At 43.1% G+C, this 288,358-nt stretch overlaps 3 protein-coding genes across 9 annotated transcripts in view; 1 reads left to right on the forward strand and 2 right to left on the reverse strand.

Annotated features, from left to right (window-relative positions):
* Positions 1-4,185: 4,185 nt before the first annotated feature.
* ago2 (argonaute RISC catalytic component 2) lies at positions 4,186-137,980 on the reverse strand. Of its 2 annotated transcripts, XM_068031293.1 has the most exons (20): positions 137,718-137,980; positions 79,616-79,808; positions 74,443-74,563; positions 67,652-67,833; positions 63,561-63,697; positions 59,728-59,862; positions 53,744-53,773; positions 50,766-50,853; positions 50,048-50,195; positions 46,575-46,694; positions 45,229-45,351; positions 42,802-42,935; positions 38,622-38,806; positions 35,308-35,467; positions 33,455-33,545; positions 30,745-30,939; positions 21,040-21,174; positions 19,220-19,321; positions 12,855-13,054; positions 4,186-10,979 (listed from the first exon to the last, which is right to left on the reverse strand). In XM_068031293.1, exons 1-20 carry the CDS (start codon positions 137,737-137,739, stop codon positions 10,871-10,873), a joined length of 2,610 nt encoding a protein of 869 aa, XP_067887394.1. In that variant the 5' UTR covers positions 137,740-137,980; the 3' UTR covers positions 4,186-10,870. The 2 variants fall into 2 exon arrangements, with proteins under 2 accessions (XP_067887394.1, XP_067887395.1); XM_068031294.1 differs by lacking the exon at positions 53,744-53,773.
* Positions 137,981-194,527: 56,547 nt separating this feature from the next.
* rplp1 (ribosomal protein lateral stalk subunit P1) lies at positions 194,528-197,627 on the forward strand. Of its 2 annotated transcripts, none has more exons than XM_068031298.1 (4): positions 194,528-194,728; positions 196,575-196,649; positions 197,147-197,246; positions 197,498-197,627. In XM_068031298.1, the coding sequence occupies exons 1-4, from the start codon at positions 194,657-194,659 to the stop codon at positions 197,575-197,577; spliced, it is 327 nt and encodes a 108-aa protein (XP_067887399.1). In that variant the 5' UTR covers positions 194,528-194,656; the 3' UTR covers positions 197,578-197,627. The 2 variants fall into 2 exon arrangements, with proteins under 2 accessions (XP_067887399.1, XP_067887398.1); XM_068031297.1 differs by lacking the exon at positions 194,528-194,728 and adding an exon at positions 194,804-194,969.
* A 25,755-nt stretch (positions 197,628-223,382) lies between these two features.
* The window catches only part of LOC137369804 (focal adhesion kinase 1), a 717,355-nt gene continuing 652,379 nt past the window's right edge, over positions 223,383-288,358 (reverse strand). For all 5 annotated transcript variants that reach the window (XM_068031302.1, XM_068031301.1, XM_068031300.1 and 2 more), the window contains 6 exons: positions 262,677-262,739; positions 261,851-261,890; positions 256,413-256,519; positions 234,124-234,279; positions 231,737-231,817; positions 223,383-224,376 (listed from right to left, as the gene is read on the reverse strand). In XM_068031302.1, the coding sequence (XP_067887403.1) occupies positions 224,161-224,376; positions 231,737-231,817; positions 234,124-234,279; positions 256,413-256,519; positions 261,851-261,890; positions 262,677-262,739 (663 nt within the window). In that variant the 3' untranslated portion in view covers positions 223,383-224,160. The remainder of the gene's footprint in view (positions 224,377-231,736; positions 231,818-234,123; positions 234,280-256,412; positions 256,520-261,850; positions 261,891-262,676; positions 262,740-288,358) is intronic.

Below are 288,358 nucleotides of genomic sequence, written 5' to 3' on the forward strand. Positions count from 1 at the left end.
TTGAATTTAAGAGAATTAAACATATGACTTTCAATTGCTGGATACAATCTCTCAAGCTAAAATCCTCCTATGAAAGTTTGAGAGAAGTGATGTTGCTGGAAGAGTTTAAAAATGGCATCCCAGTTAATATAAGAACCTATATTGAAGAATAAAGTTGCAAGGATAAAAGAAGCAGCAGAAATGGCTGACATCAATAAGTTGATACAAAGACCCCTAACTCAGAATAAATTTGGGTCCAGTAACTCTTACAGGCTAGGAAAAGATCAGGTGGATGCAGATGAAGCAGAAATGGGCTAGACAGGAAAGGAGTAGGGTAGGAAAACCAGAGTAGTCTCCAGCATTTAAAAGAAGGAACCCGGATAATAAACCAGTTAGGGCCACGCCCAATGTATTTCCACTGTGGGAAATCTGTTTTTTTTTAATTGTTCATTTTGGGGATGTGAGCCTCGCTGGCTAGGCCAGCATTTATTGCCCATCCCTTATTTACCCTGGAGAAGGTGGTGGTGAGCTGCCTTCTTGAACTGCAGCAATCCTTGGGGTGTAGGTACAACAGTGCTGTCAGGAAGGGAGTTCCAGGATTTTATTCCAGGTTAGTATGCAGGTACAGCACATAATTAGGAAAGCTAATAGAATGTTATTGTTTATCACGAGAGGAATTGAATACAAAAGGAGGGAGGTTATGCTTCAGCTATACAGGGCATTAGTGAGACCACATCTGGAGTACTGTGTACATTACTGGTTTGCTTATTTAAGGCAAGATGTAAATGCATCGGAGGCAGTACAGAGAAGGTTTACTAGACTAACAGCTGGAATGGGCGGGCTGTCTTATGAGGAAATATTGGACAAGCTAGGCTTGCATCCGCTGGCATTCAGAAGAGTAAGAGGCAACTTGATTGAAAAATATAAGATCGTGAGGGGTCTTGATAGGGTGGATGTGGAAAGGATGTTTCCCCTTGTGGGAAGATCTAGAACTAGGGGTCACTCTTTAAAAATAAGGGGTCGCCCATTTAAGACAGATGAGGAGAAATTTTTCCTCTCAGAGGGTCATAAGTCTTTGGCATTCTCTTCCTCGAAAGGCAGTGGAAGCAGAGTCTTTGAATATTTTAAGGCAGAGGTTGATAGTTTCTTGATAAGCAAGGGGGTGGAAGATTATCGGGGGTAGGTGGAAACGTGGAGTAATCAGTTCAGCCATGAACTTATTGAGTGATGGAGCAGGCTCGAAGGGCCAAGTGGGTGGACAGTTACCAGGGCAATAGGGTCATTTTTCTTTCTATTGTTATGAAAGTACTTCCATTTTCTGTTAAATTATGAGGACTTGAGTTTTATTTGGGAAAACTGAAAATAATGTTTTTCTCACTGGTGTCATTGAAAGGACTGAGAGGTCCTGTTTGTAAACAATATGCACTGGAAGTCACCTGTCTTCAGATAAGCACCCAGCAGGGGGCTTTTTTGACTTGGAGATGTTTACAGAGAAGTGACAAGTCGAGCTTTATAGGGGTCAGAAGGCTTGACTCTTGCAATTGCTTTTGGTTTTGCTTTGGACAGAGTCGGAGTTTTAAAATCCAGCCAGGAGACCAGTCACCCCAGCTCAGCCTATTCCAACTCTTTGAAAAGCCTGTCAGTTTTTCGATCTTTTTGAGAAGCAAGTGCAAGAAATAGAGAAATTGATGCTACATTCGTCCTGAAACGCCTGCTTGAAACCCTGTTGCTGCATTCTCCTGAGATGCTGGAAAAATCTGACGGATAAATCCTCGACATTGCCCCAATGAATTGCTCCAGAGAAGGATCCCAGTGACAGCTGTCTACGCGTATTTGGGATGCCAACAAAAAAAAGGGACAACTGACATCTTTCCGTATCTTTTTTCTTCAAGAATTAGTAAGTATTAGGCCAAAGTATTTTTTTTGGTCTTTTTTTTTGTAACAGAGCTCCAAAAAGATCTTTTTTCCAGTTAACCAGTGTGAGTGTACGAGAGAGGCTAAGGTAAAAGGAAATTTTCATATTTCAATCTGTGTTAATGCTTTGTTACTAGTTATATCTTGTTGAAAAATGAACTGATAATTTTGTTGTTTATTAACGAAACCTAGTTGGTGTATTTTATTCTGGGATAAAGAGCAGAGCCTATAATTGACCGCATCGGTAATGGGTAAACATTTAAATGTATGTTGTGACCTATGGGAAGTGGAACTAGAAAAGACAGTGCAGTCCCCCCACCTTGGTCGCAACACTATACAAAACTTCCCATGCACTATATGTGGAACAGTTTCTAAAACAGAACCAATTTTTCCTTAGCAGGAATGTATAGCTAAAGTTGGCATCCTTCTACCTATGGAAGATGTTCACGCAGCAAACAATCCATTTAGGTGGGGCGTCTTCTCTTGGTGCACCTTTGTTGATGGCTGTGAAGTTAATCCTGGAGAGACAGATTCTGCCACAAGTGCTGCACATGAAGCTGCCAAGTGACACTGAGAGTTGTCTTTTTTTTGACGTTGGTACCTGTTGCCAAGCTGCTGTAGCAACTGGTCATCGTGGTAGTGCATATCAGTCCACAGGATGTGTCGTCATTTCTCAATTTCGGCAGTTAGTGACTCCCAGCCTTCATGTCACACTTGCAAGCATCCCTGAAGCAGAGCTTTGGGTGCTCCATTGGTCGTCCAGCCCTTGCTACCTCAACATTCATGAAAATCTTTGGGAATGCGACCGGCTTCCATCTTGCAGACGTGCCTGATCCACCGAAACCACCGTTTCATTAGTGCCTTTGCGAGGACTGCCGCATGTGTGACCGTCAGGACATACCCATAATGTGTCACAGACAGCAAAAATGGAAATTGAGTTTCTTTTCTTGGTATCTCCAAGTCACCCATGTTTCACAGCCATACAGCAAGGTGGTGAGAACACATGCCTTATAAACCTTAGTCCTAAGGATCAGCTTGGTGTTATCCCATGCACATTTTTTGCAAGTCGGCCAAATGTGGTAGCTGCTTTCCCTGTGCGTGTATCAAGCTGTGCATCAAGGGACAGATTGTCTGTCACCGTAGACAGAAGGTAGCAGAATTTGCTAACCACTTCCAGTGGGTTGTTATTTAGTGTTATCAGGGGCCAAAATGCAACACCTTGTCCCATGATCATTGTTTTCTTGATACTTCTAGACAAGGAAAACAAGTTACAGGCATTGGAGAGACAGTGCATGAGTCTTCGTAGCTGAGTTTCTGTGTGAGCCACTTAGAACAGCATCATCACCTTAGAGGAGTTCTCTGATCAGGATATGATGTGTTTTTGTCTTCGCTTTCAACCTTGATAAGATTGTAGAGCTTGCCACCTGACCTAGTGTGCAAGTAGACTCCTTCCATATCTACAGGGAAGGTGAAGGTCAGGAGCATGGAGAAGATGCCAAACAGAGGGCTAGGACACAACCCTGTTTCACTCCATTCTCACTCGAACTGTCAGAAGTGGAGCCATCAAACTGTACAGTGCAATGCATGTTGTCATGGAAGGAGCAGATGAGACAGTGGACAGCCAAGTTTTCCCAAAATCTTGTAGAGCCCTGCTGATGGTGTCGAATGCCTCAGTGAGATCTACAAAGAGATCATATCCACAGTAGATCTGCAGGCACAAAAACCGCATTGTGCTCCCAGGTACACTCCGTCTCCAAGTAAATGAAGTCTTTTAAGTACGGCCCTAGCAACGGCCTTCCCAGTGACATTAAGGAGTGAGACGCTCCTGTCATTATTGCAGTGTCCTTGTCGCCTTTCTTTTGTATTGAGAGATGATTTTGGCATCACGCATCTCCTGTGAAACAAGAGCTTACTTTCCATCAGAGGAGGTGGTCATAAAGGTGCGGCAATAGATAGGACTTTCCGTGCTTGAGCAGTTTTGCTGGGATTCCGTCCTTGCCCGGTGCCTTTCTGATCACTAGGCAGTCTATGGCCTTCTCAAGCTCCAGTGATGAGTTCTTCATCTAACACATCCATGACAGGAAGTAGCAGAAGAGCATTCAGCATAGGCTGGGAAATGTCCGACTCACAGCAGTACAGCTCACAGTAGTGTTTTTTCCTTGGCAGGAATATATAGTTATAATATGTATAGTAGTTCTAGACTGAAAATAAGGGCTGGGATAATGAGAAGAAAGCATACACAAAAAACTGCAATTAACCACCACTTGTAGGCAACCATTTAAAGATACAGAAGTTTATTTGTTAAGAAAATTTTCATAACATACTGCGTCAAAAAATTGATCTTCAATTCACAAATTCATATATAATGATACTTGTACATCATATCCTGTCAAAACTTTACAGCATAGTTATTCAGCTCATTAAAAAATATTGACTGAAAAAGGAATGGACAAATTTAACTGAAAGTATTTACACAGCATTAGTAAAACTGCAAGCAATGCAAATCTTCATTGCCACAGGAGTGTAAACTGCTCATTCAAGCGCAAATGGACCACAAACACTAGGTTAAGTAACAAACTTTATTTGTGCTGGTTAAAAAGGTTTAAAAAACGATTTGCATCCAGGATCAAAACTACCCTATCTTAAAACATAAAAGCATGAAGAAAAAATTACTGGAAGTCCACTTTGTGCCCAATTCTACCAGTGCCCTAAAAAAGGAAACAAGCCAACACCTTAAAATGCAGTAGTTACAGAAGGTAGATGAGTTTGTGCAATTCAAAAAACAAAACAGCAAAACAAAGAATACTCAAAACTTTTTCAATGCAGCATATGTCAGGCTTTTGAGGTACTTGAAAATATTTTAAATCCTCTTTTGCCTTAAGGATTTACAAGTAGCATTTGTCTTTCTTCAAAACCATTGTCCAGGATCACCTCGTTTTTCCGCAGTTTTTCTGTTAACAGCTGTCATATGGCATAAGTGACTGCTGAGAAAGTGCAACAATACTGATCATTCTATGCAGCATAAATAACAATGCTTTACAATTTCTCAAAATATATTAAGTTTCAACCTATTTTGTTCATTTAAGCAGTTTATGTACAATATAGTCATGCACTGCTATTTAAGCCCGTCAGCAGATTTTGACATGCAATGGGATGATTACACAAGGCACAAAGAACAAAATAAAGCACTATAATTAATTTGAGGAAAATAGAATTGTTTGCCTAAGTTTGCACCAATTCAAAATTAATTTCAAAAGCTAAAGTGTATGGTTTGAAATGCTCATTTTGGTCTTTTGTTAGATTTTGAACCGGGAAATACCCATTTCATAATTATAGTTGCAGCAACCAACTAATATATTGAGGTAGGACCAGATTAAAGGGGGGTTGGGGGGTGGAGAAGGGTGCATGGGTGGTGGGAAACAAAAGAAAAATGCAAGCAAGAGCCAGGTTTCTCCCAGCTGCCAGTGCTTCTTCCCCAAACTTAAAAATAGGAATCATGCATCCAGTCGATGTGAAAACAATTGGCTGGAAATGGCCTATCTTGTCTTGGGGCAGAAGGAATAGGTCATGGCGACTATAATGCAGATGAAAAATGCAAGTTTTCTTTTGTTCCCTTCTTGTGCAGTGACAGAATAACTTATATTGAAGCCATTTACCAAGTGTTAAATACAGAATTCTGATTCACATTTCTATGAAAGTACAGGCCAAATAAATAAAAGGGAGGCCAGTCAAAGCGTACATAATGTTGCACAGCCATCTTGGCACTAAATTCACTTTCCATTCCTTTACAGAATAAATCTATAAAATATCAAATTATAATTTTAAAGAATCAAAGTAATATTTTACCAAATGGAACAGCCTGTGAAACATTATTACTTCCTTAAATGGCTTTACAGTTTGTTTTCCAATATATCAACAATATTTTGGGAGGTTTATTCTAATCAGAGGCAAACAGAAGATAGTTGACACACTTCAGATTATTTCTGAATTTCAGTTATTTCCAAAGCACCTTTTTTTTTTGCATGACAGCTTGATGGAAGATATGCTTTTTGCATTAGTTTTTTTCCCTTTAAGTGCCCAGTGACATTACGTATAAGCTGCTTAATATGGTTTGGCTGCTCAATCTTTAGTAAATAAAAGACGTGGTATTTTCTAAACAGCAGATTGGAGGTTTTAGCTGACAACTCTGCTACTACAATCTGATTTGTCTTGCATCAACACATGGACATTAAAGCTTTTAGGTGGAAATAATGGATCAATAACTCAACGTTTGAGTTCATAAACCAAAAAAAAACTGGCAACACTATGGTTCTGAACAGAGCAGAAAGCACAAGATCTAGACCTAGCTGCAAGACCACCAGTTTCTCATAAATCATTACCAGAAAAAACCCAATGTAAAATTATCCAACTAAAGATAGAAATCACAGCAAGATCAATTAACAAGTCATAATACCATGTGTTAACATTAGTAGTACAACACAAGGCTGTATACATCTTACACAGCATAGCATTGGGAACCTCGGTTGGATTTGCTCCTGGATAATTAGTGGGCTCCCTGTATTTCTCTACATTTAGTGAATGATTTCTTGCCATTCCCTCTCCAAAGCACAGTATGTAATTAAGCTGAGCCCAAATTATCACAAACTTATTTTCCCAGATAATGTTTGAAAAGGATTTACCTTATTTGGAAAGTAACTTGGGTTAAATAGTTTTTCACTGAAGCATCAAATAGTACAAAAACAGGTTTGATTAGATAAATGAAAACAAGTCAAATTTTTAGGATTAGAATTTTCCCACTGTCAATTTTTTCACTTAGAATTACAGCTATTTCAACATTAACCTAAAAGTTTTAACTTTTGAAAGCACAAAAAGTAATTTGCAATTTTAAATAGGCTTATATTACTAATATCCTTTGATACCTTCATTGTCAACATTGGGTTTTGGCTGTAGGTAACTTAAATTTTATGAAGCAAGGGTACACTACTTGGCTTCCATCATTAAGTACTTCTAAGATACTAGTACATGTTCTTTTAGTAGATATGACGGGAACAAAAAAAGCACAAAGAATTCTCACCCACATACAAGATCCAGCTTATTTTTAGCACCACTGCGACAAATGTAAAGGCTTGTGGAAAGTGCACTATAAGTGTGTTTTACACATTGTTTGATTTGTGATTTAAATTATAATTATGCCATGCATTGGAGCCACTGAAGTTATAATTGCAATTTACAAAGATATCTTCTACAATACAAACATGGGTATCCTGCTAGGTTTATTAATTTTGAGAACTAAAACATGATTTATTTTTTAAAGAAAGGCCACACAAGCTGGATATTGTCCTTAATATAAAGACTCGCAAAAGAGAGACCGTATGTAATGCTTACGAAGATGGCAACTTAACTGACTTTCGGACACCCATTTTATATACTTCAGGAGTCGACATAATTCTTAAATGCCACAGCCAAGAGATGGCAAACATTTTAAGTAAGCCACAACTAAAAAAGAAAATTCTGTAACTAATTAATTACATTTTTTTTAGCCTTTTAGTTTACTGGAGTTGTTTATGCTGAAGTTTAAAAATATTTACAAGCACAAATATTTCTCAATTATGCACAAATGATATTTACAATAGAAAACGCTGTTTGCCATTTAATTCCCATGATGAATTCTGCTACATGCTTAAAATACTAAACTGTTTTACAATCTTACCCTTATCTACAATTTTTGCAGATTATTAGAACTATCCCAATTGAATGTTGGCCACCAATGGCAGTAATTTATAGTAAGGCAGATACAATCACCCAATTGCAGCACCAATTATTTCTCAAATGGCAGTGACTGCAATAAATTCTCACAAAGAACTGCTGCTATTCAATGACTGCAGCACTTGTATTCTAATATTGATTCACTGTCTCTGATTTCAATGACTGTCAATATACAGCACAAGAACAGAGAATACAGGGGCCAAGTCGAAGTAGCACCCATAACTTTGAAGCAAGATGTAAACTTTTTATACTGCTGGTTAGAGATTGCTTAATAGCTAAGGACACTTTAATAACCAAATCCGCCCCAGAAACCGGAACAGAGACACGCATCGAGGGATTGTCCAGTTCTAAAACAATAGCCCAACACAGTCATCCAGCTGCAGGCAATGACTAACAAAGAATACTAACTTAAAAAGAAATAACTATGGCAATGTAATCTCTAAAGCTGCACAAATTTGCTTGCCAACTTACTTTTTTGAATTTATATTACAAAAACTGTGTTTGATGCAGATGTCACAAAATAAAATAAGCGCATTAATCAATGTTTTAAAGGAAAACAGAACAGGATGTGATGAAGAAGTTGGAAATACAATACATGGCAGCTCAATCAAACAACAGAGCAGTTCAAATAATAATATAAACCTTTGGTTAAGAACTTCTGTCCAGCCCTACAAGTTCGAAATTCAACTATACACTTAAAATAAAATAAAAATATAAACTACTGCTTCATCAGATTATCATGCTGGTATTAGTATGCTTAAAAGGGGTTAAGTTCCAACATCAGTTCAACCCCTACCTGAATTCCAGTGAAATAATCTCTCATTTCCATAATTAGGCTTTGCTAATAGACATCTACCCTAATTTTGAAATAATTTCTCTTACAATGAAAAATACTAAGTGTAGTCTTTAAAGCCCTGAGTATTCATTATGCTGTTACTACTTGCTATATGGTCACCTATTTTAATTGCTAGATTAGCAGCCCTGCACATTTGAAACTGTGCTGCAGTCCACCACAGGGGTTTTCATGGACATCAATACCTCCTCCTTGGCCAACACACCAGTTGGATGCCTTTGATCTTTCTGAAAAGTTTCCCTCCCAGCAAATGTCCCCTCTCCTTCCTTCAGGTAATCCACATATAACAGTTAAAGCCTGCGCTACACAGGAAACCTAAGTACATATGTCAGTCAAGACTTGGGCTTGATCTCCCGAGTTGCAAAGTTGAATAACTTAGTGTTGTAACTAATGAATGTCACAAAGACATTGCTGCACTTGTATAGATTTTCACAGTTACTCAGAATCCTCATTAGGACTATTTCAGCGCTAAAGACTGATACATTTAGTGTGTCCTTCACTACATCCTTCCTCAAACTCTTCCAGAATTGTATGTAAAAAAAAAAATTGGGGGATTCAATGAGAAGCATTAGGTTATGTTGTAACTCACTGCATTTTTTTTTTAGAAGCACAGTTCATCAGTCCTTCCAAGTACATAATTCATAAATAAAAGATATATTTTTAAAATTCTGAACTTGTTTGGCAAAATATGCCTTTTTGTAATGTGATTTGCAGCATTGTCACCACACCTGTACAAAGTTCCATGCAGCCAGATACAGAAATGGATGAAAACAGTTTATAAAACTCTTCTACAATACAGTTGCCTGTATCAACATGTTTGTTACATAATTTCAAAAGCAAAAGTTTTATCCTGAAGATCTATGTACAATATAGTTTTTATTCATGGCCACATAAATAAATTAACACTGAAATTTATGCTGGTTGCACCTTTGAGATTTAAAAATTTGTTGAAGGGTTGAGGTATATAAAACTGGTTATTTTATACAATGTTTCGAGTCACTTAATAAGTGCATATAAGTCATTGAAAAGATATTTTATATAACCATACAGAAAGGTTTGGCTTCAATATGGGGGTGGATTTTAATCCAGGAATCAGTTTACATCAATTAGATGACTACCATTTAAAAAAAATGTTTGCCTCGTGGCAAAAACCTAGCACCATCTTTGAACTGCTTTGCCAACATGACAGTGGTGTGTTCTCATTCTGTTTTTGCTGGCACGAGGATAACCACGAGGTAGTTTAAAATTTACTTCATTCTCAGTTTCAATTTTGATAGTTCTCATCTGACTGCCCTGTAATAATTGAATTCACATAGGTAAAGTAATTGCCATGGCAATCCCTATATCCGACATGGCAGCAGACCACAGCAGTGGCAGACTAACCATAGCAGAAAAATATTTCATTTGCATCACTGGTGTTATTGTATTAAGATCTGAGAACTAAACAATTGCAGCATCTTACAAAAATATCAAGAGCTCAATATATAAAATAGTAGTGCCCATCTGTTCTGGTTATGTTTTATAGATTGTCTCCAAAGATTAATTGCTTCAAACACACCAATATTTTCTACTAAACACACTTTAAAAAGAAACTGCATTCCTTCTGTTGGAAATCTTAGATTACATCTCAGAACTGCTGAGAAAATCAAACCTATACAATATACTGTGTGCCCAAAAAGGAAAACACTAGCTCTTCATAAACTTACTTTGTGTTAAAAGATTTTTTTTTCCCCTTACTGACTCATAGGATGGCCATGTTTCACAGTACTGCATTACAGTAGTCTTCTTTGAATTCACTGGATAAAACTCCAGATATAATAAAAGGAATGCTGTTGATGTTCAATTTTGAGTTCCAAAATTCTGCCATTTGAAGCCAACAAACGGGATTGTCTTTAAAGACTCACACCATCCTCTAAATTCTACCATAATTTTTCAGTCCTAAACAAACCTCCATCAGATATGCAGTTGCTTATGCATACTATGATGCTTCCACAAAATACATACTACTTTCTCTTTCGAAAAGCTATCCACATCAGGTTTAAGTCTAGTTTTATCTAATATGGAATTAGGTTGCAGTTATTTTACTTTCATTAGTGATGATATGTACTGAGACAACGACCACAGGCTCCCCAAAATTCCACGTTTTTGCTCTTCAAGACAAATATTACAGGTGACTTGATTCACACATTAGCAACCAGTTAACATTTCACCTCATAACTGAAAGAGGCCTACAGGGTATTGCAATGTACATGCCAACAGAAACACATTAACTGCTCGTTCGTCACTACACTGCCTGGGAAATGCAGCTGGTCTGGTCTAAGCCCAGCTCTGTTCAGAAATTCCAATTGAGGACACCTGTCAAGCAAAATACATAGTGCGCAGTGTGTCCTGGTGAACCTGTACAGCTTTAGCCAGAGCCTGCTGATCCCGGCCATTACTCTGGCCAGATGTGTGACTCCCTTCAGCACTGAAAAGAAAAAAAAAGCAAGATTAGTTGAAATAGGCAAATGCAAACTGTTAAACTTGTCAGACTAATGCATTACATAGAATTTACAGCATAGAAACAGGACATCTGGCACAACCGGTTTATGCTCCACCCAAGTCTCACGTGCTACTTCATCTAACCCCATCAGCATATCCTTCTATTCCTTTCTCGCTCATGTACTTATCTAGCTTCCCCTCAAATGCATCTATGTTAGTCAACTACTACATGTGGTAGTAAATTCCACATTCTAGCTACTCTCTGGGTAAAGAATCTCCTGAATTCTTTATTGGATTTATTAGTGGCTCTCTTATATTTATGCCCAATAGTTTTGGATTTCCCCTAAAAGTGCAAACATTTTCTCTATGCCCACCCTATCACACCTGTTTAAAATTATGAAGACCTCTATTAGATCATCCCTCATTCTTCTCTTTTCCTGTTGAGACTTTCCTGATAGTTATAACCTCTCGGTTCTATTATACACAATTTATTTTTTACCTTCTCCAGTGCCTCTATATCCTTTTGTAATATGGATACCAGAACTGTGCCCAACCTTCTATATAGTTTAGCCAAGGTTCTATGCAAATTTAACATAACCTTGTGCGTTTGAACTCTACTCTTCCAGATATGAAACCCAGTCTGCATGTTTATGGCCTTGTTAACCTGCTTTGGTAGTTTTAATGATTTGTGAATCTGTACCCCTAGATCCTTTTGCTCCCCTACCTCATTTAGACTATTTTCCAAGCAGCATGTGGCCTCATTTCCCCGACAAAAATAAGGCAGTACCTCACTTTACCCATATTGAAACTTGTTTGCCCTCTACACGCCAAGAAGCCAAATTAAAAAAAACCTAGATACTAAAACTCTCATCTAACCTTTTGAGTTAGTCAAGGCTGCCAGAAAATTCCTGCCACTTAATTCAGTGGCACTTATTGGGCTATTTTACCATTTCAATATTGCTAATTTCTATCCCATTTCCTGCTGGTATGGTCATATACATTGACTCTGGCAAAGATGACAGTTGTGAGATATAAATACAAAAAGTCTAAGTGGCTAAAAACTATTTTATATCTGCTTTAAAGATGGTACTAGGAATTTGTTTCATATATAAATTTCAGATCCACTGTTTCAGGATATCAGCATTTGAAGCTCATTTCTTTAGCATGACATGACAACACTAACACTAAACAGTCTCCATCAAAAAGCAGATCTTTGAAACAGGAATATCATGGGTTCAGTAGGAAAAGCAGTTTCGAACACTATTCACAAGATACATGCAGATAAAGAAGGCCACTCAGCTAATTTATTTATTTAGAGATAATGTTAACTGATTCATCCAAAAAGACCCTATAGAACTCCCCACCCTCCTATAGTAGCTGCATCTAATTGTTTTTTTTAGCCTCCAATAATTCTTAAACTGGCTGTCGTTTTCAAGTTCTGATGAAAGGTCATTGACCTGAAATGTTAACTCATTCTCTCCACGGATGCTGCCAGTCCAACTGAGTATTTCCATCATTTTCAGTTTTTATTTCAGATTTCCAGTACCCACAGTATTTCATTTTTGTCCCAAGTGTTAATCACTCTGAAGAACTTCTTCAAATCCATCCTACATTTACTTTTAAACAGTTTGAACTTATGTAACCTTGTCCCAATTTAATCTGAAGTAATATTCTAGATTTACCTTTTCCATTCACTTAACTACTTTATGTACCTCTATAAAGGTCACTTCTCAGGCACCTTGTTTCCAGGCAAGAACGTGAAAGTTTCTCCAGACTTTCCTTGTAGTTCAGACCCTCAACACTAAAAATCAGCCTTTGGAGCACAAATTTCAGAGTCAAAGCCTCAAAAGATTTTACATACCTGTCATGTTCCTTGTCCACCAAATGGTATCTGGCACGGAAAGCCACCAAATGAGCATAATAGGCTGGGGCTGGGATGGATACTGATCTTGTACATCGGACATACGTGTGGCAAAGTTGATATGTGAGAATCTGAAGTTCATCTGCATTGAAGCGATTATCATCCCATAGCACGTGATAATGAGATGGTCTGCTTGTTCCCTAGAAAAGGTTTAATTATCAACCAATCATTTTAATTAAATTATTTTTCAATCACTATTTTAAATAATGTAGAAGTGGAACATATAGTCTGCCTATGGATTCTTTTCTCTATTTTGCTGGACTCCCAACTAGAAGGTTAAATTAGTTCCAATCCTGAAATGTCATTCGCATTTGGGATCCTGATAACGATGCTGACTTATCAATGTCTTTAAAAGATGCAAAGCTAGCTGGACAGCCAGTTTTCATGCACAATTCCTATCACATTGTAGAGTATTGATATTGGGGGGGCTTTAATTATCCAAATATCGATTAGAACAATGTTAAGAGTATAGGGTGAGGAGAGAAAATTCTGAAATTCGGGAGAACTTCCTTGACCAGTATGTTCAGTCCAACTAGGAAGGAAGCAATGCTGGATCGGGTTCTAGGGGGTGAAGTGGACCAAGTGTCTGTGGGGAACATTTGGGTAAGAGTTACCATTGTATCATAAGATTTAGATTAGCAATGGCTGGAGAATCTAAAACACGGGAACACAGTCTCAGGATAATTAGGACTCAGATGAGCAGAAATTTCGTCACTCAAAGGTTGGAATTCTCTACCCCAAAAGAGTTGTGGATGCTCCATTGTTGAATATATTTAAGGCAGAGTTAGGCAGATTTTTGGTCTCATGAAATCAAGGGATATGGGGAACGGACGGAAAGTGGAGTTGAAGCCGAAGATCAGCCATGATCATACTGAATGGTAGAGCAGGATTGATGGGCAATACAGTCTACTCCTGCTCCTATTTCTTATATTATGTTCTTAAATTGAAAGAGAGCTAACTTCAATGGGATGAGGGGGAGATCTAGCTAAGGTGAAATGAAACCAAAGATTGACAGGAAAAACTGTAACAGAACAATTAAGGAGCTGCTTCAGGTACAGGCTTGGAACATTCCAACAAGGGCAAAAGGTAAGGAAACCAAAGCCAGGGCTCACTGGATGACGAGTGAGATGCAGAATATGACGGAAAAAGAAAAAGGTGGATGATGCATGTCAGGAGAATTCATCAAGCGAGAGCCAGGCCAAATAAATAAGCTGAGAGGGAAGTGAAGAGGAAAATAAGACAAAGAGAATAGAATGGCAGTAAACATGCAGGGAACCAAGTGTCTTCTACCGGCATGTAAATTGGTAAGCAGGTAATAAAAAGTGGGGTGGGGCCTATTAGGGACAAAGAGTGAAATATGCTCAGAGGCACAGGGCAAGGCTAGAATACGAATACTTTGTATCCGTGTTTACGAAGGAAGATGCTGCTGATAAAATGCCGGTAGAAATAGGAATGGTAGCGGTAATGGATGGGGTGAAAATTGATAGGAAGGATGTACTGGAAAGGCTGACAATGCTTAAGATTGGATAAGTCGCCCGGTCCAAATAGCTTGCATCCCAGATTGCTCAAGGACATGGGAATGAAAATAGAAGGGCTTGCCATAATCTTCCAATTTTCCCTAGATACAAGGGAGGTGCCAGAGGATTGGAGTGTGGCAAAGAAAGGGTGTAAGGATATTCCTAGTAACTATGGACCGGTCAGTTTAACAGTGGGTAAGGTTTATAGAAACAATAATTAGGAAAAATAAACAACAGGCACTTGCAGAGGTTTGAGTTAATTAAGGAGGGTCAGCACGGATTTGTAAAAGGCAGTGTATTAATTTGTACTAATGCTTTGTCTTTCAACACATCATTAACATATTGTTTGCCTTTGCTCCGTGACCTTTTGGTCAGCTATGTGGCCTGGTCCAATCTAGACCTCCTTTGTTACCTCTTGCCCCACCCCCACCTCACTTGCTTATAACCTGTGACTTTTCTAATATTTGTCAGTTCCGATGAAGGGTCACTGACCCGAAACGTTAACTCTGCTTCTCTTTCCACAGATGCTGCCAGACCTGCTGAGTGGTTCCAGCATTTCTTGTTATTTCAGATTTCCAGCATCCGCAGTATTTTGCTTTTATTTGTAAAAGGCAGATTGTGCTTGACTAATCTCACCGAATTTTTTTGATGAAGTAACAGAGTAGGCTGATGAAGGGTCAGCAATGTAAGTTGTCTATATGAATATTAAGGAAACGTTTGACAAAGTACCACATATAAGGCTGGTTAACAAAATTGAGACTCATGAGATGGGAGAGTGTGTCCGATTGGATATAAAATTGACTTAAGGACAGAAGGACCACTGCTTTTTTTGATAGAATTTGGAGTACAGAGCAAAATTTCAAGTGTAGCAGTGATGATGATACCAATCGACTACAACAGATAGGCTAGCAGAATGGGCAGTCAAGCAGCAGATGGAATTTAATACAGACAAGTGTGAGGTGATGCAAGTTGACAGAAGGGATAGGGAGAGGCAATATAGACTAAATGGCTGGGTTCTAAAAAGTGTACACAGACAGAGGGACCTGGATGTTTTCATGGGAATGGGTGTTTTTTTTTTAATGTTTTCATGGGATGAGAGCATCGTGAGCAAGGCCAGCATTTTGTTGCCTATCCCCAATTATTGCGTACAGTTTTGGTCCCCTTACTTGAGAAATGTAGTTGCATTGGAGGGAGTTCAGAGGAGGTTCACTGGATTGATTCCAGAGACAAGGAGTTTGTCTTGAGAGATTGAACAGTTTAGGCCTTTACTCTCTGGAGTTTAGAAGAATGAGAGGAGATCTAATTGAGGTACATATGATGATTAAGGGGATTGATAAAGTAGACGTACAGAGGATGTTTCCTCTGGTAGGGCAATATAGAATGAGGGGTCATAGTTTTAGGATAAGGGGTAGCAGATTTAAAAGAGATGAGGAGAAATTACTTCTCTCAAAAGGTCGCGAGTCTGTGGAATTCACTACCCCAGAGTGTGGTGGATGCCGGGACATTGAGTAAATTTGAGGAGATAGACAGATGTAATTAGTAATGGGTTGAAGGGTTATGGAGAACGGGCACAAAAATGGAGTTGAGGCAGAGATGAGATCAGCCCGTATTGAATGGCGGAGCAAGCTCAAGGGGCTGAATTGCCTACTCCTGCTCCTAGTTCTTATGTATTCTCGAGCATAGATCTTTAAAGGTGGCAAGACATACTGAGAGAGTAGTCAGCAAAGCATATAGGTTCTTCGGTTTCATAAATAGAGGCAATTGAGTACAAAAGCAGGGAAATTATGCTGAACCTGTATAAAGCTCTGGTTTGGCCACAACTAGAGTATTAAGTCCAGTTCTGACCACCACACCTTTAGGAAGAAAGAGATTTAGCAGAATCGTTCCAGGAATGGGGGATTTTAAGCTACAAGGTTAGGTCAGAGAAGCTCTCCTGATCAGTTTTTTTTCCATTCTTTCATAGGATGTGAATGTTGCTGGCAAGAGCAGAATTTGTTGCCCATTCCTAATTGCCCTCGAGAAGGTAATGGCGAGCCACATTGTTGAACCACTGTAGTCCATACGAACATAAGAATTAGGAAAAGTAGGTCATTCAGCCCCTCTAGCCTGCTCCACCATTCAATAAGATCATGGCTGATCTGTTTGTCTCGAATTCCACATTCCCATGTACCCCGGTAACCTTTGATTTCCTTGCCTAACAAGAAGCTATCTACCTCCGCCTTAAAACTATTTAATGCCCCTGCCTCCATCACAGAGTGTTCCAATGTCGCACAACCCTCAGAAAAATTTCTCCTCATCTCTGTCCTAAAAGGGCGACCCCTAATTTTAAAAGAATGCCCCCTAGTTCTGGACTTACCCACAAAAGGAAACATCCTTTCCACATCCACCTTGTCAAGACTGTTCAGGATCTTATAAACTTCAATCAAGTCTCCCCTCGCTCTTCTAAACTCCAGTGAAAACAAGCCCAGTCTGTCCAACCTTTCCATTCTAGGTATCAATCTAGTAAACCTCCTCTGAACTGCCTCAATCGCATTTATGTCCTTGCTTAAATAAGGAGACAAAAACTGCACACAGTATTCGAAATGTGGTCTCACCAATGCCCTGTATAACTCCTTACTTTTATTTTCAATTCCTCTCATAATAAATCTGGTGTAAGTACACCACAGTGCATTTAGGAAAGGAGTTCCAAGATTTTGAACCAGCAACAGTGAAGGAATGGCGATATAGTTCCAAGTCAGGATGGTGTTTGGCTAGGAGGGCAAGTTGCAGGTGGTGGTGTTCCCATGTGTTTTCTGCCCTTGTCCTTCTAGATAGAAGAGGTTGCAGGTTTGAAAGGTGTTGTCAAAGGCGGCTTGGCAAGTTACTACACTGCATCTTGCATATGGTACCCATTGCTGCCACTACCCCACTGTCCGCCCCGACCCCCATTGGTAGAGGGAGTGAGTGGGGTGTCAATCAAGTGGGCTGCTTTGTCCTGGATGGTATTGAGCTTCTTCAGTATTTTTGGAGCTGTATTTATCCAGGCAAGTGGACAGTATTCCATCACACTCCTGACTTGTGCCTTGTAGATGGTGGACAGGCTCTTCAGAGTCAGGTGAGTTATTCGCTGCAGAATTCCCAGCCTCTGGCCTGCTCTTAGTGACAGTATTTATATGACTGATCCAGTTACGTTTCTGGTCAATAGTAACCCCCAGGATGTTGATGGTGGGGAATTCAGTGATGGTAATTCGAATGAACGTCAAGGGGAGATTGTTAGATTCTCTCGTTGGAGATGATTATTGCCTGGTACTTACGTGGCACAAATGTTACTTGCTACTTATCAGTCCAAGCCTAATTGTTGTCCAGCTCTTGTTCATGTGAGCATGGACTGCTTCAGTGTCTGAGGAGTCTCAAATGGTACTGAACACTACAATCATCAGCGAGCACCCTCACTTCTGACCTTCTGATGGAGGGGTCATTGATGAAGCAGCTGAAGATGGTTGGGTCTAGGACACTAACCTGAGGAACTCCTGCAGTAATGTCCTGGGGCTGAGATGATTGGTCTCCAACAACCACAACCATCTTCCTTTGTACTAGGTATGACTCCAACAGCACTGTCAATGACACCTTCCATCACGTTACTGATTATCGACAGTAGACTGACTGGCCTCTCATGCTTCATCCTCTAAACATCAACTTCAAAACTCTGCTAATTGTATGCTGTGGTGTTCCAAGTCCTATTCACCCACCAAAACTATCCTCACTAACCTAAATTAGCTCCCCGAACCCCCTAACTTAACAGTCCTGCCTCGTGTTTAAATCCTTTCAGGGTTTTGCCTCCTAAGCCAACCTCGTCCAGTCCTAAAAGCCCCAATAACTTCCAGTTCCTCTAACTTTGGTCTCTTGTGCATCCCCGCTTTGCCCCACAATTAGTGGCTGGGTAGACCCCACACCCTGGAATTTCCTCTGTAAACCATATTTGCCCCCCACCTCCTACAAAATCCATAAAACCAACCTCTGTGATCAAGCTTCTAATCACTCCTAATATCTGCTCCTTTGGCTCAGCATTGTTATTGCTGAAGCACTTGATTTTTGTGCATTAAAGTTGATATAAAAATGCAAGATGCTTTGGTTGTTATATATTAAGTAATAATCCTTATTGATTACAACCACATGCCTTTATATAGACAGATGAGTAACTTTTTCTCTGAAGGTTGTGCGACTTTGGAACTCTCTGCCTCAGGTGATGGAGGCGGGATCACTGAATATTTTTACGGCGGAGGTAGATTCATGTTAGGCAAGGGAATCAAGGGTTATTCGGGGGTAGATGGGAGTGTAGAATTTGAACTCAACCAGATCAGCCATGATCTTATTGAATGGCGGAGCAGGCTCGAGGGGCCAAATGGCCAACTTCTGCTCCTAATTCATATGTTTTTATGTTTAACATAGTAAAGCACCTCAAGGTGTCGTACAGGAGCGATCAAACAAAACTTGACAAGATACGAGAAAATACAAGGACATAAGAAAATTGGGGTGTTGCCAGACCAGGAGCCAATGTAGGACAGAAAGCTCAGGCGCGATGGGTGAACAGGATTTGGAGTGTGTTAGGATATAGGCAGCAGAGTTTTGGATTAGCTTCAGTTTACAGAGCATGCAAGGTGGGAAGTCAGCCAGGAGAATAGCTGAGTCGAGAAGTTACAAAGGCATGGATTGCAGGGAAATCTGTTTATTATTCTATCTTGATGTCATAGAGCTAGACAGCATAGAAACCAGGCCCTTCGGCCCACCATGTCTTTTTTTAAAACCCACCTGAATACCAGCATGGCTGCACAGGTAAAAGTCAAACTCTGATGGATGTGTTATTTTTGTATCCACTGTTGTGCCTGCTGGAATATTGCCACTTTTGCCAACCTGTAGATCAAAAAATTGGGCCATTAATAGAAGTTAGCACCAAGTGCAACATGCAAGAAGCCACGCTCAATTCCAGTTTACAGACTTGAAATGAATCATGTTCTACAGACAACTTTTACCTTCGGAGAAATTTGTGGATTTTTGTTACAAACTCAAGTAACAGGGGTACTGTTTCTTCTTTCTAGAAGTCACCCGAGGATTATGCTCGCTCTCTCTCTCTACTAACTGAAAGATACTGCAACAGGTCCCATAGAACATAAAGGGCCATTGGTCTCAGACTACTGCTGAACCCTGGCAGATTTGTTTACAAAGAACAAAGCACAGTACAGCACAGGAACAGGCCATTCGGCCCTCCAAGCCTGCGCCGATCTTGATTCCTGCCTAAACTAAAACCTTCTGCACTTCCGGGAACCGTATCCCTCTATTCCCATCCTATTCATGTATTTGTCAAGATGCCTTTTAAACGTCTCTATGGTACCTGCTTCCACCAACTCTCCTGGCAACAAATTCCAGGCACTCACCACCCTCTGTGTAAAGACTTTGCCTCGCACATCCCCTCTAAACTTTGCCCCTCTCACCTTAAACCTATGTCCCCTAGTAACTGACTCTTCCACCCTGGGAAAAAGCTTCTGACTATCCACTCTGTCCATGCCGCTCATAATTTTGTAAACTTCTATCATGTCGCCCCTCCACCTCCGTCGTTCCAATGAAAACAATCCGAGTTTATCCAACCTCTCCTCATAGCTAATGCCCTCCAGACCAGGCAACATCCTGGTAAACCTCTTCTGTACCCTCTCCAAAGCCTCCACGTCCTTCTGGTAGTGTCGCAACCAGAATTGCACGCAATATTCTAAGTGTGGCCTAACTAAAGTTCTGTACAGCTGCAGCATGACTTGCCTATTTTTATACTCTATGCCCCGACCGATGAAGGCAAGCATGCCGTATGCCTTCTAGACTACCTTATCCACCACCTGCGTTGCCACTTTCAGTGACCTGTTTAAATCATGTCTGTTCCATATAGAGGGGTACTAATACATCCTTTGGGCTTTGACCTCCTTAGATTTCACAACCTGGCATAAAATAGAAGTATTTCATTCAGCACACATTTGATCATCCTGAAACATACATTACCTGCTTTTGTCTGCATTAAACTCCACCTGAAGTTCCTTCACCTTGTTAAAATTAAAATCTGCTCATCACAGGCCCCCCAAAGCAAACCCGCTCGACATATTAACTACTATAAAAGGAGTATTGAAATTAGGACTTTTAGTTTCTTGCCACATTTGAGATCACAAATTTACATCCTCTTCAGCTCGCTCGTCTGAAAGTCTAGTGTTGGTAACATGACCATTTGAAACAAAACGCAGCATACCATGACTTGTCACAATCTTGTCTTCTGCCAACCAACAATAGTTCAAAGCAATTCAGACATTTGGATTAGAGCAATTAAAATATACACTTTTATACCCTAAAACAGGAGAAAACACACAAGATTTACAGCAGGTGCTCATGATTATAGATGCAGTTAGGAGGTAAGCTGTGCAGCCTATGTTGCTATTTTAAAAAAATATATAAAATAACACGGTGAACCAGAGTCAAACCAGTCTACAGAGTTGCTTGACTTTTTATCGGTTACTGTATACAACTATGAATCCAATGAACATTAAAATACTGAAACAAACACATTTCGTAACTACGAAGTCTACCAATCCTCCTACCCTTTCATTCTTGTCAGTACAGAACAGCCGTGTGTGATGTCGTTTCTGAACCACAATGAAAGTGATGCCAGGCTGGTAGTCCTTTTCCAGCTTAATACATGCCTCTCGAATGGCCAGCAACTCATGATGGAGCACCTATAAAAGTAATTTACAGCAACATTAATTTTATTTGGCAGAACAGCAGAAAAACTCAAACAAAATATATTGTGACGTGATGCATATTGAAACAAATCCAAGTACACAATTTATATAAACAGTTGTAATCTCAAGCATCACGTACTCATTTCAGGTTCAACATTTTCCAACGCCACTTGTTTATTTTTGTTTGTGAAAATGTTTCACACATATGCCAACAAGGATGCTAAATATTTAATTCATTTGAATTTGCAAATTAAATTTACTCAAATAAAATTAATTATTGGAATGCAAAAAACAAAATTAGGCAACAAATTTTCTGACAAGCTTTTCGCATTATAAAACTGCCTCTGCATCAAGCACATTTAGAAGTCTATGACCAAAGTTCCTTCAAGATGAAGCATTCAGCTAGAAAAGGCTCCATGAAAGGAATACTCAAGAACCCTATATTTTAGGCAGAAATCAATTCACACCAACGCAAAGCATAGCTTAGCTATTAGATTGATATTTTTTCCATATAGTTTCTGCCCAGTTTTCCCTTTATCCTTCTCAAGTTTCATCTTGCCTTTTCTTTACCATCTTCTTGGACTGTTATATGGCAAGTAACACTCATGCCCCACAAAAGCACAATCATCTCCGATAGCCTAACCACCTTCTTTGACGTCCAATGGATATATCACCAAGTCCCCCACCAACAACATCCTGGAGGATCACCACTGACCAGAATCTTAACTGGACCAGCCAAATAACTGCTATAAATATCAAAACACCAAAGTCTGGGTATGCTGTGACTCCTCTCAAATTCCCAAAGCCTCTCCAGCAATTAGAAGACATGTCAGTAGTGTGGTGGGTGGATGGATGCAACTGTAACATCACAGCATCCAAGACGAGGCAGTTTATTTGATCAGCAACTCATCTACTCATCTAAATATTCAATCCATCCACCAATGGCATACCGCGGTTGCAGTGTGAACAACTATTAATACTGTGCACTGCAGCAACTTATGACAATTTTTTTCCGGTAACACTTCTCAAATGTAATACCTCCGCCACCTAGTACTCAAATATAGTAAACTTCCAGGTCTGGCTAAGGGAAAAGATGAAATTGGCAAAGAACTGTTACAGATTTCTCTTTATATTAGATTGGATTAGTTTGTGCTATATGACCAATATTATTACATTGGTTTGTGTTACTGATATCAAATGCTTCTCAAGGAATAATCACAGGTGCTTGCAGACAAACATTTACCAGACAAAATTGTTGAATTAAAATTCAGAAAAAAAAGAGGACCTAACACATTTGCAAATCGATCAAGAAATCCTGAAGTCCAAGAGTCAGAAGAAAAAAAAATCCTAAAAATACAAAAACTAGACTGGAGGTGGAAGGGAAATTGTGATTTATGTCGGACTAATGACGTGGGAACAAATACAACGGGGTGGGGGGGGGGGGGGGAAAAGAGGGGAGTGGTCCTGCAAAGGGACTGCCAGTAATTAAGTGACAGATTAACAAGAGCATTTCGCTCCCACTTTCTCCGACTGATTTCCAAAAGCAGAGTAGAAATAGCACTGTTGCTTCAGTGAAAAAGATATATAGAGAATAAATGTAACAGGACTGCAATAACAATGACTAATTATCTATACACAGGTTGGTGCAAAACTAATGTAAGTTGTTTAAAATTGACCAGAAGCTTAACTGGACCAGCCATATAAATATTGTGGCTACGAGAGCAGGTCAGAGGTTGGGAATTCTGTAGTAAGTAACTCACCTCCTGACTCCCCAAAGCCTATCCACCATCTACAAGGCACAAGTCAGGAGTGTGAATGAGTACTCTCCATTTGCCTGGATGAGTGCAGCTCCAACAATCAAGAAGCTCAAGACCATCCAAGACAAAGTGGCCCACTTGATCAGCACCCCATCCACCACCTTAGACATCCAGTCCCTACGGCACGCTGCAGCAATTCGCCAAGGCTCCTTTGACAGCACCTTCCAAACCCACAAACTACCATCTAGGACAAGGGCAACACCACCTGCAAGTTCCCCAAGCCTCACACTATCATGACTTGAAACAATATTGCTATTGCTTCGTTAGGAAGTGAGTTCCAAGTGTTTGACCTAATATCATTGTGGGTCTACCTACACCATAAGACTGCAGCAGTTCAAAAGCAGCTCACCACCACCTTTTCAAGGGCAATTAGGGATGGGCTATAAATGCTGACCTTCCCAGGAACAAATTTAAAAAAGTAAAGGGAGGCATTTCTACAGCATAATCAAAGACTTTTCTATGTTTTGAGTCCAACAGGATGTGCTAATTCTAGGAAATTAAGTGGGGCAAACAGGCAATAAGGGTAGAGGTACATTCACGAACAGCAAATTAGATTCCATATTTGATTTGATAAGTGAACTGACCACAGCACCGTGGTTCAGAGTGTAATTCAAGTGGGGAGAGAAAAGAGAAATGTAGTAGTAATAGGGGATAGCATTGGTAGGGGAATAGATACGGTTCTCTGCAGCAAAGACAGTGAGTCCCGAAGGCTGTGTTGCCTACCTGGCGCCAAGGTTAAGGACATCTCTTCTGGGCTGGAGGGGAACTTGGAGTGGGAGGGGAAGGATCCAGTTGTCATGGTCCACAAAGGTACCAACGACATAGGGAGGACTAGGAAAGAGGTTCTGCTGAGGGACTATGAGCAGCTCGGGGCTAAATAAGCAGACCCTCAAAGATAATAATCTCCGGAATATGACATGAGCCATGTGCAAATTGGCATTGGGTAAGTAATAGAGAGGTAAACACATGGCTCAAAGATTGGTCATGGAGAAATGGGTTCCGATTCATGGGGCACTGGCACCAATACTGGGGAAGCAGAGAGCTGTTCCATTGGGATGGGCTTCATTTGAACCATGTTGGGCCAGTGTCCTGGCAAATCGTATAACTAGGGTTGTAGATAGGACTTTAATTAGTGTGGGATGGGGGGCGGGGGGGTGGTTCAATTGAAGGGAAGTTTAAAAAATAAGAAAGAAACGAGAGAGCAGAGGTGCAGTGTAGTGAAGAGGCGAACGGTAATCAAAGTGTGACAGGAAGGGAGCAGAAAATATAAGAGTACAGCAGAAATTAGAACCAGAATGAGTAATAATGGTTAAAAAGTCAAAGCTTAAGGCTCTTTATCTGAATGCACACAGCATTTGTAACAAGATAGATGAGTTGACGCCACAAACAGAAATAAATGAGTATGACTTGATAGCTATTACAGACGTGGTTGCAGGGTGACCAAGACTGGGAACTCAATATCCAAGGGTATTTGGATGTTACGGAAAAATAGGCAGAAAGGAAAAGGAGGTGGGGTAGCTTTGTTAATAAAGGAAGGTACCAGTGCAGTGGCGAGTAGTGATATAGGTGCAATAGATCGTGATGTGGAATCAATTTGGGTGGAAATAAGGAATAGCAAGGGCAAGAAGTCGAACTGAGGATGCTGTGGGAGTCGTCGAAAGGCCCCCGAAGAGTTGCCTCACTGGAGGACAAAGTATAAATCGGGAAATAAAGGAGGCGTGCAAGAAGGGCGCTATAATTGTCATGGGTGATTTTAATCTGCATATTGACTGGACAATCAGATTGGCAGAGGTAACATGGAAGATGAATTTGTAGAGTGCATCAGGGATTGTTACTTAGAGCAATACACTGCCGAACCTACTGGGAACAGGCTATTTTAGATTAGTTTAGATTAGATTAGAGATACAGCACGGAAACAAGCCCTTCGGCCCACCGAGTCTGTGCCGACCAGCAACCACCCATTTATACTAATCCTACACTAATCCCATATTCCTACCAAACATCCCCATCTGTCCCTATATTTCCTTACTACCTACCTATACTAGTGACAATTTATAATGGCCAATTTACCTACCAACCTGCAAGTCTTTTAGATCTAGTAATGTGTAATGAGGTAGGATTAATAGGAGATATAGTAGTTAAGGATCCTCGAGGGGGTAGCAATCACCAACATGGTAGAATTTCAAATTCAGTTTCAGGACAAGCAACTTGGGTCTCAAACCAGTGTCCTCAACTTAAACAAGGGCAATTACAGAGATATGAAGAAAGAGTGGTCTCAAGTGGGCTGGGAAAATAGACTATGGGGAAGGTCAGTGGATGAACAGTGGCAAACATTTAAGCAGATATTTCATAACGCTCAGCAAAAATTTATCTGGGTCAAAAAGGACGACCCTATGAGAAGGATGAACCACCCTTAGTTAACAACGGCGATCAAGGAGAGTATCCAATCAAAAACTAAGGCATACAAAGCGGCGAAAACTAGCAGTAGGCCAGAGGACTGGGAATTTTTTTTTTTTGGAACCAGCAGCGGATGACTAAAAAGCCAATAAAGAGGGAGAAAATTGATTATAAAAGTAAATTGGCAAGAAAAATAAAAACAAACAGCAGGAGTTTCTACGGATATATAAAAAGAGCGTGGGACCCTTGGAGGATGTGATTGCAGAATTGATAACAGGCAAATGGCAGATAACTTAAACCAATATTTTGCATCAGTCTTCACGGTGGAGGACACTATAAACATCCCACAGATATTAGATAAACAAGGAGCTAATGGGAGGAAAGATCTTGTGACAGTCTCTATCATGAGGGACAAAATATTTGACAAACTAATGGGACTAGAGGCAGACAAGTCGCCAGGACCTGATGGCCTGCATCCAAGGGTTTTAAAGGAAGTGGCTGCAGAGTTAGTGGAGGCATTGTTCAAAATATTCCACAACTCACTGGATTCTAGGAGGGTCCCAGCAGATTTGAAAACTGCTAATGTGACACCCCTGTTCAAGAAGGGAGGGAGACAAAAAGCAGGAAACTATAGGCCGGTCAGCCTAACATCGGAAAATGCTAGAGTCCATCATTAAGGAAGAAATAGCAGGACATTTAGAAAAGCTTAACCGCAATCAAAAAAGTCAACATGGTTTTGTGAAAGGGAAATCATGTTTCACAAATTTGCTGGAGTTCTTTGAGGATATAACAAGCAGAGTTGAGAAAGGGGAACCGGTAGATACACTATATTTGGATTTCCAGAAGGCATTCAATAAGGTGCCATATAAAAGATTATTGCACAAGATAGGAGCTCACAGTATTGGGGGTAATATATTAGCATGGATTGAGGATTGGTTAACTCTCAGAAGACAGAGAGTCGGGATTAATGAGTCTTTTGTCAGGTTGGAAAGAGGTAACTAGTGGAGTGCCACAAGGATCACTCCTAAGGCCTCAATTACTTACTATCTATATTAATGACTTGGAAGAGGGGGCACAGTGCATTATATCCAAATTTGCTGATGATACAAAAATAGGTGGGAGGGCACATTGTGATGAGGACATAAGGAATCTGCAAGGGGATATAGATAGGTTGAGTGAGTGGGCAAAAACTTGGCAGATGGAATTTAATGTAGCAAAGTATGAGGTCATTCAATTTGGTAGGAAGAATCAAAAGACAGATTATTTAAATGGAGAGAGACTCCAAAAAGAGGGATCTGGGTGTTCTTGTGCATGAAACACAAAAAGTAAGCATGCAGGTGCAGCAAGTAATTAAGGCGGCAAATGGAATTTTGGCCTTTATTGCTAGGGGGTTGGAGTTTAAAAATAGTGAAGTCTTGTTACAACTGTACAGGATGTTGGTGAGGCCGCACCTGGAGTAGTTTAGTTTAGAGATACAGCACTGAAACAGGCCCTTCGGCCCACCGAGTCTGTGCCGACCATCAACCACCCATTTTTACTAATCCTACACTAATCCCATATTCCTACCACATCCCTACTTGTCCCTATATTTCCCTACCACCTACCTATACTAGGGGCAATTTATAATGGCCAATTTACCTACCAACCTGCAAGTCTTTTGGCTTGTGGGAGGAAACCGGAGCACCCGGAGAAAACCCACGCAGACACAGGGAGAACTTGCAAACTCCACACAGGAGTAGTGTGTAGAGTTTTGGTCCCCGTATTTAAGAAAGGATATACTGGCATTGGAGGCAGTTCGAAAGAGATTCACTAGGCTGATCCTTGGGATGAAGGGATTGACTCATCAAGTACCACTAAACAGGTTCGGCCTTTATTCATTAGAGTTTAGAAGAATGAGGGGTGATCTTCTTGAAGCGTACAAGATTCTGAGGGAGCGTGACAGGGTAGATGTTGAGAAGATATTCCACTAGTGAGGGAATCACAAACTAGGGGACATAGTTACAGAATAAGGGGACACTCATTTGGAACTGAGATGTGATGGAATTTCTTCGGAGGGTAGTGAATGTCTGGAATTCTCTACCCTAGAGAGTTGTGGAAGCTAGATCACTGAAAGTATTTAAAGAGGAGGTAGATAGATTTTTGAAATATCGGGGAGTTGAGGGCTTTGAGGAGCTGGCACGAAAGAGGAGTTGAGGTCTGGGGCAGATCAGCCATGATCTTATTGAATAGCAGGGCAGGTTTGATGGGGCCAAATGATCTACTCCTGCTCCTATTTCTTATGTTCTTGTATAAAACCCAAAAGGGAGAACGAAGATGAAAGATATTTGACTGGGAAAAAGGCCAATTTCAATGAAATAAAGCGTCAAGAAAAACTGACCAATAAGATAGTTCTCAAATAGAAAACAGATGATCACCCACTACAAGCAGTAAAGGATATACAACAACAGGTGTGGGGGGGGGGGGGGGGGGCTCCTTGGATAAACAGAGAAATTACTATTAAAATAAGGCTTAAAAGGCAAACTAGGGCTACTAATGCAGAAGAAAATTTAAGCTGAACAGAAAATATAGAAGGGAAGTAAACAGAAAATTAGAAAGCCCAGGAGAAAGTGAGACCGGTATGTAACAAATGATTTTCTAACTAATAGAAATAAAAGTAAAAAGGTATGAAAGATAAAAAGAAAATATAAAGATGAAATCGTGGTGTAGATATTAAATGAGTACTTTGCCTTAGGTTTCACAGAAGATTCTAGATGTAGGAGTTTAGAGGAGGAGGAGCAATTAGATCGCTAAAATATAGCATAAATTAATTCTGATCTAGAAAGAAAAGGGTTAAGTAAAAACAGCCAGGTCTTTGAGAAAACAGAGCATATCGATAAAGGAAATACAGAAGATGTTGGGCATATGGATTTTCAGAAGACATCTAATAAAGTGCCACATATAAGACTTGTCGATGTAATGAAAGCACGCCGTATCAGAAGTAGCTTGACAACACAGTTAGATAGCTGGTTAAGGATTCAGTAACTGTTCCTTTAGGTTGGAAAACTGCTCATGTTGCTCTACTATTTAAGAAAACCAAGAGGGGGAAACCTGTACATTATGAACCAGTTAGCCCAACATCTGTTGTCACAAAATTATTTAAGTCTATAATTAAACCTTGAAAATTTTCAGGTGATCAGAGAGCCAGCATGGATTTGCAAAGGATGAATTTGCCTGAGGAACCTGAATTGAATTTTTTTTGAAGAGGTGACTAAGTAGTGGACAACGATGTTATTTATATGGACTTCCAGAAGGCAATTAAAGTCCGTCTTAAGAGACTGTTAGCTAAAGTTGAAGCTCATGGAATTGAAGGCAAATTAGTGACCTGGTTAGGAAATTGGCTAATCAGCAGGAGACAGAATGTAAACATAATGGGCAGGTACTCTAATTGGCAGCATGTGATAGTCATGTCCCACAAAGATCTGTGGTTGGGCCTCAACTATTCACTAATAACTTAAAGATGATGGGATAGAGAGCCACATGTCCAAGTTCGTTGATTACAAAGATAGGCAGCATTGTAAGCAGCCTATGTGAATGCATAAAATTACAAAGCCATATTGATAGAATAAGTGAATGGGCAAAACTGTGACAAATAGATTGCAATATTGGCAAGTGTGAGGTAATCCATCTTCGACCTGAAAAAGATAGATCAGTGTACTTTCTAAATGGTGAAGAGCTAGAAACAGTGGAGGTCTAAGTAACTTAGGGGTCCATGAACATAGATTAAAATGTCATGACATATACAGAAAATAATCAAAAAGGCGAATGGAATCACAGAAAGAGGCCACTTGGCCCATCGTGTCTGCGCTGGCCGAAAAACGAGCCACCCAGCTTAATCCCGCCTTCCAGCATTTGGTCTGTAGCCCTGAAGGTTACGGCACTTGAGGTGCATATTCAGACAACTTTTACATGAGTTGAGGGTTTCTGCCTCTACTACCCTTTCAGGCAGTGAGTTCCAGACCCCCAACACCCTCTGGGTGAACAAGTTTTTCCTAATCTCCCCTCTAATCTTTCTACCAATTATTTTAAATCTATGCCCCCTTGTCACTGACCTCTCTGCTAAGGTAAATAGCCCCTTCACATCCACTCTATAGAGGCCCCTTGGTACTGCAACTAAATCCTTCTACTAATAAACCCTGCTGCTGTTAATACTAAACTTTAACAAAACTAATCTGTTTATTTCTCTTATGTTCATTTCTGCTGAATGCTGGCCTTTATATTTAGAGGACTAGAATAAAAGGAAAATTATGCTACAGCTTTAAAAAAAGGACTAAATTTCAAGGAGAGATTACAGAAATTAGGGTTGCAGTCCCTGGAATTTAGAAGGTTAAAGGGTGACTTGATTGACAGTTTCAAGATATTAAGGGGAAAATTATAGAATAGAGAGAGAATCTATTTCTGCTGGTTGGGGAGTCTAGGGCTAGGGACAGTGCCTAAAAACTGGAGCCAGGCCTTTCAAGTGTCAAGTTAGGAAGCATTCTACACACAAAGGGTAGTAGAATTTTGGAACTCTCTTCCACAAAAGGCAACTGATGCTCGGTCAAATGTAAATTTTAAATCGGAGATTGATCGATTTTTGTTAGCCAAAGGTATTAAGGGATATGGGGCAAAGGCTGATATATGGAGTTCAGTCATGATCTCATCGAATGATGGTCTCATCCTGCTCCCAGGTACCTACGAAACGGTAGTAGTTATCTGATATTTTTCAGACTTGAGGGGTGTAAACAGTAGTGTGCCGAGATCAGTGTTTGGACCAATTTGGACTTGAATATTAGCAGCACAGAATTACAATTTGAAGGTAATACAAAAACAACAGTACACTTAAATTTTTCAAAAATAAATCGGTTATAAATGATCCAAACTGAAAATTCTTTCTCCCTCTTCCCAAGTAATTTTGTAGGCAGAAAGGCACCCATTCAGTTCATGAGTGGAGATTTTAAATTGCATCTCTCCACAATTCAGCTAGCTCAGTCAGTCATTAGGTTACAATACCATTTTCCATGCACTGGAAAAATGAAATGACCACATCAAGCCACCTAAAGCAGTCTAAGAATCATCTTCCCCATTTTTTAGTCTAAAGTCCACAGCAGCCATAGCAAGTTAATTTTTGTTTTAACTTGGTATCACTAGAGTAAATTATCAAACCATTTATGTAGGACCACTGGCTGCAACTGGCTTGTAAATTTGCAACTATTATAATAAACAGACTATCAGTTCCATTAGGTAAGCACATTTATAGACTTGGCAGCCTCTTTGTCTAGTTCATAAAACTCATGTTTCTGCAATCCAGTGGATCTGCCTATACTTCATTTACCTGTTGAAACTGTCCTTCTGATACTCCGTCTCGATAGAATATAATGCGTGTCGGTTTGAAGCGAGTAGATTTGTAAAACTGGATGAGGAGTTCTCTGACCATGAATGCAAGGTCCTGGATGATCTCTTGACGATGCTGCTGTACACGGACTGTGGCACAATAACGACTTGGATGAGCATCCATGCTGCCCACCACCTAAGGAAGAGAGTGTGGGACACAGCAGAAAACAAACCTAAAATAAGCTTCAACATTTAATCAAACCACAGTCCTAAGGAACATAGTACGTAACTACCAACTGTTAAGGAACCTTAAAATATTTCAAACAAAGCTGCCATTAATAACAAAAATCACTTTAATTATGCAGATATTTACACTTGTAAGCGTTAAGTACCGAAAGATTGCTTTTAAATCAAAGTGAGTGTTTTCACTTCAGTGAGCAAGACTAGGCAGGTCTCACAGTTGTGGCCCCTTATAAAACAATATTTTAAAATGTGCTTCATAATTGACAATTCAAGTCATCACAGCACTAATGATCAGCTCAAAAGAGTCATTTTTACGTAATTAACCTATATTCTGGACATCTCTACCAAACATTAATGGCTGTGTAAGTCACATTATATTCCTAGATTTCATAACTACTAGTGAATCTCCTGTGGCACTATTTATGAATTGAAGAGTTTTTGGTTTATAAAAGAAGTGACATGCCCTGTAACGCACAATGTATCATAGTTACTGAGTAACAGTGACAATTAAATTCCATTTTTACTACATGGTATCCTAGACACCCATTTCCACAATTGTTTATTTTTCCTTAAAAATTATAAATGAATGGCCTTAGTTACATGTTTGTTTACAATGCATTTTCAATTTCACTTTTTAAAAGCATAATAAGATGGGAGACAACATGTAGCAGCTTGGAAGCTGGTATGAGGGTCTGGGTGGATTGCTCAGTAGATGCAATGGTGTCACAGTATTGCAAAGGGAAAATCTTGGGTTTGACAACACTTGACGAGGTGGAGAGGAGACTGTGAATTGCTGGGATCTAGTAGTGTAGGGGAGGGGTCTCCTGGGATAGGCAGTCGTGGAGGTCAAAGACAAAGCAATGTTGGAAGCAGAAGGCCCCAAAGTATGAGTTGGAGGTTAGGCTGTTTGAAATAGAGGGGTATCCCTAGAGTGTGAAAATGGGTAACAGGTGCACATCTCAAAATAGTTTGCAACTGTTTTTCCCAGAAATGCTGCATTAGTAGTGTTTTTGGTTTGTTCCAAGAATATAAATTAATTTTTTCTTTATCCACTGCAGTTAGATAAAAAGATGCTATGACTGCATAAATTTGTTTTATAGAACTAACTTCTAGAATTCTCAGGAGAACCAACTAAAGTCATATGCTGTAATCCAGGATCCAAGTAAATTTGTCACTGTAATTAGATAAACCCACCAACAGAGACACTGCATCAACTCCAAGCAAGAGGGTAGAATTGCATTTCCCAGCATAAATATAGACATAGGAATTTATAATGGAAAAGCTTGGCAGGAAATGCATAGAGACTTTTTAATATATCCATATTGATATTGCTTCACCTGGGTATTTAATTTTTTATCCCTTACTACTTTTAAAGCTGAGGATACAGAAAGACATGCAAGATGTACCAAATGGAGTTTAGAGAGGGAGGTGTAGTTTAGCCTCATGAAAGCAGCATTTCTTGATGTTGGTTGCACTGGGAGGAATGGATCCCGAGGTTGGCGGCGCTGTTGGAGTGAACCCAAGGTTTGGTAGAATTTGGGCATGGAATCTGGTGTTTGGCTCACTGATGGATTCTTAGGATCTAGCAACAGAGGGGAAAGGAAGGGAATGGGCTCCAACTGGGCTGTATCAATTTCGGAGAGATCTCAGCAAATTGAATTTGGCATTTTGCAATTGATTCTTGATCTCTATCTCCAGTCAATATCATCCATTCTCTTCTGGATTCTCACTCTAATTAGAAAACTTGCATTTTCTAACCATGAACAGAACTCTGATGTTAATCAGAAATTATGTATTTTTATTTTCAAAAAAGTAACAAATTCAAACTAGGGCAGGGAAAACTGTTTTTAATCTTAGTTTGACATTTTCAGAAGTTTTTTTTAAAAAAAATTAATATGTAGTTGAAAATATATACAACCAGTTTGCATTAAAATAGATATCAAAACCAGAAATTAAATACTGCTGCATAAAGAAGCAATTTGAATTTCCTAGCAAGGTAAGTAGAATTTTTATAACTATAATATAAACAATAGCTACATCAGGCATAACCAGTACAACTGATCTTCTTTGAACTGTATCAGAAACTAAAAGACATAATACTTAAATAGATGTTGCTATGGGATCAAACGAGAACGTCAAGTATTTGACTTATTGAAATTAACTTTGTAGCAATCTGGTAGGCTGAACCCAAGGGAAGAGATAGGTTTTTAAGAATGGCTTTGAAGACAAGGTAGACAGATGAAATGGGCTTGGAAAAGATCCAGAGAAAAGGAGTGGTTAAAATATTAGCCTTTGATTGCAGAACAGATTGAAAAGACAAAAAAATAATTTAAGAGATTAGGAACCTCACTGCTGATGGACACCTGGACTACCACATTCACATACTGAACATACTATTTAAACAATTTCCTATAAAAAAAAGTTGTTACAATCAATAAACTGAACACAACTAAGAACAAGCAACTCACTGCGGCAATGGAAGGTTTTTTCCCATCTCCAGCTGGTGGATGTGTTACATCTGCACCCAAGAATATTACTGGCTGCTGAAATACAGCAGGTCTGGAAAAGTAAATACAAATTTGGGACCATTACAAACGGTTTTATTTTATGACCACAATAAATTACATCAACATTAAAAAGATATACTTGAGGCTTGGAAGCACATTTCAATAGGTTTCCTCAATAAATTAAAGTCAACTCAATGTGAAAATTGAAAGCTAAACACAGGGAATTCATCTCCTGAAACACACATTCAGCATCTTGGCGACTTAGAAGCCCAATTCAAAATCATAGAGTCAGAGTTATACAGCACAGAAACAGGCTCTTCGGCCCATCGTGGTCATGCCGGCCATCAAGCACCTATCTATACTAATCCCATTTTCCAGAACTTAGCCCGCAGCCTTGTATGCTATGGCGTTTCAAGTGCTCATCTACATACTTCTTAAAAGGGTATGAATGTTCGATAGTTCCATTGCATTTCTGCTACAAAAGTTCTGTAGACTTTCAACATTTATACACATACATATATATGTATATATATAATGGTTTAAAATAGCTACAAACAGTGGAACTAACTATACGGCTAGCAACACACGACACTGAATATATTTTTCTAACAGACATGTATTGATACCAAGTTAAATGAGCATTATAAAGAGGTGATTGTGGGAGAAAAATCATCTAGTTTTAGTGTACTTCACTTAAAGCATGTAAATGAAAAGGCAACACTGAAAACATTTTGTGTGTTTTTCCTCTTAAAATTTGTGCTCTACATAATTGAACCCAAGACCTTCCTATTCTAAACTGTTCAGTACAGCAGAGGATGTTACCCTTAGCTTAGCTGCAGCATTCTTGCCTGGGCCAGGTCATAAGTTCAAGAACTAATTGAGACTTGAGCACAAAAACCAGGATGGCACTTAAGTGCAGTACTAAGGCAATGCTACACCGCTGGAGGTACCATCTTTCAGGTGAAGCACTAAACTGTGGCATCCGCCCTCAACCGGATGTGAAAGATCCTTTAGCACCATTTTGAATTAGAGCAGGAGAGATCTTGGTACTCTGGTCAATATTTATCGCTCAACTAAACAAAAAGATAACTGGTTATGTATCGCATCGCTGTTTGTGGGGCCTTGCTGCATGCAAATTAGTTATCATCTTTTTCTACATTCGAACCATAAATACACTTAAAATACTTCAAAGTCCTGAAGCACTCTGGGTCATCTTGCAGTTGTGAAGTGTGTAAATGCAAGCCCTTTCTGTTAGACACATTGGGAGAGTCAATCTTGTCTGCTCGCAAAGTCTGGAACAAATCTCTAAGTCATGCAATATCAGAACACAACATAAGTAGGTGCCAAGTAAGTCAGGTATTCAACACAAAATCAAACAAACCAAAGCAAGCACCAGTAAGATGAAAGTACGAACATCGTGATTGAACCAATGTTAAAAGCTAAAACTTTAAATCTTAATTTTTTTCATTTTCCACTGGAAAATTGTAAACTAAGCTACTAAAATAGTGCAAGGAACAAGTGGGGAAAAAGACAAAATTAGAATGTTCTCAGTGCAACAAAGCATGGAAATTACAATGAGCAAATGGGAGAAACAGAAGATGTGATCCAAGTATAAGGCATCAGCCACCAAAAAGGCACAAACTCCCCATGAGATCTTCTCCACAATTATGGTAGATTACATCATCTGTTGAGACCAGTGAATGACAATAAATGTCAGTTTTATAAAACCATCTTATTTCTCCAAAAAAGTGTATTTATGGAAACAGACCTTACTCATACAAAGTCACTTAGCAGATACAAAAAGCTCAACTGACCTTCCCTGTGGCACTAAGATGTTATTGACACCTCCTAGCTTTACATTGATCTTCAGGCAGAGGTTGGATAGAGTTTGTGGAGAGGTTTTCAGCACATTTTTCACTTGCACACACTGCGTTGCCATACCAAGTAATGTGTCGCCCACTCGCTTAACCTCCGCTGTCAATGGAAAATGCTATTTATTAACATACTCATAAATTCAGTTTTAGTTCATTCTCAATCAATATTCGAATGTGTTAAGAAATTTATGCAGATGGTTATGTAACATAGGAACAGAAGTAGGCCATTCAGCCTGTTCCACCATTCACTTATATCATGGATATGTACCTCAACTCCATTTACCTGCATTTGATTCATATTTTTTGATATCTTATCTAAAAAAAAAATCTCGATCTCAGTCTTGAAAATTTTATTGGACCCGCATCCACAGCTTTTTAAAGAGAGAATTACAGATTTCCAATATCCTTTAAGAACTTCCTGATTTAACTCCTGAATGACAAAAATTGTGCCACTTTGTCCTGAATTCCCCACCAAGAAAGAGTTGCCATCTACCATATCAATTTTAAGCCTTCAATGAGTATACCCTTCAATCTTCTAAATCAAATGGAATACACGTTTATCTAACTGGTCCTCAGTTTCACCCTTTAATGTCTGGTGAATCTGCACTATAATCCCCCCACCCCACCAAAGGTCAATATATTCTTGATGTGTGGTATCTAAAACTGAACACTACAGACGGAATCTGACCAAGGCTCTCTACAACTGAAGCATAACTTCCGGCCCTTTGTATCAAAATAAAGGCCGATATTCCATTAGCCTTTTTGATAACATTTTGCACCAGTCCACTAATTTTTAATGATTTGCATATTTGGACCAAAATACCACTGCTCTTCTACAATCATTAAGAAAAAAATCCCAATTTATCTTTAGAATCCAAACTAGATGACTTCTCACTCCCCCACACTCAACTCCAATCTGCAACAGTTTTACCCACTCACAATCTGCTTTATGTTTCTTTGTAACCTCCTGCTCCCAACTACATAACTTCACGGCTCCTAATCTGTCATTCTCAAACTTGATATACAACACTCTATTCCTTCAGTCATGTCATTGACAAGATATGGTGAAATGCTGAAGCCCTATCTCAGATCTCTGGGGAACTCCATTAGTTACATCCTTTATCCCTACTCAGTGTCCTGCTTTTCAACCAATTATAAACCCTTAGGCAACACAGTAATAATAGATTACTTCAATTACATATGGATTGGGTGAACCCTATCTAGCACTAATGCTGTGGAGGATGAATTCCTGGAGGGTGTATGAGATGGGTTTCTAGAGCAGTATGTGGAAGAACCAACTAAGGATCGGGCTATTTTAGATTTATTATGTAATGAGAATGGGCTAATTAATAACCTTGCTGTAAAGGAGCCGTTAGGAAATAGTGACCACAATATGACAGAATTCTACATTAAGTTTGAAAGAAATATAGATCCTTCTGAAACTAAGGTCTTAAATCTGAACAAAGGAAACTATGAAAGTATGAGGGGCGAGCTGGCTATGGTGGATTGGGACAATAAATTAAAAGATTTAACATTAGACAGGCAATGGCTAGTATTTAAAGAATTATGATACGATTTACAACAAATATACATTCCTCCAAGACAGAAAAACCCAACAGGAGGGGTGAATTAACCGTGGCTAAGAAAAGTTAAAGATTGCATTAGATCAAAGAAAGTGGCTGAGGTCACCAGAAAAAGTGGTAAGCCCGAGGATTGGGAGCAAATTAGAGTTCAACAAAGGAGGACCAAGAAACTGATCAAGAAAGGGAAAAGAGATTATGAATGCAAACTAGCTAGAAACATATAAAACAGATTATAAAATTATCTTTAGGTATGTGAAAAGGAAACAATTAGCAAGGACGAATGTTGGCCCATTGCAAGCGGAGACAGCAGAGTTTGTGGTGGAGAATGAGGAAATGGAGGAGTGACTAAACAATTACTTTGTCCATCTTCACGGAGGAAGACAGAAATTCTTCCAGAAATACTAGGGAACCAAAGGACTTGTAAAAATGAGGAACTGAAAGTAATCAGTATCAATAAACTGGTAGTCCTTGAAAAATTAATTGGATTGAAAGTTGATAAATCCCTGGACCAGATGAGCTACATTCCAGAGTATTGAAAGAGGTGGCTATAGAGATAGTGGATGCACTGATGATTATCTTTCAAAATCCTGAATAGGATGGGAATAGAGGAATACGGTCCCCGGAGGTGCAGAAGGTTTTAGTTTAGGCAGGCATCAAGATCGGCGCAGGCTTGGAGGGCCGAATGGCCTGTTCCTGTGCTGTACTGTTCTTTGTTCAAAATTCTATAGATTCTGGAAAGGTTCCAGGAGACTGGAAAGTAGCAAACGTAACCTCACTATTTAAGAAGGGAGTGAGAGAGAAAACAGAAAACTACACACCTGTTAGTTTTCTTTATTCAAAGGGTGGTGAATCTGTGAAATTCTCTACCCCAGAAGGCTGCAGAAGTTCAATCATTGAGCACATTCAAGACAGAAATCAATAGATTTCTGGATACTAATGACATCAAGGGATATGGGGATAGTGGGGAAAATGGTGTAGAGATAGATGATCAGCATGATCTGTGAATAGTGGAGCAAACTCGACAGGCCAAATGGCCGATGCCTGTTCCTATTTCGTATGAACCATCACAACGCACGCTATTGGTGGGGAATAGCAAAGATCCCCACCTCAGCCATTCAGTGCAAGTGTCTCAATCTCCCAGAACAGATACTGACTAGATGCAGAGTAAAGCTACCCACTACCAAGTTTGCCTGAGGCTGAGATAAGTACCCGGCCACCCTAAGGGCGTCTAAGCAAGATGCGTCAGCTGTGGTTCAGTGGGAAGCACTCTCACCCGAGTCAGAAGGTTGTGGATTCAGGTCCCACTCCATGGACTTGAGCATAAAGTGCAATGCTGAGGGAGTGCTGCACTGTTGGAGGTGCTGTATTTCAAATGAGATGTTAAAGAGTCCCATTTGCTCTCTCAGGTGACCATGGCACAACATCAAAGATCAAGGGGCTTACCCCCAGTGTCCTGACATTTGTGATCAAGAATAAACGCTCTACTTAAGTGTCTGGAAATGGTTTCATATCTATGTTTGCAACAGGAAACTTATTTTAAAAGTGCACATTGTGCACTACTGCTGTTAATATCCTGATATATTAGGAAACATTTTCAGTGCACTTAAGCAACAAAATTTAAACAGTTTAGATTTTTTAAATCTTCAGCCCTGAAAACCTAAATGTACTGACCATAAACTGGAGTTTTTCCAGGAAGCACCACCACCACCAGCTGAAGTCCTGCATAGGTATTCTTCAGATGCCTGAACATTGGCTCCACACTGTCTGCACCTTGCGCATATTTACAAAAACAAGGTTGGCCTTGTATCGGCATCCCAGCATCCCTGGATATCTTCCTTAGCTGGTCTGTGAATGCTCTGAATAGAAGCAACACAGTTGGTTGGTAAAAGCATTTAACAACAATTTTTAAAAAGCTAACAATAAAGCATCTGGCGGGGAGGGGTAGAAAAGAAAGAGTTTGCAATTATCACATTCTTTTTAGTACTTTGAACTTATGTTTGGAATTCATACTTTGAATAATACTGTGAAAGTAGGCGGTGGCGTAGTGGTATTATCACTGGGGCCCCAGGGTACCCAGGGTATTGATCTGCAGATATGGGTTCGAACACCACCACAGAAGGTGGTGGAATTTGAATTTAATTAATAAAAAACCTGGAATTAAAAAAAAAGCTAGTCTAATGATGGGCATGAAACCATTGTCGATTGTTGTAAAAACCCATCTGGTGTCCTTTAGGGAAGGAAATCTGCTGTCTTTACCTGGTCTGGCCCACATGTGACTCCAGATCCACAGCAATGTGGTTGACTCTTATATGCCTCTGAAATGGCCTAGCAAACCACTCAGTTGTACCTAACCACTATGAAGTCAATAAAAAGGAATGAAACCGGACGGACCAAGCGGCATCAACCTAGGTACCGGAAACTACAACGGCAAACCCAGCCCTGTGACCCTGCAAAGTTCCCCTTACTAACATCTGGGGGCTTGTGTCAAAATCGGGAGAGCTGTCCCACAGACAAATCAAGCAACAGCCTAACAGTCATACTCACGGAATCATACCTTACAATGTCCCAGACACTGCAAGCACTATCCCCGAGTATGTCCTGTCCAACCAGAGGTGGTGGGACAGTGGTCGACAGTAGGGAGGGAGTTGCCCTGAGAGTCCTCAGCATCAACTCCGGACCCCATGAAGTCTCATGGCATCAGGTCAAACATGGGCAAGGTAACCTCCTACTGATTACCACCTACTGCCCTCCCTCAGCAGATGAGTAAGTACTCCTCCATGTTGAACACCACTTGGAGGAAGCACTGAGGGTGGCAAGGGCACAAAATGTACTCTGGGTGGGGGACTTCAATGTCCATCACCAAGAGTGGCTCAGTAGCACCACTACTGACCGAGCTGGCTGAGTACTAAAGGACTTAGCTGCTAGACTGGGTCTGCAGCAGATGGCGGGGGAACCAACACGAGGGAAAAACATACTTGACCTTGTCCTCACCAATCTGCCTGCCGCAGATGCTTCTGTCCATGACTGTATTGGTAGGAGTGACCACCACACAGCCCTTGTGGAGACGAAGTCCCGCCTTCACATTGAGGACACCATCCATCGTGTTGTGTAGCACTATCACCGTGCTAAATGGGATAGATTTCAAACATATCTAGCAATGCAAAACTGGGCATCCATGAGGCGCTGTGGGCTATCAGCAGCAGCATAACTGTACTCAACCACAATCTGTAACCACATGGCCTGGCACATCCCCCACACTAGCATTACTATCAAGCCAGGAGACCAATCCTGGTTCAATGAAGAGTGCAGGAGGGCATGCCAGGAGCAGCACCAGGCATACCTCAAAATGAGGTGTCAACCTGGTGAAGCTACAGAACAGGACTACTTGCATGCCAAACTGCATAAGAAGCATGCAATAGACAGAGCTAAGCAATCCCATAACCAACGGATCAGATCTAAGCTCTGCAGTCCTGCCATATCCAGTCGTGAATGGTGGAGGACAATTAAACAACTAACTGGAGGAGGTGGCTCCACAAATATCCCCATCCTCAATGATGGGGGAGCCCAGCACAACAGTGCGAAAGAGAAGGCTGAAGCATTTGCAACAATCTTCAGCCAGGTGCCAAGTTGATGATCCAACTTGGCCCCCTCCTAAAGTCCCCAGCATTACAGATGCCAGACTTCAGCCATTTGGATTCACTCCACGTGATATCAAGAAACGACTGAAGGCACTGGATACTGCAAAGGCTATGGGTCCTGCCAATATTCCAGCAACAGTACTGAAGACCTGTGCTCCAGAACTTGCCGCACCCCAAGCCAAGCTAAACCAGTATAGCTACAAAACTGGCATCTACCCAGCAATGTGGTAAATTGCCCAGGTATGTCCTGTTCACAAAAAGCAGGACAAGTCCAACCCGGCCAATTACTGCCCCATCAGTCTACTCTCAATCATCAGTAAAGTGATGGAAGGTGTCATCAACAGTGCCATCAAGCAGTACTGGCTTAGCAATAACATGCTCAGTTTGGGTTCCGCCAGGGCCACTCAGCTCCTGACCTCATTACAGCCTTGGTTCAAACATGGACAAAAGAGCTGAACTCAAGAGGTGAGTTGAGAGTGACTGCCCTTGACATCAAGGCAGCATCTGACCGAGTGTGGCATCAAGGAGCCCTAGCAAAACTGAGGTCAATGGGAATCAGGGGGAAAACTCTCTGCTGGTTGGAGTCATACCCAGCACAAAGGAAGATGGCTGTGGTTGTTGGAGGTCAATCATCTGAGCTCCAGGACATGACTGCAGGAGTTCCTCAGGGTGGTGTCCCAGGCCCAACCATCTTCAGCTGCTTCATCAATGACCTTCCTTCAAACATAAGGTTAGAAGTGGGGATGTTTGCACAATGTTCAGCACCATTAGCGATTCCTCAAATACTGAAGCAGTCCGTGTAGAAATGCAGCAAGACCTGGACAATATCCAGGCTTGGGCTGATAAGTGGCAAGTAACACTTGCGCCACACAAGTGCCGGGCAATGACCATCTCCAACAAGAGAAAATCTAACCATCTCCCCTTGACACTCAATGGCATTACCATCGCTGAATCCCCCATTATCAACATCCTCGGGGCTACCATTGACCAGAAACTGAACTGGAATAGCCATATAAATACTGTGGCTACAAGAGCAGGTCAGAGGTTAGGAACCCTGCGGTGAGTAACTCACCTTCTGACTCCCCAAAGCCTGTCCACCATCTACAAGGCACAAGTCAGCAGTGTGATAGAATACTCTCCACTTGCCTGGATGGGTGCAGCTCCAACAACACTCCAGAAGCTCGCCACCATCCAGGACAAAGCAGTCCGCTTGATTGGCACTCCATTTACAAACATTCACTGCCTCCACCACTGACGCACATTGGCAGCAGTGTGTACCATCTACAAGATGCACTGCAGCAACGCACCAAGGTTCCTTCGACAGCACCTTCCAAACCCGCGACCTCTACCACCTCAAAGGACAAGAGCAGCAGACGCAGGAGAACACCACCACCTGCAAGTTCCCATCCAAGTCACACACCATCCTGACTTGGAACCATATCGCCATTCCTTCACTGTCGCTGGGTCAAAATCCTGGAACTCCCTTCCTAACAGCACTGTTGGTGTACCTACCTCACATGGACTGCAGCGGTTCAAGAAGGCAGCTCACCACCACCTTCTCAAGGGCAATTAGGGATGGGCAATAAATGGCCTGGCCAGCAACACCCACATCCCATGAATTAATAAAAAAAGTTTTATTTTTCTGGACATTCCAGTTGGGAGGGTGTGGGCAGAAACAAGGGAATGAGAGGCAGTACTCTAAGAAAAAAAATCTTTATCTTATCAAACTTGCTCCTATCCTCTCCTTAAGGCTATGGATCCTCCAGTATCTCAGACTAGTGTTGGATGATCCTTGCCTCACATCTACAATCAAGGGTCACTGGTATTGGATTAGGAGCAAAATTCCTGGTTTATTTTTCCCACCTAAACCAGGGGGCTGAGGTTAACTGCAGCTCCTCTATCAGCTTGCCAGTTCAGATTAGTTAGCTCTCAGCACAGATCAAGAATCAAACCTGGGCCCTTCTTGGCTGTATGGCTTAGCTAATCACTAAATAAAGTACTCCTCTCAATTTAAAGTTTCAATTATTAGATTCACAACCTTTTAACATTTAGTCTGTTTCTTCCCGTCAGACAAACCATTTTGGATCTCCACATTTAATGTTCTATAATCTCAGGGAAAAATGTTTGCAACACTGTTTACATGCTTGTATTGCACACTTGTCAAATTTCCTGTGTACAAGTTATGGGTACAGCGAATCAGATATATTTCTTACTTGAGTGTATCTTCTCTGCACTGCCTCTGTGGAGCAAAACAGGCAATTGCCCACACTTTGACTTCAATGCCGGTATGAAACTGTTTACCCCGCATATCCCACACACCCTGAATAGGAGTAGCAATAGTCTTGTTCTGCAACAGAAAATAAAAAGCAGCATGAGAGAAGTTTTTCCAATGTCACACACTGCAGCAAAGCCATCCACGAGCTAAAATGGTGTATTGATGAGCATCCTTTATTTTCTAAATCTTTAAACTAAAAGCGTTCCAATACAATAGTTAATTTCAATTTGTAAAAAGCTAATCTGTACAAGTGTTATACATATTTAAAATAAAACTTCACTTGTATTACATAATACACACTCAGCATATTCTCCACAATTAACTGATTACCACAACCTTATAATTGTCACAGCTGCTAATTTTTCCAATCTGAGAGATTTCAAATATAATCTTTGCTTGAGTAATTCAGATAGTAGTATAAACCATTCAAGTCTACGGTTTATAAACTCACTTAACTGCAGCCTATTTAATATATTGTAATATAAAAGCAAAATACTGCAAATGCTGGAAATCTGAAATAAAAATAGAAATGTTTGAAATATTCAGATAAGGCAGCATCTGTGGAGAGAGAACCAAAGTTAAAGTTAACTTTGTTTCTCTCTCCACAGAAGCTGCCTGACCTGGAGTATTTCCAGCACTTTGTTTTGAATATGCTCTATTTAACTTTCCAAACAACTTCCAGATACATTGCATCTTTAAGCCAACAAAACATCCCAAGGTGCATCACAAACATTTGAGCAAAAAGGAGATAAACAGTGGAGTAAAGGGACCCCAGGAAGAGAGAACACAAAAGCAAAATACTGCGGATGCTGGAAATCTAAAATAAACATAGCAAATGCTGGAAATACTCAGCAGGTTTGGTAGCATCTGTTGAAAGAGAAACAAAGTTAATGCTACAGGTCTGTGATCTTTCATCAGAACGGAGAAAAGTTAGAAAAGTGAAAGGAAGGAGGGAAGGAAGGTCTGCAGTAGGGAGGAAGGCAGGAGAGATTAAATGATGGTGCAAGACCAAATGGAGTGGTAATGGGAGAATTAAACAAAAGATGTGTCTACAGGAGATGTGAATGGCAGGATAGTTGCCATCCGGACGTGAGTAAAGTAATTAAGAAACGCTAAAAAAGACCAAACTAGCAACAAAAAAAAAACACGAAACAAAAACATTTCCCTCCCTTTCCTATGGCATCATTGTATGCAAGCACGGGAGATGCAACACCTGCCCTTTTACCTCCTCCCTGTCCCAGGTCCCAAACATTCCTTTCCAAATGAAAGAGTGATTGACTTGTAGTTCTTTCAATTTAGTATACTGTATTAGCTGCTCACAATGTGGTCTCCTCTACATCGGGGAGACCAAACACAAACTGGGTGACTGCTTTGCAAAACACCTCCGTTTAGTCTGCAAATTTGACCCGAGCTTCCAGTCATCTGTCATTTTAATTTCCCACCTTGCTCCCACTCTGACCTTTGTCCTTGGCCTGCTACAATATTCCAATGAAGCTCAACGCAAGCTCAAGGAACAGCACCTCATCTTTCAACAAGGTACTTGACAGCCTCCTGAACTCAGCATTGAGTTCAGCAATTTTAGATCATAACTTCTGCCCCCATTTTTAGTTTTTTTTTGCTGATTTGGGCTTTTCTCTTGTTCGTCTCAATTCCTTTACTTTGCATTCTGGCTGCTATCCTGACATTCACATACGAACATATGAACTAAGAGTAGGAGTAGGCCACTCGAGCCTGCTCCGTCATTCAATAAGCTCATGACTGAACTGATTACTCCACATTTCCACCTACCCCCAATAACCTTTCAGCCCCTTGCTTATCAAGACGCTATCTACCTCTGCCTTAAAAATATTCAAAGATTCACCTCCTCTAGGCACATCATTTGTTTCTTTATTGCCCCATTATCACTCTCTTTGGCCTTGCACCATGAAACCTTTTGTCATTTAATCTCTTCTGCCCTCCACCCCATCAGTATCCTTGCCTTTTGTTCTTTCCACCCACCCCCTTTCACTTGCTAAAACCTATTACATTTCTAACTATTCTCTGTTCTGATGAAAGGTCACAGACCTGAAACAATAACTCTATTAACATCTCCACAGTTGCTGCCAGACCTGTTGAGTATTTCCAATATTTTCTGTTTTATTACCAGGAAAAGAGGAATTAATTAGCAAGGTAACGGAAGGTGGTCAGTTTTACAAAAGCTGGTATCTTCATGTATTACGCTTCAGCGCTACAAGTGCATCAAGGCTAACGCCTCAAGATTTCCTTGAATAAACTAAGTTTTAGGTTTCGAAGTTTTATGTATGTCAAAGTTCCAAACTTTTGATAAATGGTCTGTCTGTTCATTTTACAAAATGAAAGTCCTTACCCGACCACCATATAACAAGGAAGGTGCCTGAAGAACACGACCTGGTACATCCGTCATGTCATCTCTCACTCCTATTCCAAATTCCCGAACATACGGATCAGCATTAAAACTAGCACTTTTCATCTGGAAGGAAAAAGACTCATTTGAACTTACTGAAGCATATGCCTGCAGACCTGAAAATAACTTAGTTGACACTATTAAAAATACATAAATACAATATAGCTGTTTTAGAACAAGTATTTAGATCAAAAAAATATATATAATCATACATCAAGAAGAAATCTTAACAGTTGAGAAGCCATAAAGAGAAAAAATTATTGATTTCACAATTCTGCTAGTAATGATTGCAACTTCCACTAGTGTTCTGAAGTCAAAAAGAAACCAGAAAGTTAAAACAATGGAATTGAATGTTTCAAAAACAACTTTGAATTATCAGGAATATACTGTATACCTAGGCATCAGGAAGATATTTCCCACAGCAGGCCTACTGATAGGCGGTATTATAAACAGTGTAGATGGAAGTGTAAAATTAGAGATATTATATGGGAAAAACTGTAACAAATGGTTTCAATTTCAGCAAATGTGACATCATCCACTTTAAGAATATAACAAGAAATGTACCTAAAAAGGATAGAACAGGGTACTTTCTGGTGAAAAGCTAGAAACAGTGCAGGTCATGAGAGACTTGGGTGTCCAGGTACACAGACTAAAATGTAATGAACAGGTATGGAAAATAATCAAAGAGACTAATGGAATGCTGACCTTTTATACCCAAAGGAATAGAATACAAGAGGGGTAGAAGTCATGTTTCAGCTACACAAAACCTGGTTAGACCACACCTCTAATACTGTGAGCAGTTTTGGGCACCACACCTCAGCAATGATTTATTCGCCTTGGAGGGTGTACAGTGTAGCGTTATTAGAATGAATTAGGTTAAACTACAACATGAGATTAAAACACACTAGGGTTGTATTCCCTAAAGAAAGCTTAGGGGTGATTTGATCAAAGTATTCGAGATATTAAGGGGAAAGGACAGAAGTAGTTTCTCTCAATCTAGCCTGTTCGCTGGGGAGTCTAGGACTAGGGGGTATAGTCGAAACATTAGAGCCAGACCTTTTCGGAGTGAAATTAGGAAACACTTCTTCACACAAAGGGTGGTAGAAGATTAGAACACTGTTTTGCAAATGACAAATCGATGCTAGATTTAAAATTAACTGATCGGAGATTGGTAAGTTTTTGTTCACCAAATGTATTAAGGGATATGGGGTAAAGGCTGGATTATAGAGTTGAATGGCAGAACAGGCTGGAGGCGCTAAACGGCTTACTCCTGTTTTTGTGTTACTCACCAATTTGCTGATCTCATCTTGTCTGTCTGGTGCCGACCTGGCAGTGGCTCTAATCATAGTTGAGGTTTGATTGTCTGTTAGCTTTTTTATACACCTCTGCCCGGCTACAATGTTACACACCTGGAATGAGACAAATTAAAATCAATATACTAGCAAATTAATTTGACAGCACAAGATCACACTGCAACTTTTATAATCATGCCTGCATTGAAAAAATTCCAGAATGTGACAAAATTTTTAAAAACTTCTAACATGAACTGTTCTTCATTGTTGTCCTTCCATTTACACTTTCAACCCGAGGTGCTTGCACTTCTGTTTTTATTCATGTGGGCGTCACTAGCTAGGCCAGCAGTTATTGCCCATCCCTAATGGCCCTCGAGAAGATGGTTGTGAGCTACCTCCTTGAACCACTGCAGTCCATGGGGGATAGGTACACCCACAGTGCTGTTAGGAAGGGAGTTCCAGGGTTTTGATCGAGCCAGTGAAGGAACGGCGATATAGTTCCAAGCCAGGATGGTGTGTGGCTTGGAGGAGAACTTGCTGGTGGTGGTGTTCCCATGCATCTGCTGCTCTTGTCCTTCTAGGTGACAGAGGTCGTGTGTTTGGAAGGTGCTGACTGAGGAGCCTTGCTGCAGTGCATCTTGTAGATAGTACACACTGCTGCCAATGTGCGTCAGTGGTGGAGGCAGTGAATATTTGTAAATAGAGTGCCAATCAAGCGGACTGCTTTGTCCTGGATGGTGGCGAGCTTCTGGAGTGTTGTTGGAGCTGCACCCATCCAGGCAAGTGGAGAGTATTCCATCACACTGCTGACTTGTGCCTTGTAGATGGTGCACAGGCTTTGGGGAGTCAGGAGGTGAGTTACTCGCTATAGAATTCCTACCCTCTGACCTGTTCTTGTAGCCACGGTATTTATATGGCCACGCTAGTTCTGTTTCTGGTCAATGGTAACCCCAGGATATTGATAGTGGGGGATTCAGCAATGGTAATGCCATTGAATGTCAAGGGAAATGGTTAGATTCTGTCTTGTTGGAGATGGTCATTGCCTGGCACTTAAGTGGCAAGTAATATTCGTGCCACACATCAGCCCAAGCCTGGACATTGTCCAGGTCTTGCTGCATTTCTACACAGACTGCTTCAGTATCGGAGAAGTCGCCAATGGTGCTGAACATTGCACAATCAGCAGCGAACATCCCCACTTCTAACCTTCTGACTGAAGGAAGGTCATTGATGAAGCAGCTGAAGATGGTTGGGCATGGGACACTACCCTCATAGTAGATCTGAGATATCCAAGTCCCTGCTCTTCAATGTCCATGGACTTCCTAGCTCAACTAAGCAGTTGAGCATACCACATAAATAATAGTCAACAATTAGATAATGAATCTCAAACACAGATTCCAAACCCTAATTTTTAGGCTTATGCATGCCACTTAGAACATTGCATCAAACTCCAACTTGAGACCACCCAAGGTTACCCCTACCAACCATTAACTTCTAGGTTACAGACTTGCTTTCTCTGAATGTGCAGCACCATTAGCGACTCCTCAGATACTGAAGCAGCCCATGCCTAGATGCAGCTAGTCCTGGACAACGTCTACGCTTGGGCTGATAAGCGGCAAGTAACATTTGCACCATACAAGTGGCGGGCAATGACCATCTCCCTTTGACATTCAACGGTATTACAATCGCTGAAACCCCCACAATCAACATCCTGAGGGTCACCATTGACCAGAAACTGAACTGGACCAGTGACATAAATACTGTGGCTATAAGAGCAAGTCAGAGGCTGGGAATTCCGCAGCAAATAACTCATCTCCTGTCTCCCCATTCCCTGTCCATCCTGTAAAAGGCACAAGTCAGGAGTGCAATGGAATATTCTCCACTTACCTGGATGGGTGCAAGCGCCAGCAACACTCAAGAAGCTCAACACCGTCCAGGACAAAGCAGCCCGCTTGATTGGCATGCCATCTACCACTTTAAACATTCACTCCCTCCACCGCTAACGCACAGTGGCAGCAGCGTGTACCATATACAAGATGCACTGCAGCAACTCACGAAGGCTCCTTTGACATCACCTTCCAAACCTGTGTCCTCTACCAGGTAGAAGGACACAGGCAGCAGATGCATGGGATCACCACCTACGTCCCCCTCCAAGTCACATAACATCAGAACCTGGAACTATATCGCCATTCCTTCACTGTCGCTGGGTCAAAATCCTAGAAATCCCTTCTTAACAGCACTGTTGTTGTACCTACCCCACATGGACTGCAGCGGTTCAAGAAGGCAGCTCACCACCACCTTCTCAAGGGAAATTAGGGATGGGCAATAACTGCTGGCCTCGCCAGTAGCGCCCACATCCCACAGACAAATAAAAAACCTTTAATGCTCATGCCAACCAGAAAACAAAAATGATTGCATTCATAAATGGTCAATGAAAATTTTAGAATCACATTTTTACCAGCAATAAACAAGCAATGAAAAGGAAGCTGTGGAATGCACCACCCAAGATACTCATTAAAGCAGAGAATAGGTGTGAGGAACAAAGGGATTTGGCAAGAATGTGGGCACATGGTATTAGGACGACTATTCATGTGGAGGAGAAACAACAGTGGCTGGTTGGCTCAATAGCTTGCTTCTGTGTTGTAATTTCTATATAACTTTACATAAAATGAAGCTGATTAACAATTGCTATTGGATAAAAAAAAATACTGCATGGTGCAACTGGAGTAGAAAAAACAGTGGGGAAAATAGGAAAGCAATTCAATTGAAATTCCTGTTACTAGCAAACTATTCTCTTTTACCACAAAAGGAAAGGATTTTTTTTTTAAACTGCACTAAATTTTACACAGGAGTGTATGCGCTGGTATCATATTAACAGAAGTATGTATCTCAATCGCCACGGAATACTGGTATTGATAGTGTGAATGGGGAAAGCAACATATTCAACATCTCTGAAAACAAAAAAGGCAAACCCAGCATGGCAACTTGATGTCACTGCACCTCTAACTTCACCCAGGGCCTGTGATGTTCAATTTAAAGGAAGTTGGAACATTTGTATATTCAGAACTGAGAAGGATGGAGGCTCAAGTCCTTTTCCGTTCAGTTCTCAATCCAAGCAGTGCTAAGAAGGAACTCGCAAACTGGACAGGAAACTGGGACAACTTAGTCAATGAGGGAAAATCAGATGGGAAAGTCATGCCTGCAAGTCTGACAACTTTAAGCAGCCAGTTACAGGTAGTACTGGTAGACTGTGCTCTCACAGTATTGGCTCAAGATCTCAAATCAGGTGGGAAAAGATTTTTTAAAATTACGAAAATGGGAAGGACATGGGGAAAAGGTAAACGAAAAATTGTCTGCAGAGCAACTCTAGATCTTAAACCAAAAGACTCTGTGCAAAAGGATTACAATACATTTTATTTCAAAACTTTTAATAAAAACCAAGGATGCCACAACAAACAACCAAACTGACTTGCCTCAAGAGGAAGATAGGTGTGTTTTTGCTCCTGTCCAACTTGCAGACATGGTAAATGAGGATAGCGAAGATTTAGTTTGTGCTTGTCCTTGAAATATTGTGCTACTGTGCATTCAACAGTCTGTCCATTCTCTTGCTGAAGTGGGAATCTGTGTAATCCAACAGGATAAAACAAAATTAGAAGTTTTACTTGTAGACAATACAAATTAAACCAATAAAACAAATCCTGTTTTAATATTTCTTTTATTATTGAAAAAGATGGGGGGGCGGGGAATCAGAGAAAATTTTTTAATCATGAATACTTTTAGTAAAAGTCATCTTAGAATTAAAAGTGGTTCTAGGAATTAATTACACCAAAGATTCAATTCTCTTCAATGTCAAAACCCATCACAGCTTAGATGGAGAAACTTATAACACAGCTAGCAATTAGTTAAGATGCTTAATTTTACTTTTACATTGATGGAGAATTTGAATTCAATAGATTTCCCGACTGAAGTATAACTGAATGGTTTGACAATTTCTCAGAGATTAATATATACATTAATACAATTGCCGACCTGAACTGCTCCAAAATGTAATCAGTTTAATGCAGAGACTCATTTTAACTAAATTTTCACCAATTTGCCACATCAATACACTCCCTAAAATGATTAGTCAATAATTTTATTAAATTAATTTATCAAAATTCTGAAGTTATTTTCCATACATAAATTTCTTACGTTTGATGGCTTGCTGGTCTTCTGGTAACATTGCACACTCTATACTTTCTCTTCATTTGTCCACAATGGGTTATCTCCACCTTGAGTCCTGCAGAGAATTAAATCCAGTCTTTCAGACAACAAAATAAATACTAACATTTCTACTGCACTCAAGAACAAAGATAGCATACAGTCATGGAATGATACAGCACATCACCATTCAGCCCATCATGCCCTCTCTTTCCCACAGCCCTACAAATTCTTTCCCTTCAAGTATTTATCGAAAACCTTTTAAAAGTTACAATTGAATCTGCTTCCATCACACTTTCAGGCAGATCACAGCAACTCGCTGTGGGAAAAAAAGTTTTCTCGTCACCTCTAGCTCTTTTACAAATCACCTCAAACCTGTGCCCCCTGGTTACCAAACTATCTACCACTGCAACCAAATTCTAACTGCTTTATCAAAGCCATTTATGGTTTTGAGCACCTCTATCAAATCTCATAACTTTCTCTGCTCTAAAGCAAACCCTTGCTTCTCTGGTCTCTCCACATAATTGGAGTCCCTCACCCTGGTACCATTCTAGCAAATCCTTTCTGCACCCTCTAAGACCTAAACAGACCTCTAGTACAGGTTTAGCATAACTTCCTTACTTTTGTACTCTTATGCATCCAGTAAAGCCAAGGATCCCATATGCGCTTTTTTTTTTAAAGCAGCCTTCTCAATTTGACCCAACACCTTCAAAGGTTTGTGTTCATACACCACTAGGTGTTTCTCTTCCTGTACACCCTTTAAATTTGAACTACTTAGTTTATTATATTGTCTTTCCTCATTCTTTCTACCAAAATGAATCACTCCCAACCAATACAAAAGCAAACTACTGCAGACAGCTGAAATAAAAACAGAAAATGCTGGAAATACTCAGAAGGTTTGACAGCATCTGTGGAGAGAGAAGCAGTTAACGTTTCCGGTTGATGACCACTCCCAACCAATGTTCCCTTTGAGCTACACGAATGCGCAGCCACATAGCAACTGATAATGTGCCGTTCAGGTAACAACACGCACAAATAACATTCCCTCTAAGGTACGCGCATACACGATCACACAATGTTAAAAGGGATCGCACAGTGCAACAAGTCAGCCACGCAAGGCTAACAGCAATTCCCAACTTCGCTGTTTAAAAAAATGAAATTTATTTGTTCATAGGATGTGAGCATCGCTAGCAAGGCCAGCATTTGTCACCCATCCCTAATTGGCCTTCTTGAACTGCAGCAGTTCATGTGGTGCAGGTACACCCATTGTGCTGCTGGGAACAGCGTTCCAGGATTTTGAACCAGTAACAGCGAAGGAATGGGGATATAGTTCTGAGTCAGGATAGTGTGTGGCTAGGAGGGGAACTTGCAGGTGGTGGTGTTCCCACGCGTCTGCTACCCTTGCTCTTCCAGGTGGTAGAGGTCGCGGGTTTGGAAGGTGCTGTCAAAGGAGACTTGGTGGGTTGCTGCAGTGCATATTGTAGATGGTACGCACTGTTGTTACTGTGCGCCCATAGTGGAAGGAGTGAATGTTGAAGGTTGGGGTGATCAAGCAAGCTGCTTTGCCTTGGACGGTATTGAGCATCTGGAGTGCTGTTGAAGCTGCACTCATCCAGGCAAGCGGAGAGTATTCCATCACAGTCCTGACTTGTGCCTTGCAGATGGACAGACCTTGAGGAGTCAGGAGGTGAACTACTCACCATAGAATTCCTAGCCTCTGACCTGCTCTTCATAAAATGGTTACAGCAAAGGAGGGCATGCGGCCCTTCATGTCCATGTTGACTCTCTGCAAGAGCAACTCAGCTAGTTCCACTCCCCTGCCTTTTCCCTGTATCCCTGCAAATTTTTTCTATTCAGTTAATTACCCAATTCCCTTTTGAAAGCCATAATTGAATCTGCCACCATCACACTCACAGGCAGTGCATTCCAGAACCCAACCACTTGCTGATTAAAAAACCTTTTCCTCATGTTGTCATTGCTTCTTTTGCCAATCATCTAAATCAGTGGCTCTCGACCTTCCAAATAGAAACAGTTTCTCCCCCAATAGCACTAGCAAGCCACCCTGCAAGCTCTGCTGAGGTACAAACCCATCCGGGCTGCATAGGTCCCACCTCCCCAAAACTGGTCTCAATGTCCCCGGAATCTAAATCCCTCCGTCCTGCACCATCTCTCCAGCCAAATATTCATCTGCTTTATCCTCCTATTGCTGTACTCAGAGAGATTATTAACTTTGAGGTCCTGCTTGTTAGATTTTGTCCTACCTACCTAAAATATGCTTGCATTCCTTTTTCTACCTATGTTATTGGACAAGCGCTGGCTGTTCACCCGCCCCGTCAGACTACTCTGCAGTCGCTCAGTCACATCCTAGACCCTAGCACCAGGACGACAACATGCTATCCTGGATTCACGTCTGAGTCGCAGAAACGTCTGCCTGCTCCCCTAACTATTGAATCCCTATCACTATTGATTTCTCAATCTTCCTCCTGCCCCCACGTACAGCTGAGCCAGCCATGGTGTCGCAGACTTGGCTCCAACTGCACTCCCCAAAGGAACCATCACTCTCACCGGTATTCAAAACTTAATACCAGTTGAAGAGCAAGGTGAACTCTGGGGACACCTACACTAACTGTCTAGTTCTCCTTGACTGCCTGGCGGTCACCCATTCGCCCTCTGCCTGAACATCCTTAAGGTGCAGGTTACCCACATAGCTCTCAGCCCCCTGGATACACTGCAGTGACGCCAGCTGCTGCTTAAGCTCCGAAACCCAAAGCTCAAGCTCCTCCAGCTGACAACACTTCCTGCACACATGGTTGTCCAAGACAAGAAATTTTCTGGTGTTCCCACATGGTACAGGATGTGCATCGAATGAGACTGAGGTGCCCTGCCATGCCTCTATTTATCAGACTATTAACTGACTTAACAGAAATAAACTTAAGATTGAAATAAATGAACAATCACCAGCTACTCACCAACAAGATGCTTCCCTTGTGCTGACGTCACTTTATTTTATAGGGATTAAAATAAAACATAAGACTTATTCAGACTTAAGACTACTTCAAAGTACCAAATTTAAAACATACCAAACTTAAAAACCTATTAGACAATTAACTAACTTCCTTGGTTTAACCCACCGCCCTCACAGAGAAATAAAAACAACAGTAATACTCACCAACCAATCACTACCTGGAACCCTGTGGCATCACTCCTTGATTTTTTTTCGCTCGCTCAGCTCCGCGCTGTGCATCCGGGGCCCTGTCTCCTACTTTTTTTTTTATTGCTGCTGCCACCTCTCCTCCTGTTGCCATCATTCAGGGCCGCGTTGTGCTTGACCGGGACCCTGTCTCTTGCTCTACTTATTGCTGCTGTTGCCACTCAAGCTCGTGCTGTGTCCGGGGCCCCATCTCTCAATATTCATTGCTGCTGCCACCATTCAACTCTGTGCTCTTGTAACTACAGTATTTATATAGCTGGCCCAGTTAGGTTTCTCATCAACAATAACACCACGTTGATGGTGAGGTATTCAGCAATGGTAATGCCGTTGAATGTCAAGGGGAAATGGTTAGATTCTCTATTGTTGGAGGTGATCATTGCTCTTGCATGGCTTGCCACTTATCAGCCTGCATGTGGGATGTAGGCATCGCTGGCTAGGCCAGCATTTATTGCCCATCCCTAATTGCCCTTGAACTGAGTGGCTTGCTAGGCCATTTCAGAGGGCATTTTAAGAATTAGATTTCCTTCCCTAAATGACATTAGTGAACCAGAAGGGTTTTTACAACAATCAACAATGGTCTCATAGTCACCATTAGACTAGCTTTTTAATTCCCACATTAACTGAAAGGCATTAATCAAATGTAGTAAACATTAAGAAAGGATCATCTACCATGATGAGATTTGAAACTATGTCCTCAGAGCAGTAGCCTGGGTCTCTGAGTTACTAGTCCAGTGACATTATCACTATGCCACGCCTCCCTATGATGGAGTAGTTGACAATGGTCGGGTCTAGAATACCCTGACGAACTCCTACAGCGATGTCCTGGGGATGAGATGATTAGCCTCTAAAATCCACAACCATCCTCCTTTGTGCGAGGTATGACTCCAACCAGTGGAGAGTTTTCCCCCAATTCCCACTGACTCCAAGTTTGCTAAGGCTCCTTGATACCACAATTGGTGAAATTCTGCCTTGATATCAAGGCAGTCACTCTCATCTCACCTCTGGAATTCAGCTGTTACGTTTATGTTTGTACCAAGAGCATGTGCTGATCCATTCCACCATTGTTTGTCCTCCTGATGTCAGCAACTATCCTTTCTCAATGTTTACTACATTTGCAAGCTTCCTGTCATCTGCAAGCTTTGAAATTATGTCTTCTTTCCTAGAGTCCAGGTACACATTAAAAAGAGCAGTGGTCCTAAAATCGACACTGGGCATGGAGGATACCATTTTATACTTCTCTCCAATCCGAGAAACAACCGTTTACTATTCTCTCCTTTCCAGCCGTCAGCCTATTTTCTATCAAGGTTGGCATTGCCCCTTTAATCCCACAGTCTACAATTTTGTTACCAAAGCTATTAAATGGCACTCTGTCAAACACCTTTTGAAATTCCACATACACATCAATCCTCTCCATTATTTCTCCATTTATCTCTGAAACAAAAACAGAAAATGCTAGATACAATCAGATCAGGCAGCATGTGGAGACAGCAATAAATTTAGCATTTCAGATCGCTACAGACCCCCAGTCAGAGGGAAATAGTAGAGCAGATATGTAGGCAAATCTCTGAGAAATGCAAGAACAATAGGGCAGTTAATAATAGGGGATTTTAACTAACCCAATATTAACTGGGATAGTTTTAGTCTGAAAGGAATTGAGGGAGCAAAATTTGTGAGGTGCATTCAGGGGAATTCTTTTGCCCAGTATGTAGTAAGTCCAACAAGAGAGGGTGCAGTTTTAGACTTAGTTTTAGGAAATGAAGATGAGCAGGTGGAAGGGGTGACAGTGGGAGAGCATTTCGTGGTATTGATCATAATTCAGTCAGTCAGTTTTAACATAATTATGGAAAAGGACAGATACAGAACAGGAGTTAGAGCTCTCAATTGGGGTAAGGCCGATTTTACTAAACTGAGGAGTGATTTAGCCAAAGTGGTCTGGAAAGAGCTACTTGAAGTTAAATCAGTGTCAGAGCAGAGGCAGGCATTCAAAGGGGAGATCCAAGGGGTTCAGAGTAAACAAGGGTGAAGCGGCCAAATCTAGAGTCCCATGGATGTCAAGGAGCCTACAGGGCAAGATAAGGCAGAAAAGGAAAGCTGATGTTTGACACAGAGAACATAATACTACAAAAAGCCAAGAGGAGTATCGAAAGTGGAGGGGTGAAATCAAAAGGAAATTAGGAAAGCAAAGACAGGGCATGAAAGAATATTGGCAAGCAACATCAAGGTGAACCCAAAGATGTTTTATCAATACATTAAGAGTAAGAGGATAACTAAGGAGAGAGTAGGGCCCATAAAAGACCAAAAAGGTAACCTATGTGTAGGGGCAGATGATGTTGGTATGGTTCTTAATGAATACTTTGCATCAATCTTCACAAAAGAGGGGGACATGCAGATACTGTAGTTAAGGAGGAGGAGTGTAAAGTACTGGATGTGATAAACACAGGGAGAGAGGAAGTATTAATGGGATTAGCATCCTTGAAAGTTGGTAAATCACCAGGGCCAGATGAAATGTATCCGAGGCTGTTAAACCCAAGAGAGGAAATAGCAGAAGGTCTGACCGTCATTTTCCAGTCCTCACTGGATACAGGTAGGGTGCCAGAAGATTGGAGAACTGATAACGCTGAACCTCTATTTAAAAAGGGAGTGAGGGAGAGACCGAATAATTACAGGCCAGTCAGTCTAACCTCAGTAGCCAGCAAATTATTGGAATCTATTCTGACACAGGATAAACGGTCACTTAGAAAGGCACAGATTAATCAAGGATAGTCAGTTTGGATTTGTTAAGGGAAGATCTTGTTTCACCAACTTGATCGAATTATTTTGAAGCAACAAGATGAGGGTAGTGCAGTTGATGTGGTCTATAGATTTTAGCAAGGCTTTTGACAAGGTCCCACATGGCAGACTGGTTAAAAAATAAAATCCTATGGGATCCAGGGAAATGCAGCAAGGTGGATACAAAATTGGCTCAATGGCAGGAAACAAAGGGTAATTTGTTGATGGGTGTTTTAGCGACTGGAGGGCTGTTTTCAGTGGCGTTCCACAGGGCTCAGTACTGGGTCCCCTGCTTTTTGTGGTATATATTAACGATTTGGACGTAAATGTAAGGGGCACGATCAAGAAGTTTGCAGACAAGACAAAAATTGGCCGTGTGGTAGATAGCAAGGAGGATAGCTGCACGCTGCAGGAAGATACTGATGGTCTGGTCAGACAGGCAGAAAAGTGGCAAATGGAATTCAACTTGGAGAAGTGTGAGGTGATGCATTTGGGGAAGTCAAACAAAGGAATACACGATTAATGGGAAAATACTGAGAAGTGTAGAGGAAGGAGAATTCACCTTGGAGTGAATGTCCACAGATCCCTGAAGGTAGCAGGATAGGTCGATAAGGTGGTGAAGACGGCATATGGAATCCTTTTCTTTATTAGCCGAGGTGTAGAATATAAGAGCAGGGAGGTTATGCTGGAACTGTATAACTCACTGGTTAGGTCACAACTTGAGTACTGTGTGCAGTTCTGTTCACCTCATTACAGTAAGGATGTAACTGCACTAGAGAGGGTACAGAGGAGATTTATGAGGATATTGCCAGGACTGGAAAAAAAGCAGCTATGAGGAAAGATTGGATAGGCTGGGGTTGTTCTCCGTGGAACAGAGAAAGCCAAGGGCAGATCTGACTGAAATGTACAGAATTTTGAGGGGCCTGGATAGAGTGGAGGTGAAGGGTCTATTCACCTTAGCAGAGAGGTCAGTGACAAGGGGGCATACATTTAGTTGGTAGAAAAATTAGAGGGGAGATGAGGAAAAACTTTTCCACCCAGAGGATGGTGGGGGTCTGGAATTCACTGCTCGATGGGTAGTTGAGGCAGAAACTCTCAACTCATTCAAAAGGAGCCTGGATACGCACCTCAAGTGCCATAATCCGCAGGGCTACGGACCAAATACTGGAGGTGTGATTAGAATAGGTGGATTGTTTTTCAGATGGCACAGACACAATGGGCCAAGTGGCCTCTTTCTGTGCCTTAAACTTTCTATGATTCTATGACCTTTCCTCAGAACTGGTGTCTGAGTACTTTACAGTGATAGATGGAGACAGGAATCGAGAATTAGGGAGATGATAGAAAAGGAAGGAGGTCATAAATAAATTGGGCATTGGAGCACAGTGCTAGAGTGCTTTGTCAAGGCAGTCAGTTGGGACTGACAGCCAATGTTAATTACAAAGTGCCAATTTTAGCTTCAGAGCCCAGAGAGACAAACCGCTTGTTTCAGCCAGGTAATGATTTATATTTGTCAGTTGAAAAGACCAAAAAACAAAGGCAAACGCTTGAGCAGCGGCAAAAAACAAGTAAATGTAATAATTCAGATGGCAAGTCAACCTCTGGTGCTTAAGTTGAAGACCCATTCTTCAGATCATATTGCTTGTCAGTTCTCCAATGCAGTGCAGTAGGCTGTCTTGAACTGTGCATACACTACTACCAATACACAGTTGAATGTATTACTGCAAAGTATTATTTTCCAATTAGCTGACCAGATCAGTGAACACTGGATTTTTCTTCATGCCTCCCAGTCACCCCATGATCTGATTCATGCCCCAGATTACATCAGCCCCACAGCCACCCTTCACAATCTTCCCTGGGTGGACGTTTAAAATATACAGAATTACTGCCTTTAACTTTCTCCAATTTGCTATTATCTACAGTTCTATTACAGCAAGGAAGTTAAGAGATTTGAAAGAGATGTTCAAAGCCATGAACCGTTTTACTAGCATAAATAATCAGTGGCAGAAGGCTCAGTAGATAACCAGGGGACAGCAATTTAAGGTAACAGGCAAAAGTACCAAAGGCAACATATTTTAAAAACACGGCAAGTTACTGTAATCTGCAATGCACTGCCTGAAAGTGTGGTGGAAGCAGATTCAACTGTAACTTTCAAAAGGGAATTGATTAAATACTTGAAGGGAAAAAATCTGCAGGACTAGGACTATGAGAAAGCAGCAGGGCAGATGGACAAGTTAGACAGCTCTACTCAAGATCCAGCACAGACACAGTGGGCAGAATTGCCTCCTATGCTGTACCATTCTATCTTTCTAATTCAGAGAGCAATCTTTTGCAAAATCTGATTATCTCAAAGCAATAGCTTCCAAATTCAGTTAGACAAATCCATTTCTCTGTACAATTTGCTCCTAGTCACAGTATCAATCTGTAACATGGCAGTATTCAATTGCCAGTAGAGGAACAAAATACAAATGTTCTGCCTTTTGTTTTAGGTTTTTGATCTTGGAATTCAGGTGATGCTGGCAAGGTAGCACTTATTATCCATCTCCACTTGCCCTGAAAACTGAGTGGTTTAACAGTCAACCACATAGCATAGCCATATGTAGGCCAGACTAGCCAAGTCTGGTAAATTCCCTTCCCTGAAAAACACCAGTGAAATAAGTGGGTTTGTATGACAACCTGACAGCTTTCATCATTTTTTTCTGATGTCAGTTCACGAAATACTTAACGCATTGAATTCAATTGCACAACCTTCCAGGCTACTATTTGAACATTCAATCTCGGGTCCAAAACCAGAACCACAAGATTATCATATTCCTAAATTGACTCTGGATACCATGAGTTCTCAACTAATATTGTGCAAAACTATTTTAAAATTGCACATGTTCAGTTGACTATAAAAGGAAAACCCTAACAGTTTGTTAAATACTAATACATTTAATGCTGTAAAACTCATCCAACTGCAATTTCTACACTTACCTTTGATCTCCTTGGTGAATTTTACTCTCTGGGAATCAGTTAATGGTTTCTGTTGTTCTTCAATATTTTTAAAATCCAAAACTTCACACATGAATTCAATCACTGGCTGGGCTTTATAAAACGCTGTAGCAGATACTGAAAACAGAAAGAAATTTGTAATATTCTTTCTCCCTGTTTTGTAGCAAATATTTGTGCTCAAAATAATGGCCATTAGTGGTAGGGAATTAAACAGTTTTCACATTTGCAACATCCAGGATCAGGATCTCACAATTCCAAATCAACTGTAGCAACCACATGCAGAGTAAAGTTCCCTCTTCTCTGCCTTGAACCTCTGAAAGCAAACCTGAAAATTAGATGTCAGAAGTACAGAGAATATTTGCTTGGTGGCTGAAAGTAGCAATATCTTCAAGGGCCATTAGGGATGGGCAATAAATGTTGGCCTTGTCAGCGATGCTCACACCCCATCAACAAATTTTTTTTTAAATCTGATTTTTACTGTAATATGCAGAAAGGGTTTAAACATGGATTTGAACAGCTTAGGAAACTAGATCTAGAGCCAGAAAAAAATGGACAGTCTGGGCACCATACCAAGACCTAGAGTTAGAAAGCATGGCAAATTTGAAGTATAAAGATGTTAACCTGCACAGGCTCAAGAAGCCATCTGTACAAATTGCCAATCATGTCTGGACAATATATGTTGCCGTGAAGCAATGTGTCAATTTACAGGATTATTAAAACCGTATCCATTATAAATACTACAGGCACATTCTTTATGTGATGAACAATGGCTGCACTATGTCTTTTTAATGAAAGCTGGCCATCAGCCTGGCTAAAACGGTTTTCATATTTCTTCTAACTAAGATTCAATTAAGATATATTCAGCATTTCAGGTCTATGCCTTAATTCCAGGGATGTTCCACGTGGTACAAAAGTAAAATACTGCAAATGCTGGAAATCTGAAATAAAAACAGAAAACGCTGCAAACACAGAGCAGGTCAGGCAACATCTGTGTATGAGAGAAACAAAATTCTACATCGTTGTGTTCTGGGTCTCCTATTGTTCATAGATAAAGGAAATAGGTGAATTAAGTAGAAAGAATGGTAGGTGTATTTTTGTACAGAAAATACAAGGTACTGCATATTGGAATGGAAAAGAAGCATATACAAAATAAAGAGGTGATGAGGTGCCCATTAGCTGAAGTAGAAATGATTTGGATGCTATTAACCTCCATGTATCTAGTCATTCAGAAGTTGCCAACAAGATACATCATATTCAGCTGCATTTTGTTAGCATTTGATCAGAAGTTGAAACTAGTAAGCCTCATCTTGCAAAGATCATTGACATGGCCACATTTAGAACGGTGTGTAATTTTGAAAGGACACTAACTTGAGGTGGGTGGGGGTTGGTTGATTAGTGCAGTCGGCTAGATGGCTAGAGTGTGATGCAGAAAGTACAGGTTCAATCGAAGTTCCAGCTGTGGTAGTTCATGGAGGCCTGCCTCCTTGCCTTGCCCCATGCTTCAGGAGTGGTGCCCTTCAAGCTATACATTACCAACTGTCTCTCTGATGCCTATGGTCCTTTGGGACTACAGCTAGAACCACCATCCAGGCCTTGAAAATGCTTTATACAATTAAGTGTTCTTTGCCATAAAAAAAGGGATTAAAATTACAGAATTGTGAAGTGAATGCAACAGCTTTACACTGATTCCAGCAGCTCATAATTTTGGGCTATGATGGACTAAATCTAATAGCAATAACATTCATTGTAAGTTTCAACTTGGCTTGGATATACCATATAACTGCATGCACAAAATCAAATTCATAATTTTGTGCTATTCTGCAAAATCTATATCATACATGCATACCAGTGCATAATGCATTTATACATTGGTTTCTGAAGCTATATTCATCACCTATTTGTTAGTGAAAGTTATAATACAAAAATATTAACTCCATAAAAGCCAGAAATTCCACACACCTATACACATGCATAACGACGCACAGAATGAACTGTGAAACTACATTTGGAAATTCTAGCACGTTCACATTGAAGATCAATAACCAAACGCAGAACTCACAGTGCAAAATTGTTTAGACCTTAAGCTTCAACAAATTTGGATAGATTGTAAACTCGAGATTCTGATGCTATTTTGAGCCCAGTCTGCCCTCTCAGGTGGATGTAATAAATTGCACCAAATTTGAAGAGCAGGGAAACTCAACGTCTTGGCCAGTATTTCTCTCAATCAAAACTGCCACAAAAGCAGATTACTTAGTCAATCATTTCCTCTATGTAAATTGGCTGCTGTGCTTCCCTATATTACAAGAGTGACTACACTTCATACATACTTCATTGACTGTATAGCGTTTTGGGAAGCCCTGTGGATGTGAAAGATGTTATATAGACACAAGCTTCCTATTCCTTCCCATTAGCCTCCAAAATTAGCCTTTTTATTTGTTCATGGGATGTGGGCGTCGCTGGCTAGACCAGCATTTATTGCCCTCGAAAAAGTGACGAGTTGCCTTCTTGAACCACTGCGGTTCTTGCTGTGAAGGTACACCCACAGTGCTGTTAGAAAGGGAGTTCCAGGACTTTGACCCAGCGACAGTGAACGGATGGTGATACAGTCCCAAGTCAGGATGGTGTGCGGTTTGGAAGGGAACTTGCAAGTGGTGTCCCCATGCATCTGCTGCACTTGTCTTTCTAGGTGGTAGAGTTCAAGGGTTTGGAAGGTGCTATCTAAGGAGCCTTGAAAGTTGCTGCAGTGCATCTTGTAGATGGTACACACTGCTGCCACTGTGCATCGGTGGTGATAGGAGTGAATGTTGAAGGTGGTGGATGGGGTACCAATCATGCAGGCTGCTTTGTCCTGGATGGTGTCAAGCTTGAGTGTTGCTGGAGCTGCACCCATGCAGGCAAGTGGAGAGTATTCCCTCACACTGCTGACTTGTGCCTTGCAGATGGTGGACAGGCATTGGGGAGTCAGGTAGTGAGTTACTCACCACAGATTTCCTAGCCTCTGACCTGCTCTTGTAGCCACGCTATTTATATGGCTGGTCCAGTTCAGTTTCTGGTCAATGGTAACCCCCAGGATGTTGATAGTGGGGGTTTCAGCAATGGTAACGCCATTGAACATCAAGGGGAAATGTTTAGATTCTCTCTTATTTGAGATGGTCATTGCCTGGCACAATATTACTTGCCACTCATCAGCTCAAGCCTGGATGTCGTCCAGGTCTTGCTGCATTTCTACACAGACTGCTTCAGTATCTGAGGCGAATGGAGAACATTGTGCAATCAGCAGCGAACATCCCTACTTCTGACCCTATGATGGAAATGTTAATTTAGCCCCATTATTATTTTTTCCAGAACACTCAGCCGTACCGTGCAAAGCTCATTAACCAAAGTAATTAAAAACCCAAAAGGAAACTACCATTAGCTGATGGTACAAGGACTAGAGGATACTGTTTTAAGGTTTTGGGCAAGAGATGCAGGGGGATATGAGGAAGAACATTTTTTTTTATAACAGTGAGTGGTAATGGCCTGGAACTTGTTGCCTATGAGAGTGGTGGAAGCAGAGACTATGAATGATTTCAAAAGGAAAGTGGGTGGGCACTTGACAGAAATAAACTTACAGAGCGACAGAGATAGAGCCGGGGGAATGGGGCTGATCGGATTGCTTTACAGAGCCAGCATGGACTCAATGGGCCGAATGGCTTCCTTCTGTGCCACTCTGACTCTGACCTCAAAAGTAGATCAATTGAGAGCGCAGTGAAAAATACCTCATTTCTAAAAACACAAGAATAAATTCGTACAACACATTAACCTCTGAAACCTACCATCAATATTAAGCATCATTTTCCACAATGAAGGCCTGACTGACTGGTGAAATCCAAACCAGACTTCCCTGCCCCCTCCCAAGGGATTAGAGCACCCCTCAGATGGTGTGAAGAATGAACGACCTACTGGAGTGTACCTGAAAGGGAAAAAAATGTTTATTAACTGGAGAAAGAATGTAATCACTAATTATAACTATAAAGACTATTAATTTTTCTAGATCAACTCTTGCAAATTAAGCAGTGTAAAGTAATAGTCACTCTTTCTTCTCTGTCTGGCTTCAGGAGTATGCCAGCTGTGGCTCAGTTGAGTCAGAAGGTTCCACTCCATGACTGGAGCACAAAAATCAAGGCTGACACTCAAGCACAGGACTGAGGGTGTGCCGCACGCCTTTTAGATGAGATATTAAAGCAAGGCCCCATCTACCCTCTCAGTTGAACGTAAAGGATCCCATGGTACTATTTCCAAAAATAGCAGGGGAGTTACCCCTGTTGTCTTGGCCAATAATTATCACAAAAAGAGATTGTCTGCTCATTACCACGGTACTGTTTATGGGAGCTTACTGTGCGCACATTGGTTGCCGCATTTCCTACAGTACAACAGCGACTATATTCAAAAGTGCTTTGTGACGGCCAGTGGTCGTGAAAGGCACTATATAATAGAAATCTTTCCTTTTGCCCAAATAAGGCAGTAAAAGCATCGTGCTGCACAATATTTAGAGAACATTAAGCCACAATACTGTGGAGTGGGAAAGAGAAAAAAGTACAGCAAGAGCATCATTCCAAGTCACTATTGCCCATCCCTTCTGAGCTAAATGCAGAACCAGGCAAACCAAAAAATAAAGACATTAAAAATGGCAATTGTGAATTAATCATATTACGACATTCTCTACCAATCAGGAACTCCGCATAAAATCCTCCCAAAACTGAAAGTTGTTCTAGTTCAGATCCAGTTATAGCAGAAGCTTTTTTTTTTTTGCACGCCCTCACACCTGCCTAGAGAAGATGGATATTGTGTATACACTTGCTCAAATAGCAGACAGTCCATATGTTACGTGTTTTACACACTCCACCTGCACAGAAATCCCCTCAGTTCAGTAGTTCTGGACTGAAGGGAAATTATTGTGCTTTAAAGCAACATGTATGGTCATTTTACCAGGTCTGGATGTGATGACAGCTATAGGCAATGATACAGAACCAACCTCTCGTTAACAAATCACTGCAGTTGGAAAAATAAAGATCCATTTGGACTCTGAACCCAAGGTATATTAAAATTTGCAAAAAATGGATGCCTATCCAAACCAAGTAACTCTTCTCTATTTAGATTAACAAATGTTACTAGTAAAAGGGTGGTGGGAGGTAAAAATATGACAACTTTTTAAATGTTGAAAGAGATTAAATGGAAGAAAATTCAAGCATGGGCAGGTTTTACCCGAGCTGTGCAAAAAAGTTGACATGAATATTTCTTCTGACTATATTCTTATGCTAACCATATTAAACTTAGTCAGACAGAGGAGTTTTCAACATTAATCATACAAAGAATTGCGCAATAGGAACTCTCCTACTTACCAGAAAAAAAGTTTCAGTATCAAATTTAAATTTCAATTACAATTCTACAGAGGCTTACACATCACATTGCCTCGCTGACTCCTGATCTCCCACTTGTCTCTCTAGACTCCCAGTTTCCGTTCCTGAAGAGCGTTAGTGCACTGCAATGCAGGGAATAGAAAATGTTGCACGTGCATTGAAAGCAAACTTCTTGTTGTGAAGTTGCTTGATAGATCTCCTTCACCCACGTGCACCCGCCCGAGCCCCCCAATCCCCACCCCCAGATTCAATGCACACTATAAATCTGAAATCTAGCACTACTGAAGACTTGAAGATGAAGAGGGTCCAGCAGGAACTGAGCAGCAACTGCAGATGAACAGAAGTCAAGGAGAGCTGAGCAGGAAACTTATGATGCAGACACAAAAAAAAAAACAGTAGGACTGACCCAGCAGATGTAACCCCAGTGAGCTATATTACTACAAGCAGCAACGATTCCAGGACATCGCTTCCCCCAGAAATTGAACCACATGACCTAAATTATTTGCCTATACACATGCACTGCAACTACATAAACACAGGAACTATGATCATTATACCCAAAAACTTAACTATTTGGGTTACCCAAACACAAGTGCAACATTTAACCAAGTAGACAACTGGCTCTTTAAATTAAAAATAAGGAAAAGAGAGGTGACCCAGAATCACAATAGCAATGCAAGGTAATTTAATTCACAAAGGACACCAAGCTATAGAGGTTTGTAGACTCAGGGGATGTAGCCAAACACTTACACAGGGAACTAAATCGACATTTCACCTGGGATGATAAGGGCAAATGCAAGATACTGCATGTTGAGGTTAAAAATAATCAGCACTTTTAGTCTATGAATGTCAAGGAAAATGTTAAGACACCTAGGGTACTGGTTTACTCATCACTAAATAGTATAAGGTGGCTTTAAAAACTGATTGTGCATGACCAAGCTGTCTTTTAAGATGATTTTCCAAAGTGACAAACTTCCACAAGGCCTTTGGCAAGTATTCTGAGGATTCCTTTATAAACTAGTTAGTGGACAATCAAGGACACATAATTGGCCACACTAAGCGATGCATAGGGTATTTGACAGAGTGTCACTGGCTGGAGTGGGAGATAGTGCATTTAGTGTACTCTTGATCTGTGCTGAAACCCACCTATTTCAGGTGTATGTATTAATGACCTGGAATTACTGTCTCAAGTTGAAGGAAAGCCAGAGGTTGATTGACTCGTCACTCACCAGTATAGGATGGCTATAAACAAAGCAAGCAAGATTATACTGTCAAAGCCACTGATTAGCTGTATAGTGCCCTGGTTAGGTCAGAACTGAAGTACAATTCTGGTCACAGAAACACAGGAAGGCCATCCATGCCCTTGAAGCAATCTAGAGGTGAGTAAAGCAGTTAATCCCTGGTGAAAGAGCAAAGAATGGCAAAGAATGACTTGATAAACTGGAGTCCTTCAGCCTCAAAGAGGCATGCATCAGAGGGAATCTCAGAAGTATACAACATATTCACTCGGAGAGAAAATAAACCCAAAACAATCCTCTCAAATGTGAGAAGGACAAGGGTTGTGTAAAATCTAGGCCAGATATCGGGAAGTATTACTTTGTGCAGTGTGATATCAATTGCTAGTAGGTTGTCAGAAAAGATAAGAGGCCAGGGCAACAGATTCACTTTAAAAAAAGCTAGATGCTATAATGGGATAATAGGGTTGAGTATTTTCAAAGGATGAAATCATATTGACTGCAGAACTTTGCTCATCCAACCTTTTATCCATCACAGATCAATAGAGTCATAGAGATACAGCACTGAAACAGGCCCTTCGGCCCACCGAGTCTGTGCTGACCAACAGCCACCCATTTATACTAATCCTACATTTAATCTCATATACCCTACCACATCCCACCTTCCCTCAATTCTCCTACCACCTACCTACACTAGGGGCAATTTACAATGGCCAGTTTACCTAACAACCTGCAAGTCTTTGGCTGTGGGAGGAAACCGGAGCACCCGGCGGAAACCCACACGGTCACAGGGAGAACTTGCAAACTCCGCACTGGCAGTACCCAGAACTGAACCCGGGTCGCTGGAGCTGTGAGGCTGCGGTGCTAACCAATGTGCCACTGTGCGGCCCCAAATCAAGTATTTGATTTTCATTAATTGAGCTTGTAAATTGAGTAACTGCAAACATATGATCAGGCGCTCTGCAATAGAATGTGTGCAATTCCCAAATTGGCAGTGGATGAAGGAGTTGATCACCACATCTGCATTTGAAGTGTGAAAATAATTCTGTCATCTCTAATTTATCTAGTCAGCATCCCTTGAAAGATGCAAAAATATTTTGAAGTTTGAGAATCCATCATTAAAAAGTGAGTTCAGTTTTTGAGGGACGACCAGTAAGATACTTCAGTAGTGATTCTGCAGCAGTCACTGGTTTCCCTTTCCATGCAGAAACGTAAAACTCACATGTAAGATCATCTACTAAATACCACATTTAGTCACTAGATGGCTCTTACCTCATGGAGGGTAGATGTCTCATCACTACATCTAGCGCTTGAATTGATTCAAAAGGAATTGCTGGGAGTCGACCTGAAAGTGCATCATGCAAGGCTTGAAGGCTGACACATGCCACCCACTTTATCACCACTTTAAAAATCCTGTCCTTTCCTTCGCCTGGTAGAGTTACCTCTAGCTCCACCTATTTAAAAGAAAAATGAATAAGGAAAAGCAGGACAATATGTTAAATATAACATATAAAGATGTGGAAATACCTATTTATAAGTCACATTGAAAGAACATCGGTACATAATAAAGGTTAACATTCCCCATCAACAATCAACATTAAAAGTGACAAGCACTTGAGGTTATAATACATACAATAATTTATCTGATTATAAACTTCAGTAAAATAGTCACAGAATTGAAGGGAGGTCTACCTATATTTACACCTGTTAATTTATTTGTTTCAGATGACTGAAAATTACATTAACATAAACTTTTGTTTATTCAGGAAAATTATTACTAATGCAATCTAGATTCTGTGATGATCTGATCATTTATCAAAGTCAATATGTTAGTCACAATAATTACGGTATGCTATATTTTTTTTTTAAAACTGTATCCCATAGAACTAATCCCATCTGGTTCACTAATGTCCTTTAGGGAAGAAAATCTGCCTTCTGGTCTGGCCTTCATGTGGTCGAATCTTAAGTGCCCTCTGAAATCGACGAGCAAGCCACTCAGTTGTGTCAAACCGCTACAAAGTGTAAGACAAGGAATTCTCTCCTTAACAGCACTGTGGGTGTACCTACACTACATGGAAGGCAGCGGTTCAAAACGGCAGCTCACCACCACCTCCTCAAGGGCAATTAGGGATGTGCAATAAATGTTGGCCTAGCCAGCAACGCCCCCATCCCATGAACGAATAAAAAAAAGGGCAGTGCAACATGCAAACGAAATTGGTTGAGACACAAAAAGCACAGAATAGTGTCCAACAGTTGATTTTTCAAACTGGAGGCAAGTATCATGGTGCACCCCAGGGGTTGGTACTGGGACCACCACTCTTTTTGATATTAATAACTTGGACTTGAGTATAGAGGGCTTAATTTCAAAGTCTGCCAATGGCATTAAGCTTGGAAATATAGCAAACAATGAGAAGAATAGCAGCAGACATCAGGAAGACAGACTGGTGAAATATGCAGATATGCAGAGACATGACAGAGAAAATTTAATGCAGAAAAGTGTGAATGCTGCATTGAGGAAGGAAAAATGAGACACTAAATGGTAAGATTTTAAAGGGGGTATAGCAAAAGGACCAGGGAATGCAGTTATGCAGACAGACTAGAGAAGCTATTAGTAGGGATGCGGTAACAGGGCACTTAAATCATAATATGATTAGGCAAAATCAACATTGTTTCATGAAAGGGAAAGGTGAGGTGAGAGTGAGTACCTTTAACATCAAGGCAGCACTTGACAGAATATGGCATCAAGGAGCCCTTGCAAAACTGGAGGCAATGGGAATCAGAGGGAAAACACTCCACTGGTTGGAGTCATACCTAGCACAAAAGGAAGATGGTTATGTTTGTTGGAGGTCAATTGTCTCAGTCCCAGGACATCAGTTCCTCAGGGTAGTGTCCTCGGCCCAACCATCTTCAGCTGCTTCATTAATAACCTTCCCTCCATCAAAGTCAGAAGTGGGGATGTTCAGCGATGATTGCACAATGTTTGCGACTCCTCAGATACTGAAGCAGCCCATGTCCAGATGAAGCAAGACCTGGGCTGAAAAGTGGCAAGTAACATTCGCACCACACAAGTGCCAGGCAATGACAATCTCAAACGAGAGACTCTAACCATCTCCCCCTTGATGTTCAATGGCATTACGATCGCTGAATCCCCCACTATCATCCTGGGGAGTCACCATTGTCCAGAAACTGTACTGGACCAGCCACAAATACTGTGGCTACAAGAGCAAGTCAGAGGCTGGGAACTCTGCAGCAACTAACTCACCTCCTGACTCCCCAATGCATGTCCATCATCTACAAGGCACAAGTCAACAGTGTGATGGAATACTCTCCACTTGCCTGGATAGGTGCAGTTCCAGCAACACTCAAGCTTGACATCATCCAGGACAAAGCAGCCCCCTTGATTGGCACCCCTTCCACCACCTTCAACATTCACTCCCCTCGTCATCGATGCACTACAGTAACTCACCAGGGCTCCTTCGACAACACCTTCCAAACCTATGACCTCTACCACCTAGAAGGACAAAGGCAGCACGGGCACACCACTGCCTGCAAGTTCCACTCCAAGCCACACACCATCCTGACTTGGAACTATATCGCCAGTCCTGCACTGTCACTGGGTCAAAATCCTGGAACTCCATTCCTAACAGCACTGTAGGCGTACCTACACTCCAAGGACTGCAGCGGCTCAAGAAGGCAACTCACCACCACCTTCTCATGGCCATAAGGGATGGGGCAATAAATGCTGCCCTTGGCAGCGACACACATTCCATGAACAAATTTTTATTTTTTATTTTTTTTTAAAACAATTGAGGTTTTTTGAGGGTGTAACTGAAATTAAAAAAGGGAATCAGTCTATTTTGTATATTTGGATTTACAGAACACATTCAATAAGGTCCCACACAGGCAGTTGTTACACAAGATGCTCATGGGATTGGTGTATTACATTAGCATGGATTGAGGGATGGCAAACGGACAGAAGACAAATAGTTAATTTTTGGGTCGAGTACCAGATTGTTGCAAGGATCAGTGTTTAAGCGTCAGCTATTTACAGTCCATATCATAGAAAATAGGAGTAGGCCATTCGGCCCTTCGAGCCTGCACCGCCATTCAATACGATCATGGCTGATCGTCCAAACTCAGTATCCTGATTTCAATGATTTAGATGAGGGGACTAAGTGTAACATCCAAGTTAGGTGAGAAAGTAAGTTCTAATGGTTGCAAATGAATATAGACCGATCAAGAAGATGGGAGCATAATGTGGGGAAATGTGCAATTATCCAATTTGGTAGGAAGAATAGAAAAGCAGTGGAAGGCTAGGACGGTGTTGGTTTGCAGAAGACTAGCACGCAAATCCACAGAAGGTTAATATGCAGGTAACAGCAAACAATTAGAACGGCAAATGATGTTAGCCCTTTTGCAAGGGGGCTCGAGCATAAAAAATTAAGGAAGTCTTGCTGCAATTATATAGGGCTTTGGTGAGACCACAGCTGGAATATGGTGTTCCTTACCTAAGGAAGGATATACTAGCCTTAGAGAGGGCGTAATTAAGGTTTGCTAGATTGATTCCTGGGATGAAAAGGTTGTCCTATGAGGAGATAGAGTAGAAATGGGCCTATGTCCTCTGCAATGAAGAATGGGAAGTGATGTGATTGAAATCTAGAATTTCTTTTTAAGAGGATGCCAGCATCGAGCTGAGAGGCTGTTTTCCCTTGCTAGAGTGTCAAGACCAGAGTTGTCCAACCTTTTTTGCATTTGGGAGGGGTAGGGGACAGTGAGAATTTCGGAAAGATAAAGGCATTAAAAAGTTATCTTACTATCAAAACAACAAATGTGCATTTTTGTGAAGAGGTTTTAAATAAGATTAATTTATTGACTTACTTTCTCATCACTACGTTGGACGCTGATTTAGTGTAATACCCGGCATTATTTGCTTGCACAAACAGTCAATGTCTGTCCGCACACTTGTAGTGATGCTGAATATTGGACAGATATTCATCTGTCAAGAGTTATCTTGACCCCCCACACGCTCACTCTCACTCTCCCTCTCCCCCCCACCCCCCCCCCCACTCACACTCTCTGACAGTTAAAGGGAGCGGGAGCGCTCAGCACAGTAGCTTTGTGGTTTGTCCATTTGTTTGATATCAGGCCATCAGTTTCACAGCTGGCAGCTGAAGCAGGAATGCGCTTCCCAACTTGGGACAGATTTGGAGATTTCTGGTGGGCTTTTAAAAAAAAAGCGTCAGAAAACCCTGAATTCATCCGAAGTTGGGAACTGCGTCCCTGCTTCAGCGGCTGTCAGCTGTGAAACTGACAGTCATTTTTTTTTTTTTATTAAAAAGGCTAGTCTGAAAGAGGACGACGACAATGGGAAATTTCCCATCTCCAGTCACGGACCCCTAGCAAGGATGAGGAACAGCCCAAGCGCAGATTACACCCGCAGGCCAGATGGAAACCTTTGGCGGGCGGGATCCTGGCCCACAGACCCTATGTTGGACAAGCTTGGTCTAGACTTTGGGGAGATGGTGGCATTGTGGTAATGTCACTGAACTAGTAATCCAGAAGCCCAGGTTAACATCCTGTGGACAAGAGTTCAAATCCCACTCTGGCAGCTGGCGCAATTTAAATTCATCTAGTTAAAAAAAAAATTCAATTAATTAGAAAATCTAAGAGAATTGAAAGCTGGTCTTAGTAATGATGCCATGAAACTATTGCTTTAGATGTGAGATTTGTTCTAGAAAGAGTACCACAAATGTGCAAACCCAGATGTACGTGTATAATATGGGACCTGTCAGCTTTTTGAGAGCCATGCACCATTTTGTTTTTAAGTAACGAATACAAACCACAACTATTGCTCTTCTAAGAGGAAAGGAATACTGCCTTTGGCACAATATAATTTTTTCAAAAATTGAAGAGTGCCTACTAACTATCCATCTGTCATATATATTATAATTTTTATATCTAATCCTGTGGTGACAGAAAACCAGCACTCTATATTTTTCAAACCTCTATATATTAAAAGGCAACATTTGAGTTGATCCAACTGTTACGACCAACGCGGGAGGAATGCACTCTTAATTCAGTCCGATTTCTCCACAGATCACAACATATCAATAAATTTTCCCACTTATCGAAAAGCCAGTTAGACACTCTATTTGTCCCAAGAAAGCACGCCAACCAGGTTTCTTTAACAACTAAATTATCAGATTACAATAAACCAAGTCTTAACCAATATGAAGTAAATATATACACGCATTGAAATATTAAAGCCCTTTTTTTCTTATATATCCTAGCCCTCTCATGCACTCATACATCCAAAAACCAGTTAACCAGAAAAAATGGATGTTTGCTTCCAGCTGTTACAAAGAAATAGCAGGAATTTAAAAAAATTGATTCTGAATATGGAAGTCCTTTGTTTTGATGAGGCGTCCCAAAGTCAAATAGTTGGCTGCCACTAGGAATCTTTCCAGGTGAGTTGACGAACAGTCTGTTTGGGTCAGCATTGAAAGAAATTCAACTGCAGAAGGCTTCACATAGGTCTTACAGCAGGTGTGCAGCAACAGAGGTGTCTGCTCTCTCACATTCGATACAAAGACCTTTGAAAGGTGCAAGGTTTCTGCAAGCATTCAGGATGTGTTCAAAAAAACAGGACATAACATTAGAACTTCATACAAGCTTCTGCTTTTCAAGAGCAGGGATTCTTCAAACAGAGGTAACAGTTTTCTTCTGAACTCCTGGCAGATCCATAAACAAATTCCAACTGCCTGCTTTTAGTCCAAAAACCAGCATCTTTTAACACTTCAAACTGAAACCAAAACTTTTTTCCAGGCAAGTCTCATGCTATTCATAAATTCACTCGTCAACACAAAATAGCTCTTCAGTCAACCCACTGTGGTGTTAACTTGAAATCACCTGCTTTCCAGTAAAAACTTGTATACTGGTTAAACTTTTCTTGAACTTCCTTTCAAAAAAAATAGCTCCCAAAGGTCAGCTTCTTCAGTTAAAAATATAAATTCCAAGTTTTAACAAAGATACATGGAAACTCTCATAACAATTAATGTAAGGGTACAGTTACGACTGAGGCAGGAGCAATGCACTGGTAATTCAGTCCCATCACTCCACAGGTTGCAGCATATTATTAAAGTTACCCAACCAGAAAACAGCCAAATTAAACACTCTAGTAACCCCCAGAATAAAACAGATCAAACCAGTTATCTTTAGACAAACAGATTAACTATTTATTGAAACTAACTCAATTACTATTAAGATAATCCTATGTCTAAAGACTTTATAACTTACTTTAACCTAACTCCGCCATTTACACACCTGCATTCAAAAACCAACATTTAACCAATTTTAAAAATAATGTTTTAAAAAATTAGCTGTTAATGAGTCTTTGTGGGTTACATTCCTGATGGGTGAGCTATCCTAGTGTAAAAAAAAAAAATCCGATGCTACTCGAAGTCTCCACGCAGATATGATGAAACTGTCTTTTCTTGATAAGCATTCAAAGCAGTTCGGCTGCAGCAGGCATCAAATAGTTCTTTCAACACGGGGAACGACAGGTCTATGTGTAGATTTTAAAATTGGCAGACTTCAGTCAAAGCTTTACTGTGAATTCCAGAAAACACAATCAGTCAAGAGAGATTCAATATTGAAGCAAAGACTCCTTAGACTGGAGGTAAAGAAAAAGGAATTTTGCTACCCCCAGCAATACGAATGTTCTCTTCAAAAGGGATTTTTTTCTCCATAGGCAATTAACCTATGTGGCTTATTATAAAATTTCTGCTGAGAATTCTCTTCTTTCAAGGCAAGCACGCTTCACTGGTGTCTCTCAAAGCATGTTTTTTTTTAAAAACAGTTAAATTGAAACATTACACCATGTGACCTCTCTCTCTCACTGTTTTCTAAGCAATAGGTATAGGTGTGGCACACTGTTCTCAGAAATCTAAAACTTCTCAGTCTTAAAAGGTACACTGTTTTTAAACAGAGGAGAAAAAAAATGTTCCGTGACAGTACACACTCAGTGCTTTACCATTTGAATTTCATAATTTAATTTTACTCACCCTGTCTCTCCCTATAGGAAGAGGCATTGCAGTGTAGAGGTTTTTCCTTCCATCAAACACTGGCTTCCGGTCACCAAAGATTTGATTTTTAAAATGCTGAACCATGTGTTCAACAATTTCTCTGTAAAGTAAAATTATTATATCACTTCTGCAGCTGACTGGATATATGCACTTATTTTATCAAAACAGGCAGATATGTACTAAGGTGATGTAATTTACACTATTGTACAAAGTCTTAATCTAAGCGTAAAACGTTTCCCAATTTGTGCTTTAATTATAGTAAAATTGTACTAAGAGACAAGTAGCATACATTAGAATCAACTAGATTATCTTCCTACATTGTCAAAACATCCCAAACAACATCTCACAATGTATTATTAGAAAGTAGTGACATATGTAAGCAAACCAATGGATTAGAATCATAGATGTCCAAATATAAGTTTTGCTTCCATTAATTCAGCATGTTGAAACCAACGAAGATTTCAGTACAAAGGCTCAGGACTGGCAACAGTCTTGAGATTAAGCTGGTCTGTTCACAACCTTGGTGCCACATCAGAACCCAACTTGAGCTTTTCACCTCATTTGTGCCATCACCAAGACTGCCTATTTCCACCTCTAACATCACCCAGCTCAGCTCATCTGCTGAAATCTCATCCACGCGTTCGTTAACTATAGACTTGACTATTCCAATGCATTCCTGGCTGGTCTTCTACTCTCCATTAACATGAGGTCATCCAAGACTCTGCTGTCCATGTCTTAACTCACACCAATTCCCATTCCCTTATCACCCCTGTGCCCACTGACCCACATTGGCTCCTGGTCAAGCAATGTCAATATAAAAATTTTTATCCTTGCTTTCAAATCTCTCCACAGCCTCGCCTCTCAAAAATCGCTGCAATCTTCACCAGCCCCACAACCCTCATATCTCCACCCCACTAACTCGGGCCTCTTGTGCACCCCCGGATCTTAATCGCTCCACCATTGGTGGCCCCAAGCCCTGGAATACCTTCTCAACTCTTCTGTGTCTACCATGCTTTCCTCCTTTAAGATACTCCTTAAAACCTACCTCTTTTTTTTCCAAAATATACTTTATTCATAAAAATCTGCAAAAATTACATTGCCAAACAGTTTCAAACAGCACCAAAAAATACAAACATTGCAAGGGAGATCAGTTTCCTTCTATACTAACATGAGTTTCTTCACAATCCTTCCATTTCACAATTGTCATGCCAAAAACCGTTTTACATTTACAGCAAATGAAAATATTAACGATACAGTTCAAGGGGTTTCCCATGGATCCAGCCCCTCAGTTCAGCTTGGTGGGGGGACCTTACACTGTGGTCTTTCCCCATTGAGCCTTTGCTGCGGCTGCCCCAAGCTTTAGTGCGTCCCTCAGCACGTAGTCCTGGACCCTTAAAACCTACCTCTTCGACCAAGCTTTTGGTCATCTGACCCAATATCCCCTTATGTGGCTCGGTGGCATATGTTGTTTTAATACTCCTGTTAAACACATTATGGTAAAGGCGCTAAATAAATACACATTGTTGTTTTGATCATTTATTCGAAGGTCACAACCAATAATGTTGGCATGAAGTCTCAACTAGGCAACGGTACAGTTATAAATTAACATTTATTTTTATTTAGAGATACAGCACTGAAACAGGCCCTTCGGCCCGAGTCTGTGCCGACCATCAACTACCCATTTATACTAATCCTACATTAATCCCATATTCCTACCACATCCCCACCTTCCCTCAATTCCCCTACCACCTACCTATACTAGGGGCAATTTATAATGGAAGTATGCAGTCATAGCTTCAGGTTACAGTTGGAATTCAAATGTTATGACATATTAAATCCTAAAGATAGTTTTTTGATGTTCTATACAGAAAAGTTATTTTTAAAAGCTAAATTTAGACAATTTAAGTTTGGGGGAAATTAAATTACTCAAATTAAAAGGTAAAGATGTCTCATAATCAACTTCATTCATAAAAGTGAATCCAACTTGATAGCAAAATATAAAATGGTTACCAAAATTTAGATCTTACCAAATTGCAAGATATTCTGATGTTCAAGCTATGTATTTTACTAAATTGAACTACAGCTAGACTCTCAATTCAGCATCCACCCCACCACACCCCACTCTCCACGAACATTACTACAAATATTTTCTAACCAAAAAATTCAAAAATAGTTGAAAACTTGTGGTATATATGCTACATATGCTGGGTCACAGTAAAATTTAGATGTATATTTAGAATAATATTCCTTGCCTGTCATGTATGTTGAACTTGTCAGCTTAATAGTCAATTTATTTTTCATTGCAAATGGTTGTGTCTATATTTTTCTCTTTTCTTGTTGATTATTTTCTATTTCCACTATAACTGATCAATCTGCCATGGCATTGCACATATGAAGTCAACACCAAGTTCAGCCTCTGGACCAAATAGAGCGAGAGGGCAGGGGATAAAGGAACCTGGTTATGCAGACTTAAGCTATTTGCCATCTTAAAAATCATACATTCTGGGAGGAAAGGAATGCTTGCTATGTTGGGTATTGAATTTTTCTGATGAAATGAATCTCAGTAACAGGGAATTTTAACAGAGGACAGGTCCCATTCAATAACAGCTTTCCAGCTTTACAGAAGGCATAATGTCTTAACCTACATTGTTCAATGCTTAGTACTGCTCCCTTTGGGTGGTTTCAATTTGTCACAGTTAACGCAATATTAATACTGATGCATTAGCAATCAGGGTCATGGGAAACCCAGATTTTCTGAGTAAGGAAAGGATGAAACTGGTAATTTCAGGCATCAAAATCACTTGCGTAACATTTTATTTAAATTTAATGTGGCAAAAATTTATGACTGAAGAATTTGGCGCAGTAAGAGTGTTAACACAAGGCAACAGACAGCAGGCATAAATGGGTCATTTTCTGGTTGGCAAGATGTAACGAGTGGTGTGCCCACAGGGATCTGTGCTGGGGCCTCAACTTTTTACAATTTATATAAATGACTTAAATGAAGGCACCGAAGGTATAGTTGCTAAATTTGCTGATGGCACAAAGATAGGTAGGAAAGTAGGTTGCAAAGAGGACATAAGGAGGCTACAAAGGGATACAGATAGGTTAAGTGAGTGGGCAAAAATCTGGCAGATGGAGAATAATGTGGGAAAATGCCAGTTGTCCATTTTGGCAGGAATAACAAAGAAGCATATTATCTAAATGGTGAGAGATTGTGGAGTTCTGAGATGCAGAGGGATCTGGGTGTCCTAGTGCATGATTCGCAAAAGGTTAGTATGCAGGTACAGCACGTAATTAGGAAAGCTAATAGGATGTTATAGTTTATCACGAGGGAACTGAATACAAAAGTATGGAGTAAAAGCAAAATACTGCGGATGCTGGAAATCTGAAACACAAACAAGAAATGCTGGATTCACTCAGCAGGTCTGGCAGCATCTGTGGAAAGAGAAGCAGAGTTAACGTTTCGGGTCAGTGACCCTTCTTCCGAAGAAGGGTCACTGACCCGAAACGTTAACTCTGCTTCTCTTTCCACAGATGCTGACAAAAGTATGGAGGTTATGCTTCAGCTATAAAGGGCATCTGTGAGACCACATCTGGAGTATTGCGCGCAGTATTGGACTCCTTATTTAAGGAAGGATGTAAATGCTTTGGAAGCAGTTCAAAGGTTTTCTAGACTGATACCTGAAATCGGCAGGCTATCTTTTGAGGAAAGATTGGACAGGCTAGGCTTATATCCGGTGGAATTTGGAAGAGTAAGAGGCGACTTGATTGAAACATAAAAGTTCCTGAGGGGTCTTGACAGGGTGGATGTGGAAAGGATGCTGCCCCTTGTGGGAGAATCTAAAACTAGAGGTGACTGTTAGAAAATAAGGGGTCGGCCATTTAAGACAGAGATGAGGAGAAATGTTTTCTCTGAGGGTAGTGAGTCTTTGGAACTCTCTTCCTCAAAAAGGCAGTGGAAGCAGAGTCTTTGAATATTTTTAAGGCAGAGGTAGATAGATTCTTGATAAGCAAGGGGATGGAAGGTTATCGGGGGTAGGTGGTAATGTGGAGAAATCAGTTCAACAATGAACTTATTGAATGGCGGAGCAGCCTCTAGGGGCCGAGTGGCCTACTCCTGCTCCACATTCTTGTGCTCGTATGCATGATAAAACTAGGATGAGAGGGGGGGACAGACAGGAAGGACCAAAATAAAAAATTTAATGTACTCCAATTTTTAACAGTGAAGAAACAGAGGCCTCAGACTCAAATAAAACAAAATATTTGCAATTAAAATTTAACTAAAATAAAGCATGAAGTAAAACTGACAGCAAAATTTACACAAAAGGAGAATAAGATGGCTTTATACCCACTCTGATCATCTTCACTGCTTCAGGGAGGGGCAATTAGGATCGTCGCAGACTGGGTGGAGAAACCCCCAGTCGCCACAATGTGTAAATTGAACACTTGTACATCTTTTCTCAAGTACTCCAATTCTTTTCCTTTGTTTGAAGTGTTCATCCAAAGTACAAGTCTGATGTTAATGATTGCATTCAAACAACCAGACTACAATTCGCAGAAGCCATTGTGCAGCTCTAGATTTCCCTCCCTCTACCCTAAGCAGGTCCAAGTCCATACTTGCTCATTTTTTCCTGGTCTTCACCAAAATGTGGCCACTTCCCACTCACAACTCACCACCACAAGGGCAATTAAGGATAGGCAATAAATGCTGGCCTAGCCAGCGGCACCTACATCCAGTGAAATAAAAAAAAACCCATGCTCCTGATTTGCAAGTCCCCCAAGCAAACTGCTGTTATTTCTCACATAAGCAACACTCCTGCCACTATCTCTCCCAATAGTAGCCCTCTCCTGCTATCCAATCCAGACCATAGTCGACCGCTACATCGACTCTTGCACCAGACAGACTTCACTGATCACATTTTTCTTCCTTCTAGTCCTACACACGCTAAGGAATGAAATAATTTTTCACCAACTTGTTCACAAGATTTAATTTATGGAGAATCCTCTTAGCAATCTTTTAACACCAAGACCCTGAACAGAGCAGTTAGGCAGTTATAATTATGGTTCATAAGAATCCAGCAGAAATTTCCTATTTCAGAAAGCCTGTTTTAAAACAACTGACACAACAAACTGACTAGTTTTTTCACATTACCTGTTTACTCTTCTTGGGCATTTGTCTGGTTTTATGTCAATATCATAATGGTAGATTTCAATTTTTGGAATGTCCACCTCAAAGAAGTTGGCCTGTAGCTTGATTGGTCGACCCATAGTGCCAAAATCAGGTCTCACAGGTGGTTTGAAAGTTGACAACGTCTGCACTGGTGGTGGTGTTGGGGAAGGTACATCTAGAAGTGAAACATATTTGCAAAAGTGAATTTAAAATAGATTGTATATATCTATAGCTATCCCAATATATTGAGCATTTACAGAAAGACACTCAAACCTTGAAAAATTCTCAGCAAATAAATAATTCTGAGCAAGCTAGGTAACTCCTGTAATAATCAGTGCATTTTCATAAAATCATACAGCACTGGATGGGACCCTTTCAGGCCACTGTGCCTGCGCTGGCTCTTTGCACAAACTACTTAATTGGTCCCATTCCCCAGCGCATCGCGGGTGGCTGGGAGGGAGGGAGCGACAGACAGACATCTCCAATTCCTTTTTTAAAATTTACTGAATTTGCTTCCAAACAGTGCATTCCCAGTGATAACTCAACAAGTAAAAAAAAAAAAATCTCATCTCCCCTCTGATTCTTTGGTTAATTAACTTAAATCTATATCTTCTGGCTTCAGGCCTTCCGACCAGAGAAAACAATTTCTCCTTACTTACTCAAACGTCTTCATAATTTAAGCATTTATGTTAATTTTGGCTTAATGTTCTCTGCTCGGAGTACAATTCCAGCTTCTCTAGTCTCTCTACGTAACTGAAGTCCTTCACTCCTACTATCATTCTGGTAAATCTTCTCAGCACTCTGAGACCTGGACATCCTTCCCAAAGCGTGGTGCCCAGAATTGGACGCAATAACTAGCTGGGGCCTAACAAGTGTTTTATAAAAGTTTATCATAACTTCCTTGATTTGCATTCCATGCCTCTATTTATAAAACCACAGATCCCATATGCTCCAACAGCTTTATCAACTTGCTATCCTGCTACCTTCAAATATTTATGTATATAAGCCCCTTAAGAACTTTTGGGGGAACACAAACATCTAATAAACCAAATTATCACATTTTAGGTTTGAACTGTAAGCAATCCAACCAGCAGGTCTATCACTAGCCTTAGTGTACTGGTAAAATTACAGCTCTTGTGCAATCCTAATTCATCACCTTACATTGCTCCCACCAACCACAATACCAGACCTATGAACAATATTTATCCTCGTGTCACTTAGCTCCAAATGGTAATCTCAGACACAAGGAGTTGGAAGAATAAAACCTGTAATCTGACTATGCTGCTGTGTGTTTCCTGCAGTTCAAGTGAATATATAAACATTTAAAACTTACCATTGCACTTCATCTAAATCCTAGTTTAAAAAGCATTTGGTTACATAAATTCAGACTCAGCATTATTCCTAGCTAAAATCCTAATAAATCTGTGTACTTTGTTGTTAAAAGTACCTACCGACTTAAAAATAATGTACACAAATGGAAACAGCACAGCATTACAAACAAAAATGCACCAATATAAAAATGTGCATCAGGCAATGAGTGCTCCCCATGCACAAATAGAGACTATCTATTTCAACAGCACTTTTCACTGGCCCTTATCTAACTTAAAAGACATGTTCCTCCTAACAAAGCCTTGCTTTATATACAATGATAAACAACTAGCAAGTCTGATTAAGGAAGCTAAGGAATCAACTGTTTTAAGTTCATCATATCACTGCGTACATTACCCTGGCCATGAACCTATTTTTATGTTCTCTTCCACCATCTTACCAAGCCATAAGCTACCCTCATTCATTCATCCATACATAGGAACATAGGACATTGGAACATAGGAAGATAGGAACAGGAGTAGGCCATTCAGTCCCTCAAGCCTGTCCCGCCATTCGATGAGATCATGGCTGATCCGCGGCCTAACTCCATATACCTGCCTTTGGCCCATATCCCTTAATAGCTTTGCTGAACAAAAATCTATCTATCTCAGATTTAAAATTAACTGTTCTAGCTTTAACTGCTGTTTGTGGGAGTGTGTTCCAAACCTCGACCACCCTTTGTGTGAAGTGCTTCCTAACATCTCTCCTGAACAGTCTGGTCCTAATTTTTTAGACTATGCCCCCTAGTTTTAGAATCTCCAACCAGTGGAAATAGTTGATCTTTATCTAGCCTGTCTTTTCCTGTTAATATCTTGAAGATTTCAATCAGATCACCCCTTAACCTTCTAAATTCTACCGAAAACTGGCCTAATTTATGTAATCTCTCCGCGTAACTTAACCCCTGTAGTCCAGGTATCATTCTTGTAAACCTACGTAGCACTCCCTCCAAGGCCAATATATCCTTCCTAAGGTGTGGTGCCCAGAACTGCTCACAGTACTCCAAGTGGGGTCTAACCAGGGTTTTGTACAGCTGCAGCATAACCACTGTGTTTTTATACTCCAACCCTCTAGATATAAAGGCTAGCATTCCGTTAGCCAATTTGATTATTTTCTGTACTTGCTCGTGGCATTTTAAAGATCTGTGCACCTGAACCCCCCAAGTCTCTTTGGACATCCACTGTACTTAACCTCTTCCCATTTAGAAAGTACCCTGCTCTATCCTTTTTGGATCCAAAATGTATAACCTCACACTTGCCCGCATTGAAATCCATCTGCCACAGTTTTGCCCACTCACCTAGTCTGTCAATATCTCTTTGCAATTTTATGCTAAGATCTAGACTGTCAACAATGCCGCCTTTGTATCAGCAAACTTGGATATATGACTTACTATGCCATCATCCAAGTCGTTTACGAATAATGTGAATAACTGAGGCCCCAACACAGATCCCTGTGGGACACCACTAGTTGCATCCTGCCAATTATCCATTATCCCCACTCTGTCGCCTACCACTCAACCAACGTTCTAACCATGTCAATAATTTGCCCTCAACTCCATGGGCTTCTACCTTAGTTAACAGTCTCTTATGTGGGACTTTATCAAATGCTTTCCGGAAGTCCATATAAATAACATTCATGGACACTCCCCTGTTCACTACCTTAGTCACCTCTTCAAAAAATTCAATAAGATTTGTCAGGCATGACCTTCCCGTCATGAATCCATGCTGGCTGTCCCCGATTAACTGAAATGTTTCAAGGTGTTCAGTCACCCTATCCTTGATTATAGACTCCAGCAACTTGCCCACCACAGATGTCAGGCTAACTGGTCTGTAATTTCCTTGCTTCCCCCTTTCATCTATCTTTAAAAGTGGAGTGACGTGTCACATTCCAATCCAGAGGGATCACTCCTGAATCTAGGGAACTCTGAAAGACTATAGTAAGGGCACCTACAATGTGCTCCCCTACTTCCTTTAACACCCTCGGATGGAAACAGTCAGGTCCTGGGGATTTCTCACTTTAGTTCCATTAATTTCCTTGTTACTGATGATTTACTTAAGTTAAATGTATTATGTCCCTGTCCCCTATCGGCTATTAATTTTTTCGGGACTTCCGGCAAGTTATCCTCCTTTTCAACTGTAAATACTGAGGCAAAGTAATTGTTCAACATGATGAGACAGCCTATTCCCACGCTCCTACTCTGTGGATATCCACAGGAAGGTACACGAGAAATCCAGAATATTCACTCCCTGTCCATCCTTTCAAGGAATAGTTCACCTTTGTTCACCAACCTTCCACAAAGACATGGAAATAACTGAAGTGCATCAAAGTATAAACTGAAATAAAAGCAAAATACTGCAGGTGCTGGAAATCTGAAATAAAAACAAAAGTGCTGGAAATACTCAGAAGGTCTAGCAACATCTGTGGAGAGAGCAGCAGAGTTGATGTTTCAGGTCAGTGATGAAGTCACTGACCTGAAACTTTAACTCTGCTTCTCTCTCCATAGATGCTGCCAGACCTGAGTATTTCCAGCATTTCTTGTTTTTATTAAAGTATAAACTAACATTACAGAACTACGTCTGTTATATGATGTTTTACCAGTATCCTGGGAACCGCACCATTTAACATGCAGGGCAGATTTCAAAGCACCAGATAGCAATAGAAAAACTATGCAAATTTAATCTTTCATGCACAGCACTCCAATTCCTGCAACTTTTATATTTGACCCAAAGCTTTGGTGATGGCTGGATCCAGATAGGCTGAAAATGCAAATGTTGTATCTCTGGACCATAGCAACTGGCTGAGTAGTCAAGCCTTCCTGTGACCATTTGTTTGCCACTGCTGCCTCCAGAAGAGGAAAGGCCACTTCAAGTACTTTCCTACTCAGACAGTGCCAGTGCTGCAACATTTACATCGCACTGCTACCAGAAATGCTGTAATGCAAATTAGAAACGTGTCAAATATGCAGCACTGGGAAATTCATAGTTGCGAGCAGAAACAGCTTACTAAAAAGGTAAGAATCACTGTGCACAATATTACAGGAAGAGAAACATCTTTGTATGCTGAGAATGCTCCGAAACAAAAATTAATATAGCACCTTTAACATAATAAAACATCCCAAGGTGCATTACAGGAGCATTATAAAACAAAGCACAACATAGAGCCACAAAAGCAGATAGTAGGTCAGATGACCAAAAGCTTGATCAAAGAGCTAGATTTAAAAGGAGTGTTTTAAAAGAGGAAAGCAAGTGGAGAGGCAAACCGTGCAGAGAGGGCATTCCAGAACTTAGGGCCTAGGTAACCGAACGTGCATCCACCAATGGTGGAGCAATTAAAATCAGGGATGCACAATAGGCCAGAATTGGAGCACAGATATCTGAAGTTTGTGGGGCTGGAGGAGACAGAGGGGCTAGGCCATGGAGGGATTTGAAACAAGGATGAGAATTTAAAAATCAAGACATTGCTTGGCCAGGAGCCAAAGTCAGCGAGCACAGGGGGATAGGGGAATGAGACTTGGTGCGAGTTAAGACACAGGCAGCAGAGTTTTGCATGACCTCATGTTTACGGAGAGTAGAATGCGCGAGACCAGCCAAGAAGACGTTGGAATAATCAAGTCTAGAGGTAACGAAAGCATGAATGAGGGTTTCAGCAGCAGATGAGCTGAGGCAGAGCAAAGTCGGGCGATGCTACAGAGGTGGAAATAGGTAGTCTTGGTGATGGGATCAGAAGCTCATCTTAGGATCAAATGTGACACCAAGGTTGTGAATAGACCAGCTTAATCCCAGACTGTTGCTAGGGAGAGGAATTGAGTCAGTGGCTACCGAACGGAGTTTGGAGCAGGGACTGAAAACAATGGCTTCCGTCTTCCCAATATTTAATTGGAGGAAGTTTCCGCTCATCCAGTGCTGGATATCGGATAAGCAGTCTGATAATTTAGCAACAGTGGAGAAGTTGAGAGAAGTGGTGGTGAGATGTATGCTGATGGCACTCAGCATACGTGAAAACTAACGCCGTGCTTTCAGATGATGTTGCCAAAGGGCAGCACGTAGATGAGAAATTGGAGGGGCCCAAGGGTAGATCCTTGGGGGGGCACCAGAGGTAATGGTGCGAGAGCAGGAAGAAAAACCACTGCAAATGATTCTCTGTCTACGATTAGATAGACAAGAATGGTACCACACGTGTTGCCACTGCATAGTAGAAGCATGAAACAGCTAGCTTCACCTGTTGCTCAAATTTTGGAAGGGTAATGTATCCCAAAAATTTGAGCAACAGATGAAGCTAGCTGTTTCACGCTGCTACTATGCAGTAGCAACATGTGTGCTGTTCGCCACTAACAGGATGGGTCGTCAAGCCAAAAAGACGTTCTGCCTATCACACAAATCAGTAATGTGATACATGAATTTCAATGCCAGTGTGATGCTAAGTATATAGGCCGTACGTCCCAAAGACTGGCGGATCATATCAAACAGCATGTCCCTTCCGCTATTCGCAATGGACAAGGTACAGACCGTATCCAACCAGCCCGTGCTTGCAAAACTCAAAACAGTGCCCAACATTAGATGCAATTCCACCATTGGACAATATTTGCTAAATAATCCTCAGTGCGCTGAGAAGTTCATCAGTAGGGCTCACAGTGTGGCGCGTGTGTGTGTGTACTGGAAGCTACATATGTTAATACACAGGGCCCTGTTCTTTGCAGACAGAAAGAACACGTACACATATTGTGCGGTTACAGCTAAACAAAATAAGTGACGGCCATTTGCTGGTTCATTCCTCAGGGCAAAGCCTTGACCAGAGTTAAGCTGCCTGGTTTAAATTTCAAAGAAAGTTTGGCAGTTTACTGTCAGTCACCATAAACTGGTGCATGCTCCATAACAATGTCTCTACCAGAGTCCACTTGAAAACCAATCAGCACTCACTTCTCAGCATTAATTTGTTGCTTCCCTTATATTGGTTATTCTTGCAAATTGTCCTGATGAACACAAGAGGAAAAGCTTTCACAAAATGACTTTTTTCAGCAATACTCAAGTTCTGTTCTACCAAACAACTATTTTCGGTAGAGGTATTTCACCATTGAATGATATCTATTCAATGCAATAATCTATCTTTTCTTGGTAGTGTGGAGGAACAGAGGGATCTTGGGGTCCATGTCCATAGATCGCTCAACGTTGCCACCCAAGTTGATAGGGCTGTTAAGAAAGCATATGGTGTGTTGGCTTTCATTAACAGGGGGATTGAGTTTAAGAGCCGCGAGGTTATGCTGCAGCTCTATAAAGCCCTGGTTAGACCACACTTGGAATATTGTGTTCAGTTCTGGTCGCCTCATTATAGGAAGTACGTGGAAGCTTTAGAGAGGGTGCAGAGGAGATTTACCAGGATGCTGCCTGGACTGGAGGGCATGTCTTACGAAGAAAGGTTGAGGGAGCTAGGGCTTTTCTCATTGGAGCGAAGAAGGATGAGAGGTGACTTGATAGAGGGGTACAAGATGATGAGAGGCAGAGATAGAGTGGATAGCCAGAGAATTTTTTCCCAGGGTGGAAAGGGCTATCACCGGGGGTATAACTTTAAGGTGATTGGAGGAAGGTTTCGGGGAGATGTCAGAGGTAGGTTCTTTACACAGAGAGTGGTGGGTGCGTGGAATGCACTGCCAGCGGTGGTAGTAGAAGCAGATACATTAGGGACATTTAAGCGACTCTTGGATAGGTACATGGATGATAGTATGAAGGTAGTTTGATCCTAGAGTAGGTTAAAGGTTCGGCACAACACCGTGGGCCGAAGGGCCTGTACTGTGCTATACTGTTCTATGTTCCATGTTCTAAACTGATGCATCCAAAGAACAAAGAACAGTACAACACAGGAACAGGCCATTCGGCCCTCCAAGCCTGCGCCGATCTTGATGCCTGCCAAAACTAACAGCTTCTGCACTTCCAAGACCCATATCCCTCTATTCCCTTCCTATTCATATATTTGTCAAGATGTCTCTTAAACGTCGCTATCGTATCTGCTTCCACCACCTCCCCTGGCAGCAAGTTCCAGGCACTCACCACCCTGTGTAAAAAAAAAAAACTTGCCTCGCACATCCCCTCTAAACTTTGCCCCTCGCACCTTAAACTTATGTCCCCTAGTAACTGACTCTTCCACCCTGGGAAAAAGCTTCTGACTATCCACTCTGTCCATACCGCTCATAACTTTGTAAACCTCCATCCTGTTGCCCCTCCACCTCCTTCATTCCAGTGAAAACGATCCGAGTTTTTCCAACCTCTTCTCATAGCTAATGCCCTCCAGACCAGGCAAGATCTTGTTAAACCTCCTCTGTACCCTCTCCAAAGTCTCCACGTCCTTCTGGTAGTATTTTACTGGCCTCTACAGTTTTTGCTATATTGGTGTATCGTCATAGCGGCTCAAAACTTACACTGCAAGCAGTCATAATGTTGCTGTCATATTCGTTAGTATTCCTGACTTATGCTGTACATTCAAAACATCCAATCATATCTTACATAGTCTTTACTTCAAGAAGAATCCCAGTAGATTGACCCGATTCTTGTGTTTTCTCTACTCCCTTGTTTTAGTAGCTTTTTGCACCTTATCCATCTCACCTAAATTCTTTCTATAGCGTGGGTTCAAGAAATACATTATTTCAGGTGTAGCCTGACTAATACTCTACATAGGCTGGGATTTCACATTGGGTGGATGGGAGCCAGCCACCGACTGAAAAGTCAGTGGCAATCTCGCTTCCACCTCGCTTGGGGACCCGACCCGCATTTTACGGGTCCCCAGGCTTTAATTGTTCCGAGGCGGGACTTCCACCCCGCTTGAGGAAGGAGGTCCCGCCTCATTGAGCTGCCGGCCAATCAGCCAATGGGGGAAAGAGAAGGGGGCGTGTTGGGTGCTGGGGGTGGTTGGGATAGCAGGGGCAGCCCTCCATCGGGCACCCTGTGCCGATGAGCAGGGCCAACCCCAGGGTCGATCGCAGCCGCCTGGTTTTCACAGGCAGCTTTTCCCAGCTCCAGGAAATCCGCGTGGAGGCAGGCAAAGGCCCTTAAGTGGCCACATAACGGCCTTGATTGGCCTCGGGCGGGCAGGCAGGGCAGCAACGCCCCCCCCACCTTCCCGCCCTATGTAAACAGGGGAGGAGATGGGAAAGCCTTCCCCGGAGCCTTCCGTTCCATTTTACACCACCACCCCCACTACCACCATCCAGCTCGTTGCGGTGGCGTAAAATTCTAGCCATAGTATCAGAACTAGTCTGTACCTGCTTTTAATATAATATTTCCAACATTTCTCAACAGCAGACACTGGCTACATGATGCATAACATAAACCCAACAGCTAAGACACTGCATGACCTGAATGTAGCCAAGACAGCCATGCACAAGAGGGAGATAACACGCAAACACTGGATCAGCTTATGTTAAGAAATCCAAACTGCATATGACAAAGGAAATTTACAAGCTATGTATGAAGGGATCAAGAGGCACTTGGCTCTGCCATCAACAAAGTTGCTTCCCTGAAGTTGGCAGATGGTGATGTACTCACTGACAGAAGTAAACAGATGTCCTGCTCTCCTGAACACTACTGTGAGCTGTATACTTCCCAGAGTCGGATATCTCCCAGTCTGCGCTTGACTCTCTCCCACAACATCCTGTCATGGATGAGTCAGAAGAACCCTCATCACTGGAGCTCGAGAAGGCCACAGACCACTTAGCAAACAGAAGGGCACCCAACAAGGATGGAATCCCAGCTGAAATGCTCAAGCATAGTAAGTCCCAACTATTGCCACACTTGTATGACTTCCTCCTTCGCTGCTAGAATGTAGTCTGTTCCACAGGAGATGTGTGATGCCAAAATCATCACATTATACAAAAACAAAGGCGACAGAGGGGACTGCAATAACCTACAGGGCTCTACAAGATTTTGGGAAAAATTGTCTGTCCACCGATGTTCCTCTGTCTCATCTGCTCCTTCCGTGACAACATGCATTGCACTGTACAGTTTGATGGCTCCACTTCTGACAGTTTCGGAGTCAGGAATGGAGTGAAACAGGGTTGTGTCCTAGCCCTCACTCTGCTTGGCATCTTCTCCATGCTCCTGACCTTCACTTTCCCTGTAGATATGGAAGGAGTCTACTTGCACACTAGGTCAGACATCAAGCTCTACAATCTATCAAAACTGAAAGCGAAGACAAAAATACATCGCGTCTTGATCGGAGAACTCCTCTATGCTGATGACACTGCACTAGTCGCTCACACGGAAACTCAGCTACAAAGGCTCATGGACAGTCTCTCCCATGCCTATAACTTGTTCGCCTTGACGATCACAGTTAAAGAAAGCCATAGTGATGGGTCAAGGTGTTGCATCTTGGCTTTTGATCACACTAAATATCACCCCACTGGAAGTAGTTAGCAAATTCTGTTACCTTGGACCCACGGTGCCAGACAATCCATCCCTTGTTGCAGAGCTCGAGGCGGGAGGAGTGCACTATTTATTCTAGTTCCACTTCTCCACAGGTCACAACATATTTAAATTTTTGTCCACATACTAATACGGTCAATCATAGACCCTTTTTATCCCAGAATAAAACACACCAACTAGGTTTCTTTAGGAAACAAAATTATCCGATTATAAAACAGCTCTTAACCAGTAATGAAGCAAAGCATAAACACACAGAATGAAATATAAAAATTCCCTTTTTACCTTCGCACCTCACACACACATATATTGGTTAAATCGAAAAATAAAGATTCACTCATTAAAGCTCGAGAACAAAAGAAATACTTTGGCCAAAATATTTGGCAATTCTTGAAGAAAAATATGAAAAGATGTCAGAAGGCCTTTTTGGTTTGGTGTCCCAAATACGTATAGACGGCTATCACTGGGATCTTCCTAGAGCAGTTCTTGACCAGCGACATTGAAGATTGGTTTGGCAGGCTTTCCAAGGAAAAGTGCAGTAACAGGCGTTTCAGGCAGTTTCATTTACAGTTGCTTCTCAGCTTCTCAAGATGAAAACCTGGCAGGCATTTTCAAACAGCTGGAACAGACCAAGCTCAGTGTTTCTCTCTTGGCAGGTTTTCTCCAACTGTCCTTTCAAACCACTGTACATATCCCAACTCACTGTCCAAAGTGAAACAATACACAATGTCAGGAGTCAAGCTTTCTGACCCCTATAAATCTTGATCTGGCACTTCCCTGTAAACATCTTACCCAAGTCAAAAACCACCCCTGCTGGGTAATTATTTGAAGACAGGTGCCTTCCAGTAACTGTTTACAGTTACAGACCTCCCAGTGACCCTTGAAAAAAAATCCACTCGGTATTTACAGTTTTAAACCGCAATTCCTCAAAATTTAACCAAAAAATGGAAGCACTTGGAACACGCATAGGGAAAGCAGCTACAGCCTTTGGCCGACTCACGAAATGCGCAAGGGATAACGCCAAGCTGACCCTTAGAATCAAGCTGATGGTTTATAAGGCCTGTGTTCTCAGCACCTTGCTGTATGGCTGTGAAACATGGGCGACTTACAGCTACCAGGAACAGAAGCTCAATTTCTATCTTCGCTGTCTGCAGCACATTATGGGTATAATCTTTCTGGGCCAGAATTTGCTGGCAAAAATAACAGCATATTTACTGCCTGCAGAGTGATTATTGGGCCAGAATTTACTATAAAAGATGAGGCTAACAGTGCTCAGTTATGTATGTGCAAATTGGTCAACTCTTCCACGCAAGTGCAGATGCGTAGCTAAATGCAAAAATCTGGAAGTTGCTGTCCAACTTATGTAGCTTCTCTGTAAACTGTGAAAACAGCATTTTGTCAGTTGGCTCCTGATTCAAAAATATTGAACGGCATGAAGTTCCTGCACTTATGTTGTGGATGCGGACTAAACCCACCACAGAAAGCTAGGACTTGGCCATTTCTGTCTACATACCCTTTTCAATGGCATAAGTCTTAATTACTGCCAATCGACCCACCTCGCACTGAAACCTAACTTTTACAACTTTGGAGTCTTGTTCCTTCAGATTATAATTGTTTACATTTTGTTTTCTTTGTCTATTTTCTCTCAAACTAATCTTTCTTCCACACCTGATTTGACATTTAATTCACCATTCAAATTATAATTCTTGATTCAGACTCTCTGCTGTTCATTAACAATGCTTCAATCTGATTGGTTAATGAAATACAGTTGTTGGCTCTGTTCTGACAGGTACGCGATGGCCATTTGTATCTCTAATTTACAGCAGCTTCTAGTGCAAAAGATCATAGAAATTAAATGGACTAACAAAGTTGGGGGGGGGGGGGGGGGGGTGATGAACATAGTTTGTTCATCAGCTACAGCAAATTCTGGCCTAATAAAATGAGGAAATTGTGGGGAGGGAAAATACCCCTCAGGATTGAAGAAAAAGTACTGCCTAAATTTAAAAAAAACAAGCCAAACCTGAGTTCCGAAGAAGGGTCACTGACCCGAAACGTTAACTCTGCTTCTCTTTCCACAGATGCTGCCAGACCTGCTGAGTGAATCCAGCATTTCTTGTTTTTGTTTCAGATTTCCAGCATCCGCAGTATTTTGCTTTTATTTTAGTGTTTAATTCACTGCCACTTCTCTTCCAGGAATGGCATTGACATGTTTGTTGGCCTATCAAAGTGAGTAAAATAATGTAAACCATGCAAAGGGAATAGATTGCAGCAGCACCTATAGAGCAATGAGTGAATTAAAAAGATCCAGAACAGTTACAGGCCATTATCCTGTTGTCTGCCAAAGTGTGAAACCCTAACATTTTGCTTACTTGATTCCGGAGCAGTAGATCATGTAAACATAGAAATAAGCACCTCAGCTGTGACTACTAGTTTTTAAGTTCACTGAGTTTCCATGTAAAAATTTCATCCCAAATATAAATTTCAAGACTACACGTTCTGGAACCAACCAGAGATCAGATTATATTAGACATGGCCTTCTGAAGAAGGGTCACTGACCCGAAACGTTAACTCTGCTTCTCTTTCCACAGATGCTGCCAGACCTGCTGAGTGGTTCTAGCATTTCTTGTTTTTATTTTATATGGTATTGTGCAACGTGACAGGATTAATTAATGACCTCAGAGTAAAGGCTCCTCTAGGTAGCAGCAATCACAATAGGATTGAATTTTACACCCAGTTTGAAGGAGAAGAGTGGGTCTAAGACTAGTATTTTAAATTTAAATAACGGCAACTATGTGGACATGAAAGCTGAGCTAGCTGAAGTGAACTGGGTCACTAGGCTAGGAGATAGATTAATACAGAAGCAGTGGCAGACATTTAAGGGGATATTTCAGAATACTCAAGCATATTTCTACTATAACGAAAAACTTCTAAAGGGAGGGCCCCCCCCCCCCCATCCATGGTTAACTGAAGTTAAAGAAAGCATCAAACTTAAGGAAAAAGCATATACTTGTGCAAGGATGAGTGGCAGGTCAGATGATTGGTCAGAATATAAAGAACAGCAGAGAATGACTAAAAGGTTAATCAGGAGAAAGATATTAGAGTATGAAGAAGCTAGCTAGAAATGTAAAAACAGATAGCGGAGTTTCTACAGGTATGTAAAATGGAAAAAAGTAAAGTGAGTGTTGATCCTCCAGAGAGTGAGAATGGGGAGTTAATAGTAGATAAGGAAATGGCAGATGAAATGAGCAAATATTTTGTTTCTGTCTTCACTATAGAGGATACAAAATACATTCCAGTAATAGCTGTAAATCAAGTAGGTGGAAGGAAGAGAGGAACTTGGTGAAATTGCAATCACCAGGGAAGCAGTACCGACCAAACTGATGGAACTGCAGGCTGATAAGTCCCCGTGTCCTGATAGGCTTCATCGTAGGGTCTTAAAAGAGGTGACTAATGATGTAGTAGATGCTCGAAGAACAGCATTTCATTTTCCGATTAGGCACACTACAGCCTGCCGGACTGAACACTGAGTTCAATAATTTCAAAGCATGACGGGCCCCCCATTTTACTTTTATTTTCAGTTATTTTTTCTTTTTTTACATTTTTTACAAATTTTTTTTTCTTTTGTTTATTTCATTTCATTGTAGTTTGTTCAGTTTGCTTACCCACTGTTTTATTTCATGTTTGTACTTGCTGCTGCTCAATCTTCAGTTCGTTAACACCCTATCTATACTAATGCTTTGTCTTTCAACACACCATTAACATATTGTTTGCCTTTGCTCCATGACCTCTTGGTCAGCTATGTGACCTTGTCCAATCTACATCTTCTCCTTTGTTATCTCTTGCCCCACCCCCGGCTCACTTGCTTATAACCTTTGACATTTCTAATATTTGCTAGTTCCGAAGAAGGGTCACTGACCCGAAACGTTAACTCTGCTTCTCTTTCCACAGATGCTGCCAGACCTGCTGAGTGGTTCCAGCATTTCTCGTTTTTATTTCAGATTTCCAGCATCCGCAGTATTTTGCCTTTATATTACTGAGGTAGTAGATGTGCTGGTGTTAATGTTTCAAAATTCACTGGATTCTGAAAAACTTCCATCAGACTGGAAAGTAGTAAATATAACCCCTCTATTCAAGAACTGGGGTGGGGGTGGCAGAAAACAGTTAACTATAGGTCAGTTAGCTTGACGTCTGACGTGGGAAAGGTTTCAGAATCGATTAAAAGGAGGCTATAGCTGGGTACATAGAAAAACTCAAGGTAATCGGGGTCAGCATGTTTTGTGAAAGAGAAGTCATGTTTAACCAATTTACTGGAGTTCTTTGAAGGAGTAACATGCACTGTGGATAAAGGGGAGCCCATTGACTTGGATTTCCAGAAGGCATTTGATAAGGTGCCACATAAAAGGTTTTTGCGCAAAGTAGGAGCTCATGGTGTAGGAGGTGACATATTCGCATGGACAGAAGACTGGCTGGCAGAAAACAGAGTCTGCACAAATAGGTCCTTTTCTGATTGGTAGGATGTGACGACTGGAGTCCCAAAGGAGTCTGTGCTGGAGCCTCAACTTTTTACAATTTATATCAATGGCTTAGATGAGTGGAGCAATGGCATGGTAGCTAAATTTGCAGATGACACAAAAATAGGTAGGAAAGTATGTTGTGAAGAGGACAGAAGGAGGTTGCAGACTGATATAGATAGGTTGAGTGAGTAGGCAAAAATCTGGCAGATGGAGTATAATGTGGGAAAATGTGAAGTTATTCACTTTGGCAGAAAAAAATAAGAGAATATTTCTTAAACAGGAAACGACTGCAGAATTCCGAGGTGCAGAGGGATCTAGGTGTTCCAGTGCATGAGTCACAAAAGGTTAGTATGCAGGTACAGCAAGTAATGAAGAAGGCTAATGGAACACTATACTTTATTACGAGAGGAATTGTAAATAAAAGTAAGGATGTTATGCTTCAGTTATACAGGGCATTGGAGAGGCAACATCTCAAATACTGTGTGCAGTTTTGGTCTCCTTATTTAGGAAGGATGTGAATGCTTTGGAGGCGGTTCAGGGGAGTTTTACTAGATTGATACCTGGAATGAGTGAGTTGCCTTTGGACAGACTGGGCTTGTTTTCACTGGCGTTTAGAAGAGTGAGGGGAGACCTGATTGAAGTATATAAGATCCTGAATGGTCTTGACAAGGTGAATGCGGAAAGGATGTTTCCTCTTATGGGCGAGTCCAGAACTAAAGAGGCACTGTTTGAAAATTAGGGGTCGCCCTTTTAGGACAGAGAAGAGGATAAATTTTTTCTGAGGGTTGTGCGACTTTGGAATTCTCTGCCTCAGAAGGTGGTGGAGGCGAATTGAATTCAATATTTTTAAGGCGCAGATAGATTGATTCCCTTGCCTAACAAGAATCTAAGTCTATCGGGGGTAAATGTGAGTGTGGAATTCAAGACAGAAACAGATCAGCCATGATCTTATTAAATGGCAGAGCAGACTCAACGGGCTGAATGGCATACTTCTGCTCCTTATTCGTACGGTCAAATGGTATATATTTTACCGAGAAACAAAGGAAGGTTCGGCTGATTCATCAAAAGAAATTATTCTATTCCAAGAAATCAAGGAAAAAAAACATTCTGAAAAGGGTGAACGAACCCTTTGTGAATGTTTTCCAGTTCTCTTATACATGTACTGTACTATTTAATATTTTGCCTGCATTCTTTTTACTTGTGCGAATCATTTTAGTTATAAAAAATTGATTAGTTTAGCCTGTATGCAGTAGTTTAGCATTGATATTTTCTAGCTTTCAAAATGCCGAGGCACATAGTGGGCATGCTGCTTGTTCTCCAGTTGTTTATTGAATTTGGAGTTAATTGCTGGAATTGGGCTAGACTGACTCAGTGGCAGAAATGTTTTTTTAAAAAACACAGGTTTCAATAGATAGTTGACGTGATCTGCTTAAGGAAATGAGAAAGCTGTTTACCCAAGAAAAAGATGTTGAAAAAATGGCATTTGATGAGCTAGATTTTTTAAAAATGGTGCCAAACGTAGTAGTGCTTGGACCATTGTTTCTTAACCAGATCATTTATTCAGATTCAGAAGTACAGGTTTGTTAAACTTATCAATAGCACTAAACTAGGAGCAGGAGCGACAGCTAATGTAGTCACTCGACAGTAGAATTCAGATGGGTATACAATTGGAGAGAGAAATGGGAATATAATTTAATACTGATTAATATCCAGTGTTATATATTGGGCAGAATGCAAGAAAGATTTACAATGAAAACAGAATCAACAAAAGGTACCTTGTACTCACAAGCGATCTTTTGTTTTCAACGTTTAGAAAATGTGAATAATTAAAACAATTAAATAGAAATCTAAAAGTATCTACTCAGAACAGTGAACTGCAAATCTGTAGAGGTAATGGGGAGGTTTTACAATGCATTGCTCAAATTGTACGTACCTTAAACTGAATTCGTCACAAGATCATAAGAAATATGAATGACCTTTTGGCCCTTCAGGCCTGCTCCATCATTCAATATTATGGCCAATCTACTTGCACTGCTCCTTCCTACACTATCCCTGAATTCCCTTAATATCTACAAATCTATTGATTTCTGTCTTGAATACTCGTTCACACTGAACACAACTTGGAAGGAGCATTGAGGGTAGCAAGGCACAGAACGTACTCTAGGTGGGGACTACAATGCACATCACCAAGAGTGGCTTGAGAGCACCAACAGTGACTGAAATGGTCAAGTCCTGAAGGACATAGCTGCCAAACTGGGCCTGCAGCAGTGATAACACCAACATGAGGGGAAAATCAACTGACCTCCTCCTCACCAATCTAATTGTTGTAGGTGCATCTGTCCGTGCCAGTATTGGTGGGAGTGACCAGTATACAGTCCTTATGAAGACGAAGTCCTGCTTTCACATTGAGGACACCCACCATGGTGTGTCACTAGCACTCTGCTAAATGGGATAGACTGGGAAGATATACAGCAGGTCAAAACTGGGTATCCATGAGGCGTTGTCAGCCATCAGCAACAGAACTGTACTCCACCCCAATCTGTAACCTCACAGCATATCCCTCGTTCTACCATTATCAAGCCAAGGTTGTGATGAAAGGTCACTGACCTGAAACGTTAACTCTGCTTCTCTCTCCACAGATGCTGCCAGACCTGCTGAGTATTTCCAGCATTTCTTGCTTTTATTTTATTTAAGCCAAGGACTAACCCTGGTTCAATGAGGAGTGCAGGAGAGCATGGCAAACACAGCACCAGACCTAAAAATGAAGTACCAACCTCAAGCTACAAACACAGGACTACAAACATGCTAAACAGCACAAGCAGCATGCAATGGACAGAGCTAAGTGATCCCACAACCAACGGATTAGATCAAAGCTCACAGTTCTGCCACACAATCGTGAATGGTGATGGGCAATTAAACAACTAATCAGAAGAGGAGGCGCCACAAACATCCCCATCCTAAAGGATAGTGGAGCCCAGCACGTCAGTGCAAAAGACAAAGCTGAAGCATTTGCAACCATCAGAAGTGCCGGTGGATGATCCATTTCAGCCTCCGCCTGAGGTATCCAGCATCACAGACACCAGTCTTCAGACAATTCGATTCATTCCACATGATATTTGAGCAGCGTCTGAGTACATTGGGTGCAGCAAAGGCTGTGAGCCCTGACGACATCCCAGCGAGAGTAAAGACTTGTGTTCCAGAACTAGCCACACCCCTAGCCAAGCTGGTCCAGTACAGCTAAAACACCAGCATTTACCCAACAATGTGGAAAATTGTCCAGGAATATCCTCTGCACAGAAAGCAGGACAAATCCAATCCGGCCTATTACTACCCCAACAGTCTACTCTCAATCATCAGCAAAGTGATGGGTACCGTAGAGCAGCACTTACTCAGTAATAAGTTTCTCCCTAATGCTCAGCTTGGGTTCCGCCAGGGCCACTCAGCTCCAGACTTCATTACAGTCTTGGTCCAAACATGGACAAAAGAGATGAATTCCAGAGGTCAGGTGAGATTGACTGCCCTCGACATTGAGGTAGTATTTGGCTGAGTGTAGCATCAAGAAGCCATAGCAAAAATCAAGTCAGTGGAAATTAGGGGGAAAACTTGCCACTGGCTGGAGCCATACCTAGCGCGAAGGAAAATGGTGAGGTTGTTGGAGGTCAATCATCTCAGTCCAAGGATATCATTGCAGGAGTTCCTTAGGGCAGTGTCCTACATCCAACCATCGTCAGCTACTTCATCAAAGACCATCCCTCCATCAAAGGTCAGAACTCAAGCAGTTCACTGATTGTACAGTGCTTAGTACCATTCGCAACTCCTCAGACAATGAAGCCGTCCACACCCTAGACCTAGATAATATTCAGGCTTGGGCTGATAAGTGGCAAATATGTTCACGCCACACAACTGTCAGGCAATGATTATCTCCAACTAATCATCTCCCTTTAACGTTCAATGGCATTAGCATCGCTGTATCCCCCACTATCAACATCCTGTGGGTTACCATTGACCAGAAGTTTAGCTGGACCAGCCACATAAATTTTGAGGCTACTGGAGCAGGTCATAGGCTGGGAATTCTCCAGTAAGTAATTCACCTCCTGACTCAAAGAACAAAGAAAATTACAGCACAGGAACAGGCCCTTCGGCCCTCCAAGCCTGCGCCGATCCAGATCCTCTATCTAAACATGTCGCCTATTTTCTAAGGGTCTGTATCTCTTTGCTTCCTGCCCATTCATGTATCTGTCTAGATACATCTTAAAAGACGCTATCGTGCCCGTGTCTACCACCTCCGCTGGCAACGCATTCCAGGCACCCAACACCCTCTGCGTAAAGAACTTTCCACGCATATCCCCCCTAAACTTTTCCCCTCTCACTTTGAACTCGTGACCCCTAGTAATTGAATCCCCCACTCTGGGAAAAAGCTTCTTGCTATCCACCCTGTCTATACCTCTCATGATTTTGTACACCTCAATCAGGTCCCCCCTCAACCTCCGTCTTTCTAATGAAAATAATCTCAAACTCCTCAAAGCCTGCCCACCATCTGCAAGGCACAAGTCAGGACTGCGATGGAATACTAGCCACTTGCAAGTATGAGTGCAGCTCCAACAACACACAAGAAGCCCGACATTATCCAGGACAAAGCCATCCACTCTGCACCACATCCACCATCTTAAACATTCAATCCCTCCTACACAGGCCCTCAGTGGCAGCAGTGCATACCATATTGTTATGAGTGCTTCTATATTTTTAAGTTTTTTTTTTAAAAGGAGTCAGGTATTTTTGAGCTGGACATTGGTTTATTTTTCGAAAATTTAGAAGACTCCATGAATGGGTTTTTACCAGGGTCACCAAGGTCTGGCTTTGAACAAAAAATTACTGCAAGGAAGGAGAGCTAAAAACAGGCCCTTACTGGAAGGCACCTGTCCACAGATAATTACCCAGCAAGGGTTGTTTTTGACTTGGGGAAAGAAGTTTGGAGAAGTGACAGGTCAAGATTAATAGGGGTCAGGATGCTTGACCCATGTGACACTTTGGATAGCAAGCTGGGATGTGGACAATGGTTTGAAAAGACAATTGGAGAAAACCTGCCAAGGAAACAAAACCCCAGCTCAGATTTGTTTTTCTTTTTTTTTATATTCATTCATGGGATGTGGGCGTTGCTGGCTAGGACAGCATTTATTGCCCATCCCTAATTGCCTTTGAGAAGGTGATGGCGAGGCACCTTCTTGGACCGCTGCAGTCCTGTGGTGTAGGTACACCTACAGTGCTGTTAGGAAGGGAGTTCCAGGATTTTGACCCAGCGACAGTGAAGGAACGGCAATATCGTTCCAACTGAGGATGGTTTGTCGCTTGGAGGGAAACTTGCAGGTGGTGGTTCTCCCATGCATCTTCTGCACTTGTCCTTCTAGGTGGTAGAGGTTGCAGGTTTGGAATATGCTGTCTAAGGAGCCTTGGTGCATTGCTGCAGTACATCTTGTAGATGGTACACATGGCCGCCACTGTGTGTCAGTGGTGGAGGGAGTAAATATTTGTGGATGGGATAGGGTGGCAATTCAGCGGGCTGGATGGTGTTGAGCTTCTTGAGTGTTGTTGGGGCTGCACCCATCCTGGCAACTGGAGAGTATTTCATCACACTCCTGACTTGTGCCTTGCAGATGGTGGACAGGCTTTGGGGAGTCAGGTGGTGAGTTACTCGTCACAGGATTCCTAGCCTCTGACCTGCTCTTATAGCCACGGTATTTATAAGGCTACTGGCATTTCAATTTCTGGTCAATGGTAACCCCACCCACCACCCCCATCCCGCCCAGGATGTTGATCGCGAGGGATTCAGCGATGGTAATGCCATTGAATGTCATGGGGAGATAGTTAATTCTTTCTTGTTTGAAATAGTCTTTCTCTGGCACTTGCGTGGCACAAATGTTACTTGCCACTTATCAGCCCAAGCCTGGATATTGTCCAGGTCTTGCTGCAGTGCTACACGGCCAGCTCTTTGAAAAGGCCTGCCAGTTTGCCATCTCTCGAGAATCTCAGAAACAAGTGTAACAGGCAGACTGAAAAGGTTGCCACATTTCGGCTGTAAGGCCTATCTGAAATCTCTGTTGCTGTATTTCCTGGAATGCCTACCCAAACTGACCTTCAACATCACCGGAAAAGAACTGTTCTAGGAAGATCCCAAATGATAGCATATATGACATCAAACCAAAACAAAGGACATCTTTCCATATCTTCTCATTCTTCAAGAACTAGCAAGTATTTAGCCCAAGTTGTTTTTTTTTCTGCTTTTTGTAATAGAGCTCTAAAGCGAAAATCCCTTTACTTTTCCGGTTAATCAGTGTATATGTGTATGTGCGTGTGTGTGAGGGGCTAAGGTAAAAAGGGAACTTTTATATTTCAATCTGTGTGTTTATGCTTTGCTTCAATACTGGTTAAGACTTGTTTTATAATAAACTGATAATTTTGCTGTTCATTAAAGAAACCTGGTTGGTGTGTTTTTTTGGGTTAAAAAGAGAGTCTATGATTTACCGTATCAGGAAATGGGAAAAAACTTAAATATCTGTTGTACCTGTGGAGAAGCAGAACTAGAATAAACAGTGCTCTTCTCCCGCCTCGATCATAACATATAATTGGGGGCTCTTTGTACGATATCCAACGCCAACGTGCAATTGTAAGTGGGGTAATAATAATTGAAATGAGCAAAAGAAAAATAAAACAGGTTTCTTGTGCAGTAGGTCAAAGTTTACCAAAATGCCTTTATCAATTGCTGCGACTTTTCTGGGGAAGGAGGATGTATCCGAGTGATTGGAGAAATTAACCTAAGTTAAACTAAAGAATGTGGCAGAACTGTTGGTGTCAGAGTTAAAACCAGGAGCTAAGAACGCAGACATAATTAAAGAGCACAGCATTTGAAATTGGAAGACCAAGAAAGCAAACTAGAGGACAGGGCAGTTGAATTAGCTGAAATTCAGTTACAGATGAAGCAGCTTAAGCAGGAAATGTAAAAACCTCAGCTTGAACAGAAAAAGGAGGAAAAATTTAAAAAACTTGAGCTTAAAGAGTCAACGATGAAGAAACTTGAATTTGAAAAGAGGAAAGGGAAAAAGAGGGAGCATTTCAAAGAGAAAGAAAAGGAAGGGAATTTGAAGTTAAAAAGATGAAATTAAGACAAAAGGTGTGGTCTTGACTCCAGTGAAAGTTCTGGTGAGAAAAGACCTGGCTCCAGCCTAGGACCCAGTGGAGAGCTGTTTAAATTTGTACAAGCCCTCCCTAAGTTTGAGGAAAGGGACGTAGAAGCATTTTTCATTTCTTTTGAAAAGATAGCCAGATGAAGTGGCCGAAGGAAAGCTGGACACTGCTTACGCAAAGCAGGTTGATGGGCAGAGCTCATGAAATTTATGCCATGCTTTGAGGAGGCTTCTGCAGATTATGAGATGGCAAAAAAGGATTTTCTCACTGCATAGGAATTGGTCCTGGAAGCTTACCGACAGAAATTTCAGAAGCTCCAGAGATTGTCTGGGCAGGCTTATATAGAATTTGAGAGGGTAAAGCAAATTAATTTTGGTCGTTGGATATAGGCATTAGTGGTAGAGGCCAAGTAAGAGAACCTTAGGGAACTAATTCTCCTGGAAGAATTCAAAAATTCACTCCCTCTGTTAGTAAGAACCCATGTGGAGAACCAGAAGGTTTCAACAGCCAGACAGGCAGCAGAAATTGATGATTATGAGCTTGTTTATAAACCCAAACCCTTTGCCCATCACCCCCACAAACCAGACAAGGATAGAAGGTGGGAGGGTGAAAAGGCAGAAAATAGCAAGAAGGGGACAAATAGCAAGAAGGGACAGCTGGAAATGCTCTAGGATCTCCTGCTCAGGCCAAAAAGGAAGGTGCCAAGGACAGAAGTGAAGGGTCCACAAGCCAAAATGTTACAATTGCCACAAGGTGGGACATCTTCGTGCAGAATTCTGAAAGTTACAGGGTAAACCAATGGGACTTAGGTAGAGAAAGGGACCCTGACCACGAGTACAGCAGATCAGGCTGTAGCTCTGACTGCAGCTGTAAGGCTAAATACAAAAACCACTGTGAATGCGACTAAGATACCGGAGAGTTATAGGGAATTCTTTTCAAAAGGAGAAGTAACTCCTTATTCCTCAAGTGAGGCAGGTAAACCTATAGTTATGTTTAGGGATTTAGGAGCCACCCAAACTCTCTTGCTGGGGAAAGGCATAACATTTCCACCAGACACCGCACTGAATGCCAAGGTTTTAGTAAGTGGTATTGGCGGGGAGTATTTATCTTTGTATCGGCCGCAGCTAGAGTGTGACCCAATGTCTGGGACAGTAACTGTAGGTGTTACCCATAGTTTGCTAGTAGACGAAGTTAACCTACTCCTCAGGGATGATTTGGCCAGAGCGAAGGTAGTAGCTTCTCCAGTAGTCACGGAAAAACCAAGTGCAGTTAAAGAGACAGAACAGTTGCAGGAAAATGTTCGAGGAATTTTTCCTTCATGTGTAGTAACCCGAGCAATGGCTAAACAAATTCCATTGTTGGAGGTAAAATTGGCACCATAGTCAGATAGTCAAATATCTGAAACTTTCTTTGGGGATTTGGATAATCTGAAGGAAATGTTCACCAAGTCTTCTCCAACCAAGGCTCAGCAAGCCGATCCTGAGTTAAATAAAGTGGCACAATCAGCTGTAACTGAAGCTGAGGTAAAAAGGAGTTTCAGAAGGCTACTATATTAAAGATGGGATTCTGAGGAGGAAGTGGAGACCTCGTCACAGACCTGCAAACGAAGAATGGACAGTTGTTCATCAGATGGTGGTACCGCCAAAGTATCGTCGGGAATTATGAAGGATAACCCATAAAATTCCTATAGAGGGACATGTGGGGATCCAGAAGACACAATCACATAAAAGTCGACATTTTTATTGGCCAGGTCTTTCCAAGCACACAGAACAGTTTTGTAAAACATGCCATACGTGCCAGATGGTGGGAAAACCGCAAAATGCCATAAAACCAGCACCTCTAATTCCCACACCAGTTACTGAGGAACCATTTAGTAGGGTGTTGGTAGACTGTGTAGGACTCTTACCGAAAACAAAAGCGCAACACCAATAAATACTCACCATCATGGAAATAGCTACTCGGTTCCCAGAGGCCATTCCCTTGAGAACGATATCTGTTAAGGTAGTGGTACAGACATTAACCCAGTTCTTCACTTTTTAACGATTGCGATCCAGTCGGATCAAGGTTCCAATTTTATGTCTAAAACTTTTCAACATGTTATGGGTAATTTGGGTATAACAGTTAAAAAGTCTTCAGCATACCGCCCACAGACACAAAAAGCTTTCGAAAGGTACCATCAGACCCTCAAAACTATGATCGGCGCATACGGTCAAGAAAATCCCCATGATTGAGATAAAAGGCTAGAATTTCTTTTGTTTGCCACTAGGGATTCATCTAATGAATCTACTGGTTTCAGTTGCTTGGAATTACTTTATGGACATGCAATAAGAGGTCCTCTAAAGCTAATTCAAGAAAGGTTTGTCGAACAGAGGGACGAATCCTCTGTGTTAAATTATGTATCTGTGTTCCAGGGACAGCTCACAAGAGCTTGCAAAATGACTCAGAAACACCTTAAAGCTTTCCAAAAAACTATGAAGAAATGGGCAGACGAGCATGCCAAGACCCAAACATTTCAACCAGGGAATGAGGTGTTAGTTTTACTGTCTTTATAGGGTGAACCACTAAAAGCACTGTTCAGTGGTCCATATAAAGTGGTCAAGAGAAATGGTAAAGTAAATTATTTGACTGACACCCCAGCTCGCCAGAAAAAGAATCGGCTGTGTCGTTTCAATATGTTGAAACAATATTGTCGCCGGAGAAGGATAAGCAAGCACAGGTATGTCAGGTAGTAGGGAGAGTGAAGGATGAAAGGGAGAGTGAGGATGCGGCACAAGGAAGCCGAGACAATTCTTAAATTGAACCTCCTACTATCCGGTTAGCTAATACTGAATTGCTAGGAAGGTTGGACACTATGCTTTCATATTTAGATGCAAAACAACGAGACGACCTAACAAGGCTACTCACAGTATTTAAAAGAGAGCCTGCAGGGATAAGCCAGGATGTACAACCTTAGCCATGCATGACGTGGATGTAGGGGAATCCTTTTCTATATAACAGCATTCTTACCACTTAAGTCTAGAGAAATATACCCAGGTAAAAGCAGAAATCCAATACATGTTGGAAAACCACCTAAATGAACCCAGTCAAAGCAGCTGGAGTTCCCCAGTGGTATTAGTGCCTAAACCTGACGGTTCAACTAGATTCTGCATAGACTACAGAAAAGTTAATGTAGTAACAAACAAAGACAGACTCCGACCCAATTCCTCGCTTGGAAAACTGTATTGACAAAGCGATCAGTGCCATGTTTCTTACAAAAATAGACTTGTTAAAGCAATACTGGCAAGCTAGGGCGGCACAGTGGTTAGCACAGCAGCCTCACAGCTCCAGCGACCCGGGTTCAATTCTGGGTACTGCCTGTGCGGAGTTTGCAAGTTCTCCCTGTGAACGCGTGGGTTTCCACCAGGTGCTCTGGTTTCCTCCCACAGCCAAAGACTTGCAGGTTGATAGGTAAATTGGCAATTATAAATTGTCCCTCGTATAGGTAGGTGGCAGGGGAATTGAAGGAAGGTGGGGATGTGGTAGGAATATGGGATTAATGTAGGATTAGTATAAATGGGCAGTTGATGGTCGGCACAGACTCGGTGGGCTGAAGGGCCTGTTTCAGTGCTGTATCTCTAAATTAAAAAAAAATCAGCCTTTGTCACACCAGACGGTCTTTTCCAATGCCGAGTGATGCATTAGAGCTAAAAAAAATGCCCCAGCAACGAGAGCTTAATGAACCACGTGGTAGCCAGTGCTCCTGTGTAGTTTACCTCGATGTGCTGGTATACAGTAACACTTGAAGGGATGACTTGAAACAACTGGAAGTTCTGTTTAGGAAATTACAGTTGGCTGATTTAATAAAAGTTGCCAAAAATTCAAAAAACAGAATACTAGACTACCTTGATGGGGTTTACTATTACAGCCCTATCACAAAGATTATCCACATTGCGGGCAAACATAATGTAATTGCAGATGTTTATTTAGAATCTAACTTTGCTTTGGAGTTATCTGAATGCAAAGATGGGAGGGACAAAGCAGAAAGAAGAACAAAAAGCGCAGGAAATATTCTGGCAGGTCTGGCAACATCCGTGAAGAGAGAAACAGAGTTAACATTTCAAATCTGTGACCTTTCATCAGAACTGGCAACGGTTAGAAATGTAATGGGTTTTAAGCAAGTGAAGCAGGGATGGGGGGTTTAAAAGAAAACAAAAGGGAGGGTGTGTGATAGGTAGAGGGCAAGAGAAATTAACTGACAAGGAGATCATAAGGCCAAGGCAAAGGGAGTGTTAATGGTGTGGTGAATGACAAAGCATTAGTGCAGAGAAAGTGATAATGACAGAGTAATGAACAACTCTGTCTAAAAACACAAACATGATAAACCGAGTTTAAGGCAGGCACATGGTAAAAAAAAAATGATAAAATAAAATAAAGGGCCAGTCATACTCTGAAATTATTGTACTCAATGTTCAGTCCAGAAGGCTGCAGAGTACCTAATCAGAAAATGAGGCGCTGTGCTGTTCCTCGAGCTTGCATTGATGTTCACTGGAACACTGCAGCAGGCCAAGGACAGAAATGTGGGCATGAGAGCGGTGGGGGGGGGGGGGGGGGGTGACGGGAGGGTTGTGTTGAAATGGCAAGCAACCGGAAGCTCAGGGTCATGCTTGCAGACTGGGTGACTGGGTGAAGGTGGTCACAAAGCAGTCACACAACCTGCATTTGATCTCCCCAATGTAGAGGCAACTGCATTGTGTGCAGCAAATACAGTGTACTAAACTCAAAGTAGTACAAGTAAATTGCTGTTTCACCTAAAAAGTGTGTTGGGGCCTTGGATGGTGAGGAGGTAAAAGGGCAGGTATTACACCTCCTGCAATTGCATGGGAAGGTGCCGTGATACAAAGCAGAATTGTATTAACTACAGGTAAAGAGCAAATGAGTACGTGTGTGAAAATGTGTTTTAAAATTTTAAATTTTTTTTTCCCCACACTTTGTAATGAAATGCATTTAAAAATGGTGTTTCATTCCTCCAAGGGTGCTTCTATATTTTTAAGTTTTTTTTTTGAGGACTCGTATTTTAGAGCTGGACATTGGTTTATTTTGGGAAAATTGAAAAGATTCCATGAATGTTTTTTTTTAAAACCAGGGTCACAGATGTCTGGCTTTGAAAACAATTACTGGAATGATCAAGGTGTGGTAAAAACAAGCCTTTACCGGATGGCACCTATCTGCAACCCCAGCAGGGGTTGTTTTTGAATTGGGGAAAGATGTTTGCAGAGAAGTGACAGGTCAAGATTTACAGGGGTCAGGAGGCTTGACTCGTGACACTGTTTATGGTTTCGCTTTGGACAGTGAGTTGGGATATGGACAATGGTTTGAAAAGACAGTTGGAGAAAACTTGCCAAGGAAGCAAAACCCAGGCTCAGTCTGTTCCAGCTCTTGGAAAACAGCTGCCAGTTTGCCATCTCTCAAGAAGCATGTTGTAAGCAGACTTAAACTGTTGCCGCATTTCTGCTGTCAGGCCTGTGATACCTCTGCTGCTTTTTCTAGAAAACCTACCCAAACTGATCTTCAAAGTCACCGGAAAAGAACTGTTCTAGGGAGATCCCAATGACAGCCATTTATACGCATTTGGGACGCCAAACCAAAACAAACATCTTTCTATATATTCACTTTCAAGTAGCAGCAAATATTTAGCACAAGTGTTTTTTTTTCTGGTTTTTTTTGTAATAGAGCTCTAAAACAAAAATCCCTCTCTTTTTCCGGTTAACCGGTGTATAGAAACTTAGAAAAAAGCAGGAGTAGGCCATGTGGCCCTTCGGGCCTGCTCCACCATTCCAAAAAGATCATGGTTGATCATCTAATTCAGTCCCCTGTTCCTGCTTTCTCCCAATAGCCCTTGATCCTATTGGCAATATATCGATACACAAGGAATGAAGGAAATCAATATTAGTTTTAAAAAAAAATAGTGCTAGGGAAATTAATGGGATCGAAGGCCGATAAATCCCCAGGGCCTGATGGTCTGCATCCCAGAGTACTTAAGGAAGTGGTCCCAGAAATAGTGGATGCATCGGTGGTCATCTTCCACAATTCTATAGACTCTGGAACAGTTCCTACAGATTGAAGGGTAGCTAATGTAACCCCACTATTTAGAATTAGAACATTACAGCGCAGTACAGGCCCTTCGGCCCTCGATGTTGTGCCGACCTGTGAAACCATCTGACCTACACTATTCCATTTTCATCCATATGTCTATCCAATGACCACTTAAATGCCCTTAAAGTTGGCGAGTCTACTACTGTTGCAGGCAGGGCGTTCCACGCCCCTACTACTCTCTGACATCTGTCCTATATCTATCACCCCTCAACTTAAAGCTATGTCCCCTCGTGTTTGCCATCACCATCCGAGGAAAAAGACTCTCACTATCCACCCTATCTAACCCTCTGATTATCTTGTATGTCTCTATTAAGTCACCTCTCCTCCTCCTTCTCTCCAACGAAAACAACCTCAAGTCCCTCAGCCTTTCCTCGCAAGACCTTCCCTCCATACCAGGCAACACCCTGGTAAATCTCCTCTGCACCCTTTCCATAGCTTCCGCATCCTTCCTATAATGCGGTGACCAGAACTGCACGCAATACTCCAGGTGCGGTCTCACCAGAGTTTTGTACAGCTGCAGCATGACCCCGTGGCTCCGAAACTCGATCCCCCTACTAATAAAAGCTAACACACCATATGCCTTCTTAACAGCCCTATTAACCTGGGTAGCAACCTTCAGGGATTTATGCACCCGGACACCAAGATCTCTCTGTTCAGCTACACTACCAAGAATCTTCCCATTAGCCCAGTACTCTGCATTCCTGTTACTCCTTCCAAAGTGAATCACCTCGCACTTTTCCGCATTAAACTCCATTTGCCATCTCTCAGCCCAGCTCTGCAGCCTATGTCCCTCTGTACCCTACAACATCCTTCGGCACTATCCACAACTCCACCGACCTTTGTGTCATCCGCAAATTTACTAACCCACCCTTCTACACCCTCTTCCAGGTCATTTATAAAAATGACAAACAGCAGTGGCCCCAAAACAGATCCTTGCAGTACACCACTAGTAACTAAACTCCAGGATGTACATTTGCCATCAACCACCACCACCCTGTCTTCTTTCAGCTAGCCAATTTCTGATCCAAAGCTCTAAATCACCTTCAACCCCATACTTACGTATTTTCTGCAATAGCCTACCATGGGGAACCTTATCAAACGCCTTACTGAAATCCATATACACCACATCCCCTGCTTTACCCTCATCCACCCGTTTGGTCACCTTCTCGAAAAACTCTAAGGTTTGTGAGGCACGACCTACCCGTCACAAAACCGTGCTGACTATCGCTAATGAACTTATTCTTTTCAAGATGATTATACATCCTGTCTCTTATAACCTTTTCCAACATTTTACCCACAACCGAAGTAAGGCTCACAGGTCTATAATTACCAGGGCTGTCTCTACTCCCCTTCTTGAACAAGGGGGACAACATTTGCTATCCTCCAGTCTTCCGGCACTATTCCTGTCGACAATGACGACATAAAGATCAAGGACAAAGGCTCTGCAATCTCCTCCCTAGCTTCCCAGAGAATCCTAGGATAAATCCCATCTGGCCCAGGGGACTTATCTATTTTCACACTTTCCAAAATTGCTAACACCTCCTCCTTGTGAACCTCAATCCCATCTAGCCTCGTAGCCTGAATCTCAGTATTCTCTTCGACAACATTTTCTTTCTCTACTGTAAATACTGACGCAAAATATTCATTTAACACTTCCCCTATCTCCTCTGATTCCACACACAACTTCCCACCACTATCCTTGATTGGCCCTAATCTAACTCTAGTCATTCTTTTATTCCTGATATACCTATAGAAAGCCTTAGGGTTTTCCCTGATCCTACCCGCCAATGACTTCTCGTGTCCTCTCTTTGCTCTTCTTAGCTCTCCCTTTAGATCCTTCCTGGCTAGCTTGTAACTCTCAAGCGCCCTAACTGAGCCTTCACGTCTCATCCTAACATAAGCCTTCTTCTTCCTCTTGACAAGCGCTTCAACTTCTTTAGTAAACCACGGCTCCCTCGCTCGACAACTTCCTCCCTGCCTCACAGGTACATAATTATCAAGGACACGCAGTAGCTGCTCTTTGAATAAGCTCCACATTTCGATTGTTCCCATCCCCTGCAGTTTCCTTCCCCATCCTACGCATCCTAAATCTTGCCTAATCGCATCATAATTTCCTTTCCCCCAGCTATAATTCTTGCCCTGTGCGGAATATACCTGTCCCTGCCCATCGCTAAGGTAAACCTAACCGAATTGTGATCACTATCACCAAAGTGCTCACCTACATCTAAATCTAACACCTGGCCGGGTTCATTACCCAGTACCAAATCCAATGTGGCATCGCCCCTGGTTGGCCTGTCTACATACTGTGTCAGAAAACCCTCCTGCACACACTGGACAAAAACTGACCCATCTAAAGTACTCGAACTATAGTATTTCCAGTCGATATTTGGAAAGTTAAAGTCCCCCATAACAACTACCCTGTTACTCTCGCCCCTGTCGAGAATCATCTTCGCTATCCTTTCCTCTACATGTCTGGAACTATTTGGAGGTCTATAGAAGACTCCCAACAGGGTGACCTCACCTCTCCCGTTTCTAACCTCGGCCCATACTACCTCAGTAGACAAGTCCTCAAACGTCCTTTCTGTCGCTGTAATACTCTCCTTGATTAACAATGCCACACCCCCCCCCTCTTTTATCATCTTCTCTGTTCTTACTGAAACATCTAAATCCCGGAACCTGCAACATCCATTCCTGCCCCTGCTCTACCCATGTCTCCGAAATGGCCACAACTTCGAGATCCCAGGTACCAACCCATGCTGCAAGCTCACCCACCTTATTCCGGATGCTCCTGGCGTTGAAGTAGACACAATTTAAACCAGGTTCTTGCTTGCCAGTGCCCTCTTGCGTCCTTGTAACCTTATCCCCGACCTCACTACTCTCAACATCCTGTACACTAGAACTACAATTTAGGTTCCCATCCCGCTGCTGAATTAGTTTAAACCCCCCCGAAGAGCACTAGCAAATCTCCCCCCCAGGATATTGGTACCCCTCTGGTTCAGGTGAAGACCATCCTGTTTGTAGAGGTCCCACCCACCCCAGAAAGAGCCCCAGTTATCCAGGAAACCAAAACCCTCCCTCCTGCACCATCCCTGCAGCCACGTGTTCAACTCCTCTCTCTCCCTATTCCTCGCTTCGCTATCACGTGGCACGGGCAACAATCCAGAGATAACAACTCTGTTTGTTCTCGCTCTAAGCTTCCACCCTAGCTCCCTGAATTTCTGTCTTAAATCCCCATCTCTCTTCCTACCTATGTCGTTGGTGCCTATGTGGACCACGACTTGGGGCTGCTCCTCCTCCCCCTTAAGGATCCCAAAAACACGATCCGAGACATCACGAACCCTGGCACCTGGGAGGCAACATACCAACCGTGAGTCTCTCTCGTTCTCACAGAACCTCCTATCTGTTCCCCTAACTATGTAGTCCCCAATGACTAATGCTCTGCTCCTCTTCCCCTTTCCCTTCTGAGCAACAGGGACAGACTCTGTGCCAGATACCTGCACCCCATTGCTTACCCCTGGTAAGTCGTCCCCCGCAACAGTATCCAAAGCGGTATACCTGTTGTTGAGGGAAACGGCCACAGCGGATCCCTGCACTGCCTGCTGGTTCCCTCTCCTTCCCCTGACGGTAACCCATCTACCTACTTCTTTTACCTGAGGTGTGACTACCTCCCCATAACTACTCTCAATAACCCCCTCCGCCTCCCGAATGATCCGAAGTTCATCCAGCTCCAGTTCCCTAACTGGAATTTAAAAAGGGAGGTGGGGAGAAAGCATGGAATTATCGGCCAGTCAGCCTGACGTCAGTAGTGGGGAAAATTCTAGAGTCCATTATCAAAGATTTTATAGCAGAGCACTTGGAGAACAGGGGTAGAATCAGACAGAGTCAGCATGGATTTACAAAATCGGGTGGCACAGTGGCGTAGTGGTTAGCACCGCAGCCTCACAGCTCCAGCGACCCGGGTTCAATTCTGGGTACTGCCTGTGTGGAGTTTGCAAGTTCTCCCCGTGTCCGCGTGGGTTTCCTCCGGGTGCTCCGGTTTCCTCCCACAGCCAAAAGACTTGCAGGTTGGTAGGTAAATTGGCCATTATAAATTGCCCCTAGTATAGGTAGGTAGTAGGGAAATATAGGGACAGGTGGGGATGTGGTAGAAATATGGGATTAGTGTAGGATTAGTATAAATGGGTGGTTGATGGTCGGCACAGACTCGGTGGGCCGAAGGGCCTGTTTCAGTGCTGTATCTCTAAACATAAACTAAACTAAACATAAACAAAAGGGAAATCATGCTTGACAAATCTACTAGAATTCGAGGATGTAACTCGTAGAGTTGATGAGGGGGAGCCAGCAGATGTGGTTTACTGGACTTTCAGAAGGCTTTTGACAAAGTCCCACATAAGAGATTAGCGTGTAAAATTAAAGCGCATGGGATTGGGGGTAGTGTATTGCGATAGATAGAAAATTGGTTGGCAGACAGGAAATAAAGAGAATGGATAAATGGGTCTTTTTCCAAATGGCAGGCAGTGACTAGTGGGGTATCAGAGGGATCAATGCTAGGACTCCATCGATTCACAATATATATTAATGATTTAGATGAAGCAACTAAATGTAATATCTCCAAATTTGCAGATGACACAAAACTGGATTTGGGGGAGGGGGGCGGTAAGGGGGTGGGAGGAAAAGAGTTGTGAGGAGGATGCAGAGGGGCTTTAGGGTGATTTGGACAAGTTACGTGAGTGACTGGGAAAATGCATGGCAGATGCAGTATAATATGGATAAATGAGAGGTTATCCACTTTGGTAGCAAAAACAGGAAGGCAGATTATCTGAACAGCTATAAACTGAGAGAGGGGAATATGCAACAAAACTTGGGTATTCTCGTACACCAGACGCTGAACGTAAGCACGCAGGTCCAATAGGCGGTAACAAAGGCAAATGGTACGTTGGCCTTCATAGCGAAAGGATTCGAGTACAGCAGCAGGGATGTCTTGCTGCAATTATACAGGGCCTTGGTGAGGTCACAACTGGAATGTTGTGTGCAGTTTTGGTCTCCTTATCTGAGGAAGGATGTTCTTGCTACAGAGGGAGTGCAGCGATGTTTACCAGACTGATTCCTGGGATGGCGGGACTGACGTATGAAGAGAGATTGAGTCAGTTAGGATTATATTCGCTGGAGTTCAGAAGAGGGGGAATCTCATAGAAGCCTATAAAATTCTAACAGGACTTGACAAGGCAGATGCAGGGAGGATGTTCCCGATGGTGGGTGAGTCTAGAACCAGGGGTCATAGTCTAAGGATATGGGGAGATGAGAAATTTCTTCACCCAAAGAGTGGTGAACCTGTGGAATTCGCTACCACAGAAAGCAGTTGAGGCCAAAACATTATATGTTTTCAAGAAGGAGTTAGATATAGCTCTTGGGTTTAAAGGAATTAAAGGATATGGGGCAGAAGTGGGAACAGGTTACTGAGCAGGATGATCAGCCAAGATCATAATGAATGGCGGAGCAGGCTCAAAAGGCCTACTCCTGCTCCTATTTTCTATGTTTCTATCATAATTTCCACTGTTTCTGACTGTAAGGGACCTACGTTTGTCTTCAATAATCTGTTTCTCTTCACATATTTATAGAAGCTTTTACAGTCAGTTTTTATGTTCCCCAAAAGGGGAACATACTCTATTTTCCCACGCCTGATCAACCTTTTTGTCCTCCTTTGCTGAATTCGCAACTGCTCCCAATCCTCAGACTTGCTGCTTTTTCTGGCAATTTTATGCGCCTCCTCTTTGGATCTAACACTATCCCCAATTTCCTTTGTAAGCCACGGTTGAGCCACCTTTTTTATTTTTGCACCAGACAGGAATGAATAATGGTTGTAATTCATGCACACGTTCTTTAATTATTATCCATTGCCTATCCACCGTCAACCATTTTAGTAAAGTTACCCAATCTACCATTGCCAACTTGCGCCTCACACCTTCATAGTTTCCTTTATTTAGATTCAGGAACCTAGCTTTGGATTCAACGACTTCACTCTCCATCTTAATGAAGAATTCTATCATGTTATGGTCGCTCCTCCCCAAGGGACCCCGCACAACAAAATTGTTAACTAATCCTTTCTCATTGCACAATACCCAGTCTAGGATCGCCTGTTCTCTAGTTAGTTCCTCAACGTATTGGTCTAAAAAACTGATCACGTACACACTCCAGGAAATCCTCCTCCACAGTATTATTGCTAATTTGATTTGACCAATTATTGTCACCCATGATGACAGTTGTACCCTTATTGCATGCTTCTCTAATTTCCTGTTTAATGCCATCCCTTACATCTCCACTACTGTTTAGGAGCCTATAGACAACCCCCACCAACGTTTTCTGCCCCTTGGTGTTTTAGCTCCACCCATACAGATTCTACATCATGATTTTCCGAGCCAATATCCTTTCTCACTATTGCATTGATTTCCTCCTTTACTAACACTACCCCGCCTTTCTCTTTTTGCCTGTCCTTCCTAAATATTGAATACCCCTGGATGTTCAGTTCCCATCCTTGGTCACCTTGCAGCCATGACTCCGTAATCACCACTATATCATAACCGTTTATATCTATTTGCGCTGTTAATTCATCTATCTTATTGCAAATGCTCTGTGCATTAAGACACAATGCCTTTAGACTTGTCTTTTTAACATTGTTAGTTATCTCAGCTTTATTTTGCACTATGGCCTCATTTCTTTCTCGCCCTTGTTTTTTCTGCCTTCCACTTTTGCTTCTTACCTTTGTCTTTCATTTCTATCCTTGTTTCCCTTTCCTCTGTCTCCGTTTGGATTCCCATCCCCCTGCCATTCTAGTTTAAACCCTCCCCGACAGCACTAGCAAACACCACCCCCACCCCGAGGAAATTGGTTCCGGTCCTGCCCAAATCCAAATCCCTCCCCCCCCACACCGTTTCTGCAGCCGTGTATTCATCTGATATATCCTGCTATTTCTGTTCACGCTAGCATGTGGCATGAGTAAGGGGGCAGGGGGGGAGCGAGCGAGACTGTCGCTGCTCCGATCCTCAGGTAAGTAAGGGCCTTCAGCCCCGCGCTCTTTTTTCAGGCCCCGCTCCGGATCCGCCCGCTGCTCTGGTTCTCGTATGTATATATGTGCGTGTATATGTGAGGGGCTGAGGTAAAAGGAAACTTTTATATTGAGTTAAGACTTTTTTTTTTATTCATTCATGGGATGTGGGCATCACTGGCCAGGCCTGCATTTATTGCCCATCCCTTGAGAAGGTGGTGGTGAGCTGCCTTCTTGAACTGCTGCAGTCCATGTGAGGTAGATAGACCCACAGTGCTGTTAGGAAGGGAGTTCCAGGATTTTGACCCAGCGACAGTGAAGGAACGGCAATATAGTTCCAACTCAGGATGGTGTGAGACTTGGACAGGAACTTGCAGCTGGTGGTGTTCCCATGCATCTGCTGCTCTTGTCCTTCTAGTTGGTAGAGGTCGCAGGTTTGGAAGGTGCTGTCTAAGGAGCCTTGGTGCGTTGCTGCAGTGCATCTTGTAGATGGTGCACACTGCTGCCACTGTGCGTCAGTGGTGGAGGGAGTGAATGTTTGTAGATGGGGTGCCAATCAACTGGGTTGCTTTGTCCTGGATGGTGTCGAGCTTCTTGAGTGTTGTTGGAGCTGCACTCATCCAGGCAAGTGGAGAGTATTCCATCACACTCCTAACTTGTGCCTTGTAGATGGACAGGCTTTGGGGAGTCAGGTGGTGAGTTACTCGCCGCAGGATTCCTAGCCTCTGATCTGCTCTTGTGGCCATATAAATACCATGGCTACTCCAGCTCAGTTTCTGATCAATGGTAGCCCCTAGGATGTTGATAGTGGGGGATTCAGCAATGGTAATGCCATTGAATGTCATGGGGAGATGGTTAGATTCTCTCTTGTTGGAGATGTTTTATAATAAACTGATAATTTAGCTGTTTATTAAAGTCATCTGGTTGGTGTGTTTTATTTTTTGGAACAAAAATAGAGTCTATGATTTACCCTACTGGTAAGTGCAACAAAATGAAAATATAGGTTGCCACCTGTGGAGAAGTGGAACTAGAATCAACAGTGCACTCCTCCTGCCTCAGTCGTAACAATATACAAGATGCACTGCAGCAAGTCGCCAAGTCTCCTGCGACAGCACCTTCCAAATCCACAATCTCTACCAACTAGAAGAACAGCAGACGCATGGGACCACCACCTACAAGTCCCCCTCCAAGTCAAACATCAACTTGACTTGGAAATATATCACTATCACTGTGAATCCTGAAATTCCCTCCCTAACAGCACTTTTAGTATAACTACAAGACAAGGACTGCAGCAGTTCAAGAAGGCACCACACAACCACCTTCTCAAAGACAATTAAGGATGGGAAATAAATGCTGGCTTTGGCAAGCGATGCCCAGATCCCATGAATTAATGACAAAATGTGTTCGTGCATCTGGTGAAATAGCAGGTTTAGGAACTTCAGGGCCAAAAATCAGAGTCCATATTCAAAGCATTGGAGTACTATGAACAATTTAGGTCTGCATTGAAAAAAAGAACTTGCATTTATCTAGTGCCTTTTACACCCGCAGCATGCCCCAAAATGCTTTACAGGCAATGTAGTACAATTGAAGCATAGTCACTGTTGCAATGTAGGGCTTGGGAGAAGGCAATGTACACGTAAGTTCTCACAAACTAGATCAATGATCAGATAATCTGTTTCAGGTGCTGGTCAGGGATAAATATTGGCCACGGCACTGGGAAACTCCCCTGCTCTTAGAATGGTACCATTGGATCTTTGCATCCAGTTGACAGCCCAGAAGGTGCCTCAGTTTAACATCTCGTGAAAAACAGCATCTCCAAGAGTGCAGCACTCCCTCAGTACTTCACAAAAAAGCGTCAGCTTGGATTATGTGCTCAGGACTCTGGAGTACATCTGGTGTCATTTAGAGTATGAACTCGTACTTCAAGCATGACATGTATTGCATTAGAGTGAGTGCAATGGGAAGTTCCAAGAATTATGCCAAACGATGAGAAATTTAAGCTGTACAGTTCTTCTGCAGAAGTCTAAAGGGAGGGGAAACCTCAAGTCGAGATGGGTTTCAGGGAGAAGCATGTTATATCAAGTATCAAACAATATAGGTGAAGTCAAACTTTTACTTCGACAGAAGCGGACAGAAGCTTAATTTAAGAAACGATGATTTTAAAACAAAAATGGGTTGGGGGGGTGGAAGAGGAGAACTCCAAATCCAAAAGAAGGTAAACATTTGAAATAATCTGCAAAGCAAGGCAGTTATAGTCAAAGAGATGTGTGCCACCTTCAGCTGAGTACATTTAAGTATTATAATCAAGTAAATATCCCTGGGAATGATGGGCTTTTCTCAAAATGGTGGTTTGTTTTTGCATGCAACTAGGAATATTGACATGCCTCTGAAGGCAAACAATGGGAATTTGAAACTCTCAGATCTCCTTAAAATAAATTCTCCTTCCATTGCTGGCATGGATTTTGCAGCCAAGATTATAGCAAATAAAACGTATGAATTGAAATATCAGCATAATGTGCCATGAAGGAAGATGGAGGTGTGGTGGGGGGAAACCACATATTTTCACCCATGAAGCACCAAACAAATTCCTGAAGAATATCAGCTTGGCTCAGATGGTCTGAATCATAAGGCTGCAAGTTCAATACTCACTCCAGGATATCAGAACAATCTAGGCTAATCCAGTGAAGTACAAGAATGCTGCATTGTTGGAGGTGCTGTCCTTTGAATGAGATGTTATGAGGTCCCATCAGCCTACTCCCATGACTCAGGTAGACATAATAGGGCCTATGCGCTATGCAAAACATTAAGAAATTCTCCCAGAGTTTTGACAAAAAGTCCAATCAACAAATAAAACCAGAAACAGAAACTACTTATTTATCTCATTTGTCTGCTCCTGCTCCTATTTTTCTATGTTTCTATAATAGGGTACTGAGTTTGGATGATCAGCCATGATCGTATTGAATGGCGGAGCAGGCTCGAAGGCCCGAATGGCCTACTCCTGCTACTATTTTTCTATGTTTCTATGTGTGGGATCTTGGTTTACATAAATTAGTTACTGTATTTGCCTTTGACTTGCTTCAAAAATCAATTAGTTGTAAAGTGCTTTTGTACATCTTGTGAAAATGATGAAGTGCATAAATGCAAGTTCCTTCTTCACCAAAAGTACCAAGCAGAAGGCAGGCACTTCATCACTTCATCCCCTTTTACCCTGGAAAAGGCAGGGTGGGAGGTGGAGTGTGATGTATTTGATAAAAAAAAATTCAAAGACATTATCCAGCAGCCATCGAGTCAGAGCAGACAAGAAAGAAAGATAAAGTAGGCATTATAAATAGCTTAACAGAAACAAGGAAACATATAGTGTCGTGGTTCTGTTAGTGGGCAAGTGGCCTGGACTACAATCCACAGAATGCAAGTTCAAATCCTACAATGGCAGTTTGAGCATGTGAATTCAATTTTTAAAATATTTGGAATTAAAAAGCTATTAGAAATGGCCATGAACCTGCCAGATTCTTCTAAACACCCATCTGGTCCACTAATGTCCTTAGGAAAGGAAACTTGCTATTTTTATCCAGTCTGGCCTATTTGTGACTGCAATTCCACATCAGTGTGATTGATTCAACTGCCCTCTCAAGTGGCCCAGCAAGCCACGCAAATGTACCAAACCTCTATCAACGGTTCTAGGCAGCAGCCCTCAGGACAACGAGGGATGTATAATAAATGTCTGCCTTGCCAGTACAACCCACATTCAGAGAATGAAGCCAAACAAAAAACTAAAGGCATGACTTGGAGAATAATTCTGAAGAAAAAGCTGAAAGCATACCTTTGGAGAATAAAACTAACACATTGAGAAGATGCACAGCTCAGGGAACAGCAAATTAGGCCTGAAAGAAAGGTGGAAGCTTATGTTGGGAACACAAAATGCAACAAGAGAAACTGCAGGCTTTGAGGGCCATTTGATTTTTTTTTTATTATTTGTTCATGGGGTACAGGCATCGCTGGCTCGGCCAGCATTTATTGCCCATCCCCAATTGCCCTGGAGGAGGTGATGGTGAGCTGCCTTCTTGAACTACTGCAGTCCTTGGGGTGTAGATACGCCAACAGTGCCGTCAGGAAGGGAGGTTCCATGATTTTGATCCAGTGACAGCGAAAGAACGGTGATATAGTTCCAAATGAGGATGGTATGTGGCTTGGAGGGGAACTTGCAGGTGATGGTGTTCCCGTGCAGCATCTGCTGCCCTTGTCCTTCTAGGTGGTAGAGGTCGCGGGTTTTGAAGGTGTTGTCAAAAGGAGCCTTGGTGCATTGCTGCAATGCATCTTGTAGATGATGCAGTGTCAGTGTTGAAGGGAGTGAATGCTTGTGGATGGGATGTCAATCAAGCAGGCTGCTTTGTCCTGGATGATGTCAAGCTTCTTGAGTGTTGTTGGAGCAGCACCATCCAAGCAAGTGTACAGTATTCCATCACACTCCTGACTTGTGCTTTGTGCATGGTGGACAGGCTTTGGGGAGTCAGGAGGTGAGTTACTTGCCACAGGATTCCTAGCCTCTGACCTTCTCTTGTTGTCACAGTATTTATATGGCTACTCCAGTTTCTGATCAACAGCAATCCCCAGGATGTTAATAATGGGGGAATTCAGTGATCGTAATACCATTGAATGTCAAAGGGAGCTGATTAGATTCTCTCTTGTTTGAGATAGTCCTTGTGTGGCACGAATGTTACTTGCCACTTATCAGCCCAAGCCTGGATATTGTCCAGGTCTTGCTGCATTTCTACACTGACTGCTTCAATATCTGAGGAGCCGCGAATGGTGCTGAACATTGTGCAATCATCAGAGAACATCCCACTTCTGACCTTATGGTGGAGGGAAGGTCATTCATAAAGCAGCTGAAAATGGTTGGGCCTAGGACACTACCCTAAGGAACTCCTGCAGCGATGTCCTGGAGCTCAGATGATTGACCTCCAACAACCACAACCATCTTCCTTTGCGCTAGGTATGACTCCAGCCAGCGGAGGGTTTTCCCCTGGATTCCCATTGACCAGTTTTGCTAGGGCTCCTTGATGCCATACTCTGTCAAATGCTGCCTTGATGTCAAGGCAGTCACTCTCACCTCAAGTTCAGCTGTTTTGCCCACGTTTGAACCAAGGCTGTAATGAGAGCAGGAGCTGAGTGGCCCTGGCGGAACCCAAACAGAGCGTCACTGAGCAGGTTATTGCGAAGCAAGTGCTGCTTGATGGAAGTTGTCATCAACAGTGCCATCACTTTACTGATGATTGAGAGTAGACTGATGGGGTGGTAATTGGCCGGGTTGGACTTGTCCTGCTTTGTGTGTACAGGACATACCTGGGCAATTTTCCACATTGCCGGGTAGATGCCAGTGTTGTAACTGCACTGGAACAGCTTGACTAGTGGCGCAGCAAGTTCAGGAGCACAGATCTTCAGTACTATTGCCGGAATGTACAGGGCAAAAGTCACATCATTTTTGGCTGAAATGTCTTAAACTTTAATAGACTAATATTCCTAGTCTTCTCCCCACTGATCTTTCAGATTATACATATGATAGAGTAATCAAGAACGAAATTAGGTTGTAGCAAAAATATTTCTTTTATGCTTAAAACCTTCATGTCCCAAATTTCATCAGGCCCTGAGCCAAGGGGGGCATTGCCTGGGTTGAGGACTGGTAAGAACAGGAAATGTGGTGGAACCCATCTATGCCCTAAATATTTTGAGGGGGGTAATGGTAGTTTGTCTATCAAGTGGACCAGCCTAATGGCATCATCCACCAGAATTCCCTCTTCTCCTGGATCATCTGTCCCAAACCTACTGGACTATAGGAGTGAACACTCTAAAAACACCACTCGAATACAGCAAAATCAACTCTTTAAAAAAAAAGGGGGTCAATTTCTATTCATATCTTAAATGCTGCAAATGGACCTACCTGCCTCCCAGGAGGCTGGTCAGCACAAAATGTTTCTCCCTCATCTGATGGACACCCAAGATGCATTAACACTGCCATGGAAACTAACTTGTTTTATTAACTGCCTGATCCCAGAGACACACTGGTCACCAGCAGGTACAATTCTAGCTCCACCATATTTACAGAAAATGAGTCTGGCATTTAGACCTGAGAAATATTGTTACAGCTTCTAACAGTTTATGATCACCACGAGAAGGAAGAGAAACTCAAGTGGAATATTTTCCATAATGCACTGCAAGAATTCAAGATAAAAAAAAACCACATTCACCTACAACATACACAGGGTTATCACTAGATATCAGTAAAGTCTAATGGGGTGTGAAGCTTTCATATAACAGCACTTTTTAACTCCCATCATGACAATTATTAGGTTTATCCTTCCAGTTGTGGGTTACGTCTGATTAAAGGTTTTTGAATTAGCCACCATTTTGCTGAAGTAGCCACAGTAATGCTGGCGGTAGTGATGAAAAGGTGATGAATAGTAGTGCATGTTGCTTTAAATGCAATTTTTTTCTGGTTACATACAGCTGCTATTAAAGAGGTCCAATCACAGCACATATTCTTCCTTTCAAAACAGCTCACTTTCATTAGAGTTAACACAACAGCAGCAAAGAATACAAAATATTCTGCTCTAATCCTTGGAAGGATGGTATTTTTTTCAGTTGCCTCACATTAAAAGCAAATGATTTGCAATTACAGGATTCCATGGATAAAGAGAGGTTAGAAGCCCATTAAAATTAAAAATGAGAGCTTAGAAGAATTATAATGGAAAAAATGAAAATATGATAAAAGAAAATAAGTTAATAAGCAGGATAAGGATTGCTGAGGGAATGTGAAAATATTTCAAAAAATCAAATTGAGCTGTAAAGTTATAAATATTAAGAAAAAAATGTTAAAAGGTTGAACCTCGGAGAAGAGGATCATCCATTTTTGATGATCAAAATATAACACAAGCATTTAATAGGTACTTAACTTGGTCTTTACTAAAGAGAATATCCAAGAGGAGGTGAATTCTGAACTGCTTGAGAGCAAAGGGAGTGATAATATGGTGACTAAAAGGAAAACCTTAATTAATTTAGTCAGTCTAAAAGAAAGACTGAATCTCAGGCCAAAGAAAGACAAAGGGCCCTGGAAATTATATTTCAGGGATCTATTAAATGTTAGTCATATATAGTCATTTACAGCACAGGAGGTCATCATTCAGCCCACCAGGTCCATGCCGACTCTCCATGGAGCAATCCAATCAGTCCCACTCGCTGCTTGATCCCTGTAGTCCTGCAAGCTTATTTCCTTCACATGGCCATCCAACTTTCTTTTAAAATCATTGATTGCCTCTGCTCCCACCACCTTCATGGGCAGTGAATTCCAGGTCATTACCATCCGCTGCATAAAGTTGTTCTTCCTGACATTTCCCCTGCATCTCTTTCCTAAAACCTTAAATCTTCGTCCCCTAGACCTCATACCATTAGTTAATGGGAACAATTTTTCCTCGTCTAACTTATCTATGCCCGTCATAATCTTGTACACCTGTATTCAATTTCCCCTCAATATCCTTTGCTCCAAGGAGTACTTCAGCTTTTCCATCCTAACCTTGTAACTAAAAACCCCCCATCCCTGGAACCATTCTAGCAAACCTCCTCTGCACCCTCTCAAGGACCCTCACACCCTTCCTAAAGTCAGGGCCTAACCAGAGCTTTATAAAGGTTCAGCATAACTTCCTTGCTTTTGTACTCAATAGCTCTATTTATAAAGCCCAAGATCCCATATATTTTGCAAACCACTCTCTCAATATGTCCTGCCACCTTCAAAGATGTATGCACATGTACCCCCAGGTCCCTCTGTTCCGACACACTCTTTAGAACTATATATTGCCTCTCCCTATTCTTTCTGCCAAAATGCATCACTTCACACTTGTCAGTATTCAATTTAATCTGCCATCTGCCTGCCCATTCTGCTAGCTTATGTCCTGTTGTAGGCGGTTCATATTATCCTCACTGTTTGCCACACCTCCAAGTTAGGTGGCATTGGCAAATTTAGAAATTCTACTCTGCATTCCAAAGTCCAAGTCATTTATATAATAGCAAAAAAAAGCAGTGGTCCCAGCACTGACCCTTGGGGAACACCAATGTCTCTCATCCTCCAGTCTGAAGTGCCAGATAACTGGAGAGTCTCCAATCCAGTACCAATTTTCAAAGGGCGAAACGGAGACAATCGATGTCATTACAGGTCACTTAATTTAGCGTGTTGCAAGGAGAAATTTTAGAGTCACCAATTAAAGAATGAAATTGCCACATATATGATAACTATTAGAAATAGCCAGGATTTCAAAAGGGACAATCTGCTTGGCAAACCTCAAGAATTTGTTTGAAGTTACAGACATGGTAGAGGGTGGATATGCAGTGAAAAGTAATTTTATGAAAGCCTTTGACAATGTACTAAACAGGGCAAGATTAAAACATATGGAATTAGAATAGAAACCTAGATTAAAATTTGGTTAGGAAAGAGAAAAAGGGAGTCGTTCAGCCTATTCCTCCCCAGGATGTTTGGAAGTGGATAGTGATGTCCAACAAGCCTCAGTTCTGAGACTACTTTTATTCACTGCATATATCAATGACTTGGATATAGGCCTACAGAGTGTTGTAAAAAACTACAGATGATACACAATACTAGGTATAGATAATTTGTTGCACAGAGAACTACAAATGGATGAGATATTGATATATGGGGCAAAAAAGCGGCAGATGGGATTCACTGTCCATAAGTGCAAGGTGATACAGCCAGTTTTTTTTTTAAACTGAAATGTAATTGTATCCTTAAGTGTAAACAGGCTTGCTGGGATGAAAGAACAGAGGGATTGGGAAGAACATATTCACAGGGCACTAAAACAGCACCTTCAGTTGAAGAGGTGAGAAAAAATGCTAATGGCATACAATATTTTTTTTTTAAACAAGTAGTTTTGAACATAAAAGTCAAGAGACAGAGCTGTGTAAAAACCTTAATAAAATCCCAATTAGAATCGTCATCGTCAGCCATCGCTCGATTCAAGGATGACATCTACTGAAGGTTGCGAGCTTCTGCCATGTCTCTTCAGGTGACTGAACAGGCTGATTCTCAACCTGCAGAGCTTTGACACAATGGGTAGGGTGGCCCACGTGGTAGTGGGATCTGGACTGCAGGATTTGCTTCCTTTTCTTTACTTCTCTGCCGTTGCTCTGCCTCATCATTAAGGCGCTTGGACTCAAAGCATGATGCAGCTTGATGGACAAGTTGTCGCCATTTTGAACTATTGGTAGCAAGTTCCTGCCAGTCAGTAATATCAATGCTGCCATGCTTCAAAGAGAGCTTCAGAGGGTCTTTGACCTCCCCTGGAATGATGGCCATTTGAGAGTCGAGAAATCAGGATCTGGTGGGGGGAAAGACAGTTTTCAGCCATCTGGACACCATAGCCAGTCCATCGAAGTTGGTTTTGCAGGAAGTCTGCCTGAATGCTTGTAGAGCTGGCTTCAGGAATGACACAAGCTTTTGCTCTCAATGATCCTCCCATTGAATTCAGAAGATGCGGTGGAGGCACAGCTGATGAAACTGCGCTAGCGCTCCTTATGTGTTGCGGATACACAGTCCAGGTTTCACTACAGTACAACAAATCCAGCAAAAATGTCAAGAACACCACCAGGAACTCTTCATTGTATTCATCAACCTGACCAAAGCAATTGACTCAGTAAATTGCGAGCCTCTATGGATTGTGCTCCAAAGATTTGGATGTCCAATAAACTTCATCACAATCCTGCAATTGCACCATGAAGATATGACTGCAACTGTCTTGAGTGGGAGATCTGAAACAGACACCTCCAAAATCCAGACCGAAGTCAAGCAAGGCTGTATGATAGCCCCCATGCTTTTTACAATCTACCTGACAGCGGCTATTCACCTCATGAAAGGTTAGCTACTCTTTGGTGTGAATATTAGATGGAAAACTCTTTAACCCGTCACCTCCATGCCAAAACTAAACTGACCACCATAGACATACATAGCTACAGTTTGCAGATGACTGCAGTGTCGCTGCCCACTCTGCACCCAGTTAGAGTACTGTGCACAGTACTGGACACCACACTATATAGGAAGATTAGAAGCTTTAGAGAGCACAATGCTGATTCAGTAGGATGCTGCCTGGTAATCAGGATATACAATTATATTTAAAAAAATGAGGCTTCTTTCATCAGAACAACAGATTACAGGGCAGGTGTCCAAAACTATTAAGGATAGGCCATTTCACCCCTCAAGCCTGTTCCACCCTTCGATGAGATCATGGCTGATCTGCAACCCAACTCCATACACCCACCTTTGCCCCATATCCTTTAATACCTTTGGCTAACAAAAACCTATAAACCTCAGATTTAAAATTAATTGATCTAGCATAAACTGCGATTTGAAGAGTTCCAAGCTTTTACCACCCTATAGGTGGTAAACGGGTGACGGCACAGTGGCGCAGTGGTTAGCACTGCAGCCTCACAGCTCCAGGGACCCGGGTTCAATTCTGGGCACTGCCTGTGTGGAGTTTGCAAGTTCTCCCTGTGTCTGCGTGGGTTTTCTCCGGGTGCTCCGGTTTCCTCCCACAAGCCAAAAGACTTGCAGGTTGGTAGGTAAATTGGCCATTATAAATTGTCACTAGTATAGGTAGGTAGTAGGGAAATATAGGGACAGATGGGGATGTTTGGTAGGAATATGGGATTAGTGTAGGATTAGTATAAATGGGTGGTTGCTGGTCGGCACAGACTCGGTGGGCCGAAGGGCCTGTTTCAGTGCTGTATCTCTAATCTAATCTAATCTAAGTCTTTCCTAATTTCACTCCTGAAGTCTGGCTCTAATTTTTAGATGATGTCCCCACTCCTTGTCTCCCCAACTGCAGGAAATAGTTTCTCTCTGTTCCTCTTAATATCTTGAAAACTTTGATCAAATCGCCCCCTAACCTTCTAAATTCCAGGGAATGCTATTCTAGTTTATGCAATCTGTCCTCATAATTCAACCTTTGGAGTCCAGGTATCATGCTGGTAAATCTATGCTGCACTCCCTCCAAGGCCAATATATCCTTCCTAATGTGTGATGTCCAGAACTGCTTACAGCACTCCAGGTGTAATCTAACCAGGGCTGTGTATAGCTGAAGTATGACTTCTATCTTGTATTCTAGTCCTGTCGATAAAGGTCAGCATTCTATGAGCCTTTTTGATTATTTTCTGTTCATGACATTTTAATGATCCATGTACATGGACCAAGTCTCTTGATCTCCACTTCCAGCATTTCACCATTTAGAAACTACCCTGTTCTATTCTTTTTAGGTCCAAAGTGGATACCTACATTGAAATCCATCCACTTAATCTATCAATATCTTTGTAATTTTATACTTCCGTCTACACTGCTGCCTACCGTTGTCCGACAAATGTTGATATAAGGCTCTCTCTCCCATATAAGTTGTGAATAAGTGCAGTGAATCGTTGAGGCCCCAACACAGATCCTTATGACACACTATTAGTCACATCCTGACAATTACAGTACCTGCCCATTATCCCTACTCTGTCTCCTGCCATGGATAGGCAGAAGCAGATAGTTTCCAGTCTACAGAAAGGGTCCAGAGATGCACAATTAATAGGAATCGCTGAAAGAAAGAGACCAAGGCCCAACAAATTCACCTATCATTCTGGTGGTTGCATGATATTTTTGTTTATTCATTCCTGGGATGTGGTTGTCACTGGCTATGCCAGCATTTATTACCCACCCCGAATTGCCCTTGAGGTGGTGATGGTGAGCTGTCTTGAACCGCTGCAGTCCATTTGGGGTAGGTAGACCCACAGCGCTGTTAGGAAGGGAGTCCCAGGATTCTGACCCAGCGACAGTGAAGGAACGGCGATATAGTTCTAAATCAGGATGGTGTGTGACTTGGAGGGGAACTTGCAGGTGGTGGTGTTCCCATGTATTTGCTGCCCTTGTCCTTCTAGTTGGTAGAGGTCGCGGGTTTGGAAAGTGCTGTCTAAGGAGCCTTGGTGCACACTGCTGCTACTGTGCGTCGGTGGTGGAGGGAGTGAATGCTTGTAGATGGGGTGCCAACCAAGCAGGCTGCTTTGTTCTGGATGGTGTCGAGCGTCTTGAGTGTTGTTGGAGCTGCACCCATCCAGGCAAGTGGACAGTATTCCATCACACTCCTGACTTCTGCCTTGTAGATGGTGGACAGGCTTTGGGGAGTCAGGAGGTGAGCGACTCGCCTCAGGATTCCTAGCCTCTGACCTGCTCTTGTAGCCACAGTATTTATGTGGCTACTCCAGTTCAGTTTCTGGTCAATGGCAGCCCCTAGGATGTTGATAGTGGGGGATTCAGCGATGGTAATGCCATTGAATGTCATGGGGAGATGGTTAGATTCTCTCTTGTTGGAGATGGTCATTGCCTGGCACTTGGTGTGGCGCGAATGTTACTTGCCGCTTATCAGCCCAAGCCTGGATATTGTCCAGGTCTTGCTGCATTTCTACACGGACTGCTTCAGTATCTGTGGAGTCACGAATGGTGCTGAACATTGTGCAATCATCCGCGAACATCCCCACTTCTGACCTTATGATTGAAGGAAGGTCATTGATGAAGTAGCTGAAGATGGTTGGGCCTAGGACACTACCTTGAGGAACTGCTGCACGGATGCCCTGGAGCTCAGATGATTGACCTCCAACAACCACAACCATCTTCCTTTGTGCTAGATATGATTCCAGCCAGTGGAGGGTTTTCCCCGATTCCCATTGACCTCAGTTTTGCTAGGCTCCTTGATGCCATACTCGGTCAAATGCTGCCTTGATGTCAAGGGCAGTCACTCTCACCTCGGGTTCAGCTGTTTTGTCCATGTTTGAACCAAGGCTGTGATGAGGTCAGGAGCTGAGTGGCCCTGGTGGGACCCAAACTTAGCGTCACTGAGCAGGTTATTGCTAAGCAAGTGCCGCTTGATGGCACTGTTGATGACACCTTCCATCACTTTACTGATGATTGAGAGTAGGCTGATGGGGCGGTAATTGGCCAGGTTGGACTTGTCCTGTTTTTTTGTAAACGGGACATACCAGGGCAATTTTCCACATTGCAGGGTAGATGCCAGTGTTGCAGCTGTACTGGAACAGCTTGGCTAGGGGCGCGGCAAGTTCTGGAGCACAGGTCTTCAGTACTATTGGCGGAATAGTCAGGTCCCATAGCTTTTGCAGTATCCAGTGCCTTCAGTCGTTGCATGATATCACGCGGAGTGAATCGAATTGACTGAAGTCTGGCATCTGTGATGCTGGGGACTTCAGGAGGAGGCCGAGATGGATCATCAACTCAGCACTTCTGGCTGAAGATTGTTGCAAATGCTTCAGCCTTATCTTTCACACTGATGTGCTAGGCTCCCCCATCATTGAGGATGGGGGTATTTGTGGAGCCACCTCCTCCAGTTAGTTGTTTAATTGTCCACCACCATTTACGGCAGGATGTGGCAGGACTGCAGAGCTTAGATCTGATCCGTTGGTTTTGGGATTGCTTAGCTCTGTCTATCGCATGCTGCTTATGCAGTTTGGTATGCAAGTAGTCCTGGGTTGTAGCTTCACCAGGTTGACACCTCATTTTGAGATATGCCTGGTGCTGCTCCTGGCATGCCCTCCTGCACTCTTCATTGAACTAGTGTTGGTCTCCTGGCTTGATGGTAATGGTAGAGTGGGGGATATGCCAGGCCATGAGGTTACAGTTTGTGGTGGAGTACAATTCTGCTGCTGCTGATGGCCCACAGTGCCTCATGGATGCCCAGTTTTGCATTGCTAGATCTGTTCGAAATCTATCCCATTTAGCACGGTGATAGTGCCACACAACACGATGGACGGTATCCTCAATATGAAGGCGGGACATCGTCTCCACAAGTACTGTGTGGTGGTCATTCCTACCAATACAGTCATGGACAGAAGCATCTGCAGCAGGCAGATTGGTGAGGACGAGGTCAAGTAAGTTTTTCCCTCATGTTGGTTCCCCCACCACCTGCCGCAGACCCAGTCGAGCAGCTAAGTCCTTTATAACTCGGCCAGCTCGGTCAGTGGCGGTGCTACCGAGCCACTCTTGGTGATGGACATTGCAGTCCCCCACCCAGAGTACATTTTGTGCCCTTGCCACCCTCTGTGCTTCCTCCAAGTGGTGTTCAACATGGAGGAGTACTGAGTCATCAGCTGAGGGAGGGCAGTAGGTGGTAATCAGTAGGAGGTTACCTTGCCCATGTTTGACCTGATGCCATGAGACTTCATGCGGTCCAGAGTCAATGTTGAGGACTCCCAGGGCAACTCCCTCCCTACTGTATATCACTGTGCCACCACCTCTGCTAGGTCTGTCCTGCCGATGAGACAGGACATACCAGGGGATGGTGATGGCAGTGTCTGGGACATTGTCTGTCAGGTATGATTCCGTGAGTATGACTATGTCAAGCTGTTGCTTGACTAGTCTGTGGGACAGCTCTCCCAACTTTGGCACAAGCCTCCAGATGTTAGTAAGGAGGTCTTTGCAGTGTCGACAGGGCTGGGTTTGCTGTTGTAGTTTCCGGTGCCTAGGTCGATGCCGCTTGGTCCGGCCGGTTTCATTCCTTTTTATCGACTTTGTAGCAGTTAGATACAACTGAGTGGCTTGCTAGGCCATTTCAGAGGGCATGTAAGAGTTAACCACATTGCTGTGGGTCTGGAGTCACATGTAGGCCAGACCAGGTAAGGACAGCAGATTTCCTTCCCTAAAGGACATTGGTGAAGCAGATGGGTTTTTACAACAATCGGCAAGGCCATTAGACTAGCTTTTTTAATTCCAGATTGATTAATTAAATTCAAATTCCACCTTCTGCTGTGGTGGGATTCGAATCCATGTCCCCAGAAAAATACCCTGGGTCTCTGGGTTACTTCTTTCTTTTGGGCCTCCTTATCTCGAGAGACAATGGATACGCGCCTGGAGGTGGTCAGTGGTTTGTGAAGCAGCGCCTGGAGTGGCTATAAAGGCCAATTCTGGAGTGACAGGCTCTTCCACAGGTGCTGCAGAGAAATTTGTTTGTTGGGGCTGTTGAACAGTTGGCTCTCCCCTTGCGCCTCTGTCTTTTTTCCTGCCAACTACTAAGTCTCTTCGACTCGCCACAATTTAGCCCTGTCTTTATGGCTGCCCGCCAGCTCTGGCGAATGCTGGCAACTGACTCCCACGACTTGTGATCAATGTCACACGATTTCATGTCGCGTTTGCAGACGTCTTTATAACGGAGACATGGACGGCCGGTGGGTCTGATACCAGTGGCGAGCTCGCTGTACAATGTGTCTTTGGGGATCCTGCCATCTTCCATGCGGCTCACATGGCCAAGCCATCTCAAGCGCCGCTGACTCAGTAGTGTGTATAAGCTGGGGGTGTTGGCCGCTTCAAGGACTTCTGTGTTGGAGATATAGTCCTGCCACCTGATGCCAAGTATTCTCCGAAGGCAGCGAAGATGGAATGAATTGAGACGTCGCTCTTGGCTGGCATACGTTGTCCAGGCCTCGCTGCCGTAGAGCAAGGTACTGAGGACACAGGCCTGATACACTCGGACTTTTGTGTTCCGTGTCAGTGCGCCATTTTCCCACACTCTCTTGGCCAGTCTGGACATAGCAGTGGAAGCCTTACCCATGTGCTTGTTGATTTCTGCATCTAGAGACAGGTTACTGGTGATAGTTGAGCCTAGGTAGGTGAACTCTTGAACCACTTCCAGAGCGTGGTCGCCAATATTGATGGATGGAGCATTTCTGACATCCTGCCCCATGATGTTCGTTTTCTTGAGGCTGATGGTTAGGCCAAATTCATTGCAGGCAGACGCAAACCTGTCGATGAGACTCTGCAGGCATTCTTCAGTGTGAGATGTTAAAGCAGCATCGTCAGCAAAGAGGAGTTCTCTGATGAGGACTTTCCGTACTTTGGACTTCGCTCTTAGACGGGCAAGGTTGAACAACCTGCCCCCTGATCTTGTGTGGAGGAAAATTCCTTCTTCAGAGGATTTGAACGCATGTGAAAGCAGCAGGGAGAAGAAAATCCCAAAAAGTGTGGGTGCGAGAACACAGCCATGTTTCACACCACTCAGGATAGGAAAGGGCTCTGATGAGGAGCCACCATGTTGAATTGTGCCTTTCATATTGTCATGGAATGAGGTGATGATACTTAGTAGCTTTGGTGGACATCCGATCTTTTCTAGTAGTCTGAAGAGACCACGTCTGCTGACGAGGTCAAAGGCTTTGGTGAGATCAATGAAAGCAATGTAGAGGGGCATCTGTTGTTCACGGCATTTCTCCTGTATCTGACGAAGGGAGAACAGCATGTCAATAGTCGATCTCTCTGCACGAAAGCCACACTGTGCCTCAGGGTAGACGCGCTCGGCCAGCTTCTGGAGCCTGTTCAGAGCGACTCGAGCAAAGACTTTCCCCACTATGCTGAGCAGGGAGATTCCACGGTAGTTGTTGCAGTCACCGCGGTCACCTTTGTTTTTATAGAGGGTGATGATGTTGGCATCGCGCATGTCCTGGGGTACTGCTCCCTCGTCCCAGCACAGGCATAGCAGTTCATGTAGTGCTGAGAGTATAGCAGGCTTGGCACTCTTGATTATTTCAGGGGTAATGCTGTCCTTCCCAGGGGCTTTTCCGCTGGCTAGGGAATCAATGGCATCACTGAGTTCCGATTTGGTTGGCTGTATGTCCAGCTCATCCATGACTGGTAGAGGCTGGGCTGCATTGAGGGCAGTCTCAGTGACAGCATTCTCCCTGGAGTACAGTTCTAGGTAGTGCTCAACCCAGCAGTCCATCTGTTTGCGTTGGTCAGTGATTATGTCCCCCGATTTAGATTTGAGGGGGGTGATCTTCTTGATGGTTGGCCCAAGAGCTCTCTTCATGCCATCATACATTCCTCTGATGTTTCCGGTGTCTGAGGCCAGCTGAATATGACTGCATAGGTGTTGCCAGTAGTCGTTTGCGCAACGCCTAGCTGTTCTTTGTGCAGTACTTCTGGCTGCTTTAAGTGCTGCGGATGTTAAATCGCTGGGGGCTTTCTTGTAGTTCAAAAGTGCAATGCGCTTAGCGGCTATGACAGGTTCCAGCTCTTCATTGAGATTGAAACCAGTCTGCATTTCTCTTCGCACTTTTGCCGTAGGTGGTCAAAGCTGACTCATAGATGGCGTCTCTGATGTGGGCCCACTTGGTCTCAGCATCCCCTGTGGGAGTGTTTTGAAGGGCTGTTACAAGTGAATTTAGAAATTTTTGTAACAGCTGTGGGTGAGAAATTCTGCTCGTGTTGATGCGCGGGTGGCCCTTCTGCTTGGAATGATGCAACTTCTTTGGTCCGAGTCTAACCTTGCTGCACACCAGGGAGTGGTCGGTGTCGCAGTCCGCACTGTGGAAGCTGCGTGTGATTTGAACACTGTTTAAGGCGGCTCGCCTTGTGACAATGAGGTCTAGCTGGTGCCAACGACGTGATCTTGGGTGCCTCCATGAAACCTGGTGACAGGGTTTAGTGTGAAAGAACGAGTTGGTGATGCAGAGGTTATGATAGGTACACAACTCAAGCAGTCTCTGCCCGTTCTCATTCATCCTTCCAACGCTATAGCGCCCAAGGCAGGAGGGCCATGAGTCATGGTCGGCCCCAACCCTGGCATTAAAGTCCCCCAGCAGGAATAGGTGTTCGGTGTTGGGGATGCTGCTAATGATGTTATGGAGTTGTTCATAGAACTGGTCTTTAGCTTCAGGTGCGGAGCAGAGTGTTGGAGCATAGATGCTGAGTAGGTGTACTGGACCAGAGGTGGTGAGCAGTCGGATGGACAGTATGCGTTCCGAGCCATTTGAGGGAGGCTCTATCATGCTGAGCAAGGAGTTTCTGATGGCGAAGCCCACTCCATGCTGTCTTGGTTCTTCAGGATCCCTGCCCTGCCAGAAGAAGGTGTAGTCTTGCTCTGCTAGAGAGCCACTCGCGGGGAGGCGAGTCTCCTGAAGTGCTGCAATGTCCACATTGAATCTACTGAGCTCGTTGTTAATGATGGCGGTCTTCCGAGAATCGTTGATTTGTGTAAGGTCTTCCGACAGGCCAGGACACATAGTTCTGACGCTCCAGCTTGCAAAGCGAAGGGCTGGTACCTTCTTTCCTTTTTTCATGTTGTTTGGTGCGGTGTATCAGTCCACCTTTCGGGCAATGACCCTGAGCTCCAAGCACCCATTGAAGCAGGCAGACTGTGGCGGGACAGAACCTTATTGACCGGGGGCTGCCCGGTTTGAGGCGGGCGGTAGCTGTCCAGTGAGGTGCAATGACCTCTCCCACCGACAAAGGCAACCCGTGGCGCCCAGTTTCTACGCCAATTTATCTGGACTTATAACCCGTAACTGCTGCCTTCCGTGTTGTTTTAGTCGCTGTGAGGCAACTATGGAGTGACCTCTCCATGGCGCATGCCTGGGCAAATTTATGGAGGTTGAGAGTTGCCCAGTCGTCAAAACCCCCCTCTCGGCCTTTCTGGTGGGGTCCAAAGGAGTGCAGGCCACGACGTTTGGCACCAGTATGGCTGCAGGAACTGCAGGAAACATGCCAAAGGTGACACATGACCGCCTACGGGGTTCCGCTCCGGATTTTCTGTTAGGGTTTACTCCCTTAGCCTTGGTCTCTCCCGAGACGCCCACAAGGCAGTGGGGTTGTTGGGGCCCCTACACAGGTGTAGGATGGTGCCGGTGGGAGGAGGGGATGCAAGGGGGAGGGGTAGAGGGAGGGGGTGGGGGGGGTGCAGGGGAAGGGGGTGCGGGGTGAAGATGGTGCGCAGGGGGGGCGGGCTGGGACGGGGTTGTGAGGGGGTGAGCTGAGAGGGTGGAGCAGGGAAGGGGACGGGGGTGGGGGGGGGGTGGAAGGGGGGTAAAGGGGGGGGGGAGGGGTGGTGGAATCTGATGCAGGTAATAAGCCATTTCCTCAGTGCCCACCATCGACGTCCGGAAAGCTCATCTTGTTGTTCAAGATGGCTCCTGGGCTGGAAGCTCCCTAGGAAGCTCCCTTGCTGTTCAACTCTATCCATGGCCATCTGCTCCCATCCCTAACGTTTTCTCCCCCAATCTGCCCTCTTAAACTGTTTAAATTCCCCTGGCTCTTTAAATCAGTTCATTTTAGCCCTATCTAAAAGTTAACAGTTAGTTTAGTGTATGTTACCTGGGCCCACTGCCCTCCCCCAGCCACACCTGCTCTTTGTTTTCTCAATGAAATTGATCCGGATGAAACTGACGAGCACAGCTGCCGATACTTCAATCTCCGATCCTGCTGTCTTCACAGTCCAGAGTGTCTGCAGCCACGGCATGCGCTAAGTCCATTGAGGTGAAGAAGGAGCTGCGGGACCCGAGAGAAGTCCTGTGAAAAGGTGCCCCGAACACCCAAAACATCTGGGTTACTAGTCCAGTGATAATACCACTACGCCACCGCCTACCCAACAGAGTTGTTGGCTAATCACTGCAATCACTATCAATTAGTCTACAACAGACCCAGACGTGAGGCCAGGATAATCCAACAGTGATGGAGCATTTTGGAAGCCATTAGTCCACAGTCACCTGCTCCTCTCAGGAATTCAAGTCATGCCTAAATTACCTATATACTGTACCCCAAAATATTTTTTCAAAAGTCTTATTTGCATTAGAGTCCGTCAACACATTCTGCTTCGGCTGTACTCCATGGGGCCCGTTCCATAGATTCACCACTCCCTCAAATAATGTTGCTGCAGTTTAGTTTTCAAGTTAGTCCCTTTCATGGCAGGCCGTGTCCTCTGATTCTACTGTTCCAGACAAATGAAACAGCTTGTAATGGTCTACATTATTTAGTTCTTTTAAAATCTTAAAAACTCCAAACATATCACCTTTCAACTTTCTCTTTTCTGGCAAGAATGTGCCCAATTTACATTATCGCTCATCATAACCCAATCCCCCCATCACTTCTGCCTTCTTCTGTATCTTGAGATGTAATTACCCTATTTATATTACAGTACACAATATTCTAACTGTGCTCACCACGATTTCTAAAATGGCAGGATTACCCCACATTTTCAGCTCAATATTAACCTCATGGTACATCCCAACATCTAGCTTGCTTTATTCAATGCTACCAAACATTATCGCAATAGCTTCAATTTATCGGCAATCACAGGACCCACAGATCTCTCTCATTTTCCATAAAGAGCATGGACAACCTTTTTTTTTTTAAAAAAGAGAAGTGTGAAGCTGTGGAATTCATTTCTGGAATTAGTGACTGAAACAGAAATTATGCCAGCATTGAAGACAAATTGGATAGATGAAGGAATATGGGAAAGAGCAAGTATGACTAGGACTACATGCTTGCATGAAGGTAAGTGCGAACACGAATAACTTGTTCTACGTGTCTATAATTAGCTGAGATCTCTTTTTTTCAGTTTAAAAGTATCGCATGAATTGACTTTTGTTGAAAGTATTCCATAAACATTCTACTATGAAGTAAGTTACCACATTTTCATACTTTAAATTCGACAACAGTAAACAATCCTCCAGGCCAGCATGAAAACTTTTTGGCTACTGGATGTATCAACACTTGCATTTAAGGTTCAAAATAATTTAAATTAAATTAGAGTAAAACAATAAATGAGCAAGTCTTGTTAAAAACAAAGGTAGAGATACTAAATGAGTAGTTTAACCTCTTTTTATGGAAACTAACAGTGGAAATGAAAAGACAAGAGGCAGATCAATTAACATAGATAAGGAAATATGAACAAAAATTGGAACTCGAAACTGGAAAAGGCAACAGGCTGAGGGCTTGCATCCTATAATGTTGAGAAAGGCAGAAGAAAAGGAGCAGGGATTCTGACAACAGGTGTTTAAATAACCTTAGATGTGGAATCAGTACCACAGGACCAGAGGGCTAATGATCTAACACCAGTGTTAGAAATGGTAAAAGGATAAACTGGGCATCTATAAACCAGTCAGCTTAAGAGTCATATATAGGTAGCATGATAAGTTTCTAAAAGCCAGTGTCAATACTCACTTAGAAATACATGGGTTAATTAAGATCAGCCAGCACATACTTATTAAAGGCAGGGCAAGTCTGAGAAATGTCAGTGTTCTTTGAAATAGTAACAGAATAGAATGATGAAGGAAATTCAGTGAATATTGTGTATATAAACATACAAAGGCCTTCAATAAGATGTTACATTGATACAATTAAGGTAAGGGAATTTGACATTGTGTACAAGTTGGCTAAAGCAAAATGGGAAAGTGGTCAACATGTTTCTTGTACGAGGGGGATGCAAAAAGTGGTGTCTCCAGTGCAGAAGTTGACAGCTGCATTTGGCTACATAACTTACAATCATATAGCGTCTTTAACATAGAAAAAACAGCCCAAGGTTCTGCACAGCAGCATGGTTAGAAATAAATTTATACCATGCAAAAGAGACGACATTAGGACAGGTGACCAAAGGCTTGGTCAAAGGAATAGGTTTTAAGCAGCATATTAACAGAGGAGAAGCAAAGCAGTTTGTGGAGGGGAATCCAGATCTTAGAGGCCTAGAAGGCTTAAGGCATGGTCAGCAATAGTGGGCTGAAGGAAGTGGGGGATGCAAGAGGCCAGAGTTGGAAGAAGTGTTCTTGGAGGACTGGAGGATGTTAGAGGTAGGGAAGGGCAAGGCCCTGGAGAGAGTTGAACATGAGATTTTAAAATCATAACCGATAGCCAATGTAGGTCAGTGAGCACAGGGACGATGATGCGAGTAACAGTAGTTACTGCCTTTAAAAAGTAGTTAATGATTATGATGCTTTTGGGACATCAAGAATGTGAAAAGTGCTATACAAATGCAAGCTTTATAAAACTTGGACTCGGGTGCAGGAGGCACGATCTTGAAATTTATGGCTGACAAAAACAGGGAATGTGTTTATTTATAAGCAATTTCAGGGAAAAGGGTTGAACAACAGATTGGGCATGTGGACATCCGATGAAACTTTTAATGCAGAGAAATGTGTGGAGAGAAAATATAAACTAAATGCTAACACCTTAAAAGAACAGATATTTAGGGATTCAGATATAGAAATCTTTAAGAGGACAAATTTAGAAAGCTGTTATCAAAGAGCACTTGGAATCCTAGATTTTGTAAATGGTTAAAAGTAACCTATAGAACATAATTAAGCTATAGTTAGGATTGTATATCTAGTTTAGGACAACTCACTTTAGAAAAGGGGTTAAGGCCCACAGAAGGATTGGAGATGAGATTTACAAAGATGTTACCAAACATTTAGTTTTTGAGAAGACATTACAGAAAGTTTTTCCCAAACACAAAGTTAGGTCATCAAATAAGTGCTGAAAATTATATATGGTTTAGGTAAGGTGAATAGTGGTAAACTATTTCCAATGGTCAGTGAGTCAATAACTAATGGCCATAAATCTAAGATAATCACAAAGAATGAAGGGAGATTCAGTGAATTTTACACAGTACTTGTAAGACATGAAATGTTGTAACAGAAATAGTGGTATAAGCCAAGTCCATAATTGAACTTGAGAAGTGGATAAATATTTTAAATAACAAAACTTAAAAGGGTATAGGAGTAATTCCTTCAGACAACCCTCATTGAGGTGATTTATACCATCGCACCTGATACTGTAGTAGGATGCTAAGGTTACTGAAAATCTAAAACTTAGCAAGAAAAACTGTGCCAGACCGCTCTAGCATTATACTAGAATGCAAAAGATTAAATTTAGTGTGGATTGTTTGTGGGTTTTATTAAAGAGATTGGACGGTTCCCTCTTTAATAAAACAAATCTAACAGCAAAGTTCTCTTTTTCCAAGTGTCAAGTAGTGCAATCTTCCTTTCTTTCGCACACTCACATACAGAGCAACATTTCACACAGCCCGTAATCTTTCATTTAACGGCTTTATCAAATCACCCAATCCAGTTTACTTTCTCGAGTAACTTAATACCGAAGAGTAAACAATTGTCCACATCTCAAATCTTGCAAGTTAAAGTTAAAATACTTGGAAAGAACCATCGAGAGTTTACGTCCATTAGAAGTTGAACCTTCAGAGCACTTGATGATAACCCCACGCCACCCTCATTTACTGTATTTATGAAAACAACAGTCTCTGCTTTATGGTTATATTTAATTGAGGGGGAAGAGGGGAGAAGGAGAAACTTTCCAAATACAAAGTAAAACCACAGAACACAGGATATCAAACCATTCTTTGAAAACTCTTCCATCTACTGCAGGAAAGCTGGAGGCGAGAACGCGGCCTGACTTGTAACGCATGCCTTACACACAACCCTCCAGCCCCTAGGCGTTTGTAGTAGCCGAGTCCGAGGCTTTGGGTGAGGCCCAGTGCAGCTCGAGCCAGGGATGGGTGCAACCAGCATACGCACATTAAAACTCTTCGACCTGAAAAGCCACACATAAAGACGAAGAACATTTTACAAACCCACCAATGACTTACCGGGCTCGGCTGCGGAATACATCCTCGGTTCAATGGGAGGGAAGCAGTTAGGAGACAATATTTTTTTTCTTCCCGTGTGTGTTTATATACAATTATATTACAAACAGGAATAAAATGACGCGCATAAGTGGAAAATGGGAAGGAAAGAAGAAAAACATTAATAATTCCCGATGGGCCGACAGGTTATAGATAGAAAGAGGGACAGAAACCCCCAGTCCACCGACTGACGGGCCGCCCGCTGGGAAACGGCCCCACGCGCAGGCGCAGAATCCCGGCGTATGGCGTCCTGACGTTGACGTTGACGTTGACGTCGCCCCCCCGGGAGCTCGCGCCTCTTGCACGCGCGCCCGCCATTCGGATGAGCGGAGGGCGCCGAAGCCCGGAGGATGGGGCGGGGATTGGGAGTGGGGTGCTCCGGGCTGGCGTTCCATTCCTGCCAGCAACGTGTGAGGGTGCTATGCGTGACGCAACTGGGAAAAGAAACAAAAGAGACGTCACATTTAGAGAAGCGCCAATCGCCACCGAAGGATGTCCCCAAGGCGCATTTACAACCAATTAAGTACTTTTGAAGCGTTGTAATATAGGGAAGGCAGCAAGCTGCCACAAACAGCAATGAGATAAATGATTGGATAATTTTTTTTATCAGGGATAGGCGCCAACATGTTTCACCACGGATGTTTGACAAAATTATTGACTCAGCTACACACATGGGGGCAATTAATCTGTGTATAGAGTGTATAGCTTAGCTAATGCCATTAAAATACAGTCCGATTTAAAACACATTTAGATTAGATTAATATCATTTCTTCATATAAGTATAGTAGCGAAGCATACAAACATCAATGGAGAGCAACACAACTGTATTAGCTAGCTAGCAAGCAAAATAGTATGCAATGTTAATGTGAATTACTTGTGTTGACAGAATAGAGCTAGCTACACCATGTCACTGGGTGGTAGATGGACCTTATCGGATGACATCTGTCGATTCACACTGTCAGGAGTGCAAATTCATCCAATAAACCATGAAACTCAAGGAGAGGATTGTTATTCTGGTTATTGAGGTGAGGCAGTAGAAAAATCAGCAATAGGAAGACAGTCCATTTCTCACACTGCTGTTGTGACAAGGCAATTTAATCCGTAATGGTCAATGTTTGTGCAACTTCTCCACCTGCTTGTAATACGTGTCTGAACACAGGGCAACCAACAAAAGGACAGTGATCTCCAAATTAGGAGAATTTTATTGAAAGGGGCAGATAGTACTTCAGAAGAGTCATGTAAAGCAGAAAAGCAGAGTGGGATAGGAAGGGACAGAGAGATTAATGGTAGGCAGCCAAGACTAGTTTATTCATCTTGACAGGCTGTTAAACTAGGTCCTGGATTCTAAAATACAGAGACAACAGCATCTCTCATGGACAAAATGTCATTTGCTCACCAAAGTTAGTAACAAAATTAGATAAACACAATTACAAATAAAGAGCACCCTTCATTTCCTCCAGTAAAGCAATTCTCTTAAATTCACCTCTGTCTATATCTCAGTCTGTCACTGTCGATTCCAATTCAGCTCTGACAAAGATAATTATTAACAAAAAACTTTTCTGCAAAAGGTTGAGCAGTTGTTACTGGATGTATTATTCACTTACAAAATGCTTCGTCACATTCTGTAAGATTGCACTCCAGTCTAACCAATTTATGTCTAAGCCAAATCTCTTACCTGTTAGCAAAGGTGCACTTTTAACGTGATGTAATTATATGAGAACTTTCAAATGACCTTGGTCACTCAGGTTATTTGCCCTCATACTGGATAGTAAATGATGCACATTACCATTACTGATCTTTGACATACTTGTAAAACATTTGTCTTCCTCAAAAGTTTTTAAAACTGCAAATGCAGCATGGATTTCGTTAAGGAATCATAAACAGTTCATCATGAATTAAGTTTATTAAAGAACTCTGTTACATTGTATTTACTAACTATTGTACATGGGTTAGCAGCATCCTGTTTTAACCAATATCAATCAGCCCCATTACACCATACTCTTGTATTCATGAGGAACTTGCAGTGCTGACTTCTTGAGATTCCTTGGATTTTTTTGCCTGTTTTCCCCTCAATACAAGTTCTAGAACAATTTGATTCCAAATGGATAGCAACGGAATTGCAACATTTATATAGAAGTAAAGGTTCAGCAACTTTCAACATGTCACTGAGCTTGTGTCCCAAATGTAAGTAATGCATGCCAGTGTGTGGCAATCAAGACATTCCCTAAGTGACTTTTGCCATTTTAAAATGAGTTTACATAACACAAGCTTTTAAACTTGTATTTTTCAAGTAACCTAGCTGCCAGGTTATTTTAAAACACAAGGTTAAAGGCTTGGAGCAGTAGTGTCCATTTTTTCACATGGTGGGGGGGAGGCACATCAATATTTCTTACTATTAATCAAAACAACACAAATGTGCATTTTTGTGAAGAAGCTTTAAATGAGAAGATTAATTTATTGACTTACTTTCCCATTTATGCCGACTCTCTGTTTCCTGTTAGCTAGATAATCTTCTATCCATGCCAATATGTTACCTCTTACACAATAAGCTTTTATTTTCTACAACAAATTTTGATGTGGCACCTTATCAAATGCCTTCTGGAAATCTATGTACAATACATCCACTGTTCCGTTCGTGCTCTCAGCACCTTGTCAGCTTTCCGGCAGGTTCTGATTTTTTTTAAGCCGGTCTGGTCGGAAAGAAGAAACCGATGGGAAATTCCTCATCCCTGAAATTACCAGTCACTGGCCCTAGAATTTTTTTTTGCATTGGACACTGCTGTCCTTGTGGGAACACGTTGCTGACCCCCATTTTTAGTGATGCTGATTGAGGGATATATGTTGGCCAGAACACCAGAGATAACTCCCCTGCTGTCCTTTGTAATAGTATGGAGCAATCTTTTACAGTCCATCGATGCAGTCGTTGCAGCAGGCAGAGTTGGTTGGACTGATGTAAGGTCACAGATCTGAAATGTTAACTCTGCTTCTCTCTCCACAGTTAGTGACCTGAGTTAGTTTTAATTTTCCAAAATTCCCTTGATTAGGGGAAAGTTCCGTTAGATTGGAAAATAGCGAATGTAACTCCTTTATTCAAAAAGGGAGGGAGACAGAAAGCAGGAAACTGCAGGCCAGTTAGCTTAACAGCTGTCTTAGGGAAAATGTTAGAAGCTATTATTAAAGACATTACAGCCTGGCATTTAGAAAAATTCAAAGTAATCAGGCAGAGTCAACATGGTTTTGTGAAAGGGAAATCATGTTTAACCAATTTCTTGGAGTTCTTTGAGGGAGTTACATGTGCTGTGGATAAAGGAGAACCAGTGGATGTATTGTACACAGATTTCCAGAAGGCATTTGATAAGCTGCCACATCAAAGGTTATTGTAGAAAATAAAAGCTCATGGTGTAGGGGGTAACATATTGGCATGGATTGGCTAGCTAACAGGAAACAGAGTAGGCATAAATGGTTCATTTTCTTGTTGGCAAGATGTAACGAGTGGTGTGCAACAGGGATCTGTGCTGGGGCCTCAACTTTTTACAATTTATATAAATGACTTAGATGAAGGCACCGAAGGTATGGTGTTGCTAAATTTGCTGATGACACAAAGATAGGAAAGTAACTTGTGAAGAGGACATAAAGGGGCTACAAAGGGATATAGATAGGTGAAATGAGTGGGTAAAGACCTGGCAAATGAGTATAATATGGGAAAGTGTGAAATTGTCCACTTTGGTATAAAGAATAAAAAAGAAGCATATTATCCAAATGGTGAGAGACTGCAGAGCTCCGAGATGCAGAGGAATCTGGATATCCTAGTGCATGAATTGCAAAAGGTTGGTATTGTTAGCGGGAATGAATCTAGAAGAATCACTCGACACTCAGGTCTGCTCCAATGTCAAACAGTTTATTTAGTTATGCCAGCGGGGAGCAGGTCACTGGGCTGTACAGATGCCTCTCCACTGAACAAAGGAAAATCATCCATACTTATACATTTTTAAACAGTTACTCAGCCCATCCCGGCCGGACATGGTCCAATCACAACGATTATCGATTATATACATTGATTATTAGAGCCAATAGAAGCGGTTACTAGGCATAGAGGGGCTGCATGACCGGCCCATACACAGATAGGGGATTACTCATGATGTTTTCCATACCCCTTTATCTTCACCTTGTTACCGGCCCATACACAGATAGGGGACTACTCATGATGTTTTCACCTCGTTACAGGCTAGAACCTTTGTCAGCATTCCACAAGGGTGTCTGCTTTTCATTTTAATTAGCCTTTTGTTTGAGATTGGATTACTCAGCTCCTGTGGAATGTGGTCAAGTTCACTGAGCCCCATGGTGCTTTGCAACCTCCTCACTGTTCACTAATATTATATGTTACTGGTTACTCAAATAATATTTAAACAGTATGATATTTACTGCAGGTGCCTCTGCGCTTGGGAATACCTTACAACAGTATGCAGGTACAGCAATTAATTAGGAAAACTAATAGAATGTTATCATTTATCGCAAGGGGAATTGAATACAAAAGTAGGGAGGTTATGCTTCAGCTATACAGGGCATTGGTGAGACCACATCTGGAGTACGGTAGGATGTAAATGCGTTGGAGGCAGTACAGAGAAGGTTTACTAGACTAATACCTGGAATGGGCGGGCTGGCTTACGAGGAAAGATTGGACTGGCTAGGCTTGTATCGAGTGGAATTTAGAACAGTAAAAGGCGACTTGATTGAAACATATAAGATCCTGAAGGGTCTTGACAGGGTGGATGTGGAAAGGATGTTTCCCCTTGTGGGAGAATCTAGAACTAGGGATCACTGTTTAAAAATAAAGGGTCGCCCATTTAAGACAGAGATGAGGAGAAATTATTTCTCTCAGAGGGTCGTGAGTCTTTGGAATTCTCTTCCTCAAAAGGTGGCGGAAGCTGAGTCTTTGAATATTTTTAAGGCAGAGGTGGATAGATTCTTGATAAGCATGGGAGTGAAAGGTTTCGGGGATGGGTGGAAATGTGGAGTAATCAGTTCAGCCATGAATTTATTGAATGGCGGAGCAGGCTCAAAGGGCCAAGTGGCCTATTCCTGCTCCTAATTTGTATGTTAGTATTTCCAGCACTTTATGTTTTTATTTCAGATTTCCAGCATCTGCAGTATTTCGCTTTTATTTTAGAGTTACCCCTATCCAACTTTTATCCCTCAATCACAGAATTGTTACAGCAGGAGGCCATTCAGCCCACCGTGTCTGCACTGGCTCTCAGAATGAGAGCAGCGGAGAGCAGGCGGGGGCGGGAGGGAGCAGAGAGTGGGTGAGGGCAGGAGGGAGCGGCAAGCAGGCGGGAGGAAGCGGCTAGCAGGTGGGGACGGGAGGGAGTGGAGAGTGGGTGAGGGCAGGAGGGAGCGGAGAGCAGGCAGGAGGGTGCGGCTAGCAGGTGGGGACGGGAGGGAGCGGAGAGTGGGTGAGGGCAGGAGGGAGCGGAGAGCAGGCAGGAGGGTGCGGCTAGCAGGTGGGGACGGGAGGGAGCGGAGAGCCGGTGAGGGTGAGAAGGAGCAGCGAGCAGGCGGGCGTGGGAGGAAGTGGTGAAGGGAAGCAGCAATCGTGGGAGTGAGCAGGGTACTGTTGGGAGAAAAGGTGGAGGCGGCGATCACGGCCATTGAGGAGTGAGTAGGTTTGGATTCAATTCTTTTTTGTGTCAAATTGAGCAGCGCCATTTTTATTACTGGCAGCTGCCTGAGACGTTGCAGACAGTAGCGTTTCAGTCTATGTGGCTGCATTGGCACTCATGCCAGTACTGCATCACCTAGTGGTTGAGTTGTCAGCAAATGCAGCCTGCCTATTAACCCATCACTCCTGTCCTTGCTGATCTGATTGGCTCCCAGTACACTTATGGGCCTCTCAAGCACCATTCTATACCAACTCTATACAGGACACGTTATCTCTGTGCCCTTACCAATCTTAACTGTGTCCCATTACCTACTGTCATGCTGCGTAATACCTGTTTAATTTCCTCTAACACTACATACCAGCTCACTCCTGTTTGGACTATTTTGCATCTCCCCCTACCTTTGCTGTACCAACTGTGGCACAGCTTTTAGCCCAGTAGCATTAGGCAAGATATTCAACCACTGCCTGAAATTTCCAATTTTTTATTAGACCACTCCTTCTTTCAAAAGAACTTGCCTTGGAACACTTGATAGATTACAACTTGTATTTATATAGCACCTGTAACGTAAAGAAAATCCCAAAGGGCTTCACAGGAGCACTATAGATCAAAATTAGACACCGAAGCACGTAAGGTGATATTAGGACAGATGGCTAAAAGCTTGGTCGAAGAAGCTTCTCAGAGCATCTTAAAGGGAGAAAGAGGTAGAGAGTCGGAGAGGTTTAGGGAAGGAATTGCAGAGCTTAGGGCCCAGGCAGCTGAAGGCATGAGCACAAACGGTGGAGCGATTAAAATCAGAATGCTCAAGAGGAACAATGGATTACAATTACAGGAACAATGGTTGTTCCTACAGAGTTGGTCAGTTCCGTGCCATCACCACAGCCTTCTATTTCCACCAGTCATACACTGAAAGAGCATGTTGAAATAAATGAAATGAAAGAACCATGAATTTAAAAGGGTAGCTGCTAAACAAAATCATAAAAACATGGACACTTATACACAGTCAAAATGGAGCCATGGCCATGTACTGGAAATCCACAAATTCATCTGCAAAGATGAGGCTCATTAACCCTGTCTGAAATAGCTCTGGGGAGAACCACTTTGAAATTGAAAGGAGTTTTATTTTATTTAGAGGTACAGCACTGAAACAGGCCCTTCGGCCCACCAAGTCTGTGCCGACCAACAACCACCCATTTATGCTAACCCTACAGTAATCCCATATTCCCTACCAACACTAGGGGCAATTTACAACGGCCAATTTACCTATCACCTGCAAGTCTTTGGCTGTGGGAGGAAACCGGAGCACCCGGCGAAAACCCATGCAGTCACAGGGAGAACTTGCAAACTCCGCACAGGCAGTACCCAGAATCGAATCCAGGTCCCTGGAGCTGTGAGGCTGCGGTGCCAACCACTGCGCCACTGTGCCACATATTAATAACTCAGACCGACATGAATGGATTAACAGAGGATGCTGGAGACCAGCTGGCTCAGAATCAAACCAAGGTGAAGTAGCAACATCATAACAGAATGATTCCCATTCAAACATCAAACGATGGCCATGGTTATTTTATCTTGGCCCATTGTGTGGTTGTGAAGGAATATAGATATAATAGGCTTGATTAAGTAGAATTTTGAATAGTTAGTGTATTATGCCTTTAGAGTTAAAGACTGAATAAATGGTTGGTTTTCAGAGCTCACTGAAGTTCCCCTTTAAGATGGTAGAGTTAAATATTTCAAGGTCTCTGTTAGAATAGAATTGCTGTTACCAGAATCTTGGAAGATAAACACATACATTGAAATATCCTGTCAGTAAGAGGTAGCAACAAACATAATTGGTTTGTTCAGGCAGGTCGGCTCCGGAGGTTGCTATGGGGACAATGGAAAGGACAATTAACAATAAATGGAATGTACTCACAGGAACAAGACAGGTCAGGAAAACACAATTATAAACATTTTGTCCAGATAAAATCTTACAACTTCAAATTCCAGTGAAACATTAAATTAAAGATATGGATTTTTAAAGGAACACAGGAAGATGATATTAGCCTTTATTAGCTGAGGCATAGAATATAAGAGCAGGGATGTTATGATGGAGCTGTATAAAGCTCTGGTTGGGCCGCAGCTGGAGTACTGTGTACGGTTCTGGTCGCCACACTATAGGAGGGATGTGATTGCAGTGGAGAGGGTGCAGAGGAGATTCGCCAGGATGTTGCCTGGGCTGGAGCATTTCAGTTATGAAGACAGACACTTCCAGGAATGCCTACCTTGAAGAAGTTCTGCTCTCCTCTCTGGCGGGATTTTCATTTGTCTCTTTTACCTTGTTCACCTTCATTGCTTTCTATTCCCCTCCTGGTGTTTGATAAAGTATGTACCAAAACTCGTTTTCAGAGCCACATCTCCTTCCTCAGTGACTGTCTCTGGCTCCGACTTATCCACGTGGATTCCAACTGCAGTTTCACCCATCATGTTTTGAATCCACCCAGGATTACAGGTATCTCCGAGAAAGACAACATTCCTCGGACTGCTATTCTCGCCGCATCCTGAGATCCACACTCAGTGTTATGCGCCACCATTTGTACGCACTGGACCTCTCTCTCCAGCAGCACCGTCTCACCTTATCTCAAAGCTGTTCTACTCCGCAGTTTCATTTCATCCTTCGTCTTATCCGACGCATTAATGAAAAACTTTTTTTCTTCCTTTCAGGTGTCAAGGAACGCAAGCTCCAGCAGCTGATGGGGACTAATGCCCCTCCAGATCTTTCTTCCCCTTCACTTCCCTCTGACCTCACCCCTTCTGATCTGACCCCCTGCCGTGTATTCACTATACCCTCTGACCTCCCCCTCTCTGACGCTGAACGTTCTGTACTGAGCAAGGACAGTTTTATCCCCTTACGCCCCCACCTCAATGAATTTCATGCTTGGCATGACGTTGAGCTCTTCTTCCATCGCCTTCGCCTCCGAGCTCACTTCTTTGACCAGGAGTTCTCCCCCCGATCAGTAGACCCATTCACCCGCCTCCAGCATTCTCCCTCTACCTGGACCCCTCCCCCTGGCCTCTAACCCACTCCTGATCTTTTCATTGAAAACTGTCGGCGAGACATTGGTCATCTCAGTTTCTCTGCCTCCCTCACTCACTCTAACCTGTCCCCCTGTGAACTTGAGGCACTCCGTTCTCTCAGGTCTAACCCCGACATGGTCATCAAACCTGCAGACAAGGGTGGTGCTGTTGTTGTATATTGTACCGACCTCTACCTTGTAGAGGCTCAGTGCCAACTTTCAGACACTTCTTCCTACCTCCCCCTGGACCATGACCCCACCACTGAATATCAAGCCACTGTCCACAGGACTGTCACTGACCTCATCTTCTCTGGAGATCCTCCTTCTACAGCTTCCAACCTCATAGTCCCGCAACCCCGGACAGCCCACTTCTACCTCCTTCCCAAAATCCACAAACAGGACTGTCCCGGCAGACCCATTGTTTCAGCCAGCTCCTGCCCCACTGAACTTATTTCTTCCTATCTTGACTCTCTTTTCTCCGCTGGTCCAGTCTCTTCCCACCTACATCCTTGACTCTTGTGACGCCCTACGCCATTTTGACAATTTCCCGTTTCCTGGACCCAACCGCCTCCTCTTCACTATGGACATCCAATCTCTCTACACCTCCATCTCCCACCAGGACGGTTTGAGGGCTTTCCGCTTCTTCCTTGAACAGAGGTCCAACCAGTCCCCATCCACCAATGCCTCCTCCCCTGACTGAACTTGTTCTCATGTTGAACAACTTCTCCTTCAACTCCACTCACTTCCTTCAAGTAATACCGCATGGTATGTTATGCCTGTCTTTTTGTGGGATATGTCGAACATTCCTTGTTCCAGTCCTACTCAGGCCCCCTCCCCCAACACTTTCTCTGGTACATTGATGACTGTGTCAGTGCCGTTTCCTGCTCCCGCCCCGAACTGGAAAACTTTATCAACTTTGCTTCTAATTTCCACCCTTCTCTCACTTTTACATGGTCCATCTCCGACACTTCCCTTCCTCGATTTCTCTGTCTCCATCTCTGGGGATAGGCTGTCTACTAATATCCATTATAAGCCCACCGACTCCCACAGCTACCTTGACTACACTTCTTCACACCCTGCCTCCTGTAAGGACTCCATTCCATTCTCCCAGTTTCTCCGTCTCTGATGCACCTACTCTGATGATGCTACCTTCCATGACAGCGCTTCTGATATGTCTTCCTTTTTCCTCAACCGAGGATTCCCCCCCAGTGTGGTTGACAGAGCCCTCTAACCGTGTCCGGCCCATTTCCCGCACCTCTACCCTCATCCCTTCCCCTCCCTCCCAGAATCGCAACAGGGTTCCCCTTGTCCACACTTTCCACCCCATCAGCCTCCATATCCAAAGGATCATCCTCCGCCATTTCTGCCACTTCCAGCGTGATGCCACTACCAAATGCATCTTCCCTCCCTTCCCCTGTCAGCATTCCAAAGAGATCGTTCCTTCCGTGACACCCTGGTTCACTCCTCCATTACCCGCACCACCTCGTCCCCTTCCCACGGCACCTTCCCCTGCAATCGCAGGAGGTGTAATACCTGCCCATTTACCTCCTCTCTCCTCATTATCACAGGGCCCAAAAACTCCTTTCAGGTGAAACACTTCTTTCAATTTAGTATACTGTATTCGCTGCTCACAATGTGGTCTCCTCTACATTGGGGAGACCAAACGCAGATTGGGTGACCGCTTTGCAGAGCACCTCCGCTCAGTCCGAAAGCCTGACCCTGAGCTTCCGGTTGCTTGCCATTTCAACACTCCCCCCTGCTCTCATGCTCACAGCTGTGTCCTGGGATTGCTGCAGTGTTCCAGTGAACATCAACGCAAGCTCGACGAACAGCATCTCATTTCCCAATTAGGCACACTACAGCCTGCCGGACTGAACATTGAGTTCATTAATTTCAGAGCATGATGGGCACCCCATTTCACTTTTATTTTTAGTTCTTTTTTCTTTGTTCAGTTCGCCTACCCACTGTTATTTTTCATATTTGTACTTGTGGCTGTTCAGTTTTCAGTCCGTTAATCCCTGTCTGTACTAATGCTTTGTCTTTCAACACACCATTAACATATTGTTTGCCTTTGCTCCATGACCTTTTGGTCAGTTATTCTCTGTGACCTTGTCCTATCTACACCGTCTCCTTTGTTATCTCTTGCCCCACCCCCGCTTTACTTGCTTAAAGCTTTCACATTTCTAACATCTGCTAGTTCTGAAGAAGGGTCACTGACCTGAAATGTTAACTCTACTTCTCTCTCCACAGATGCTGCCAGACCTGCTGAGTATTTCCAGCATTTCTTGTTTTTATTTCAGATTTCCAGCATCTGCAGTATTTTGCTTTTATTATATATGAAGACAGACTGGATAGGCTGGGGTTGTTTTCCTTGGAGCAGAGAAGGCTGAGGGGGACCTGATTGAGGTATATAAAATTATGAGGGACATTGATAGGACAGATAGGAAGAAACCTTTTCCCTTAGCGGAGGGGTCAATAACTAGGGGGCATAGATTTAAGGTAATGGGCAGGAGGTTTAGAGGGGAGTTGAGGAAGAATATTTTCACCCAGAGGGTGGTTGGAATCTGGAACACACTGCCTGAATGGGTGGTAGAGGCAGGAACACTCACGACATTCAAGAAGTATTTAGATGCGCACTTGAAACGCCATAACATACAAGGCTATGGGCCAAGTGCGGGGAAATGGGATTAGTTAGGACAGGTGCTTGATGGTCGGCGTAGGCGCATTGGGCCGAAGGGCCTGTTTCTGTGCTGTAAGGTCACAGCTAATGCAAAAGTCATATGACACCTTAGAAGTTGTATAAATACAAGGTTTTGAAGCAAACACTTAGGGGTGTTGAATCCTCAACAACACTTCTCATCCCAGGCCTTATTCGGGGATTTAAGGTACAAGTTTACTTTAAATTTTGATGGATATTCTGGATATTCTTAAGATGTAACATTAGCAAGGTTAAACGTTTGGATTCTATGTTAGAAATAAGGATATGTGTTACATCTCTCAGTAATATTTGATATTGTGATATACTTATCCATTTAAGAAGTTTATTGCATGTTAAATTCTTTAATAAATATATAAAAGTTAATAAATCGTCTCATGTAGTATTCTGTATACAACTACAAGAACCCCCTCTCTGTTTCTGTTTAAGTGGAGAGATACATATTGAAGAGAGTATCCCAGACCCTTATAATATCTGGGATATTTATGACTTAGCCATAAAATATTAGAAATAGGCTATCTGAAAGATGGTAAAATTCTCTGTTGGTTTTCTTTCTTTGAGGGAAAGCTAGTGCAATTCTTTGGATCCAAGTAAGTGTCTGAGAATTTGTCTGGTTTGAACTTGATTAAAGGAGATTTGTGGGGATGTGCTCCTGATTTGGTTTAGTCCCTACAAAGGGTTAAGTCATTAATCACTTTATGGTCACAACAGGGGAGAGGGCCATGAGTCTCCTAACAGAAACTAATGTGAGAGATCTTTACCTTAAAAAGGTAACCTTCTGCAGAGAGAGGGAGGAGGTCAAGCCAACATCACAGAAAGCCTGTGCAAAGGATCCAGCAGGCAAGAGAAGAACCCTGCTGAGCAAGAACAGCTACCACAGCAGAGACATCATAAAGTGACTTTGAGACTAACTGTCTGTGAAGGTAACAAACTACACACCACCAGATTTGGGCTGTATTACAACCACTAGAGCTCTATAATACCTCCGCAAGTTCAAGACTGCCAATAATCAGACCAACAACTTAAAAAAAAGACTTTTCCTCACAAGAAGACTCAAAAATCTTCTGTATCCATGCACACTGTAAAATTCCCAGCCTCTGATCTGCTCTTGTAGCCAAAGTATTTATATGCCTGGTTCAGTTAAGTTTCTGATCAATGGTAACCCCCCAGGATGTTGATGGTGGGGCTTTCAGCAATGGTTGAATCTCAAGGGGAGATAGTTAGATTCTCTCTTATTGGAGATTGTCATTGCGTGGCACTTGTGTGTTGTGTATGTTACATGCCACTTATCAGTCCAAGCCTAATGCTTGTCCGGGTCTGACTCCACGCAAGCACGGACTGCTTCAGTATCTGAGGAGCTGGGAATGGTACTGAACACTGTGCAATTGTCAGCAAACTTCCCCACTTCAGACATTATGTTGGAGGGAAGGTCATTGATGAGGCAGCTGAAGATGGTTTGGCCTAGGACACAACCTGGAATGATGTCCTGCGGGCTGAAATGATTAGCCTCCAACAACAACAGCCATCTTCCTTTGTGCTAGATATAACTCCAAACAATGGCAAGTTTCCCCGATTCCCATCAACTTCAGTTTTGTTAGGCCTCCTTGATGCCACACATGGTCAAATGCGGCCTTGTTGTCAAGGGCAGTCACTTGCACCTCACCTCTAGAATTTAGCTCTTTGGCTCAAGTTTGGACCAAAGCTGTCATGACGTCTGGAGCTGAGCGGCCCTGACAGATATCAAACTGAGCATCAGTGAGCAGGTTGTTACTGTTTAAGTGGTGTTTAATAACACTGCCGACAACACCTTCAATCCCTTTGCTGATGATTCAGAGTAGACAGATAAGGTGGTAATTGGCCTGATTGGATTTGTCCTGCTTTTTGTGGACAGGACATACCTGGACAATTTTCTGCATTATCAGCTAAATGCCAGTATTGCAGCTATACTTAAACAGCTTGACTAGGGGCGCGGCCAGTTCTGGAGCGCCAGTAGAAGCAGAAGCATTCTTCAGTGCTATAGCCAGGATGTTGTCAGGGCTCATAGTCTTTGCTGTATCCAGTGCTTTCAGTCATTTCTTGATATCACGTGGAGTGAATCAAACTGGTTGAAGACTAGCATCTATGATGTTGGGGATCTCAGGAGGAGACTGAGATGGATCATCCACTCAGCACTTCTGGCTGAAGATGGTTGCAAATGCTTCAGCCTCGTCTTTTGCACTGACAATCTGGGCTTCCCCATCATTGAGGAAGGGGATGTTTTTGGAGCCTCTTCCTCCTGTTTAACTGTCCACCACTATTCATGACTGGATGTGGCAGGACTGCAGAACTTTGATCTGATCCATTGGTTGTGGGATCACATAGCTCTACCTGTAGCCTGCTGCTTCCACAATTTTGCATACATGTAGTCCTGTGTTGTAGCTTCACCAGATTAGTGTTGTATATCACTGTCACAATATTGTATGTTGTTGGTAGTGTAGTTATAGTCCTCCTCACAAAGGTCTCGGAGTCTTTGGCTGGCTGAACATCACCTCTTTATTTATACTTACATTCTATTTACACTCTCCATTAGGATCTCTAGCTTGCACTTCTCGTGGTGCTTCTAGCTCCTTCCAAGCCTTGGCCCATGTGACTATTACCAAGTTATCACTGTAGTGGGAAGGGTTACTTTCACTGTCTCAATCATTCACCCTTTCAGACCTTTATACTACTGTTGGCACCTAATTTTTTGCGTATGCCCGATGCTGCTCTCACATTCAACCCTCCATAAATTTGAGGTTATCCAGAACTCTGCTACCCATGTCCTAACTCGCACCAAGTCCCATTCACCCATCACCCCTGTGCTCACTTAACCACCTGAGTCCGCTTAAGCAACGCCTGGATTTTAAAATTCTCATTCTTGTTTTCAAATCCCTCCTCACCCCCTCCCTATCTCTGTAATCTTCTCCAGCCCCACAACCGCTGAGATATATGCGCTCTCTAATTCTAGCCTCTTGAGCATCCCTGAATTTAATCACTCCATCATTAGTGGCCATGCCCTCAACTGCCACGGCCCCAAGTGCTGGAATTCTCTCCCTAAACCTCTCTACCTCTCTTTCCTTCTTTAAGAGGCTCCTTAAAACCTACCTCTTTGACCAAGCTTTTGGTCATCTGCCCTAATATCTCTTTTATGTGGCTCACTGTCAAATTTTGTTTCATAATGCATCTGAGAATCACTTTGGGAAGTTTTACACCGTTAAAGGCAATATAAATACATGTTGTTGTGGGAAGAGAGAATGTGCACCATAAAAGCTCCTGGATCCAGACATTTCCAATTGGATGTGTCGCTTCTGGGCAGGCGGCTAAGACACCAGCCCAAAGCAAACAGGGTCATAATTCACCTATAGTAATCAGGGTCTGATGATGTTAACAGGTCCCAACAGCAATTTTAACTTCAGCCTGGGAGAGGAAGTTGCTGTAGCTTTCTTGCAAAGATAAGCTCAACCTGAAAAGGAGGCCCTCCAAGTACTTTCCTTTGAGAGGCTCGGAGGAGCAGGATTGCACCTCTGGGCTCCACAAGGAAAGTTTAAGTCTCCCCTGCCCTACCATAACACAAACAACAGCAGTTTGTCCTTGCGTTTGTGCTTTTATGTGGCAAAACATCTCGAGGTTCTTCACAAGATCATCATTAATCAAAATTTGACACTGAGCCACAGAAGGAGATATCAGGACAGATGACCAAAAGCTTGGTCAAAGAGATAGGCTCTAAGGAGCATCTTAAAGGAAGAGAGAAAGGTAGAGAAGGAGAGAGGTTTGCGGAGGGAATACCTGAATTTAGGGTCTGAGGCAGCTGAAAGCAGGGCAGCCAATGGTGGAGCAATTAAAATCGGGGATGCACAAGATGCCAGTATTAGAAGAGTGCAGAGATTTCAGAGCCTTGTAAGGCTGGAGGAGGTTACAGACATCATTTCCCCACGCTAACCCGAGTGGCAGCGGATGACAAATAACCACCTAATTTTGGAGAATGACAGCTGCTGCTTCTCTCCCAATTCTCGCCTGATCTGGGTGGGAGGTGGACCAGCAGCATGTTAACAAGTCCCATTGGTTATAACCACCATGGCCTTATACTGTGTAGGCAGGTGGAAACTAACTGAACCAGTTAAAATCCACTCCACCACCACTCCTCTCCAGTATATGTAGAACAATTGTGCCTGAGGCCACATTTCTAAGTCCTAAACCAACTGAAGTTTTAATTCTCCTTTAATTGAGCCGAGAGGTGACAACACACGTCCACTTCTTCATCTGTTGCAATCGGTGTGGAATTTTTCTAACTCTGTGAGAAGAAAGTTATTGATATCTGTCATGGTAACTTCAACCAAACAAAGAACAAACAAACTTCGACCAAACAAAGGACAGCTTATTTGTGAATTGTGATCTAAAACATAATACAAATGATTTGGTTTCATGTGGGAAGCACAGCACTTCTAGTTCTGAACAAAGGGAAGAATATTGGTTGCAAAAGACTGTGACAAATTAGTCTGAATATTAAATTACCCCCTAATTTACTACTTATTATTGACAAGAAGAATAGCAGTAACTTCAAAGGAATCGAACAAATGGGTGGGTTTATTAATAACTGTTATTTAAAATTTCAAATGCATCAGTAGAAAGTTTTTTTGAGCTATTATGTATATTTTGCTTCATAAAAGATCATTAACAATTCTTCATTTTCTATGGCGAATGTTAAGATTTATAACCAATATAGTACATCCACAAAACTGGTCAGGTTTAAATACTTTTGAGCAAAAATACATTACGTTTGAAATAATGAATCTTATTACATGTAAGCTCATAACTAACCAGACTGGAGTTAAACTTATGACTTTGAATACAATAGCAATAACTCGGATATATTTAAATGAGGCTTGATTGATGTAAAACATCAGGTAAAATGTGCAAATCTTCGCTTGTAACACAGAGCTTTGCTGGCCAGGAGCACAGTTTGTAGAATCAGCGGGAAGAATTTCCATTTTGGTGTTGGGGCCATGACGTCAGGATCAAATCCAGGTCGCCTGACACAAATTTTCAAAGGAATGGCCAATTAATGGCCAGAGGGCCCACTCATCATCCAATTAAAGATGGCGGGTGGGCTTCCAACGCTGGATGACCAATAGGAGGCCCTCCAGCTCTTGAAGAGTTGCACCCTCCTGATGCGGGTACGGGAGAGAGAGGGTGCCTCAAGATGGAGACACTCGCCCAGCACTTCTGACAAACTTTTAAAAAAGAAATGGCCACAGGGTTACTGGACCACCATTGTGAAGGTAGGTATGGTGGCTGCTTGGGGAGAGGGTGTATCAAATTGTTCCTGGAGCTCTGCCCCCACCCCTTCCCCCACCCAGTCTTCAGCCAAGAGGCCACCTCCAGATATCTGCTGGAGTCCAGATGCTGTGTGGTGCCCACAGGCTGACCACTTGTGGGTAACTGTCACCCCACCTGACCTGCCTCCTTAAAAATGGCCTGGAGGTGGGAAGACGTCAGCAAACTGGCACGCCAACCACACTGGGAAATTCTGGGCCCGCTTGCCTCCGTTCCCGCCTCTGGCGGGCTTCCAAAATCCAGCCCAGTACGTTCAGTGTGCCCAATTCACAGCGGAGAAATGTTGCTGTTTCTTGGAAATTATGACAGCCAACATGAGCTTCAATGCACTCATTCTAAGTTGATCCCAAGTCAGATTTCAAATTTTTGATTAGAGTCATAGAATCAGTGGCCAGAATTTTACCTATTCAAAATGGACAGTGATGGAGGTGAGGAGGGCATAAAATAGCGCAAGATGACGTCAGGTCAGGTCTCCAACATCAAGATGCCAGAACACAATTTTACCAAGGGCGGACGGCAATTAAAGGCCAATTAAGATATTTGAGGAAGCAATGAACACCACTTTTACGTGCCCCTCAGCATTTTACATGGTCTAAATGTGGTGGGGGGGGGGGGGAACACATGTGAGGTAATGTTTCCAGAGGGTCCAGAGCAGTCCACAGAGACTGGGGAAACTGAGGGGAACAACCAAAATCCTGCATAGCTGCTGAGTGCTGAGGATGTCCCAAAAATCCCACAGGGGACGATAGGGCCAGTAAAGATTAAAGAGGCTAAAGGAAAGCCAGTAGAATCTAAAGAGGCCAAGACAGAGCCAGAGGAAAATAAAGGAGCTGAGATAAATGCAGCAGAGGTTGAAGGGAATACACCAGAGGTATTATTAGCAGAAGCCTTCTTTAAAGATTTAAATAGGGACAAGGGAAGTTCCCAAACAGGCAAGCCACGAATGAAAGAGAAGCCTCACCCAGCTGAAGTGCCATAAGGGAGGGCAGCAGAAGCTGGACAACCACGTGTGAGCAGGAGTGTCACAGAGTCATTTATGGCACAGAAGGAGGCCATTCAACCCATCAAGTCCATGCCGCTCTCCACAGAGCTATGTTGTCAGTCCCACTCCCCGGCTTGGTCCCTGTAGCGCGGCAAGTCTATTTCTCTACGGATGCCATATAACTTCCTCTTGAAGTCATTGATCATCTCCGCTTCCACCGCCCTTATGAACAGGGAGTTCCTGGTCATTAGCACCAGCTGCGTAAAAAAGTGCTTCTTCATATTCCCCTGCATTTTTTGCCCAAAACTTTCAATCTGTGCCCCCTAGTCCTCCCACCCCCCGCATGAATGTCTTACAACAATAAACAAAGATCTGGCTAATCAATCTAAGACCACCACCATATTTTGAAAAGGAACTGTGAGAATTCCCATGGAAAGGCAGCCATGTTTGTCTCCTTTTTAATCTTTAAATGCTGAAAGGAAGCAATGGCAGACAAGGCAGTAACATCTGGGCCTTAAAAGAACCAGAGTCTGTAACATCGCAAGGTTTCCAAGCCTGTTACATTTCGGGTCCACCCATACAGCAAACTGACCTCCTGGTAACAAGAACATAAGAACATAAGAAATAGGAGCAGGAGAGGGCCATTCAGCCCCTCAGTTCTGCCCCACCATTCAATAAGATCATGGCTAATCTGCCCCAGACCTCAACTCCTCTTTCGTGCCAGCTCCTCATAGCCCTCAACTCCCCGATATTTCAAAAATCCATCTACCTCCTCTTTAAATACTTGCAGTGATCTAGCCTCCACAACTCTCTGGAGTAGAGAATTCCAGACATTCACTACCCTCCGAGAGAAGAAATTCCTTCGCATCTCAGTATTAAATGAGTGTCCCCTTATTCTGTAACTATGTCCCCTAGTTCGAGATTCCCCCACTAGTAGAAACATCTTCTCAACATCTACCCTGTCAAGCCCCCTCAGAATCTTGTACGTTTCAATAAGATTCTTCTCATTCTTCTAAACTCCAATGAATAAAGGCCTAACCTGTTTAGCCGTTCTTGATAAGTCAACCCCTTCGTCCCAGGAATCAGCCTAGTGAATCTCTTTTGAACTGCCTCCAATGCCAGTGTATCCTTTCTTAAATACAGGGACCAAAACTGTACACAGTACTCCAGGTGCGGCCTCACCAACACCCTGTACAGTTGTAACAAGACTTCCTTATTTTTAAACTCCAACCCCCTAGCAATTAGGGCCAGAATTCAATTTGCCTTCTTAATTACTTGCTGCACCTGCATGCTAAGTTTTTGTGTTTCACGCACAAGAACACCCGGATCCCTCTGTGCTGCACTTTTTTGGAGTCTCTCTCCATTTAAATAATAGTCTGCCTTTTGATTCTTCCTACAAAAGTGCATGACCTCACACTTTCCTACATTAAACTCCATCTGCCAAGTTTTTGCCCACTCACTCAACCGATCTATATCCCCTTACAGATTCCTTATGTCCTCATCACAACATGCCCTCCCACCTATTTTTGTATCGTCAGCAAATTTGGATATATTACACTCTGCCATCTCCCCCAAGTCATTAATATAGATAGTAAATAATTGAGGCCCTAGGACTGATCCTTGTGGCACTCCACTAGTTACGTCTTTCCAACATGAAAAAGATCCATTAATCCCGACTCTCTGTCTTCTGTGAGTTAACCAATCCTCAATCCATGTTAATACATTACCCACAATAACGTGAGCTCCGATCTTGTGCAATAATCTTTTATGTGGCACCTTATTGAATGCTTTCTGGAAATCCAAATACACTACATCTACCGGTTCCCCTTTATCAACTCTGCTTGTTATATCCCCAAAGAACACTGGCAAATTTGTGAAACATAATTTCCCTTTCACAAAAACATGTTGACTCTGTTTGATTGCGTTAAGCTTTTCTAAATATCCTGCTATTTCTTCCTTAATAAAACTGACCTGCAGTTCCAGCTTTTTGTCTCCCTCCCTCCCTTCATTCTCCTCCTCAAAGTACACAAACAAATGGGAAATTCAACTGCAATGCCATACAATAAGTAAACAAATCTGTCATGTAATGGGTGGGAAATATGTGCATACATAAAGTTTTATGAGATTGACAGACCAAAATAGGGTATCAAATAATTAATATTTTAACTTGGTTTGGCATAGGATCAATTGATGAGATGTTAAACTGAGGCCCTATCAGTTTATTCTAGTCAACAAAAATGATCCAACAGGTCTGTGAAGAAGAGTTCTCCTGGTATCTGGCAAACTAAAAACAGTTTAACTGGTTATTCCTGTCATTTTCTGTTTGTGCAATTTTGCTGTGTGTAAATTGCCCACTTTTTATTTTCCTGCACAACAATAATGCGTTTGTTTGGATGTGCAGTACTTTGAGATGCCCTGAGAGCATAACACACCATATAAATGGAAATTTTTTCTTTACGTAATGAAAAATTAATTGTTACAAATAATTCAGATTAAAATTAGTGGAGAGATGAGCTTCCAATCATGTATTCATACCATCACTAAGACCATCTATTTCCACCTCCATGACATTGCCTGACTGCCCCTGCCTCGACCCATCTGCTGCTGAAACCCTCATTCATGTCCTTGTTATCACTAGACTTGACTATTCCAACATACTCCTGGCTGGTCTCTCACATTCTACCCTTCGTAAACTTAAGGTCATCCAAAATTCTGCTGCCCGTCTCTTAGTTCACATCATACCCTGTTCACCTATCAACCCTTTGTTCACTGAGCTACACAGGCTCCTGGTCAAGCAATTTTTGATCCAACTGAGTGGCTTGCTAGGCCATTTCAGACGTCATTTAAGAGTCAACCACATTGCTATGGGTATGGAGTCACATGTATGCCAGATTTCCTTCCCTAAAGGACATTAGTGAACCAGATGGGTTTTTACAACAAATGATAATGGTTTCATGGTCACCATTAGACAAGCTTTTAATTCCAGATTTATTAATTGAATTCAAATTTCACCATCTGCCATGGTGGGATACGAAGCCATGGCCCCAGAGAATTAGCCTGGGCCTCTGGATTACTAGTCCAGTGAAATTACCACTATGCCACCGCCTCCCCTTTAAGTTCCCCTCAAAGCCACACATCATCCTGACCTGGAACTATATCTCCGTTCCGTCACTGTTGTTGGGTCAGAATTCTGGAACTCCCTTCCTAACAGCACTGTTGGTGTACCTACACCCCAAGGACTGCAGCAGTTCAAGAAGACGGCTCATCACCACCTTCTCAAGGGCAATTCGGGATAGGCAATAAATGCTGGCCTAGTCAGCGATGCTCAAATCCCATGAACAAATATTTGAAAAAAGCAACATCTTGATTTAAAAAATTCTCATCCTTGTTTTCAAATCCCACCATGGCCTCACCCTTCCCTATCTCTGTAATCTCCTGCAGCCCCAAAACCCTCCAAGGTATCTGTGCTCATCTAATTCTGGCATCTTGAACATTGCAATTTTATTCATTCTACCATGCCTTCAGCTATCCAAACTCTGGAATACCCTCCCTACACCTCTCCACCTCTCTACCTCGCTTTCCTCCTTTAAGAAACTACTTAAAGTCTATCTCTTTGACCAAGCTTTTGGTCATCTGATTTAATATCTCCTTATGTGGCTTGCTTTCATATCTTGTTTTATAATGCTCCTGTGAAGCACTTTGGGACATTTTAGTACATTAATGCCACTATATAAATATATGTTGTTGCCGGTATTGTTGTTGAGAGACTTCAGTTTTATCAGTTTGCACTAAACAGTACAAAGTCTAGTTTGACAGAGACCTGCTTCGACAGAGTGCTTAAGTGTGAAATTTGGTGAGCTTGGCAATTCGGCACAGTGAGTGAAGAGGTGCTGTTCTAGTCTTTGTCATGATAGCTGAATATGTGTGGGTTTGAGTATTAGATACTATATAGTACTCGGCTGCACACCATCCTGACTTGGAACTATATCGCCGTTTCTTCACTGTCGCTGGGTCAAAATCCTGAAACTCCCTTCCTAACAGCACTGTGGGTGAACCTACCCTACATGGACTGCAGTGGTTCAAGAAGGCAGCTCACCACCACCTTTTCAAGTAAATTAGGGATGGGCAATAAATGCTGGCCTGGCCAGCGATGCCCACATCCCATGAATGAATAAAAAAAAGGCTGCGTTTGCTGACAACACAACCACTAGGTGGTGCAGTCCTTGCACATGTGCAAATGCAGCCTCATGCACTGAAACGTCACTGTCTGCAACGTTTTTGGCAGCTGCCAGTTGCAAAGATGGCGCTGCTCAATTTATCACAAAATCCTGGAGGCTCGTGTTCAGCATGAGCTGCTTCTGTGTTGTAATAACAGCCATATCCACAACTTGATTCAGCGTCACTTCAGTGAGCTTTGTTTTTAGATCTGTGCCGATATAAAACAACTAGTTTGGTTTTTCATCTAGTTGTTGTTTCGTAAAGCTAAATCCAATGGACATTTTGTTTTAGTATGATAATTTTAAATTGATTTGGCTGGAAATGGAATCCTTGGGTCATTACTGAGTCTGTGAAACATACTGGGACCTCTCCAATCTCTACCAGACCAAGAGAGCACCTCTGGAATAGCTGCATGTGTGGGATTGTGTGTGAAATTCAACAGAATGTGTGGTCTCGCCACTTCTTCCCCCTCGGCCACTCGCTCCCTGCTCCCTCTGCTCGCAGTCTCCCTCCCCTCTCCTGCCTTTCTTGTCACTCTCTCACATCCCCCTTGCCGGAAGCAGAAGCAGAAGGGAGCGGAGACCAGAACCGGGAGGGAGCGGGGACCAGATGCAGGAGGAAAAGGAGACAAGAAGCGGGAGGGAGCAGGGACCAGAAGCGGGAGGAAAAGGAGACAAGAAGCGGGAGGGAGCAGGGACCAGAAGCGGGAGGGAGAGGAGACAAGAAGCGGGAGGGAGCAGGGACCAGAACCGGGAGGAAGCGGAGACCAGACGTAGGAGGGAGAGGAGACAGGAAGCAGGAGGGAGTGAGGACCCGAAGCTGGAGGAAGCAGGGACAAGAGGTGGGAGGGAGTGGGCACCAAAAGCGGGAGGGAGAGGAGACAAGAAGCAGGAGGGAGAGGAGACGAGAAGCGGGAGGGAGTGGGGACCAGAAGCAGGAGGTAGAGGAGACGAGAAGCGGGAGGGAGAGGAGACGAGAAGCGGGAGGGAGTGGGTACCAGAAGCGGGAGGGAGTGGGGACCAGAAGCGGGAGGGAGAGGAGACAAGAAGCGGGAGGAAGTGGGGACCAGAAGCAGGAGGGAGTGGGGACCAGAAGCAGGAGGGAGTGGGGACCAGAAGTGGGAGGGAGAGGAGACAAGAAGCGAGAGGGAGCGGGGACCAGAAGCAGGAGGGAGAGGGGACGAGAAGTGGGACGGAGAGGAGACAAGAAGCGAGAGGGAGCGGGGACCAGAAGCAGGAGGGAGAGGGGACGAGAAGCAGGAGTGAGTGGGAGCCAGAAGTGGGAGGGAGTGGGGACCAGAAGCGGGAGAGTGTGGGGACCAGAAGCGGGAGGGAGCGGGGACCAGAAGCGGGAGGGAGCAGGGACCAGAAGCGGGAGGGAGTGGGCACCAGAAGCGGGAGGGAGCGGGGACCAGAAGCGGGAGGGAATGGGGACCCGAAACGGGAGCGAGCAGAGACCAGAAGCGGGAAGGAGCGGGAACCAGAAGCAGCAGGGTGTGGGGACCCAAAGCGGGAGCGAGCAGAGACCAGAAGCGGGAAGGAGCGGGAACCAGAAGCAGCAGGGTGTGGGGACCCAAAGCGGGAGCGAGCGGAGACCTGAAGCGGGTGGTAGTGGGGACCAGAAGCAGGAGGGAGTGGGGACCAGAACCGGGAGGGAGCGGGAACCAGAAGCGGGAGGGAGCAGAACAGCAAAAACAGAGCAGAGGGGAGGAATCAGCGAGGCCACGAGAGATGCGGGGAATGAGTTGCTGAGTGGAGTGATGTGGTGAGGACGGAGGGTGGGGGGCAACGATTGACAAATGACGCTTTCATGCACGTATGCGAATTAGTCCTGGCAAGCCGGCTGCTGACGTAGACTGCGCATGCGAAGCACCAAACTGGCAGCAAGAGTCTGTTCTGCACATGTGCAAGGATATAAAAAGAAACAATACAGAGGTAAATTTGGAGATATTTAGCATTGTGTAATGGCATTTGCTAAAGCTGGTATGTCTGCAGTCTGGGGAATTGAGCTGTTTGATCCAACAGGTGATGGCTGTTCCGTCAGTGTGAAATGGAAAGTGTGGCTGGAGGTGGAGTTCAAAGCGTATGCTGACTGTCGAGGGGTGTTTTTGCACCGGCGACGGAGGTGCAGAAAGCTCAGCGGCGGGTTTTATTGCTGTTCAATACGGGTGCTTCAATGAGGGAGACTTTCAAGACATTGCCTGACACTGCAGAAAAGGCAGATGGAGTACAATGTGGGAAATGTGAGATTATCCACTTTGGCGGGAAGAATAGAAAAGCAGAATATCATTTAAATGGAGAGAGATTGCAGTACAGAGGGAGCTGGGTGTCCTTGTACAGGAATCACAAAAAGTTAGCATGCAGTTATGGCAAGTAATTAGGAAGTCAAATGGAATGTTGGCCATTATTGCAAGGGGGATGGATTATAAAAGTAGGGAAGTCTTGCTACAACTGTATAGGACCTAGGCTGAGATTTTATCTGGGCGACGGGGGTCTTGGCCACTGGTTAAAGGGCTGGTGGCTGCTGCTAGTACTGGACTCACCGGAGGCGTTGGACCCAGGTCATAGGTGAGTCAGGGCAGGAGGGGTTTCATGGGGTGGGGGTCATGGGGGAGCGGGGCATGTAGGGGAGTCAGCAGCAAGAGCAGGGAATGGCTCTCAGCAGTGCCCCCTTTCCCAATGCCAGATCCCTTGCTCAGGCACTGTGCCTTTTAAAGACGAACCCTCTCCCCCCACCCCGTCACCGGAGTCGGCAAACAACCTGCGCAGATTTGCTTGCCGTGCTCCCCTTGCAGCAGCAGGCCTGCCTGCCACTGGACTAATAATGGCAGTGGTGGGAGGCAGGATGAGGCCCTTAATTGGGCATTAAGTAAGGCCATTAAGGGCCTCAACTGGTGATCGTGTGGGAAGGCTGTCCACAGGCCTTCCCACACCGGACCTATTTTGGGTGGAGACGGTCCCCCCCCAACCACCATCCCACCCGATTATATGCTTTCGCCGCGGGGGACAGCATAAAATTCCGCCCCTGGAGTTCTGCATACAGTTTGGTCTCCTTATTTAAGGACGGACATACTTACATTGGAAGCAGTTCAAAGAAGTTTCACTAGGCTGATTCCTGGGATGATGGGTTTGTCTTATAAAGAAAAGATGAGCAGTTTAGGCCTATACTCATTGGAGTTTATAAGAATGAAAGCTGATCTTATCGAAACATATAAGATTCTGAGAGGGCTTGACAAGGTCAATGCTGACAGGATGTTTCCCCTCATGGGGGAATGTAGAACTAGTGGGCACAGTTTAAAAATAAGATGGCAATGAGGAGGAATTTCTTCTCTTTAAGGGTCATTAATCTTTGGAATTCTCTACCAGCAACAGCAGTGGAAGCTGGTTTGTTGAATATATTCAAGGCTGAGTTAGACAGATTTTTGATCTACAAGGAAGTAAAGAGTTATAGAGGGCTGGTAGGAAAATGGAGTTAAGGCCACAATCAGATCAGCCATGATCTTATTGAATGGCGGAGAAGGCTTGGGGGGGCCAAATGGCCAACTCCTGCTTTTATTTCTTATGTTCTAATTCCAGCTCCAGGCTCTAGTGTGAAAGGACAACGTCCCAACAAGGGTTTAACCCAGTCTCTAAGCACATCATTATTTCAAAATCAACGCTATCTTTGTTAAATGTCAGCCACTAATTGCCCATCCCTGAAAAAAAATCAACATTTTCAATAGTAAAATATTGAAGAAAATTGATTTATTCTTTTAAAAAATTCTAGTTTTGTTTTTATTAACTTCAAGATGTAAAACATCAAAATTCACATCAATTGGTGAAATTTTAGAATATCTATCCCATGCAATGGAAACAGATTAATATCTAGGCGATGGTAACACAACAAGAATATGATAAGAGATTTTTTTTAAATCTTTTTATATTCAATTTGATTCACCTTGTGATTGAAATTCCACTGTGTGGTTAAAATACCTGCAGACAATTACCTTCCAGTAAAGAATTTAGTACTTAACATTTCTATTATAGTTATTGAGATTCTAATTACATGACAACAATCACCAACAACATTTCCCCTTTTTATAAGGAAGGATAATTTTACCACATGAACACTTCTGCATCGTGAAACAAGATGAAGACTGTTTTATTTCTTCTGCTTGCGATTTACCTCTTTGCAAGTACAGGTAATATGCTTTTTTAGCAAATTCAGACTTAAATTTAGCGTTGTCCTGTTCATGATTCAGAAATTTAAAAATTAATATTTTGGCGCTTTTCAAATATATTTTGAGAAGATTAGGCACTGGGGATATGTATGAGGGACAATTGAACAAGTTTTCGTTGCAGTTGAGAACTTCACATGATGGGCCTGCATATCAGGAAATCACCTCCTGCTGCTCTCAATTTTCCATCGATTCATCTGAACAGATGTAAAATCATCAATGCGTGTATTCATTTCAAACCTTGGTGTAACTCAACAGGGATCCCTTCTTCTTTCTTTGCTGTTTGTTTAAGTGATTGAATCCTTAGCATTAGTTAGGACAAACAGGAAGACAGTGGCGTAGTGGCAATATCACTGAACTAGTAATCCAGGCTAATGCTGTGGGAACACAGGTTCAAAATTGGTAATCTCCCTGCATCGCATCACAATCCCAATGTTCACTTTTGGGGGAAATCCAATTTATCCCCCCATTTATTTTCCAGGTTATTCTATTTCTTTTAGGCATTCCCTGTTCCTTTCCTTAGGTTATTTTACCCCCCACTCTCTCATTACTATGTGGAATTAATGCATTCCATTTGGAGTAGGAAGACTCCAAGTGTAGCACTTAAAAGTCTTCAAAGCCTTAAAAATCAGCCAAGAGTCGGTGCTTCTGAACTTCCCTATATGCTTCTCAGCAACTTCATAACACACAGCAAGTATTAATATGAAGACAGCAGCATTTACCATTTTCTTATTCGTGGATTGATGGTAGAGAGAAAATTATTAAGGTTGTTACCCTTTAGAATAAAAGATATTATCAAAATTGCTATAGTTAGACTAAGTATATTTTCTTATGTTCACTACATTTAGAAAAATAAGGTGGATATGAGTGTAAAGTGTAAACTCACATCCATATCTTCTTTCACTAAAAATATAAGAGCAAAATATGCACCATGATTTAAAACCCATGATCTGATCCATAGAAGATTTTGGGATAGAATTTCCATGGGAGTTCTCCCTATCTTTGGCTGTTTGGCCAAATGTTTGTTTACACCGTTTCTCCAGGGTTTCTGTTGATCTTCAAGACAGGAGGTTGGGAAAATTTACCTGGAAATCCCAGATGCTTCTTCTTAGGTGAAGTTTGAAAGTAATATAAATTTCATTTTTATAGCATATATTCACTCAAAACCAATGTATTTTTCAGTAGATGTATACTTAGTAAACTAAGATGATTGTGTACAATTAAATAGCTGCTGGCCTTTCTGTGCGCCGGGGGGTGCCATGGCGGTCGGGCATGGGGTTCCCAATTGAGGGCCGCCCCCACCTCCCAACCCACCCCTAGGACCCAAGACCCACCCACCCACCCACCCCCAAACGACTACCCTTGCCTTGCTGCCGTGACCAATCACCCCCTCCCCCACCCCACCCCCCGGCGATGCAAGCCCAACTTACCTGAAGTCCTGGCTCCTGGTGCCGCTGCTAGGACTAAGAGCTGCCAGCCCGCTGATTGGCTGGAAGCTCACTGAAGCGGGAGCTCCTCCCTCAAGTGGGTGGAAGGCCAGCCTCTGGACATTTAATGCCTGGGGACCCGTAAAATGCGGGTCAGATCCCTGGGCTATGCAGATGCAGGTTTGCCACCAACTTTTACATCGGTGGTGAAGTCCCGTCCGCCTACGGTAAAATCCAGCCCAATGAAACTAATGAACAGAGAAAAATTGCCCCTCAATTGACAATCTCATTCGGTCAAGCCATAGGATGAAAGATGTGGGAAATGAAAAGATGTTACCCTGGTATAGTAAGGGATGTGCTTTTGAGGTTGGAGCTGAGGCACATTACATGGGTCAAGAAAGTCTTACTCTGCATATAACTGCGCTATACCTGACCTGGAAGTACAGGGTACCCAAAATTGGAAGTTTTCCATTCTCTAATATGCCCTTCCTTGATAAGTTAAAAATTTCACGAACACTAATTAAAATATATCTTTATAGAAAAATGGCTGAATGTGTCCTACCAAATGAAAAAGACATAGTATGATATATGTAGATTGAGCATTTGGTAGCTACTGCAGTTTCTCCTCTCTCCAAATGCTGTCCCTCCCAGTGAACATATGCTGATGTGCTAGTCACCAGTCACCTAAGAGGTTTTCGTTGTTGGTTCTATATTTAGTCTAGACTTCCACAGTAGAGATCCAGGGAGAAAGCCTGATGCTTGAGTATTCTTTCTAGAAATACATCCCAAGTATTTTTACATATATACCTTAAAAGGTTATTTAGAAGTGAAAACATTATGGAGCATAAGTGGGCGGTGCTTACTCTGCTAAATTCCTGAACTGCAGGGCAGTGCCAAACAGAAACCAGGTGCTACCACTGCTGGTAGAGGGAAAACAGGAGGAATGTTGCTGTCACACAACTCTTGGCAGCCAACTAGCAGCAGCTTTGGCAGGGCCCCAAGAACAGACTGATTGCCCTTTGTTCTCAGACAATGTGGGGGGGGGGGAGGGTCCGAGAAAGTCTCTTAATTCCTGCATGGCCTTGGGGAAAGAATCAGAGAAGGTAAAATACTGGGAGTAAATAAATTAATGTGCGACCCTATTCCCTATTGGAATTTAATTGGGAGGGCAGCCAACATAAGTTAAAAAGTTTTCATGATAGCTGATTTCAAATAAATTTTAAAATAATCTATTCCTTTAAGAATTATATGAGTTCCCAATTTTAGTTTCTATATTCACTGCCAAAGGTTAAACAGAGCCATACAATAACAATAAAAACAGGTGAGGTCAAGCAGCATCTGTGGAGAGAAAAGCAGAGTTAATGGGGCGAATTTTACCAGGCCCCCGACATCAGGGGTCATGGTGGGGGTGACCAGAAAATACCTCCAGGAGAGACCTGTCACAGGCCTCGATGCCGGGAAGGCCCCACCCCATATCACCGATGGCAGCGAGGCCTCATGGCAGCACCCCCGCCGCTCGGTGTTGGCATCACAATTTACATATGTTAATTCATTAAAATTAATGAATTAATCACTTACCTGCTGCCGCTGGCTGTCTCGCTGTGATATTTCGGTTGTTTGCCGGAACACTGGTTGGGAGAGGGGAGAAGGTAAGTTTTCAGGACAGGTGGGGGGAGTGGGGAAAACTACAGCGACTAGTAGCGAGAATGGTGGGAAGGGAGTATAGGTAATAGGTCATAAACTTTGCGGGGGGGTGGCGAAGGTTGGGACGGTATCGCAAGGTAAGTTTTTTTAGGGGGAGAGGGCAATAAATAAATTGTTTAGTCATTGTGGGGCTGGGAGAGGGGATTGAAACTTTTAATAAATTCCTCACTTTAATTTTTTAATCCTGTAACTTTAAAAATTTAAATTAAACTGAAGGGCTGGAAGCCCTTTAAAAAATGGCGCCATCACCTGTGCGGTGGCGCCAGATGCCACTACCAGGGGTTGAGTGCCCACCCCCTCCACATCATCTGGGGCAGGTGGTCAGCCCCAGCCATGTAAATGAGCTGCTGCGTACTGTATCGCGGCAGCTCGGCAGAGTAAATCCCGCGTGTGCGCGCAGCCATATTTTACGGCTGCTGCCGTACATAAAATGCAGCCCAGTGTTTCAGGTCTGTGTGACCTTTTATTAATCACAACTTATCTGCTTCACCCAGACAAAGTTTCCTCCTGTGATCACCACATCTTGTCCCATCACTCTCACCTCCTTTAAAATCCACATTAGCTACTGCCCCGTCCCAAGCGCCACCCAGAATTTCTCCCTGAGATATCCTCCTTCTTTTCCTCCCATACTATCGGCACAGCTCCTCATCCTTAGTTAATCCAATTTCCATTTCAACTCCACTTACGTTCTCTTCATTGAATCCACAGCCCTCCCTAAGCCTTTCCGTCCATACAAAACCTCCTACTCATAACCAATGCTTTGACTTTGCCATCTCCCATGGGCTCACAACTCTGATGGTCTTGATTATTGCATTAAAACAGTGACTACACTCCTAAAGTGGCTGCAAAGTGCTTTGAGACATCTTGATGTGGTGAAAGGTGCTATATAAATGCAAGTCTTCCCTGCTTTCTTCTTGGCAAGGCCATTACTGACCACTTCCTATATCTGTCACTACCCACATCCCTCTGTTCTCTTCCAAACCTACTTCCTTACTAAGTCTGTCCCTAGGAAAACTCTCACAGAATCACAGAATAATACAGTGCAGAAGAGGCCCTTCGGCCCAGCGAGTCTGCACCGATGCTTTAAAGACACCTGACCTGTCTACCTAATCCCATTTGCCAGCACTTGGCCCATAGCCTTGAATGTTATGAGTTTTAAACTCTCAACAGCCTAGCTTTGGCCTTCCATTCACCGATACTTCCGCAGGTGTCAGCTTGGCCAATCACTCTCTACTTTTGATGCCCTTGACCCCAGCAAAACCTTTACTGTCTCCTAGCCTGGTCATTCTCCATGCTATGGCCACCATCTATGCTCCCTTAAATCTAAAGGGTGCAGACTTGAGCGTATCTGGTACACAACAGGTTTACCCATGCATCACTAGCTCTGGCTGGACCACATCATGCATTATTGGACCTCACCATCCTGTTAGCACCATCCACTACTCCTGGATCATCGTGGAGAGCAAAGAAAACCTTTGGCTTCTTTTCTCCACTATCAACCATTTCCTTAAACATTTCTCTAAGGCACTCTGCAATCTCACCTTCAATAACAAGTGGACTAAGATCAAGGCAGTCCATTCAGCTACCTCTCCTGCTTCTCCACATTCCCACTGCCTACCAAACCAAACCTCCTCCAAGGGTCGATACCCATATCGAAACCTGAACCCATTTTTCTCTCTCATTTCCCACTCTCTGAGCTCATCTCATCTATAAAATCCCATTCTTTTGACCAAAACCCTACTAACCTGCTAACTGGCACCTATATGAGCTGGCATTATAAATGGTTTCCTCAGCTCAGTTGCAGTACCCTTTCCCTTTCAAGCGGCTACATTATCACCGCCCTTTTCAGAAAACCCACCCTTGCCCCCTCTGTCCTTGCAATCTAACACCTCATGTCCATTTTCTTTATAAAGTGCTTGAACATATTGTTGCTTCCCAAATTAGTGCCCAACTTTCCTACAATTCCCTGTTTGAATCTCTTCAATCAGCTTTCCACCCCTGCAATCACATCAAAACTCAAAACAATAAAAATCACAAATGATAGCCTCTATGACTTTGCCATTGGCTGTAATACCTTCAGCTGCCTAGGCCCCACGTTTGGAATTCTCTCCCTAATCCTGCTGTCCGTTTCCATAAGAAAGTTGTGTCGGCATTATGGAATGAGGTGGCAGTCAGCATTACTTTCATCGCCCATATTCGGCTACGCAGTGCTGGAAATGGTTCAATGAGGTTGGCCAAGGTAAGAGAAGGTGCTGAAAAAATGATAGAGCCATTATTCGGAAGTTACATATCGATTGCACATCACAGTGTACTGGTATGAAACATAGAAAATAGGAGCAGGAGTAGACCATTTGGCCCTTTGGGCCTGCTCCGCCATTCGAAAAAGATCATGGCTGATCATCTAATTCAGTACCCTGTTCCCACTTTCTCCCCATATCCCTTGATCCCTTTGGCATTAAGAAATATATCTATCTCCTTCTTGAATATATTTAATGACTTGGCCTCCATTGTCTTCTGTGGTAGAGAATGCATAGATAATATGCGGAGATCATGAGTGCAAATCCCTCCATGGAAGTTAAAAGAAAGCCTTGCATTCACATAGCACCTTTCACAGTCACAGGCCATCTCATAGAGTCATAGCATTATACAGCACAGAAACAGGCCCTTCGGCCCATCGTGTCTGTGCCGGCATTTAATTATTCTAATCCCATTTTCCAGCACTTGGCCCATAGCCTTGTATGCTATGGCGTTTCAAGTGCTCATCTAAATACTTCATAAATGTTGTGAGGGTTCCTGCCTCTACCACCTCTTCAGGCAGTGCGTTCCAGATTCCAACCACCCTCTGGGTGAAAACATTTTTCCTCAAATCCCCTCTAAACCTCCTGCCCCTTACCTTAAATCTATGCCCCCTGGTTATTGACCCTCCGCTAAAGGAAAAAGTTTCTTCCTATCTATCCTATCAATGCCCCTCATAATTTTGTATACCTCAATCAGGTCCCCCTTCAGCCTTCTCTGCTCTAAGGAAAACAACCCTAGCCTTTTCTGTTTCTCTTCATAGCTGAAACACTCCAGCCCAGGCAACATCCTGGTGAATCTTCTCTGCACCCTCTCCAGTGCAATCACATCCTTCCTATAGTGTGGTGACCAGGACTGTACACAGTACTCCAGTTGTGGCCTAACTAGCCCTTTACAGCCACTAAAGCACTTTTGAAGTGTAGTCAGTGTTGTAATTTAGGAAACACAGCAACCAATTTGCACACAGCAAACCCCCATAATCAGCAATGTGGTAATGGCCAGATAATCTGTTTTTGTGATGTTGATTGAAGAATAAACATTGGCCACAACACCAGAGATAACTCCCCTGAAAAATAGGAGCATGGGATCTTTTACATCCATGTAAGGGGGCACTCAGACAGTTTTCAAGTACAGGCTTTGATTTTTGTGCTCAAGTCCCAGAGTGGGACTTAAACCTACAACCTTCTGACTCAGAAACATGTGCTTCCAACTGAGCCTCAGACGAAACCTTAGGCAAGCGAATTCATAAAATCTGATGAAAGATCATCAACTTGAAATGTTAACTCTCTCTCTCTCAGTCTCTTCACAGATGCTGCCAGACCTGCTGAGTGTTTACAGCATTTTCTGTTTTCATTTTAAGGAGAACTTTTCTTCTCAGTTCCATTCATCTGAGCACCTTTGATATGCAATATCTTCATCTCTGCAAACTGTTTTGTTTCGTTATAACTTCAAACAGTGTATTAAAACATGATTAAAACATTATTAGGTTTACTGTGCATGTACATAAATGCACAAGTGTGGTAAATAAGGTTGGTGAGCTGCAGGTGCAGATAGCTATGTGGAAATATGATGTTGTGACGATAACAGAGACCTAGCTCAAAAAAGGGCAGGACTGGGTACTAAATATTCATGGATACAAGGTGTTCAAGGTGAAACAAGGGAAGGGAAGAAAGGAGGATTAAGGAGAACGTTACATTGCTGGAGAGAGGGAGGATGCCCAAAAGGGGTCAAGGACAGAATCTATTTGGTTAGAGCCAAGAAACAATAGAGGTACCATTACATTGCTGGGTGTATTCTATCAGCCACCAACTATTGGGAAAGATATAGAGGAACAAATTTGCAAGGAAATTACAGAAATGTATAAGAATTATAGGATAGTTATAATGGGGGACTTTAATTATCCGAATATAGACTGGGATAGAAATAGTGTAAAGAGTAGAGAGGGTCAAGAGTTTCTAGAGTGTATTCAGGAGAATTTTCCACGTCAGTATGGTTCCAGTCCAACGAGGAAGGAGGCATTGCTGGATCTGGTCCTGGGGAAGTGTCAGTAGGGGAACATTTAAGGGACAGTGATCATAGTACCATTATGTTTAGGTTGGCTATGGAAAAGGACCATGAGCAATCCAGAGTAAAGATAATTAATTGGGGAAGGCCAACTTCAATGGGGTGAGAACGGATCTGGTAGGCAATATTGAAATGGAACAACCTTTAAAGAGGAGATAGTTCTGGTACAGTCAAGCTACATTCCCGAGGGGGAAAGGTAGGGCAAACAAATCCAGAGTTCCCTGGATGGCAAAAGAGATGGAGAGTAAGATGAAGCAGAAAAGGGTGCATATGACAATGTCATCTGGATAATACAATTGCGAACCAGGCTGAATATAAAAGGTTCAGAGGGGGAGTGAAAAAACAAATAAGAGAAGCAAAGAGAGAGTATGAGAAGAGACTGGGAATCCAAAAGTCTTCAATAGGGATATAAATATTAAATGGGTAGTAAAAGGAGTGCGGCTGATTAGGGACCTAAAAGGGGATTTATGCATGGAGGCAGGGGGTATGGCTGAGATACTAAATAAGTACTTTGCATCTGTCTTTACCAAGGAGGAGGAGGATGCCCAAATCATGGTGAAAGAGGAGGTAGTTGAGACACTGGATGAGCTAAAAATTGATAAAGAGGAGGTATTAGATTGGCTGGCTGTATTTAAAGTTGATAAGTCACCAGGATTGGATCAGATGCATCTGAGGATACTGAGGGAAGTAAGGGTGGAAATTATGGAAGCACTGGCCATACTCTTCCAATCTTCCTTATATACAGGGGTGGTGCCAGAGGACTGGAGAATTGCAAATGTTGCACCCTTGTTCAAAAAAGGATATAAGGATAAGCTCAGCAACTACAGGCCAGTCAGTTTAGCCCCTGTGGTGGGAAAGCTTTTAGAAACAATAATTTGGGACAAAATTAACAATCACTTGGACAAATGTGCATTAATTAAGGAAAGCCAGCACGGGTTTGTTGAGGGCAAATTGTGTTTAACTAACTTGCTTGAGTTTTTGATGAGGTATTAGAGAGGGTTGATGAGCGTAATGCTGTTGATGTGGTGTACATGGATTTCCAAAAGGCACTTGATAAAGTGCCACATAACAGGCTTGTCAACAAGGTTAGAGCTTATGGAATAAAAGGGACAGTAGCAGCATTGATACAAAATTGGCCGAGTGACAGGAAACAACCTGTGCGGAGTTTGCAAGTTCTCCCTGTGAACCGCGTGGGTTTTCGCCGGGTGCTCCGGTTTCCTCCCACAGCCAAAGACTTGCAGGTTGATAGGTAAATTGGCCATTGTAAATTGCCCCTAGTATAGGTAGGTGGTAGGGGAATATAGGAAAGGTGGGGATGTGGTAGGAATATGGGATTAGTGTCGGGTTAGTATAAATGGGTGGTTGATGGTCGGCACAGACTCGGTGGGCCGAAGGGCCTGTTTCAGTGCTGTATCTCTAAATAAAAAAATAAATAAAAATAAATAGAATACTGGTGGACGGTTGTTTTTCAGATTGGAAGAAGGTTTATAGTCGGGTTCCACAGGCCTCAGTGTTAGGACCCTTGCTTTTCCTGATATATATTAATGGCCTAGACTTGGGTGTACGGGACACAGTTTCAAAATTTGCAGATGATGCAAAACTTGAAAGTATTGTGAACTGTGAGTAGGATAGTGATAAACCTCAAGAGGACGTAGACAGGCTGGCGGAATGGGCAAACAAGTGGCAGATGAAATTTAATGCAAAGAATTGTGAAGTGAAAAATGACAGGCAATATAAATTAAAGGGTATTGAAGCAAAGGAACCTGGATTTATATCTGCACAAATCATTGAAGGTGACAGGGCAGGTTGAGAAAGTGGTTAATAAAGCATTCGTGATCCTGGGATTTATAAGTAGAGGCATAGAGTACAATAGTAAGGAAGTTATGATAAACCTGTATAAAACACTGGTTTGGCCTCAACTGGAGTATTGTGTCCAATTCTGGGCACCACACTGTAGGAGGGATGTGAAGGCATTTAGAGAGGGTGCAGAAAAGATTCACAAGAATGATTCCAGGGACGAGGGACTTCAGTTATTTGGATAATTTGGAGAAGCTGGATTCTTCTTGGGGAAGAGAACATTAAGAGGAGATTTGATAGAGATGTTCAAAATCATGAGGGATCTGGACAGAGTAGATAGGGAGAAACTGGCAGAAGGGTCGAGACCCAGAGGACACCAATTTAAGGTGAATGGCAAGAAACAACAGCGATATGAGGAAAACTTTTTTTTAACGCAGCAGGTGGTTAGGATCTGGAATGCACTGGCTGAGAGTGTTTTGGAAGCAATTTCAATCAAGGCCTTCAAAAGAGTATTGGATAATTATCTGAAGAGAAAAAATTTGCAGGACTACGGGAAAAGGTGGGGAATGAGACTAAGTGAGTTGCTCTTGCAGAGAGCCAGCACGGACACGATGGGCAGAATGGTTTCCTTCTGTGCTTTAACCATTCTATGATTCTATGAAAACACTTCACACAAGGAAAAATCATGAAGTCAGCTGAGAAAGAAATAAAGTTTTTACCACAAGCAGGGAATTTGTTTTGTACATGAAGTACTAATATTGTTTCTGTGTTTATTTGCAGTTGTCTCCCTACAATGCTACTCCTGCACCAATGCAGCAAGCAATACAATCTGCAATCAGAAGCCAGTTGTTAATTGCTCTGCTGGTCAGGACAGGTGTATGGTATCTAAGGTCACCACAGAGCTATGTAAGTTTACATTCCTAACCAGCTTATAAAAGCATGCGAAAGCTGCCATTTAAAATCCATTCTTCTCTAATAAGACACCTATCCTAATGAGACATCTATCCATGTTATAGTTGTTTGTGTCTTCAGATTGTTATTTCAAGCAATTATATAGGACGAGAAAGTTGTTCGATCCTACCAGAATATACAGAGGTGTGTAACAAAAATTAGTTATCGGAAACAATTCAGAGACTTGAAGTGGTGGAAGGCAGGGAAACAACCCATATCATCCTAACCTTCACCACTATTGACTGTGCCTGACCTGAATATAATAATGGAACTTTAAACCCTACAGGCTGGAAATTTGCCTCAGGCCGTGGAGAAAAACAGGTGATATCAGATTGGCCACACGTTATAAGCCACAGCTGATACTTAGTTCCACATGACTGCAATGGAACTGAATTTCAGACCCAGTGTACAACAGATCTGATACCGCCTGTTTTGCGCCACCACTTGAGACGAATTTCTAACCCTAAGTGTTTTTCCTTTGGGCAGCATAGGAATATTCAAAGAATGTCAAAAGGATTGATGATTGTCTACAATACTGAGTTTAGACATAAATTCTGATTAGTAATGTTAAATTATACAACACAACAAACTTTCAAAAATTGTTTTATATTCTCTTTCCATCTCTTCTTGGCACATATTAACCTTGTGTGGAGGGTAAATTGATGACCTGCTCTCATGCCTGTTAGTAATGCCTTTCAATTGGCGACTAGACAATGCAAGACAGCAGCTGTAGTGATTTATTGCAACTTCTCTGTCTATCTCTGTGACACAGCACCCAGAGTGCACTTGATTATTCTCCCAATGGCAAGGCTAAGATCGATAACACTTTGTGAGAATCATATGTCTAAATCATATGTGTAATCATATGTTGTTGGAACTCCCATCTGCAATGACACAAGAGCACTCAGATAATGCACATTCCTGATTAAAATGTTACCATTACTGATACTTGAAAATTAACAAGAGTTTAAATTATTTCACCCCCCCCATCCCCCCCCCACACCATTCTAGTTGGACAACAGACATCTACTTTGAACAAAGGCTGCATTGAAAACTCGAAGTGTACTGGAACCATCACTGTCTTATTCATCAGTGGTGGTACTGATTGCTGTAAGACCGACCTATGCAACGTGAATGGCTCAGTTCTTATTAGTGAAAGCAAATTGATGCTTATAGCTTCTGCAATTTTTCTTCACCTAATCCACAAGCTGGCAAACTAGTTGGAGTTTTAACATGCAGGATGCAACATTTGCTTGAACAGACCTAGTTTCATAACATATTACTGATTTTATTTACAGCTAAGGCACAATCAGGACTAACATATGTGATAGTTATTGTATTTTTGGTTTCTGTTTTCATCACCAAAATCAGTTGATTCATGTTGAAGTTTCTATCTTTGTATTCATGCTATAGCTTATGTTGGCCAGAATGCAACCATAAGTCACCAGATACTTACTGTCCTGTAACTCAAAAGACAAAAAAAAAAACAAGATTAATAACATAAGTTAAAGAAGCCTAAGTATGAACTGAACACTTCCAGCCCTCATAATCAATACCACTCATGATCATGCCCAGCATAATTCAACTTGCAGCCGTGTCTTAGGAGTTAAAGTGGGTGATATTATTGCACATTTAAAATAAAAGACTTTAAGCCTTGATTAAAATAGCATAGAGGCAAATTTGTTATAAGAATTTGTACAACACATCTTTGACACTAATATTTATCCTCACGTTATTGCATTCAATTCTAGTATAAAAAAATAGTAAATCACTATAACCTGCTTTGCATCTCCATAATTTTCAATTAGAACTGTAATTAGATGTATGTAATTCTATATTTTATGAAGGATCTATTTTATGAATTTTACTATTAGTATAGATACAATTTACTATAATTATAATGCGAGGTAGAAGCTAATGAAGATGATGTAATGGCTTTGCCCCTCTATCTCTGTAACTTCCTCCAGCTTTACAACTCTCTGGAATCACTGCACTCCTTCAATGCTCCAATTTTAATCATTCCACTATTAGAGGCCATGCCTTCAGATGACAAGGCCCTAAACTCTGGAATTCCCTCCCTAAATCTCTCCACTTCTCTACCTTCTTTAAGATTGAGCTTTTGGTCATCTGTCCTAATATCTCCTCATATGGCTTGGTCAAATTTTGTTTGATGATGCTCCTGTAAAGCACATTGCGATGTTTATTATGTTAAAGGCGCTATATAAACACAATGTTTTTGTTATTTTTGTTGCAGTAATTAATAAACGCATAACATGAGATTTGAGTGGTTTTATTCACTTTTGTATTGAATATATAAAGTATGGAAGAAGCAAAGGCCCATCAAGGCCATTCCCTACACAAACCATATACAAGTTGCCCTATTGTGAGTGCATCTGATCAACTCCTGACTGGGTTGTTCAAGAGCTGGTTACAAAGGGTATTGGATATGGTGGAAGTATTAAATGAGTACTTTTCATTGGTCTTCACTCTTGAAGATGATGCGTGACTATTAGAATTGAATGATTTTAATAATAAAACTAGTAATATTAAATAAGATAAACATATTGTTTTGTATAGAATTAAGAACTTGAAAATAGATAGAGCGACTGGGCTGGATGGCATCCACCTCAGATCCTCAGGGAGATGGGACATGTACTGTTCAAGCCCTTAGCCCATCACATTTTTGGGGAGACAGTGGCATAGTGGTAATGTCGTCAGACTAGTAATCTATAAGTCTAGATAAATGCTCTGGGGACGTGGGTTTGAATCCCACCTCGGCAGCTGGTGGAATTTAAATTCAATGAACTAAGATCTGGAATTAAAAAGCTAGTCTCAGTAATGGTGCCATGAAACTATCATCAATGATTGTAAAAACCCCTATAGGGAAGGAAATCTGCTGTCCTTACCTAGTCTGGCCTACATGTGACTCCAGACCAAAACAATGTGGTTGACTTAACTGCCCTCTGAAATGGCCTAGCAAGCCACTCAAGTTGAGGGCAATTCAGGATGGGCAGGCCTTGCCAGCAACGCCCACATCCCAAGAAAGAATTTAAAAAATGTTTTTAATAGTTCACTGCTCTCTGGGATGGTTCCCATATATTGGAAGGAGACTAATGTAGTTTTCATCATTAAAATAGGTGACAAGATAGACCCAGGTAACTACAGGTCCATTAGCTTGACATCAGTAATATGAAAAAGGCTCTTTGAATTTCCACTTGCTAATCTATGGAGCATTAAAATATTTTAACTGTCACTTCAGGCATCACATGTGCATATTTCCATGTCACAGTTTTAAAAAATAGTAGAAGGCGAGCCAGTCATTTCCTGCTGATTTATCCTGACCTTGTAGAGAAGCCAGGAATTTACAGGCATCAGCAATCTGCAAAGAAATGTGCCCAGTAATTAACCTCAGGATGTACCTACAGCTACAGCCTGTTCAGTGAGCCATTGGCCTTAAAGGGACACATTATTTTACACACAGATCCACCTTAACAGAAGAATAATGCATTATACACTGTATGGCATAATGCTCCTGTCTCCATAAACCTGGGCACCCTCCAATTTACTATAAGTAATATCAAGGGAGATCTGGTAGCAGTCTTTTAAAAAAAAGGATGACAAAATGGGGGAATTTCCTCCTTGAGTTATAAATTATAAAATTGTAAACATATTTATAAAAAATATTTTCTGATCTTTGAATCTCTGGGGAAAACAATTTTTGTTTAACATATTAACCACGCTTCATTTAGCTGCCCTTTTTTTAAACTCATGAAAATGTGCTTTTGGAAACACAGCATTAAACGTAACTTTTTTAAATCATATTTATTCTGTGGAAAATGGTTTGAACTGTAATATAAGTATGTGTGGGCTCCATGCATCCACTTCCATTGAAAGTGTGGAGTGCACCGGCTGACACACTGGCAGCTTTCAGGATGGATCAGGGACTGAGGGGCAGGTTCTCAGATGTGACAATGGAGGTCCTGGTGGAGGGGGTCCAGAAGAGGAGAGATGTTCTGTACATGGGTGGTGGAGGGGGAGGGAGGAAGAAAACCACCTGCCCCTCCTGTCTCTCTCTCTCTCCTGCAGGAGCTGGTGCTGCTCTGCCTGGCCCCATCTCCTCCTTTCTTTACTCCCCCAGACGAAGGAGGATTCCTAGCAAGATGCTGATGACCAAGCACTCCCTTTCTCCTGGTGACTCCTATACGGTTAAGTAGCATCGCACTTACTCTGTTTTAGCTGAAGTCCTCAGATCATTTCCCGAATAAATGTGGACAGAGTGTTGGTGAAGTCTTGCCAAAGTGTCCCAGAAAGTCTCCTGATGTGTTTCAAAAGTCTTCTTCAAACCTCCAGCAACAAGTGTGATATATCTTCAAGTAGTGCTTGAAACTTTCATCAACAATTTGTTTACTCCAATCAGCTGATAGGAGAGGGGTGTTAGGTGAAGCATTATCTACCAAAATGCTGTGCAGTCTCTAGCAGGCAATTTAAGTAACAAAACAGCTCCCTGTTGCTCCTCTGTGCAGCTGATCCTAGCACAAGCTTCAACTTCGTTACTAAAATGGCATCTTGCAGTAAATGTGGGCTGAACTGTTGTTTCAGTTCAAGATCCCATCTTGACCACCAGAGTATGCAGCCTGAAGGAGCCATGGAAAATTGTCCCCACTGTATCTCAGCAAAATAAATAGAACAAAACACCTCCTTATACTGTGCCCTTGACACAAAATGAAAAAAAAAAGGCGCAAGTGTACTACAGTGCAAATATTCTGTGGGAAGATTTATAAGATGTGGGTTCAGACCCATGATTTCACAATTCACAGAATCACAGAATAATACAGTGCAGAAGAGGCCCTTCGGCCCATCATATCTGCACTGATGCATTAAAGACACCTGACCTGTCTACCTAATCCCATTTGCCAGCACTTGGCCCATAGCCTTGAATGTTATGACATGCCAAGTGCTCATCCAGGTACTTTTTAAAGGATGTGAGGCAACCTTCCTCTACCACCCTCCCAGGCAGTGCATTCCAGGCCGTCACCACCCTCTGGGTAAAAAGGTTCTTCCTCAAATCCCCCTTACACCTCCTGCCCCTCACCTTAAACTTGTGTGCCCTCGTAACGGACCCTTCAACTAAGGGGAACAGCTGCTCTCTATCCACCCTGTCCATGCCCCTCATAATCTTGTACACCTCCATCAGGGCACCCCGCAGTCTTCTCTGCTCCATCGTAAACAACCCAAGCCTATCCAACCTCTCTTCATAGCTTAAATGTTCATCCCAGGCAACATCCTGGTGAATCGCCTCTGCACCCCCTCCAGTGCAATCACATCCTTCCTATAATGTGGCGACCAGAATTGCACACAGTACTCCAGCTGTGGCCTTACCAAAGTTCTATACAAATCCAACATGACCTCCCTGCTTTGGTAATCTATGCCTCAATTAATAAAGGCAAGTGTCCCATATGCCTTTTTCACCACCCTATTAACCTGCCCTTCTGCCTTCAGAGATCTATGGACAAACATGCCAACGTCTCTTTGTTCCTCGGAACTTCCCAGTGTCTGACCATTCATTGAATACTTCCATGTCACATTACTCCTTCCAAAGTGTATCACCTCACACTCTTCAGGGTTAAATTCCATCTGCCGCGTTTCTGCCCATTTGACCATCCCGTCTATATCTTCCTGTAACCCAAGACACTCAACCTCACTGTCAACCACTCGGCCAATCTTTGTGTCATCCACGAACTTACTGATTTTGCCCCCCACATAGTCATCTATGTCGTTTAGATAAATGACAAACAATAGGAGACCCAGCACAGATCCCTGTGGTACGCCACTGGACACTGGCTTCCAGTCACTACAACAGCCATCTGTCATCACTCTCTGTCTCCTACAGCTAAGCCAATTTTGAATCCACCTTATCAAGTTACCTTGTATCCCATGTGCATTTGCTTTCTTGATAAGTCTCCCATGTGAGACCTTGTCAAAGGCTTTGCTGAAATCCATGTAAACTACATCAACTGCACTACCTTCATCTACACACCTGGTCACATGCTCAAAAAATTCAATCAAATTTGTTAGGCATGACCTCCCTCTGACAAAGCCATGCTGACTATTCCTAATCAAATTGTTCAACTCCCTTCTCCGTCATGCCTTAAATGGATGGTACTGGATAGAGTAGAGGCATTTCCACATAGGGAGGAGGGTATAATATTGGAGGGCCAACATATTGTGAATCCAAACTTCATCCAGGGAGAAGACTCGGAGGGCGGAGTTCCGGACCGATAAGTATAAAAAACTTACCTCTGGTAAAAATAACTAAAAAAAACTTTTAAAAAACTGAAAAAATGACGTCAGAGGAAAGCTGTGACCTGATTGGCTGGTAGGGAATCAGTACTGAATTTGAAAATAAAACGTTGATTAAAATTGATTAAAACCTTAATGAACTAATTAATTAATAAGGAGAGTAACTAAACCGGAGGGAGGAGATTACTGTGTTTAGTTAGCATTTAATATTTATAGTAGAAATCGAGCACTAGGGACCATATCGTTAATTGTAACTTTCCGATCCTGAGTGGCGTGAAACAGGGCTGTGTTCTCGCAACTACACTGTTTGGGATTTTCTTCTCCCTGCTACTCTCACACGCGTTCAAGTCTTCAGAAGAAGGAATTTTCCTCCACGCAAGATCAGGGGACAGGTTGTTCAACCTTGCCCGTCTAAGAGCGAAGACCAAAGTACGGAAAGTCCTCATCAGGGAACTCCTCTTTGCTGACGATGCTGCATTAACATCTCACACTGAAGAGTGTCTGCAGAATCTCATCGACAGGTTTGCGGCTGCCTGCAACGAATTTGGCCTAAGCATCAGCCTCAAGAAAACGAACATCATGGGACAGGACGTCAGAAATGCTCCATCCATCAATATCGGCAACCACGCTCTGGAAGTGGTTCAAGAGTTCACCTACCTCGGCTCAACTATCTCCAGTAACCTGTCTCTCGATGCAGAAATCAACAAGCGCATGGGAAAGGCTTCCACTGCTATGTCCAGACTGGCCAAGAGAGTGTGGGAAAATGGCGCACTGACACGGAACACAAAAGTCCGAGTGTATCAAGCCTGTGTCCTCATACCTTGCTCTGTGGCAGCGAGACCTGGACAACGTATGTCAGCCAAGAGCGACGTCTCAATTCATTCTATCTTCGCTGCCTCCGGAGAATCCTTGGCATCAGGTGGCAGGACCGTATCTCCAACACAGAAGTCCTCGAGGCGGCCAACATCCCCAGCTTATACACTCTACTGAGTCAGCGGCGCTTGAGATGGCTTGGCCATGTGAGCCACATGGAAGATGGCAGGATCCCCAAGGACACATTGTACAGCGAGCTCGCCACTGGTATCAGACCCACCGGCTGTCCATGTCTCCGCTTTAAAGACGTCGGCAAACGCGACATGAAGTCCTGTGACATTGATCACAAGTCGTGGGAGTCAGTTGCCAGCGATGGCCAGAGCTGACGGGCAGCCATAAAGGTGGGGCTAAAGTGTGGCGAGTCGAAGACACTTAGCAGTTGGCAGGAAAAAAGACAGAAGTGCAAGGGGAGAGCCAACTGCGAAACAGCCCTGACAACCAATTTTATCTGCAGCACCTGTGGAAGAGTCTGTCACTCTAGTATTGGCCTTTATAACCACTCCAGGCGCTGCTCCACAAACCACTGACCACCTCCAGGCACTTACCCATTGTCTCCCGAGACACGGAGGCCAAAGATGAAGAACTTAATTTAGTAAGGATTTAATAAGTATTTATTTATTTTAAATTAATTTATTAATTAGTGCTAGAAATATCAGTTAGAGGGGTAAAGTGCTCCACCTGTGAGATGTGGGAGGTCCGTGACGCTTCCAGTGTTCCGGACGACTACATCTGCAGGAAGTGTACCCAGTTGCAGCTCCTTACAGAACTCATGGATTGGTTCGAGCAGCAACTGGATGCACTTAGGAGCATGCAGGTGGCAGAAAGTGTCATAGACAGGAGATTTAGAGAAGTGGTTACACCCAAGGTGCAGGCAGATAGATGGGTGACCGCTAGAAGGGGCAGGCAGTCAGTGCAGGATCCCCTGTGGCTATCTCCCTCTCTAACAAGTATACCGTTTTGGATACTGTTAGGGGGGATGGCCTATCAGGGGAAAACAACAGCAGCAGCCAGAGCAGTGGCACCATGGCTGGCACTGTTGTTCAGCAGGGAGGGACAAAGCGCAGAAGAGCAATAGTTATAGGGGACTCTATAGTCAGGGGCACAGATAGGTGCTTCTGTGGACGTGAAAGAGACTCCAGGAAGGTATGTTGCCTCCCTGGTGCAGGGTCAAGGATGTCGCTGAACGGACAGGGGGCATTCTGAAGGGGGAGGGTGAACAGCCAGAAGTTGTGGTACACATCGGTACCAACGACATAGGCAGGAAGAGTGATGAGGTCCTGCAGGGGGAGTTTAGGGAGTTAGGTAGAAAGTTAAAAGACAGGACCTCTAGGGTTGTAATCTCGGGATTACTCCCTGTGCCACGTGCCAGTAAGGCTAGAAATAGGAAGATAGTGCAGCTAAACACGTGGCTGAACAGCTGGTGTAGGAGGGAGGGTTTCAGATATCTGGATAATTGGGATCTCTTCAGGGACAGATGGGACCTGTACAAGAAGGGCGGGTTGCATCTAAACTGGAGGGGCACAAATATCCTGGCTGCGAGATTTGCTAGCGTCACTCGGGAGGGTTTAAACTAGTGTGGCAGGGGGGTGGGAACCAGAGCAGTAGGTCAGCAGGTGACATAACTGAGGGGAAATGAGTAAATAAGGCCAGTAAGACTAAGAGGAAGAGCAGGCAGGGAGATGTTGCTGAGCACAGCGGGACTGGTGGTCTGAAGTGCATTTGTTTCAATGCGAGAAGTATAACAGGCAGATGAACTTAGAGCTTGGATTAGTACTTGGAACTATGATGTTGTTACTATTACAGAGACTTGGTTGAAGGAAGGACAGGATTGGCAGCTAAATGTTCCGGGATTTAGAAGCTTCAGGCGGGATAGAGGGGGATGTAAAAGGGGTGGGGGAGTTGCATTCCTGGTGAAGGAGAATATCACAGCTGTACTGCGGGAGGACACCTCAGAGAGGTCATGCAGCGAGGCAATATGGGTGGAGCTCAGGAATAGGAAGGGTGCAGTCACGATGTTGGGGGTTTACTACAGGCCTCCCAACAGCCAGCGGGTGGTAGAGGTGCAGATATGTAGACAGATTTTGGAAAGATGTAAAGGTGGTGGGTGATTTTAACTTCCCCTATATTGACTGGGACTCACTTAGTGCTAGGGGCTTGGATGGGGCAGAATTTGTGAGGAGCATCCAGGAGAGCTTCTTGAAACAATATGTAGATAGTCCAACTAGGGAAGGGGCCATACTGGACCTGGTATTGGGGAATAGAACAAACAAAGAACAAAGAAAATTACAGCACAGGAACAGGCCCTTCGGCCCTCCAAGCCTGCGCCGATCCAGATCCTCTATCTAACCATGCCGCCTATTTTCTAAGGGTCTGTATCTCTTTGCTTCCTGCCCATTCATGTATCGGTCTAGATACATCTTAAAAGACGCTATCGTGCCCGCGTCTACCACCTCCGCTGGCAACGCGTTCCAGGCACCCACCACCCTCTGCATAAAGAACTTTCCACACATATCCCCCCTAAACTTTTCCCCTCTCACTTTGAACTCGTGACCCCTAGTAATTGAATCCCCCACTCTGGGAAAAAGCTTCTTGCTATCCACTCTGTCTATACCTCTCATGATTTTGTACACCTCAATCAGGTCCCCCCTCAACCTCCGTCTTTCTAATGAAAATAATCCTAATCTACTCAACCTCTCTTCATAGCTAGTGCCCTCCATACCAGGCAACATCCTGGTGAACCTCCTCTGCACCCTCTCCAAAGCATCTACATCCTTTTGGTAATGTGGCGACCAGAACTGCATGCAGTATTCCAAATGTGGCCGAACCAAAGTCTTATACAACTGTAACATGACCTGCCAACCCTTGTACTCAATACCCCGTCCGATGAAGGAAAGCATGCCGTATGCCTTCTTGACCACTCTATTGACCTGCGTTGCCACCTTCAGGGAACAATGGACCTGAACACCCAAATGTCTCTGTACATCAATTTTCCCCAGGACTTTTCCATTTACTGTATAGTTCACTCTTGAATTGGATCTTCCAAAATGCATCACCTCGCATTTGCCCTGATTGAACTCCATCTGCCATTTCTCTGCCCAACTCTCCAGTCTATCTATATTCTGCTGTATTCTCTGACAGTCCCCTTCACTATCTGCTACTCCACCAATCTTAGTGTCGTCTGCAAACTTGCTAATCAGACCACCTATACTTTCCTCCAAATCATTTATGTATATCACAAACAACAGTGGTCCCAGCACGGATCCCTGTGGAACACCACTGGTCACACGTCTTCATTTTGAGAAACTCCCTTCCACTGCTACTCTCTGTCTCCTGTTGCCCAGCCAGTTCTTTATCCATCTAGCTAGTACACCCTGGACCCCATGCGACTTCACTTTCTCCATCAGCCTACCATGGGGAACCTTATAAAACGCCTTACTGAAGTCCATGTATATGACATCTACAGCCCTTCCCTCATCAATCAACTTTGTCACTTCCTCAAAGAATTCTATTAAGTTGGTAAGACATGACCTTCCCTGCACAAAACCATGTTGCCTATCACTGATAAGCCCATTTTCTTCCAAATGGGAATAGATCCTACCCCTCAGTATCTTCTCCAGAATGAGCCCGGCCAAGTGCTCGAAGTCTCAGTAGGGGAGCATTTCAGGAACAGTGACCATAATTCCGTAAGTTTTAAGGTACTTGTGGATAAGGATAAGAGTAGTCCTCAGGTGAAGATGCTAAATTGGGGGAAGGCTAATTATAACAATATTAGGCAGGAACTGAAGAATTTAGATTGGGGGCGGCTGTTTGAGGGTAAATCAACATCTGACATGTGGGAGTCTTTCAAACGTCAGTTGATTAGAATCCAGGACCGGCATGTTCCTGTGAGGAAGAAGGATAAGTTTGGCAAGTTTCGGGAACCTTGAATAACGAGGGATATTGTGAGACTCGTCAAAAAGAAAAAGGAAGCATTCGTAAGGGCTAGAAGACTAGGAACAGACGGAGCCCTTGAGGAATATAAAGAAAGTGGGAAGGAACTTAAGCAAGGAGTCAGGAGGGCTAAAAGGGGTCATGAAAAGTCATTGGCAAACAGGATTAAGGAGAATCCCAAGGCTTTTTATACATATATAAAGAGCAAGAGGGTAACCAGGGAAAGAGTTGACCCACTCAAGGACAGAGGAGGGAATCTATGTGTGGAGCCAGAGGCAATGGGCGAGGTAGTAAATGAGTACTTTGCATCAGTATTCACCAAAGAGAAGGACTTGGTGGATGATGAGTCTAGGGAAGGGAGTGTAGATAGTCTGGGTCATGTCGTTAAGGTAGATAAGGTAGATAGGTCCCCAGGGCCTGATGGGATCTACCCTAGAATACTGAGGGAGGCAAGGGAAGAAATTGCTGGGGTCTTGACAGGAATCTTTGTAACCTCATTGTCTACAGGTGAGGTCCCAGAGGACTGGAGAATAGCCAATGTTGTTCCTTTGTTTAAGAAGGGTAGCAAGGATAATCCAGGAAATTATAGGCCGGTGAGCCTTATGTCAGTGGTAGGGAAATTATTAGAGAGGATTCTTTGGGACAGGATTTACTCCCATTTGGAAACAAATGAACTTATTAGCGAGAGGCAGCATGGTTTTGTGAAGGGGAGGTCGTGTCTCACCAACTTGATTAAGTTTTTTGAGGAAGTGACGAAGATGATTGATGAAGGAAGGGCAGTGGATGTTATCTATATGGACTTCAGTAAAACCTTTGACAAGGTCCCTCACTGCAGACTGGTACAAAAGGTGAAGTCACACGGGATCAGAGCTGGCAAGATGGATACAGAACTGGCTTGGTCATAGAAGACAGAGGGTAGCAGTGGAAGGGTACTTTTCTGAATGGAGGGTTGTGACTAGTGGTGTTCTGCAGGGATCAGTGCTGGGACCTTTGCTGTTTGTAGTATATATAAATGATTTGGAGGAAAATGTAACTGGTCTGATTAGTAAGTTTGCGGACGACACAAAGGTTGGTGGAGTTGCGGATAGTGATGAGGATTGTCAGAGGATACAGCAGGATATAGATCGGTTGGAGACTTGGGCGGAGAAATGACAGATGGAGTTTAATGCGGACAAATATGAGGTAATGCATTTTGGAAGATCTAATACAGGTGGGAGGTATACAGTAAATGGCAGAACCCTTAGGAGTTTTGACAGGCAGAGAGATCTGGGCGTACAGGTCCACAGATCACTGAAAGTGGCAACGCAGGCGGATAAGGTAGTCAAGAAGGCATACGGCATGCTTGCCTTCATTGGTCGGGGCACAGAGTATAAAAATTGGCAAGTAATGCTGCAGCTGTACAGAACCTGGGCGGCACAGTGGCGCAGTGGTTAGCACAACAGGCTCACAACTCCAGCGACCCGGGTTCAATTCTGGGTACTGCCTGTGTGGAGTTTGCAAGTTCTCCCTGTGTCTATGTGGGTTTTCGCCGGGTACTCCAGTTTCCTCCCACCACCAAAAGACTTGCAGGTTGATAGGTAAGTTGGTCATTATAAATTACCCCTAGTATAGGTAGGTGGTAGCAGAATATAGGGACAGGTGGGGATGTGGTAGGAATATGGGATTAGTGTAAATGGGTGGTTGATGGTTGGCACAGACTCGGTGGGCCGAAGGGCCTGTTTCAGTGCTGTATCTCTAAATAAATAAAAATAAACCTTAGTTAGGCCACACTTAGAATATTGTGTGCAATTCTGGTCGCCACACTACCAGAAGGACGTGGTGGCTTTGGAGAGGGTGCAGAAGAGGCTTACCAGGATGTTGCCTGGTCTGGAGGGCATTAGCTATGAGGAGAGGTTGGATAAACTCGGATTGTTTTCACTGGAACGACGGAGGTGGAGGGGTGACATGATAGAGGTTTACAAAGTTATGAGCGGCATGGACAGAGTGGATAGTCAGAAGCTTTTTCCCAGGGTGGAAGAGTCAGTTACTAGGGGACATAGGTTTCAGGTGAGAGGGGCAAAGTTTAGAGGGGATGTGCGAGGCAAGTTCTTTACACAGAGGGTGGAACTTGCTGCCGGGGGAGGTGGTGGAAGCAGGTACGATAGCGACGTTTAAGAGGCATCTTGACAAATACATGAATAGGATGGGAATAGAGGGATACAGTCCCTGGAAGTGCAGAAGGTTTTAGTTTAGACAGGTATCAAGATCAGCGCAGGTTTGGAGGGCCGAATTGCCTGTTCCTGTGCTGTACTGTTCTTTGTTGTTTGTTCTTTGTTCTATTCCAGAACTTGAGCACGAAATCCAGACTGGCACTTCAGTGCATTACTGAGGGGGTGCTGCATTGTCGGAGTTGATATATTTTGGACAAGATGTTTAAAATTGTCTGCCTCTTTAAGTCAATGTACAAGATCCCATAGCAATACTCTGAAGACAAAATAGCAGCTCTCCTGCTGCCTTGGCCACACCAAAAAAGATTAATTGGTTAGTATTGGATACCAAACAGTAGTGGTAATGTTGGGCACAATTTAAATGAGGAAATTAGAGGTGCATGTAACATGGGCAATACAGTAATAATGGGCAACTTCAATTTACATATAGACTGGGTAAACCTAATCAGCACTAATGCTGTGGAGGATGAATTCCTGGAGTGTACGTGAGATAGGATTCTGGAGCAGTACGTTGAAGAATCAACTGAGGATCGGGCTATTTTAGATTTAGTATTATGTAATGAGAAAGGGCTAATTAATAACCTTGCTGTAAAGGAGCCTTTGGAAAATAGTGACCATAATATGATAGAATTGAAAGTGAATTGAAAGAAATTCTGAAACTAAGGCCTTAAATCTGAACAAAGGAAACGATGAAGGTATGAGGGGCGGGTTGGCTATGATGGATTGAAAAAATACATTTAAAGATTTGACAGTAGATAAGTATTAAAATAAAAACAGTAAGTGCTGGAAATACTCAGCAGGTCTGGCAGCATCTGTGGAGAGAGAAGCAAAGTTAACATTTCAGGTCTGTGACCTATCAGAACTCTGCTTCTCTCTCCACACATGCTGCCAGACCTGCTGAGTATTTCCAGCACTTTCTGTTTCTATTTCAGATTTTCAGCATCTGCAGTATTTTGCTTATATTACAAAGAATTATTACATGGTCTACAACAAATATACATTCCTCTAAGACACAAAAACACAACAGGAAAGATGAATCAACTGTGACTAAAAGAAGTTAAAGATTGCATTAGATCAAAGGAAGTGGCTTATAAGGTTTCCAGTAAAAGTCCAAGGATTGGGAGCAATTTAGAATCCAGCGAAGGATGACCAAGAAACTGATAAAGAAAGGGGAAAGAGAATATGAATGCAAGCTAGCGAGAAACATAGAAGCGCACTGTAAAAGCTTCTTTAGGTATGTGAAAAGGAAACGATTAGCAAGGACAGGCAGAGACAGGAGAATTTATAATGGAGAATGGGGAAATGGCGAAGAAACTAAACAACTAAACAATTTTGTATCTGTCTTCATGGAGGAAACTACAGAAAATCTCCCAGAAATACTCGGGAACCGAGGGACTTGTGAAAATGTGAAACTGTAAGAAATTAGTATTAATATTATGACCAGGTAAGAAAGGGGTCTAGGGCTCCCCCTCAGCCTTCATCTGGTCTTACCGTAACAGGGTATTATTTTTTAATGCACCGTTTCTTTAGCTCCCCCTTAGTGAACCCTTGTTCACTGCTTTCCAATTATAAGAAAAAGAAACCAGCCACACAGGTTTTCTTGGGTTTAAAGAAGAAAGGTTGAAATTTATTGAACTTAAACTCTAATTCTGCTAACGCCTATTGATACAGGACATGTCCACACTAGCATGCATACGCGACACACACATGCAGATAGTTACGACCGACCGCACCTGTCAAAGCCCCCAATCAAAATATACGATTCTGATTGTGGTGGGACCAACGCACTGTTAATTCAATCCCATCGCTCCACAGACCGGTTAACATATCACTTAAAACTTTCCAAATTAAAGAAAGACCCAGCCAAACTATACCATCTATTAACCCCCTGAATGAGGCTAACCAAACCAGGGGTTTTTAACTCAACAAATTAACTCTTTAATTAGAAGAACTAAATTCTTAAACACTATGAAGATATAAACAACATTTAAAATAGAAAAAATAGAGTCCTTGCAAATTTACAGTCCAATGTTGCTTGAAGTCCTCACAGAATGTTGCTTTCCTTCTCCAGTGAATTTAAATGATTAACGACTTGCAAACACTTTCAACAGAATCAATCTGACTTTAGAGATTTTGAGGGATAAAAGATTGTCACAGTCTAACTTCCCTTCCTTCAGTTTAAATTACCAGAGTTCTCTGTTTTGGCTTGACTTTTTTTTAGAATTTTGAGAGATAATAATAAACAGACTAAAATGCTCTTCCTTCAGTTTAAATGGTTGAGAGCTCTTTCCTCAGGTGCCAACACCAGCTGTGTCTGTATGTCTGTATGTCTCTGTGTTCTGTTAGAACAAACTGTCTTCAACTAAAAGCTAGTTCAAAACTGAATTGTAACAAATGTATTACATGAGACTCCCAGTGGCTATTCCTATGATAATGAGAATGCACCCTTTGAATCCCAGCTCCAAATGGCTGTTTCTAAGGCAACAAAAATGCACCTTCCTATAACTCCTGAGGCTTGCTGGTTTTTAAAGCAATACTGATCCCTTGCAAGCCTTAAAGGTAAATCGCATATTCCGGGAAAAAAAATGACAGGACCATGATTGTTACGACCAGGTGAGAAAGGGGTCTAGGGTTCCCCCTCAGCCTTCATCTGGTCTTACCGTAGCAGGGTTTTATTTTTTAATGCACTGTTTCTTTAGCTCCCCCTTAGTGAATCCTTATTTATTGCTTTCCAATTATAAGGCAAAGAAACTGGCCACACAAGTTTTCTTGGGTTTAAAGAAGAAAGGTTGAAAGTTATTGAACTTAAATTCTAATTTGGTTAATGCCTACGGATACATGACACACCCACGCTAGCATGCATACGCGATACACACATGCAGATAGAGACAGAAAAGAGAAGAAATAAAATGGAAAAGTTTGAGGCAATATCTGAAGAATGGTTTTGGTTACTGTTCTTCGAGCTTGCTGTCGAGTCCTTGATTGTAGGTAGGTCTTGGCTTTTCGTTGGGGCCCAGTATTCCTCTTAAACCTTGTTCAATGTAGGTGACTTTTCTCTCCTGAGGTTCACATGTTTTCAGTGGGTCCAGAGGCATGTGAGAAAGAGATGGGAGCTGACAGGAGAGGCTGTGGCAAGTCAGCCAAGAGAGGTCTTTACAGTCTAGGAGCAAACAGTCTCTCTTTCTCAAACTGTCTGTGCACAATTCAAAAACTCCCAACTTGGCCAGCAGGTTAGTCACGTGACCAACTGGTTTAACCACTTCTGTGTTTGTGGATTCTCTTGTCCCAGCAGACCCTGGAATGTCTCTTCATATACACAATACCTGGTGATCAAAGTCCATTTTAGGTTAAACAGATAAAGGAAGTAACCTCTCTTGTCTCCATTGGTATGCAAATGTCCCCCATCCAAGGGTCTGGCAGCCCTTGTAACAGGCTTTCTGTTACTTCCAGCAACAATTTGAAATTTAATGTCCATATGGTGAAATTAATATGCTTCATTTTTGGCAGGTGGGGGCCCAGCATCAAACCTCCATATCCAGAGGAATGAAATGCGATTTGAGAAAAGCGTATTTCATTAAAAAGGGTCGAGGGAGAAAATATAAGATACAGGAAAAAGCATGCGTCTCTCTTTCATTCATTCATATTAATTCATAAATATTAAAACTTATTACAGCCTGTCTTTTCTTGGTGCCAATGCTGCTTTAACTACCCACTTTTTGGCATCCCAATAAACATGTGTTTCTTTCGGGAAGTTTTTTTTCAGTTTGCCCATTTCCGTGAGTGCCTAGGGTCTTTGTTCCTGTTGAGGTCGGTAAAGGGGAAGGGTTAGATTTAATTAGCCCTAAGTTGCAACTTTTTTTTCCTCAGGCAAGTCAGTAGTGGGCGGGTCTATCCTGAACTCTCTTTCAGTGCTTTGCTAAGTCATGCAAAGGCTTCAGGGGATCTCTTTTTTTCAGACTGTTGGGGAGGACTCTTTGCTGATCTCCCCTTTATCCTCTGGGACACTCCTGCCTGCAGGTATTTGTGCAGATTCTACTGCACTCCCCTGGGGCACTTTGACTAGGTGAGGCATCACCCTCACAGTTTCTCTGCCCCCTAGAGGTCTTTCTTTGTCTCTGCAGGTTCCTGTAAATGCTGTTAGCAACTCTGGTGGGGCGCTTCTATTGTCTGCATTTACATAGGAGGATGTGTGGTCTATCTTTTCAAATTTTTCGGGGTTGACTGACCGGACAGTAGGGGTTTTCATCTGGGATTCCTCCCAAACTTCCTTTAACCTGCCCTGTTGGTCACTTTTTACCCTTCCCTTTCTAACCCTTAGCGAGCCTTGTACCAGCCTGTCCCCTTTTGTTCATGGCGGGGATCCCTTACAGTTCACCAGCCCTCTGCTGGAGGGTCCTCCGGCCACTGGTACAGGAGTAAGGGGTGCAGCTTCCACTGTAGGTTGGAGTTTCCCCTCAACCTGGCACATGTGGCAACTCCTGCAGTACTCCACCACATCTTTGTGGAGTTTTGGCCAGTCAAACTGCTGTCTTATGCAGGCTTTGGTCTTTCATATACCGGCATGTACAGAAGAAAGGTTGAAAGTTATTGAACTTAAACTCTAATTCTCTTAACACCAACGGATACACGACGCACCCACGCTAGCATGCATATGCGATACACACATGCAGATAGAGACAGAAAAGAGAAGAAATAAAGTAGAAAAGTTTGAGGCCATATCTGAAGAATGGTTTTGGATACTGTTCTTTGATGTACAGTCATTGATTGTAGGTAGGTAGGTCTTGCTTTTCGTTAGAGCCCAGTATTCCTCTAAAACCTTGTTCCATGTAGGAGACTTTTCTCTTTTGAGGGTCACGTACCTTCAATGGGTCCAGAGGCTTGTGATAAAGGGATGGAAGCCGACAGGAGAGGCTGTGGTGAGCCAGCCAGGAGAGTACTTTACAGTCTAGGAGCAAACAGTCTCTCTTTCTCAAACTATCTGTGCACAATTCAAAAACTCCCAAGTTGGCCAGCAGGTTAGTCACGTGACCAACTGGTTTAACCACTTCTGTGTTTGTGGATTCTCTTGTCCCAGCAGACCCTGGAATGTCTCTTCTTACACACAATACCTGGTGATCAAAGTCCATTTTAGGTTCAGTGAGTAAGGGAAGTAACCTCTCTTGTCTCCATTGGTATACAAATGTCCTCCTTCCAAGGGTCTGACAGCCCTTGTAACAGATCTTCTCTTCTTCCCAGCAACAATTTGAAATTTAAGTCCGTATGGTGAAATTAATATGCCTCATTCTTGGCAGGTGGGGTCCCAGCATGACAATTAATAAAGAGGTAGTACTTTAAAAATTAACTGGATTGAAGGTTCATGTATCCCCTGGACCAGATGAACTACATCCCAGAGTATTGAAGGAGATGGCTAAAGAGATAGTGGATGCATTGGTGGTTATCTTTCAAAATGCTATAGATTCTGGAAAGGTTCTTGCAGACTAGCAAGTAGAAAGTGTAACCCGACTATTTATGAAAGGAGGGAGAGAGAAAACAGGGAACAGACCGGTTAGTTTGATGTCAGTGGTAGGGAAAATGTTAGAATCTACTATAAAGGGTGTGATAACGAGACACTTAGAAAATAATATGACTGGGCAGAGTCAACATGGATTTATGAAAGGGAAATCATCTTTGACAAATATGTTGTAATTTTTTGAGGATGTTACTTGTAGCATAGATAAGGGGGATTCAGTGGATGTGGTGTATTTGGATTTTCAGAAGGCTTTTGATAAGGTCCCACACAGGTCAGTAAACAAAATTAGAGCACAGGGGATTGGGGGTAATATACTGCTATGGATTGAGAATTGGTTAACAGACAGAAAGCAGAGAGTAGGAATAAATGGGTCATTTTCAGGATGGCAGACTCGTGGGGTACCACAAGGCTCAGTGCTAGTCCGGAGCTGTTCACAATCTATATAAATGATTTGGATGTGGGGACCTAGTGTAATATTTTCACATTTGCTGATGACACAAAACTGGATAGGAATGTAAGTTGTAAGGAGGATGCAAGGAGGCTTCAAGGGACTTGGACAGGCTATGTGAATGGGCAAGAACATGGCAAATGGAATATGTTGTGAATAAGTGTGAAATTATCCACTTTGGTAGAAAAAAACAGAAAGACAGAGTAGGTCTTAAATGGTGAGAAGTTGGGAAGTGTTGATGTCCAAAGGGGCCTGGGTGTCCTTGTTCATGAGTCACTAAAAGCTAGCAAGCAGTGATGACCATGAAATCATTGTCGATTTTTGTAAAAACCCATCTGGTTCACTAATGTCCTCTCGGGAAGGAAATCTTCTGTCTTTACCTGGTCTGGCCTACATGTGACTACAGATCGACAGCAATGTTGTTGACTCTTAAAATGCCCTCTGAAACGGCCTAGCAAGCCACTCAGTTCCAGGGCAATTTGGGATGGGCAACAAATGCTGGCTTAGCCAGCGACGCCCACATCCCATAAACAAATTTTAAAAATCTCAGAATAAAGGATAGGCCCTATAAGACTGAGATGAGGAGGAATTTCTTTACTCAGAGGGTGGTGAATCTTTGGAAATCTCTACCAGAGAGGGCTGTGGAAGCTCAATCATTGAGCATGTTCAAGACAGAAATCGATAGATATCCGGACACTAACGACATCAATGAATATGGGGATAGCACAGGAAAATGGCGTAGATGATAAGCCATGATCAAACTGAATTGCAGAGCAGGCTCAACAAGCAGAATGGCCTACTCCTATGTTTATCCCCTTTGTTATTCGTGGGACCTCTACGTCTAAATTGGCTGCCACTTTTGCCTACGCAACAACAGCCGACACTTCAAAACTAATTCATTGACTGTGAAGCCCTTTAGGACATCTCGGAAATGCGGAAAGGATCCACATCAATGAAATCCTTTCTTCTTATCCACTTCCGCTCCCCCAGCCGGATGTGTCGCACAGATGACCCGGAAGCGGCCCTGATATAACCCGGAAGTGACGAGGCACTCCCTCTATATAAAGGCCCTCGCGGGATTAGATTTTCTCTTCCTGCTCTGCCCGGTTCAGAGGTGCTCGGTTCTTCTAATCGAAGCTAAGGCCGATTTACTCCCGGCGACTAGCACCATCGGACCTGTATCTCGCAGAGACCCAGCGCCATGGCATCCACGTCTGAACTTGCCTGTATCTACAGCGCCCTCATCCTGCATGACGATGAGGTCACCGTCACTGTGAGTGAAGCGGCGGCTGTCGCGGCGCCATGTTAGGGCCGGCCAGGCACCATCTTGATGGAGCCGCTGGGCTTTTCCAGCGGGGAGGTGGGAAACACCGGCCTCGCCGTCCAAGCTTCTGATGGCGCAACATGTCGAGCGGGTGATCGATGTTGTTGAGGTCCCGGCCTCGTTCCGCGGTTACAACCGGAACTGGAGCCTCGCACGTGGACAGAGGCTGGGGATGGGAGTGTTAACCCGGGTAATGGACTTGCTGAATCGGGGCGAGGGTAATCTTCATCCCCACAACTGTGCATTTCACCCTCTCTCTGCGACCGGAGGCTTGAGTTTCTGCAGCAAAGTTCGTTTATTGTTTGGTTAACTTTTTTTACTTTGCTTTGTTAACTCCTTTGTTTTGCAAATAGGGTCCGGAAATAGCGGCATGTAGTCTGGATTGTAAGAGCAGTGACTTCGAATTATTGCATACAAATCCTGATCAGGGACCATTGACTTTCAGTTGGGGCTGCTGCACAACTTCCCGCCTTAAGGAATATTTTTTTTTTAGAATTAGAACATTACAGCGCAGTACAGGCCCTTCAGCCCTCGATGTTGCGCCGACCTGTGAAACCATCTGACCTACACTATTCCATTTTCATCCATATGTCTATCCAATGACCACTTAAATGCCCTTAAAGTTGGCGAGTCTACTACTGTTGCAGGCAGGACGTTCCACGCCCCTACTACTCTCTGCGAAAAGAAACTACCTCTGACATCTGTCCTATATCTATCACCCCTCGACTTAAAGCTATGTCCCCTCGTGTTTGCCATCACCATCCGAGGAAAAAGACGCTCACTATCCACCCTATCTAACTCTCTGATTATCTTATGTCTCTATTAAGTCACCTCTCCTCCTCCTTCTCTCCAACGAAAACAACCTCAAGTCCCTCAGCCTTTCCTCGTAAGACCTTCCCTCCATATCAGGCAACATCCTAGTAAATCTCCTCTGCACCCTTTCCAAAGCTTCCGCATCCTTCCTATAATGCGGTGACCAGAACTGCACGCGATACTCCAGGTGCGGTCTCACCAGAGTTTTGTACATGGGAACAGGAGGAGGCCATTCAGTTCCTTCAATCTGTTCTAGTTACATGTCTGATCTTTTAACAAGATTTTATTTACTTTGACTCCAGAGAGGAATGTTAATGTTTGGTAGCCAGCTTCCACATGCATGCTGAAGCTTGTAGCTCATTTTTTCACTAATTGCTGATGTGATTGAATTGCACAGTGCTGTTAAAATTAGTGTTTGTGTGCCTTTGGCTGTGATAACCTCCTTGCCAAAGTCTGGTAGTATGCAACTGTGATCTAATGCCTTGTATGGAGCTATGTGCCCAAATCTGGTTAATTACCAAGATGCTCAGAAGAATTTACACCTGCCTTTCTGTAATGTCCTTCCCAAGTTGAACTACATGTGTATGCTCCAGTGAACCAGCCTTCAGGTCATCACATCACATTTGTTGAGTTGATTTTTGGTGCAATTTCCAGCCATACATAATCCTATCAGGGCTGCAAGTTCCTTTTGATTTTGGATTGCTTGATCCCTGCTCTACTGCCTGAGGCTGAGCTATTAATCACTGCATCCATCCAACCTGTTATATTGATCATTCCTTTGGTACCTTTCCCCAAAGTTGTGCCATTTGCTTGGTGTTCTCTATTTGTGAACATATTTATTGTGAATAACACTGTAAATGCAGGTTTCATTGATTCCTTAATTGGGTAACATTTGCAGCAAATAACCAGATTGAGATAGCACTCTAATTTACGATTGAAGTGAAGGATGTAAAAATCATGCAATGTATTCATTGTTTTCCAGGAAGACAAACTCAATGCCCTCATCAAGACAGCTGGAGTAACAATTGAGCCTTTCTGGCCCAGTCTGTTTGCCAAGGTAACATGAGAATTAATAACTGATAGTACATTTTCAGACAGCGTCTGTTTGGTAATTTGGCACAGGGTTTCTTTGCCCTGTACAGAAATAAGTTTAGAAGCTTTTGCTATGCACCAGTTACTATATTTTTGGTTTTGAGTTAATGTTGTGGACAGAAATATTTGCATTTGTGTAGCACTTTACATAATCTCAGAAAACCCTCAAATATGTGTCTGTAGTAAATCTGTATCCTTGACACTGAACCAAGGCTGATGTCTTAACCTGTATACCATATTCTTGGAGGAAAAGGTTTGGATTGCTTATGATTTAACCTAAAATAAACTGTGCTGCCATTTGTCATCATAGAATGGAGCTGTGGGTAGGGTTACAACCAGCCTATATGTGGTGGAACAGAGGGTTTTTGAATGGTTCTTCCCATCAGTGTGTTCTGTGTATGAGTGACAGATTGTGAAGTCTTGCTGAAGTAGACTAACTTGTAAAATTGTTTTTGTTTTTAGGCACTGGCAAATATTGACATCAGCAGTCTGATCTGCAATGTTGGTGCTGGTGGTAGTGCCCCTGCTCCTGCAGCTGTTTCCACTGCTGCCCCTGTTGCTGGTGAGTTTTAAACTGTTCATGTAATTGTAGGAGGAGTTGCAGGACTAATTTGGGTAACAGCAGTTTGGAGTAGAAGCAATTTGGAGAACACGAAGTAACAATCATTCTAATATCTGTAGAATATTTTGCCAGGATGTTTTTCTTTAACCTTCATTTACCTTAGTACTGCATGCTTTAATAAATGCATCCAGTGTTTGGCAGATGAGTGTACAGGTTTGCACCAAAAAACTAATCCCTTTTCTGTCCTGCAGCTGAAGAGAAAAAGGAAGAGAAGAAGCAGGAGGAATCAGAAGAGTCTGACGATGACATGGGCTTTGGTCTCTTTGATTAAATGTGCCATGCAATATAATTGCTATGATTAAAAATTTCATAAAAATTGAATTTTTTTTCCTGAGTTGCCAGTCAAATGTGAGCTTTTCTCATTCTTTGTTTCTTTCCTCCTGCCCAATATCATGCTGTGGTGAGATTTAAATGACCCAAATTTCCACAGGCTTCAACAAGTAGCAGCATTAAGTTTTCAGTGCATAACTAGTGGGGGGTGTGGTTTATTAGCCAATGCAGCAAGCTGAGCAGATGACCTTTTTTGAAAATGCTCAACAGATCAGAGTTGCTGTCTGATTTATTTTAATCATTCCACTATTAGCAGTTGCTCTGGAATTCCCTCTTTCAATCCCTATAACTCTACCTCTTATTAAAACCTATGCCTCACCTGTCCTGATCTTTTGTCTTGGTGGTGGGTTGTCTTGATATGGCTCCTGTGAGGTATCTTGGGCCCTGTAGCTACTGGAAATCAAACAGAAAATACTGGAAATACTCCAATCCAGCTGTGGAGAGAAAGAGTTAATATTTGACTGATCTTCAAGCATTTAAATGCAAGTTGTGTACATATTAAATGACCCTAGCCACCTGTTTTCCTTTCCACCTTTCCACCCCCCCGGTATGATTTCCTGTGGGGGTTGTGCAGAGTAAGGACTTAACCTTTTTCTCATTTGTGCCACAAGTGAGACCAATTATTACTTCCTGCTAACTTTACCTCCTCCAGTTATTTGGAACTGCATATTTACTGAGCTGCAGGTGAATGCTGCACTACACAAGGAAGGGTGACTTGTATGCCTTATAAATCCATGGGTTACTGTAAAGTACTCACAGCCACTGAATTGTGTGGTTATGAGCATATGTAAATATGGCATTACAGGCAGGTATTCTGATACAAAAGCAAAATACTGTGGATGTTGGAAATCTGAAGAAGGGTTACTAACGTGACATGTTAACTCTGCTTCCAGCATTTCTTGTTTTTATTTAAGGCAGGTATTCTGGTTTGGTATCCAGCCTATTAGAATTCCCCTGCTATTTACATGTATGCTCCTTTAAATGCCTCCCTTTGCAGGCATATACAATGTTTAAAGACCGTACTGCATTCTAGTGTTGGACTGATGTAGTACAAAATTTAAACAAAGTAACTCCTACCACTAGTGTGTGCATGAGGTCACGACATGATGTTCTCACCCCTCAATAGCCATCTCCAGTCACCTGAACAGTATGCTGCTTCCTCCCACCTTTCGTGCTTCAATTGCCATTTCACCCTTTTACCTTCTCTTTCTCTCCCCTCACCATCCAAGGCCCAGTACACTCACAGGTGAAGCAGCAATTTACTTGTGCTTCCTTTTATTAGTATACTATATTGGGGACACCAAACGCAGATTGGGTGATCGCTTTGCAAAACACCTCTGCTCAGTCCGAAACTATAATCCTGAGCTTCTAGTCGCTTGCCATTTCAACATTTCACTTCCCCGCCTGCTGTCATGCCAACATTTCTATCTCTGGCCTGTTCCAGTGAAGATCAACGCAAGCTTGAGGAGCAGTACCTATCAATTAGGCACTATACAGGCTTGTGGACTGAGCATTCAGTTCAATAACTTCCAAGCATAACCGGCCTATCTTTTATTTTTTAATAAAAGCAAAATACTGCAGATGCTAGAACTCTGAAATAAAAACAAGAAATGCTGGAAATAGTCAGCAGGTCTGGCAGCATCTGTGGAGGGAGAAGCAGAGTTAACGTTTCGGGTCAATGACCCTTCTTCGGAACTGGCAAATATTAGAAATGTCAAAAGGTTATAAACAAGTAAAGTGGGGGTGGGGCAAGAGATAACAAAGGAGAAGGTGTAGATTGGACAAGGCCACAGAATAGCTGACCAGAAGGTCATGGAGCAAAGGCAAACAATATGTTAATGGTGTGTTGAAAGACAAAACATTAGTACAGATAAGGTGTTAACGGACTGAAAATTGAACAGCAAGTACAGATATGAAAAAAAAGTGGGTGAGCAAACTGAACAAACTAGGATGAAATAAACATACAAAAAAAAAGTAAAATGGGGGGCCCGTCATGCTCTGAAATTATTGAACTCAACGTTCAGTCCGGCAGACTGTAGTGTGCCTAATCGGTAAAAGAGATGCTGTTCCTCGAGTTTGTGTTGATGTTCACTGGAACCCTGCAATAAGCCCGTGATGGAGATGAGAGCAGGGGGGAGTGTTGAAATGGCAAGCAACCGGAAGCTCAGGGTTCTGCTTGCGGACTGAGCGGAGGTGTTCCGCAAAGCGGTCACCCAGTCTGCTTTTGGTCTCCCCAATGTAGAGGAGACCACATTGTGAGCAGCGAATACAGTATACTACATTGAAAGAAGTACAAGTAAATCGCTGCTTCACCTGTAAGGAGTGTTTGGGGCCTGGGATAGTGAGGAGAGAGGAGGTAAATGGGCAGGTATTACACCTGTGATGTCATGGGAAGGGGATGAGGTGGTGGGGGTAATGGAGGAGTGGACCAGGGTGCCGCGGAGACTGCTAGACATATTTCTCACCTGGTCGTTTAAAAATATACTGATAGCTCTAAATTGAGGAATGGTGACAACCTTTGGGCAAGGTACATATAGGCGAGCATTAGGAGCAAATACAACAACTTTAGCACCTGTAACAATGTCCCAAGGTGGTTCAGACAATTCAAAATATTCATGCAGAGTCAATGCAGGAGTGGCTGAGGAAATTAGAGCTTATTCTAGACTGCATGTTGGATAGGCAGTCTGACAATACAGGCAATGGAGAGGGCATGCTGGTGGTGGCAAGGTACATGTGGAAGCTGACCTCCATCCTTCTGATGCCACCAAGAGCAGGATGTCTATGGAGGGGGGAGGCCAAGGACAGATGTGAAAGAGTGAAGAAATATATTCTTGAATAGGGAATGGAAGAATACCTGAGAGGGACCCTGATGCGGAGCTGCACAGGTCATGAAATCCAGTCGCGTAAGTACAAAGCCATGAAAGGCAAACAGGACCTTTGACACTAAAGCAAAATACTCCAGATGCAGAAAATCAAATAAAAATAGAAAATGCTGGAAATACTCAGCAGTTGAGGCAGCATTTGTGGAGAGAAACGGTTAACGTTTCAGGTCAATTATCTTTTGTTAGAACACAATCTTTAGTGTTTCAGAGGCATAGAATACAAAAAGGTGATACTGAACATGCACACGATCTTTGGAGTATTGCATGAGGTTATAGGCCTTCCTATAATTCTTTTGGGCCTCCTTATCTCGAGAGACAATGGATACGCGCCTGGAGGTGGTCAGTGGTTTGTGGAGCAGCGCCTGGAGTGGCTATAAAGGCCAATACTAGAGTGACAGGCTCTTCTACAGGTGCTGCAGAGAAATTTGTTTGTCAGGGCTGTTGCACAGTTGGCTCTCCCCTTGCGCCTCTGTCTTTTTTCCTGCCAACTACTAAGTCTCTTCGACTCGCCACACTTTAGCCCTGTCTTTATGGCTGCCCGCCAGCTCTGGCGAACGCTGACAACTGACTCCCACGACTTGTGATCAATGTCACAGGACTTCATGTCGTGTTTGCAGACGTCTTTAAAGTGGAGACATGGACGGCCGGTGGGTCTGATACCAGTGGCGAGCTCGCTGTACAATGTGTCCTTGGGGATCCTGCCATCTTCCATGCGGCTCACATGGCCAAGCCATCTCAAGCGCCGCTGACTCAGTAGTGTGTACAAGCTGGGGATGTTGGCCGCCTCGAGGACCTCTGTGTTGGAGATATGGTCCTGCCACCTGATGCCAAGTATTCTCCGGAGGCAGCGAAGATGGAATGAATTGAGACGTCGCTCTTGGCTGACATATGTTGTCCAGGCCTCGCTGCCATAGAGCAAGGTACTGAGGACACAGGCCTGATACACTCGGACTTTTGTGTTCCGTGTCAGTGCGCCATTTTCCCACACTCTCTTGGCCAGTCTGGACATAGCAGTGGAAGCCTTACCCATATGCTTGTTGATTTCTCCATCTAGAGACAGGTTACTGGTGATAGTTGAGCCTAGGTAGGTGAACTCTTGAACCACTTCCAGAGCGTGGTCGCCAATATTGATGGATGGAGCATTTCTGACATCCTGTCCCATGATGTTTGTTTTCTTGAGGCTGATGGTTAGGCCAAATTCATTGCAGGCAGTTGCAAACCTGTCGATGAGACTCTGCAGGCACTCTTCAGTGTGAGATGTTAAAGCAGCATCGTCAGCAAAGAGGAGTTCCCTGATGAGGACTTTCTGTACTTTGGACTTCGCTCTTAGACGGGCAAGGTTGAACAACCTGCCCCCTGATCTTGTGTGGAGGAAAATTCCTTCTTCAGAGGACTTGAACGCATGTGAAAGCAGCAGGGAGAAGAAAATCCCAAAAAGTGTGGGTGCGAGAACACAGCCCTGTTTCACGCCACTCAGGATAGGAAAGGGCTCTGATGAGGAGCCACCATGTTGAATTGTGCCTTTCATATTGTCATGGAATGAGGTGATGATACTTAGTAGCTTTGGTGGGCATCCGATCTTTTCTAGTAGTCTGAAGAGACCACGTCTGCTGACGAGGTCAAAGGCTTTGGTGGGATCAATGAAAGCAATGTAGAGTGGCAACTGTTGTTCACGGCATTTCTCCTGCATCTGACGAAGGGAGAACAGCATGTCAATGGTCGATCTCTCTGCACGAAAGCCACACTGTGCCTCAGGGTAGACGCGCTCGGCCAGCTTCTGGAGCCTGTTGAGAGCGACTCGAGCAAAGACTTTCCCCACTATGCTGAGCAGGGAGATTCCACGGTAGTTGTTGCAGTCACCGCGGTCACCTTTGTTTTTATAGAGGGTGATGATATTGGCATCGCGCATGTCCTGGGGTACTGCTCCCTCGTCCCAGCACAGGCAAAGCAGTTCATGTAGTGCTGAGAGTATAGCAGGCTTGGCACTCTTGATTATTTCAGGGGTAATGCTGTCCTTCCCAGGGGCTTTTCCGCTGGCTAGAGAATCAATGGCATCACTGAGTTCTGATTTGGTTGGCTGTATGTCCAGCTCATCAATGACTGGTAGAGGCTGGGCTGCATTGAGGGCAGTCTCAGTGACAGTATTCTCCCTGGAGTACAGTTCTAGGTAGTGCCCAACCCAGCGGTCCATTTGTTTGCGTTGGTCAGTGATTATGTCCCCTGATTTAGATTTGAGGGGGGCGATAGGAAGCATATAATAAGTATTTATGTAGTGCCTTTAATGTAATAAAATGTTCCAAGGTGCTTCACAACAGCAATATTTGACACTGAGCCACATGAGGTGATAGGCCAGATAGCAAAAGAGGTAGGTTTTAAGGAGTATCTTAAAGGAGGAAACAGCCAGAAGGGTTCAGGGAGGGAATTCCAGAGCTTGGGACCGAGACAGCTGAAGGCATGACCACTATTAGTGGAGCAGTTAAAAACCGGGATGCTCAAGAAATCTAAATTGGGTAAGTACAGATATCTGAGGGTTGTGGGGCTGGACAAAATTACAAAGATAGGGAGGGGTGAGGCCATGGAGGGACTTGAACACGAAAAATAAGGGTAGGCCATATGGCCCATCGAGACCGCTCCACCATTCAATACGATCAAGGCTGATCTTAGGATTCAACTTCACTTACCCACCTTTGATTCTGAGACACCAAAAATCTATCTATCCCAGCCTTAAATGTATTCAACGATGGAGCATCCACAACACTCTGGGGTAGAGCATTCCAAAGATTCGCAACCCTTAGAGTAAAGGACTTTCTCATCTTAGTCCTAAATGATTGGGCCCTTATCCTGAGACTGTTTCTGTGTGTTTCAGATTCCTCGACCAGCAGAAACAATCTCTCAGTGCCTATCTTATCCAACCCCTTCAGAATCATGTATGTTTCAATGCGATCGCCTCTCATTCTCCTGAACTCCAGAGAATATAGGCCCAATTTACTCAGCTCTCATCATAGGATGACCCCCCCATCCCAGGGACCAAGTTAGTAAATCTTCGCTGCACCGACCCCAGTGGAATTATATCCTTTGTTAAATGTGGAGACCAAAACTGCACACAGTATTCCAGGTGCAGTCTCACCAAAGCCCTGTACAATTTTAGTAAGACTTCTTTATTCCTGTACTCCAATCTCCTTGCAATAAAGGCCAGCATGCTATTTGCCTTCCTAATAGCCTGCTGCACCTGCATGTTAACTTTCTGCGTTCCTTGTACGAGTACCTCCAAGTCTCTCTCAACTTCAACACTTACCAGTTCCACACTTTTAAAAAATATTCTGCTTTTCTATTTTTACGACCAAAGTGAACAACTTCACACTTCCCTACATTATACTCCATTTGCCATCTTGTTGCCCACTCACTTAACCTGTCTATATCTCTTTTCAGCCTCTCTACATCCTGCCTGCAGCTTACTTTTCCATCGAGCTTTGTATCATCAGCAAACTTAGATATATTATTCTCTGTCTCTTCATCTTTTGTTAAATGTGGAGACCAAAACTGCAAACAGTATTCCAAGGATGTTGGACAAGCAGTCATAATAGCAACAGTTGATGAGTCAAGAGAGATTTTGGTCAGATGGAGCTATTTTGTTGTCAGTGTACATGTGAAAACTAAAGTGTAAAAACAAAGAATGATGTCGCCGAGGGGCAGCACATAGATAAGAAATAGGATAGATCCTTTGGGAACACTGGGGTAATAGTGTGGGAGCAGGAAGAGAAGCTATTGAAAATGATTCTCTGGGAAAGATGGATAAATAGGATTAGAACCAGCAAAAGCAGTCCCACCCAGCTGGACAACAGTGGAGAGGTATTGGAGGAGGCTGGTGTAGTCAACCATGTCAAAGGCTGCAAACAGGTCAAGGAGGACAAGGGATAGTTTACCTTTGTCACAATCACATCGGATGTCATTGATGACTTTGATAAAATGAGCACGGATTTGGGAGGCAAGAGCTTTAGAGAAGTAAGTGGGAAGTTGAAGATGGGACGGTTGTTTGCAAGGATAGTGCGGTCGAGGGTTGGTATTTTGAGGAGGGGGTGATGACAGTAGATTAAATGGAGAGGGCGTCAGTACTTGAGGAGAGAACCATTTACAATATAAAATAACATGGACTAGGAGGGGAAATTGGGTGGTTAGCAGTTTAGTGGGAATAGGGTCGAGGGAGTGGGAGGTGGGTCTCATGAACAAGTTGAGCTCGTAGAGTGCATGAGGGGAGATAGGAAAGAAACTAGAGAAAGATGCGAGTTCAGGGCTAGGGCAGGGGAGGCTTGAGAGGAAGTTTGGCCTGTTGGGCTAGTCGTGCTGGAGGTAAGGGTGGAGCAGACAGAGAAGGGGGTTTAAGAAGACTGCAGTAGAGAAAAGAAGTTGGGGCTTATCTGCATTCCATGATATCTAGGAATAGTGAGCAGTTTTTGCAGATGTCTACGGGCCCTGACAATATTCTGGCAATAGTACTGAGGACCTCTGCTCCAGAACTTGCCATGCCCCGAGCCAAACAACACTGGCATCTACCTGGCAATGTGGAAAATTTCCCAGGTATGTCCTGTACACAGAAAGCAGGACAAGTCCAAACTGGCCAATTACCGCCCCATCAGTCTACACTCAATCATCTGTAAAGTGATGGAAGGTGTCATCGACAGTGCTATCAGGCGGCGCTTGCCTAGCAATAACCTGCTCAGTGACGCTCAGTTTGGGTTCCGCCAGGGCCACTCAGCTCCTGACCTCATTACAGCCTTGGTTCAAACATGGACAAAAGAGCTGAACTCAAGAGGTGAGGTGAGAGTGACTGCCCTTGACATCAAGGCAGCATTTGACTGAGTATGGCATCAAGGAGCCCTAGCAAAAACGAAGTCAATGGGAATCAGGGGGAAACCTCTCTGCTGGTTGGAGTCATACCTAGCGCAAAGATGGTTGTGGTTGCTGCAGGTCAATCATCTGAGTTCCAGGACATCACTGCAGGAGTTCCTCAGGGTAGTGTCCTAGGCCCAACCATCTTCAGCTGCTTCATCAATGACCTTCCTTCAATCATAAGGTCAGAAGTGGGGATGTTCGCTGATGATTGCACAATGTTCAGCACCATTCGCGATTCCTCAGATACCGAAGCGGTCTGTGTGGAAATGCAGCAAGACCTGGACAATATCCAGGCTTGGGCTGATAAGTGGCAAATAACAGTCACGCCACACAAATGCCAAGCAATGGCCATCTCCAACAAGAGTGAATCTAACCATTTTCCCTTGACATTCAATGGCATTACCATCGTTGAATCCCCCACTATCAACATCCTAGAGGCTACCATTGACCAGAAACTGAATTGGAGTAGCCATATATGGGCGGCACAGTGGCGCAGTGGTTAGCACCGCAGCCTCACAGCTCCAGGGACCTGGGTTCGATTCTGGGTACTGCCTGTGTGGAGTTTGCAAGTTCTCCCTGTGTCTGCATGGGTTTTCGCCGGGTGCTCCGGTTTCCTCCCACATCCAAAAGACTTACAGGTGATAGGTAAATTGGCCATTGTAAATTGCCCCTAGTGTAGGGAAGTGATAGGGAATATGGGATTACTGTAGGGTTAGTATAAATGGGTGGTTGTTGGTCGGCACAGACTCGGTGGGCCGAAGGGCCTGTTTCAGTGCTGTATCTCTAAATAAAAAAATATATAAATACCGTGCCTACAAGAGCAGGTCAGAGGCTAGGAATCCTGAGGCGAGTAAGTCACCTCCTGATTCCCCAAAGCCTGTCCACCATCTACAAGGCACAAGTCAGGAGTGTGATGGAATACTCTCCACTTGCCTGGATGGGTGCAGCTCCAACAACACTCAAGAAGGTTGACACCATCCAGGACAAAGCAGCCCGCTTGATTGGCATCCTATCCACAAACATTCACTCCCTCCACCACTGACGCACAGTGGCAGCAGTGTGTACCATCTACAAGATGCATTGCAGCAACGCACCAAAGCTCCTTAGGCTGCACCTTCCAAACCCGTGACCTCTACCAACTAGAAGGAAAAGGACAGAAAATGCATGGGAACACCACCACCTGCAAGTTCCCCTCCAAGTCACACACCATCTTGACTTGGTACTATATCGCCGTTCCTTCACTGTTGCTAGGTCAAAATCCTGGAACTCCCTTCCTAACAGCACTGTGGGTATACCTACCTCACATGGACTGCAGCGGTTGAAGAAGGCAGCTTACCACCACCTTCTCAAGGGCAATTAGGGATGGGCAATAAATGCTGGCCTAGCCAGCGACGCCCCCATCCCATGAAGTGAATAAAAAAAAAGATGAGGGCAGGACCCGATTGTGCTTTGTGTGTTCTGGCCGGTTCTGGTGGAGGATGGCTAAATCAGCTGTCTGCCATATCTGCAGAAGTCTGTGGTACCTTGGACTTAAGCGAGTGAAGGTGAGGGCTGTACCGGGGAATGGCCAGGGGTGAGAGAGAGTAATGGTTTTATTGGAGATTGCAGCATCAAAGGTGGAGGCGAGGATACGTCTGAGCAAATCAGTAGCTGCAGAAATGTTGTGAATTGGGGGAAAGTTTTTTTCCAGAAGCAGATACTGAAAGAGATAGGATTGGGAAGTGAAAGAGGGTGTGGGGTGGAGGGTGATACAAGGAAGTGATCATAGATGGTCTTATCTGAGATTGGGAGTAACAAGGCCACGTGAGATGACAAAGGTCATGAGGGTGACCAGGAATATGGGTTTTGGAGTTTACAAGGGGGAGAGATTAAGGGAGGATAAGCATGACAAATTGAGATGGAGATTGAAATCACTGAGGATGAGAAGTCGTTTGGTGCAGAGACTGAGGGAGGAAAGCAGTGAAGATATCTCAGTGAGAAATTTTTATCATACTTGGGTGTGTGATAGAGAACAAAGATTTCTAAATGCTGGGAGAGGGATGGAGCAAGGTGAGATGCTCATCGGAGGAGAAAGTGCCAGAGGAGTGGGGTTGGGGGGCAAAACAAGTTGTGATTTGGTGATAAGAGTCACACTGCCACCAGGATGGTCTTGGCAGGGCAGGTGGTAACAGGTATAGCCAGGTGAGGAGGCTTCATTTAGGGTGATTGTAAAATAATAGAAAAAGAATAATGTAATTATAAAACTAATTCATGTGTGCTATTTTTTCCACAAATGTCTGACTGCGCTGAAATCCTAATTATCCTAATAAACACCACTAGATGGTGCCAATACTCTTGAAAATTAAGATCACTTACTGCAGCAGTGCTGCTGGAATTAACTTTTCAAATTGGTTAAACGACTTGTGGAATTATGTTGACTGTCCGTTGACTTACAAAATTCAATTAATTTGGATGAGATGTTAAACTGCCCTCTCAGGTCAGGACACTGGGCAGAACCTCCCTGCTCCACCTCAAAATAGTGTGGTAGGATCTTTTACGATCTCACATTACTTTGAGTAGCAGCAAGGAAGTTCTGCCCAGTGTCCTGACCAATATTTATCCCAAAACCAACACATAAAAACGACTGTCAGGTCAATATCACCTTGCTGTATGCAAATTATACAACAGTGCATAAACTTCAAAAATACCTCATTGGCTGTAAAACACTTTGGGACTTCCTGAGGTTATGAAAGGTGCTATATAAATACAGGTTCTTTCTTCAATCATATGCCAGCTTGTCGAAGAGTCAGTATTTGAGATGCTGCCAACACTAACTTCTTGCATTATCACCACAGCCATCACTTGACTCATGCTGACAACTGCACAGCTATGCTTCAATGCTTTCTGACATTGAGTTTCTCTCTCTTTTAACCTGCTAAGGTCCTTAAAGGCCTGAAAAGCCTGTGCTGCTGTCCTCTTCAACTGTCAGTAACCCCAGTCTTGTCCTAAGTTTCTGGATTGTGTTGTGATTCAATTGAGCGCTTACCTCTGCCTATTCAAATCTCTTCAAGTTTAGCTTCTATCCTGCCCACAAAACTTAAGAGTGCCCTGGGTAAGGTCAACCATGACATTATGGCTCTCCGATCTTTGTGTCCCTGACTTCCCTATGACATTTAACATGGTTATTCCATATCATGACCCTTACATAGTCCCATGCCTGTCTGTCTCACCAGAGCCAGGATATCTTCTGTAATGGCTTCTTGTTTGATGTGGCCCAAGAGTCAATTATTGGTGCCTTCCTATTCCTCATGTATATGATGACCCTTGGGGATATTGTCCATAAACATGGGGTCACCTCTCTATCAGTTCGCTGCTGCTCTGCTGTCAGAATGACTGTTGCAGAAAAGTCAAAACCTTTCGCAGCTAGACACTAATGGTCCACTAATGTCCATTCGGGTAGGAAATCTGCCATCCTTACCTGGTCTATTGTATATGTGACTCTAGAACCACAGTCAATAGGTTGATTTTTAACTGCCCTCTGAAATGGCTGATCAATCCACACAGTTGTACCAAACAGCTATGCTTGCTGTGGTTCAAGAAGGTGGCTCACCATCTTGTCAAGGCAATTAGGGATTTAGGGATGGGCAATAAATGCTGGTCGTGCCAATGACGCCCACATCCTGCACATGAATAAAAAATACATTGGCAAGACGAGGTCATCTAAGCTTAGCTTCATACCTGACAACCACTAACTAGCTGGACATATCACCTAAACTGTCCTTGCCTCATTCCCACTTCATGACACAAATTTTCAAATCCTCTCTGGCCACAGGAGGTACCAGAGGATTGGAGGACAGCAAATGTGGTATCATTATTCAAGAAGAGTAGCAGGGATAAACCAGGTAATTACAGGCCGGTGAGTCTAACATCAGTGATAGGGAAACTATTGGAAAAAACTCTGAGGGACAGGATTAATCACTTGGAGAGGCAGGGATTAATCAGGAATAGTCAGCAATACTTTGTCAGGGGGAGATCGTGTCTAACAAATTTGACTGAATTTTTCACGGAGGTGACTAGATATGTAGATGAGGGTAAAGCAGTTGATGTAGTCTACAAAGACTTCAGTAAGGCTTCTGATAAGGTCCCGCATGGGAGATTGGTTAAGAAGGGAAGAGCCATGGGATCCAGGGGCAATTTGGCAAATTGGATCCAAAATTGGCTTAGTGGCAGGAGGTAGAAGGTGATGGTCAAGTGTTTTTGCAAGTGGAAGCCTGTGACAAGTGGTGTACCACAGGGATCGGTGCTGGGACCCTTGCTGTTTGTCGTGTACATTAATGATTTAGACGTGAATATAGGAGGTATGATCAGTAAGTTCACAGATGACACAAAAATTGGTGGTGTCATAAATAGTGAGGAGGAAAGCCTTAGATTACAGGACGATATAGATGGGCTGGTAAGATGGGCAGAGCAGTGGCAAATGGAATTTAATCCTGAGAAGTATGAGGTGATGCATTTTGGGAAGTCTAACAAGGCAAGGGAATATACAATGGATGGTAGGACCCTAGGAAGGGTCAGAGGGACCTTGGTGTACTTGTCCATAGATCACTGAAAGCAGCAGCACAGGTAGATAAGGTGGTTAGGAAGGCATATGGGATACTTGCCTTTATTAGCCGAGGCATAGAATATAAGAGCAGGGAGGTTATGATCGAGTTGTATAAAATGCTAGTTTGGCCACAGCTGGAGTACTGTGTACAGTTCTGGGCACCACACTATAGGTAGGATGTGATAGCACTGGAGAGGGTGCAGAGGAGATTCACCAGGATGTTGCCTGGGCTGGAGCATTTCAGCTATGAAGAAAGACTGAAAAGACTAGGGTTGTTTTCCTTGGAGCAGAGAAGGCTGAGGGGGGACATGATTGAGGTGTACAAGATTATGTGGGGCATTGATAGGTTAGATAGGAAGAAACTTTTTCCCTTAGTGGAGGGGTCAATAACCAGTGGGCATAGATTTAAAGAAAGGGGCAGGAGGTTTCGAGGGGATTTGAGGAAAAGATTTTTCACTCAGAGGGTGGTTGGAATCTGGAATGCACTGCCCACTGCCTGAAGAGGTAGTAGAGGCAGGAACCCTCACAACATTTAAGAAGTATTTAGATGAGCACGTGAAACGCCATAGTATACAAGGCTACGGGCCAAGTGCTGGAAAATGGGATTAGAATAGTTAGGTGCTTGATGGCCGGCACAGACACGATGGGCCTGTTTCTGTGCTGTATAACTCTATGACTCTATGCCTTTGTCACTGGATCCTGGTCTGATTGAATAGTGGGGGGAGCTAATGACAATAAATCAATTTTGCAATCTTTGTACTCATCTGCAAATCCCTCTAGTGATTTCTTCCTTTTACCGGTAGAACCTGGTTCAGACCTGCTCACACTAACTGCTTTTACAAATCTGCTCCCAAAATTTCCCAATGCGCTTCATTGAGGTGTAATCAGAAAATAGATAGGAAGAGCAAATTAGGAGGGATGATCAAAAATTTATGTAAATTTACAAAATAAAGGTAAATTTGAGGTGGGGATGGGGGTGGTGTCTTAAAGAGGACAGTGAGATCAAGAAGCTTAGGTAGGAAATCCAGAGAATGGGTCCAGGTGGCTGAGTCTCTGAGTACACTGTAAACTCCACTGCAAACACACCCGTTAGAACGTAGCCTCTGCAACACAGAGCTGCCCCACCTGGACATCTCAACCCTGTCTTCAACTGTCAGCCTCCATGTCAGATTGGCTACTCGGACCATGACTTTCACTCAGAGAAAGACTGGAGGAGTCAACTCCACTTGTGGCAAAACACAATCAATGTAGAATCCTCCACCGTACATTCTCTACCCTGATCAAAGTTCTACCTAGCATTTACAAATTGCTGCTGGCAGAAAAACACAAATTTTGGTTCTGTTCAACTCCTTATGGGAAACCACAGGACCTATAACAGGTCTAACCATTACCCGTATGCATATTCAATCTGCCGTTGGAAAGGCAAGGAACAACCACTAGGTTTGACCAGGATTCTCAACTAACAGGAAGAGGAAACTTTTCCTTGTTTTGGCATTACTCACCACCTGCCACAATAAAAAGGTATGTGCAAAGACTGCACATGGAGCTAGGAAACCCCAGGAGTTTTAGGGGACCCTAATATCAAGGCAACCTCCTACCCACCAAGCCCCATTTGTAGATTCTAGTATAACTGCAGCTGAACCAGGCCTCAGCATTCTATTCAATCCCTGTAGGAACCTGCTGCTGCCACCTCAACGCCATGCAACATCTCACAAATCTTACCCCTTCTCTGTGATTTTTTTTATTCGTTCATGGGATGTGGGCGTCGCTGGCTAAGCCAGCATTTATTGCCCATCCCTAATTCCCCTGAGAAGGTGGTGGTGAGCTGCCTTCTTGAACAGCTGCAGTTCTTGAGGTGTAGGTACACCCAAAGTGCTGTTAGGAAGGAAGTTCCAGGATTTTGACCCAGTGATAGTGAAAGAACAGCAATATAGTTACAAGTCATTTTGGAGGGGAGGTTGCAGGTGGTGGTGTTCCCATGCATCTGCTGCCCTTGTCCATCTAGGTGGTAGAGGTCGTAAGTTTGGAAGGCGCTGTCGAAGGAGCCTTGGTGAGTTGCTGCAGTGCATCTTGTCGATGGTACACACTGCTGCCACTGTGCATCAGTGGTGAAGGCAGAGAATGTTGAAGGTGGTGGATTGGGTGCCAGTCAAGCGGGCTACTTTGTCCTGGATGGTGTTGAGCTTCTTGAGTGTTGCTGGAACTGCACCCATCCAGGCAAGTGGAGAGTATTCCATCACACTCCTGATTTGTGCCTTGTAGATGGTGGACAAGCATTGGGGAGATAGGTGGTGAGTTACTCACCACAGAATTCCCAGCCTCTAACCTGCTCTTGTAGCCACAGCATTTATGTGGCTGGTCCAGTTCAGTCTTCGGTCAATGGTAACACCCAGGATGTTGATAATGGAGGATTCAGTGATGGTAATGCCATTGAACATCAAGGGGAGATAGTTAGATTTCCTCTTGTCGGAGATGGTCATTACCAGGCACTTGTGTGGCACAAATGTTACGGACCACTTACCAGCCCAAGCCTGAATGTTGTACAGGTCTTGCTGCATCTCGACATGTGGTGCTTCAGTATCTGAGGAGTCGCGAATAGTGCTGAGCCTTCTGCAATCAACAGCGAACATCCCCACTTCTGACCTTTTGATGGAGGGAAGATCATTGGTGAAGCAGCTGAAGATGGCTGGGCCGAGGACACTACCCCGAGGAACTCCTGCAGTGATGTCCTGGGACTGAGATGATTGACCTCCAACAACCACAACCATCTTCCTTTGTGCTAGGTATGACTCCAACCAGCAGTGTGTTTTCCTCCTGATTCCCCTTGACCCCAGTTTTGCTAGGGCTCCTTGATGCCATATTCGGTCAAATGCTGCCTTAATATCAAAGGCAGTCACTCTTACTTCACCTCTGGCGTTCAGCTCTTCTGTCTATGTTTGGACCAAGGCTGTAATGAGGTCAGGAGCTGAGGGGCACTGGCGGACCCCAACCTGAGCATCACTGAGCCGGCTACTGCTGAGTAAGTGGTGCTTGATAGCACCGTCGACGACCCCTTCCATCACTTTGCTGTTGATCGGAAGTAGACTGAAAGGGCGGTATATGGCCATGTTGCATTTGTCCTGCTTTTTGTGCACAGGACATACTTGGGAAATTTTCCACATTGCTGGGTAGATGCCAGTGTTGTAGCTGTACTGGAACAGGATGGCTGGAGGCGCGGCTAGCTCTGGAGCACAAACCTTCAGTATTATTGCCGGAATGTTGTTGGGGCCCATAGCCTTTGCAGTATCTAGTGCCTTCAGCCGATATCATGTGAAGTGAATCGGATTGGCTAAAGACTGGCATCTGTGCTGCTGGGGACCTCAAGAGGAGGCCGAGAAAGTGACCTGAGAAAGTATGTTAAGTTCTTTAAAAAAGACCCAATGGATCATCCACTCGGCACTTCTAGCCAAAGATTGTTGCAAATGCTTCAGCCTAGTCTTTTGCACTGATGTGCTGGGCTCCCCCATTGTCGAGGATGGGGATATTTGTGGAGCCCAGTTACAACAATTAGAACTGAATGGTTCTGCCATTCAGTACTCCCATTTTAATGTAAAGAATATTACATAGGACTCGAATTACATGCATCATAGAATCATACAGCACATAAGGTGGCTAATTGGCAGGTTCTTCAAAGAACTCTCCAATTAGTCCCACTCCCCTGCTCTTTCTCCATAGTCCTGTTAGTTTCTCCTGTAAAGAGCTGTGTACCTGAAAGTATCAAGTAATCAATGTGTTATATTCCCTGTTTCACTGACCTGAGAAAGTATGTTAAGTTCTTTAAAAAAGACCCAATCCTACCAACTACCTTTGGTCCCAGTTTACAGGTTTCTCTGCAGCATACACCATGAGAGATTCGATCAACCATTCAGCATTTTACCAAAATGCTGTTGTGTAGGGAAATAAGTGCTGTGCAAAAAGCATTGCAATTGTGGTGCTGTTTTCCTAAACATATAACATGCTTCATTATTACTGAGTTATCTTGCACTGAAAAATGTCACACTTCTGCATTGCAAGCAGCAATGAGTTGAAGTGCACACATTTACTAAAAAGACTGGACCAAATCAACATTGGTGACAAAAGCAAAATACTACATTGACTGAAAATCTGAAATAAAAATAGAAAATGCTGAAAATACTTAGCTGGTCTGGCAACATCTGTGGAGAGGGAAACAGAGTTAATGTTTCAGACCAAAGACCTTTCATCAGAACTGCGAAAAGTTAGAAATATAATAGGCTTTAAGTAAGTGTAAGTGGGGAGGGTGGAAAAAGAAAAAGGGAACATCTGTGATAGGGTGGAGGACAGGTGAGATTAAATGAAAAAAGGGTTCATGATGCAAGGCCAAATGGAAGAAATAGACATAAAAATGCGACTAGAGGAGGTGTGAATGGTAGAATGCCATCAGAAGGCAAAAAGAGAGTAAAACTAAAACCAGCAAAGAAAAAGGAAACAAAATGGGGCAGAGGTTTGATTCTCCATCTTGCTCCGATGCTGACCTCTTTGTCCTTGGTCTCCTGCAGTGTTCCAATGAAGCTCAAGGAACAGCACCTCATCTTTCAATTAGGCACTTTACAGCCTTCTGGATTCAACACTGAGCTCAATAATTTCAGACCATGTCTGTCTCCATTTTGTTTCCTTTTTCTTTGTAGGTTTCATCTTACTCTTGTTTTTGCTTTTAAACAGTTGCTGTTCATCATTTTGCCATTCACACCTCCTTTAGATATACCCTTTGTTTCTTTTCTTGCCCCATTACCACTCCCTTTGGCCTTGCACCACTAACCCTTTCGTCATTTAATCTCTTCTGTCTTCCACTCTACCACAGACCTTCCCTTTTGTTCCTTTTCCCACCCTCCCTCATTTCACTTGCTCTAACTTTTCCCAGTTCTGATGAAAAGTTAGACCTGAAACATGAACGCATTTTCTCTCTCCACGGATGCTGCCAGACCCGCTGAGTATTTCCAGCATTTTCTGTTTTTATTTCAACATTGGTGACAGTGGTTTGAAACCTGAAAGTGTCCAGCAGAGGTTTCCTGCATTAGAAATAAAAAAACAGGAGATTTCAATAAAAACTGAGAATGCTGGAAATCCACGGTAGGGCAGTCAGCAACTGAATGTTATGGGTGAGACCCTGGGCTGAATTTTATGTGCCCGCTGCCGATTTCGGTGGCGGGCAAAAAAAAGTGGCCCGCATGTCACAGACCCGCTGCAATCTTGCGTGCGGTGGCTTCGTTAAGTAGCTGGGGCGGGCCGCCCCACCCCCGGATCATGTGGAGGGGGCGGGCTGGCAGCCTTACTGGGAAATTTAAATATTTAAAGGTGAAGTGAATAAAAATAATACATTTCTTTTGCCCCTCTTCCACCCCTCCCAATAACAGTTAAATTAATTATTTGCCCTCCCCCCCCAAACTGCACAAACTTTCAACTCCAACTCTTCCCACCATCCCCTCCACCCATGACATTAATTTGACCCCGTACACCCACCCCCCACCCCGCATTGAGAAACTTACCTCCTCCTCCCTCCCCAGCAGTGTGGCACCTCGTTTCCAGGGACAGGGATCCGAAGGCGCGGGAGTGCTAGCCACCAGGCCGAAGATTGCAGTGGGACATCAGGTGGCGACGTTTCATTAATTCATTCATTTTAATTTATTTAAATATTCAAATTGGGGTCCCATCGCCAAGCGGCAGTTGGGGGGGGGGGGGCCTCACCACCGCTGGTAATATTGGGCTGGGCCCTCCCGGCGTTGGGGTGCATGGTGGCCCTCTCCCAGAGACATCTTCAGGCCCCCCCGCCAGGGAACCCTACACCTGAGGAACCCAACAAAATCCAGTCCTCTATATTAATACAATGTTCATTTTCATTTTACGATGATTTTGGAATTGCTGATTAATCATGGCAATCAATCCCAGGCATGCCACACTTCCATCATGTCTCAAATTACTCATATACTGTATCCCAAAACATTATTTTCTAAAAGAAATCTGATTTGCACTTAGTAAATCAATAATAATGTCTTCCACCATTTCCACAGGGTGACTGTTCCATAGATTTACCACTTATTCACTGAAATAATGTTTGCGCAGATTAATTTTGAATTTACCCTGGTTCCACCCAGGGTATTGAAATAAGGAAGTGAGGAAATCGCCGATGCATTGGTCATAATTTTCCAAAGCGCTCTAGATTCAAGAATTGTGCTATTGGAATGGAAATTAAGAAAGGAGACGGAGAAACCAGTTAATTATAGACCCATCAGAATAATATCAGTTGTGGGGAGGTTACTGGAATTTAGTTTAGTTTAGAGATACAGCACTAAAACAGGCCCTTTGGCCCATTGAGTCTGTGCCGACCAACAACCACCCATTTATGCTAATCCTACATTAATCCCATATTCCCTACCACATCCCCACCATTCTCCCACCACCTACCTACACTAGGGGCAATTTACAATGACCAATTTACCTATCAACCTGCAAATCTTTGGCTGTGGGAGGAAACCGGAGCACCCGGCGGAAACCCACACAGTCACAGGAAGAACTTGCAAACTCCGCACAGGCGGTGCCCAGAACTGGATGCAATACTTTAGTTGAAGCCAAACCAGTGTTTTATAGAAGTTTAATATAACCTCCTTGTTCTAGTACTTTATGCCCTTATTAGTTTTAGTTTCAGAGATACAGCACTGAAACAGGCCCTTCGGCCCACCGAGTCTGTGCCAGCCATCAACCACCCATTTATACTAATCCTACACTAATCCCATATTCCTACCACATCCCCACCTGTCCCTATATTTCCCTACCACCTACCTATACTAGGGGCAATTTATAATGGCCAATTTACCTACCAACCTGCAAGTCTTTTGGCTTGTGGGAGGAAACCGGAGCACCCGGAGAAAACCCACGCAGACACAGGGAGAACTTGCAAACTCCACACAGGCAGTACCCAGAATTGAACCCGGGTCGCTGGAGCTGTGAGGCTGCGGTGCTAACCACTGCGCCACTGTGCCTAGGATACTCTATGCTTTATTAACCGCTCCCTCAACCTGTCCTGCCACCTTCAATGACTTATGCACATATACACCCAGTCCCTCTGCTCCTGCACCCCCTTTAGAGTTGTACCCTGTATTCTATATTGTCTCTCCATGTTCTTCCTACCAAAATTAATCATTTCACACTTATCCATATTGAACTTCATCTGCCACCTGTCCACCCATTCCATCAACTTGTCTATGTCCTTTTGAAGTTCCACACTATCTTCCTCAGAGTTCACAATGCTTCCAAGTTTTGTATCATCCGCAAATTTTGAACTTGTGCCTTTACACCAAGGTCTAGATCATTAATATATAGGAAGAGCAAGGGTCCCACCACTGACCCTGGTGAACTCCACTACAAACCTGCTTCCAGTCCGAAAAACATCCATTAACCACAGCTCTCTGTTTCCTATCACTCAGCCAATTTCGTATCCATGGTGCTGCTGTCCCATTTATTCCATGAGCTACAAGTTTGCTCACAAGTCTGTTGTGTGACACTGCATCAAATGCCTTTTGGAAGTCCACGTACACCACATCAAAAGCATTATCCTCATCAACCCTCTCTGTTACCTCTTCAAAAAACTCCAGCAAGTTAGTTAAACATGATTTTCCCTCAAGAAATCCGTGCTGGCTTTACGTAATTAATGTGCATTTGTCCAAATGACTATTAATTTTGTCCTGAATTATTGTTTCAAGAAATTTCCTCACCATTGAAGATGCTGTAGATGCTGCACTCATCTGAACACGCTTTTTTGAACAAGGGTGTAACATTTGCAATTTTCCAGGCCTCTGTTACCACCCCCAAGACTAAGGAAGACTGGAAAATTATGGCCAGTGCCTCCGCAATTTCCATTCTCACTTCCCTCAGTGTCTTTGGATGCATCTCATCCAGTCCTGGCACCCTGTCAATTATAAATACAGACAGCTATCCAACAGCTCCTTCCTTATCAATTTTAAATCCTTATAGTGTCTTTCACTGTGACCTGGGTCGCAGCTATGCCTCCTACCTCCATGTATTGATCCCTTTTTGGTCCCTAATCGGCCCCAGTCCTCCTTTTACCACCCTTTTACTATTTATATACCTGAAGATGACTTAGGGATTCCCTATTACCTTAGCTACCAGTCTCTTTTCATACTTTCTCTTGGCTTCTCATTTGCTTTTTCACTTATATCATCAAAGACAGAGTGACTGAGCACTTAGACAAGTATGAGCTGTGCAGAGTCAGCATGGATTTGAGAAAAGTAGGTCATGTCTGAAAAATCTAGTTGAATTTTTTGAGATCACTAGCATGGTGGATAGGGGAATATTTTCTATATAGACTTCCAGAAGGTATTTGACAAAGTGCTGCACAAGAAATTATTAGTAAAAACTAATGTAATTGGAGGTAACCTTGTGACCTGGGCTGGTAATTGGTTGGGAGGTAGCTGACAGAGGATTAGGAATTAGTATGTGTTGAGCCTACTTACTGAATGCAAAACAGACATAAAGGGGGGAATTTTATGGAGGCCATGGGGGTCTCGGCCGCTGGCTGGACTGCCAGCAAGGGACCCACATTATCTCCTTGGGGGAAAGCCCGCTGAATGACAAGTCAATCAGGCACTTGAGAGGCCACTGGCAGGCCTTTCCCGGGATTAGGACCCCAGGAGCAGGAAGTCCCGCCCGAGAGCTGCCAGCCAATTAGAGGTGACCCGGTCCAGAGGCAAGTGACAGCGAGAGGGCCATTGTGGGTCATGGAGGAGCGAGGTGTTGGGGGTCGGCAGCAAGGGTGGGGAGGGGGGGGATGGCCCCCTTCTTCCCAATGCCAGGTCCCTCAATGAGGCCCCGAGTACCTTTGAATGAGGGACTCACCCTTCCCCCCCCCCCCCCACCCACCTCCTGGGAGACCACAAGCAACCCTGCATGGGTTTGCTTGTCATGCTCCTGGCATGGCAACAGGCATGCCCACTGCTGGGTTAATACTAGTGTAATTTAATTCAATCTATCTTTAAATATTTAAATAAGCTGGTAGGGCCAACAGACCTTTAAAAATGGCGTTAGCGCCTGCGTACAGGCAGCTGACGCCATTGCCAAGGAGGGACAGCCTGCCCCGTCCACATGATTTGGGGGGCGGCGTCCCCCCACCCCGGCTATTTAAATGAACTGCCGCGTTTGAGATTGCGGCGTCTGTTTGGCGTGCAGCCTGCCATTTTTGAAGCTCGCTGCCCAGATCGGCGACTAGCTTATAAAATCCAGCCCAGTGTGCAGAAACAGAAAGACCTGGGTGTCCATGTGCAGTGATCTTTAAAGGTGGCAGGACATATGGACAGAGTGATTAGTAAAGTATATAGAGTCTTGGGCTTTATAAACAGAGGAATTGAGTACAAAAGCAGGGGAGTTATGCTGAACATTTACAAAGCTCTGGTTAGGCCACAACTGGAGAATTGCATCCAGTTCTGGTCACCACATTTCAGGAAGGATATGAGGGTCCTTGAGAGGGTGCAGAGGAGATTTAGCAGAATGGTTCCAGGGATGGGGGATTTTAGTTATAAGGTTAGATTGGAAAAACTGGTTGTTTTCCTTAGAACAAAGAGATTGAGGGGTGATTTTAGAAGTGTACAAAATTATGACAGGCTTAGGGTAAGTTAGACAAGGAAAAGCTGTTCCCATTAAATTTTTTTTTATTCGCTCATGGGATGTGGGTGTCGCTGACCATTAACTAACGGTACAAGGACGAGGGGACACAGATTGAATGTTTTGGGCAAGAGATGCAGGGGGAATATGAGAAAGAACATTTTATGCAGTGGGTGGTAATAACCTGGAACTTGCTGACCATGAGGGTGGTGGAAGCGGAGACAATCAATAACTTCAAAAGGAAGCTGGATAGCTACTTGAAGGAAATAGACTTGCAGAGCTATGGAGATCGAGCAGGGGAGTGGGACTGACTGAATTGCTCCAACGAGAACCAACATGGACTCAAAAGGCCAAATGCCCGCCTTCTGTGCTGTAAATGACTTATGTATTCATGACTTGGATGAAGGAATATGGAGCTAGGTATCCAAATTTGCAGTTGGCCTAAGTTAGGAAGCACAGTAAATTGTGCAGACAGGAGCAGATTTGGGGGTAATTTATTCGCATTGATACAAGATTGATTAAAGAACAGAAAACAGAGTAGGAGTAAATAGGTCATTTTCTGGTTTTCAGGCTGTTACTGGTGGGGTACCACAACCATCAGTGCTGAAGCTTCAGGTATTTGCAATCTATATTAATGACTTAGATGAAGGGACCGAGTGTAATGAATCCAAGTTTGCTGACGATACAAAGCTTGAGGGGGGGGGGTGTTGTGGGGCAGTGAGGAAGCGACTTGTGAGGAGGTCACAAAGGGCAGAATCTTACTGGGTTTGGAGTCAGGGGTGGGGGCAGGTGCCGGGAAGGAACTGAAAATCCCTGTCAGGACAGCTCCTGGACACTGTCTCGCCTCTGGACGTGTTTGCCAGGGCAGAGGCAGGCAGCCAATTGATCTAATTAAGGCCCCAATCAAGAGCCATTAACCCATGCTGAGAGAACTTTACCAGTGTTGGTTGGGCCCCCTCCCAACGCTGAGTCCTGAGCCCAGCAACTACTTGGAGGCAGCCTCCCAGCAGCAGGGCAGAGGGCCATCAGAGCCTCCTCTCAAACCCCCTGTGACCGAGCCTCAAGGCTGAAATGGTCGCAGCTGCACTCATTCCTGTGGTGGGGAACCTCTCCACATTGATGGCCTTGATACCTTTGAGTCTTTATTTAAATGTCTGACAGGCATCCGAGAGTGCCTCCATTTTGAGGCACCCTTGCGCTCACCTACCTGCCTCAGCAGCGCTACCTCTTCTAGAGTATCTGCTGGCCATCCACAGTTGCGGCCCTTTCATTGGGCTTCCCATTAAGATCGCAACACAGTGAGGACAGCAGACACCATCGGGGTTAGGACCTGGAAATGGTCCTGACCCTCGATTATTTTCCATGTTAGGAAAATTCCACCCCAAAAGTCTGCAAAGGGATATAGACAGGGTAAGTCAGTGAGTAAGAAGGTGGAGTATACTGTAGGGAAACTCATGTTATTTGGTAAGAGAATAGAAAAATAGAATTTTTTTGAAATAGCGAGGAACAATTAAATATTGGACTTCAGAGGGTGTCTTTGTGTAAGAAAGTTAACACACAGTCACAGCAAGCAATTAGGAAGGCAAATGGTATATTGGACTTTATTGCAAAGGGTAAGGTACAACAAGAGTAATGAAGTCTTGCTGTAATTGTAAAGGGCTTTGGTGAGACTACACCAGGAGTAGTAAACGTTTTTAGTCTCCGTACCCAAGGAAAGATATACTTGCTTTAGGGGGTGCAAAGAAAGTTCATTAGATTGATTCCTGACATGAGAGGGCTGTCCTATGAGGAAAGATCGAGTAGAATGGGCGTATAATCATTGGAGTTTAGAAGAATGAGAAGTGTTCTCATTGAAACATAAGATTCTGAGAAGGCTTGACAGGATTGCTATGAGGGCTGTTCCTGACTAGAGAGTCCAGAACAATGGGACATAATCTCAGGATAACAGGACGGCCATTTTGGACTGAGATGAGGAGAAATGTCTTTCCTCACAGGGTTGTCAATCTTTAGAATTCTCTACCCCAGAGGGCTGTGAATGCTGAGTCATTGAGTCAAGGCTGAGATTGATCGATTTTCAGACTCAAAGGGAATCAAGGGATATGGGGATCTGGTGGGAAAGTTGAGTGGAGTCGAGGATCAGGCATAATCTAATTAAAGGGCAGAGTAGGCTTGAGGGGCTGTTTGGCCTACTCCTGCTCCTATTTCTTATGTTGTTAGGAAGTTACGAAGGGTCATTGACAGAGTATGTGAATAGGTAAAACTATGGTAGATGGAGTTGAGGGTGAGGAAGTGTGAGGATCTGAGTAAGACAAATTGGAATTTTTTTTAATGGTGAGAGCCTAGGAGCTGTGGAGGAGCAAGAAGATTTAGATGTCTAGGTACAAAAATCACTAAAAGCTGGTGCACAGGTACAAAAAGACTAATGGAATGTTGATCTTTATCTCAAAAGGGATGGAATAGAAAGCATACAGTGCCTTCGTCAGATCCCATCTGGATTACTGTGTTGGAGGGGTATAGTGCAGATTCACCAGAATGATATCAGGGCTTACTGGGTTAAATTATCAGGACAAGCTGCATAAACTTGGTTTGTATGCCCTTGAGCTTTGAAGATTGAGGAGTGATCTAATTGAGGTGTTTGAAATTATAAAAGGACTTGATGGAGTAGATACAGAGAAATGATTTCCTCTGGCGGGGTAATCCAGAAAACAGCATGTTCTTAAAATTAGAGTTAGACTATTTAGGAATTAAATCAGGAAGCAGTTTTCCCACACAAAGGATATTTGTAACTCTTTTGTCACAAAAGGCTGTGGATACCGGGTCAATTTTAATTTTCAAGACTGCGATTGATAGATTTTTGTTAATTAAGGGTATCAAGGTATATGGAGCAAAGGCTAGTAAAATGGAGCTGAGGTACAAATCAGCCATGATCTAAATGAATGACAGAATAGGTTTGAGGGTCTGAATGGCTTACCTGTTTCCTATCTTCAGGTGAAATGCAGCTATAGAATAAAATGATCAAATAAGGGCAGCAATTTTCTGACATCTAGAGTTTCTTGGTTACTTCTGAAATATTTGGAAAACTCTGCAAAATTACAATGTTCTTAGTTCTCCTATCCTAGGAAATCATTTCATAAAGCTATCCTGCATAAATGCAGCAATATGCTTAGGAGATAGAGTCACTACAGCCAGACTTACAAGGACATTCACGCTCAAATATACAATCTTCAACAGACAAATCCATGTAGCAACAGAGTTGTGCATCTGCTGACAGATCCCACCTACTCTCCAGAGGATAGAGAGAAACACAATGTGAAAGAGACAAAAAGATAGACTTTTTTTTTAATTAAAAAAAAGTTGTTGAGTATGCTCAAATTTTAAATTTTTTTTTGTTCTTGGGATGCGGGTGTAGTTGGAAAACCTGTATTTATTTCCCAGGGGGCATTAAGCATCAACCACATGGTGTGGGATTGGAGCCACATATAGGCCAAGCTGAGCAGTTTCCCTTCCCTGCAAGGACATTAGCAGGACAATTGTGAACAAGTTGGATTCTTAAGCTTTCACGGTCACTTCTTTTGATGCCAGCTCATAAATCACTCACAACTTTGGGTTGCTAGTCAAGTCCTATGTTTAAGTATAATTTCTAATAAAAATGGAAACAAGGTGCAGCTGTATGTCAGATAATCTGCAGAAAACATTACAAGGTTGAGCTTTTTGTTAACACCTTTTTAATAGGTCAAATAACTGTACAGTTCATTATATTCTTCCTGAGAATAATTTATACCCCAAAATGAAGGAGGGCGTGCCAGAGAACAGGTAATACATATGGAAAATAATATAAATGTACCACGCCTGCATACTATGCTGTTCCCAACAAACTCCTAGACAAGCCAGAAACAAGATGGTTAGTAACTATTTTGTTTTTAATTGAGATCATGGCTTTCGCTTTAAATAATTAAAAAAATGAAGTTAAACAATGGTAGAAGAAATATTAATACACAGCACTCAATTTTGCTGCACCTATAAATGCAGCACAATCTGTTCCAGGTTTTTTCTAAACCACTGGCATGTATTTCTGTTTGAAGCAAAATACAGTCTCAGATCTATTCTACATGCTAGTTTTTAATTAACACTTCAGAGTGTTGGTGAAATACAGGAGCACCTCCGTACTCCACAAGAGTTGGAGTAACGAAGAAAGATTTTTTTGTTACCTTAAATGACGTCAGTCTGAAAATATAACATCTTTGTTCAAATCCTGGTCGATGTATTGCAGCTAAATATTGGTCTGTTTCTAGTCAGTGATTAGAGTTCCAATCTGGAGTTCCTGTACTGTGGAGCAAGAATTCTCAGCCCTTAGGTGTCCCAAAATCCTTGACAGTACTTTCTCTGTTTTTATACATATGTAGATATATAAAGTTTTTTTTGGCTCTTTGTGATTCCACATGCTGGTGGTAGATTTGATCACATGATCATTTCAAGAACCCCCAGAGCAGGCTTCAGATGGCTAGAGGGGTCTAGGGTGACCTCCAATCATTTTCAGTCTGGCTTGGTCAATAACATCCAGCAAATTTTTGGCATCCACAGCCAATGCATGTGCAGCTGTCAGCATCTGCTTCTTATATTCCTGCTGGAGAGTTGTCATCACATATTGTTGGGCCAACTTCATTTTTCCAATTAATTCTGCTAGGTCAGAGTTCAATAGCTTTTGTGCCATCTCAATCTATAGAGGAAAAATAAGGTTAGAGGCTTCCACAAACAAATACATGTTAAAAAGGTTCACATAATCAAAATGGTAAAAACTGATGCCAGTACATTAACATCTCAGTGTTTAATTGCACTAAGTAGCATTTAATTGAATTAATTAAACTCCTCCCATTACATCCTTGAAGGTGGAAGTATAATTTGTAAAACGTTAATACTGACATGCTATTATGATATAAAATTACCAAATAATCAAAGAAAAACATTGATTTGTAAAAAGAAAAATGTCAAGAAAGGAAGATATATGCAGTCAAACACATCCAATAATCCCTTGTGGCTTTGGTTTATGCTTCATTTTAATTTAAAAAAACATTGGACCAAATCTCACTGGAAAATCAATGATGAGTTTACGATGCATGCCTTTACTAATGCATAAATCAGGCAGCAAGTTTAGGCAAAGAAGATTTACATGGTGAGCTGCAAATGTGCATTACTTTATGGTTGATTTACACTACTCTGACATTTGCCTCGCACAAACAGCAGTTCACCCTCAACCCTGCCACTGTAATTTTTTTTAAGAACTTGCAGGATTTGCACATTAATTGCTGATTATACACGCCGTAGAAAGTTAGGGCTCACAATTAACAGCGTAAGTATCCTTCTAACTGTGTGATAGTTGTTGATGCAATGCCAATTAAACTCTCTGACCAAGAATGGGAAAAATTTAAACAGTTGAGTTTTATTTTTGGATGCAGTTAATTCTTCTTAGTGATTAAATTTTTAAAAAATTCTTACTTTTTCTTTCTGTTGCTTCTTTTCTCTCGCTCCAATCTTTCTTTCCCTCTTCATTTCTCTTTCTGTGCCTGATCTGACTGTAATTCACTAACGCTAATTCACCCTATTTCTCAGTCGTTCCTCTATTTTTTTCTCAATCCTTAAATTTCATTGGTTAAGGGGATACATTACTGGCCCCATTGTTCACTAAGGTCCCAGGATCCCCATTGCCCTTGAATGCCATTTCAGCTCGTACTTCCAGTAACTTGTGATGCAAATTATATTTGAGTTGAAGGGTGCAGTAAAAAGTCTAAACGAAGGCCACTGTGAGATGCCCTGCTCCTGCAAGATTTGGCCCATTGACACACAGGAATTGAGAGGTGTAATGATTTACAACAGTACCCCTTTCACATTGCTGATGATACTAAATTAGGGCACATGTTGTTCTGTGATTCAGAATGCTGGAAGAGGTGAACAGGTTAGCACAGTCATGGCAGATGAAGATCGATGCAGATAAATTTGTAGCAGTACATTTCGGGAAAAAGGACAGTGAAAGGATGTAAGGACTAAATGGTAGGATTATTGACAGAATGGAGGAAGAGAGTTGAGATGCATAGATCATTAAAGATGGGAGTCCAAAATCAAAAGATGATAAAAAGACAAATACAGTTCTGGATTTTATACATAGGGTATTGACTATAAAAACAGGGAGGTGATGTTGTATTTGTACAAGACACTGGTTAACAACAACAGTGCAAGATGTTCTGGCCAACTCATTAAAGAAAGGATATTAGTAGCATAGTAAGGGCTGACTAGAATGATATCAGGAACAAGTCATGAAAAATGACTTGAACAATTGGTGCGTTAATATGTCAGTAAGTTATAAGCGATGCCAGCAAGGCCACATTTATTACCCACCCCTGGCTGGCCTGATACTGAGTGGCTTGTTCGGCCACCTCAGAAGAATTGACATTCACATAATGTGGGACTGGATCAGACAGGCAGATTTCTTTCTTTGAATGCCACTATTTTTATTGGAGTCAGAGATCGTTTGCGGGGTGGGGTGGTGTTGGATTTAACAGACGTTTTAAAATTATGAAGGGTTTTGGGAAGGAAAACACTGTTTGTGCTAGCTGGTGAATCAGTAATCAAAACTATTCTCAGAATTCAATGGAAGAAGAAATAGGAAAGTTTGGAGTAACTTTTTTTTTACAGTAATTAGAACTTGCAATGCGTTATTAGTGGCTACTGATGTAGACTACAGCATCTTTTTTTAGATTTTTTTTTGAGATACAGCACTGAAACAGGCCCTTCGGCCCACCGAGTCTGTGCCGAACATCAAACACCCATTTATACTAATCCTACACTAATCCCATATTCCTACCAAACATCCCCACCTGTCCCTATATTTCCCTACCACCTACCTATACTAGTGACAATTTATAATGGCCAATTTACCTATCAACCTGCAAGTCTTTTGGCTTGTGGGAGGAAACCGGAGCACCCGGAGAAAACCCACGCAGACACAGGGAGAACTTGCAAACTCCACACAGGCAGTACCCGGAATCGAACCCGGGTCCCTGGAGCTGTGAGGCTGCGGTGGAATTGGAAAGTCTTTGAAAAGAAATGACATAAAAGGATAAGGGCAAGGGACTGGGATTACAATAGATAGATCCATTTGATGAGCTAACAACAGCACAGTTGTGATGGGATTAATGTTCTTCTGTTATAATATCTATGATTCTACTTTTGTGATCGGAGTTGAAATATGGGATGTACTGCTTGGATGAACCATCTATTTAATAGATCCAAGAGTTCCAAGTGAAATGTGTCTTGAATATTCTTTAAACTAGTTTTTGATACATAATTCACAGCACAGAACAGCCCAATGCACATTAATTTGGCTTTTCAATTACAGAGGTGAAATATTAGGCATGCCAACTACAAATATCAATGCTGATTCAGTAAAGATTCTTCTGCAAGTGAACGGCTGTGTAAAAGGAGGTTTACCTTGCATCTAACAGTTGCTATATCTGATGAAATGTGCTTGATACCCAGTGGAAAAAGCCAGATGTGTTCTAGTTTTTAAAATGTATACCTCAGCCGTGCGAACCATTTTTAAAAAAAAAAGAGAAAAGCTAGGGGTTTTACTAGAATTATCAGTCTATCATATATCAACCTATGATGTTGCACACAGTCAGGACCATGTGCCATCTTCAATAGCAGCACGGTTAGCGGGCAGGGGATACAGATATACTGTCCCTCTTAATTTATTGTCATCATATATTTTGTCCTGATACTTGGGGCTGAATTTTGTGCCAATTTTTTTGGGGGGGAGGATCCTGGCATTGGGCTGGAAAGTTGGGGGCAACCCCACCTTAGCTGTTTGGGGGACCAACCTTCTCCATTTTTTGGCTCTGAGGCAATTAAATGCCTGCCTTCGGGGCTCCCATCCCTTTAAAAGAAGGGAGACCGCCTCCAAGAGCTGCGGCCAATCGGAAGGTTGGCAGCTTTTCAGTCTGAGCAACGCCAACAGGAGCAGTGGCCACTGCTGAGACTGCAACAGGCCTGGATCAGCCGGCAAGGAGGAGGCCCGGGAATCAAGTTTGTAGGCCTCACTGGGGGACAGTTAGGCATGCCCAAGTGGTGGGCGGTCCTCCTTGGGCCACAAGGTGCCAGAGCAGGAGACCATCCCCCCCAACCCAGAGCCCACGGGGAGGCCACTAGCTTTTACTGGACCCACCGTGGCAGAAGCCCCACCCCCCACCGATCCCCAAACTGCTGGTAAAATACCAGCAGCAGTGGGAAGAGGCCCTTAAGGAACTCAATTGGGGTCTGGGCGGGAAGGCTTTCCTCGATCTTTCCCGCCTCCTGGTTAAATTCCATGGGCATGCCACACCACCCCCCCGCAACCTTCTGTCACCATTTTATGCCTCCTACCACCCTCCACCTCCCAGCCCATCCCTAGAGCACTGGTAAAATTCAGCCTCTTGTGTGCACCATGATAGGTGACTAACCTGTATATAAATAATACAGATAATGAGCATGTCCTTTGTGTTACAGCAATTTTCATACAACTTGATTAATTTCAAGAAAGTGATGATTCTATGATCTGTGATAATTTCTCATAAAAAAATGTTTGTGTGGCTGTGTAAATTTTAAAATGTAGAACAAGTTTGTTTTTAATTTCCATTATAAACTCTTTTTTTTTTAAATTCATCTTGGGATGTCAGTGCCGCTGATTAGAAAAGCTTTTATTGTCCATCCCTAATTGCCCTTGAAAAGGTGGTGGTGAGCCACCTTCTTGAACCGCTGCAGTCCATGTGGGGTAGGTACACCCAAAGTGCTGTTTGGAAGGGAGTTCCAAGATTTTGACCCAGCAACAGCGATATAGTTCCAAGTCAGGATGGTGTGTGGCTTGGAGAGGAACTTGCAGGAAGTGGTGTTCCCTTGCATTTGCTGCCCTTGTTCTTCTAAGTGGTAGAGGTCGCGGGTTTGGAAGGTGCAGTCTAAGGAGCCTTGGAGAGTTGCTGCAGTGCATCTTGTAGATAGTACACACTGCTGCCACTGTGCGTTGGTAGTGGAGGCAGTGAATGTTGAAGGTGGTGAATGGGGTGCCAATCAAGCTGTCTGCTTTGTCCTGGATGATGTCCAGCTTCTTAAGTGTTGTTGGAGCTGCACCCATCCAGGCAAGTGGAGAGTATTCCATCACACTCCTGACTTGTGCCTTGTAGATAGTGGACAGACTTTGGGGAGTCAGGAGGTAAATTACTCACCGCAGGATTCCCAGCCTCTGACCTGCTCTTGTAGCCACGGTATTTATATGGCTACTCCAGTTTAGTTTCATGGTCAATGGTAACCCCAAAATGTTGATAGTGGGGGATTCAGCGATTGTAATGCCATTGAATGTCAAGGGGAGATGGTTAGATTCTCTCTTGTTTGAGATAGGCACTTGTGTGGCGCAAATGTTACTTGCCACTTATCAACCCAAGCCTGGATATTGTCTAGGTCTTGCTGCATTTCTACACGGACTGCTTCAGTATCTGAGGAGTCACGAATGGTGTTGAACATTGTGCAATCATCAGCGAATATCCCACTTCTGACCTTATGATTGAAGGAAGGTCAATGATGAAGCAGCTGAGATGTTTGGGCCTAAGACACAACCCTGAGGAACTCCTGCAGTGATGTCCTGAAGCTGAGATGAGTGACCTCCAACAACCACAACCATCTTCCTTTGCACTAGGTATGACTCAAACCAGCTGAGTGTTTTTCCCGATTCCCATTGATACCAGTTTTTGTAGGGCTCTTTGATGCCATACTCGGTCAAATGCTGCCTTGACGTCAAGGGCAGTCACTCTCACCTCACCTCTTGAGTTCAACTCTTTTGTCCATGTTTGAACCAAGGCTGTAATGAGGTCAGGAGCTGAGGGGCCCTGGTGGAACCCAAACTGAGCATCACTGAGCAGGTTACTGCTAAGCAAGTGCCACTTGATAGCACTGTCAATGACACCTTCCATCATTTTCCTGATGATAGAGTGTTGACTGATGGGTCGGTACTTGGCTGGGTTGTATTGGTCCTGCTTTTTGTGTACAGGACATACCTGGACAATTTTCCAGATTGCCGCGTAGATGCCAGTGTTGTAGCTGTACTGGAACAGCTTGGCTAGGGGCACGGCAAGTTCTTGAGCACAAATTGTCAGTACTATTGCAGGAATATTATCAGGGCCCATAACCTTTGCAGTATCCAGTGCCTTCAGTCGTTTCTTGATATCCCGTGGAGTGACCTGAATCGGCTGAAGACTGGCATCTGTGATACTGGGGACTTCAGGAGGAGGCTGAGATGGATCATCAACTCAACACTTCTGGCTGAAGATTGTTGCAAATGCTTCAGCGTTATCCTTTGCACTGATGTGCTGGTCTCCCCCATCATTGAGGATGAAGATATTTGTGGAGCCTCCTCCTCCTGTTAGTTGTTTAATTGTCCACCACCATTCACTACTGGATGTGGTAGGACTGCAGAGCTCAGATCTGATCCGTTGGTTGTGGGATTGCTTAGCTCTGTCTATCAGATGCTGCTTATGCTGTTTGGCATGCAAGTAGTCCTGGGTTGACACTTTAATGGTAGAGTGGGGGATATGCCAGGCCATGAGGTTACAGATGAGTACAATTCTGCTGCTGCTGTTGGCCCACAGCGGCTCATGGATGCCCAGTTTTGCATTGCTAGATCTGTTTGAAATCTATCCCATTTAGCACTGTGGTAGTGCCACACAACACGATGGACAGTATCCTCAAAGTGAAGACGGGACTTCGTTTCCACAAGGACTGTGAGGTGGTCACTCCTACCAATACTGTCATGGACAGATGCATCTGTGACAGGCAGATTGGTGAGGACGACGTCAAGTCTGTTTTTCTCTCTTGTTGGTTCCCTCACCACCTGCCGCAGACCCAGCTTTGTCCTTTAGGACTCGGCATGCTCAATCAGTAATGGTGCTATCGAGCCATTCTTGGCAATGGACATTGAAGTCCTCCACCCAGAGTACATTCTGTGCCCTTGCCACCCTTAGTGCTTGTGTGGCACATGGAGGAGTACTGATTCATCAGTTGAGGGGTGGGGGGGGGGCTCGATGGTAAATAGCAGGAGGTTTCCTTGCCCATGTTTGACTTGATGCCATGAGACTTCATGGGGTCCGGAGTCGATGTTGAGGACTCCCAGGACAACTGCCTCATGACTGTATACCTTTGCTGGGTCTGTCCTGCCAGTGGGACAGGACATAACCAGGGAGGGTGATAGTGGAGTCTGGGACATTGTCTGTAAGGTATGATTCCGTGATTATGACTATGTCAGGCTGCTGCTTGACTAGTCCGTGAAACAGCTCTCCCAATTTTGGCACAAGCCCCCAGATCTTTGTAAGGAGGACTTTGCAGGGTCGATAGGGCATTTGTTGTTTCCGGTGCCTAGGTCGATGCCGGGTGGTCCATCTGGTTTCATGCCTTATTGACTTTGTAGCGGTTAGATACGACTTAGTGGCTAACTAGGCCATTTCAGAGGGCATTTAAGAGTCAACTACATTGCTGTGGGTCTGGAGTCACATGTCGGCCAGACCAGGTAAGTATAGCAGATTTCCTTCCCTAAAGGACATTAGTGAACCAGATGGGCTTTTATGACAATCAACAATGGTTTTTGGTCATCATTAGACTAGCTTTCATTTCCACATTTATTAACTGAATTCAAATTCCAGCCTCTGCCGTGGCAGGATTCGTACCCATGTCCCAGAGCAATACCCTGGGTCACTAGTCCAGCGACAATACCACTATGCCACCACCTCCCCAATAATGGCTGCAATGATGCAATTAATGCTTCCCTCAAATGGCAGCACTGCAGTGTTTCCACGGTGGTGGGGGGCACATGTAGTTGTAGCTTAAACAGTTTACACAGGCAGTTTCCATTCTAAATGTGGATTAGGAACTTATGATGAACATGCTGACAAGAAGTGAACTCAGATGCATTACATACACTCACATAAGACTAACTCCAAATTGTAAGAGTTACTTTGTGAGTAGCAATTGATTTGATTAATCCAAGGCTGAAATATGTATTTGCTTACCTCTCTGTGGGTGCTTGCTGGGAGTGAAGGAATGGTTTCATCCACTGTCGCCAATAAAGTTCTTAATGCCAAACCAACCTCCTGCAAATACATTTACCAGAATAAAAGTACTGCTGATAATATACTGACCAACTTGGTACAGGATATGAACAGTAAGAATCTCACTTCTTTATCCTCAATCAAATTTAATGAAATTGAGTCGTGTTCGGCAGAACATGATTCAATTTATATCACGTGTGCATGCTAGCGTGGGCACGTCGTATATCTGTAGGCATGAACTGTATTAGAGTTTAAGTTTAAGGTTTAATAAATTTCATCATCTTTAAACCAAAGAAAGCCCGTTTGTGCTCATTTCTTTGCCTTATAATTGGAAAGTTGTGAACAAGGATTCACAAAGGGGGAGCTCAATACACAGTGTGTTTAAAAAAAACCCTGTTACAATAAGACCAGGTCGAGACAGCAAAAGACCCCTAGACATATTCCTTACCTGGTCATAACAGTACTCAGCATGGCCTCGCTATAACAAACACCCTCTTCCGCCAGAAGGGCAAATGCACCAAGGCTCCTTAGACAGCACCTTCCAAACCCGCGACCTCTACCACCTCGAAGGACAAGAGCAGCAGATGCTTGGGAACATCACCACCTGCAAGTTCCCCTCCAAGTCACACACCATCCTGACTTGGAACTATATCGTCGTTCCTTCACTGTCGCTGGGTCAAAATCCTGGAACTCCCTTCCTAACAGCACTGTGGGTCTACCTACCTCACATGGACTGCAGCGGTTCAAGAAGGCAGCTCACCACCACCTTCTCAAGGGCAATTAGGGATGGGCAATAAATGCTGGCATAGCCAGTGACGCCAACATCCCATGAATGAATAAAAAAAATAAACATTTTATTCTTTATATAAACATCACTGCTTTGTGACACAATCAAGCATTTTATTTAGCTAATCTCATATTAATTTCTCTTAACCATGCTGAGCTAAAAAGATACGACTAAAGAAACCCTTTTTGTCTTCATGGTAGCAAGCTAATCTTACTTGGTTATTTTTTATTCAATTTGGAGAATGATCTCACTACTCTGGGAAACGTTACAGAATTACGGAAATCCTGTGGTTTATGGAAATAAAAAAAGCCTGCAATTTACATCAATAATTTCATAAATGAATACAAAACCCACATTTTACTGAAGAGCACATTGATGCCTAAATCTGTTCCAAAATACAGTTCAATATATGAAGTCTCACAAATTTTGACCTGAAAAAGTAAGCTAGGTTTCCTGCCAAGCAAATGAAATCAGACATCCCTTTTTTGGATTTCTTATCTTCACACAGCCATGAGGTGAGAAGGGGTGCACTAGCAAAGAACCAAGAACAGCACATTTGGCGGCAAGTAACTCACCTCCTGGCTCTCCAAAGCCTGTCCACCATCTACAAGGCACAAGTCAGGAGTGTGATGGAATACTCTCCACTTGTCTGGATGGGTGCAGCTCCAACAACACCCAAGAAACTCGACACCATCCAGGACAAAGCCTGCTTGATTGACACCCCGTCCACAAACATTCACTCCCTCCAACACTGACGCACAGTGGCAGCAGTGTGTATCATCTAGAAGATGCACTGCAGCAACGCACCAAGGCTACTCAGGCAGCACCTTCCAAACCCACGACCTCAATCACCTAGAAGGACAAGGGCAGCAGATACGTGGGAACACCACCCAAGTTCCCCTCCAAGTCACACACCATCCTGACTTGGAACTATAATGCCGTTCCTTCACTGTCGCTGGGTCAAAATCCTAGAACTCCTTTCCTAATAGCACTGTGGGTGTACCTACCCCATATGGACTACAGCGGTTCAAGAAGGCAGCTCACCATCACCTTCTGAAGGGCAATTAGGGTTGGGCATTAAATGCCGGACTGGCCAGCGACGCTCACATCCCATGAAACAAATAAAAAAAAATTGGAGATGGATAACACTGCATGGTAATTATCTACAACCCCTGTCAATTTTTGCTTTTAATGTTCTAACCCTCTTCAAAATGATCTTGATTCATTCCCTACCAGACTGACTTGGGCTATTTTTGCTTCTTGCTTTTAAAATGTATGAGTCTGTGACATTTTCCTTTCTGAGTGAGTGTGTCAATTTAGTGCTAATTAAGTGCAGTTTTGTGCTTGATTGGGACTGCCCAAACCCATTTCACATAGGACCCTTACAGTCAACAGATAGTTTCCAACCCATCAGTCTGTGTTTGATTTGGTCCCAGAGGTGAAAGGGCTGTGTCTAATCTTCTACGCCCGTCAATCACGCTTGTTTGTACCTTTTCCAGAGACTTGGTGCTGACCACAGTGTAAAAGAATGCATAGTATCAAATTTAAAATCATTCCTCACCTTTACCATTGGTATGTATTCCTCTGGAGGTGCTGGTTGGATTTTACTAGACATTTCTATCACTGCCTTCACCAATCCAGTTACATTTTCATACACTTTGTCATTTGAACGGTCCAGGTTAGCTGTGGGTGGAGGGCTTATTTCTTGTGGCTGAATCTGGATTATAAGAATCAAGTTGGTTAGCATCGTGCTATATTCTATTTCTTCAAATTACAACATATCATCACGGATTGTCATGTAAATAAATCTCCTTAGCTCCATGAGTAACTGTAGAATATCAGAGAATCATAGCATTTACTGGACAAAAAAAAAATCTGTTGTTAACTGCATCTCATTTGTTAACAATGCCACAATGGTTAGTCTCTTGCGTGAACATTTTCACACATCAAGGACATGTCAGTCAGCCTTCGTAAAGAAGTGTGCTATAGCACAGACACCAGAAAACTACAAAAACTGCTCTCAAAAACAGAATATATTGTGAATAATAGATAGCAACACAATTTCAAGGCTGTAATTTAACTATGGGGTTTAGCTGGACATTACATACCTCTCCAGCATTGCTCACATAGCCCAGGGCACCACCTCCTCTTAATGAGATTACTATCATCACTATCAAGAATCCATTGTTCTCAAAATGCCCATTCATTTGAAAAAATGCGCAAATGTTTTAATGTTAGACCATATGTACTTGGTATTACTCTCTCCTTGAAGATCCATTGTAAGTTAATTAAAATCAGTCTTGTTAAAGAAATCAGTTGTCATTATCTTTTTGGTACAGTTGAAAACAATTATATTGTTCAACTGAAACAGAAAATTACTTTTAACTCTTTTGCCAAAACTGAACCAAAACTAGGAAGATAACACTCTTTTTAAATAAATGTGACTTTTGATAATTTGTAGGACTAAATAAACTTAAATAACTTCCAGTTCATCAATTTAAAAATTGCAAAGACTGGAATTTAAATTCTTGAGTATTACAAAAAGTCTTGGAGAAGCCAACAAAAGGGATTACATTATCAGCTGAAAAGTTATGAATAACCCAGAAGAATGTATTTTAGAAACATTTCACTTAAAGCATTAAGCTGTCTCCTCATCTCTCCCGCCCCACCTTGACCCTTGCTAAAATATGCCAAAATTAGAACTATTCATAGCACAGGACTTCAATTGTTGTATTTACTTGTGGTATTGTTTATGATATTCACCATTAAATAAAACTGAGTTAAAAAAAAATACTCAAGAATGTAGATGAGATTTCCATCCAAATAAAAATACAAAAACTTGATTTAAAAAGAAGTTAACCTTGTCTGTACATTTTTGTACTCATAAAGTGAAGGATCTAAGTGCTGGAAAGTTGAATACTCAGTTTTTGGCAACACATACCAGGAACAACCATTCTTGATTTAAGGGCAGCAGGGTCTGATGCAGAGGAAAGATTCCTCTACTCTGTGCCAGCAGCGTGCTTCAACTCCAATCTCCAGGTAGTTATCAGACCAATTTTTTTCATTTCCCATGCAGCTATTATTGCCCCACTGAGTAAAACCATAAATTTAGTACCAATGAGTGATAAAAATATGGGTGTTACTGTGCTGAATATGCAAAAAAATAGAGTGACAAATCTCATTTTATATAGGGCTCCCACAATCTTGACACCATCTTCATCCCTGGATTGGGCTGAATTTAAGCAGAAGTTGGAAAGGCGTAAGTACTGTGTGCTAATTCACTGTTCCACCCTGTTCCTCACCGACTGATAATTTATATGATGATCTGTACTACAGCAAAACATCTTTACTGGAGACATGCAGAATTCTGTGGTAAGCAGAAAAATCAGTTTGACAACATAGAACTTTAAAATGCAGAAACATATAAAATGGACAAGTAAGGAAAGATTTACAGCTTCCATTAGTTGATTTAATATTCATGTAAATGATGAGACAAAATGGTAAGAAAGGTTAAACAAAAAACAAAACTACACATTAAACTGAATAAAACGAAGAAATCTCTGTCCCATTATAACTTTGAAGAAAAATCAGTAACCATATGCTTATGTGCAGCAAATGGTTTTATGTATTCAAATGATCAATGAACTGTGATATGACTTCCATATGAACTGGTTAAGTAAACTTGGAACAGTTTATTCAACACATAACTTAGCAAATGTTCAAATCAAGCTTCCTGAGCTCTGCCGTGGACCAAAAAAACTCTAGCAAAACATCTATCAGGCCCATGCATTCACTCAGGAGCTGTATATGTATTTTAGTAGGCTACATACCGAATCTCATTCGAATAACAGATTTTACCAGCAATTAATCAAAACAAGGCCACCAGAACATTAATAAAGGTTGTCGACCTTCTAAATTATTTAAAATCAATTTAAAACATATTAGTAAAAGGGTGATTACAACCACACTCAAACAATTAAGTTGAATATGTGTTTTTAGATACACAAGGAGTTATTATTTAATTATAAAATCAGAAGGTGACTTGAAAAGGGAGCATCCATTTTCTGCAAAAAAGGAAGCACAAATTGATCCCTAGCTTTTCATTAAAAGCTCAATATCTTAGTTTATTTCATTTGTAAAAGGATAGATACATTTGCACATCATTTGGTAAATATTCTACAAGCTATTATGGACCATAGAATCTTATAGATATTCTGGAAGTTTGAGTTATTTCGATACAGCACAGACTTGTTTGTCCCGGGGAAACAGATTGCTTCTGCATTTTCCCTTTTGATTAGAAAATTAAATAATACTGAAAGAAGTTTTGTGGAAATTATTCAAAAGTTGTACAAACACCATGATAGGGAAATCCATAATGCCTGAAAAGCTGTCTGTTTAAAACGTGAAATTGCTTTGTCTTTTTTAGTATTTGTATGTTAAAAAAATGCGCAGTTGTGCTAAGATCACATGTGTTTGATGTACTGAAAATTTACAGCTTTGGACAAAGAAAGTTACAACCATACCAAGAATTGTGTCTGGGAGGAAGTCACTTATAACTTTGGGTTTAAATTTAATGATATGTTAACTTGAGATTGCAATGTCAGTGTTTATAACCACATGATAATCTGCTGGTATAGTTTTCAGTTCACTTCTGAGCGACAAGGAAATTATTAGAATGACAATGTAGATTTCACAAACAGGAAGAATACAGACAGAAACTTGATTGTTCCTAACAGGTCTCTTTTTAAACCCAAAGCATGAAGAAAGAAAATTATGAGTCACAGAAGGTGCTGGAAATACTCAGCAGGTCTGGCAACATCTGTAGAGAGAGAAACAGAGTTAACATTTCAGGTCTGTGACCTTTCTTCAGAACCTGTTTTGATAAAAGGCTGCAGACCTGAAACATTGGGCTGGGTTTTAGGTTGCCGCCGCCATACTCGCGCGAGTTTTACTCCACGGAGCCATCTCGATCTTAGACGAGGTGGCTCATTAACATGGATGGGGCGCCCCTCCACCCCCACCCCGCACCTCCTCCCCACCGATGACGTGGAAGGGGCAGCCGAGCCATCCCTAGCAAAGATGTCTGGCGCCACTGCGCAGGCGCCAGCACCATTTTTAAAAGGCTTCAAGCCATTAGAAGAATTTTTAATGGGATCAAAGTGTTAAAATTTAATTTACACGTTACATCTGCACTCCCCTCACCCACACCCCCAAGGAATAATCGAGTCATTAATAGGCCATTTCCCCCCCCCAAAAAAACTTTGATTCAGATCACGACCTTTCCCCCCGACTTTTAATAACTTTAACCCTCAACCCCTTCCCACCATCCTCCCCACCAATTCAAAGAGTTTGACCCCGCTCTCCCCTTCCCGCACTGAGAAACTTACCTCCGTCCCCCTCCCCACAGGTGTTGCGCCTCATTTCCCCGGATGGGGATTCGAATGCCGGCCGCGGCGGCACTTCAGGAGGCGATGGGAACGTCAATAATGCAGGTCAGTCCATTTACTTGAATATTCAAATCTGGGTCCCGAGGCCGCTAATAGGCCTTACCGCCACCAGCAAGATAGGAATGAGCCCTGCCAGCGCCGAGGTTGGTGGTGGGCCTCATCTGCGGCAATCTTCATGCCCCCGCCACCATGGATCCCGATGTTGAGGCCCCTATAAAATCCAGCCCATTAACTCTGCTTCTCTCTCCATAGATGCTGATATTTCCAGCACTTTCTGCTTTTATTTCAGATTTCTAGCATCTGCAGTATTTTGCTTTTATTAAATTACTATTCAAGTTTGGTGAAAATCTCATTTTTGTTTGGTCAATTTACTTTGTTTAGGTCTCAAAAATGCTAAACAAAGAAGAGAATGCTCCATGGCCTCTGTCTTTTTCACATTTGAACCAGTGCAAATTAACCAGTCAACTAATTTTTCCACTTCAACAGAATTACCTAGCCATCCCAAATGATATATGAGATGGAGACTGAAAACTGCCAGAATGCCGGCTTGCACCAAAGCAAAATATTGAGCATTCCTAAAATACAGTTTTTAGTTTATTGAGGTGATAGACTACTAATTATAAGACATGGAATCAAGGGCCAATAATAGTTCTAAACATGCCTACTTTCAAATATCTGATGAGAAAGAGGTACATGCAAAGTTTAGTCAAAAGGCAATATTATAATCACATGAAAATTTTATAACATGGGCTTGGCAGATTTTTTATTTGAATTGGGAAATATGGAGAAGGAAAGTTGAGTATAAAGTGAATAATACAAAATAGAATTGTTCTGAAAATTAAATAAAGCCACATAAACTTGTTCTTGCTGATTATCAAAACAACAATTTATTTTGTGACTCCTTATCAATGATCCATTTTTTTTTTGTCCATGATCAATCATCCAAGCTTGGAGAAGTGTAAAGCTCATGCAACCAACACTATGGCTGCTGTGTAGATCAAACCGTAATAACCCAATTCTAACAAGGAGGAAAAAAATCTCACAGACGGACTGAATATACTATTACATTCTGTGTGGTGGAAATGCAAAATCAAGAGGCACAGGACAATTGCCAATGCACAGAACACCAGCACGACTGATGTCAAGTTCCTGCTTTGATTGTGTCCAGTACTAATCACTAATTTCACTAACTTTATTTCAGAATCTTAACCATGAAATCACAGCACTAATTAAAAGTTGTCAAATCAACATAATTTGGTTACTGTGTGTCCATTAATTTCTCATAACTTGGATTCTAATTCAGCTGTTTGAATTTCAAAAGTGATATCATATGAATTTTTACATGGGCCATATAAAGCCATATTGTAACAATCTCTAATTAAAAAGATTTACTGTAGCCACAGTCACAATTAAATGAATTTTCTCATCCTGTGCTTCAACTATCTGGAGTGCACTGGCTGAAAGGGTAGTGGAAGCTGGTTCAATAGTAACTTTCAAAAGGGAATTGAATATATATATATATATATATATATATGAAATTGAGCAATTTGTAGGAATATGAGGAAAGGGCAGGGGAGTGGGTCTAATTGGACAGCTCTCTTAAAGAGCCAACTCAGGCACGATGGACTGACTGGCCTCCTTCTGTGCTGTATGTTTTTATGAACCACTCTTTTTTTAAAAACCCTTATTTATTCTAGCATAGAATCTGCTGGCAAGGGCACTACTATTATAATAAATCAATTTAAATGTTTAACTGTTTTCAAAGAAACATGTTGGAATTACACAGCCCTTTTCATGTCACCTTGAAGAAACAGATACAATAATTACAAATCAGACAAAAATTAAAAAGAAAGAAATACACATATTATTTGCTTACCCTCCATGGCTAGTGGTGAACACAATGTGAAGGAAGGTTAAAGAAATTTACCAAAAGGGGAAAAAAAGGAAAACAATTATTAAAAATGCAGCAAGCAAACCAATAATGCAATGTGCAGTTAAAATGATGTTAAAAGCTGTGAAGAAAATGCAGTCTAAAAATATCATGCATCATCAAACTTGTTAGAGTGCAATTTAAAAGCTGTGTACATAATTTCATTTTCAAAAGTTATTTTTGTCGAACTAAAAGCATTCTTTAAAAATCATGCAAATCAAATCACTGGAGCATACCAAACAAGTAATAAAGTCCGTCACATAGATAAAATTAAATAGTTTTACTGCACAGAACAGAACCATGAAAGCAAGAAACTGGACAAATGCTTGACTTCCAAATGAAGGTGATAAAAATTGTAGCAGCTAGCAATGCAACCCAAAAGATAAAAACAGGATACAATGAGAAACTGTGGAAACAGATTTGTGTATTGTACAACGAACAAACTTATTGTTATACAATGGCACGCCTAACTTCACATTAACACATCATTTCCTGTTTTTCTTTCTGCATCTACCAGCAGAGGTGTGAAATAGGGAAATGCTACTTCTAAGTAACACTGGAAAGACATATTACAGACAGATGAGATCAAATACTGCAAAGGCGATGGGTCCTGACAACATACCGGCAATAGTACGGAAGACTAGTGCTGCAGAATTAGCCGCAGCCCTAGCCAAGCTATTCCAGTACAGCTACAACACTGGCATCTACTTGACAACATGGAAAATTGCCCAGTATATCCTATCCACAAAAAGGACAAATAAAAACCGGGCCAATTACCTCCCCATTAGTCTAATCTCGATCATCAGCAAAGTGAGGGAAGATGTCATTGACAGTGCTACCAACGAACCATTTAAAAGCAATAAACTGCTCAATGATGCTCAGTTTGGGTTCTGCCAGGGCCACTTGGCTCCTGACCTCATTGCAGCCTTAGTCCAAACATGGACAAAAGAGCTGAACTCAAGAGGCAAGGTGAGAATGATTGCCCCTGACATCAAGGCAGCATTTGACCGAGTGTGGCATCAAGGAGCCCTAGTAAAACTGAAGTCAATGGGAATCAAAGGGAAAATTGTCCACTGGCTGGAGTCATAACTAGCACAAAGGAAGATGGTTGTGGTTGTTGAAGGCCAATCATTTCAGCCCCAGGACAGTGCTGTAGGAGATCCTCAGGGTAGTATCCTAAGTCTGACCATCTTCAGCTGCTTAATCAATGACCTTCACTCCATCATAAGATCAGAAGTGGGGATGTTCACTGATGATTGTACGATGTTCAATGCCATTTGCACCTCCTCAGATACTGAAACAGTCTGCATCCATTTGCAGTAAGACCTTGACAACATTCAGGCTTGAGCTGCTAAGTGGCAAGTAATATTCATGCCACACAAGTGCCAGGAAATGACATTCGCCAACAAGAAAGAATCTAACCATCTCCCCATGACATTCAATGGCATTACCATTGCTGAATCCTCTCCACTATCAACATCCTGGGGGTTACCATTGACCAGAAACTAAACTGCAGCAGCCACATAAATGCTGTGGGTACAAGAGCAGGTCACAGACTGGGAATTCTGTGATGAGTAAGTCACCTCCTGACTCCCCAAAGCCTGTCCACCATCTACAAGGCACAAGTCAGGAGTGTGATGGAATACTCTCCATTTGCTGGATGAGTGCAGTTCCATCAACACTCAGGAAGCTCGACACCATTCAGGACAAAGCAGCCCGGTTGATCAGCATCCAATCCACCACCTTAAACATTCACTCACTCCACCACAGTGGCAGCAGTGTGTACCACATATAAGATGCACTGCAGCAACTCACCACACCTCCTTCAACATCACCTTCCAAACCCGCGAACTCTTCCACCTAGAAGGACAAGGGCAGCAGATCCATGGGAACACCCACCACCTGCAAGTTCCCCTCCAAGTCACACACTATCCTGACTTGGAAATATATTGCCATTCCTTCAATGTCGCTGGATCATAATCCTAGAACTCCCTTCCTAAAAGCACTGTTGGTGTTCCCACACCAGATAGACTGCAGTGGTTCAAGAAGGCAGCTCGCCACCACCTTCTCAAGGGCAATTAGTGATGGGCAAGAAATGCTGGCCTAGCCAGCGATGCTCACATCCCATGAAAAAATAAAAAAAAGATGCTTCCCAACATTGAGCTGAAGGTATTATTCTATATTCCACTTGCCTAAGATTAAATAAACGATTAAACTTAAAAATTTATTTATGGAAATTAAAAAAAAGTGCAACTGTGACAAGTCTTGGTAATTCAGAATCATAATGCTTCACTGTTAGCAAAAATTTTGTTTTGTCTCTGAGATGTGCAGCTTTAAACCGTACGCATTAACCTGAAGGAGTGGATCACCTGCCCTGTTCTCAAGCCCACCAAATTTTCCTCCCATTGATTTCAAAGTTGAAAATCACGCTGTTTTATGCTATATGTTAAACTGCTTCAGAAAATATTTAATCTAAATGACACTCATTTTCTGTATGAAAGCCCCTCTAATTTAATTCTTATAATTTATCTTCTAACTCGTACATAAATTCTGATAAGAATTCATTCATTAGTATCTAATACCACCTCTTTTCATTCACTGGAAAACATTTATATGAACGTTGCACACTTCTTTCACTGGAATTTAAAAAAATATATTATTCTTCAACCGTGATTCACTTGTACAGTTAATGTTACTTACTGTCGGGATATTTGTATAGAGTTTCTACTTTTGGCTTTTCTCACTGAAACAAAATAACCATCGCTTTGCAGACATTTGGTCATGATTTAAAGGCAGATTAACAGTGAAATGGAAACTCTCTCTGACATGCATGTAGTTTAGACTTAAAAAGAAAAATGTTATCACAGATAACCTCATCCTCATGCAAAGCTTGCAAGTCAATGTATAGGGATATATTACAGAGTTGCATAACGTTAAAGGGGTTACATGCCTAAGCATATGATGTATCACTGTCCCTGAGTGCATCCTTGTGCGTCTTTTTGTATTCTATAAAAATACATACCATATTTTTATAAAATATAACATAATTCATAAGGGTATAAGCTCAGCAGGGACAAATGAAAATTTGGAATGGCATTAATAAGTAAATTGTCAGAAAGTACATGCAATTGTAATCTTGGTAAGATTGGTTTGACCGAGGTGCTGGCTGCACTCAGGAAAACCAGGTTAACATATGGCCTAACTGCATTGTGGGTGTGCCTGCACCATACAAAGTGCAGCAGTTCTTAAAGGCAATTAGGCATGGACAATAAGTGCTGGAACAGCCAGTAAAACCCACATCCCATGGACGAATTAAAAAAAAGGGTCAGAAACTGTACACCGGGGTTGAATAGGAGTGGTTCCGCTTGAGACAGAAACTGGATAGGGGGATGGAGCTGATTGCAAGAGTAGTTCGTAATGGTTAGCAGCCTGACAGCACAGAGGTGTTGGAGAGTTTGATGGATGTAGTTGAGAAATTGAACTCAATGCAACCAGCATGCACGTGGAAGTGCAGGAAGGATGTTTCCCCCGGCCGGGGTGTCGAGAACCAAGGGACACAGTCTCAGAATAAGAAGTAGGTCATTTAGGACTGAGATTTGGGGGTATTTCTTCATTCAGAGGGTGTTGAATCTTTGGAATTCTGTATTCCAGAGGTCTATGGAGGCTCAGTCAATGAGCATATTCAAAACAGAGATCGATAGATTTCTAGACATTAAAGTTATCAAGGGATTTGGGGTTGGTGCGGGGAAATGGCGTTGAGGTAGATGATCAGCCAACTCCTTCTCCTATTTCCCATGTTCCTATATGATTGTGGAACATGGCTTAATCTACAATCATATTTAATTGTGCAACTCAAACTGCAGTGTCCACATAGCTTTATAGGTAAGCATACTGTATATAAAATAGGCCACACCAAAATCCAGGTAAGAACTGTTATTTTTGTGGAACAGAAGTTGTATGTATCATCAATTCTCCTATCTAATGCATTCATCATTGCAGCTCATTAAATTCCCTACATTTTTCATTTAATAATAGTGCTGTGTTTGCTTCTTTAATTACAACAATTCTGATCTTCAAGCCTGAGGTTTCAAAATTTTAGAAAATATGTAACAGTACATTAGTGAATTACAACAACTTTACTGTGGCATGGTAATATAAAAAGTGGAAAAAATAAACATGTTCCGAGGAGGATAGAGTGAGAATATATGGGACATTTAACTAGTGCCAGTACTTTGGAGATGAACAATAACTACACTGTCCACTTCCCTTATTCTTTTGTGTTATAGTTCATCATGGAGTATATAGGCAAATATCACTATCAGACAGGTCTTATCAAAACGGACAACAAAAAAATGCATGATATCTAAGGGATTGAGGGGAAAAATTCCATGGCATTTCTTTGCTCAGCCAGCCTTTCCACCAGTGCAATGTAGAATTGAAGGCCAGTTTGGTTTCTGAAGTGTTTGCTCAGAGAATCTTACTTTCAGGCACAATGATTAGGTGAATAGTTTTTATATCATATTTTTGCTTCACTGATACAAAAAGGAAAATATATAAAGGAGCACAAGATTGTCCTTTCTGATTAGGTTAATGTGGCCTTTCATAGGGCTAAAGTGTCACTCAGCTGAATTTTTCAGAAGACCTGAAGTCCTGCTGCCCGGGCCAAAAGCGGATTCAACCCCACTCTGGTGGGTGGCGGGACCCTGAGGTGGCATTTTGCTGCTGGCAGCCAATTAACAGGCCGCTGCCAGTGGCCAGTGTTAAGGCTGCATCACCAGGAAGATTGTGCCTCCATGGGGAGACACCCTCGAAGAGAGGAGAGTTTCTTTTGGGAAACCAGGGCCAGGCAGACAGGCCCTGGCAATTAGGTGGGGGTGTTATTCCAGCAGCGCCGTCTTCAGCGCGGAGACAACCATTACCATTGGTGGCCCCTCTGTGGGCCGTGGACCGTCCATAAAGGAAGGCCCCTTCGGGAACCCGCTAGGGTTGACCTGGCAGTGTCCCCACACGACAGTGGCCCCTCCCGATGTGGGAAATGCCTGCAGGGTTGGGAGGCAGCCCTTAACTGGTCAATTAGGTGGCTCCATTGGCTGCCCAGCAGGTGGCCGCACCACTAAGCCTACCACCGGCAATATGCCATAGCGGTGGGAAGTTGTCAGGCTGTCCTCCCAACGCCTTCCCCCGCCATATTGTCAGACCTCCCGTTTCCCAGTCCGCCACCAATGGACTGGGAAAATTCAGCCCACAGAGTCACAGAATCATTACGGCACAGAAGGAAGCCATTTGACCCATTGAGTCCATGCCAGCCTTCTGTAGAGCAATCCAATCAGTGCAATTCTCCCGCTCTATCCCTGTAGCCCTGCAAGTTTATTTCCCTCAAGTGCCCATCCAATTTTGTTTTGAAATCTTTCATCATCTCTGCTTCCACCACCTTTTTAGGCAGCAAGTTCCAGGTCATTACCATCCGCTGCGTAAAAAAAATTCTTCCTTACATCCTCCTGCATCTCTTGCCCAAAAGCTTAAATCTGTGTCCTCTAGTCGTTGTACCATCAGCAAATGGTCTTCTTTGTCTACCTTATTTAAACCTGTCATAATAAATCGATAGATTTCTGGATACTAATGACATCAAGGGGTATGGGGATAGTGGGGAAAAATGGCATAGAGGTAGATGATCAGCCATGATCTGTTTGAATGGCAGAGCAGGCTCAATGGGTCAAATGGCATACCCCTGCTCCTATGTTCCCAATCTTGTACTTTATCAAATCTCCCCTCAATCTCCTTTGCTCCAAGGAGAACACCCCAGCTTCTCCAAACTAACCTTGTAGCTAAAATTCCTCATCTCTGGAACTATTCTAGCTTTCATTGCAGCAGCTTTTTCGGGAGCAGAGAGTGCGAGCGAGTGAGCAGCTGGGAAGGTCAGTTTAAAGTAAACTTAATTTCTTTTTGTTTTCGGCGGAGACCAGGGGGCTGCTGGGTAAGTAAAACCCTATATATTTGGGCCGTTTCTGAACCCGAGACACTACACCTGTAGTGTCTCCCACCCGCCCTCCTCCTCTAACCAAAAAAAAAGGACTCGGTGGTGTGTAGATAAGGTAAGGCTTTTTCTATTTCTCTTTTTTTTAATCGTGTGATTGGTAAAAAACTTTTCGTTCCTTTTTCATTTAACTAAGTTTAAGCTTAAGATTAAAAATGGCAGGAGATCTCAGACCCGTGACATGCTCCTCTTGCTCAATGTGGGAGCTCAGGGACATGGCTGATGTCCCTGACTCTTTCACGTGCAGGAAGTGTGTCCAGCTGCAGCTCTTGTTAGACCGCATGACGGCTCTGGAGCTGCGGATGGACTCACTTTGGAGCATCCGCGATGCTGAGGAGGTCGTGGATAGCACGCTTAGCGAATTGGTCACACCGCAGATTAGGATTGCTGAGGGAGAAAGGGAATGGGTGACCAAAAGGCAGAGAAAGAGCAGGAAGGCAGCGCAGGTGTCCCCTGCGGTCATCTCCCTCCACGACAGGTATACCGTTTTGGATACTGTTGAGGGAGATGGCTCACCAGGGGAAGGCAGCAGTAGCCAGGTTCATGGCACCGTGGCTGGCTCTGCTGTTCAGAAGGGCGGGAAAAAGAGTGGAAGGGCTATAGTCATAGGGGATTCGATTGTAAGGGGAGTAGATAGGCGGTTCTGTGGTCGAAAACGAGACTCCCGAATGGTATGTTGCCTCCCAGGTGCACGGGTCAGGGATGTCTCAGATCGGCTGCAGAACATTCTGAAGGGGGAGGGTGAACAGCCAGTTGTCGTTGTGCACATAGGCACCAATGATATAGGTAAAAAACGGGATGAGGTCCTACAAGCAGAATTTAGGGAGTTAGGAGCCAAGTTAAAAAGTAGGACCTCAGAGGTAGTAATCTCAGGATTGCTACCAGTGCCACGTGATAGTCAGAGTAGAAATGAAAGAATAGTCAGGATGAATGCGTGGCTTGAGAGATGGTGCAGGAGGGAGGGGTTCAGATTTTTGGGACATTGGGACCGGTTCTGGGGGAGGTGGGACTATTACAAATTGGACGGTCTACACCTGGGCCGGACTGGAACCAATGTCCTTGGGGGTGCTTTTGCTAACGCTGTTGGGGAGGGTTTAAACTAATGTGGCAGGGGGATGGGAACCAAATGAGGTCAGTAGAGAGTAAGGATGTAGTAACTAAAGCCTGTAAGGAACTAGATAATGAAGACAGCGTGACTAAGGGAAAGAGTAGGCAGGGAGCAGATGATGAAAGCAAAGGGACTGGTGGTCTGAGGTGTATTTGTTTTAATGCAAGAAGTGTAGTAGGTAAGGCAGATGAACTTAGGGCTTGGATTAGTACCTGGGAGTATGATGTTATTGCTATTACTGAGACTTGGTTAAGGGAAGGGCATGATTGGCAACTAAATATCCCAGGATACCGATGCTTCAGGCGGGATAGAGAGGGAGGTAAAAGGGGTGGAGGAGTTGCATTACTGGTCAAAGAGGATATCACAGCTGTGCTGAAGGAAGGCACTATGGAGGACACGAGCTGTGAGGCAATATGGGCAGAACTCAGAAATAGGAAGGGTCCGGTAACAATGTTGGGGCTGTACTACAGGCCTCCCAACAGCGAGCGTGAGATAGAGGTACAAATACGTAAACAGATTACGGAAAGCTGTAGGAGCAACAGGGTGGTGGTGATAGGAGATTTTAATTTTCCCAACATTGACTGGGATTCACTTAATGTTAGAGGTCTAGATGGAGCAGAATTTGTAAGGAGCATCCAGGAGGGTTTTCTAGAGCAGTATGTAAATAGTCCAACTCGGGAAGGGGCCATACTGGACCTGGTGTTGGGAAATGAGCCGGGCCAGGTGGTTGACGTTTCAGTAGGGGACTACTTTGGGAATAGTGATCACAATTCCGTAAGTTTTAGAATACTCATGGACAAAGACGAGAGTGGTCCTAAAGGAAGAGTGCTAAATTGGGGGAAGGCCAACTATACCAAAATTCGGCAGGAGCTGGGGAATGTAGATTGGGAGCAGCTGTTTGAAGGGAAATCCACATTTGATATGTGGGAGGCTTTTAAAGAGAGGTTGTTTAGCGTGCAGGAGAGACATGTTCCTGTGAAAATGAGGGGTAGAAATGGCAAGATTAGGGAACCATGGATGACAGGTGAAATTGTGAGACTAGCTAAGAGGAAAAAGGAAGCATACATAAGGTCTAGGCGGCTGAAGAAAGACAAAGCTTTGGAAGAATATCGGAATTGTAGGCACAATCTGAAACGAGGAATTAGGAGGGCTAAAAGGGGTCATGAAATATCTTTAGCAAACAGGGTTAAGGAAAATCCCAAAGCCTTTTATTCATATATAAGGAGCAAGAGGGTAGCTAGAGAAAGGATTGGCCCACTCAAGGACAAAGGAGGAAAGTTATGCGTGGAGTCAGAGAAAATGGGTGAGATTCTAAACGAGTACTTTGCATCGGTATTCACCGAGGAGAGGGACATGACGGATGTTGAGGTTAGGGACAGATGTTTGATTACTCTAGGTCAAGTCGGCATAAGGAGGGAGGAAATGTTGGGTATTCTAAAAGGCATTAAGGTGGACAAGTCCCCAGGTCCGGATGGAATCTATCCCAGGTTACTGTGGGAAGCGAGAGAGGAAATAGTTGGGGCCTTAACAGATATCTTTGCAACATCCTTAAACATGGGTGAGGTCCCGGAGGACTGGAGAATTGCTAATGTTGTCCCCTTGTTTAAGAAGGGTAGCAGGGATAATCCAGGTAATTATAGACCGGTGAGCCTGACGTCAGTGGTAGGGAAGCTGCTGGAGAAGATACTGAGGGATAGGATCTATTCCCATCTGGAAGAAAATGGGCTTATCAGTGATAGGCAACATGGTTTTGTGCAGGGAAGGTCATGTCTTACCAACTTAATAGAATTCTTTGAGGAAGTGACAAAGTTGATTGATGAGGGAAGGGCTGTAGATGTCATATACATGGACTTCAGTAAGGCGCTTGATAAGGTTCCCCATGGTAGGCTGATGGAGAAAGTGAAGGCGCATGGGGTCCAAGGTGTACTAGCTAGATGGATAAAGAACTGGCTGGGCAACAGGAGACAGAGAGTAGCAGTGGAAGGGAGTTTCTCAAAATGGAGACGTGTGACCAGTGGTGTTCCACAGGGATCCGTGCTGGGACCACTGTTGTTTGTGATATACATAAATGATTTGGAGGAAAGTATAGGTGGTCTGATTAGCAAGTTTGCAGACGACACTAAGATTGCTGGAGTAGCAGATACTGAAGGGGACTGTCAGAGAATACAGCAGAATATAGATAGACTGGAGAGTTGGGCAGAGAAATGGCAGGTGGAGTTCAATCAGGGCAAATGCGAGGTGATGCATTTTGGAAGATCCAATTCAAGAGTGAACTATACAGTAAATGGAAAAGTCCTGGGGAAAATTGATGTACAGAGAGATTTGGGTGTTCAGGTCCATTGTTCCCTGAAGGTGGCAACGCAGGTCAATAGAGTGGTCAAGAAGGCATACGGCATGCTTTCCTTCATCGGACGGGGTATTGAGTACAAGAGTTGGGAGGTCATGTTACAGTTGTATAGGACTTTGGTTCGGCCACATTTGGAATACTGCGTGCAGTTCTGGTCGCCACATTACCAAAAGGATGTGGATGCTTTGGAGAGGGTGCAGAGGAGATTCACCAGGATGTTGCCTGGTATGGAGGGCGCTAGCTATTAAGAGAGGTCGAGTAGATTAGGATTATTTTCATTAGAAAGACGGAGGTTGAGGGGGGACCTGATTGAGGTGTACAAAATCATGAGAGGTATAGACAGAGTGGATAGCAAGAAGCTTTTTCCCCAGAGTGGGGGATTCAATTACAAGGGGATACGAGTTCAAAGTGAAAGGGGAAAAGTTTAGGGGGGATATGCGTGGAAATTTCTTTCCGCAGAGGGTGGTGGGTGCATGGAACGCTTTGCCAGCGGAGGTGGTAGACGCGGGCACGATAGCGTCTTTTAAGATGTATCTAGACAGATACATGAATGGGCAGGAAGTAAAGAGATACAGACCCTTAGAAAATAGGCGACAGGTTTAGATAGAGGATTTGGATCGGCGTAGGCTTGGAGGGCCGAAGGGCCTGTTCCTGTGCTGTAATTTTCTTTGTATCTCCTCTGCACCCTCTCAAGGACCCTCACATCCTTCCTAAAGTGTGGTGACCAGAACTGGACGCAATACTCTAGTTGTGGCCTAACCAGAGCTTTATAAAGGTTCAGTATAACTTCCCTGCTTTTGTACTGAATACCTCTATGTTTGAAGCCCTAGATCCCACACGCTTTGCCAACTACTCCCTCATTATGTCCTGCAACCTTGTACGCTCTTAAGAACTGTACACTTTAGTCTTCATTGCCTCTCCCTATTCCTTCTGCCAAAATGCATTACCTCACATTTCTCTATATTAAATTGTATCGGCTATTTGTCTGCCCATTCTGCTCGCCTATATATTCCATGTTGCAGTCGATTGGTATCATCCTCACTGTCTGCCACACCTCCATGTTTGGTACCATCGGCAAATTTTGAAATTTTACTCTGTATGACAATATCCAAGTCATTTATATGTAATCAAAAAAAGCAGTGGTCCCAGCACTGAACCTCAGGGAACACCACTGTCCACCATCTACCAGTTTGAAAAACAACCATTTACCACAACTCACTGTTTTCTGTCCTTGAGCCAATTTTTTTTATCCAATTGGATACTGACCTTATTCCATTTTCTTAAAATCCATATAGGCAACATCCATCGCTCTCCTTCATGAATCTTCTCTATTACTTCATCAAAAAATTCAGTTAGTCAAACACGATCTGCCTTTTACAAATCCACGCTGGCTCTCCTTAATAAGCTCAAAGTTCTCCAAGTGCCTGTTGATTTTTTCCCTGATGATTGTTTGTAAAGCCTTACCCACCGCTGATGTTAAACTAACCAGTCTGTCGTTACTCGGAATGTCCTTACAACTTTCCTGAATAAAGGTGTCACATTTGCCACTCTCTAGTCCTCTGGCACCTTCCCCATATCTAGGGAAGACTGGAAGATTACTACTACTATCTCCACTCCCGCTTCTTTTTGCAACCAGGGATGCAAGCCATCTGGGCCAGGTGACTTATTCACTCTACGCACAGCCAGCCTTTCCAGTACATCGTCCCTATCAATTTTCACTCCATCCATTAGCTCTACCATCTCCGCTTCTACTGATATTTTGTCAGCATCCTCTGCATTAGTAAACACTGATACAAAGTACTCATTACGTATTCTAGCCTTGCCCTGCGCCTCTCAGCATATATCACCCTCTTTGTCCTGAATAGGTCCCACCCCATCTCTAACTACCAGCTTACTATTTACATCCGGTAGAGGGTTTTTGGGTTCCCTCTTATGTCAACAGCCATTCTATTCTCTTATTCTCTCTTTGTCAGTAGTATTTTCCTCTTCACTTCCCCGCTCAACTTATTGTATTCGGCCTGGTTCTCACGTGAAGAATTCTGATATGCATCATACACCCTCTTTTATTGCTTCATCATATTCTCCATCACCCTGGTCATCCAAGGAGCCCTGGCTTTCTCCCTTGTTGGAATGTACTTAGCCTGTACCTGAAATATCTCCTCCTTAAAGATCATTCATTGTTCCATTACAGTTTTTCCTGTCAATCTTTGGTTCCATTTTACTCTGGCTATATCCCGCCTCATCCCATTGAAGTTGGCCCTCTTCCAATTTAACAGTTCTACTTTAGATTGTTCCTTGCTCTTCTCCCTTACTAATCTAAAACGTATGATACAATGATCACTCTTAACCCAAGTGCTCCCCCACAGACACTTGGTCCACTTGGCCCACCTCATTCCCCAGCACCAGATCCAGCAATGCCTCCTTCCTAGTTGGAACGAGAACATACTGGTCAAGGGAGTTCACCGGAACACACTTCAGAAGTTCCTCCCCTCCTTACCCTTTACTCTAATCAAATTTCTGTACAAAAACTTGTCATAACTGAATGTCATCACTAGCGGACAGTTTAATTAACAGATTGATTGCCAAGTATTTTACCACAATTATCTAGCTAGTTAAGTTTTAGTTACTTAAAAAATAAAACTGCAACACAAATTGAAGGATTGAATAAAGTGATTACAAGTGATTTTAGTGGTAGCTGCAAAAGGAAAAGGAAAAGTAAGTAGCATGACAGAAAAGACATCATTAAATACTTTACATTAGCAGTTCAGCAGGCTCCAGCATATTGGATGAGGATTAAGTTAAACAAAGATTGCCTGGTGTCGACTCATAAACCTCTAACGAATTATAAAGTTGAAGATGGGTTTAGTATGGAAGAGACAGAGCAAAGGGAAAAATAAAACTATGTAGCACTAGTTACTAATTCAAAATTTGTGCAAAGTGCATATCAAGCACATAATCTTTCATGACAGCATTTTCAGAATGCCTTTCTTTTTTTGTAATTAATTCTTGGGATGTAGGTGTCACTGGCAAGGCTGGAATTTATTGCATTCCAATTGCCCTGAAGGTCGTGGTGGGCCTTCTTCTTGAACTGCTGTAGTCCGTATCCTTTGACCCAGATTTTGCAGTGAAACTGTCAGCATTCACCATCTTCACTCCATGAAATAGACAGCAACTTCTGGTGCCCACATAGCACGAAAACTTCAGCATTCAAGGTTTTGGGACACTTCTCACTGAGACCCTTTAAAGGGTGATAAAATTCTTTGGTGTTTGTTCCCTTCCTCCACATTGTTTAGAAATGTATATTTTTATTTGACTAACCTCCTCCTCCTCCTGAAGTCCCCAGCATCACAGATGCCAGTCTTCAGCCAATTCGAATCACTCCACGTGATATCAAGAAACGAGAGAACGCACTAATTACTGCAAAGGCTATGGGTCCTGACAACATTCCGGCAATAGTACTGAAGACCTGTGCTCCAGAACTTGCCGTGCACCTAGCCAAGCTGTTCCAGTACGTCATCTACTGGCAATGTGGAAAATTGCCCAGGTATGTCCTGTACACAAAAAGCAGGACAAATCCAACCCGGCCAATTACCGCCCCATCAGTCTACTCTCGATCATCAGTAAAGTAATGGAAGGTGTCGTCAACTGTGCTATCAAGTGGCACTTGCTTAACAATACCCTGCTCAGTGACGTTCAGTCTGGGTTCCACCAGGGCTACTCAGCTCCTGACCTCATTACAACCTTGGTTCAAACAAGCTGAACTCAAGAGGTGAGAGTGATTGCCCTTGACATCAAGGCAGCATTTGACTTAGTATGGCATCAAGGAGTCCTAGAAAAACTGGAATCAATGAGAATTGGGGGAAAACTCTCCACTGGTTGGAGTCATACCTATCACAAAGGAAGATTGCTGTGGTTGTTCGAGGTCAATCATCTCAGTCCCAGGATATCACTGCAATAGTTCCTCAGGGTAGTATCCTAGGCCCAACCATCTTCAGCTGCTTCATTAATGACCTTCCTTTAATCACAAGGTCAGAACTGGGTATGTTCGCTGATGATTGCACAATGTTTAGCACCATTCGCAACTTCTCATACTGAAGCAGTCCGTGTAGAAATGCAGCAAGACCTGGACAACATCCAGGCTTGGGCTGGTAGGCGGCAAGTAACATTCGCGCCACACAAGTGCCAGGCAATGACCATCTCCAACAAGAGAGAATCTAACCATCTCCCCTTGACCTTCATGGCATTACAATCACTGAATACCCCACTATCAACATCCTAGGGGCTACCATTGACCAGAAACTGAACTGGAGTAGCCACATAAATACCATGTCTACAAGAGCAGGTCAGAGGCTAGGAATCCTGTGGTGAGTAACTCACCTCCTGACTCCCCAGTACCTGTCCACCATCTACAAGGCACAAGTCAGGAGTGTAATGGAATACTCTCCACTTGCCTGGATGGGTGCAGCTCCAACAAGACTCAGGAAGCACGACACCATCCAGGACAAAGCAGCTCGCTTGATTGGCATGCCATCCACAAACATTCACTCCCTGCACCACCGATGCACAGTGGCAGCAGTGTGTACCATCTACAAGATGTACTGTAGCAATGCACCAAGGATCCTTAGACAGCTCTACCACCAAGAAGGACAAGGGCAGCAGATGCATGGGAACACCACCACCTGCAAGTTCCCCTCCAAGCCACACACCATCCTGACTTGGAACTATGTCACCGTTCCTTCACTGTCGCTGGGTCAAAATCATGGAACTCCCTTCCTAACAGCACTGTGGGTATACCTACCCTACATGGACTGCAGCGGTTCAAGAAGATGGCTCACCACCACCTTCTCAAGGGCAATTAGGGATGGGCAATAAATGCTGGCCTAGTCAGTGATGTCCACATCCCATGAACGAATAAAAAAAAAGTGAAAATAACTGCTGGACATTGTTCTTGATTATTGGCACAGCTGTATTCTGAAACACTGAACCATGGTCCTGTTTGTTATATTGTTCGGCATTTTTTTATTCTTTTGTGGGATGTGAGTGTCGCTGACAAGACTAGATTTGTTCCCATCCCTAACTGCCCTTCAGAAGGTGGTGGTGAGCCATCTACCTGAACCACTGTAGTCCAAGTGGTGTAGGTATATCCACAGTGCTTTAAGGGAGGGAGTTCCAGGATTTTGACCCAGTGACAGTGAAGGAATGGCGATATAGTTCCAAGTCAGGATGATGTGTGACTTGGAGGGGAACTATCAGGTGGTGGTGTTCCCATGCAACTACTGCCTTTGTCCATCTAGGTGGTCGACGTTGTGGGTTTGGAAGATGCCGTCGAAGGAGGCTTAGCAAGTTTTTGCAGTGCATCTTGTCTATAGTACACACTGTTGCCACTGTAGGCTGGTCGTGGAGGGAGTGAATGCTTAAGGTGGTGGATGGTATGCCAATCCTGGATTTTGTCCTGGATGGTGTTGAGCCTTTAATTAGCAGTTCAATAATTGAAAATAGGGTGACTGAAAGACACTAATAACTGTTTATATACCTCCCTTTACAATACCGAGGAATGATGAAACAATTCATTATTATCTGCTTCCACCTTATTTAAGTAAATCATTAAAATAGTAGCACATGCAGCAGCCCAAGACAACCCAGTCCTTCAGGGGTAGCATTAGAAAGTTCGTTTCCTGTAAAATTAAATAGATGATTTAAAAGAAGTGTGATTTTCTCTGACGATTCAGTGAATGGTTAATCCAGGATTAGACTTGGCCTTGATGCACCCTGAGGTAAAAATAGCTTGACAATTGTCAAGGTTCACAAATGAATAATGGCAACATATCAGAGGCCAATTGGCACCCAGGAATCACATGCCAGCAAGCGATCAGCACCTTCAGGAAAGGAGAAAATAACACTGGCAAGAAAAGAACATAAGTTAACAGTTTATGGCACTATATATTGTCAGATAATATGGGGAGAGAAAGAGCTTCAGCTCTTTCACCATGGGGTGCCGGAAAAGATCTTTCCGTTTTTTCATGTGTACAAGATCCCTTTATTTTCCCTCCTTTTCACACTATCAAGGCTTTGTTAGGCTACTTGCATGCAGTAACCAAAAGTGCCAATTTGCTTAACAACTCCCCACTGTTTAACTGAGAATTTAGTGGAGTTGGGGAATGAAGTCAATCTACTCATCACATGCTAGTATTCATTCGCAGGCCAACACCACACCGGGACTTGAGCACTAAAATCCAAGCTGACACTCCTGTGCAAGGCTGAGGGGGAGCTGCACTGTTGGAGGCGCTGTCTTTTGGATGAAACATTAAACTGAGGTCCTGTCTGGTGGAAGAAAAAGGTTCCATGGCACTATTTCGAAGAGCAGAGGTGGTGTTATCCGCAGTGTCCTGGCCAATATTTATCCCTCAATCAACATCACAAAAACAAGTTATCTGATCATTGACACACTGTTGTTTGTGGGAGCTTGATGTGCGCAAATTGGCTGCCGCATTTCCTACATTACAATAGCTACTACACTTCAAAGGTACTTCATTGGCTGTAAAGCATTTTGAGACGCCCGGTGTTTGTGAAAGGCGGTATATAAATGCAACTCTTTTTTTTCTATACTGGTGTTGTCTGTAGAAAGTGTTATGAATACAGAGACTTAGAAATAATACACAGAATTTAAAAATAGACAAAGAGGTATTTTAGTAAATTATACAACAGTCTGGAGGGACAATTATGTCAATCAATTTTCTTCTTCCTGCTTCTCACCAACCTATTGTATGATTCGAGCATTTTCTGTTTTTAGTGAAAAATATATAGAATTGTAGTGGTTAGAAAACCATTTGGCTCCATACTATGGAAGCATTTATAAGGATTCAGCTGCAACCTTCAAAACAATCAGCTCTTACTCAAACGACTGTCTCAAATGAAAGATGCATATTATTATTTCTGACAGGTGGTTCATTGATTAATGGTGTAGGCTTTCATACAAATGCTAACCTTAACTCCTTCATTGTAACTGTCAATTGGACTGTTCAGGCTGGCAATGCTTCCTCCATGGCTAGGGGCACCTGGTCGAGGCGGCTTCTTTGGTGGTGCTGCATGTTCTATTGGAAAAAAGAGTAAAATAGAATAAAACCCTGATTTCATTGATTGTTATGATAGCCTGGAAATAGTACATCTCTGCAAGATTAGATTAGATTAGAGATACAGCACTGAAACAGGCCCTTCGGCCCACCGAGTCTGTGCCGAACATCAACCACCCATTTATACTAATCCTACACTAATCCCGTATTCCTACCAAACATCCCCACCTGTTCCTATATTTCCCTACCACCTACTTATACTAGTGACAATTTATAATGGCCAATTTACCTATCAACCTGCAAGTCTTTTGGCTTGTGGGAGGAAACCGGAGCACCCGGAGAAAACCCACGCAGGCACAGGGAGAACTTGCAAACTCCACACAGGCAGTACCAGAAATCGAACCCGGGTCCCTGGAGCTGTGAGGCTGCGGTGCTAACCACTGCGCCACTGTGCCGCCCTAAAAATCGAGATGATGGATACTCAGTCAGAAATACTTTTACAAAATGTTGGATGGACTTTCTCCCAGAGTGGATTTTGGGCGCTTGACCAGCGGAATGCACTAGCTGGCAGCTCGATAGCCGCTGCGGGAGGCCCGGTCAATTTTGAGTACCTAGGCTCATTAGCATTGGGCTAGCGGGCTGTCGCCAGAAATCGAGTACCTCCGGTTAGACCACTGGCTCCCTAGGCTGGTGCAATATCAGGCTGCCTGGCCAGCCTCTGGATGCAAAGGTAATTAGGTTCTTGGGGTGGGGTGTAGAATGGCAGCAGCCCAGGAATCAGCCTAGTGAACCTTCTCTGAACTGCCTCCAATTCAAGAATGTCCCTCCTTAAATAAGGTGACCAAAACTATACACAGTGCTCTAGGTGCGGTCTCACCAATGCCCTGTATAGTTGCAACAAGACTTCCCTACTTTTATACTTATTCCCCTTGCAATAAAAGCCAACATTCCATTTGCATTCCTAATTATGTCTTGTACTGCATGCTGACCTTTTGTGATTCATGTACAAAGACACCCAGGTCCCTCTGCACCACAGAATTCTGCAGTCTCTCTCCATTTAAATAATATTCTGCTTTTCTATTCTTTCTGCCAATGTGGACAACCTCACATTTTCCCATATTATACTCCATCTGCCAAATTTCTAGCCTCTCACTTAACCTATCTATATCCCTTTGCAGACTCTTTGTATCCTCCTACCTATCGAAAGTTGATACAAGCTGGAGAATGCATGGCACACATTCAGCACAAAAATGGCAGTGTGTTCCGACTGACGTCACAGAACACTGAATTAAATATTTTAATCAGCTAGGTGCCCTCTTCAGGCAGCTGCTTGGGATGCCTACTCAGAGGACCCCAGCAAAATGGCAAAGACACCGAGATGGTGGGAATGAGGCGATATGATGTTAACACTCCAAATTCAGGTTGCTACCACCCACCTTCCAGCAGTTGGGAGGCCTGGAAATTCAACCCTATAAAACTAAGCATTCTACATACGCTCACCCACTGTTTCCTTATTTCATCCTCTCACAAAACTAGTTGGGCCTAAAGAACAGAAAATAAACTTACTTGCACAGCCACTTTAGAACCAGCTGTAAAAACAAGCAATGTAGCCTATGGGATTCCAACATAATTCTTCCTTCTGTTCCTTCATCCTGCTGGAATGGACCTGACCTCTAGTAAGCTTAGAGTCAACATGTGGCTTGATTGACAATATTGAAAGGAAAGTTTAAGATTTCTAAGTCGTTGGGACAAGTTCAGAGGCAGGAACAAGCTGTTCAAAACTCTCTACCAACAGACATTGTTGAGGTGGAAAGTTTGGAGTGTGGGGATCCTACAAATAGGCAGTTAGAAATTGGAGCAGTAACTCTTTGAGTCACCTAGTAATCAATACACCCCTTATAAGGAGTCCAGCTGCTTTGGAAATGATTCTGACCACACTCACCAAAACCCTGTACAATTGTGGCAAGATTTCTTTATTCCTGTACGCCAATCCCCTTGCAATAAAGGCCAACATGGCATTTGATGGCGAGTTCAACTTCAATTTTGAACATTTTCTCGAAGGTAGGAATGCACTTGGGGTTAGTTACATAAAGGGCCATAAAGCAGTGTCAATTTATACCTACAAGAAATGCTGGAAATACTCAGCAGGTCTGGCAGCACCTGGAGCGTGAAGCAGAGTTAACGTTTCAGGTCAGTGACCCTTCATCAGTTCTGAAGAAGGGTCACCGACATGAAACATTAACTCTGCTTCTCTCTCCACAGATGCTGCCAGACCTGCTGAGTATTTCCAGCATTTCTTGTTTTTATTTCAGATTTCCAACATCTGCAGTATTTTTCTTCAATTTGTACCTAGTTAACCTCATCGCACAAGAAATCGGAGCAGGAACAGACCAGATGGCCCATCGAGCCTGCTCCACCATTCAATACGATCATGGCTGATCTGAGGATTCAACTCCACTTTCCTGACCGCTTGCCATATCCCTTGATTCCCTGACAGACCAAAAATCTGTCTATCCCAGCCTTAAATGTATTCAATGATGGAGCATTCACAACCCTTTGAATGGAGTAATTTCTCCTCATCTCAGTCCTAAATGATCAGCCTCTTGTCCTGAGACTTTGCTCCCGGTCTTAGATTCCTCGACCCGCAGAAACAATCTCTCAGTGTTTACCCTATCCAGCCCCTTCAAAATCTTGTAAGTTTCAATGAGATCACCTCTCATTCTTCTAAACTCCAGAGAATATAGGCACAATTTACTCAGCCTTTGATCACAGGACAACCCCCTCATTTCAGGGTCCAATTTAGTAAACCTTCACTGTACTGCCTCCAATGCAAGCATATCCTTTCTTAAATGTGGAGACCAAAATTGCACACAGTAGTCCAGATGTGGTCTCACCAAAACCCTGTACAATTGTAGCAAAACTTCTTTATTCCTGTACTCCAATCCACTTGCAATAAAGGTCAACATGCCATTTGTCTTCCCAATTGCTTGCTGTACCTGCATGCTAACTTTCCCCATTTCTTGTACAAGCACGCCCAAGTCTCTTTGAACATCAACATTTACAAGTTTCACACCTTTCAAAAAAAATTCTGCTTTACTATTCTTACAACCGAAGTGAATAACTTCTCACTTCCCTACATTATACTCCATCTGCCTTCTTGTTGCCATGCACCCCTATTCTGGATGGATTTGTGTCTGCAATAAGTCTAGAATTGGAATGAAGATAGCTTGTGCTTTCCGTGTTTCCGTTCTCCTGCACGTGCTTAACTTCTGTCCAACCTCCCATTTCTACCACCGTAACTTTGTCCCTCCCCCTTCGATGTTACCTACCTACCTACTATTTGCCTCTCCTTCCCATGTTGAACTGCTCAATTTAATCTGTCTGCAAGGACATCAGTACCAATTTAGGTTGGTGGAAGCACATTTCATCTGAATAACTTTCTCCTGCCTCGGAATGATCTGGAGATCTTGAACTCTCTTTTGAATATTGTCACTCAAGCCATGTGTTAACATAGCCAATTGTCTCCCTTACTGCTCTAGCATGTGGCACTGGAAGTAATCCTGCGACTTCATATGTTATGTTAATCACAACATCTGAGTGTTTTCCCTCACTTTCAGAATTTTTCTATAACACATTAAGTCTCTTTACTCTGACGCATCATTTGGGACACCTGGCTGTGGCTGCTTATATTTAAAAAAAAATCATAGTTGTTACTGAAGACTATGGGTGGAATTTTATGCTCCCCCCGCAGCAGTTTTGGAGGCGGGTAGAGCATAAAATCAGGTGGGATGGTGGTGGGATGGTGGGGTTCCTGCCACCATCCCGTCTCTGCCGAAATTTAGTTCAGGGCGGGAAGGCCTGTGAACAGCCTTCCTGCCCCACTGCAAATTGAGGCCCTTAACTGAGCAACTAACCCCCAATTCAGGGCTTCTTTCTGCCACAGCCGCAATTACTCATGTGGCAGGCGTCCCTGTCGCTGCAGGGGAAGCACAGTAGGAAAAACCGTATGGGCTGCTTCCCGGCTCTGCGGGTTGGTTGGGGGTGGGGGGCCCTCGTTCAAAGGTATTTAGTGCCTGAACGAGGAACCCGGTATCAGGAAGGGGGTGTGCCCCCACTGAGGGTCACCTCACTGCCCTTGCTGCCGACCCCTCTCCCCCGCCCCCATAACCACCCCACCACGCGAGACCTCTCCCGCCCTGGCCTACCGGAGGCCTGTCTCCAGCGACGCTCCTTGGCCTGCAAAATGGTCAACTCCAGCAGCAGCCACCGCTTCTGAAGTGGCGCTGCATCAGCCAGCCTCTGATTGGCCAGCAGGTCTCCGGCAACGGGGTCCCAAATCCTATGGAAGGACCACTGCTGTCCGCTTAAGTGCCTGATTGACACTAAATTCAGCGGGCCTTCTAGAAAAGAGGTGATGCGGGGATCTCAGCTTCGGTTTCCCCCGATGTTGAGACCCCTCCCGCCAGCATAACTTTTCTCCTATGTGTTTGCTCCTTTTGTGCTGCATGAAAGGTTTGAGGGCTGAATATTGTGCCTATGGCAAGGCTCCCGGCGCTGGGCTGAAAAGGCAGGGGGACTCCTGTCTCAGCCAGCGGGAGCCCCCCCACCCCCCACCGGAGCGATTCTATGGCGCCGGGCCAATCAACAGCTCGGCACAGAGATCCCCATCTCTTAAAGATGAGGATCCTGCCTCCAGGAGCTAACAGCCAATCAGAGATCTGGCAGCTCAACAGCTCCACTGGGAGCAGTGACCACTGCCGGTACTGCAGAGGCCTTGGACCCAGGCCCAGCGCTGGAAGACCAGACGTCAGGTAAGTAAGGTGAGGTTGCCGGGACCAGTCTGGAAGGCCCTGGCAATAGAAGGGTGGGCTTCGATTAAAGAGGGAGGGGGTACAGGAAGGTGTTTTGTTTGCTGGCGGGGGCCTGCCGCAGGCTACAGATTGCCCACAGAGCAGCCTCCCCCCGCCCCCCCCAACCCCACCGCCAATCCCAGCGGCGGCGGGGACCCTTAAATGGACATTAATAGGCCTCTTAAGGGCCTCAAGGGCAGGAAGGCCGTCGCCCTTGACAAAATTGCATTGCGATGGGGAGGTGGGAGGCGATGGGCCGTCTGCCCCAATTCCATGGGCCTCCCTTCTTCTGGGGGGGCCCATAAAATTTAGCCCTGAAAGGGGAAAGTATATATTTTACAAAACACCGTGCACACCATAGTGATGCTACCAAGAGTTTTGTTTCTCTGGCATCAGCAGAAATCTAGAATCTGAAACTGCCAGTTAAAATTTCATTCTAAAATCTGTTCACATTTATTGAGCAAAAACAATGAATTTTCTGAAGTTATACTTCAATTCTTACCTTGTTTACCTACAGGCTGATAGATGTGTTGATTGCCAGTCTAAAGAAAAAAGAAAAAGGATGAAAATACAAGCACTGTCATAATCCTGTCAGCATACTTGATGTTAGCCTTTAATAGAAGCTCTTGAAAATCGAGACAAAAGTTATTCTTGCAGCTCTCTAGGCAGCTAGACACCCAGACATTTTTCATTTCTTTTCCTCTCGGTTTTGGGTTGCCTACAGTGCATACTATCCTAAAGGTGGACAACTTGCTTTTCAACTTTGTCAATCTGACCATGTAAGCCGTGGATGCCAGAGAATGTTACAATTGGAACCAGCTTGTCCCTCTTGACCCCTAGAATAGTCCAGGCAACATTTCAGGAATCTTTGGAGCAAGATCCCATCACTTTCCTGACACACTGACCTGCTGTGCTCCGCCCTTAGGGACATCCAGATGATGTTTTCAAGTTTCGGAAAAATATTTTCTGAATTCTGAAAACTCATAAGCTGAATACTATAGAATATAATAAAAATGATATCTGCACATAAATTAATAAATGAGTGTCAAAAATTTGGAAATAATGCATAAAATACTAATGCACAACACTGTTGAGTAAGTGGCAAAATCAATTTAGTGGACAAGTTGGTTTGTTCACAAGACTGATGTGGTTTCTTCCAGTCTAAACTTCAGCTGATTCATGCAGTGCATATGCCAACTTCTAAGTCATACCCTTAATGTAAACGTAGATGGTAGAAGCCATCTGTGATTAAAATTATAAACAGGTCACACACCTTTCACACTATGGATCAGAGTAAGGAAGTCTACTTTTAGCACTGCAAAACTTACTGGATCCAGGAGACCTCCATCATCTCGATCAACATTGTTTCTCATGGACCTTGGATCGGGTTTCTGAAAAGGGAATTAAGAAAAAGGCAGGGATTAAAATATTCAGACAAAGTTATCCCTACTTTTCTCTGCTGCACAGATTGCCATAAAATTAATTCAGTAAGATCTAAATGTAAACAATTCAAACTCAAAAGTTGTTACTTTACCAATTTTCCAACACATGACCTGAAAACCTCCATTAATATAATATTTGTCAGGGAGCGACACAGCAGTCTATTTTCTCCTTGCAGCAGAAATTACATGCACAGGATGAGAATAACAAGCATTAATTCCTGTTTCCTGTCAGAGGAAGGCTTACATATACTTGGCTGCAGAAATACAGAAAAAGTGTTTGATTATAACTTACAGACACTGCACTAAGACCTTTTACAATTAAACTGATAATTCGTGTTTAAACCTAACAGGCTCTTGTTTACTTAAGACATGATGATGGTGCTTCGCTTCATTAGTGTGGGAAATGGTAAAGATTAAAACGCAGTGAACGAAATAGGGATATTTCTAAATTCTAACTTGTGAACCCTTTTGGTAGTTCTGATGTAGTCTGTAATCAATTTGTCCCAAGCCTCATCCCCATGGGAATTTCTTGTTTATGATTTATTTATTATTTGCGTCTTCTTTAAACTCATACTTTAAATATTTGGTTTGTGATGAATGCCTTTATTTGGATCAAGCATTTTCACTCTCTAACCCAAATATGCTGACATGAATACTGTTGTAAGAGGGATATAAACTATGTACTTGAAATCGATTTTAAACAGAAGAATTCGTCTCCATTCTTGCACCAGCTTGAACAACAGTACATTGAGAGTTGCTACAAATAGTCATATTTTTAAGTCACCTAATCTCAGTTTATACTCCTAACTTTATAACAGTACTAAAATACTGAAACAAAGGCCATTTCTCTGCAGAAACAATGGCGGAGAAATTCAACTCGCGCTGAGCAGCATGAATGGAACGCTCACTAAAGGCGTCACTCTGAGGCCCAATCGAAATGGGCCTAATTTGAATGAAATAGATGAGCTGCAGATGCCATTTGGGCATCTTTGTGAAGCTTGACTGTTGGGGCCTGACCAATTCTGGCTAGCTCCAACACCCCAGTAGGTCCTGGGTGGGGGGAGGCAGCGAAGTGAAGGGCAGCCCTGCAGTTCTGGGCTGAACATATTAAAAAGTTTTCTGCATGTTTTTTGAGGAGCTCCAGCAGTCCCTATTCGTAGCACTGGGTAGACTGAAGATGTGGAACAATTGGCGATGCATGCGTGGTACATTTGCAGACTAGTTTTGACCAGGGTCCAAGAACTGGTGTTATGACCTTGATTTGCATATGCAAGGCACCTAGTGCTCATTACAGCTGAGTGACTTGCACTGCTATAAGTCACTGGGTTTCAATTTGGTTGTTGGTGCACTTCCAGGAGATCGGGCGCAGGAACTGGCATAATAATGTTAAATTTCTGCCCCCTAAGTTTCTGTGAGGATGATGAAGACATAATTCAAATGTTATACTGAGGAGAGGGTGTTAAAGTACTCTAAGAAAAATGGGTCATCTTCTTCCATAATAGTTCATGTTTATGTTCCTTGAATCTATATGAAGATGACTGTGTAGCGCTGCTTGCACACTGAATTTTTGCAGTCTATGTGACATCCTGTAGGATGTTGACCCAAACCAAAAGTGAATTACAAAGCAAGAAACATGAATGTTTGACTGTACAGAGATGGTTTTGCATAGTAAGTACAGTATAGAAGGTGAAAACCCAAAAAAGGTAATTCTTCAACTGAAGCAAACTCGTCCACATTTCTAAATGACACACTTTCATTCAAAAACTGTGTTAGCTACCACTTCTTTGCAGTACTGTGCAAATGCTACATTGTCAGATATGCTGTCTTCTGGATAAGATCGGCAACCGAGGCCCTGTCCACCTATATAGGTGGACTTAAAAAGAACACTTGATACTATTTGGAGAGAAGCAGGTTGTTCTCCCAGTGTTAGTCCTTCAACATTCCTTCCTCAATCAACATCATAAAACACAGTTTAACTGGTCATTCATCTCATTTGCTTTCTGTGGGACCTTAATGTACAAAAATTTCCTGCTGTGTTTGTCAAAACTAATTAAATAGATGTGAAATACTCTTTGTTGTGCAAGGGCATTATATAAATACAAGCTCTTCCTTTCTGGAGTAATTGTTATATGTATTTGAATAGATATGTGGATCTCTGGCTTCCTCAACTTCACTGCAACACTAGTGGTCACAGTAAATGTGGCTTTGCATTTGCATCGATACGACTCAGTGTAGTACAAGGGTGGCCTAAATATCGCCAACAAAAACTCATCTAAAACACCAAAATGTTTAGTCTATTTCAATGAAAGCCCTGAAGCAATAAGCAACATTCTACCAATCTTTACAATAACCTACAAAGCAATTATATAAACGTGCTCTCCTCACACCACACCCATTTGGCTTGCAGTGCCAGCTTCTGCACTCTGTGCATGTCTTAACTGTAAAGTGGTCAGCATTGGCATGTCAAGCGGCTTTCTGACAAGAAAACACAGTCAAAGGCAGTGTCATTAACTTTTAGTTTCCAATGGAATTTATTGGTCTGTTGGTTTCTGTATTTCTAATATTTTGGGTTACCCGAGTACTTTCTGCCCAAGATTATAAACCAATTATAGTAACCAATATCTTGTAAAGCAGAATTTAAATGCATGAAAGTACATTCAACCACAGCAGATGACATCTCAAAAGCTGTAATAGTTACATTAGGAGCTATTCTGTGACTGGTGTGGTCTGAAGAACCCCAATGTACTGTTCAACAAAATGGCAGGATTCCAACATTTTTTGGCATGTTTGACACACACAGAAAATACATCCAAATAAAGCTACTGAGAAACTTACACATGAAAAACTTCCACTCGATACGGAGTCTGCACTCTTTCACCATATGGACGCAGCCTATGAGCCCAGAAGGTTTAGGTCCAGATTAGCTGAGATCTAAAGCTTAAGGAATCCCAAATGTGTATAAGGATGCTGCAAGAACTTAACCAGCTAAATCAATAGAGCGCATTAGCGCAGAGTGTTACAACTTCCTGCTGCATGTTCACCTGTGACCAGCCTCCCGTTTCGGACAATAAAAGCAAAATACTGCAGATGCTGGAAATCTGAAATAAAAACAAGAAATGTTGGAAATACTAAGCAGGTCTGGCAGCATCTGTGGAGAGAGAAGCAGAGTTAACATTTCAGGTCAGTGACCCTTCATCAGTTCTGATGAAGGGTCACTGACCTGAAACGTTAACTCTGCTTCTCTCTCCACAGCTGCTGCCAGACCTGCTCAGTATTTACAGCATTTCTTGTTTTTACTCCCTTTTAGGACATTGGCTTTCAGGTTTATCTGAAGCAAAGTGGGAGGAATCTTGGACATCCACAGGTCCACCCTGGTTGCTTATATTTTTAACTGTCATCATAAAGAAATTATTTTTATTTGATTCTTGCCTCCAGAAATAGACAAAATGCTTAGGGTCTGTTATAGAAAGAATGAAATAACTAAATTTGCAAGAAATTGTTCACATTTTCCTTAAAACTTGACATCCAGCTCCAGTTTTATGAAACATATAGATAGATAATACAAAAGCACGGTTCACAGGGCACTGTGTCCGTTCCATTTCCTGCACTTCTGCTTTCACCCCTTTCCCTCCCTCCCAGAATCACAATAGGGTTCTCCTTGTCCTCACTTTCCACCCCACCAGCCCCCCACATTCAAAGGATCATCCTGTGCCATTTCCGCCTCCTCCAAACAAATCTTTCCCTCCCCTTTCAGCATTCTGAAGGGACCATTCCCTCCTTAACATCCTGATCTGCTCTCCAGTCACCCCCACATCTCGTCCCCATCCCACAACATTTTCCCATGCAAATGGAAGCAATGCAGTCCCTGCCCTTTTACCACCCGTCTTCCCAGCATCCATGGCCCTAAACATTTCTTCCAAGTGAAACAGTGATATACTATATGTTCTGCTCATAATGTGATCTCCTCTACACAGATTGGGTGATGGCGTTGTGTAACATGTCTGTTCAGTCTGCAAGCGTGACGCCGAGATTCCGGTAACCTGTCACTTTCATTCTCTGCCCCATTCCCACTCTGTCTTCAGCCTCCTATACTGCTCCAATGAAGCTCAACCTAAGCTTGAGGTTTGCACCTCATCTTTCGATGAGGCACTTTACTGCCTTCAGGACTCAACATTGAGTTCAACAATTTCAGATCATAACCAATGCCCCCAATTTTTCAGACAGCAGCTGTTGGTTATGATTCTGCTACTCCCATTTATGCCTCCTTTAGACCTTATGTTGCTTTACTTGTTCCCTTTTGTCTTGTAATCTCTCCTGCTGTCCACATCATCAGAGACCTTCCCTTTTGTTCTTTCCTCCCCTTGCCTCTTTCTCTGCCTCTGTACTTGCTTAACACCTATTACCATTTTCCAGTTCTGATGATGCAATTTTAACTTTTTTTCAGGCATACACCTGAAATACTCACTGTTTCTCTCTCCACAGATGCTGCCTGACCTGCTGTGTATTTCCAGCATTTTCTGTAGCTAGATGCTAAGTTTTTGCAAAAGCACATACGCTGATATGTTTTAACCCATTATCAACAAACTTCTCTCCAATCCAGAAACACACACTGCCAGCCAGATGTGACCACACATTCCAGAATTAAGATAACATCTTATTTTGCCAAGATAACTTGTCAGCACAGTTGTATTTCTGTCAGTGGTATTTCCAAATAGGGAGAAGTTGGGCATAATTAATCTTCCATCGACATTTCAAGTTTTGCTAGCCAATTTAGCATTTCCAGATTGCATTTACAGTCAGAAGAAAAATAAGTCAGAACTTGTTCAATTATTGTTGTAGTGTTTTTAAAACCATAAATTGAAAGTTATTATCTTTCATTTCATCCAATCTGGAAATAGCAGTGATACAGGTAAGAAATAAGATTTGATATATTAGAAGCCAGCTTAAGATAATAAATGGATGAAAATCTCACAAATGGGAAGGAGTGCTTTAATAAGTATTTACAGATGCTGTGGGGGGCTATAAATTTTGAAGATATTTCTCAACATATTTTCCAGGCATAATTCCAAAACCCATAAAGGTCTGTGTGTAATTCTTACCTTGGCAGCTACAATATATACAGAAGAGATCGGGGTTGTTTTTTGAAAGAGACACTTTTCAATCCTAGGTAACTGTGACCAGTAACACCCAATGTGCCCTGTTTGAAAGAGCCACTTCTCAACAAGATACAGGCTGGTCTTTAATCTAATAAACAATCTATTAAGTTTGTGGTTGAAAGCTGAGAAGTCTTGTTTAAAATAAATAAGGTAAAATAATCTTCTTGCTCTTGTTTGTTCAGGCATCATGTTGGGCTGGATTTTACCAAATCCACGATGTTGGGCTCTGTGGCCGTGGTGGGGTGGGCCGGGGGCGGGGGGGTGGGGGGAGATACTGTCAGCGTCCCGCCATGGAGGCCAAAGCTGGGAGAACCTGCTGGGCGACAGGACCTGAATTTCAATATTTAGATCAATAAAATGAATACATTTGGATAAACTTACCTTCCATCATCCAGGCCTGCCACGATCCTCGGTGTGACAGCCATCACTCTCACGTCTTCAATTCCCCGTCTGGGGAAAGCCAGCGTGACACAGATGGGGAAGGGGGAGGGGGTAAGATTCTCAGTGCGGGGAGTAGGGAACTGGGTCAAATAAACGTAATGGTGTGGGGGATAATGGGAAGGGATGAACTTTAAACTTTGTGCAGTCTGGGTGGGGGTGGGGTGGTCAGATTTAAAAGCTGTGTTTTGGAGAGGGGGGAGGGGGAGGAAGGGCAAATAGTTAATGTACATGTTATTGGGGGGGTGGTGGTGGGAAAGGATCATTAGAAATTTACTTGAGTACTTTTGGGGAGGTGTAGCTTTAAAAATTTAAATCTGCCGGCGGGGCTGGCTGTCCTTGAAAAATAGCGTCAGCGCCTGCGCACAGGCAGCTAATGCCATTGCCAGGGGCTGACAGCCTTCTTCATGTGATTGGGGGAGGGGGGGGGGTGGGCCGGGAGCAGGCTTCCCCGGCTATTTAAATGAGCCGACGTGCAGGAGATTGCACTGGCTCTTTGGGGTGCAACCCATTTTGAGCTCGCCGCCCTTAAAATCCAGGAGGATAGCCAATTGTGTCAGTCACTGAAGGGTGGACAGGGGGGGAACATACAACACTGTCATAGTCATACAGAGAACATGGTTTGTGATTTTAGTTAAGGTCATTTTGTGCTGCGAAAAGGGTGGAAGCCAGACTGGAGTTATGTTTCTATTCAGCTGAAAAGGATTTGTGTTTGACTTAACAGTTGCTGTACATATTCTTAGGTGTAGGTGGTCTAGGAGCACCCCAACCTCTGTGCAGTTCCTCCCTTATCTCCATCTTACTATGAGACCTACCTCTTGCTTTTTCAATCCTTTTTTCACTTAACTCCTAATACTCCAATTTCCCCAAGACAATACTCAAGACACTATCCTGCTTCCTTTGAAAATTGCTTTCTTTTTCTCAAAAAACCCTCCACCCTTCTGTCCTCATCATTTACTGCCTCATCTCTAACCTCCACAACCTCTCTAATATCCTTTAATGTATCAATGCCTCCCAGTTCCATTGACACCTCTCCCTAACTCCCTGTTTGAATCACTCCAGTCTGGCTTCCACCCTTTTCGCAGCACAAAATGACCTTAACTAAAATCACAAACCATGTTCTCTGTATGACGATGACAGTGTTGCATGTTCCCCCCTGTCCACCCTTCAGTGACTGACACAATTGACTATCCTCCTCCAATGCTTTGCCTTCTTCATCTCTTCATGGGACTAACTATGCATGGTTTCATTACTACCAATTTAATGTGGTCATTGCATCTTCCGAAATGCTTTCCTTTTCTTTCCCTGCATTGCCACCTTCGAAGTCTCTTGAGGACTGGTCCTTAGTCTCCACTCTTACTCACTGGTCTTGGCAACAAGTTCCACAGGCATACGGTCGGTCACCTTCCACATGTATGCCAATAACACTTAGCTCTTTCCCTCCACTACATGCCTGAATGCTTTGTGCTGTCAGACTACTTTATGAGGTCAGACAGCCAATCTTGGATGCATCATAGAACATAGAACAGTACAGCACAGTACAGGCCCTTCGGCCCACGATGTTGTGCCGAACCTTTAACCTACTCTAAGATCAAACTAACTACCTACCCTTCATTCTACTACCATCCATGTACCTATCCAAGAGTCGCTTAAATGCCCCTAAAGTATCTGCTTCTACTACCTCCGCTGGCAGCGCATTCCACGCACCCACCACTCTCTGTGTAAAGAACCTACCTCTGACATCTCCCCGAAACCTTCCTCCAATCACCTTAAAATTATGCCCCCTGGTGATAGCCCTTTCCGCCCTGGGAAAAAGTCTCTGACTATCCACTCTAGCTTTGCCTCTCATCATCTTGTACCCCTCTATCAAGTCACCTCTCATCCTTCTTCGCTCCAATGAGAAAAGCCCTAGTTCCCTCAATCTTTCTTCGTAGGACATGCCCTCCAGTCCAGGCAGCATCCTGGTAAATCTGCTCTGCACCCTCTCTAAAGCTTCCACATCCTTCCTATAATGAGGCGACCAGAACTGAACACAATATTCCAAGTGTGGTCGAACCAGGGCCTTATAGAGCTGCAGCATAACCTCGCGGCTCTTAAACTCAATCCCCCTGTTAATGAAAGCCAACACACCATACGCCTTCTTAACAACCCAATCAACTTGGGTGGCAACTTTGAGCGATCTATGGACATGGACCCCCAAGATCCCTCTGTTCCTCCACACTACCAAGAATCCTGTCTTTAAGCCTGTATTCCGCATTCAAATTCGACCTTCCAAAATGAATCACTTCACACTTTTCCAGGTTGAACTCCATCTGCCACTTCTCAGCCCAGCTCTGCATCCTGTCAATGTCCCATTGCAACCTACAACAGCCTTCCACACTATCCACAACTCCAGCAACCTTCGTGTCATCGGCAAACTTGCTAACCCAGCCTTCCACTTCCTCATCCAAGTCATTTATAAAAATCACAAAGAGCAGAGGTCCCAGAACAGATCCTTGTGGAACACCACTGGTCACCGAGCTCCATGCTGAATACTTTCCATCTATTACCACCCTTTGACTTCTATGGGCCAGCCAATTTTGTATCCAGACAGCCAACTTTCCCTGAATCCCATGCCTCCTTACTTTCTGAATGAGCCTACCATGTGGGGAACCTTATCAAACGCCTTGCTAAAATCCATATACACCACATCCACTGTTCTTCCTTCATCAATGTGTTTTGTCACATCTTCAAAGAATTCAATAAGGCTTGTGAGGCATGACCTGCCCCTCACAAAGCCATGCTGACTGTCTCTAATCAAACCATGCTTTTCCAAATAATCATAAATCCTGTCTCTCAGAATCCTCTCCAATAATTTGCCCACTACCGATGTAAGACTGACTGGTCTATAATTCCCAGGGTTATCCTATTCCCTTTCTTGAACAAGGGAACAACATTTGCCACCCTCCAATCATCCGGTACTACTCCAGTGGACAGTGAAGACGCAAAGATCATCGCCAAAGGCGCAGCAATCTCTTCCCTTGCTTCCCGTAATATCCTTGGGTATATCCCGTCTGGCCCCGGGGACTTATCTGTCCTCATATCATTCAAAATTTCCAGCACATCCTCCCTCTTAACCTCAACCTGTTTGAGCATATCAGCCTGTTCCACGCTGTCCTCACAAACGACCAGGTCCCTCTCACTAGTGAATACTGAAGCAAAGTATTCATTTAGGACCTCCCCTACCTCTTCCGACTCCAGGCACAAGTTCCCTCCACTATCCCTGATCGGCCCTACCCTCACTCTGGCCATCCTCTTGTTCCTCACGTAAGTGTAGAACGCCTTGGGATTTTCCTTAATCCTACCCGCCAAGACTTTTTCATGTCACCTTCTAGCTCTCCTAAGTCCATTCTTCAGTTCCTTCCTGGCTACCTTGTAACCCTCTAGAGCCCTGCCTGATCCTTGCTTCCTCAACCTTAAGTAAGCTTCCTTCTTCCTCTTGACTAGCTGTTCCACATCTCTTGTCATCCAAGGTTCCTTCACCCTACCATCCCTTCCCTGCCTCATCGGGACAAACCTATCCAGCAGTCGCAGCAAGTGCTCCCTAAACAACCTCCACATGTCTGTCGTGCATTTCCCTGAGAACATCTGTTCTCAATTTATGCTCCCCAGTTACTGCCTAATAGCATTATAATTCCCCCTCCCCCAATTAAATATTTTCCCATCCCGTCTGCTCCTGTCCCTCTCCATGACTATAGTAAAGGTCAGGGAGTTGTGATCACTATCACCGAAATGCTCTCCCACCGAGAGATCTGCCACCTGGCCTGGTTCGTTGCCAAGCACCAAATCCAACATAGTCTCCCCTCTAGTCGGCCTATCTACATATTGAGTCAGGAAACCTTCCTGGACACACCTGACAAAAACTGCTCCATCCAAACTATTTGCACTAAGGAGGTTCCAATCAATATTAGGGAAGTTGAAGTCACCCATGACAACAATCCTGTTACTTCTGCACCTTTCCAAAATCTGCCTCCCAATCTATTCCTCCATGTCTCTGCTGCTATTGGGGGGTCTATAGAAAACTCCCAACAAAGTGACTGCTCCTTTCCTGTTTCTGACTTCCACCCATAATGACTCAGTAGACAACCCCTCCTCGACGACCTCCCTTTCTGCAGCTGTGATACTATCCCTGATTAACAATGCCACTCCCCCACCTCTTTTACCTCCCTCCCTATTCCTTTTGAAACATCTAAACCCCGGAGCATCCAACATCCATTCCTGCCCCTGTGATATCCACGTCTCCGTAATGGCCACAACATCGTAGCTCCAAGTACTGATCCATGCTCTAAGTTCATCACCCTTATTCCTGACACTTCTTGCATTAAAATAGACACACTTCAACCCATCATACTGGCTGCAACTTTGCCCTGTCAACTGTCTAACCTTCCTCACAGACTCTCTGCACTCGGTATCTGCCTGTTCAACAGCTACCCCATCCACTGATCCGTGGCTCCGGTTCCCATCCCCCTGCCAAACTAGTTTAAACCCTCCCGAAGAGCTCTTGCAAACCTCCCGCCCAGGATATTGGTGCCCCTCCAGTTCAGATGCAACCCGTCCTTCTTGTACAGGTCCCACCTTCCCCAGAAGGTATCCCAATGATCCACATATCTGAATCCCTCCCTGCTACACCGGTTCTGTAGCCACGTGTTCAGCTGCACTCGCTCCCTGTTTCTAGCCTCACTAGCACGTGGCACCAGTAACAATCCTGAGATTACTACTCTGCTCGTCCTGCCTTTCAGCTTCCAACCTAACTCCCTATATTTGCTTTTCAGGTCCCATCCATTTTCCTAGCTATGTCATTGGTACCTAAATGTACCACGACCTCTGGCCGAAGCTACTGTCTTCAGCCCCTGCCACAACCTCCACTCCATTACCACTGATTCTGTTCTCCTCCCCAGCTATGTCTCAGGCTCAACTAAAACTGTTTACAACTTTGGCATTTTGTTCATCCCTAAGTTTATCCTCAGACTCTACATCCATTCCATCACAGATAATACTTATTCCACAATTACTTCCACTTCCCCAACAATGCCCGCCTTCAAGTGATCACATCAAGTGATCATGAAAGCTGTTGCATTTTTGTAAAAATCCAGCTGGTTCGCCAATATCCTTCTGGGAAGGAAACCTGCTGTTCTTACCTGGGTTTGGCCTACATGTGACTGCTGTTCCACGTCAATGCGGTTGACTCTTAACTGGCTTAGTAAGCCACCCAGTTACGTCAAACTGTTATAAAGATTATCGATGACAGCAGTTCAAGGAGGAAGCCCAACAGCACCTTCTCAGGGCAATTAGGGATGGCAATAAATACCAGCCTTGTTTGCGACACTCAGACTCAGAGAATGAATAGTGAAAAAGAAAATTGTTGGTGCCGTGCCTCTAGCCATCGGGTCCCCAAATTCCCTCCTTAAAATTCTCGGACTCTCCAACGCCCTTTTATCCTTTGAAAAATCTTCTCAAAACTCATTTATTTAACCAAGATTTTGGCAGTCCTTTTTAATCTCTCCACTTTTACCTCAATATTTTATTTGCTTACAGCTGTCTGTGAGGACCTTAGAAATTTCTTTCAGGGGCAAGCTGTTGCTGCTGAGAATGCTAGATGATTCTTGACGGCTTTTTTAGCGACTGGAGGGCTGTTTTCAGTAGTGTTCCGCAGGGCTCAGTACTCGGCCCCCTGCTCTTTGTGGTGTATATTAATGATTTGGATGTAAATATGGGGTGCATGATCAAGAAGTTTGCGAACGACACAAAGATTGGTCGTGTGGTAGACAGCGAGGCGGATCGCTGTCGGTTGCAGAAAGCTATTGATGGTCTGGTCAGATGGACAGAAAAGTGGCAAATGGAATTCAACTTGGAGAAGTGTGAGGTGATGCATTTGGGGAGGTCAAACAAGGCAAAGGAATACACGATTAATGGGGAAATATTGAGAAGTGCACAGGAAGTAAGGAACCTTGGAGTAAATGTCCACAGTTCCCTGAAGTTAGCAGGACAGGTTGATAAGGTGGTGAAGGCGGCATATGGAATCCTTTCCTTTATTAGCTGAGGTATAGAATATAAGAGCAGGGAAGTTATGCTAGAACTGTATAACTCATTGGTTAGGCCACAATTTGAGTACTGTATGCAATTCTGGTCACCTCATTACAGTAAGGATGTAATTGCACTAGAGAAGGTACAGAGGAGATTTACGAGGATGTTGCCAGGACTGGAAAAATGCAGCTATGAGGAAAGATTGGATAGGCTGGGGTTGTTCTCCTTGGAACAGAGAAGACTGAGGAGAGATCTGATTGAAATGTACAAAATTTTGAGGGGTCTGGATAGAGTGGAGGTGAAGGGTCTATTCACCTTAGCAGCGAGGTCAGTGACGAGGGGGCATAGATTTAAAGTGATTGGTAGGAAAATTAGAGGGGAGATGAGGAAAAACCTTTTCACCCAGAGGGTGGTGGGGGTGTGGAACTCATTGCCTGAAAGGGTAGTTGAGGCAGAGACCCTCAACTCATTCAAAAGGTGTCTGGATATGCAACTCAAGTGCCGTAAGCTGCAGGGCTATGAACCAAATGCTGGAAGGTGAGATTAGAATAGGTGGATCATTTTTTGGCCAGCACAGACATGATGGACCAAGTGGCCTCTTTCTGTGCCTTAAACTTTCTATGATTCTATGATTTAGGTGGCCTATTCCTGGGCCTGTAACTTCGAAGAATCAAATCTGAGTTACCATCTAATTTTGCGTTTCTAATTCCAAGGACGTTCTTAACCTCTGCTCAGCACTGCTTCCTAACCCCTAACAGTACAGCTGAGGTCAGAAACAAGCTGTGTGGGAATTTGTGGTAATGAATATGCATCTGTGACACCATGAATTGGAGAACACAATGTATCACCCAATTCCAATCCTGGTTTTTGGCAAGAAAAAAATGCATGCAATGTCCTCAATTCCATTGGTGACTTAAGTCTTAACTATTCACTTAATTGAAACCATAGAATCTTCAAACACATTACAGCCACAAATTTTTGTTTTAAAAAAAGATTTGACGTTAGCATGATTTTGGAGATTTTTCTTTGAAGTTTCCAGTAATCCAAAACCCAGTTAATTTTTTTGGGTGAAATTACAACAGAATTGAAGCAACTGATTGAGTAAAAACAATGGTAGTGCAGAAGGGATCATAATTTATTTTCAAGTAGTGTCATGCAGGCCCCCACCTGCCAAGAATAAGGCACATTAATTTCGCCACATGGAATTAAATTTCAAATTGTTGCTGGGAAGAAGAGAAGGCCTATGACAAGGGGTTGCCAGGCCCCTGGCTTGAAAGACATTTTTGCATATTAACAGACAGTGCGTGGAACAAAGGAGCTATCCCCTGCTCCAATACAATCCACAAACAGACGTGGTCAAACCAGTTAGTCACATGACTAACCTGCTTTGCAGTCTGGGTTTTTTTCTGAATTGCACAGAGTTTTGAACTGAGAGTTTGAACAGAAAGCAGAATGCTCCTGGACTGAAGAAGACCTCCTGTCTGCCTGCCTGCTCCCATCTCTTTCTTACAGAACTCCAAAACCCACTGAAGACACATGAACCATGAGAGAAAAGTCTCCTACCCTGAACAAGGTTTAAGAAGAATACTGGGTCCCAACAAAAAGAAAGACCTACCTCCAATCAAGGACTCTACAGCGAACTCGAAGAACAGTAACAAAAAAACTCTTCAGATATTGCCTCAAACTTTTCCACTTTATTTTTTTCTGCTCTTTTCTCTCTCTATCTGCATGTGTGTATCGCATGTGCATGTTAGCATGGGCGCATCGTGTATCCGTAGGTGATAACTGAATTAGAGTTCAAGTTTAGGTTGAGTAAAATTTCACTTTTCTTCTTTAAACCTGAGAAAGCATGTTGTGCTGGTTTCTTTGCCTTATAATTGGAAAGCGGTGAACAAGGATTCACCAAGGGGGAGCTAAAAACACGGTGTGTTTAAAAATTAAACCCTGTTACGGTAAGACCAGGTGAAGGCTGAAAGGAAACCCTAGACCTCTTTCTCATCTGATTGTAACAGGAGAAACTTATCACTTCCATGCTGAGCTATGAAAAACTATACTTTTTGAAGAACAAAGCATCAAACCTAACAAAAAAAACTGATGATTTGAATCCTGCCAGTTTGAGCTGGAGATCAAGTCAGTGCATACATCAACCAACTAATGTCACATCTTCTGGCACATGAACTAATGAAGGGTAGCCGGCTATACAAGCCCTGGAGAATGCATTTAACTTAGGTCACCCTGCCCTTGACTGAATGTGATCTCTGTGCTGACAACATAAGATTCATACAGCAGAGGTGGTCGTCATTTGGCCCCTCGTGCCTATGCTGCTCCCTGAAAAACCTGGAGGGCCGAATAGCCTGTTCCGGTGCTGTACTGTTCTTTGTTCTTTGGAGTGCCACTCACTTGTTCTTTCCCCATAGCCATGCAAAATTTTCCTTTATAAATATTATTGAATCTGCTTCCATCACCCTTTCAGGCAACGCATTCCAGATCATAACAGCTTGCAGAGTAAAACATTCTGGTTACTTTAGCATAATGTACATAAGCTGTTGCTGGGTAGATTATGTATATCGACCTTAAATATCATTACAGGATGTGATGTTACGAGTCTGCACCTTGTGTTGCTCAGCCTGTTAATGTGGCTACCCTAGTAAGAAGACCCCTGCAAGTAAACTTCTGTTACTTTGACCCAGAGTCTACTTTCCTCATTTGATATGAATAGCACATTGACAAGTGTTAGAATTAGAATTAGAATTAGAACATTACAGCGCAGTACAGGCCCTTCGGCCCTCGATGTTGCGCCGACCTGTGAAACCATCTGACCTACACTATTCCATTTTCATCCATATGTCTATCCAATGACCACTTAAATGCCCTTAAAGTTGGCGAATCTACTACTGCTGCAGGCAGGGCGTTCCACGCCCTTACTACTCTCTGAGTAAAGAAACTACCTCTGACATCTGTCCTATATCTATCACCCCTCAACTTGAAGCTATGTCCCCTCGTGTTTGCCATCACCATCCGAGGAAAAAGACGCTCACTATCCACCCTATCTAACCCTCTGATTATCTTATATGTCTCTATTAAGTCACCTCTCCTCCTCCTTCTCTCCAACGAAAACAACCTCAAGTCCCTCAGCCTTTCCTCATAAGACCTTCCCTCCATACCAGGCAACATCCTAGTAAATCTCCTCTGCATCCTTTCCATAGCTTCCACATCCTTCCTATAATGCGGTGACCAGAACTGCACGCAATACTCCAGGTGCGGTCGCACCAGAGTTTTGTACAGCTGCAGCATGACCTCGTGGCTCCGAAACTCGATCCCCCTACTAATAAAAGCTAACACACCATATGCCTTCTTAACAGCCCTATTAACCTGGGTAGCAACCTTCAGGGATTTATGCACCTGGACACCAAGATCTCTCTGTTCATCTACACTACCAAGAATCTTCCCATTAGCCCAGTACTCTGCATTCCTGTTACTCCTTCCAAAGTGAATCACCTCGCACTTTTCCGCATTAAACTCCATTTGCCATCTCTCAGCCCAGCTCTGCAGCCTATCTATGTCCCTCTGTACCCTACAACATCCTTCGGCACTATCCACAACTCCACCAACCTTAGTGTCATCCGCAAATTTACTAACCCACCCTTCTACACCCTCTTCCAGGTCATTTATAAAAATGACAAACAGCAGTGGCCCCAAAACAGATCCTTGCGGTACACCACTAGTAACTGAACTCCAGGATGAACATTTGCCATCAACCACCACCCTCTGTCTTCTTTCAGCTAGCCAATTTCTGATCCAAAGCTCTAAATCACCTTCAACCCCATACTTCCGTATTTTCTGCAATAGCCTACCGTGGGGAACCTTATCAAACGCCTTACTGAAATCCATATACACCACATCCACTGCTTTACCCTCATCCACCTGTTTGGTCACCTTCTCGAAAAACTCAATAAGGTTTGTGAGGCACGACCTACCCGTCACAAAACCGTGCTGACTATCGCTAATGAACTTATTCTTTTCAAGATGATTATAAATCCTGTCTCTTATAACCTTTTCCAACATTTTACCCACAACCGAAGTAAGGCTCACAGGTCTATAATTACCAGGGCTGTCTCTACTCCCCTTCTTGAACAAGGGGACAACATTTGCTATCCTCCAGTCTTCCGGCACTATTCCTGTCGACAATGACGACATAAAGATCAAGGACAAAGGATCTGCAATCTCCTCCCTAGCTTCCCAGAGAATCCTAGGGTAAATCCCATCTGGCCCAGGGGACTTATCTATTTTCACACTTTCCAAAATTGATAACACCTCCTCCTTGTGAACCTCAATCCCATCTAGCCTAGTAGCCTGAATCTCAGTATTCTCCTCAACAACATTTTCTTTCTCTACTGTAAATACTGACGCAAAATATTCATTTAACACTTCCCCTATCTCTTCTGATTCCACACACAACTTCCCACTACTATCCTTGATTGGCCCTAATCTAACTCTAGTCATTCTTTTATTCATGATATACCTATAGAAAGCCTTAGGGTTTTCCCTGATCCTATCCGCCAATGACTTCTCGTGTCCTCTCCTTGCTCTCCTTAGCTCTCCCTTTAGATCCTTCCTGGCTAGCTTGTAGCTCTCAAGCGCCCTGACTGAGCCTTCACGTCTCATCCTAACATAAGCCTTCTTCTTCCTCTTGACAAGCGCCTCAACTTCTTTAGTAAACCACGGCTCCCTCGCTCGACAACTTCCTCCCTGCCTCACAGGTACATACTTATCAAGGACACGCAGTAGCTGCTCCTTGAATAAGCTCCACATTTCAATTGTTCCCATCCCCTGCAGTTTCCTTCCCCATCCTACGCATCCTAAATCTTGCCTAATCGCATCATAATTTCCTTTCCCCCAGCTATAATTCTTGCCCTGCGGTATATACCTGTCCCTGCCCATCGCTAAGGTAAACCTAACCGAATTGTGATCACTATCACCAAAGTGCTCACCTACATCTAAATCTAACACCTGGCCGGGTTCATTTCCCAGTACCAAATCCAATGTGGCATCGCCCCTGGTTGGCCTGTCTACATACTGTGTCAGAAAACCCTCCTGCACACACTGGACAAAAACTGACCCATCTAAAGTACTCGAACTATAGTATTTCCAGTCGATATTTGGAAAGTTAAAGTCCCCCATAACAACTACCCTGTTACTCTCGCCCCTGTCGAGAATCATCGTCGCTATCCTTTCCTCTACATCTCTGGAACTATTTGGAGGTCTATAAAAGACTCCCAACAGGGTAACCTCACCTCTCCTGTTTCTAACCTCGGCCCATACTACCTCAGTAGACGAGTCCTCAAACGTCCTTTCTGTCGCTGTAATACTCTCCTTGATTAACAATGCCACACCCCCCCCTCTTTTACCATCTTCTCTGTTCTTACTGAAACATCTAAATCCCGGAACCTGCAACATCCGTTCCTGCCCCTGCTCTACCCATGTCTCCGAAATGGCCACTACATCGAGATCCCAGGTACCAACCCATGCTGCAAGCTCACCCACCTTATTCCGGATGCTCCTGGCATTGAAGTGGACACACTTTAAACCAGGTTCTTGCTTGCCAGTGCCCTCTTGCGTCCTTGTAACCATATCCCTGACCTCACTACTCTCAACATCCTGTACACTGGCACTACAATTTAGGTTCCCATTCCCCTGCTGAATTAGTTTAAACCCCCCCGAAGAGCACTAGCAAATCTCCCCCCCCAGGATATTGGTACCCCTCTGGTTCAGGTGAAGACCATCCTCTTTGTAGAGGTCCCACCTACCCCAGAAAGAAAGTGTTAAGAAAGTGTTTCTATATTTTTTGTTAAGAATAAGTTTTGAGGACTTATATTTAAAATGTGGAGATGGATTCATTGGAAGGCTAAAGACTTCATAGAAGCTGGACTTTTCTTTGTTGTTGAAAGGAGACTGAGATGTTGTTTAAGAACAGCTTTGTTGGAAGTTATGTGCTTTATGCAATAAGCAACAGAAACTTTGGTGACCTGTGGGAGATGTTTACAGAGAAGTGACAGGTCAAGATTTATAGGGGTCAGGAGGCATGACTCTTGAGATATTGTTCTTGATTTCACTTTAGTTTAGTTTAGTTATACAGCACTGAAACAGGCCCTTCGGCCCACGGAGTCTGTGCCAACCATCAACCACACATTTATACTAATTCTACACTAATTCCATATTCCTACCACATCCCCACCTGTCCCTATATTTTTCCTACCACCTACACCAGGGGCAATTTCTAATGGCCAATTTACCTATCAACCTGCAAGTCTTTGGCATGTGGGAGGAAACAGGAGCACCCGGAGGAAACCCACGCAGACACAGGGAGAACTTGCAAACTCCAAACAGGCAGTACCCGGAATTGAACCCGGGTCGCTGGAGCTGTGAGGCTGCGGTGCTTACACTGCGCCACTGTGCCGCCCTTTGAACAGTGTGTTGGGCTGTGAACTGTTTTGAAGACAATTGGAGAAATCCTGCCAAGAAAGAAGCCACCCTCTTCTATCTCTTTGTGAACTTCCTGAGAATAAAATGTAAGAAATAGAGAAACTGATGCTACATCTCTCTTAAATGCCTGCCAGAAACCCCTGATGACGCATTTCTCCTGGAAAGTCTGCCAAACTGATCCACACCATCGCTGTAAAGAAATGCTCTGGAAAGATCCCCGCGACAGCCGTCTACGCGTATTTGGGATGCCAGATCAAAAAGGGACAACAGACATCATTCCATATCTTTTTTTTTCTTCAAGAATCAGAATTTAGCCAAAGTATTCTTTTTATCTTTTTTATGTGACAGACCTCAGCAGAGAATTTCTGTATTTTTTCAGTGTGTGTGTGTTTGTGTGTGGGGAATTTAAAAAGGGAACTTCCGTATTTCAATCTGTGTGTTAATGCTTTGCTTCATTACTGGTTAAGTCTTGTTTTACAATAAACTTATAATTTTGCTGTTTCTTAAAGAAACCTGCTTGGTATTTTATTCTGGGATAAAGAGTAGTGTACACGATTGACCGCATCAGTAACTGGGTAAAGTTTCTAAAAAAAATATACATTGTGACCTGTGGAGAAGTGGAACTAGAAAAGACAGTGCACTCCTGCCACCTTGGTCATAACACAAAATAGTATGTTTAAAAAAAAATTGTTCAGGGGCAGTGGGTGTCGCTGGCTATGCCAACATTTGTTGCCCATCCCTATTTGCCCTTGAGGTGGTGGTGGTGAGATGCCTTCTTGAATTGCTGCAGTCCTTGGTGTGTAGGTACACCAATAGTGCTGTTAGGAAGGGAGTTCCAGGATTTTGACCCAGTGACAGTGAAGGAACGGTGATATAGTTCAAAGTCAGGATGGTGTGTGGCTTGGAGGGGAACTTACAGGTGGTGATGTTCCCATGCATCTGCTGCCCTTGTCCTTCTAGGTGGCACACGTTTCAGGTTTGAAAGGTGCTGTCGAAGGAGCCTTGGCGAGTTGCTGCAGTGCATCTTGTAGATGGTACACACTGCTGCCACTGTGCGTCGGTGGTGGAGGGAATCTTGAAGGTTGTGGACGGGGTGCCAATGAAGTGGGCTGCTTTGTCTTGGATGGTGTTGAGCTTGAGTGTTGTTGGAGCTGCGTCCATTCAGGCAGGTGCAGAGCATTCCATCACACCCCTGACTTGTGCCTTGTAGATGGTGGACAGACACTGGGGAGTCAGGAGTTGAGTTACTCACCACAGAATTGCTAACCTCTGACCTGCTCTTGGAGCCACAGTATTTATGTGGTTGGTCCAGTTCAATTTCTGGTCAATGGTGACCCCCAACATGTTGATAGCGGGGGATTCAGCAATGTAATGCCACTGAACATCAAGGGGAGATGGTTAGATTCTCACTTGTTTGTGATGGTCATTGCCTGGCACTCATGTGAGGCGAATGTTACTTACCACTTATCAGCCAAACCGGATTTTGTCCAGGTCTTGCTGCATCTGGACACAGGCTGTTTCAGTATCTGAGGAGTCGTGAATGGTGTTGAACATTGTGCAATCATCAGCGTACATCCCCAGCTCTGACCTTATGATGGAGGGAAGGTCATTGATGAAGCAGCTGAAGATGGTTGGGCCTAGGATACGACCCTGAGGAACTCCGGTGTAATGTCCTGGAACTGAGATGATTGACCTCCAACAACCACAACCATCATCCTTTGTGCTAGGTATAACACTAACCAGCAGAGAATTTTCCTTCTGATTCCCATTGACTTCAGTTTTGCTAGGGCTCCTTGATGCCATACTCCGTCAAATGCTGCCTTGATGTCACTTTCACCTCACCTCTGGAGTTCAGCTCTTTTGTCCATGTTTAGGCCAAAGCTGTAATGAGGTCAGGAGCCGAGTGTCCCTGGCAGAACCCAAACTGAGTGTCAGGGAGGAGGTTGTTGCTGAGTAAGTGCCACTTGATGGCATTGTCAACGACCCCTTCCGGCACTTTGTTGATGATCGGGAGTAGACTGATAGGCCAGATCGCATTTGTCCTGCTTTTTGTACACTGGACATACCTGGGCAATGGGTAGATGCCAGTGTTGTAGCTGTACTGGAACAGCTTGGCTAGTTCTGGAGCACACGTCTTCAGTACTATTGCCGGAATGTTGTCAGGGCCCATAGCCTTTGCAGTATCCAGTGCCTTCGGCCGTTTCTTGATATCACATGGAGTGAATCGGATTGGTTGAAGACTGGTATCTGTGTTGTTGGGGTCGAGATGGATCATCCACTGAACACTTCTGGCTGAAGGTGGTTGCAAGTGCTTCAGCCTTATCTTTCGCACTGATGTGCTGGGCTCCCCCATCATTGAGGATGGGGATGTTTGTGGAGCCACCTCCTCCAGTTAGTTGTTTACTTGTCCACCACCATTTACGACTGGATGTGGCAGGACTGCAGAGCTTAGATCTGATCCGTTGGTTGTGGGATCGCTTAGCCCTGTCGATCACATGCAGCTTCCACTGTTTGTCACGCAAGTAGTTCTGTATTGTAGCTGCACCAGGCTGACACCTCATTTTGAGATATGCCTGATGCTGCGCCTGGTATGCCCTCTACATTCTTCATTGAACCATTTGTGGCCGTGATAAAAATGACTTTCCCAGCATAAGAAAGCAAAAAGTATTGAAGACTTTGAAGAAACATGGAAAAATCAATTCCATTATCAGAAAGCTTCGAGCGAGTGGCCGTGCCCAACCAGGTCAAAGCGTGGCTGAGATGGATTCGAAGATTCAAAAGGTACCATTCCGCCTCAGATTTCACAGCACAATCAGACAAAGAACAGGTCAGTGTTTTGCTTTACACCATGGGAGACAGTACAGAGGACATCCTGACTACCCTGGGGATTGATGAAAAAGAAACCCCATAAGGTGAGAAGATTAAAGCATTAGGTTACTTTCAGATCAGGAAAAATGTAATCTTGGAGCGAGCTAAGTTCAAAGGGCGCACTCAAAAAGTCAGTGAAAGTATCGATTTGTTTATTAATGATCTGTATAAAGTAGCTGAAGATTGTGACTACAGGAGTCTGCGAGAAGAACTGATCCAGGATAGAACAGTAGTCGGGGTTTTAGACAAAGTGCTGTCAGACCAGCTTCAGTCGAGAGATCTGACTATGAAAAAAGCCATTTTATTGAGCAAGCAGAAGTATGAAAGAGTAATCGACTACTAGATTGGGGGGATCGGGGGAGCCCAGCCTCAAAAATTCTGAAAACAGTCGGGTCCGTTGAGAAAAGAGAGAGAAATGGCACTACAAAGCCCAAGAGGCAGGAAAGACGCCTACAGGCAGCAGCACTGAATTACAGAAGGTGCAGCCGGGAGTAGCACCGGCGGGAAAATTGCCCAACCCAGAGTGCTGAATGCTTCTGGTGCAAGAGAAGGGGGGTCACTTTCAGCAAGTCTGTCACAGCAGAAAACAAACATTGCAGACTGGAAAAAGGATAGAGGAAATAAAGGAGTGTTAAACAATTAATACTCCCTTCCTAGAAGAAGTACAGGCAAAAGAAAGCTTGCTGGGAAGCAGAAATTCTAGTGGGAGAAAATAAAACTATTCTTAAATTAGATACAGGGACAGTGGTTTCTATCCTGTCTCATGAAACACCTTGGCTGAGGAAAGAAAAGCTTAGGGAAACCAACAAGAAAAATGATACAGGCCAGGAGGGATCCAGTTGAAGGTTCTGGGAGAAACTTAGACAACCTTAACACATAGAAACAACACGACCCAGAAACTCTATATATCATTAGGAACTAAGCCTGTTCACTACTCAGTAAGAAAGCTTGTTTGGCCCTATAGACCTTACGCAGGGTGAAATTAGATCGTCCCAGAAAACTCTTCATTGGTGGGTTTGTTACGATCAAGGTGGGAGTAATGTACTTTTAATTCAGTTCACCACTCCATAGATCACAGCATATTTGTAAAATTTCCCACCTACCGAAAATTAGCCAAATTAAACACTTTATTTATCCTCCAGAATAAAGCACACAAAACCAGGTTTCTTTAAACAACAACAAAATTAACTATTTATTAATAAACCAAGCTTTAAACGATAATCAGATAAATCTATATGTATGAAAAGATTTTATAACTTCTTATTCTTCCTAACCCTCATGCATACAGACATACATTCAAAAATCGGTTAACCAGTTTTAAAAGATTGTTTTAAGTTGCAATGGTTTCTTAGGAGTAATCAAATAATTAGTTGCCACAGTCTGGTGGGATATTTCTGGATCGGTCAGATGTCCCAGAGTCAAATAGTTGGATGTCACTCGTAATCTCTCCAAGTGAGTTTGATGAACAGTCTGTGATGGGTAGGCATGCAAGGCAATTCATTTGCAGTAGGCGTCACACGGATCTTTTAGAAAAAAGGTGAAGCAACAGGTCTACTTGGATTTTTAAGTAGCAGTCTAACAGTGGAAACTTTCTTGAGATTTCAGGATCTCCCAAAAACACAAAAGGTAACAGAACTCACTCTTGAGGCAGAGATTCTTGAGGTTGGAGACAACAGCAATCTGCCACACCCGGAACACAAGGCTTCCTGTCGCCAAAGCAGTGCTCCTCCACAGAGTGTAGCAACTCCTCTTTTCCTGGGTCTTTTTTCTCTCTTCAGGCAGGTCAAAACCTCACCTCAACAAATGAAAAGGCAGTTGAAGCAGTGTTTGGCAAATATGGAAGAACAGCAGAAGTTCTGATGAAAGATTGTGAAACAAATCAGTTGAGGAGGTTTGCTTTCGTTACCTTTGAAAGTCCAGGAGATGCGAGAGATGCAGCCTGGGATATGAATGGGAAGCCTTTGGTCCTCCTAGAAGGTTTTGAGGAGGAATGCAAGGTTCACCCTTAAAAGGTGGACATGGTGAGTGGATTCAGGAGAAGGAACAGCGCTACCTTAAGAGGAATGTATCACCACCTAAAAGGACCCTACCTTTGAGGCCAACGCAAAGTGGAGAAATGGGGGGGAAGAGGAAGTGGTTCAATAGGAGCACCCTCATGTGAAAGGGACGGTTATGGCTCACCTCCATCTCACACAGAGATGATACCATCCAGAAGAATTGATAAAAGATCAAGAGAATCAGCTACCAGAGAGAGCTGATGAACCGGTGATACAAGCAACAATAATTAACCCAGATGACAGTGAAGACAGAGAACATGAGTCATCTGATAGTTCCACTCACACACAGGAAAGTGAGGAAGAACAACTGAAAGACTCAATACCCCAAACAAATGAAAGAAGAACACACTATGGCAGAGTTCTGAGAACCCTACAGCATTGCAGACCTGATGAATGATGTCAGAGACTTGGCGGGCAGGGGGAAAAACATAGTATAATGTACATAAGCTATTGCTGGGTAGATTAAGTATATAGACCTTAAGCATCATCACAGGATATGATGTCATGAGTCTGTACCTCATGCTGCTCAGAGTATTCAAGTAGATACCTTAATAAGACGACCTCTGTAAATAAACTCCTGTTACTTGGACTCAGCATCTACTTTTCTTATTCGATGCTAATAGCACACTGACAAGATAGCAGTTACCAATCCTCCTGTTGGTGGAAACAGTTTCTCGCTATCAACTCTATCAAACCCTCTCATAATTTTGAGCACCTCTATAAAATCTCCCCTTAATCTTCTCTGCTCTAAGGAGAACAATCCCAGCTTCTCTAGTTTCTCTCTCATCCCTGGTAACATTCTGGTATAAAAGCAAAATACTGCGGATGCTAGAAATCTGAAATAAAAACAAGAAATGCTGGAACCACTCAGCAGGTCTGGCAGCATCTGTGAAAAGAGAAGCAGAGGTAACGTTTCGGGTCAGTGACCCTTCTTCAGAACTGACAAATATTAGAAAAGTCACAGGTTATAAGTAGGTGAGGTGGGGGTGGGGCAAGAGATAACAAAGGAGAAGGTGTAAATTGGACCAGGCCACATAGCTGACCAAAAGGTCACGGAGCAAAGGCAAACAATATGTTAATGGTGTGTTGAAAGACAAAGCATTAGTACAGATTAGGTGTAAATACACTGAATATTGAACAGCAGCAAGTGCAAACCTGAAAAAAAACAGTGGGTAAGCAAACTGAACAAACTAAGATGAAATGAAATAAATGCAAAAAAAAAGATTGTAAAAAATGTAAAAAAGAATGTAAAAAAAAAGGAAGAAAAAATAACTAAAAATGAAAGTAAAATGGGGGGCTGTCATGCTCTGAAATTATTGAACTCAATGTTCAGTCCGGCAGGCTGTAGTGTGCCTAATCGGTAGATGCGATGCTGTTCCTCGAGCTTGCGTTGATGTTCACTGGAACACTGCAGCAATCCCAGGACAGAGATGTGAGCATGAGAGCAGGGGGGAGTGTTGAAATGGCAAGCAACCGGAAGCTCAGGGTCCTGCTTGTGGACTGAGCGGAGATGTTCCACAAAGCGGTCACCCAGTCTGCGCTTGGTCTCCCCAATGTAGAGGAGACCACACTGTGAGCAGCGAATACAGTATACTACATTGAAAGAAGTACAAGTAAATCACTGCTTCACCTGAAAGGAGTGTTTGGGGCCTGGGATAGTGAGGAGAGAGGAGGTAAATGGGCAGGTATTACACCTCCTGCGATTGCAGGGGAAGGTGCCATGGGACGGGGACGAGGTGGTGGGAGTAATGGAGGAGTAGACCAGAGTGTTGCGGAGGGAACGATCCCTTCGGAATGCTGACAGGGGAAGGGAGGGGAAGATGCGACTGGTAGTGGCATCACGCTGGAGGTGGCGGAAATGGCGGAGGATGATCCTTTGGATATGGAAGCTGATGGGGTGAAAAGTGAGGACAAGGGGAACCCTGTCACGGTTCTGGGAGGGAGGGGAAGGGGTGAGGGTAGAGGTGCGGGGAATGGGCCGGCCACGGTTGAGGGCCCTGTCAACCACAGTGGGGGGAAATTCTGGTATATCTCCTCTGAAAGGCCTTGATATCATTTTTAAAGTATGATGCCCAGAATTGAATGCTCTAGTTCAGACCTAACCAATGATTTAGAAACATATACGAGTCTTTATGTCTTTAAAGAAGGAGGTAGTATAAATTTATCTTGACCTCACCTCCCACCAAAACAGTTTCTCATTAGTTAAGTCCCATAATAAACAGCACCTTTTTAGTCATCATTCACCTAAATAAACATAGTACAATATTACAAGAGGTTGGTGACTGGCACTATTGGCAAAATTAGGTCGAATCAAGAACAAAAGTAGATCCACCATTCTATATGAATCTGTGAAATCTAAATGGGTTAGGGATTTATCTAACAGTTTCAACTGTCATGGGTTATATCAGAGACGTTAGCACTAACTTCACAAAAGAAAAAGCAACTAAATGCAAAAGTGCACAATTTTAATTTTTAAGAAGTTACGTTCTGTGTTATCTTTGGT

Source organism: Heterodontus francisci, chromosome 5, assembly GCF_036365525.1.
Source record: "Heterodontus francisci isolate sHetFra1 chromosome 5, sHetFra1.hap1, whole genome shotgun sequence".
NCBI lineage: Eukaryota > Metazoa > Chordata > Chondrichthyes > Heterodontiformes > Heterodontidae > Heterodontus > Heterodontus francisci.

Coding starts and splice junctions, on each gene's coding strand:
- rplp1 (XM_068031297.1), top strand. CDS start 194,850: ATGGCGCAACATGTCGAGCGGGTGATCGATGTTGTTGAGGTCCCGGCC. Junction 194,970..196,574: donor GGATGGGAGTGTTAACCCGG/GTAATGGACTTG, acceptor ATTGTTTTCCAG/GAAGACAAACTCAATGCCCT. Junction 197,247..197,497: donor CACTGCTGCCCCTGTTGCTG/GTGAGTTTTAAA, acceptor TCTGTCCTGCAG/CTGAAGAGAAAAAGGAAGAG.
- ago2 (XM_068031293.1), bottom strand. CDS start 137,739: ATGTATTCCGCAGCCGAGCCCG. Junction 59,863..63,560: donor AATGATGCTTAATATTGATG/GTAGGTTTCAGA, acceptor TTCTGTTTTCAG/TATCTGCTACAGCGTTTTAT. Junction 45,352..46,574: donor AAGATGAGATCAGCAAATTG/GTGAGTAACACA, acceptor TTTTCCTTCCAG/ATGAAAAGTGCTAGTTTTAA.